This window comes from Homo sapiens, chromosome 12 (genome assembly GCF_000001405.40).
Source record: "Homo sapiens chromosome 12, GRCh38.p14 Primary Assembly".
NCBI lineage: Eukaryota > Metazoa > Chordata > Mammalia > Primates > Hominidae > Homo > Homo sapiens.
This window is the reverse complement of record NC_000012.12, coordinates 76,747,649-77,016,437: the sequence shown is the minus strand read 5'-3', so window position 1 is coordinate 77,016,437 and position 268,789 is coordinate 76,747,649. Positions and strand designations below refer to the sequence as shown.

The 268,789-nt window shown below is 38.4% G+C and overlaps 2 protein-coding genes, 1 long non-coding RNA gene and 2 pseudogenes across 14 annotated transcripts, besides 15 other annotated features; 2 read left to right on the top strand and 3 right to left on the bottom strand.

Annotated features, from left to right (window-relative positions):
* On the top strand, positions 31,658-32,500 carry LOC727803 (RAN binding protein 1 pseudogene; annotated as a pseudogene).
* Positions 51,198-51,811: an enhancer, noted in NCBI's record as "NANOG hESC enhancer chr12:77358407-77359020 (GRCh37/hg19 assembly coordinates)". NCBI's record gives its function as "activates a minimal SCP1, AML or CMV promoter by ChIP-STARR-seq in primed H9 embryonic stem cells {active_cell/tissue: H9 hESC(primed)}" and the evidence as "EXISTENCE:reporter gene assay evidence [ECO:0000049][PMID:30033119]".
* Positions 79,173-80,372: an enhancer, noted in NCBI's record as "MED14-independent group 3 enhancer chr12:77329846-77331045 (GRCh37/hg19 assembly coordinates)". NCBI's record gives its function as "activates an origin of replication core promoter dependent on BRD2, BRD4, P300/CBP and CDK7 cofactors, and independent of MED14, by STARR-seq in HCT116 cells {active_cell/tissue: HCT116}" and the evidence as "EXISTENCE:reporter gene assay evidence [ECO:0000049][PMID:35650434]".
* Positions 86,595-86,889: a silencer, noted in NCBI's record as "tiled region #9474; HepG2 Repressive non-DNase unmatched - State 23:Low, and K562 Repressive non-DNase unmatched - State 23:Low". NCBI's record gives its function as "represses a minimal TATA promoter and a strong SV40 promoter by Sharpr-MPRA in HepG2 and K562 cells {active_cell/tissue: HepG2 | K562}" and the evidence as "EXISTENCE:reporter gene assay evidence [ECO:0000049][PMID:27701403]".
* Positions 96,094-96,602: an enhancer, noted in NCBI's record as "H3K27ac-H3K4me1 hESC enhancer chr12:77313616-77314124 (GRCh37/hg19 assembly coordinates)". NCBI's record gives its function as "activates a minimal SCP1, AML or CMV promoter by ChIP-STARR-seq in primed H9 embryonic stem cells {active_cell/tissue: H9 hESC(primed)}" and the evidence as "EXISTENCE:reporter gene assay evidence [ECO:0000049][PMID:30033119]".
* On the bottom strand, positions 134,973-138,079 carry LOC124902971 (uncharacterized). The gene is made up of 2 exons (XR_007063380.1): positions 137,788-138,079; positions 134,973-136,550 (listed from the first exon to the last, which is right to left on the bottom strand). It is a non-coding gene; the product is annotated as an uncharacterized LOC124902971 (long non-coding RNA).
* Positions 137,150-137,199: a silencer, noted in NCBI's record as "silent region_4675". NCBI's record gives its function as "represses an Ori minimal core promoter by ATAC-STARR-seq in GM12878 lymphoblastoid cells {active_cell/tissue: GM12878}" and the evidence as "EXISTENCE:reporter gene assay evidence [ECO:0000049][PMID:35858748]".
* Positions 137,230-137,659: a silencer, noted in NCBI's record as "silent region_4674". NCBI's record gives its function as "represses an Ori minimal core promoter by ATAC-STARR-seq in GM12878 lymphoblastoid cells {active_cell/tissue: GM12878}" and the evidence as "EXISTENCE:reporter gene assay evidence [ECO:0000049][PMID:35858748]".
* Positions 137,419-157,729, top strand: CSRP2 (cysteine and glycine rich protein 2). Of its 11 annotated transcripts, none has more exons than NM_001413541.1 (7): positions 137,419-137,500; positions 150,177-150,289; positions 153,094-153,262; positions 153,547-153,628; positions 156,025-156,154; positions 156,798-156,891; positions 157,410-157,729. In NM_001413541.1, the coding sequence occupies exons 3-7, from the start codon at positions 153,139-153,141 to the stop codon at positions 157,484-157,486; spliced, it is 507 nt and encodes a 168-aa protein (NP_001400470.1). In that variant the 5' UTR covers positions 137,419-137,500; positions 150,177-150,289; positions 153,094-153,138; the 3' UTR covers positions 157,487-157,729. The 11 variants fall into 11 exon arrangements, 10 of the variants coding, with proteins under 10 accessions (NP_001400470.1, NP_001400468.1, NP_001400467.1 ...); NM_001413539.1 differs by having other exon boundaries at positions 153,479-153,628; NM_001413538.1 differs by lacking the exon at positions 153,547-153,628 and adding an exon at positions 146,587-146,739.
* Positions 141,494-141,995: an enhancer, noted in NCBI's record as "NANOG hESC enhancer chr12:77268223-77268724 (GRCh37/hg19 assembly coordinates)". NCBI's record gives its function as "activates a minimal SCP1, AML or CMV promoter by ChIP-STARR-seq in naive H9 embryonic stem cells {active_cell/tissue: H9 hESC(naive)}" and the evidence as "EXISTENCE:reporter gene assay evidence [ECO:0000049][PMID:30033119]".
* Positions 151,182-151,291: a silencer, noted in NCBI's record as "silent region_4673". NCBI's record gives its function as "represses an Ori minimal core promoter by ATAC-STARR-seq in GM12878 lymphoblastoid cells {active_cell/tissue: GM12878}" and the evidence as "EXISTENCE:reporter gene assay evidence [ECO:0000049][PMID:35858748]".
* Positions 160,103-160,303: a silencer, noted in NCBI's record as "peak1846 fragment used in MPRA reporter construct". NCBI's record gives its function as "represses an SCP1 promoter by STARR-seq MPRAs in K562 erythroleukemia cells {active_cell/tissue: K562}" and the evidence as "EXISTENCE:reporter gene assay evidence [ECO:0000049][PMID:32103011]".
* ZDHHC17 (zDHHC palmitoyltransferase 17) lies at positions 162,737-252,323 on the bottom strand. Of its 2 annotated transcripts, none has more exons than NM_001359626.1 (17): positions 252,109-252,180; positions 218,901-219,004; positions 210,999-211,121; positions 207,318-207,395; positions 206,581-206,725; positions 201,228-201,292; positions 200,419-200,581; positions 193,907-194,032; positions 189,388-189,530; positions 187,948-188,048; positions 174,332-174,456; positions 173,457-173,519; positions 170,636-170,729; positions 169,759-169,842; positions 168,048-168,205; positions 166,968-167,062; positions 162,737-165,591 (listed from the first exon to the last, which is right to left on the bottom strand). In NM_001359626.1, exons 1-17 carry the CDS (start codon positions 252,169-252,171, stop codon positions 165,453-165,455), a joined length of 1,869 nt encoding a protein of 622 aa, NP_001346555.1. In that variant the 5' UTR covers positions 252,172-252,180; the 3' UTR covers positions 162,737-165,452. The 2 variants fall into 2 exon arrangements, with proteins under 2 accessions (NP_001346555.1, NP_056151.2); NM_015336.4 differs by having other exon boundaries at positions 162,742-165,591; positions 252,109-252,323.
* Positions 251,317-252,159: an enhancer, noted in NCBI's record as "H3K27ac-H3K4me1 hESC enhancer chr12:77158059-77158901 (GRCh37/hg19 assembly coordinates)". NCBI's record gives its function as "activates a minimal SCP1, AML or CMV promoter by ChIP-STARR-seq in primed H9 embryonic stem cells {active_cell/tissue: H9 hESC(primed)}" and the evidence as "EXISTENCE:reporter gene assay evidence [ECO:0000049][PMID:30033119]".
* Positions 251,976-252,125: an enhancer, noted in NCBI's record as "active region_6680". NCBI's record gives its function as "activates an Ori minimal core promoter by ATAC-STARR-seq in GM12878 lymphoblastoid cells {active_cell/tissue: GM12878}" and the evidence as "EXISTENCE:reporter gene assay evidence [ECO:0000049][PMID:35858748]".
* Positions 252,135-252,429: an enhancer, noted in NCBI's record as "tiled region #20; HepG2 Activating non-DNase unmatched - State 1:Tss, and K562 Activating non-DNase unmatched - State 1:Tss". NCBI's record gives its function as "activates a minimal TATA promoter and a strong SV40 promoter by Sharpr-MPRA in HepG2 and K562 cells {active_cell/tissue: HepG2 | K562}" and the evidence as "EXISTENCE:reporter gene assay evidence [ECO:0000049][PMID:27701403]".
* Positions 252,135-252,585: a biological region, named in NCBI's record as "Sharpr-MPRA regulatory region 20".
* Positions 252,176-252,585: a silencer, noted in NCBI's record as "silent region_4672". NCBI's record gives its function as "represses an Ori minimal core promoter by ATAC-STARR-seq in GM12878 lymphoblastoid cells {active_cell/tissue: GM12878}" and the evidence as "EXISTENCE:reporter gene assay evidence [ECO:0000049][PMID:35858748]".
* Positions 252,726-252,825: an enhancer, noted in NCBI's record as "active region_6679". NCBI's record gives its function as "activates an Ori minimal core promoter by ATAC-STARR-seq in GM12878 lymphoblastoid cells {active_cell/tissue: GM12878}" and the evidence as "EXISTENCE:reporter gene assay evidence [ECO:0000049][PMID:35858748]".
* RWDD1P3 (RWD domain containing 1 pseudogene 3) lies at positions 258,345-259,324 on the bottom strand (annotated as a pseudogene).

The window sequence follows — 268,789 nt, the reverse complement described above, 5'->3', positions numbered from 1 at the left end:
TTTTATGCCTTGGTGAATTGTCATGTTCCTTTCTAAGTTTGGATCAGCTTCCAACATTTTATCTTTTACACTTTTGATTGCAGAAAATATCTCCAAGAGTTCATTTAATGGATAGTTTTTACAGACATCTCTTCCTCTGGGGCACCTTCATGGTTTTCATCACAGCCACATTCCTCACAGGTTGATACATTCACCCTAAGTTTCCGTAACTGCATATCTACAGTTTCTCATATGGTACTTCACTTTCATCTTTACTGGCCAATTCTCTCTTCTGATTATTCATTTTATTAAATGTCATGTGTCTAACGCTAGGAAACAAACAGGCAACATTACTCCATGCTTTGCTGTCTACATGAAGAGAGACTTTATGCATCAACAACAGACTTTGAAATAAATGACGGCCGGGCACAGTGGCTCATGGCTGTAATCCCAGCACTTTGGGAGGCCGAGGCGGGTGGATCACGAGGTCAGGAGATCGAGACCATCCTGGCTAACACGGTGAAACCCCATCTCTACTAAAAATACAAAAAATTAGCCGGGCGTGGTGGCAGGCGCCTGTAGTCCCAGCTACTCTGGAGGCTGAGGCAGGAGAATGGCGTGAACCCGGGAGGCGGAGCTTGCAGTGAGCCAAGATCGAGCCACTGCACTCCAGCCTGGGCGACAGAGCGAGACTCCGTCTCAAAAAAAAAAAAAAAAAAAAAAAAGAAGAAGAAAGAAATGACATGATTGCTTGTTGGTCATGATGGGCATCTGTTATTTATGTAGAGAGTGTATCATACTAACTAAAATCTGAATCATATTATTAGAAGATTGATATTATTTAACCCATGACAACTGACATACATGCATATTAGAACCAGGCAAAGCAAGGGCTGCCTATATATATATATATATTTCTGGGATTGAAATTAATTTCTATTTTAAGCCCTCATTCTACCTTCTGGCAGAAATTAGTCTCATTCAATTCAGCCTCCACTCTACACACAACTCCCTGAAACTCTCTAGAGGCAGTTGAAGTACTTTTAGTGGCAAGTATTTGAAAACATAATTCAAACAGGCTTAACAATAAGGGGCCTTGTTGGCTTACATCACTAAAAGCACAGAGGTAGGACAAGGACTCCAGCTCGTTTTCGCTCCAGTTCATTTGGTTCCGCTTTGCTCCATATGTAAGTTTAATCCACAGGCTGCAGCCTTCTCTTCAAAGGAAGAGAAGAAAACAACTTATCAAAGTTCTTCCAGAGGGGTAAGAACTTTCTCAGAGTTCCCCAGTAAGTATCTCCTCAATTGTTATTGGTCCAAACTGGGTTCCGTACCCGTTTCTACACCAAGTTAGGTCCAGATAGGATTATCTTTATTCCATGTCGACCTACCCTGGAACTGAAGCACACGGGCTCCTGGAAGCTGGGGGAGGAGGAGGGTAACACTTGACCAAAAATCAGGTTCTGTTAGAATGGAAAAGGCATAAAACAGATGCTAGCTAGCAACAGCAATTTCGCTACAGCCCTGAACCCGCTTCCTACAGTCACACATCAAGCCATGAGCAAGGGTAGACTGGTTCTCAGTCCTTACCTGTTCAAATTGTCATCAGCTAAGATGTACATTTTCCCTTCTGCTCTTTGGCCCCAGTTGTCCCTTTTGATGTCACGGCAACTTCCTTGGGCGCCAAATCCACTCCCTGGAATACCTGGCCGGGCCTTGCTCGGCCCCCCTCATTGGAAGGCAAGGCCACTCTAGGTCAGCTGGCTCTCAGTTCAATGTTACCACGGCACTCACAGCCCTTACGAAAGCTTTCTACTGCCTTCCTTACTCACCGCCCAGGGGCCCGGGAGAGGCTCATGAGGCTGTCTTGGCTTCTTTCTGCCAAGAAAATCGTCTAGGGTGGGACTAAGCCACAGTTTCATTTCCTGTGAAGTCTGCCCCCTTGGAGCCGCCATTTCTAAAGCTGCAACTTGAAAAGCAATTAGCTTTTTAAACCCTACAAGGCCACTCTGTGAAGCCTTTCAATTATGTTGTTGGCATAAATCTTAGAGAAACTCTTGTACACAGAGAGACAGGTATAACAGTGTTTATTGTGCCATTGTTTGTAACAATCAAAAGATATAAACAAACTGAAGTTCCAACAACAGGGATAAATAAACTGTGATCTCTTTCCATAATGTACTACTACTAAATAGTTTAACTGAAATAGCTAGATCTATATGTAACAACATGGATATGTCTAAAATATATACTGCTGAGTGGAAAAAGCTGTAAATATAGCAAAGGTTAACAGTTGGTAATTTTGGGATATAAATTCTCATGTCTTTTTTGTATTGATCTCTGTATTTTTCTGTATGATGGAATAAGTTGTAAAATTAAAATGAATACAGTTGACCCTTAAACAATGAAGGGGTGGGGACTGTGACCTGCATGTAGTCGAAAATCTAAATATAACTTTTGACTTCCCCAAAACTTAACTACTAATAGTCTACTGTTGACCAGAGGCCTTACCAATAACATAAACAGTTGATTAACACATATTCTGCATGTTGTATGCATTATATACTGTATTCCTATGATAAAGTAAGCTAGAGAAAAGAAAATGTCATTAAGAAAACTATGAAGAAGAAAAAATGTATTTACTATTCATTAAATGAAACTGGATCATCATAAAGATCTTCATCCTCATCATCTTCACATTGAGTAGGCTGAGGAAGAGGAAGGAGAAGGGTTGGTCTTGCTGTCTCAGGGGTGGAAAAGGCAGAAGAAGTGGAGAAGGTGGAAGGGGAGGCAGGAGAAGCAGTCTTGCTGGGTGTAACTGTTTTGAAAAAAAGTCCCGTGTAAGTGGACCCACACAGTTCAAACCCATGTTGTTCTAGGGTCAACTGTATTTTTAACAATTTTAGAAAATGATAACCATCTGTTTACTATGGTTATCAACAGTTCCTAGATTTTGGATTTTTGTGATAAGTTATTACATTGGCTTGAAGACCTGTGATCTCTTCCTGGAGGAGGTGTGTACATCCTTACCATGTTGAACTCAAGAGTGGCCATGAACTTACTTTTTCTAAAGAAACTAGATGGAAATGATGTGTGTTCTCCTGAAACAGAAGTTTTGAAAGACTGCTCATGGTTTACAAGATCTTGTTTCTCTCTCTGCCAAGAAACCAGATGCTCCAAATGGGCTGCTCTGTTACTGTCTTGGGCAAGAAGCAGAGCTGTAGCCAATCTGCAATGAACAAGGACTTGTCTTCAAGTTGTTGAGTTTTGGGGTTGTTTGCTACCTCGACCTAATTTAGGCTATCCTGACTGGCATAATTTAATAATAATAATAACTGAGGGGACCAACACAGCATGGCCAACATGGGATTTTAGAAAGTCAGAGCTTTCAAAATCATTGCTAACATTTCCCAACACCATCTTTTGTTGTTGGTTTGGTTTTTTTCGGGGTTTTTTTAGTGCAGAAGTTATTCTAGCAAAATAATAGTGACTTAAACTCAGTGAATCCAACACTGAAACCTTAACTATGCCCCCTCGACCCCTACCATGGCAGCTCATTTTGGCATCAGCCTTATGAAACGCTTCCTTACAGAGAAGCTTTTGGGATAAACCAGTGATTTCAGCATCAGTGTGGAAAGACTTTTCAAAGGATAGATCTATACAGATAATTTTAAGGGGATTAATTTATTTATATCTTCAAATTCCATCTGGGTGCATCTCTAAAATATATTTGCCTAGGTAATCTCTGGTCAACTGTTAAGCTAGTTCTCTGTTCCCATTGCCCCTTTCTCTAAATTTTCCCTCTCATTGCAAAAGAAGAGCTTACCTCCCATGCAATTGAAGGTTACAAACATTCCCTGTCTGGGGTATAGAAACCTCTAGAACATCCATCACAGGGATGATTTGAAATATTGTCTGTGCTGAAAGAGTAAATTATTCTGATGACTGGGCACCAAATCCTGCTGCAGGTCCTGTAGTTTCCGATTCCTTGGCTGTCAACAACCTTGAAGCAAAACCTAATCAATGTGTCTACTGGTCATTAAAAAAAGAAAATTATTTAAAGTATAAGTCGGCTGGGCACAGTGGCTCTCGCTTACAATCCCAGCACTTTGGGAGGCAGATCACCTGAGGTCAGGAGTTCGAGACCAGCCTGGCCAAAATGGTGAAATCTCATCTCTACTAAAAAAGATCACCTGAGGTCAGGAGTTCGAGACCAGCCTGGCCAAAATGGCGAAATCTCATCTCTACTAAAAATACAAAAATTAGCCACGCTTGGTGGTGGGCACCTGTAATCCCAGATATTCAAGAGGCTGAGGCAGGAGAATTGCTTGAACCCGGGAGGTGGAGGTGCAGTGAGCTGAGATCACGCCACTGCACTCCAGCCTGGGCGACAGAGCGAGACTCTGTCTCAAAAATAAAATAAATTTTTTAAAAAAGTATACATCATTTAGGGCAAATAACTTGGAAATTGTTCTAAAAATTCAGTTAATGCTGCCTAATAAAATTTCTTCCATACTTATTTCTGTGACTGAAGTTTCTTGAGGCTTACAACTAGAGAAAAATGATAAATATGAATAGTATCGATGCTGACCCTTGTCTCATTCTAGCAATAATATTCATCATGGATATGTAAACTAATTTTTAAAGCTTCATATATCTCAAGTATTAATTACTTTTTAATGTTTAATAATTATTTTAAATAAATTTAAATAAAGTAAATAAAATTATTTTCAATAAATATTTTAACATTTGTGTTTCAATCAGTTGTATACTTAAAAATGTAGATAACTAAAGCCTTGTGGTCAACAGAAAAAATTATAACTTAACTTTTAATTTATATTTATTTTTGTTATAGAGAAATATATATAGTGTTTTATATATACATAATATTAAATATAGCATTATATATTAAAACATAAATGTGTGTAAAACAGAATTTAAGTCTATTGGGGAAATGGAATTCAAATATAAGACCAAGGAGGAAAAGGAATTATGTGAAAATTACTCATTTATAAAAGCTTTTTTGTGTAATTTAAAAATAGCTGATGGTGAATATCAAATCCCACTGGTATTTAAATTCCCTTCTATACATTTAAAGGAGAAATATAGCAATTTTATTTTGAAATGTCAATATTCATGAACCATAAGAGATTATATTATTTACAACCATTTAAACTTATAATTAAAATGTTTACATATCAACTTAAAAATGTGCCATAAGTTTTCAAAATTATTTTCAGGGGCACGTGAGCAAAACCATCGGAAGGTCTCAGAGATAGAGCTTCTTATACCCATCCCTCAGCTCCCGCTAGGCTCCCCGCATTGTCCACACGGTGGCAGTAGTGTCTGTGCAGCCTGACGGATTTCCAAAGCTAGAAGACTTCTAAACCATTTCTATATTTCATTTGCAATCAACGTGTTAAATAAACAGTTTACATTTCCCTTGCATTAGAGCAATAAATGTCCACTGTGACTTACCACTGCTGAATTTCAAAATATTTCATTAAAATTTCCAGTCATGTAACAAATAAATAGCTATAAATACCAGAGCTACATAAATCACTTTTCACCCACCTGGGAATGAGCCGGACGTTAAATTCATTTTTACACTCCTCCCTGCTTCTCTCTTCCCCACTGTTCACACAGTGTCTGCCCACCCCTTAGCTTCAGTTGCTAAGCAACTGAAAGAGCTTTGTTGTTCTTGAACACTAACCATTAATTGCCCTCATTTTCTCCAATGAGAACATGCCTGCAGCCCAAATTACCTCCTTTTCCTGAAGAACAGACCAAGATGCTTATAACTTATGCTAATCATAAGGCAAATCCCATCCCAATAGAGAAATGCAAGAAAAGGAAATCCAGAATGCTTGAGCAACTCTGAACATAGTACACAAACACTGTGCTCATAAGGGCCAATTTTGCCTTATTTAAAAGATTATGATTGTATTGAGCACCTATTATATGCTAGGCACTATGCGAGTGCTTAACATGCATTATTTATTTTAATACTCAACCCCACTTTTTGAAGGTTTTTATGCCTCAGAATGGGACAACTTTTTAAGATTGAGTTGGACAAAAGGTAAATTGTTGTTTTAAGGAAGGGGAAATGGGAATGGAAACTGGCTTACCAGTTAGGAAAATCTGGTTTTCTCTCTTTTTTTTTTTTTTTTTTGAGACGGAGTCTACCTCTGTCGCCCAGGCTGGAGTGCAGTGGTACGATCTCGGCTCACTGCAAGCTCCGCCTCCCGGGTTCACGCCATTCTCCTGCCTCAGACTCCAGAGTAGCTGGGACTACAGGCGCCCGCCACCACACCCGGCTAATTTTTTGTATTTTTTAGTAGAGACGGGGTTTCACCGTGTTAGCCAGGATGGTCTCAATCTCCTGACCTCGTGATACGCCTGCCTCAGCCTCCCAAAGTGCTGGGATTACGGGCGTGAGCCACTGCGCCCAGCCAGTTTTCTATCTTAATTTTTACTTTAATTATCTGGATTGGAAAGCTCAGGCCCTTAGAAGTTAAATGACTTGCCTAGATTCTGTCAGAACCTAACGCCATTGTGGCACATTGCCTCTAGCTCATATTGGACACAGAATGATGTGGGAATTACTATCTTTCAACATCTTTGCCCAACATGTAGAAATATGATGAAAATTTCTACATTAAAATTCTGGTAGTCTCTTGATGCATGAAAGAAATGTTTGCGGTATGAGGGGAGTTGTGACCCCAGTTTGAATCTTGCTTTGCCACTTGTATAACCTGAGAAAGTTCCCATCTCATTTGGGGCCTCAGTTTTTCCTCTGTAAAAATAAAGGTAAGTACTATCTACCTCATAGGAATGATTTGAAGATTAATGTTGTATATTAATTGGAGTATGTTAAACTCCTGTAACAAATGGACTGCAAAGTGCATAATGGTTCAAACACTATGCAGGTTTTCTTCTCGCTCACCTTGTAGGGCAAGGTAGGCATACCTCATCAGCAGCATGCCTCTGCTTCAGGGGAACAGGTTGACGGCAGTTCTGCGGTCATCAACACAGGACTTTCAAGATCACCTAGGCATCATTTTCACCCAGGGAAGCTGGAAGCAGGGAAAAGGGGAAGGAGCATATTTGAGAGGCTTTTGGAAGTCAGACCAGGAGATGGGACACGACTTCCACTCACATTCCATCAGCTGGTACTCAGGCACAGAGACACAGCCATCTGCAAGAAGCTGAGAGATATAACCTGCCCGAGTGCCCAGAAGAAAGGAACCCAGAATTTGGAGAATACCTAGCAATCTCTGCCAAGGGTCATGTTTCTGTAATCATTTCTTACTATGCACAGAATAAGAGTTGAGTTAGTGTTAGCTTCTTCCCTTCTCTCATTCCTTTCTCACTTTTTCTCTTGCTATCATCCATTCTACTATATAAATAATATTTCTCATATCAGATATTACCATTGATCACAGAATGAAAACTCTTCAAATGATATCAGAACAGCAAAACAGAGATGAGATGATTTTTATAAAAAACAACCTCTTGCCAAGAAGGGATTTAGGTTTACTTATATTTGTTATTTTAATTATGATCATAATTACCTCTTTTCTAAGACATCATTGGCTACAGAATACTTGACTTGCTAAACTACAAAATAAAGAAATATTCAAAACAATACTGGATTCTCCATGTTTTATTTTGTAAATATTCTAGAATGTCATAAATTCAAGTGTTTGAGGGGCCTCTCGAGATCAATTTATCAAATTTTCCCTGTTTAGAGGTAAGAAAAAAATAAGTGTAAATGGAGGTGACACCCCTAAAATCACAATGCTAGTCAGTGGCAGGGCTGAGGCTCTTAACTTTTGGTCAAGATTATGAGGAAAATGTATCTAAAGCCCTTATCAGGGCTCCAGAGATGGTGATAACTATTGAAGAGGCACATGTAAAGTGCTTTGCAAATCTAGGGCAGCTTAACAGAAGCATGGACATAGCTGATTTCCTCAGTAGGCTGATGCAAAAATACCAGTTTTATCTAGAAACAATATCATTTTTGGTTGAAGTCATTTATCAAATTAGCTACACAATTTTAAAGCAAGAAAAACAATTAAGAGAGTTCACATTTGACAGGGAAATAAAGTGAGAATTGAGGAAAGTCCAGATCAGGGTGGGAGAAGAGACTGGGGAAGCAAACCTAAGGGGAACAGGAGATATTTGCATGGGATGAGACAAGATGGTGGTGGTGGTGGTGGATGGAGCTTCAGCAGCCAAGAGCCAGCATAAAGGCTCTGAATAGCTAAGAAGGAGAGTCTTTTTCACCTTACTTATTAAACATGAGAGTTTACATGTCAAAAAAAATTAGAAGACAGGTAGATAAATGTCATCACCCCATTTTAAAGACAAACAAATTCATGCTTAGAGAGCAAAATGATTTGCCAAATAAAAAAGCAGAGCTAAGACTTGACCCTGGGTCCTTGACCCCAAATCCACCAATCTTTCCACTAACATATACTATTTAAAAACTGAAAAGTGACTTACCAAAGACAAACTCTATTCACTTCATGATTTCACAGTTACAGACCATGATAGATTGATCATAAATATGGCTCCTATTCTCTACCCACCCCGTTTATCCATGCTCATTGCAACGTGACTTGCAGTTCTTCCTATCAGCTGGTAGAGTCTATTTCCTCACCTCTTAAACCTGGCTGGCTTTGTGACTTGCTCTGGCTAACAGAATATAGCAGAAATGATGACATCAATTTGAAGCCAGACCACAAGAGAACTCATGTGCTTCAGTTTTCTCGTCTTTGGATTTCTGCCTCAACCCTGAGAAACTGTCTGGGCTAAGCCAACTGGAAGATGAGAGAGAGACTACTTAGAGTGGAGTAAATTCATGCCAGGAGCAACCTTCCTCAACCAGATAACAGAAAACACATGAACAAGCCCAGCTAAATTAGTAAAGCACAGCCCTTAAAACAACAACTCTTGGCCGGGCACAGTGGCTCACGCCTGTAATCCCAGCACTTTGGGAGACCGAGGCAGGCGGATCATGAGGTCAGGAGTTCCAGAGCAGCCTGGCCAATAAGGCGAAACCCCATCTCTACTAAAAATACAAAAATTAGCCGGGCATGATGGCAGGCGCCTGTAATCCCAACCCTGGGCAACAAGAGCGAAACTCCATCTCAAAGAACAAACAAAAACTCTTTATTATTATTCCCTAGTCTACTGGGCGGGTCTGTTTATCTTAGAGTTCTATCAACTGTCTATTCCCAATAGACTAGTGAATAATAATAAAGAGTTGTTGTTTTAAGCCACTACATTTTGGGGTAGTTTGTTATTCAGCAACTGCTAACTGATACAAGGGAAACCTGGCATTCAGAGCCAGATTGAGCATCAGGCTAGCTCAACAAATCCACAAAGATTCACCCAAGTATTGCAGGAACATATATGTGTGTGAGAGAGAGAGACGAAATATATACCAACTACCTCTACTTTCCACAGCTATCTTTTGTAACTAGCAAAATGTACGTTGCTCCTGCTTCTGGGAAAGTAGAAATTATTACTACATAAAAAACAGAAATTACTCCTTTTAGTCACAACCACACCACCATTAAATAAACATTTAATAAATACCTAAAAACATTGTTGTTATTGTTGTTTGAGACAGAGTCTCGCTCTGTCACCCAGGCTGGAGTACAGTGGTGCGATCTTGGCTCACTAAAACTCTGTCCCCTGTCCCCTTCCGGCTCAAGTGATCCTCCTGTCTCAGCCTCTCAAGTAGCTGGGACCACAGGTGCTGCCACCACACCTGGCTAATTTTTTGTATTTTTTTGTAGAGACAGGGTTTCGCCATGTTGCCTAGGCTGGTTTCGAACTCCTGAGCTCAAGTGACCCACCTGCCTTGGCCTCCCAAAATGCTGGGATTATAGGCGTGAGCCACCACACCCTGCCAAATATCTAAAAATATTAAACCAAAGGGCACCAAGTAATCAGATGCCCAAGGTGCCCCTATGTTTCTGTTCAATCGCCTGCTTTGTATATATAGATCATGGTATAAAAATGCTCCTAGAAGAGTATACTAATTGTCCTCATTTCCTCGAAAAATATCAAAAGCAAATGACAAGAGAAGTACTTTTCTAGTCCAGAAATAGAAACATTAGGGCTTTGAGAGGTAAGATCAGGTCAAAATGCGATGGCTGAAAAGGATGTCTCATTCCTCCCTATCTTTAAGTCTCCCTTCCTTCCTGAACAACTTGCCCTGTGTAAGAGACTGGCCTGTAGAATATCAATTCCAGATACCAACTCATCTTTAGACTTTGCTGAGTTTGGAGTTTGGAGGGTCAAGTTTCAAGAAAACCAGGTGAAGTCATTTACGAGCTAGGCAAGAGTGGAAATTCCATATGGTTTCTGACTTATAAAAAGTAAAATAATATTTTTAAAAAACTATCTTCTCTACTTCAACTTGTTTTCTTAAAGTATAACCTTGTCTTGTGGTTACTCTCTAAAGGGAAGTATTTTTAAAAGTCTTCTCTTGAAATAAAGTTATTCAAGTTCAAACTTTTGGTCTGTGTCAGCAAGTATTTGCACATACTGTTTGCCAGCAGGCTGTTGGTGCCATACAACTAACTGAAGGCAGACTGCCTTTCTTCAGACCCAGGTTGGACGGAAAAATGGAGAATAATTCTGACAGTTACATTTTAGATCTAATTAACATGGAAAACATTTAAACAGAGTGTAAAGAGCTCAGTTCTCTCATGCCAGAAGCCAATTATTTCCCCCACTTAACATGAGAAGGGATTGTTTAGTGGTTAGGAGCATGGGTTTGGGATTCCAGGGCTCTGCCATTTACTTGCTGTGGGACCTCAGTTTTCTCCTCTGTACAATGAGGATAATGTTTGTGTCACAGAGGTATCTTTAGGAAAGTGTGCCAGGTATGTAATAATAAATAGCTAATATTTATTGGGGTGGGCACTGTACTACTGTACTAAACGTGTGACATCTTCTGTTGTGTTTGAGGCATTAAGCTTTTGGGTTTATTTGGTACAGCAGTTTGATCTGCCCCAACCAATACAGCTGACAAGTGCAGAGTAAAAAGCCAAATATGTGAGTTGAATGGTGTGAAATGCTAGTGGGATCAATCAGTGATGGCCCAATATCCCACCTCCAGGAGGGAAACGTATGTAACAGGCAATAGAACAAGGAGCCAAGGGCATGCTCTTTCATTTCAGACAAACTTGGCTGAAGCCCCGGCTCTGCCACTGACTAGCTGTAAGGTAGCAGTTATATCATTTAACCTTGCTGAGGCATGGCCAACCCAAGTGTAATGTGGGGATGATAATAATCACCTGAGGTTTTGCCAGGATTGAATGATGTTATGACATAAAGTACTTAGCACAATTAATAGATTTCATAACAGTAATGCTATGTCAGTATGCCAGCCTATGGGTGGGAATGCTCCTACCCTTGCTAATGGGCTGAGCTGGTGATACCCACACAGTTCCTTATTCTTCAGTCTTCCTTCTTGTCTCTGACTTACTTCTCCTATCCTTCTTGTTCCAAGAGTAGTCCTCCAGATGTAACAGTAACAATAATTAGGGAACCACTTTTTATCACATTCCATCTGGATTCGATTAGATTTCCAGTCCTTGTCATTCTTCCTATGATACTTTTGCACTTCTCTTTAACATATTCATTCATCATGAGTTATCTGTGTCATTTTACTAATCGAACACTAAGAGCAAGATTATTTGCCTTTTTCCATGTTCTGATGCATACTTCCAGTTCTAATACACAAGTAATGACTTTATTCTCAGCCCCAAGCACTAATCACATATATTCAGTTCAAGGCTCACATTACTTATCAGTGGGAGGAAGCCCAGATGGAAAATATTTTCACAAGCCAGCTAGCATATTCCATGGAGTGAGAAGAACTCTCAGCTCCACTGACAAGTAATGTCTACCACTAGAGAATAGCCTCATCTGGTCAGGCACAGTGGTTCACACCTGTAATCCCATCACTTTGGGAGGCTGAGGTGGGAAGATTGCTTGAGCCCAGGGGCTCGAGACTGGCCTGGACAACATGGCGAAACCCCATCTCTACCAAAAATACAAAAATTAACCAGGTGTGGAGGTATGCACCTGTAGTTCCAGCTACTGGGGAGGCTGAAGTGGGAGGATCACTTGAGCTTAGGAGGTTGAGGCTGCAGTGAGCCATGATCACACCACTGCCCTCCAGCCTGGGCGACCAAGTGAAACCTTGACTCAAAAAGAGAGAGAGACAGAGAGACAGAGAGAAAGAGAGAGAAAATAGCCCCATTTGAATTTTCTAAATCAGACCTGGCAATGATATCATCTATATACTCTACATCACTTTGAAATGAGGATGTATGTAAAGCTGCCATCTGTCTTCATTTGTCCTCACGAGAGTCTCAGGATCAGCCAGACAAAAAGATGATCTCAAAGGGGCATACATCCCCTCACTGAGGCTGCTGCTGCCATGAGGAGAATGTCCCTGGATCTTGAAGACTTCCTTTCTCCTAAATTCCACTTTTTGCTAGACTCTTGGGGTACCATAGTTTTATAGCAGTCTGCAGAGTAGGCAAGGAGGGTTAAATCATGGATTTCTCCCCTTTCTGCTGCCTTCCCCTTACACATATCCCACTAGTGCCATCTCACTTCAGGCCATTCAGTGGTGTGTCATTCTCCAAAGGTAAAGTACCATTCTCATTGTTGAATGCTGTTTAAGTATCTCTACTTTGTTTTGTGTCAGTATTTCTTACAATGTACTAGATAGCGCAATCAATAGGAGTGCTGATTATTCATGAAGGCAATCCTGCTCTTTTCCATCTTTTCAAGTATTGAGTCAAGTCCCTTAGGTTTCTCTGGGGTCTAATGTCATGGTCACAACCAGACTTCCAAGTTCATGAATATCTTCCATAACATATTAAATTGTACTCCAGTGCACTATTTTTACTTGACTAAATTGGCACTACTTGCTTACCCCGTATGACTGTTACAGTATTTCCTGGAATGACTTCAACGTTTATTTCATTGTAAAATGCTACAAACCACATTCTGTTCACAGTAATATTCAGCTAGCACTTTAACTCCAATATGCCTGGCACACCTAAACTTCTCCTTTCTCTTTTCTCCCATTTTAGTGCTCTTCAATAGCTGAGATAGAAAAGGAAAGGCAAGAGTTATTCAAATCAGTAAATTTAATTTCTTGGAAAAGTTATACATTTCATGTTCTTCTGATCTACAATTAAACCAAAGTTTTACTGGACTCTTTACTAAAGTTCAGAGGAATTTAGGTAGCTGTATGTATTTCTTTTTTTTTTTAAGCAATTTCTCAGTAGTATACATCAGGAGTTGGCAAACTGAAGCCCAAAGCCAAATCTAGCCTGCAGCCTGTTTTGCAAATAAAGTTTTATTAGAAAACAGCCTTGCTCATGTGTGTACGTATTGTCTGTGGCTGCTTTCACACTTCAACAGCAGAGTTAAAGGCCCCCAAGATCTAAGATATTTACTATCTGGCCCTGTATGGAAAAAGTTTGCTGACTCTTGCTATAGACGAAAGACTTTAAGTGAATCAATTTATGTGTTTGAGGCTGGGGATGGGATGAAAAAGATAATTTCCATTTAACTGAAAGGCAGTTTAAGATTTCCCTCCTGTATTGGGTTGAATAGAATTTCCCTCCTGTATTGGGTTGAATAGAATTGAATTTCCATTTAACTGAAAGGCAGTTTATACTTGAGATTTCCCTCCTGTATTAAATAGAGTTCCCCACCTTCATGTCCCCTGGAACCTATAAATGTGAGTGACCTTATTTAGTAATAGGGTCTTTGCAGATGTAACCAAGTTAACATGAGGTTATACTCAATTAGCGTGGGCCCTAAATGCAACAACACGTGTTTTTATAAGAAGAAGGAGATTTGGAGACACAGAAGAGACACACTTGAAGGAAGACCATGTGATGACACAGGCAGAGACTGGAGTGATGCTCCCAAAGCCAAAGAATGCCAAGGATGCCAGCAGGCATGGGAAGCTAGGAAGAGACAAGGAAAGACTCTTTCCTAGAAACTTCAGGGGGAGCGTGGTTCTGCTGACACCTTGATTTCAGATTTTTGGCTGCCAGAACTATTAGAGAATAAATTTCTGTTGTTTCATGTCACACAGTTGGTGGCAACTTGTTACAGCAGCTCTAGGAATCTAATACATGTTTAATTGACATTCTGGCTGTGACATCTCTAGACTACTTTTCTGTTTTACTGTGAAAGGAAGACCAAGTAACTAATGCAATTGTAGGTCACTGATGCCCAGGAAATTTTAAATATATATAAAGATGATATAAAATAATTTTTCAACTTTGTTAGGGTTGGATTATGGTAGAGATAAGAAAAGAGAAAATAATTCTAAAATTAAAGGGGAGAAATCAGACAACTAAGAAAGCGTATGCTTTCATAGTGTTCACATTTTCTATCTCTCGGAACCACACAGTGAACATTCTCTCCCCACTGGGCTTTCCCTTCTGCTTTGAACGCTGTTGCCCTGATGTGTACATTGCTCATTCCCTCACTGCCTTCAGTTCTCTGCTGAAGTGATACCTTGTTAAGGAAGCCCTTCCTTGCCACCTCATATCTCACACACACACACACACACACACACACACACACACACACACACACACACACCTTGCCTAGTCCTTTTGCAGCCTCTTCACCATGATTTTCCTTCCTAGTGCTACCGGCGGGTCTTTGTTCTTACAGCTCCCAAGATAATGGCGGGCCTTTTGTTCTCTAACCATTAGAAGCCGTGGGTCATGGAAGAGAACCGTGGAACCCAGTGACTAGTGTTCAGCTCGATTGGGACAAACCCGGGCACTTAGCCGTGCAGCAACAATGGCGAGCCTTTAGCCCAATCGGGAGCGGCAATGGGCGCCTCGCTGGATCAGAAGAACAAAGGACACCCTGCCAGATCCGGAGGGGTGGAAGTCAGCGGCGGGTCTGCAAGGGCAGCAAACAGCAGTGGTGGACGGTGAGCGAAAGCTCAGCTCAAGCGGTAACAAACACGGACCACAGGAGTGTGCACAGCTGCAAGATGTAATAAAGTGAACAGAGCTCTCGTACAATAGGAGGGGACCCAAAGGGGTTGCTGCTCCCTGCTGGAATGCCTGGGTTTATATCCCAATCATTGTCCCTCCCCCTGTGCTCTCAGGAGATACATGATTTGACTATTTCTTTACCTCCTGCTTTTAGCCTAATTGGTATTTTAGTGAACCCTCTTTACTACCTGATTGGTCAGGTGTGAGCTGAGTTACAAACCCGGTGTTTAAAGGTAGGTGTGGTCACCTTCCCCAGCTAGACTTAGAAATTCTTAGTCAGCCTAGGAAATCCAGCTAGTCCTGTCTCTCACTAGCACTTATATTCATTTATTTATTTCATCTTCCCCCATAGAATGTAAGCACTGAATGGTCAGGAACTCTGTTCTGCTTTGTTCACTTACATATCTCGTGTTTGTGTTTATGAAACAGGAACATGAAGAGTGTTAAGCCCTGGGTTTAAATTTTGTAACTAGCATCTAGCTGTGTGACCTTCAGTAAGTTTCTCATAGGTCTGAGCCTAACTGTCCTCACCTATAAAGCAGAAATCAAAAGACTAGTTAAAAATACATGCGTAACGCATTGTAACTTCTGATATAATATTATTCTGAATGTGGAGATAGGAGCCTTGAAAGTAGAGTAATTCTAGTGTTCATTCTCTAGCTTCCAGAGTGTTCAGGGGCAATAATTCCTTCATTGCTTCATAATTGAGATATATTAAAATAACCTTTAAAAATAACTAGTCCAAGAAATATGGTATATAACAAAAATGTCTTCATCAGATTCACTGAAATTCTTAAGATTCATAAGACTTGATTCAAATCTCTATCTGGTACATTAATTGGCAAAATTGAATTTATATCCAAAGCCCTAGCTGCAAGGGAATCTAGGAAATGTAGTTTTCACTTTTCAACCTCCCCTCTTGGAAGAAAGGATGGAACACAGGTTATCTGAACTAACATATAGTATCTAGCACAAATGGCATCCTTTGTTGTTTATATTTTTATGTAGTATGACTCACAAGAATCAATTCACCATTTTATGTTCAGATTTTCCTCTATTTACAAGAGGAAAAACAAAATGTGTTTTAAAGCATTCTGATATATTAGTGGTAAAGGTATACTATTAGGATTCTTTGATTTGACCAATTTACTGTAAAGTCATTGGATTAAAGATATACAAATCAAATGCAGCCAGAAGCCTTCCAACCCCAAATACCCAAGCAAAATTGGTTCAAACTCCAACCCTGGATGCCACAACCTGCAAGCCTAGAGCTCACCCCAAAGTATCTGTGAATTTCACATGAACTTATGTTCCTAAATTCAAATTGACCTTGCGACTCCTACTTCCACATGTGCTGCCTCTGTTATGTACTTTTTGATCCAGATGAAAAATTTAACCCTTCTCTAATTTCTACAAGATTCCACTCACAAAATATTAATAAGATTAATACACTTTACTAAAAACAATCCTGCATTGCAAAGTCTAAGAACATAACACAGTTCTTACCAGAGACTCCGGCCACTAAAGCATTAAATGCATTGAATTTAGCAGCCTCTGGCTACTAAAGCACTGAATGCTGGATGTTATCCTTCTTACAAGATCCTCTGGCCACTCCACTCCCATGAGTTTTAATGATCCTAGATTCTATTTAGTGACAAGCATACTCCCATTCTGTCAGCTGATTCATCTGTCTCAGGTGCTCTCCTTATCTCATTCAGGATTGTTTAGTCTTTATTAATTGACTGGAATGCATTTATCTGCAAGTATCAGAAATTAAGCTATAGTTACTTAAACAAATAGAGGTTTACTCTTCTAATATAACAAGATGTGCAGAGATAAGCAGTCCAGCACTAAAATAATGGCTTAATAATTCCATCAGAATCCCAGGCTCTCTCAGTCTTTTTGTTCCACTATTATTAGGTATCTTTTGTTCTCATGTGTATGGTCTCACGGTTACAAAATGCCTGCTGCACTTTCAAGCATCAGGTCATTTTCTAAGTGATTCTAAGGCTGAAAATCAGATAAGTGCTGACTATGGCATTTGTTATATATATTTAAATACCACAAATCACCTTACACACAAAATTTTGGAAACTAAAACAGAGTTAGCTTTTTAAATATACAATAATTTTCTGAGCACATGCAAATTGAGATTCTAAGGCAGGGAAAATATAATAAACATTTAAGGAATTGCAATAAGAGCTACTGCATCTTGAATGTCTCTGTGTTATGCACCAGACATTGTAATAGACATTTTACATGCATTATTTTATTCCATTCTCATGACTCATCATTATGAATCTGAGGTTCAGAGATGTTAAGTGATTTTCAGGAGGTCACACAAACCCCACACCCAGTGAGTCTAATTTCAAACTTCATGCTGTACCTTCCTTCAGGGGCATGGAGCCTTCCTTTTGCTTTACACCAAAATCCAAGCTACAGTCCCTGAACGCTTCCAACTTATGTTTATGCACCATGATTTCTAACATATATTAAGGGAATGGAGCACGCTTTATAAATTTTCTACTTTAAGGTATTTTGTTGGTAGTGTAAAAGTTGTTACATTGAAGCATATCCACAACATTTAGTTATGATAAGATAGGTTATGGGCCTATTTTAAGACTAGATTTCTGTGGCCCGGACATTACACTACAATATAACCCTGCCTCCATTAAAAACTGAGTTTAAGAAAATTGAATAAACATTGTGTTTAATTAAAGTTCATAAACTATGCAAAACAGATGCCTGTATTTGCAGTTGTATGACAAATTACCCTTCAGAGCTCTAACGGGCACCAGACCAACTAAAAGAACAAAGTCAATTAAAGCTAGACATAGATTAGTATTCCGTATTCAGTGCTTTTTTGCACCTTACTCCACTTCCCCATCCTCGTGGATTTCCCTCCCTTGTTTTAGGTACCATAAGTTTCCCTCACTACTTTGCTCTATTAAAACAAGGAAGGATTTATTAAGGAGGTATATGAACTTGTTGAATGGCTAATGACATTTTGCTGAAGCATATTCAAACTAAACATTACTTCATCTAGACATTTATATTTTGTTTTTTACATTGAATTGTATAGTGAAAGATTATTTCCAGTAAAGAAAATTGGCATAACCAGTAAGTAAGGAAACATGGGAAGAGAATTAGCCAAGGGACTCTTTTGTTTTTTGTGTTTTGTGTTTTTAGAGACAGTCTCATTCTGTCACCCAGGCTGGAGTGCAGTGTCGTGATCTTAGCTCACTGCAACCTCGGCCTCCCAGGCTCAAGCGATTCTCCTGCCTCAGCCTCCCTCATGAGTAGCTGGGATTACAGGCACCTGACACCATGCCTGACTAATTTTTGTATTTTTAGTAGAGATGGGGTTTCGCCATGTTGGCCAGGCTGGTCTTGAACTCCTGACCTCATGATCCACCCTCCTCAGCCTCCCAAAGTGCTGGGATTACAGGTGTGAGCCACCAAGCCTGGCCAAGACTCTTAAAATTAGAATAAACCTCTTCTGTTAAACCTGAAGGCAAACCTAATTAAGTCCTTTTAAGGAGATTTGGGGATGGGAATAAAAGGAACTGGTAACCTCCTTTTCTCCTGCTTATGATATCTGTTCCAAAATAGAGGATACTAGAATATTGATTATTTTCATTATCATCTTTGTTGATGCCATTGTCATCATCCTAGCATAATACGTTCCTTCATCTGCAATATCATCTGAGATCTGAGACCCCTCCTACGTCTGTCTGTGTTACACTGAAATAGACAAGAGCTGGCACTTCTGCCCACCAGTCAAGTGCCAGGATTGTGCCCATTATTTCACAGGCATGATCTCATCTCTCAGTATTTCCCAAAAGCTGTTCAAGAACAGAATATATCAGAATTACTTGAGGCACTTATTTAAAATGCAGATGCCTGGGCCCTGCCACAGTTTTATTGAATCACAACATTCTGGGGATCTAATGCATAGTAAATTTTGGGAAGAGCTACATGCAATTTCAGATAGTCTCCAACTTAACAATAGTTTGACTTACTTATGATTTTTTGACTTTAAGGTGATGCAAAAGCCATATGCATTCAGTAGAAACCATACTTCTTCAAGTACTGTCTGAATCCATTTTCTACTGCTATAACAGAATGCCACAGACTGGGTAATTTATAAAGAACAGAAGTTTATTTGGCTCAGAGCTCTGGAGACTGGGAAGTCTAAGAATATGGGGCCAGCATCTGTTCCGCATTTGATGAAGGGCCTCTTGCTGTGTCAAAATGTGGTGGAAGGGTAGAAGGGCAGGAGAATGTGTGAGACAGAGAGAAATGAGGCCTAACTCACCCTTTTATCAGGAGCCCAGTCCCGTGATAACCAATGCACTCCTGCAATGATGGGATTAATCCATTCACGTGGGCAGAATTTAAATTAAATTTCAATATGAACTTGGAAGGGACCATTCAAACCACAGCAAGTACCCATATAACCATTCTGATTTTCACTTTCAGTACAATATTCAATAAATTACATGAGATATTCAATTTTTTTATAAAACAGGCTTTGTGTTAGGTGATTTTTTTTTTTCCCAGCTGTAGGCTAATAAAAGTATTCTGAGCATGTTTAAAGTAGGCTAGGCTAAGATAGAATGTTTGGTAGGTGTACTAAATCCATTTTTGATTTATGATATTTTCAACTTATGATTAGTTTACCAAGACATAACTCAATCATATAAGCCAAGGAGCATCTGTATTAGACCAGTTTAACAGATGAGGAAACAGAGGTATTCAAGTAAACTATCTACGATTACCTGGCAACTTAAGCAACAGGAACTGGCTCTTAAACCTCTGCCCTTAACCTCTAAGCAGTCCTCTATTTAGTACTGCATTACTGAAGATCCTGAGTGTAGCAGGAGCTGAGATCCTCAGAAAGTTATCTCCCCACTTCCAGGGTCAAATTGTTTATTGGTTGTGTATATGAGCACCAGTGTGAAACTGCCTGGGGTTCAAATTTTGGCTTCAACACTTATCAGCTAGGTGACCCTGTGCCCATCACTTAACTTTGCTGTATCTCAGTTCTTCTATCTACACAATGAAGATAATAGTACCTACTTCATAGGGTTGTTGTTAGGCTTAAATGAACAATTCTCTTAGATGAGAATTGCTTAGAACATTGCCTGGTATATTTTAAGTAGTGTGTTAGATGTATTTCCAGCTTAAGTTTAATGCCAACCTTAACCTAACTAAACCCTAGCCAGACAGCACATCTAAGTCAAGGCATATTTTATTTATACCTTTTGGTACACTTGACTTTTTTTTAATTGTATATGTATTCTTTTAATTCTGTAGCTCTGATTTAGCTGATTACTGGACGGTATTTCTCTTATGTTAATTCTATCCTTATGCTTTTGACTAAGGGGATATTTGATATTTACAAACTGGGAAAACAGCCAGCTCAATATTATTTTGGAACATGCTATATATTAAACTTGATGGATAAATGTCACCATACAAAAATAATTAATGCCCCCTAAAACGTTGACCTTTATGCTAGCATATGCTAGACATCTTAGAAGAGCATTGAAAATATCAAAATACACAAGATAGCCCATTTATCATCTCCTACCAGTTCCCTCAAAGCATATCTAAAAGTGTAAAGAAATAAAATCCTCTAATGAAATATTTGAATGATAAATATTCTTCTTCTTGTCTTCACTTTAATTTTTCTTCAACTGAACTCTTAGGCTGAATAAATTGATGAAAACATGGTTAAAGAAATCACTGCACATTTGGTTAGGTAAAGTTTTTTTTTATTGCAGTAAAAACATTTGACATCAGATCTACTAACAAATGTTTAAGTGTATAGTACAGTATTGTTACTATAAGCATGATGTACAACTGACCTCTAGAACTTATTTTATCTTGCATAACTGAAACTTTAGACCTGTTTAACAGTAACTCCCATTTCCTTCTTTCCCAGCCCCTGGCAACCACCTTTTAATTTTCTGATCCTATGAGTTTGACTACTTTTGATGCCTCACATAAGTGGAATTATACAGTATTTCTCCTTCTGTGACTAGCTTATTTCACTTAGCATGATGTTCTCCAGGTTCATTCACATTGTCACATATTGCAAGGTTTCCTTCTTTTTTAGGGCTGAATAATATTCCATTGTCTTTACATACACATTTTCTATATGCATGCATACATTAGTGGATATTTAGGTTGTTTCTACCTCTTGGCTATTGTGAATAATGCTGCAACGAGCATGGGAGTGCCAATGTCCCTTTAAGATCCTGATTTCAGTTCTTTCCTATAAATACTCAGACACAGATTGCTGGATCATGTTATAACTCTATTTTTATTTTTTTGAGGAAACTCCATACTGTTTTTCACAATAGCTGTACCACTTTAGATTCCTACCAACAGTGTACAAGGGTTCCAGTTTCTCCATATCCTTACTAACAATTCTTATCTTATGATTTTTTATGACAAGTCTAACAAGTATGAGGTGATATTGTGATTTTGGTTTGCATTTCTCTGATAATTAGTGATGTTGAGCATCTTTTCATATACCTATTGGTCATTTGTATGTCTTCATTAGAGAAATGTCTATTCAAGTCCTTTTGCCCATTTCTAACAAGATTATTTCTTTTGGTTTTGTTTTGGTTTTGCTATGGGATTGTAGCTCCTCATGTATTTTTTAAAATTTTTTCCCCACCCCTCCTTATGTATTTTAGATATGAACCTATTATCAGATATGTGGTTTGCAAATATTTCTCCCACTCCCTAGGTTGTGGTTTCACTCTGCTCATTGTTTTCTATGCTGTACAGAAGTTTTTACTTTGATATAGTCCCACTTGTTCATTTTTGCTTTTGTTGCCTGTGCCTTTAGTGTCATATCCAAGAAATCATTGTCAAGACCAATGTTCTGAAAATTTTTTCCTATGTTTTTGCCTATGAGTTTTACAGTTCCAGGTCTTATATTTCAGTCTCTAATTCATTTTGAGTTGTTTTTAGTGTATGGTGTGAGATAAGGGTCTAATTTCATTTTTTTGCATAGTTTTGCCAGCACCATTTGTTGAAGAGACTATCCTTTCTCCATTGCATATTCTTAGCACCCTTGTCAAAGATTAGTTCACTGCATATGCATGGGTTTATTTCAGGGCTTTCTATTTTGTTCCATTGGTCTATATGTCTATCTTTATTTCAGTATCATACTGTTTTAATGACTACAGCTTTGTAATTTTTTTTTTTATTTTCAAAGAAGGGGCCTTTGTAACATATTTTGAAATCAGGAAGTGTGATGTTTCAGTCTTGTTTTTATTTCTCAAGATTATTTTGGCTATTTCGGGACCTTTGTCGTTCCACACAAATTTTAGGTTTGTTTTTTCTGCTTCTGTAAAAATTGTCATTAGGATTTTAGTAGAGATTGCATTGAATATACAGGTAACTTTGGATGGTATGGACACTTTAATGATATGAATTCTTCCAATCCATGAGCATGAGAAGTATTTCCACTTGCTTGTGCCTTCTTTAATTTCTGTCATCAAAGTTTTATAGTTTTCAGTGTACAAGTCTTTCACTTGCTTAATTAAGTTTATTCCTAGGTATTTTATGCTTTTGGGTGCTATTATAAGTAGGATTGTTTCTTAATCTCCTTGTCAAAGGGTCCATTGTTAGACTTGTCAAATAGTCCATTGTTAGTGTGTACAAACACAACTAATTTTTTATGTTGATTTTGTATCCTGCAACTTTACTAAATTTGTTTATTAGTTCTAACAGTTTTCTTTAAAGTTTCCTGTATATATGATTATGCCATCTGCACACAGAGATCATTTTACTGCTTCTTTTCCAACTGGATGTTTTATTTCTTTTTCTTGCCTAAGTTCTCTGGTCAGGACTTCAAATACTAGGTTAAACAGAGATGGTGAGAGTGGGCATCTTTGCCTTGTTCACACTCTTAAAGCTGAAGCTTTAATTTTTCACCACTGAGTACTATGTTAGCTGTGGGATTTTTATATATTGCCTTTATTATGTTGAGGTAATTTCTTTCTATTCCTAGTTTGTTGAGAGTATTCATGAAAAAGTTCAAAGCATTTGACAAAATTCAACAACTTTTCATGTTTAGTTAAAATTTGAGCTTCAGAAAATACTCTTTACATTAAAGGTAAGTGCATTAACGCTTTTAGTCAGGAGTAGTTGAACTTTAAAAAAAAGAGTTTTGGCTGGGCACAGTGGCTCGCATTTGTAATCCTAACACTTTGGGAGGGAGGCCAAGGTGGGCAGATGGCTTGAGTCCAGGAGTTTGAGACCAGCCTGGGCAATATGGCGAAACCCCGTCTCTAAAGAAAATACAAAAATTAGCCAGGCATGGTGGCACACACCTGTAGTCCCAGCTGCTCAGGAGGCTGAGGTGGGAGGATTGCCTGAGCCCAGGGAGGTCAAGGCTGCAGAGAGCTGTAATCTCGCAACTGCTCTCCAGCCTGTGAGTGCCTGAGACCGTGTCTTAAAAAGAAAAAAGAAAGTTTTAAAGTTCATTTTCTACTAAAAATTATCTTTGCCAGCTCCTAAAGCTACCTGATATTTCCACTTAGTAAAAGAGCTCTCGTTGGGTGTGGTATGGCCAGATTCTTATTTCAAAATTCAGTCGTTCCTACTACTTTTACAGTTTGCCCATAACTATCTAGAGTAAAATGCTTTCAAGATTATGCCAACTAAGAAATGGCTGATGGACTTCCCAACTTTGTGACCAAAATATCATTTTCTCTTTCTCATTAACTGACTAATTTTTTGTGTGAAATTTTGCTGTGACCAATTTAAAATAAACTTAGGATAAAAGTAAGCTTCCAAGTTGGTTGAGTCTAACCCAATAAATAAATATCAGTTTAACCAAGACCACAGTCTTCCCTGTTAGAGTTAGAAGCACCGCAAGATAGAATGGTCATTAACTCCACAGCAACCTAGAACTGTTCAAGCTAAGGTTCCACAGTGAGGAGGTGGTCTCCAGGGCCAAGCCCTGCAGTACTTTGTAGATCTGTTACTCCTTAACATGTCATTCTACACTCTTTCACCAATCACCAAAATGACACTAATACAGACATTCCTCAACTTACAATGGTTTGACTTTACAGATTTTCTACTTAACAATAGGTTTATTGGGCCATTAAATACATTTTTTACTTATGATATTTTTAATTTATGGTGGGCTTATCAAGACATAACCCCATCAGAAGTCAAGGAACATCTGTAATTGTTTCATATGAAGCAAAATGATATGTGCAACCCCTGCTTACTTTAAACCCTAAAAAATCTACTCTTTTTTGTGTGGTGATCATAGTAGTTGACCCTCCAACATCCATTTACCTCACATGATTAGCGTAAGCCAATCAGTTAACCCACTCCCTCCTTGGTTTAGGAACAGGCACTTAACCTTATTTAGCCAAGGAGAGGTGAGTACATATCTGTGCTGGGAGATGGCAGGTAGAGCTTCTAGTAAAAAGTTATCTACTCCTAAGAAAGAGAATTGGATGAGAAGATTCTTCTTCATTTTCCAGATGTTGTTAAGTCATGACAACCCAAAGATGAAGCTAACAAAGTCAGGCAGAGATCAAAGAATCACAGAGAAGCACAGGCAGAGCCAAGGCACTGATACAATGCACCGGGAATCTACCCTGCCCCTGGACAGGTATGTATTATAAAGGTATCATATGAGATAATACATTTACCATTGTTTTAAGCACTTTGAATAAGGGTTTGCCATTACTTGAAGGTGAAATCATCCTTATTACAAACTCATCAGTCCCATAAATTGCTATGGCTTTTGTTTGCTTATACTCATTCCCTACCTCTTTCTCATTTCATACATGACTATCTTGTTGATGTTCAGCCAGGCTTAGCTAGTTTTCCAGCTATTGCTCTAGGTACACTGTATTCTGTTGTTTACAGTCACATATAAACCTTCAAGTTCATGATCTTTTGGCCTATCTTCACTTTCTGTTGTTCAAGTTAGAAGGACCTTAGCCAATTATTGTGAGTGGATGAGTACAGAGGAAAACAAAACAAAACAAAACGGAAAAATAAATCACTCAATAAGATGGAACATCTCAATCTGAAAAGGCCTAATTGGTTCCATAAAGTTTTTTTGTGTGACTTTTGACTTTAAATTGTTGACAGCAGTGACCTTTTACTGAGAACTTACAATGGGCAGAGTACTCGACACATTATTTCATTTAATACTCACCACACTAAAAGTCATTAGAGTATAATCCTCATTTACTAATAAGAAAAGTGAAGTTTGGACAGACAAAGTAATTTGCCCAGGTCACAGAGCTAAAAAGTTGCCAAGGCTACAGAATTACCCTCTGCAATACACAACTAGAAAACTAGACAAATATATAAAACAATTATCTTTAAGCATTAAGTAATAGGCAGCACAGGACTGTGATCCTTGAGAGAGGGAAAACAAATTAGGTGAGTCCATGACTGCCCTGGCTCTCTGCCTAGAGGCACGTTCTGGATTTCAGTATAGAGAGGCAGACACCAAACAGCTTGGCAATCTTGCTGAGTTGAGAAGACAGAGATTGAAGTTTTGACTTTGGAGGCTAATATTAATGGGGCATAGTAGTAGAGAGGAGGAAATTATTTTTTTAAAAAAAGAGAGTTCTGGAAATCTGCTAGGGCATCCCCTTGAGATTTTGGCTGAATGCCAGTCTACCCTCATGTAGGGAGAAATTCCATGAAGCCAAGCAAAGAATAAGTGTTAGGGAAAGAACAACTACCAGAGAGGTTAAGTCGAGCAATTCTCAGGGCTCACAAATGGTTCACATATGGCAAAAGTAGAGACTTTGTGAAATACAAATGTCTTCAGTAGACATCTGAGAAGGGTTACACATTAGTAGTGGGGCTAAAAATAGCCTGGTCTTAAATGCTACTCTATACCTACCCTAAGAAAATTTATAAATAAAGACTTCAAAGGCTCAAGTCAATCGTAAAGTAACTTAACTGCCTACCAGAACAAAATCCAACATCTTTTAAATGAATACATTAATATTCACCATGGAACAATATAAAATTCACAAGGTGAAGTATCCAATAAAACATTGACACATATATGAAAATGCAGGAAAATGTGACCCATAGCAGGAGAAAAATTAGTCAATAGAAAGAGACCCAGAAATGACACAAATGATGGGATTAGCAGATAATAACTTTAAAACAACTATTAAAAATATATTCAATATTCTAAAGAATTTAAAATATGAACCCAATGAGGAGAAGAAAAGGAAGACATAAAAAGGAAGCAAGGGAACTTCTAGAGCTGAAAAATATATTTTAAATGAAAAACTCAAAAGATAGAATTAACAGTGGATTAGATAATACAGAAAGAAAGAGCTTGAAGACAGGTACTATTGCAAATTAATCACTGAGAGAAAGACTGAGGCATCATTGACAATATCAAGCAGTCTAACACATGTAATTGGAGTTCCCGAAGGAGAGGAAGGGTTCGAAAAACATTTGAAGAATTAATGGCCAAATAGTTTCCAAGTTTGATGAACACCATATACCAGATCAAAGAGCTTTTAGCCAATGAAAGCAAGATAGACACAAATAAACCAAAATTATTGAAAACAAATGATGAAGAGGAAATCTTGGAAGCAGTTGGAGAAAAGGACACATTACTACAGAAGAAAACCATGGGTTTTCATAAGAAACTATGCCAACCAAAAGACAATGGAATGACATTTTTAAAGTTCTGAAAGAAACTCATCCTAAAATTTTATAGCCAGTAAAAATATCTTTTAATAAGAAAAGTAAATAAAGACATTCATACCACAAAATCTGAGGATCCATTACTAACACAAATGCACTGCAAGAAATGTTAACATTTTTTAGGCAGAAGGAAAATGATATCATATGGAAACTCGTTTCTACACAAAGGAATAAAGTGATTTAGAATGGTTAATATATGGATAAATACGGACTGTCATTTTGAGAGTCTTCAGAAATTTTTTCTTGGTAAAATCTCAAAGTGATGACAATAAAATTCAAATGACTGTTTTAGTTTAAAGGTTTGATGTGTCTGTATGGATGTCTAAAATAAAGATGCCCTTCTTTGTCTCATATTCTTTCAGGGCTGTTAGGTAAATATATTCATTTGGTCCTGACTATTTGCTGCTGTTGAACTGCTTTTCCTTGAAATTCCAAAAAGAAGTTGATTGGCCCACACCCTAAAGGACAGGACCAGAATTGAAATTTAGGTTTGTTTGGAGCTAAAGACATTTTGATCAGAAAAATGACAGAATATATAATTTCCCAGAGAAAATTCTGATGAAATAATTATCTACTATGCTTCTGGTAAAGTCTTTTTCATGCAATTAAAATCTCTTTGAAATAATTTTTTTTAACAAGAGGATTCCAAGAATTTTGTTTGCTTCCTTATTTATTTAGGCCCTATCTAGTGCCAAAAAAGGAGGTATGTTTTAGAAGTAAGTTTTAAGGAAAAACTGATGATGATGATATAAGTTTATAATTCCTATCTATAATGACAAAACTCAAAGAGCTTTAAAAAACCAAAGTGTTTTTCTGTTTATTTATTTATTTATTTAGAGACAGAATCTCACTCTGTCTCCCAGGCTGGAGTGCCATGGCATGCTCTCAGCTCACTGCAACCTCCACCTCCTGGGTTCAAGCGATTCTCATGCCTCAGCTACCCAAGTAGCTGGGATTACAGACGTATGCCACCAAGCTTGGCTAGTTTTTGTATTTTTAGTGGAAACGGGGTTTCACCGTGTTGGCCAGACTGGTCTTGAACGCCTGACCTCAAGTGATCCACCTGCCTCGGCCTCCCAAAGTGCTGGGATTACAGGCATGAGCCACCACACCCGGCCAAAAGCCCTAAGTTTTCAAATAATGTATTCAGTGGTAAAATCTGACCTGAATTAACATGAGACTATTTGTTATATAGTATATACTATACTTTGTGTGAATATTCATGTGTTTCAATGCAGAAATTTCAATGTGTTTGATTTTGGGGTGCTAGAGATACTATGCATACTGTTCCAAAATCCAAAAAATTCTGAATCCCAAAAATACATCTGACTCCAAAGGTTTAAGAGAAGGGTTTGGGGACCTACAATATAATTAATATTTACTGAGAACTTACAATGTTCCAGGAGCTATTCTAAGTACTTTATATTTGTTAACTTGTTCAATTTAATAAGCACAACTGTGGTGTTTCTAAAAGATGCAATCCAAGAGAGCTTGAAAAATAATAAAAGGAAACAAATATTTAGTGTACATCCAGCTGTTGACTAATTTTGATCTCTCGTCCCATGTTACCTGGCAGAACCCAAATCTCAGGGGTCCACCTTCAGAAAAGATGTGCTTCAAGTGTCCCTGTTGCAGGTGGGGAAAAGTTTCAAAATCGTTAATCTTCCTTGTGAGGAGGGTTATGCATATATATTCATTAACTGATCCTTAGAGCAGAAAGAAAATAATTCTTTTTATGCTACGTCTTATTTTTCTTGATACTACCAAGTTGTGAAAAATAACTGTGAAAGGAAAAAAATGAAGTAAAAGAGAATGAACATCTAAATTACATTTCTATTTATAATGAAGTCATTAGACAAATTATAGTTCTGACCACTTATTTCTTGAACAGCAAATATATACTGGGATTACAAAAAACACTTATAGAAAATAAAACTTATCTGAGGAGAGGATTTTACTTTTCCACAGAGTGAGGGATAAATAATGTAATGGTTTCTAAGGATGAATGACTAAGGAAAGAAACTAAATTTAATACTTTAATCCCTTTCTTTAGTTATCTACTTCCTGATGCACAGAACTAAATCAAATCAATGGGAAATTGATTTTCATGCTAGGCATGAATAGTAAAATATCACTAGTTAACTTAATATCCCATAATACTTACTATGCCCCCATTATGTAGAAAATGAAAACTAAACAGACCTCAATTAGATGACTTTCATTATATTACACTGATTACAAGCTTACCAGCTTGACTTCTACAAACCACATATGTCCTCTAATTTCAAGAACTATGCAAGCAAGGACAAATTGAAAAGCAACAAAAAGAACTTTCAATCACTCCCCTGGCTCTCCAACACAATATAAAAGATAAGGTAATTTATCATAATTGAGTGAAGAGGAAGTACTGCCCTTATTCATCTGGTTCTTTAGAATTAAGAAATGTTTAAGGTAGAATGCATTTTTATCATCCAATCCTTAACAGTGGTTGATAGAAATGAAGCATCTTTTGTCTGGAGACATCAGACTAATTTAGTCACAAGGATTATAATGAGAGACATAGACTTCTCACTTCATTCATCTAGGGACAATCCTAAATAAAATTACTGACTACTGACCCTATGCCTTCCAATTATTCACTAATTTGGCTCACTGAGTGTAAACTTTTATTTTCAGTTTCAATGGCAAATAAGTATCAGAATCAAACATTTCTGTCTGCCTTCAAAGAGCAAAGAGCTTTTAGTCTAATGTGGAAGATATGGATATTGTGTTGTTAAATTCAATTCTGGAAACTCATTAGAAATATTTGGAAAGCAATGTTGGACCTATGTCATGTTGTATTCCTCTGAAGCAGACTTTGAGATGAGGATTTGTGTGCAAGGAAGTGTTTCCATAAGAAGCTGATAAGGAAGAGGGGGAAACATAACAAAGAAAAACAATGGGCCAGGTACAGTGGCTCACGCCTGTAATCCCAGCACTTTGGGAGGCCAAGGTGGGCGGATCACCTGAGGTCAGGAGTTCAAGACCAGCCTGGCCAACGTGGCAAAACCCCATCTCTACTAAAAATACAAAAATTAGCCGGGCATAGTGGCAGGCACCTGTAGTCCCAGCTACTTGGGAGGCTGAGGTAGGAGAATCACTTGAACCCGGGAGGCAGAGGTTGCATGAGCTGAGATGCACCATCGCACTTCGGCCTGGGCAACAAGAGTGAAACTCCATCTCAAAAAAAAAAAAAAAAAAAAAAAGAGAAAGAAAGAAAGAAAAAGAAAAACAATGAAACCAAGGATGCTATGGTTTTAGCAAATTCCTAGGTGGGTAGTTTCAGTCTGATTCCATAGGAGATTCTGAAGTATAAGTTACAGCCTCAAAGTCGTTGCGTCCTAAGGCAAGGAAGGTAGACTTTCATCTCCCAAAGTGATTACTCATTGGGTAAGCATCATTGCAGGGGATCAAAAACTCCCAGACTCTTCTAGTTTTCTGTGTCTATGAGTAAAGCTGTTCCAGTGGCCTAAGGACAGTCCTTTGAAGAAGAGTGACAGGTTAGAAGCTGTTAAAAGTAAAATCACATTAAAGACAGTGGAGGGGTATAAAGAAGAAGTAAAAGGGGAGGGAGGGAAACTAAATGAGCAATGGCAGTATCTACTGTCAAGAAATATGGGGGAGTGACATCAGCAAGATGGCAGAATAGGACTTTACAGCACTTATTCTGTTAGAGAAACATCACAAACAACTATCCATGCCCAAAAATACCTTTAACAAACTAAAGGATTCAAGTGAAAAATTGCAACGCCTTGGTGTAGCACAGAAATAAGAAAAGATGCACTGCCTTTTCCCGTGCCTGGGCAGCATAGCGTGCAGAAAGAAACTCTTCCAGTGGAGAAAAAAAGTGAAGTGAGCATCTGATTTTGCTGTGGATTCTGGCTCCAGACACACTACTGTGGCTGCAGGTACCAGACCAGCACACACAGACCTAAGCTGGCCACCCTCCTAAGACACAGGCTCTAGACATGACCAGAGTCAGGTCAGCCCCTGCAAACACAGGCTCCAGGCTGGCTGCTGGCCTCCAAGGTCCCAATTCCCAGCAGATTTAGCCTCCAGGCCGACTCCTGTGCCAGGTTGGAACCCAAGAACCCCAGCTCCAGGTCAGCCGCCATGACTCCAGTCACCAAACCAGCACACATGTACCTATGTTCCAGGCCAGCTCCTGCAAATACAGGCTCTATCCCCACCCAGTAACCAGCAGCCACTGCAGCCCCACACTCCAGCAGACATATGGTTCATATCTATCCCAGTAGACCCAGGTTCTAGGCTGGCCCTTGTGGCCCCAGAACACTGGTCTGCCCCTGCAAACCCAACCTCTAGGCCTGTTTTAGTGCCAGGCAGTCACCTGTGGTCAGTAAACTACAAGAGAACACAGGTATACAAAAAAAAAAAAAAAAAAAAATCAGAGACTGGGAGCAGTGGCTCACGCCTGTAATCCCAGCACTTTGGGAGAATGAGGCGGGTGGATCACCTGAGGTCAGGAGTTTGAGACCAGCCTGGCCAACATGGTGAAACCCCATCTCTACTAAAAGTACAAAAAACTAGCTGGGTGTGGTGGTGGGCGCTTGTAATCTCAGCTACCCAGGAGGCTGAGGCAGGAGAATTGCTTGAACCTGGTAGGTGGAGGTTGCAAAGAACCAAGGTCGTGCCATTGCACCCCAGCCTGGGTAAAAAGAGTGAAACTCCATTTAAAAAAAAAATCAGGGGCGGGAAGCCCGGGGCAGGCCGGACAATGAGAGTGTCCGCTGCCTGAGCCAATAAAGCTGTACTGGTTTTGAATCGCCATGCGTTTCCTGCTGCTGGGGTCAGGGGTCGAGGTTCAGGTCGCGGGGCGGAGGGAAGAGCGGGCGGGAAGGAGCTACGTAGCCGCCGAGAGGCCGCGGAGCCAGCGATAACAGACCCAGGTGAGCGGCCACCGCTGCGCCCCCATGGCGGCCGCCAAGGACACTCGTGAGGACCATGATACTTCCACTGAGAATACAGACGAGTACAACCATGACTCTCAGTTTGTCTTCCTGAGCAAGAAATTAAAACGCTGAAAGATGATGAAGAGGAACTTTTTAAAATGCAGGCAAAACTGTTCTGATTTGCCTCAGAGAACGATCTCCCAGAATGGAAGGAGCGAGGCACTGGTGACGTCAAGCTCCTGAAGCACAAGGAGAAAGGGGCCATCCGCCTCCTCATGCAGAGGGACAAGACCCTGAATATCTGTGCCAACCACTACATCATGCGGATGATGGAGCTGAAGCCCAAGCAGGTAGTGACCGTGCCTGGGTCTGGAACACCCATGCTGACTTCGCCGACCAGTACCCAAGCCGGAGCTGCTGGCCATCTGCTTCCTGAATGCTGAGAATGCACAGAAATTCAAAACAAAGTTTGAAGAATGCAGAAAAGAGATCGAAGAGAGAGAAAAGAAAGCAGGATCAGGCAAAAACGATCATGCCAAAAAAGTGGCAAAAAAGCTAGAAGCTCTCTCGGTGAAGGAGGAGACCAAGGAGGATGCTGAGGAGAAGCAATAAATCGTCTTATTTTATTTCCTTTTCCTCTCTTTCCTTTCTTTTTTTTAAAAAAAATTTTACCCTGCCCCTCTTTTTCGGTTTATTCTTTCATTTTTACAAGGGACGTTATATAAAGAACTGAATTCAACATTCAGGTTGTTTTTTTTTGTTTGTTTCTTAAGTTTTTGCCATATTGAAGATGACTTCAGAAAACCCATTCCCCAGTCATGAAAATGTACTGTGCCAACTTTCTTTTCCATAGTGGAAACACTTATTTATAGTCATCAAAAATAGTGAATAAAAAACACATTTGGAACCTGGAAAAAAATATAAAAAAATCAGAAAAACAATATACAAACAAAATGAAAAGCTCAACAAGGAGTTCAAGCATAGAAATTATTTTTAAAAGAACCGAACATAAATTCCAAAGCTAAAGAACCAGTGACCAAACTGAAAAATACCTTAGAAAGCTTTAACAGCAGGCTCTATCAGGCAGAAGTACCAGTGAGCTTGAACATAGGCCATTTGAAGTAACCCAGAAAAACAAAAAGAAATGAAAAGAATAAAGAAAGCCTACAGGACGTATGGGACACAATCAAGTGAACCAATATATGTATTGTGAAAGTCACAAAAGAGCAGAGGAAGAGTAAGGGGTAGAAGGCTCATTTAAAGAAATAATGGCAGAAAAATCTCCAGATCTGGAGAGGGAAGTGAATATCTACATCCATGAAGCACAAAGAACCCTAAGTAAATTAAATTTGTATTTAGTTATAGAGATCTTCACTGAGACACATTATAATCAAATTGTCAAAAGTCAAAGACAAAGAATTTTTAAAGCAAAAAGACAAAAGCAACTCATTACATACAAAGGAACCCATATATGGCTATCAGGGGATTTCTAAGCAGAAGCCTTCCAGGTCAAAAGAGGGTGGAATGATATGCTTAAAGTACTGAAAGAAGAAAAACCTATCAACCAAAAATACCATAATCAGCAAAGCTATTCTTCAGAAATGAAGGAGAGGTAAGGACTTTTCCAGACAAAGCCTGTGGGAGTTTATCACCATTCCACCTGCCTTACAAAAAATGCTAAAGGGTGTAGTTCAAATTAAAGTGAAACAATGTTAACTAACAACATGGAAATATAGGAAAGTATGAAACTCACTCTAAAAGTAAGAATATAGTCAAATCTAGAATAATAATGTGATGCATAAAATCACTTTTAACTCTAGTATAGTACAAAAATAAAAAGACAAAGGTATTAAAAATAACTACAGCTACAATAATTTGTTAATGGATACATGATGCACAAAATTGTAAACTGCAGGGTTGGGCATGGTGGCTCATGCCAGGAATGCCAGCACTTTGGGAGGCCAAGGTGGGCAGATCACTTGAGGTCAGGAGTTCAAGACCAGCCTGGCCAATACAGCAAAAACCCATCTCTACTAAAAATACAAAAATTAGCTGGGCATGGTGGTGCATGCCTGTAATCCCAGCTACTCAGGAGGCTGAGGCAGGAAAATCACTTGAACTGAGGAGGCAGAGGTTGCAGTGAGCCAAGATCACACCACTGCTCAGCCTGGGTGACAGAGAGAGACTCCATCTCTAAAACAAAATAAATTGCTACATCAATAACATAAAATGTTTGGAGAGGAGAAGTTAAAATGTGGAGATTTGTATGTGGTCAAGGTTAAATAATTATTAGCTTAAAATGGAGTGCTATAATTTTAAGATGTTTTATGTAAGCTTCATGGTAACCATAAAGGAAAAATCTGTAGTAGATAGGCAAAAGAGAAAGAAAAAGGAATCAAAGCATACCGCTACGAAAAGTATCAAGTCACAAGGAAAGACAGGAAGAAAGAATGAATGGAACAAAAGAACTATAAAAGAGTCACAATATAATTAACAAATAGCAGTAGTAACTGCTTAGCTATCAATAATTACTTTAAATGTAAATGGATCAAATTCCCCAATCAAAAGACAAAGTGGCCAAATCTATTTAAAAAAACAACATCCAATTACACACTGTGCACCTGAGACTAGCTTTCAGGGTGCACATAGGTTAAAAATAAAGGAATGGTAAAAGATATTTCAAGCAAATGGTAAGCAAAACAGAGCAGGCTATACTTACAGCAGATAAAACAGACTTTAAGTAAAAAACTGCCATAAGAGACAAAGTATTATGTTACATAATGATTAAGGAGTCAATTCATCAAGAATACATAGCAATTGTAAATATATATGTACCCAACATCAGAACATCTAAAGATACAAATTAAATATTAACAGAAATGAAGATAGATATAGATGGTCATATGATAATAGTAGGGGTCTTCAATACCCCACTTTCAACAATACAAAGATTATCCAGATAGAAAATCAATAAGGTAACAGCAGACTTGAATAACACTATAGACAAAATAGACCCAACAAACATATATAGGACAATTGACCTAACAGCAGCAGTATATACATTGTTTTCAAACACACATAGAATTCTCTGTAAGAAATCAGGTGTTAGGCCACAAAACAAGGATTAACAAATTTAAGAAGATTGAAATTATATCAAGTGTCTCTTCTAACCAAAATGGTATAAAACTAGAATTCAGTAGTATAAAGAAAATAGAAAAATTCAAAAATATATGGAAATTAAACAACACACTCCTGAAAACCAATAGATAAAAGAAGAAATCAAGAGGGAACTCAAAAAGTATTTTAAGACAAACAAAAATGAAAACACAGCATACTAAAACTTATAGGATGCAGCAAGAGCAGTTCTAAGAGGAAATTTTACAGTGATAAATGCCTACATTAAGAAAAAAAGATCTCATATAAAAAATATAACTTTACACCTCAAGAAACTAGAGAAAATACTAAGCCCCAAGTCAGCAGATAGAAGAAAATAAAAAAGATAAAGGCAGAAATAAACAAAATAAAGAGAAAAACAATACAAAAGATCACTGAAACTAAGTTATTTTTTGAAAAGATAAGTATTGACAAATGTCTAGCTAGACTAATTAAGAAAAGAAGACTCAAATAAATAAAGTTATAAATGAAAGAGGAGACATTTCAACTGATACCGTAGAAATATATGAGACTCCTATGAACAATTACACACCAAAACAATTGAATAACCTGGAAGAAATGGATAAATTCTGAAAACATTCAACCTACCAAGACTGAATCATGAAGACATAGAAAATCTGAACAGACCAATAGCAAAAACGAGATTAAGTCAGTAATTAAAACTCTCCTTAAAAAGATAAGTCAAGGGGCCGAGTGCAGTGGCTCACGCCTGTAATCCCAGCACTTTGGGAGGCTGAGGCAGGCGGATCACCTAAGGTCAAGAGTTCGAGACCAGCCAGACCAACAAGGCGAAACCCTGTCTCTACTAAAAATACAAAATTAGCCAGGTGTGGTGGTGTACACCTGTAATCCCAGCTACTCTGGAGGCTGAGGCAGGAGAATCGCTTAAACCTGGGAGGCAGAGGTTGCAGTGAGCCGAGATTGCGCCATTGCGCTCCAGCCTGGGCAACAAGAGTGAAACTCCATCTCAGAAAAACAACAAAAAAAGAGGTAAGTCAAGGACTGAATGGCTTCACAGATGAATTGTATCAAACATTTAATGAAAAATTAGTACCAATTCTTTTTAAATTCTTCCAAAAAATTGAAGGCAAGGATATACTGCCAAACTCATTTTACAAGGTCAGCATTATCCTGATACCAAAGCCAGACAAGGATACCATGAGAAAAGATAATTACAGGCCAATATCCCTGAAGAGCATAGATGCAAAAATTTCAAACAAATACAAGCAAACTGAATTCAACATCAAATTAAAAGGATCATTCACCATGATCATGTGGTATTTATTCCTCAGATGCAAGGATGGTTTAACATATGCAAATCAATAAATGTAAAACCACATATTAACAAAATGAAGAATATAATTACATGAGCATCTCAATAAATGCAGAAAAAGCATTTGACAAAATTCAACATCCTTATATGATAAAAACTCTCAACAAATTAGGTATAGAAGGAATGTCCTTCAACATACTAAAGGATATATAACAAACCCACAGCTCATGTCATTCTCACCAGTGAAAAACTAAAAGACAAAGGTGCTCATCTCATCAATTCTATTCAACATAGTACTGGAAGTCCAAGCCAGAGTAAGAAAAAGAAATAGAAGGCATCTAAATTGGAGAAGAAAAGTAAAATTACCTCTGTTTGCTAATGACATAATCTTATATACAGAAAGCCATAAATACTCCACCAAAAAACTGTTAGAACTAATCAATGAATTCAGTAAACTTGCAGGATACAAAATCAACATACAAAAATTAGTTATGTTTATGTTCACTAACAATAACAATGTAACTAATTCTGTTTGATGCTGTGGTAATTAAGAAAACAATCCTATTTACAACAGCATCAAACAGAATAAAAAGGAGCAATTTTAACAAAAGAGTTGAAATACCTATACACTGAAAACTGTAAAATATTGATGAAAAAAATTAAAGAAAACACAAATAAATGGAAAGATATCCATGTTCATGGATTGGAAGAATACTGTTAAAATGTTCATACAATAATGTTCTTTAAAATGCCCCCAAACTGATCTACAGATTCAATGCAATTCTTACTAAAATGTCAGTGGCATTTTTCACAGAATAGAAAAACAATCCTAAAATTCATATGGCACCCCTAAGGACTCCAAATAGCTGAAGCAATCTTCAGCAAAAAGAGCAAAGCTGGAAGCATCACACTTCTTGATTTCAAGTTGTATTACAAAGCTATAGTAATTGAAACAGTATGATACTGGCATAGAAACAGACACATAGACCAATGGAACAAAATAGAGATCCCAGTAATAAACCCACACACATATTGTCAACTAATTTTTGACAAAGGCTCCAAGAATAAACAATGGGGAAAGCCCAGTCTCTTCAACTAATGGTGTTGGGAAAACTGAATATCCACAAGCAAAAGAATGAAATTGGACCCTTATCTTACACCATGTGCAAAAATTAATTCAAGATGGATTAAAGACTTAAGTGTAAGACCTGACACTGTAAAACTCCTAGAAGAAACATAGGGGAAAAGCTTTATGACATTGGTCTTTGCAATGATTTTTTTGGATTTGACATCAAAGTACAGGAAACAAAACAAAAATTTAAAAGTCAGACTACATCAAACTTAAAAGTTTCTGCACAGCAAAGAAAACATTCAACAAAATGAAAAGACAGCACACAGAATGGGATAAAATATTTGCAAGCACATATCTATTAAGGAGTTAAGGTCCAAAATACATAAAAGTATATAAAATATAATATCATCATATATTTCAAAATATACAAGGAATTCCTACAGTTCAATAGAAAAAAAAAAGAAACCAAATAACTTGATTAAAAATAGGTAAAGAATCTTAAGAAACATTTTTCCAAAGAAGACATACAAATGTCCAACAAGTATACAAACATCAATAATTATCAAGGAAATGCAAATCAAAACCACAATGAGATATTGCCTCACGCTAGTTAGGATGGTTGTTATCAAAAAAAGTCAAAAGAAAACAAGTATTGGTTAGGATGTTAAGAAAAAAGCAAACCCTTATAAAACATTGGTGGGAATATAAATTGGAAGAGCCATTATGGGAAGTGTATGGTAGTTTCTTAATAAATTAAAAATAGAACTAATGTTTGACCCAGAAATCCCACTTCTTGGTATATATCCAAAAGAAATAAAATTGCTATCACAAAGAGATATTAGCATTCCCATGTTCATTGCAGCATTATTCGCAGTAGCCAAGATATGGAAACAACCTAATTGTCCATTGAGAGATGAATGGAAAGAAAAGGATATATATATGAATATTATATATATAATGAAATATTATTCAGCCTTAAAATGAAAGAAATCTTGTCATTTGTGACATAGTTGAACTTGAAGGACATTATGCTAAATGAAACAAGCCATACACAGAATGGAAGGTAAAGTCAATTTCATAGTAACAGAGCATTGAATGGAGGTTACTAGGGGCTTGAGGCAGGAGAGTAGGGTGAAGGAAGATGTTGATGGATAGAACTTTCAGTTATAGGATGAGTAGTTTCTGCCGACTTAATGTATAGCATGATAACTACAGCTAACAATAATTTATTGTATACTTGAAATTAGTCAAAACAGTAGATCTCAAGTGTTCTCACTAGAAAAAAGAAATGATAACTAGGTGAGGTGATGGATATGTTAGTTAGGTTGATTGTGGTAAACATTTTCTAATATATCCTATATCAAAACATCATGTCATACACCTCAAAGATATATAATTTTCATCTTTAATTATACCTCAATGAAGCTAGGAAAAATGACATTTTAGGTTATGGTGTTTATATTATCTTTTAAAATTCTTTTTAAAATTTTATTTTCATTAAGAAATTCTTTATATAATATTATTTCCAATATTTTTCTTACATTAAACAAACTGATTCCAAATTGACTTCAGTTAGATTTGCTTCCATAAATAGTTCCAAGCAGTATGTTTCCAATTACATTTTACTTCATTCTAAGAAATTTGCCTATAAACTCACATTGTTTTTATTAAAATTATATATATACCTAATAGAATTGTAAAAACCAAAAAAGCCTAAGGAACAAAAAAATCAAAATTCCATTCCCTGTAAATAATCATAAAAAAAAATTCAGTGAATGTCTTTCTAAAGAGAAGAATATAATTTTACATAAATGGAACCATACTTAGACATTTTTCACTTGTTTTTTTGACTCAACAGTATGTCACAAATATCACTTAATGTCAATAAATGTTGAGCTACATCAAGTTTAATGACTTGAGAATTTTATTATTTGTATGTGCAGTAATTTACTTAATCATTCCCCTACTGGTGAATATTTGGGATGTTTCCAAGTTTTCTATATTAAAAACAGATTTATAAGAAACATTCATGTGCTTATGTCTTTTCACTCTTGTATGATCATCCCCATAGGGAAAATGCATAGAAGTGGGGATATTGGTCCAAACGGTCTGATATTTCACAAGTTGCTAAACTGTTCCAGAATAGAATAGATTGACAACCACGTTTCTCTCATTTAATGTATCACCCTAAGTGTGACTCATTAAGAAAACAACTTCATTCCTTGAAGAATCTAGAAACATTTTTCTTTATTTTCTCTGATACATTTCTCATTAAAATAGAAGTCTTCCAGACCTTAAATAAATAATCCCCACAAAATTTGTTCTCAACAAATTTAAATTCTATGATATAATAGTTATAAGATGATGTATTCAAGTTTTAAGAAAAATAAAAATCCACTGCTTTCCCCACTAGCATTTAAAACTCTTGTGGGCCGGGCGCAGTGGCTCACACCTATAATCCCAGCACTTTGGGAGTCCTAGGCAGGTGGATAACCTGAGGTCAGGAGTTCGAGACCAGCCTGACCAACGTGGTCAAACCTCATCTCTACTAAAAATACAAAATTAGCTGGGCATGGTGGCACATGCCTGTAATCCCAGCTACTTGGGATGCTGAGGCAAGAAAATCACTTGAACCTGGGAGGCGGAAGTTACAGTGAGCCGAGATCATGACATTGCACTCCAGCCTGGGTGACAGAATGAGACTCTGTCTCAAAAAAAAAAAAAAGAAAAGAAAAGAAAAAGAAAATAATTGTTGCATAGGAAAGATTTAAAATGTATACACTCAGAGAATATTGATTTTCTTGTTATTAATAGAAACTGAAAAATAGATGTAAAATATAGTAACATTAATTTTAGAAAAATGTACAAATCATTATGTATTATTATTTAGAACAAAGCTATTTTATTAAAGCAAAAAAGAGAAGTAATTACATTTTTTTGTGGCAAAATTGAAAGTGACTGTCATCCCATCTAAGTTTAATTGAGATAGGAGGTTTGTTATGTTTAAACAAATACTTTGTTTGTTATGTTAAAACTTATAATTTGCACAGGTTAGAAAGCCTAGACCCAGAGGATTTGGAATTAGAAAGACTGTATCTGTGGAAGGGGCAAATAAGGATCTCCCTGTAGATAACAAAGACAGATCTTGTCTTCCACCTATAAAACTGATTTAGGGGTAAAACCAATGATTATTTCTCACCCCTGGCTATCTTTCAGTGTCAGCCAACTCTGGTATCTGGTATGTCTGGGGATCTGTATTCTCTACAGAAACTGGTTACAATCAGTGCTGATGACGTTTGCAATGTCTCCATTCCTTTTGAAATGAAAGCCAAGAGTGAACGTATGGACTAATGACCATTCAAGGTTCATAGGAAAATGGCTGGTTTGAACGGAAGATTCTGTGAGCATGCATCAAAGCCCTTAAGTTATTTTGCTTTGCTATGAAAAATTAATAAGAACCTTTCCTTTCTTTTCCTGTATATGCTAGCTTATGCTACATTTTTACTCTTTATTTTCCTGTTTACACTAAATCTCTATTATTATCCATTAACATCATTTCAACATATATTTATTGAATACCTAATATTGACCAGGAATTGTTCTAGCACTGAGGATATAGCAATGAATATAACAAATTTCCTTTCCCAAAGAAGCTTAAATTCTAACTGGGGAGACAGACAATAATCAGTTAAGCAAGTAAATAAATATTAGATGGTGATGTCAATTTACCATGGAAAAATAAAGTAGATATGAGAGATAAAGAATAATAAAGAGGGGTGCCAGGGAGTGCTACATCAGATATTGTGGTCCAGGAGAACATTTCAGAAGTGATGATATTTGAGCAGAGGCAGAGAAAATGAAGGGTTAGACATGCAAATATATGAAGGGAGAGAGTGACATTCCAGGCAAAGTGAACAGGAGGTAAGATGAGAAGGGATAGGAGAGTTTTTAAAGAATTATTTTGATGGCTATGTAGAGGACCCACTTACTGACATGAAAATTGAGGAAGATAGTTGAATAAGCAGAATTGAAAAAATAAATCAAGAGTGTAATGTCAGATATGTTGAGTTTGAAATGATATTCAGATATCTATGGAGATGGCAAGCAGGCAGTTGGGTGTACACATATGGATTCCTGAAGAGGCATCTAAAGAAGTCTATCATAAAGTCTCAGGGTTAAATGAATCATTTAAATGTCACCTATCTCAATCTTTATTTAGATACTTGACTCTCCTGAGCAGTATTCTTGGTCCATTGATTACTCAGCCTAACTCAAACTCTTTCTTTCAGTGAGGGGTAATTCATTACCACCACCACCCTGAAGCACTCCACTCTATATGCCAAGATAATTTTCACCAGGGAAATTTTTTTAAATAATAATGATCAGCCTCCAAGTAAATTTCACCCACCAGTCACAGCTCTATCCCTTGGATCATCCCTACAAAAGGTACCAATGCAACTAGCATCTATCCAAAGATACAGAAAGGAATTTCAACTCCTTATGAGAAAGACCTATTCAACTAATAGAGCTATCCTAAATTAGACTGGCCATGTCATGAGGAGATGAAGTTACAGAGCACAGTAATTTATAGAATGGTTGGATATCGATTCTGAAAATTCACACATCAACTAGATTTCTAAGGTCCTTTCTAAGGTTAATGTTCTAACACTGATGAAGTAAAAGCTCTGTTTACAGTATGTTAAGTAAATATATCATAACCTAATATTGGTTTGAGGGGATGGATCACTTTATATGAAAATGTTGTGTGCCTACTCTATGAACCTCAATTCTATGTGTTGACTCCTATTTTATCATAGACATATTTTCAAGTCAAAAATGATGTCAGCACTCTGGTCCTCTCCAGACACATAATATCTCAGAAATCTGTGTTCAAAACAATAAACACTCAGAGGGAGGATAGATTCTCCTCTTGGCTCCTATTTCAAAGTGGTTATTCCTTCAGAAAACTGGGGGAATGATTCTATCTCCCACTGGAGCAACTGAAGGCTTTAAAGGGTTAACCTAAAGCAAAAGTAAATGCTACTACAGTTCAAAATAGACAAACATTAAAAATTATGTAAGTTAGATACTCCATATTTGCATTGACCTATTTCACCTTTATATCTCAGTTTGAACTTCAAGAGCTTCATACAGATCCCGAGAGGACCCACAGACCCACTGAAGGAAGCAGACTTCTCCTTTAGGACCCAGGAGACTCCCCGAATACTGTGCTGGTATCCATGGCTGAGAGACCCATAGATGGTTCACATCACAGGAGTCTGTGCAGAAAACCCCCAGTACCAGCTAGGAGCTCGGTAGAGTTGCTATGTGACTAGACCCAGAAAAGAGATAGCAATCACTACAGCTCAGCTCACAGGAAGTCATATCCATAGGAAAAGGGGGAGAGTACTACATCAAGGGAACACCCTGTGGGACAAAAGAATGTGAACAACAGCCTTCAGCTCTAGACCTTCCCTCTGACAGAGGCTACCCAAATGAGAGGGAACCAGAAAACCAATTCTGATAATATGACAAAACAAGGTTCCTTACCAGCCCCCCAAAATCATACTAGTTCACCAGCAATGGATCCAAAACAAAAAGAAATCCCTGATTTACCTGAAAACGAATTCAGGAGGTTAGTTATTAAACTAATCAGGGAGGCACCAGAAAAAGGCAAAGCCCAATGCAAGGAAATCCAAAAAATGATACCAGACGTGAAGGGGGAAATAGATAGCATAAAGAAAAAACAATCAAAACTTCAAGAAACAATGGACACATACATAGAAATGCAAAATGCTCTGGAAAATCTCAGCAATACAATTGAACAAGTAGAAGAAAAATTTCAGAGCTCAAAGACAAGGTCTTTGAATTAACCCAGTCCAACAAAGACAAAGAAAAAAGAATAAGGAAATATGAACAAAGCCTCCAAGAAGTCTGGGATTATGTTAAACGACCAAACCTAAGATTAATCGGTGTACCTGAGGAAGAAGAGAAACCTAAAAGTTTGGAAAATATATCTGGGGGAGTAACTGAAGAAAACTTCCCAGCTTTGCTAGAGACCTAGACATCCAAATACAAGAAACACAAAGAAGACCTAGGAAATTAATCACAAAAAGATCATCGCCTAGGCACATTGTCGTAAGGTTGTCTAAAGTTAAAATGAAAGAAAGAATCTTAAGAGCTGTGAGACAAAAGCACCAGGTAATGTATAAAGGACAACCTATTAGATTAACAGCAGATTTCCCGGCAGAAACCCTACAAACTAGAAGGGATTGGGGCCCTATCTTTAGCCTCCTCAAATAGAACAATTATCAGTCAAGAATTTTGTATACAGCAAAACTAAGCATTATATATGAAGGAAATATACAGTTGTTTTCAGACAAACAAATGATGAGAGAATTCACCACTACCCAGCCACCACTACAAGAACTGCTAAAAGGAGCTCTAAATCTTGAAACAAACCCTGGAAACACATCAAAACAGAACCTCTTTAAAGCATAAATCACACAGGATATATAAAACAAAATACAACTTAAAAAGCAAAAACAAAAAAACCAAGGTACACAGGCAACAAATAGCATGATGAATGCAATGGTAGCTCACATCTCAATACTAACATTTAATGTAAATGGCCTAAGTGCTCCACTTAAAAGATACGGAACTACAGAATGAATAAGAACTAACCAACAGACTATCTGCTGCTTTCAGGACACTCACCTAACAAATAAGGATTCACATAAACTTAAAGTAAAGGGGTGGAAAAAGGCATTTCATGCAAATGGACACCAAAAGCAAGCAGGGGTAGCTGTTCCTGTATCAGACAAAACAAACTTTAAAGCAACATCAGTTAAAAGAGACAAAGATAGACGGACATTATGTATTGGTAAAAGGTCTTGTCCAACAGGAAAATATCACAATCCTAAACATATATGCACCTAATACTGGAGCTCCCAAATTTATAAAACAATTACTAATAGACCTAAGAAATGAGATAGACAGCAACACAATAATAGTAGGAGACTTCAATACTCCACTGACAGCACTAGACAGGTCATCAAGACAGAAAGTCAACAAAGAAACAATGGATTTAAACTATACCTTGGAACAAATGGACTTAACAGACAAGTATGGAACATTTCATCAAACAACTGCAGAATACACATTCTATTCAACAGCACATGGAACTTTCTCCGAGATAAACCATATGATAGGGCATAAAATGAGCCTCAATAAATTTAAGATAATTGAAATTATATCAAGCACTCTCAGATCACAGAGGAATAAAACTGTAAAAGGAACCTTCAAAACCATGCAAATACATGGAAATTAAATAACCTACTACTGAATGAGCATTGGGTCAAAAATGAAGTCAAGAAGGAAATTAAAAAATTCTTCCAACTGAACGACAATAATGACACAACCTATCAAAACCTCTGGGATACAGGAAAGGCGGTGCTTAGAGGAGAGTGCATAGCCCTAAATGCCTACATCAAAAAGACCAAAATAGCACAAACTGACATTCTAAGATCACACCACAAGGAACTAGAGAAACAAGAACAAACTAAACCCAAACCCAGCAGAAGAAAGGAAATAACCAAGATCAGAGCAGAACTAAATGAAATTGAAACAAAAGAAAATACAAAAGATAAATGAAACAAAAAGCTGGTTCTTTGAAAAGATAAGTAAAATTGATAGACCATTAGCCAGATTAACCGAGAAAAGAAAACAGAAATCCAAATAACCTCACTAAGAAACGAAACAGGAAATATTACAACTGACAACACGAAATACAGAAGATCATTCAAGGCTACTATGAACACCTTTACGCACATAAATTAGAAAACCTAGGCAGTGGATAAATTCTTGGAAAACAACAACTCTCCTAGCTTAAATCAGGAAGAATTAGATACCCTGAACAGACCAACAATAAGCAGCGAGATTGAAATGGTACTTAAAAAGTTACCAACAAAACAAAGTCCAGGACCAGATGGATTCACAGCCGAATTCCACCAGACATTCAAAGAATTGGTATCAATCCTTTTGACACTATTCCACAAGTTAGAGAAAGAAGGAACCACCCCCCACCCCCGGCCCCACAATTCATTCTATGAAGCCAGCATTGCCCTAATACCAAAACCAGGAAAGAACACAAGCAAAAAAGAAAACTACAGACTGATATCCTTGATGAACATAGATGCTAAAATCCTTAACAAAATACTAGCTAACCGAATCCAACAACATATCAAAAAGATAATCCACCATGATCAATTGGGTTCCATACCTGGGATGCAGAGATGGTTTGACATATGAAAGTCAATAAATGTGATAAACCACATAAACAAAATTGAAAACAAAAATCACATGATCATTTCAATAGATGCAGAAAAAGCATTCAACAAAATCCAGCATTCCTTTATGATTAAAACTCTCAGCAGAATCAGCATACAAGGGACATAGCTCAATGTAATAAAAGCCATCTATGACAAGCCCACAGCCAACATAATACTGAATGGGGAAAAATTGAAAGCATTCTTTCTGAGAACTAGAACAAGACAAGGATGCCCACTCTCACCACTCCTCTTCAACATAGTACTGGAAGTCCTAGCCAGAGCAATCAGACAAGAGGAAGAAATAAAGGGCATCAAATCAATGAAGAGGAAGTCAAACTGTCACTGTTTGTTGACAATATGATCATTTACCTTGAAAACCCTAAAGACCTCCAGAAAGCTCCTAGAACTGATAAAAGAATTCCATAAAGTTTCTGGTCACGAGATTAATGTACACAAATCAGTAGCTCTTCTATACACCAACAGTGACCAAGTGGAGAATCAAATCGAGAACTCAACCCCTTTTACAATAGCTGCAAAAAACTAAAATAAAATAAAATACTTAGGAACATACCTAACAAAGGAGTCAAAAGACCTCTACAAGGAAAACTACAAAACAATGCTGAAAGAAATCACAGATGACACAAACAAATGGAAATACATCCCATGCTCATGGATGGGTAGAATCAATATTATTAAAAAGACTATACTGCCAAAAGCATCTACAATTCCAATGCAATTCCTATCAAAATACCACCATCATTCTTCACAGAATTAGAAAAAACAATTCTAAAATTCATATGGAACCAAAAAAGAGCCTGCAGAGCAAAAGCAACACTAAGCAAAAAGAACAAATCTAGAGGCATCACACTACCTGATTTCAAACTATACTATAAGGCCATAGTCACCAAAACAGCATGGTACTTGTATAAAAATAGGCACACAAACCAAAGGAACAGAATAGAGAACCCAGAAATAAACCAAAATACTTATGGCCAACTGATCTTCAACAAAGCAAACAAAAACATAAAGTGGGGAAAGGACATCCTTTTCAACAAATGGTGGTGGGATAATTAGCTAGCCACATGTAGGAGAATGAAACTGGATCCTCATCTCTCCCTTATATAAAAATCAACTCAAGATGGATTAAGGACTTAAATCTAAGACCTGAAACTATAAAAATTCTAGAAGATAACACTGGAAAAATCCTTCTAGACATTGGCTCAGGCAAGGATTTCATTACCAAGAACCTAAAAGCAAATGCAATAAAAACAAAGATAAATAGTTGGGACTTAATTAAACTAGAGAGCTTTTGCATGGCAAAAGGAACAGTCAGCAGAGTAAACAAACAACCACAGAGTAGGAGAAAATCTTCACGATCTATACATCTAACAAAGGACTAATATCAAGAATCTATAATGAACTCAAACATATCAGTAAGAAAAAAAACCATCAAAAAGTAGGCCAAGGACATAAATAAACAATTCTCAAAAGAAGATATACAAAAGGCCAACAAACGTATGAAGAAATGCTCAACATCACTAATGATCAGGGACATGCAAATCAAAACCGCAATATGATACCATCTTACTCTTGCAAGAATGGCCATAATCAAAAAAATCAAGACACAATAGATGTTGGCATGGATACAGTGATCAGTGAACACTTTTACTCTGTTGGTGGGAACGTAAACTAGTACAACCACTATGGAAAACAGCGTGGAGATTCCTTAAAGAACTAAAAGTAGAACTACCATTTGATCCAGCAATCCCATTAATGGGAATCCACTCGGAGGAAAAGAAGTCATTATACGAAAAAGAAACTTGCACACGCAAGTTTATAGAAGCACAATTCGCAATTGCAGAATCATGGAACCAACCCAAATGCCCATCAATCAACAAGTGGATAAAGAAACCATGGTATATATATACAATGAAATACTACTCAGCCATAAAAAAGGAATGATTAACGGCATTTGCAGTGACCTGGATGATATTGGAGAACTATTATTCTAAGTGAAGTAACTCAGGAATGGAAAACCAAACATTGTATGTTCTCACATATAAGAGGGAGCTAAGCTATGAGGATGCAAAGGCATAAGAATGATACAATGAACTTAGGGGACTTGAGGGGAAGGGTAGGAGGGGGACGAGGGATAAAAGACTACAAATAGGGTACGGTGTATACTTCTCAGGTGATGGGTGCACCAAAATCACACAAATCATCACTAAAGAACTTACTCATGTAACAAAATACCACAATAACATACGGAAAAATTTAAACAAAAATAAATGAGCTTCATATTAAAATAACCTGTTGTTTCTTCCATAAATTGAACAGAATCATAAAGTATATAAAGTGTGAGAATTTACATATTTATCCAGAGTTTAAAAGATTTCCCAAGTCAGAAAATAGAACTCTATTTCAAAAGGGCTGAAGTAATGGACTTCAAATAAATGTTTCAATGTGCTCATTTTCGGTGAACTGTGAAATGCCTACATTCATTTATATATTCAGCAAACATTTCTGGAGTTTACCATGGGTCGTTACAGGGCCAGGCACTGAGAAATTCATTTTCTACCTCTTTGAAAGATAATGGGCTGCAGACTACAATGATTTTGCAAAAAAGCAAAGAAACTGTCAGGTCAATAATTATGAGATATCAACTCAGAACTATAAAAAGATCATTTCAATAACTACATCCTGTGCAAGACAACCTAACCATGGGAACAGAATATGAGAGTTTTTCTGTTACTACTTTAACAGATGAAATGTAAGAAAACTTTCTCCAGTATTTTATGGCCTGAACTATGCTGAGATTTCTTTCTTCTAATGTTACATTTTATGCCACATTCACACGTACCTGTTGAGCTGGTTATTTCTAAATGTAAATAAGTATTTACACTTGTATATGTAGGGATATTGTATTCTGGACTCATAAAATGTTCAATTTGGAAATCATCTAACCAAGCGATAAAATAATTTCAACTTTATACCTGCACATAATTTTTTTCTCTTTAAATGCAGTTTCTATAGCTAAAGTAGGAGTGGGAGAGAAGGCTTATGGGAATACTAAGGTGATGTTGCTCTCACAGTGTTGAAAGCACAGCAGCTGTTGTAGCAGAATTTCTCACCCCTGTACCACCCAGACATGCAAGTCCTGGCAAAGCTTCAGACTGAGCCACAATCCCCTTGGCGAATCAGAATTTCATGTGGCCCGAATACCCACACAATTGCTCTCTGTGGAGACACTCGAGCTTTTTAAACTACTCGTCTCAGAAATAGCTGATATTTTCTTTAAATTTTCTATTTTTATCCACAGAGAAAAGAGAAACCATCAAAGACAATAGAAAGAATTTAAAGGAGGACCTGTTTATCCTTGTACTTCAAAAGAGAAACCTGAAAAAACATTTCAAAGGCATCCTTGCCGGAAGTCAACCCCTGTGTCCAGACGGCCAAGGAAACAGGGCCTCCGTGTTGGTCCTTGTCAAAATATACTATCCTTGTTGACAAATCCCTGTGAGTCCATACCCTGAATTAATGCTTCTTACCAGACCCCACCATATCCAACCAAAAAAAGAGAAGAGGAAGGAACATCAGTAGTGACTCTGGATTTCGGATTTTCCTCTTTTTCCTTTTCTTTATTTTAAGCACCAGAATCTTTCTTTAAAAGAAATCACACCAGGAAGTCCAAAATGTAAAACAAATAAAATGAGAGAAGTAGAGGTGCTTTTAAATAAGAATGGCTGAGGCGAGGGCCTGGGTTGCTGACTCCTTACTTTTTCCCAACCTAATCCTGTGTCATCTCAAAAATAATCATCACCTTCATCATTGTTTTAATTTAGATCATACAGACAAGCTTTCCTGCATTCTGCTAAAAGTTGTAGGAGTGATGTGAGAACCAATAATAATGTTCCAGGTGGTCTCAAGTTTGTTCTAATTTTGATTTTTAGCACAAAGCCTGACTTTCAGATTTGTCCCCTGGTGCGGTGAGTAAAAACTGCACAAAAGTATAGTTATATTTTTTAAATGAAAACTACATGAATACATTGAGCTTAAAGTGGCAAAAAGGTGGGAGAATGGGTTACTTCCCACTTTAACCAAATATAGTGGTGAGGCTAAATGTTTTGATTCTGGAGTCATTAAATTCATAGTTTCTGGAATTATAATGCCTCAGTTGGAATCCAGCCTCTATCCTTGTTACCTGTGTGACATTGCACAATACTGTTAACTCTTTCAAAGGCTCTCTTTTGGTCATCTATAATATATGGATAATAATAGTGCACACCTCGCAAAGTTATTATGTATATTAAATGAATATCATTTTTGGTATATAGTAAGTATTAAGCAAATGTTAGATACTATTATCAACGGGCTGCGGTGTTGCACTCTGCCTTACGGGGATGGCACCAGTAGGAGTGGTGTCTAGCTTCTGTACGGCAAAAAGGTACAGAGTCGGCTTTGATGAGCGGTAGACAACCAGCACATCAAAGACTCCTGCAATCAAAACTCTGGCAGCCATCAGGCCTGCTAGCACTATGAGACCCTTTGATTCTCACAGCAACAGAATGCAGTGCTGGTGGCAGGAGTGTCTTGATGGTGGCCTCCAGTGGCAGTGAAGAGCTCCTTCACCTGGTTCTGAGGGTGCTGGAGGGCTCTTTATTCAAGCAGGTCAAGATCTCTGAGAAAGAACAGCAAGATGGCCAGTGTGGCTAGAATGAGGTGAACAGGGGAAGATGGGAGGAGTGAAGCAAGAGAAGTAACAGGACCAAATCATGGGAGGGTCCTATCAGCTTACTCTACAACTACTGATTTTTATTTTAATGGGATGGAGAGTCATTGCAGGAAGCTGAGAAGTGAAAATCATCTGCTTGGTTGAAGTAAGTGCTTCAGATAAGACTCTAAGCCAAGTAGGCAGCCATACAAGGCCAAGTGAACTGGATATGCTTTGACCTTCGTAGTCAAGCAAACTGCATACCAGTCATTCATGGTGATCTCAAAGTACATTTCACAGGTATTTTATAGTATCCAAATTAATTTTAGAAATCATTAGAAGTACCTGGGTAATTGTCAAACTTCCTTTAAATGCTGTGTTGCTATAGTATTATTTACTGAGTTATTGAGCTGTGAAATACAGACCAAGTGTAATAACCAAAGTCTAGTTCGAATGCGAAGCAGTTGGCAGTTGGTGTTAGTACCATCCATGGGTCACTGAAAGTACTAATCTACATTGTAATAGCCCAATTTTGATGATACCAGAACCAAGGAAAAGCCTAGAAATATTAGGAAACATTCAGTGACAACCACTTCCAAATTAGACACTGTGTATGAGATCCTGAAATTTACAACAAAGGCGAGGCCTCACAAAGGGAGGGTGCCTTACCTACAGTAAGTATTTGCTGACTAGATTTTATTTTAACATTAATGTAATGTGTCAGCATTTCTTACTGTCTGGAGCTAAAGCAAATCCCATCAATCATCTTTGAGGCTAGCTCTGTCATAAACACCCCAGTGAACTGAGGTAATACTTCCCAAGAACAGGTAATTACATGCCCCTTTACTTTCTCTGCTGTAGGCATCTGTTCCAATATCTGGTCACCCCACCCAAGAGACGACCAACAGAGTAAATGCTCAGTCAAGGATTAACAGATCGGGAATACTCCTGTGTGTTAAAAGATCGAGTAAAACTTCTATGAAAGTTCTTAAGTTAACCACAGTGTTGATAATGTAGCCACTGTAATATAATCACTATATCCTGATAGTGGTTCCTAACCAATAGCAACACAAGTCATAAAAGTATAGCTTTAAAAACTGAAGCTTCAAGGTTGCCTCGGCTATTAGCATTATAATGAGGAAATTAAAATCTGAAAGGATAGGGAACTGCTACTGGATCTCAAAGCAAGTTAACTGTAAAGCTACAACTATAGTTCATGTCCCAGGCCTCTTATCGCAGGGTTTCTTTCATTTCATGATGCTTTCTCCAAAGCTTTATGAATCAGTTAAGGTTCTAGGGTAGCAAGCAACAGAAACTATCTTGGCAAATGGAAACACAAATTGAGGGATTAATTGGGAGATTATAGGGGAGCCACAAATTGTAAAGAAAAGTCTTGAAACAGATAGAACCGGGTGACTTTAGAGAGTCTTTGTAACAGGAACTGCTGTCAACCTTGTCCAGATGCTGTGGTTGGCATGAAGGAGTTCCCAACAATTTATTTCTGACCTTGCATAATTTTACTCAAAACTTAAAGTCACACAAGACTCTAATAATGTTATGTGCCTCTTGGTTGTTCTTGAGTGATAAAAAAGAGAATCTTATGGAAGGAGCCTCCCCTTTATAGTTCAGAATAGAAAAACAAATAGGTGGATTTACCACCCCACCAAGACTTCACACAAGGGGGATAATTAATTCTCCTAAATGTAATCAGGGCAGAGGTAGAAAGGGGTATTTGTGTGAGCAGTCAACAACTGACAAATGTCTGAAACAAGATAAAATATATCCATGAGAACTTGTACAACTTGAAGAGAAATGGGAGCTACATTTTAGAAATTAGAATCCTATAAATGTTGATAGTTGAGCACAACATTCTTTTATTAAGTTGATAAATTGTGTGTCTATTGTAAAAGTGACATGAGCAGTTAAGGACTGATTTACTGGCTAATAATACATTGAATTAGAAATATGGTTAGAACACTTAAATCAATTTCCATAACTAGGGCATGAAAGGGAAGAAATACTCATAAATTAACAGCCTTCATTAACTATTTTAACTACTTAAGAGAATGAGGTCATTGTTAACACTGCAAGACAGTAACTGTTTTGAAGATCTACTGGCAAAATTAGGTAATGTGTGGCAATCTGTAACTGAGTATATGTGAGGTTATAATTATGGGATTAATCCATAAGAAAAAAAGGATTGATCACAGCGATCAGGTTATCTGGCTGATTGATTAAAATATCATTAATAAAATGATACTATATTATAGTGTTACTACAATTCAGTTCAGTAAATATTTGCTGAGTCTCTCCTTTTTGATGGACACAAATACAGCCGTGAATAAAGCTTCATCTTTGCCCTCAAAAAGTATTTATACACTTGTGGTAAAGACAAAAAAGATACGTGATAGAAATGAATTTCACCACTTTTATGGGTAAGTAGGAGAATTTAAAGTTTCACCTACAGCCACCACTGCCCCTTCGGGGCTTAATGCTCGCAGTCTCTACTGCATTATTCCAAGGGTCCTGGGATTTGGGGGTGGTGGTGGTTTCACTTGGGTCAGTTGATTGGGTATTGCTCAAAGTCTTGTGCAGGTGGGTATCATTCTACCAGATGAGCAACAAATGACGTGCTGGCTGCAGACTGTTAGAGGGGAGAGTGTCTTTCCCTTTCCTGGCGTTTTCTTTCATGTTGAGAAAAGCACTACCAGTGTAATACTGCTGGCTCTCCAGCCCAATCTCATCACAGGAGTGAACACAGTCACTTCTCTATCTGATAAAATTGGGAAGAACAAACGAGGTATTCTCATGTCATCTTCTCCCTTTTTCCTCTTGGTAGCAAACCTGATTGCCAGGATGAGTGGTAGGAGCTGCCAAAAACCTCACGGGACCTTCCACCAGCCCCAGAGAGAGAGCCTGCCCTTCATCCAGCACTGCCAGTGGGACAAAGAGGTGCATCTGGCCCTCCCATCTGGGGTTCTGTAAATCCATTTTATTTTACATCTCCAATCCTGAAGTTTATCAATAAGAATGGTGATACTGTAGCCCTTGTCAGTTCTTGGCTGTATTCCTCAATTTGTTCAGAGTTCAGGTCTCTCCTGCCATCCCAGATCCCACTTATCTCTGCCTCCTACCAGCGTATATTCCCTCCATCTCCACCCCTCCTCCACAATAAAAGACCCCAGCACTGAGAAGGACAGCTAAGCTGATGTTTAAGCCACACTGGAATGGGGACAGGACCGTCTGTGGCTGCTAACTGTTCACACTCGGGTCCCTGATGCTGATGCCAAGCAACACTCACTCGAGAGGATGGGCAGGTGGGGCCAAGCTCTCTCTGGAGGCTGGCTGTGGACCTATCTGTGTGAACCCTCCAGATCTGGGCTTTCTCTAGATCCCACCTATTTTTGTCTCCCACTAGGCTATGTTCCCTCCCTCTCCCCTTTCTCCCCCTTACTCCAGTCTAGAGAATTCTGGTTACAAATGTGCTCTTCTCTAACTCCTCACAACTTGTACCAAATCTATTACTCCACATGGTTTCTTCCTATTACCAGGATGCCCAGGCTTTGGAACTCAAAGGTTGAAAATCGACTTCTAGGTAAATAAATAGAATCAACTCCTTTTTTGGTCCCTGTCTATCTACTCCATCACCCATTCCCCGCTGGCAACGAACACAAAATGCTCAGCTGATTGAATCAGGCAAAGGCCAAGGAATAAGAAGAAATATGGGAAACAAAAGATTCATTCAAAAATATTATTCCACTCCACAGGTGACTAAGCAATTACAACACAATGTCAAAAACAAGAGAAGGAAGCCCAGAGCACTACCTGCATACAAATGAAGGCCAGATCATCCCTTGTGAGCGAACCATAAAAGGCTTCAGGGGAAGAGCACTTCAGGTCAAGGCTTGAAATTGTCAGAATAAAATCTGAGTTCTTACAAGGGGTTTCTGTGTGAGTGTGTCTGTGTGTGTGTGTGTGTGTGTGTGTGTGTGTGTGTTGTGGGGATTTTTTAATTGGCTTGTTTACTTTTGATTTCAGAAAATTCAAAACATAAATGTCAGAAAAGAGTACCATGGTACGGGCGCGGTGGCTCACGTCTGTAATCCCAGCACTTTGGGAGGCCCATCACAAGGTCAGGAGATCGAGACCATCCTGGCTAACACGGTGAAACTCCGGCTCTACTGAAAAAACAAAAAAACAAAAAATTAGCCAGGCCTGGAGGCAGGTGCCTGTAGTCCCAGGTACTCAGGAGGCTGAGGAAGGAGAATGCCGTGAAACCGGGAGGCGGAGCTTGCAGTGAGCCGAGACTGTGACACTGCACTCCAGCCTGGGCGACAGAGTGAGACTCAGTCTTTTTTTTTTTTTAAAAAAAAAAGAGCACCATGAACACCCATCATCAAGTGCATCACCAAGTTGCATCCATCTTCACATCATAGCCAAACTTACCTCATTTAAATGCTATCTTCTCAGGACCAAATTATTTTGAATCAAACTTATCATTTCATTCATAGGTATTAAAGTGTATATTTCTGAAAGGTAAGAACTTTTCTAGCAATACAGAGGGGCTATCTAAATTTATTTTTGACCAGGCATGATGGCTCACACCTGTAATCCCAGCACTTTGGGAGACCGAGGCAGGAGAATGGCTTGAGATCAGGAGTTCGAGACCAACCCGGCCAACATGGTAAAACAGAGTCTCTACTAAAAATGCAAAACTTAGTTGGGCGTGATGGCACGTGCCTGTAGTCCCAGCTACTCAGGAGGCTGAGGTGGGAGAATCTCTTCAACCCAGGAGGCGGAGGTTTTAGTGAGCCAAGAACGCCCCATTACCCTTCAGCCTGGGTGACAGCAGGACTCTGCCCCAAAAAAATAAATAAGGCCAGGCGCAGTGGCTCATGCCTGTAATCCCAGCACTTTGGGAGGCTGAGGCGGGCAGATCACCTGAGATCAGAAATTTGAGACCAGCCTGGTCAACATAGTGAAACCCCATCTCTACTAAAAATACAAAAATTAGCTAGGCTTGGTGGTGTGCACCTGTAATCCCAGCTACTAGGGAGGCTAAGGCAGGAGAATTGCTTGACCCCGGGAAGCGAAGGTTGCAGTGAGCCAAGATTGCACCACTGCACTACTCCAGCCTGGGTGACAGAGTGAGATTCCATCTCAAAAATTAAATAAGTAAATAAATAAATTTTTCATGTAACGATTAGGTTAGAAAAAATTCCCATTTTCAATGTTAATTCCATCTCTCATTTTAAAAAATCACTAAAAGGACAAAAAAATGACACAAAATACAATCCATATCTATTCTGTACTTACAGAAAACCAGTCACTATTAAGGTACAAATTGATTAAAAATTTAACATTTATTCAAATAGTCAAAATATGTTGTGCATAGTATAACACCAACAACTTCATATACTGTAGTATCATATTCCCTTCATTGCCTCAAGAGAACATGAGAAAAATAATTTCCAGTGTTTCAACTTATTTACTTTTAGCCATCTTACTTAACCGAATTTAACTGGGGCAGTTTTCTCTTTGGCATAATGTCAAATCACTGTTCACATACACCAACTTAACACTGCATATTCATTCCATCTTCCTCCTGGTGCAAATGTATGGTAGAGGGCAGAGGAAAAGCTCCAAATTATTATTTTTTATTTGGGAAGGTCTTATTAAACACATAGTAAAATTTAGAGCATTGAGTTGTTCAAGAAGAAACAAATCTGGAATTGTTAACCTGTGCTGAATGTTTAGCATGATGCATTAATGCAATCAAAGAAGGCAGGTGATCATCACATAATCCACAAGATCCTTTGTATACATATGCACTGGATGATTCCACTATATTTGAAAAAGGAGTGATCTAGTTCTACATCTGTAACCAGGTAAGGTTCAGTTTAGTTTTGGAAGGACAGCCCCTCAATGCCAGTTATAATTGATAATTTTATGACATGCCCATTATCTATGCCTTCAAGATTACCAATAATATTTTTTAAATGAAAATTTTTCTATACACAAAATATCTCTTCAATTCTTGTTCTTACTTTAATGGGAATACTTGGCCATGGAAAAATGTCAAGAAAGTATTTCTTATCCCACATTTGTACAAAGGAACCCAACTGTTGTGTATGTTTATCTAATGCCTCCTACTGAGAGCGCATGAGAGTGGTTTATATCCATGTAGAAAATTTTGAATACCGAACATAAGTTGTTACAGTACAGGTAACTGACAATATTTCCCATGGGAAAGTTTTCTAACAAATTAATATACTTGGAAATAATATTGCTTTGAAGAAAGAAAGGCACTTTAGTGGTGTTCTTCATGCATTCTATGTAGGCCAGGCGCAGTGGTTCACACCTGTAATCCCAGCACTTTGAGAGGCTGAGGCGGACGGATCACCTGAAGTCAGGAGTATGAGACCAGCCTGGTCAACATGGTGAAACCCCATCGCTACTTTAAAAAAAAAAGTACAAAAATTAGCTGGGCATGGTGGCATACACCTGTAGTCCCAGCTACTGGGGAGGCTGAGGCATGAGAATCACTTGAACCTGGGAGGCAGAGGTTGCAGTAAACGGTATTGAGCCACCGCACTCCAGACTTGGCAACAGAGTGAGACGTGGTCTCAAAAAAAAACAAAAACAAAAAAAAAAACAAAAAAAAACCTTTGTAAATCCATAATAATATATCTGAAAAAACCTAGGAAACAATGTTGCCTGATTTCTTAGACTTTCACAGTATAAGATTGTAACAGTGAATCTAGTCAATTTAAAAATTGTCTTTTTTATTTTCCTACAGAACTCAGTTATCTTTATAAAATGTCATCCTGGAGACTCAAACAAGCCATTCCATTCTCAGCAAACACAAGTCTACTTAAAGCAGACAGATATAGTTTTAGGAAAATCCTGTGACCATATGGAACATAGCTAATATGTATATAATAAGGATTGTAATCTATTTCTCCTCATAATGGCAATGGTACTGTCTTGTACATGATTATTTGTCTTTTTAAATAAAGTGACAGTCTAGGGCTCCAGTTATTATAATAAAAGTCATTTATTCTCTATAAAAGGCAAGAACTTTAAAAAGATAATCTCAATGCTATCATCACACAGAACAACTTGATAATTTTTTAATATCATTAAACAACCAACCAGTCAGCATTCAGAGTTCCACATTTGTATCAATTTTTTAAAACTATAGTTGGCTTCAAATCAGCTTCTAAGCAAGAAGCCTCACATACTGTTTTTGTTTGATATTTATTTTAAGTCTCTCATCCACAGTTGTCCCCCACTTTTCCTTGCAATTCATTTGTCAATGACACCAGACTGTTTGTCCTCAGAGTATCTCATATTCTGGATTTTGATTATTAAATTTCTCTGGTGCTTTTTGATATATTTTTCTTTCTAGTTTATTCACTATAAACTGGCAGTTATAACTAGAAGCATGATGTAACTTTAATTTTTTGACAAAAAAAAACTTTATAGGTGGTACTGTAAACTTCCAGTAGGTGTTACATGATTTTCTATTGCCCATCTGTGATGTCAGCAATCATTGAACATGACGACCTTGATTCATTATTTCATTAGGGGTTTGTGTTTGTATTTTAGAGGCTTATAACAAATCTCACAAAAAGAATTCATATTCTTCTGTGTTTTTTTGTGGGGAATCAATATTTCCTGTTACCATATATTTCCTAATACTCTGGGGCTAGGGTCCACAGAGTGAGGAAGGGGAGACACAACAGCTTACCTAGCTAGTCTACAATAAAGCTTTGTAATGTTTCTAAGTGCACCAGTAAATCTCATTTAACAACAGAATTGTGATACTTGAAAACCAATGCCTAACTTGAGAATAGAGAGATTTAAATGTAGGTTCCAGAGTAGCTCTACCATGAAACAGAAAATTCTTAAATCCTTATGTCATTTCCTTTGTGCTCACTATCAATCACATTCCCTTAGTTTAACTAAATAGAAATTTAAAAATTTATTCAATTTCTGTCAATTCTCATTCTCTTCCTTATATTGATAGACTTTTCCCCCTCTAGTTGAAATTCTCCTTGTCATAATAAAAAACCAGTTGGATTCATTTGTAGACAGGTCCATTAAGAATAAAAAAATTACTAAACATGAAAACAAAAGACTGCACTATGAAACAAAAGAAGCATGTATATTCCTACCCAGGACATCTGCAAACGGTTAAGGTGTTATAATAATTCTTTTCTTCTGCACGTCAATTGCTAAGCCACCTGTTAAGTATTCAGTACTACTCACTTGACAATGCAGACTGAGAATTTACACTAAATGAAGAATTGTTCCCAAGACTAGCTCTTTTTAAAATAAGGCTTTGGCAAGATTCATTTCTTGTCTAACAAGCAGTAATGAAAAGAAACATTTATATAACATTTGTTTCGTAGATCCAAACCAAGTCCTACAAAAACTTATTTTCCTATACACCTAATTGAAGATAAAAATTCAAATGACATAATAATCATAATTTGTAATCACTAAGGAATATTAGGGTGAGTGCTGGAGAAGGGTGAGGTGGCAACTGTGAACACAACAGATTTGCCAGTCAAAAATATGAACACCATATGAGGTACCCAAATTCACAGCTTGGCAGTACATTACAAACCACCCATGAATTTACAATGTGTCACACTTCAAAGAAGCCTAGATTCATTTTCAAGTGTAATCTTTAACACTCTGGGATTATCTCTGATGTCAGTTCTGTCTCAGAATCTGTGACTATTCCTGAATATGCTTAATTATTTTAAAATGCAAGTCATTACAGCTCTTGATTTCAGAAATAGGCACAGAAAATAGCACCATTCTTGATCACTAACTAGTTATTTGTAACCTGCCTTATTCATAAAGGACTTACGACAGCTTCTAAAGATACATAAAATAAGGTAAATAAATTAGAAATAAGTGAGAAAAAAAAGAGAAAGCAATGAAGATATAAAACTAAGGCAAGAATGAAGCTAGTCCACAAAAAGTGCACCTATACATACTTTCCGAGGAGGGTACTGACCATGCATGAAGAGGTTGTTCTAAGATTCAAGGACACCCCTGAATAAAGCCAAGTGGCATTGGCTTCATGTGAACATTGCTACTCAGACCCTCATCTTTTCTTTGCCTTCTTCCAGCCTTTCATAGATTCTATGACTTCAAAACTTTTATGTTAAAAACAAGTAAATGTTTAAATGGAACAAACAATAAAAAGTCATCATTTTATCTATTTTAGGTCATTGACTTCCCCAGATTTCTTTAGAAATATTTTCCCTGATTCCACAGCTAATACAATTATTACCAAACTTCATGGGCGGCAGTCCTTTGAACTTTCCTAAGCCTTTTGAAGAGTTTCCAAATATTCAGGTGTGGGTCATAGAAGTTATTTTTTCCTAATGCTGGCAGAGAAAATTATCTGCACTGCATTCTGACTTCCAGATGGTACTTTAAAGATTACTATCTGAGGCCTTATACGCCCTTTGCAGCTGTAAAGTCATTCATCCATCCATTACCTATTAATAAATTAATTAATGTAACAGATATTGATTGAGTACTCTCTATGTCCCAGAAGTACATTAGGCACAGTGAGGAAGGACTGAACGAGTTACATACTCTGTCTTTAAGGAGTGGGGCAGACATAAGACCTAATCTCAATTCCCTTCTCTCTTGTCCACTTCCCCCACAAAGCTTTCCCATCTCCCCAGGTTTCCCTGAAGCCAAAAATGGCCATTTAACATAGTTCAGGCTGATGAGATATAAGAAAAAAAATCAGCTCAAGTTTCTAGCAAAGCTTTCTGGCTGCAATGAAAGACCTAGCCAGAGCAGACTTTGGCTCTGCAGAGAATGAGCTGCCAAACCAATGGTAGCAGCTAATTTCTTTCATCTTGATGTTTTGTATATAAGAAAAACAACTTCTATTTGTTTAGGCCACACTGAGTCCATTTTTCTGTTACTTGCAGCCTAACACATCCCAAACTAAAATAATGAATTCACTCTATTTGAAAAATTAGACAAAATAGGCCAGGTAGGTGGTTCATGCCATAATCCCAGCACTTTGGGAGGCAGAGATAGGCGGATCACTTGAGGACAGGAGTTCAAGACCAGCCTGGCCAACATGGTGAAACCCTGTCTCTACTAAAAATACAAAAATTAGGCTGGCATGGTGGTATGCACCTGTAGTCCCAGCCACTTGGGAGGCTGAGGCAGGAGAATCACTTGAACCCAGGAGGTGGAGGTTGCATGAGCTGAGATCAAGTCACTGCACTCCAGCCTGGGTGACAGAGAGAGACTCCATCTCCAAAAAAAGAAAAGGAAAAAAAAAGAAAAATTAGACAAAATAGTCATAAAATACAAGACAAAAAGAAAAAAATGCTATTGGCTTCCAATAAATCATTTCTATCCAGGAAATAATGAAAGGAGAGATAAGTGAGTAAAGAAGGACAGTAAAAAAATGGCAATATTTTTGCTGTTGTATGTACTCGCCCCCAGCAAGACTGCTTTAGAAATAACTGAGACAATGTCTCCTTAGCAACCAGACAACAAAACTATCATCCTGCAGTACTAGACAACATGGTAGTGGAGTAGGGACCTTAGGGAGAGAAAGCAATGAAGAAGAGCCAATGCCCTGGGAAAGAGGTTGTGGTAGCCTTGTGAAGCAGAATTTGGGGGAGAAGAGAATTTTTAGGAAGCTTTGATAAATGTTGAATAATGGGATTGGTCCTTCCTTTCTATTTTAGACACTTCAATAATGATTTGTATCATTTTGAAGAACTCTTAGAAGTGGATGTATGTTTCTATTGAATGAAATGCTGTACAAAGCAGAAACTGTAGGCAACTTCAGGAAGGCCAAAATATTTAAGTTACACATGCATTATCATATTTTTTTTTTTTTTTTTTTTTTTTTTTGACACGGAGTCTCGCTCTGTCGCCCAGGTCGGACTGCGGACTGCAGTGGCGCAATCTCGGCTCACTGCAAGCTCCGCTTCCCGGGTTCACGCCATTCTCCCGCCTCAGCCTCCCGAGTAGCTGGGACTACAGGCGCCCGGCACCGCGCCCGGCTAATTTTTTGTATTTTTAGTAGAGACGGGGTTTCACCTTGTTAGCCAGGATGGTCTCGATCTCCTGACCTCATGATCCACCCGCCTCGGCCTCCCAAAGTGCTGGGATTACAGGCGTGAGCCACCGCGCCCGGCCGCATTATCATATTTTATCATCACAACAACCCTATGAAAGAGCTATTATCTTTTTTTTTTTAAGTGGGGAACTGAGGCTCAAAGGACTAAGATATTTGCCTCAGCTTTTACCTTTGGAAAGTTGCACAATGGAAATTGAACACACTTTGCCAAAGTATATCCAAAATACTTTGTAGATTTTACTAGAATACCATGCTATGTGGCCTAGAAAAAAAAAAATTCTGGGAAAGGGGCAGATTCAAACAGGGTTGAGAGGAAAAAAAAATTCCTTAGACGGGAATTTCCATGAAATTTGTAAGATAAATAATCAGAAATTAAAAGGGAGGTTTGTTGCTCTGTATAAGGAAGGCAAAAAAAAGAACCACACTATTTTTTTTTTTATTATCGTTGTTGTTAGAGGAAAGGTAGCTGCACTCTAACTAGCTGAGTGACTTTGGGGAATGTACTTCACATGTGAGTCTCAGTTTTCTCATCTGTAAGATAAGTGACTGTGAGAATTCAATGATATAATATAAAAAGTACTTAGCTATAGTGACTGACATGTTGTAAGTTTCAAAACTGTTAACTATTATCATCATCATGATTATTCTAATTATTTCTCTTTCCCTGCCCCAATCAGTGCTCACCAATGAGTGAGAATTTATTATATTCCTCTTGTGTTCTTTGAGAAGATTGGTTTCTAAGAGATTTCTCTCTCTCTCACACACACACAGACACACACACACACACACACACACACACAAGATGTGCCTACAGGCAACAGAAAAAAAGTAATATTAGAACAATCTGCAACATGAATGATATGAATGATCTTGGACCATCACCAAGATCAGTAGGACTTCACCCCCTGGCCAATAAATAACACTCACATCTCTCTTACATGGAGCGTGGCTTCCAGAGTGCCAAAGCTGCCAGTCCTCTGTGGCTGGAAGGAAAGTTGTCATATAGGGAAGACTAAAAGCAAAACAAGAAGGTCACAAAGGAAGGGACCTCCTATTCTCTAAGAAAGATGAAAACGGATCTTTTGCTGTTTTGCTTGATGTTTAAAACGCACTGAGTGAATTCAATCTTTTGAAAAGCATATGGACATGCCAGGATTTTGGTTTTTTTTTTTTTTTTTTTTGGGGGGGGGAAATTTGCTATACCTGAAACATTTTTTTCCTAAAAATGTCTAAGCTGGATTTCCTAAAAATATCTGACATTTTTTCCCTATCAATGTCTAAACTGGCAACAGTTATAAATAAACTCTTTGCTGGAATCCTAGGAATTGATTCTTAAAACTTAATATAGTTGTAGTTAGTGGTTTATAGACTGTTGAATAACTAGGCCAATAAAGCAAGCAATGGGACCAAGAGGGTAAGTGGTAGGAGGCAGGTGGATGGCTTCATTTATACAAGGCTGGGGGTCTCAGGGTGCCAAGTAGGGCTTGTGTGGAGCCAACCATCTAATGATGAGAGAAATTAACAACTGGCTGGTAAGGATATGTAACCTTTAATCTGTTCCACTTCTGGTCTTCCAGATTTCTTTCTCTCTCTTGATTTCAGTCTCTGAGTCTGGAGCCTGAAACCCATAATAGTGTGAACACAGCAATTTATTAATGTAGAAGTACTTTATATTTCAGAAGTATAATTTCAGAGCTGGGAAGGATTTGGGGAGGGGTGATCTCGTTCAGACTAGAACAGTCAGTCATCTCTTCACTAGGATGACACCAGCATGACAAAGACCAGGAGTGCCACCCTCAGGCTGTAGAACAGATGGAGAACTGGAAAAACTGGCTGGAAAGGAAAGTGAGAGAAAGGGAAGGCAGAAAAGAACAATGGAAATTAGCTGCAGTGGAGAGTGGCAGCTACAGTAATTGTTGTAAGACTTTCTTACAGTGTCTGTGACTCGAAGCCATATCTACCCCTGGGCTAGATTTTACCTATGCCATTCGACATGTGACCTGATATTAGAGATATAACAGAAAATTATGTGCCAGGCACAATTGCTAATGCCTGCAATCCCAATAATTTGGAAGGCCGAGGCAAGGGGATTGCTTGAGCCCAGGACTTTGAGACCTGCCTGGACAACATAGCAAGACCCTGACTCTACAAAAAGTAATAAATTAGTCAGGCACGGTAGCACATGCCTGTAGTTTTTGCTATTTGGGAGGCAGAGGTGGTTGGATCCCTTGAGCCCAGGAGTTTGAGGCTGAAGTGAGCTATAATTGTATCACTGCACTCCAGCCTTGGTGACAGAGTGAGACCCTGTATCAAAAAAGAAAAGAAAGAAAATGATGGTCTACCTTTTCATGAGTCCTACATCCCCAATTATTTCTTTGCTAGTAGGCAGGGAGTCATATCATCCCAGACTCTGAGCTTAGACAAGTGGGGTATGTGTGATCTTCCCATGCACCATCACTATCTCCCTAAATAATGCATAATGGTTATTTGCTTAATATTTTACAGTTTACAAAGCAATAAAGCTCCATGGTTAAGACTCTGGAATCAGAGAGCCTGAGATTGAACCTTACCTCTTACTGGTTGTGTGACATGGGGCAAGGTAATTCATCCATTCAGCAAATACTTATGACCATAATGCACCAGGCACTACAAACATAACAATGAACCAAACAAATGTCCTTCTTTGTATCATGTATCTCATATGCCAGTGGAAGAGGTAGACCGTGAACAAATAAGTAGACACATGCATACTAGACCGCAATAGGGGCTAAGGAGAAAAAATATAAAGCAGAGAAGGGGTAGCCGAAAAATTGGAGGTGTGAGCTGCACATTTACATATAGTGACCAAGGAAGGCTTACTAAGAAGATGAATTTTGAGGAAAAAAAAAGACTCAAAGGAAGGAATCATGTAGATAATTGGGGGAAACACATCCAGGGGCAAAAGCTGCCCGGGGTGATGACCCTAAGTAAGGGGAAAGGTGGTGTCCAAGGTCACAGTAACTGACTTGAGCAAGTGAGGGAGAGAGTGGGATAAGAAAAAGCCAGAGAGGCAGCCTTGTAGAACATAGGGTGGATTTTGGCTTTTACTCTGGATAAGGTGGAAAGATTTTAAGTAGAGTAGTGACAAGATCTGACTCAAGTTTCAGCAGGATTATTCTGCCTGTTGTGTTAAGGATACATTGAAGAGACAGATGATGAAAACAGGAAGACCAGTTGGGAATCTATTGCAATAACCCAGGCAAGAAACAAGATGGTTTATATTAACTAACATCTCTGTGTGGGTTTTTTTCCCTCTATAAAATGGGCATAGTAATGCTCATTGTTCTGGGTAGGCAGTGCGATGCTGCATTAATAGATGTAAAGCCTTTAGAACAGTGCCTAGCATATAGCAAACACTAAAATATCAGCTATTATTTGGTCTCATTTGAATCCCTCAACTAGCTCCATTTAATGGATGTAGAAACTGAAACTTAAAAAACTTAAATAAGGCTGGGCGTGGTGGCTCATACCTGTAATCCCAACACTTTGGGAGGCCAAGGTGGGTGGATCACTTGAGGCCAGGAGTTCGAGACCAGTCCGGCCAACATGGCTAAACCCCATCTCTAGCCAGGTGTGGTGGCGTGTGCCTGTGGTCCCAGCTACTCAGGAGGCTAAGGCATGAGAATCACTTGACTAGGGAGGCAGAGATTGCAATGAGCTGAGATCTCACCACTGCACTCTAGCCTGTGCAACAGAGTGAGACCCTGTCTCGAAAGAAAGAAAGAAAGAAAGAAAGAAAGAAAGAAAGAAAGAAAGAAAGAAAGAAAGAAGAAAGAAAGAGAGGAAAAGAAAAGAAAAGAAAAGAAAAGAAAAGAAAAGAAAAGAAAGAAAGAGGAAGGGAGGGGAGGGGAGGGAAGGAGAAAAAGGGAGGGAGGGAGAGAGGGAGGAAGGAAGGAAGGAAGGAAAGAAGGAAGGGGAAAACTTAAATGACTTGTCTAAAGTCACAATATCTTGAAAGTGTTACAGGCAGGAATTGAACATGAGTCTTAAGCCTGTGTGCTTTACAGTGTGACATGTTGCTTCTACTTTCAGGGAAGTAATTCATTCAAACTTCCTTCTGGCCATGAACATTTGCTCTGATTCTGTTCATCAGTTTAACCTGTCACCCAACAAGGTCCTGAGCAAACCCTGGGCCATAGAACAAGTAGGTTTGATGAATGGAAGAAGACAGGGAGAGGTTCAGAGTATAGAATGACTCCTAGTTGAAGTAAGCCCACACTGAGAACTTAGAGAGGATAAGCGTGAGACACCTTAGGAAGAAGGTAAAAGAAAAACATAGAAAGAAGACAAAATGTGTGGGCATGTTAAAAAAGCTAAAGAATAAAAGGAAAGGCCAGGCGCAGTGGCTCACACCTGTAATCCCAGCACTTTGGGAGGCCAAGGCGGGCGGATCACCCGAGGTCAGGAGTTCGAGACCAGCCTGGCCAACATGGTGAAACCTCGTCTCTACTAAAAATACAAAATTAGCTGGGCATGGTGTTGTGCGCCTGTAGTCCTGGCTACTCAGGAGGCTGAGGCAGGAGAATCTCTTGAATCCGGGAGTGGGAGGTTGCAGTGAGCTCAGATCCTGCCATTGCACTACAGCCTGTGCAACAAGAGCAAAACTCCCTCTCAAAAGAAAAAAAAAAAAAAGAATAAAAGGAAAGAATAGAAACAAGAGATTAAATCCTAGAAGCAAATTTTACCTTTTTCAAAATCCTGATCAGGGTTGACCCTGCCTTGTCTTTTACACTCCATAAGTTTCTTGAGTAACTTTGCTTTTGACCTGCTCCCAGTTTTCCACATCTCTTTTTAGCATTGATAAAATGCAGCCAGCCAATAAAATTGAGAAACAACTAACGTAGAAGAAACAGAGAAGAAAGTGTATCTAAAATTAAGATCAATTGAAGAACAAGATCACTATAATCTGGAGCTAATTAAGAATGCACATTGATTTATCCTTGGGACAAATTATTCATTCTAATTTTTTACCAAGAACAGAAGACATTCTTTCCCTTTCATATCCCTCTTCCCTCAAAGGAAATAGGTGTACAGTTTTTTTGGCTTTATTTGTTGTGAAAAAATTCCAAACTAACAAGAATATTCTTAATACAAGTGGGCCACCCTGGTGTTATAAAATATCACAACACAACTTTATTATTTCTGCTGGAGCCTACAGTACAGTGCCTTCCCCCACCAGTGTGCACCCCTCTTTTCATTAGAAAGCTTAATGAATGCTTATGTTCATTAACAAAGGTAATCTTGGCTTAATTAGTGTCCAAATTTATATGTCCCCTCTTGTAGAGATAAGCCCTCAGAAATTAATAAAAATGTCTTCTAATTTATGCAAATCACCATAATCAGATTTATCATTAATTTTATGTGCATTAAGTTTCTATTTAGCAAATGAAGAGAGCTTGGCCTGGCCAGTACACACACAAATCCAAGCCAGACAAAGAAATCCTCACTCCTAATAAAAATGTGGGGGCAGCCGGTGGGAGAGCTGCACACAGGGACAAGACCTTTTATTAATTTGATAGAATATGAAGCTAACAAGACTGTTTTCAAGTTATTTTATTTCTTCTCCACTTAAATTGAATCTGAAAGATTCAGACACGTGGGAGCTATAAAAATGTCAGAGGATGAGCCAAATAGCAAAGCCAGCCTTAGTGGGGGCAAGTTCATTTTCACCGAACTGAGAAAATTAAAATAGGAGCACCTCCAAAGAACCTTGACACCTTTAAGGAAGTGTAAAAATCATAGTAACTGACATTTGATCATTTTGCCTTCATCCTTAATGGACTGTTAGATGATATCTTCTAAATCTTTACCAGTAAAGCAGCAGTCATTTTTTAAAAATGATTTGCTTTGGTAAATGTAATTAGGGGGTTTGGACTGGGAGCCCCTAACATCCGGTGCAATTTTAATTTCAGTAACACAGCAATGGCTCCCCAAAGAACTTGCCTCTTAGCAGTCACATCTGCTCACCTAATTGACAGTGCAGGAGGGAATTGTTGTAATTTGTTTTCTTTGGACTACATAAAAAATCTGTAAAACATTCACAACCGTATGGTATCAGGGCAGCAACTATATAAAACCACACCAGTACTTCTGGTGAGAATTTATAATTTCAAGTAACACATTGCCTTTTTCCATGGTACTTACAGCACACTAATATCTATAAATCTGAAACATGTTCCCTTCTGGTACTTGTCTAAGCAGGTCTAGGAAATTACATCTATGCTATAGGGGAGCCTTAACTTGAGTATGTTAGAATGGGCAGTAAGAGGAGAAAAATACATTTTGTTTGTTGAACCAGACAATGTGTATCAATCGTCATTCTATGCATTGTTTTCAAAGAATATCAAGTATCTAAGAATTATCAAGAAATAAAATGCTCTTATTTTCATTTTCTCTTCACAGTGAGTTTGTATTAACATGCAGCCTAATCTACCAAGTTTGAGAAATAATTAAATTTAGTTAAATAATGTTTACAATTATTTGAACATTTAAATGGTGACTTTTTGATCCTCTGTTAGCATCATATGTCATATATTTTTTTTTAACCCAAAGAAAAATAATTTAAATGGAGCTTGAGTCATGTAAAGCATATAGCTGGGAAACCTTATTTGTCTGAACTGTGATGAAGGAAGCCAAGGAAGTTATTTCAACCAAGTCTAATCAGTTTCCCCAGGGTTGTCCATTGAATAGTTCCCAGAGGTGTCATTCACTTACTAGCTCTAAGAATGGCACCCCTTTGAGTTATGCAGTACACAGACTGCAGTCCTATGTGGTGGCCCTGATTCCTTCTAGCCTACTACTGTCCGGATGCTGGCTTAACGAACCAATCCCTCAGTATCTACTCCACATTCTGCAAAGCAAAATTCTCATTCAGAGGCTACCTGCCATTATAAAGTCAAATTAGAACATTGTTCCATTTTGCTAGACATTGTATTATCTATTCCAGAACTCCCATTTATGAATAAGAATAATATCTGAGAGTAGTGGGGTCACCCATCAATATTTATTGAGAAACTACTATCTGCCAGAGTGCTGTAATGATAATAACAAGCACTCTGTTATTGTACTTAATCTTTACAATAAACCTAAACGTAAGTATTACCGCCATCTCCATGGGATGACTCAGTTAATAAATGAGAATATGAATTTAAATCCAGATCTATTTAATCCCAAGGCACATGCTCTTTTCCTTTCATAATTTTACTATGTGGCTATAATGAGAGTAGGCTCTGATGGATGGCTGTGGGAAATTTCCAAAAGCGTGCTGATCAATTGTCATAAAGATGACACTTCAATGTGAAAGAGAGTTATATTGTCTAGACTTCCCAGGGAAAACAGGAGTGGCAGTTAATATGAAGAAGCATATAGAACCTCTCCCAATGGAGATATTGCAAAGAGACTAGAGCGAGCTGAATGCAGACAAACTGGTGCCAAGTATTAGAGGAGTGATAGTGCTGTGCAAAGCTAAGGCAGACATGGATATGATGAGTCAGGGAGATGAGAAAATACAGATCAAAGGCACAAGCTATTAGATGAATCTACGAATAAGAAGAAGTGGACCAAGACTAAGGGAATCAATATCAGAGGCTCAGAGGCTCTAAAATTAACATTTAGTAAGTGCAGCAAGAACAGTGACTGGCTAAAAGAAAATGAAAGAAAATAGGATTTCAGGGGGCTGGTGGAGCATTTCTGAGGAAAGCCAGTGAATTGAATCAGAGCTTACAACCAGAAGTGGCCCCCAAAGAAAGATTCTGATTTCTTAAGAAGAGTTTGGGCCATAGATCAAGTGAGGGAAAGAGGGCAGTCTTTCCTGGAGGATGATGCTCTGTTCATCAAATCCCATTTCCTTTTCTCCTGGGCTCACAGCTAGAGTGCTTTCCCCAGTCTCCATGGCAGTTACAAGAAGCCTGTGTGGCTGAAGTTGGCCGGCGGAATGAGAGTGAGATGATAGGTACCACTTCATGGGTGAAATCGTTAAACTATACCCATGTCTTCTCCATGGTCTCCTTCCCCATCTGCTAACTGAATGAAGAGAGCACCAAATTCCTAGACTCAGAGAAAGTCACAAGTTGAAAGGAATCTAGGTCCCTAAATGAGCACACGGGAGCCTACCCAACAGAAAATCACATCGCACCATGATATGAGCAAGAAACAGACTTGTCTTATATCAAGCCACTGAGAATAAGATACACCTGGCAGTGTTACCCTAGCTGATCCAGGATCTACAGGAAGGAGGCATAGGCGGAGGCATACGTGGTGATGAAAGTGTCTCTAAGATCATTTAATGCTTTACAAGTTGGCCATGTTCCCGGAATGAATTGTCTCTGCTCCCTCAATCCACATTCCCTGAATGAAGTGTCTCCACTCTCTCAATCCTACTTTCCCTGTGCATCAGGCACTGATTTAAGCGCTGGGGTAAACAGTGACAAGATGGAAAAGTACCTGCCATTAGGAGGCTTCTATTCAAGATGTTCAGGAAGGACAGTTGGAGATGGACATTAATAAGTTTTTTAGTAATACATGAATTAATTAATTCATTCATAATTTTAGATAATGAAAAATGCTATGAAGAAATAAAACTGGGTGATTTGATAAAAGGTGACAGGAAGGCCTTTTCAGTTCTAATGGCCAGTAACTTTTGAGCTGAGAATGGAATGATGAAAAAGAAGCCAGCCACATAAAGATCAGTGTAAAGAGGAAGAGCAAAAGCCCAGGGTGAGAACAAGCTTAGTTTCCATGGACAGAAAGAAAGCTGAGCAGGAGCTGAGGCTGGAAAGGTGGATGCCAGGCAGATTCCGGAGGACCCCATGAGCCAAGCTGACGTGGTTGTAAATATCAGGTTGGTGCAAAATTAGCAGTTTTTGCCATTACTTTTAATGGAAAAACCACAATGACTAATGCAATAGGAAGCAATTAGAACTCAGCATAATGGAATTTAGTAAAACTGTATGTGATTATATATTAAATCTCTCACATCCTATAGGAAACTTCACTTGTACTTTGAACTGGATGAATGAATAAAGTATACCTGACTTAAAAAAAAATAGGCCGGGTGCAGTGGCTCACGCCTGTAATCCCAGCACTTTGGGAGGCGGAGACTGGCAGATCACGAGGTCAGGAGATGGAGACCATCCTAGCTAACACGGTGAAACCCCGTCTCTACCGAAAATACAAAAAAAAAATTAGCCGGCGTGGTGGTGGGCGCCTGTAGTCCCAGCTACTCGGGAGGCTGAGGCAGGAGAATGGCGTGAATCCGGGAGGCGGAGATTGCAGTGAGCCGAGATCGCGCCACTGCACTCCAGCATGGGCGACAGAGCCAGACTCCGTCTCAAAAAAAAAAAAAAAAAAAAAAAAAAAAAAAAAAATTAAAAAATAAATAAATAAAGATGGAAACCTTACAGAACCCTCCACATGCTTTAATCTTAAGTGGTGGCAGAAATTTTGAACCTGACATTTGCAGAGGATGACATGTGTGATATTGCACATAATAAGAAATGTAGGCCAGGCGCGGTGGCTCACGCCTATAATCCCAGCACTTTGGGAGGCCAAGGCAGGCAGATTGCTTGAGCTCAAGAGTTTGAGACCAGCTTGGGCATCGTGATGAGACCCTGCCTCCACCAAAAATACAAAAAATTAGCCAGGCATGGTGGCATGCACCGGTGGTCCCAGATACTCCAGAGGCTAAAATAAAAGGATTGCTTGAGTCTGGGAGGCAGAGGTTGCAGTGAGCGGAGATTGCACCACTACATTCCAGCTTGGATGACAGAGCACGAAGAAAGAGAAAGAGAAAGAAAGAAAGAAAAAGAGAAAGAGAGAGAGAGGGAGGGAAGGAGGAAGGGAGAGAGGGAGGAAGAGAGAGAGAGAAAAGAAAAGAAAAAAAGAAAAAGAGGAAGGAAGGAAGGAAGGAAGGAAAGAAAAGAAAAAAAGAAATGTATATTAGATCTTTGTCCAGGGTTCCTGGCACATAGCTTCTAAAACCCTTGGCATTTCCTGAATGATGGGGGCAAGAAGAGCATAATTTGCTATTCATAATAAGTGCCCTTCAACCACACCTGAGTTTATGTTAACAAGGTGACTCTTGGTGAGCCCCTAGATAGCTTCGGGATGGAAGCTGGTTGCCAAAGGAATCAATCATGTGACTGATGGATTGAACTATCAACTCTGCTCCCTCACCTCCAGGGGAGGAAAGAGGGGCTGGAGACGGAGTCAAACATTAATTGCTAATGATTTAATCAATCATGCCTATGTAATGCAACCTCCATAAGAACCCCTAAATGATGGGGTGCAGGGAGCTTCTGGGTTGGTGGAAGGTGGTGCACCAGAGAGGGCATAGAAGCTCTGCACCCCACTCCCATATCTTGCCCTATGCATGTCTTCCACTTGGGTGTTCCTGAGTTGCATCCTTTAATAATTGTAAGTAAACTGTTTTTCTGACTTCTATGAGCCACTGTTGTAGCAAATTATTGAACCTGAGAAGGGGGGTGTCATGGAGACCTTTGATTTATAGCCTGTCACTCAGAAGCATGGGAGACCCAGGACTTAAGATTGGCATCTGAAGTGGGGGCAGTCCTCTGGGACTGAGTCCTTAACCTGTGGGATCTGCATAATCCCAGGTAGCTAGGGTCAGAATTGAATGGAGTTGTAGGACACCTAGTTGGTGTCCAGAGAGTTGGAGGCCTGGTTGGTGGGAGGAAAAAAACTCCACACATCTAGTATCAGAAATATGTGAGTAAACACAGCCCAGAGTATGTTGACCCCATCATGGCCTTTAGAGACCTTTGTCATTATTGTCAATGGCTATGCTGTTTTTTGCATTATTTAAAAAATTTTTTTAAAAAGCCACTAGTCAAGCATTGGGAAGTATGTATGCCCTGGAGGGAAATTTGTTCCAGTATTTATCAAGTCTATCTTAGAATTTGTTTTGTATCATTATTCTTTCTCCTGGAGCATTATTTTTTTTTAGAAAAATTCAGAAGACTTGACATTTGTATGGATGAATGTGAAATACAATGGCAATATTTTAAGTTGCAAATAAAGAAATAAGATATTTGAGTCAAAAGGACAAATATGTTAGTGCTGTTCGCTCTTCTGACCAGTTTGATGATCCTGAATGGCAAGGTTATAAGCTTCCCATTGAAGGCTCTTTGGGTCATTTGTCTGCAGGATTCTTGCCTGCATGAGAAAAATTGGGATACAGAAATTTGTATGCTGACTTAGAATCGTGGATTACTAGTGCATCTGCCAAAATTAGCTATCAATTTATTCAGTTGGAAATCAAGCTTGAGGGTATTTTGTTCAAGGTTCTGTATTTGTTGTTTTTGTTTTTTATACTTGTAGACATAATGCTTGCATTAAAACTTGACTCAACAGCTCTCTTCTCCTGCCTAATTAAAACTATGGTGAATAATCAACTCTGCCTTTATAACCTAGTATTTGTTTAGCATCTATAAAGTTTCTGTCATTATGATTGACAGGAAAGATTTATCTGTCTCTAATTTGTGTGTGTGTCTGTGTGTGTGTATGAGTGTGTTTGTGTGAATGTGAGGTATGTAGAAGTATGTGTGTACTCTGTTAAGATATCTTGCTATCTGAATATCTTGAAAAATTACTAGTAACATTGGCTGCCTAATAAACTTCTTTTCCAGAGGCACCAAGCCACAGTGACATAAGACCAGCTGGCAGGAAGGGACAGCCTCCTTATGTGCTAATGACTGTCCCTGCAGCCTTGGTAGCTTCTGCCTCAAGAAGCAAATTCACCAGCACAGACCATCCACCTAACATGCCATACTGCAAGGCTGGAAACTTAGCTTGCTGGCACCAGAAGCTGGAGCTCCCATGTGGAGCAAAAGTGAGGCAAAAACAACCAGAGCTGGGTCTCAGAGTGTCCAGAGCACTGAGGGTGGCAGCTGGCATCTGCAGTGGTTTTCCAGATGCTAGAATTACACATTTGTACATGTGAACATTTATACAATGCAGTTTGTACATTTATGACTATGATTCTGCTGGCAGATCTATAGTGTATGGCCCAACACACAAGAGATATCAGAATTATCACAAGAATGTCTTTGTTACAAATTTTCCTAGGACTAACCAAATTCTGAGAGAAGTTCAAATCAACCCTTATCAAGAAAGGAGCACCTGGCCTGCTCTACACCAATTTTCCATAGTGTAAGATGGATCATTAATGCATTTTGGAGGGCTGATTCCCCCAGGAAACTCTAAAATGTATGCTTTGAAAGGAAGGATTATAAGAATACAAGATTCTTCAATGCATTCCCTGAATAAAGATCCTGCAATACGTTTTCCCTTCTGTCTGTTCCCAATAACACTGACATTTAGAAACTTTTTTCACATTTTTCCAGTGTTTGTCATCTTTATTTTGCATTCTTCAGAATTAAATGGCCTTAAAGAAGTCCACAACTGTTTAACTCAATCTCTACATCAAATTACCCTGTGAGTCAGAAAGAAGTGCAAACTCATTTGAAAAGACATCATTATGCTTCCAAGCACAATGCTTAATACAATTTCTATATCCTGCAAAAGTACATATGGTGTCTATTGCTGCCTTTAGAAATGTTAGTCATTTGATTAATAGAGAGGCCTTTGAGGGAATGAGTCTGGAAATCTTGAGTATTAATTCCTCCTATCCCAAAGTGAATTCTCTCTAATGATTTATTAACCACTGCAGTTAGCTCAAAATGAGTTCCTGCAGAAACTGGGTAAAATCATATGGGAAATCACTATTCTGTGTAAACCAGATAAATTATCCCTGGTTTATGTACATGCCCAAGTAAATCGCACCAAGAAAGCAGCAAAAACTAATAATAATAATGTAACTCATCATTCTTCCAAAATGTGATTTTGATTTTCATATTTTAATCTAAGCAACATAGTCAACAAGAAATCATTAGAAAATTACACTGAGTTTTCATGTGAGGACATCTAATAATTCATTTTATTTAGAGTATGTAGTTTCTCATGTAACTTTCTAAACATTTTCTTAATTATTCATAAATAAAATTTTACAGGATGAAAAATGCTTTTACCCAAACATTTCTATTTTTTCCAATTTTCTAATTAAGAAGATGAGATTTGATTCCATTGTTTACTAATTGTAAAGAATTGGGGTTTTTTCAGGAGGTTTTGTTTTGTTTTCTTAATTCTCTGGGTGAAAAAAAGGTTCGATACATGTTTCTTTACCTTGGGACATATGTAATATAGAAACATTTGAGATATATGTGATATATAAAATATAAATGTATGTTTATATATACAGATTTTTAAATACTTTATATTACTATTTTTATTATTTTATGAATTATTAAATGGAAATATTTAGTTAAGTTTGTTTTCCTCATATTTTATACTAAGTAAAACTCTACTATGTAAATGTATACCTCCCTCTTTGCAATTGATTTTGGAAAGTTCTATTTCTTTTTTAAAAAACAATTTTATTTAGCTATAATGGAGATCCAAAAACCACTTACTTCATGTATACAATTTGTTTAGTTTGAACACATACACACACCTGTAAAGTTATCACCAAAATGAAGGGGATCCATCATCTAAAGAATTAAAGATGGTGTCTGCATTTTTGTAAGGGAAGTTATTTTGTATGATTGTGTTCTTTTACTGAAAAAAAAATAAATGTTAACCCCGAACATGCCATTCATGTACTACGGAATTTCATATTGAAAAAATTGTTCTGGTGACATAGCTATTGCAAAGGAATGCTATAAGCAGGTTTCCTGCAGTTCAAATACCATCAAGATGTAATATAAGAAACAGCTATAAATTTTGCTTCTCTACAAATTCTTTTAATGAGTAAAATGCATTTCCTAGAGAAGAAGGGAAGCTTAGATTATTTCATGATATGAATGATAAGGTTCTGAGGTGACAATTCGATTTTAAGCACAACAAGGCCAGGTTCTGTTTATATTTTCTTAATTCCCTTCCCAAATTGTTAGATCCTCCTAAACATGGAATATTACAGATAAAGTTTTGTGGCACTAATTGACTGTGTAGCAATCCACTTAAGCTCCCTGGTAGTCAGTTTCTGGCTTGTGCTAAGATGAAGAACCATCTGCTCACCCAGCCTTCCAAATGTATTATCATTCATCAAACAAGATCATGAAAGTGAGTCTAGTTTGAAAAATCAATAATAAAATAAAATGGATTATTAAAAAATGAAGGTCAAGTTGGCCCACTTGGGCCTAAATAAATCTGGCCTGCAGCCTGTTTTGTATGGCCCACAAGCTATAAATGATCTTCACATTTTTTGTGTCATTAAAAAAAAAGACAGAGAAATATGCTATAGAAACTGTACGTGACTTGCCAAAAATACGTACTACCTGGCTTTTTACAGAAAAAGTTTACAACCCCTGATCTAGATACCACAATTAAAAGCAAAACCAAGGTAAATTTCAAAATAGCTTTCCTGTTTCTTCAATTTAAATTAAGGTGTTAAATAAATGCTTGTATGAATGGATATTTGAAATTTTATTTTTAATACTTTATTGGAGTATACTTACATGCAATAAATTGCACATAAAGTAAAAGATTGGATGAGTTTTCCCAGGAAGTTATTATCTCAATCAAGGTAGAAACATTTCTATCACCTCTGAAAGTTTTTTCATGCTCTTTGAAATTCATCTTTCCCTCCACCTTTGTCCCCAGACAACTACTGACCTGCTTTCTGCCATCATAGGTTAGTTTGAATTTATAGAATTTTATATAAATGAAGTTGTAGTCTGTGCACTTTTTGTCTGGCTTCTTTTACTCCGCATGATTTTCATATTCATCTATTTGTGGCATTTATTTGTAGTTTCTTTTTTTTTATTGCTGAGTAGCATTCCATTGTATGGATATACCAAGTCCATTTATGCATTCACTTTTTGATGGACAGTTTTCTTAAATAAATATGCAGAAGCAAAATTTCTTAGTAGTATGGTAACTATTGCTTAATTATGCAGAAACTGCCAAACTGTTTTCCCAAGTATTTGTACCACTACATTCCCTACAGCAATCCTCAAATGTTAACACTTGTCACTGTCATATTTTTAGCACCTCTCCATGTGTAATGACATCTTAGTGCTAATTTGCATTTTCCCGATGATTAGTGACAAAGACTCTCCTCTTGACTAACCTCTAGTTGAGCTCTTCTGAGTCCTCTTCTTGACAAGGCCTGAAGCTTGACCTATAAAAACTGCAGACTCTCAGCATGAATGACTTTGTCCAGTCCCTCACACTAAGAGACTTGAACAAACACTAGCATCGTTTCTAGCAGCTAAAGTTTGCATCCCTAGAATGACCTCAGCCTCCCTTGAAGTGCCTGCCTGAGAAAGCTCAATGCTGCCAGGAGAATTTAGTATTTGTTTTAGCCAAAACCTGGCAATAGGTAGACAGGTCCCTTGGAGCAGTAACTTTATTTTTTTTTTTAATTTTTCAAATTGACACATTTAAATTGTACGTATTTATGGAGTACAATTTGAAGTTTCAATACATATCTATGTTGTATAGCAGTTACTTTAGAAAGTTTGCAATTTTAAATCTTTTCTCTGAATTTTGAGATATAAATCTACCACCTAAAACAGTTTTTCTCAGGGAGCTGAGAGCCATCTGTTTGAAACTCTTGGTTTTGCTTCCAATTCCTGTGGGAAGATAAGGGTCTAACTTAGGTGGGCACCCTGTTCTAATTTACACCACTACCTACTGTCACAAAGATAGGAGAACTTTGTTTCTCCTCTGAACAAGAACCAGTTAACAAACTAAGATGGCCTGGTCATGTTAATTACCCTACTCTCCTCTTGCTTTTTGTAAATTTCCACTTCCCTGACTCTGCTCAAGCCCCCACCATTCCCCACTCCCTACTCCTTCGCTTTCCTTTAAAATGCCCACTTTCTGTACAAATCAACTTTTTATGCACTTATTGGTCATTCATATATCTTCTTTTGCAAAGTGCCTGTTCAGTTGCCTTCTTCTTATGGAGCTGTAAGATTCTTTATATATTCTGAATACAAGCTTGGTTTTGTTTGGTTTTGTTTTTTTGAGACAGGATCACTGTCACTCTGGCTGGAGTGCAGTGGTCCAATCACGGCTGACTGTAGCTCGATCTCCCGGGCTCAACTGATCCTCACACCTCAGCCTCCTGAGTAGACGGGACTACAGGAGTGTGCCAAAACACCCGGTTAGGGTTTTTGTTTGTTTTGTATTTTTTGTAGAGACAGGGTTTCACCATGTTGCCCAGGCTGGTCTGGAACTCCTGGGCTCAAGTGATCTGCCCACCTTGGCCTTCCAAAGTGCTGGGATTACAGGCATGAACTACCATGCCTGGTCACAAGTCCTTTTTTCTACACACGCACACCAGATGATTTCTGCTAGTCTGTGGCAAACCTTTCGTTTTCTTCATGGAGTCTTGATGAGCAAATGTTTTTAATTTTGATGAAGTTTAATGTATACATTTTTCTTTCATGGATTTCTATTAGGGTTCTCCAAAGAAATAGAACCAACTGGATGTGTGTTTTGCGGGGTGGGAATGGAGAGATAGAGAAAAAGAGAGAGGAATTTTAAAGAATTGGTTCACATCACTGCGGAGGCTTGATGAGTCTCAAATATCATGGGTGGGCTGGCAGGCTGGAGACTCAAGGTAGAGTTGCAATTCAAGTGCACCCCTGGCAGCAGAATTCTCTCTTGCTCAGGAAAGGTCAGTCTTTTGTTCTACTCAGTCCTTTAACTAATTGAATTGGGCCCACTCACATTATGGAGGGTAATTCAAATTTCATTAATTTAAATGTTAATCTTCTCCAAAAAACACCTTCACAGAAACACCCAGAATAATCTTTGACCAAATATCAGCACTGTGGCCCAGCCAAGAGGTCACATAAAATTAACTATCACAGGTTGGTACTTCATGTGTCCTATTTAATAAGTCTTTCCTTACCTCAACATCTTAAGATTTTCTCCTATGTTTTCTTCTGAAAGTTTTTTATATTTATCTTGTAAATTTAAGTCTATGATCTATTTCAAGATAATTTCAAGCTAATGTGTGGTGTGATAGAAGGGCTGAAATGTATTTTATTCCATATGAATAACCAGCTGCTTCAGCACCATTAAAAGATTACCCTCTGCCCCATTGAATTGCCTTGACACCCTTGTCAAAAGTGAATGAGATACTATGCAGCCATAAAAAGAAATGAGATCATGTCCTTTGCAGGGACATGGGTGGAGCTGGAAGCCATTATCCTCAGCAAACTAACACAGGAACAGAAAACCAAACACCTCATGTTCTCTCTTACAAGTGGGAGCTTAACAATAAGAACACATGGACACAGGGAGGGGAACAACACACACTGGGGCTTGTTGGGGGAGGGAGAGCATCAGGATAAATAGCTAATGTATGCTGGGCTTAAAACCTAGGTGGTGGGTTGATAGGTGCAGCAAGCCACCATGGTACAAGTTTACCTATGTAAACTTGTATCCCAGAACTTAAAATAAAATTTTTTTAAAAAATGAACGAGCTATAATGTGTGGCTCTTTTTCTGTGCTACTATTCCATTGGTCTACATTTTTATTTTTATGACAATAATCACTATCCTGCTTCCTGTAGCTTTATATTCTTAAATTCAGATCATATAAGTCGTCTACTTTGCTTTTTATTATTCCAAATTGTATTGGCTTTTCTAGACCCTCTGCATTTCTATATAAATTTGAGAATCAGCTTGATGCTATCAGAATTTGGAAGGGTACTCTCCTTCTTCCTACTCTCTTTACTCCTCCAGCAAGTTGGAGAATGCATATTCCCTGGCTATGTCAAAATATTAAAAGTGAACTTGACTAAAGCAGAAAAATGCTGCCTGGAGATGTGAAGCATTACCATTAGGCTCCAGGCTCCTAAACCTGAAGTCCACCCTAGAATATACTTCAGTACCCTGGTCATCTATAACTGTGTTACCCTTGCTGACTCATCAATAATCAGAAAACTGATTATAAAGATTGCAAGGCTCTTGTATCGGTTCGAACCCTGAGAGTGCACCAACGAACAACTCAAGGCCGTGTGGAGCAACACGCTATTTTTAGTGAGCACCTGGGTGCAGGCGGGCTGAGGCCTAAAATGGCGTCAGTAGCAAATGAGGACGGGGCAGGGGTTTTAGAGTCTTCTGTAAACAGGAAGTGTCTCAGTCTGATGTAACTGCTACGTGGTACCTGGATGGCCTCTTAGTCTTCAGGGGGTACGTTTCTTCCGGCCAGCTCTCTTCCTGCTTCTGCTATCTTGCTGACGCACTCTGCTGGTGCAAGTGGTCTTTTGCCTTGGGACTGGGCCTGAGAAGGGAGGAGTTACTCATTCCCTTAAGCTTTCAGGCCCGAGGGAGAATCTTTCAGAAATGATTTAGAATATTGAATTGCACATATTGATTTGATCTCTCTGCCCCTTTTTATTCCTAATTTTTTTTTCTGAGACATGGTCTTGCTCTGTCACCCAGGCTGGAGTGCAGTGGTGCAATCATGGCTCACTGCAGCCTCAATCCCCTGGGTTCAAGCAGTTTTTCCCATCTCAGCCTCTGGAGTAGCTGGGACTATAGTCGTGCATCACCACACCTGGCTAATCAAAATATATCATTCTCCTGCTAAAAATCCTTCAAAAACTATTCTTCCTTCTTTCCTTCCTGTCTTCCTTCTCTTCCTTCTACTATGTAATACTACCCTTCAAAACTAAACTATCTTTTTTTTTTTTTTTTTTTTTTTTGAAAAGTTCCTAACTTCCATTTCTTCTATTCCAAACAGGGAGAATTATCTCTTCTGCAGCATCTACTTCAGTGGATTGTTCACATTCATGTTCCTGGTTGTCTCCCCATTGAGTCTGTGAACTGTTTGATGACAAAATCTAGCTTTGAATAAACTCTGTAGCCCCAGTGCCTAGCACAGAGCCTGGCTACACCAATATACAATAAATGGTTACTGGGCTGAAATCAATAAACTTATGGCATTAATTGGCCAGACAAGACCATCTAGGAAAAGAATGCATACCAGGAGAGAAGTTCTCCAGACCCATAAATTAATTTTCTCTGCTGAGATTAAAGGATAAAATATTGAGTCACAAGAAGCAGAGTTCACTAGGAAAAATTTCTAGTTCAAGAGAATTGAAGAACGAAGACCAACTATGTGTCAAGTGGTTACAAGAATTGCACATCCCAGCTGAAAATCCCATAGAATGATGGTGCCTAGGAAACTAAAGGTCTGCTTTCTTAGTGTCTAGGAAAGTTAAGAAAATGAGAGTTCTAGTGAGAACACGTGGACACAGGGAGGGGAACAACACACACTGGGGTGTGTCGGGGGGTGGCAGGGAGGGAGAGCATCAGGACAAACAGCTAATGCATGTGGGGATTAATACCCAGGTGATGAGTTGATAAGTGCAGCAAACCACCATGGCACACGTTTACCTATGTAACAAACATGCACGTCCTGCACATGCATCCCAGAACTTAAAATAACATAAAATAAAATTTTAAAAAAAGAAAATGAGAGTTCTTAAATCCTAGTTTGGATTTAAGGATAGAAGTAGAGGGTGGCAGAGAAGCAAAGTAAAAGACTTGGAAGTAAAAAATAGGGTATCTTTTAAAAAGCTTAACATGTATACAAAGTCAGGTCAAAGTGAATTAATTGAATAACAGACAGGTGCACCTATAATCAGTCTAACTATGAAGTTTGTCTTCCCAGGATCTGCACACAATGAAGTAAAGTAGCCTTTGCTCTCTTGTCGACTGACCACACTCACATTTGGCTGAAGGGTGACAGACAAGGAGAGGCACAAGGGAAAAATGAGAGAGAGAGAAAGAGAAAGAGACCGACCTTAGGGACATAATATTTAATAGAGGCGCTATGGAGGTCTTGGATGGAGGCAACAAGAAGTTAATAGGGAAGAGGCACTTTCTGTCTGGTGGTATCCAGAGCCCATCTCATCACATAAACACCTCAAGTGCATTAAATACTGGCACTACATGAAAGCACTAGCTTCATTGCTTCAAATAATTTGAAAATAGGGAAAGTAAGTGACTTCTGGGAAGAAATCCAAATAGTATATTTCTAAGGCAATTCTATTTGTTCAAATCATAACCTTAGGTATTTCAGAAAAGGAAAATTAATCAAAAATAAATCTTGTAAAAAAATACTAGAAAAGATCTGAGCCACTCAAATGTGGATAATGTTTAAGGTTTTCCTCATTGAATGATGGGTGAATGTTCAGCACATCAGAGTCGTTCTGAGGAAAATGCATTCACTGTTAATAAAATAATAGAATTCTCTTCAGTACATGCCTATCGACTGTCAGCATGTACAGGTGAAATATCCCTCAACTGAAATACTTCAGATTGAGGTTTGGTACCAGTTCCCCTACAGATATAGAACAAACTACTGAAGAAGGACAAAAAATATAAACCCCTCCCCAACTCCCATTCTTAGCTAATCCCCCTGCAAAAGTCACTTTCACATTTATTATCTTAATAAATTGAGAATAAAATTTAAAATCTTAGAATGAAGATTCTTAATAAATAATAACAGAAAACCTTAGAAGGTAGTTATTAATATCTCCATTTTTTTTTCTTTGAGATGGAGTCTCGCTCTGTAGCCCAGGCTGGAGTGCAGTGGCGCAATCTCAGCTCACTGCAACCTCCGCCCCCTGGGTCCCAGTTCAAGCAATTCTCCTGCCTCAGCCTCCTATAAGTAGCTGGGATTACAGGCATGCACCACCATGCCCAGCTAATTTTTGTATTTTTAGTAGAGATGGGTTTTCACCATGTTGGCCAGGCTGGTCTTGAACTCCTGACCTCGTGATCCACCCACCTCGGCCTCCCAAAGTGCTGGGGTTACAGGTGTGAGCCACCGCACCCAGCCAATATCTCCATTTTACTGATTAGAAAATTAATTTCAGGTAAGTTCACTGATTTCTCACAGTCACACAGCTAATGGCAAAGACAGGACTTAGAACACAGGTCTAATTTCCAAGCCGTGTTTTATACAACATACTATCTTTCCTTTTTATTATTATTAAGTTCTAGGGTACATGTGCACAACGTGCAGGTTTGTTACATAGGTATACACGTGCCATGTTGGTTTGCTGCACCCATTAACTCGTCATTTACATTAGGTATTTCTCCTAATACTATCCCTCCCCTAGACCCCCACCCAATGACAGGCCCCGGTGTGTGATGTTCCCCTTCCTGTGTCCAAGTGTTCTCATTGTTCAATTTCCACCTATGAGTGAGAACATGCGATGTTTGGTTTTCTGTCCTTGTGATAGTTTGCTCAGAATGATGGTTTCCAGCTTCATTCATGTCCCTGCGAAGGACATGAACTCATCCTTCTTTATGGCTGCATAGTATTCCATGGTATATCTGTGCCACAATTTCTTAATCCAGTCTATCATTGATGGACATTTGGGTTGGTTCCAAGTTTTTGCTATTGTGAATAGTGCTGCAATAAACATACGTGTGTGTGTGTGTCTTTATAGCAGCATGATTTATAATCCTTTGGGTATATACCCAGTAATGGGATTACTGGGTCAAATGGTATTTCTAGTTCTAGATCCTTGAGGAATCGCCACACTGTCTTCCACAATGGTTGAACTAATTTACACTCCCACCAACAGTGTAAAAGCTTTCCTATTTCTCCACATCCTCTCAAGCATCTGTTGTTTCCTGACTTTTTAATGATCGCCATTCTAACTGGTGTGAGATGTATCTCATTGTGGTTTTGATTTGCATTTCTCTGATGGCCAGTGATGATGAGCATTTTGTCATGTGTCTGTTGGCTGCATAAATGTCTTCTTTTGAGAAATGTCTGTTCATATCCTTTGCTCACTTTTTGATGAGGTTGTTTGTTTTTTTCTTGTAAATTTAAGTTCTTTGTGGATTCTGGATATATCTTTCTTAGTGACTAACTTACTCATCCAATCAGCCATTCGTTAAAACTTGTTGAGCACCTACTATATGCCAGGCATTATGTCAGGAGCTAGAGATATAAAAATAAGATAAAATCCTTGCCTCTAGAGAGCTCACAATCTAAAAAGGAAGAAGACATGTAAATAAATATAAACTGTGTGTCACTAGCTATTACCCACATCTACAATGACAGGAACAAAGTGCCTTGCAAAGATATTTCCCGAGATCATCAAGTATTCTTAAGGCTCCTACAAGTTTCATAAATAAGTCTTACTAGCTCCTGCAAATTTGAGAAATAGTGGCCAATGGTCTGTAATGATAAAAAATATTGTTTGACTTGCCTGGTTTTAATCTGCCCAGTTATATATTTTTTAATTAGACTTCATTGCTAGCTAATTTCACCTAAAAATTTAGATTTTGAGATTTCTTAAAAATGTAGAAGATACTGGCCCCACATTCCTACATGGCAGTAATAGATTGGAACTGAGTGGTCATTGTCCTTTGTAGACAAGGTACATTGTATCCAGTTTATCAACAACCTACCTCTGTCTCTTGTTTCACTGACTTAACCTACTTTATTTATTTACTTTACCTGTTCTGGCCATCAGCCAAATGTTCCTCTATTCCAGCTCTGATCTTCTCAACTGGTTACCACTGCACTATGCCCTGTGTTAACTCTTAATGATTCTGCTAAGTCCCGCAGGAAAATCTTTATGCAAGAGAATCTTGGGAAAATTCTGTGGTCAAATAGAAAGACTCTTAATTTTTTGCCATGCTTTCTAGGAGAAATGAAAACAGTACTCTTTTGGAAAAAGAAAACCAAAAACCTTTCACTCTTTAACTTATTTCCCATGGGATTCAGCTATAGGTCCATGGATCTGAGTGGAAGTGTAGCAGTCAGGGTCTAGTCGGAAAACAGAAGCCACATTAGTTATTTTAACAGAAAGAATTTAATATAGGGAATTGATTAAGCAGATATTGGAGGACAAAAAAGCAAAAGGGGGCACCAAGATAATTCAAAGAAAGTAACTGCAGAAAGAAGCCATTGTCCCTAGGGCGGGGGAACAAAGAAGAAAGGCTGGTATTTTTCCAACACAGGTGCCTGGAGTGGAGACCTGCAAAGCTGAGATTGGACCTTTGAAGTACCACCAAGCTGCCATTGGTACCTGAGGAGAACTGGTAACCAACTGCATACCTGGGTGAAGCACTATTATTTAGGCACAGAACAGAGAGCAACTAGAATGGAGCGAGTTTCTTCTCTCTCTTGTTGCCCTCTGTCTCCCTCTAGTACTTCCTATTAGCAGAGCAGAATCCTAGCCCCAGAATCACAAAGAAAGGTACAAAAGGCGTCAATCTGGAGTTGAGGGCTAAGAGCTTAATAATGGCACACTACATAAGGTGGTCCTCAAATTGCCCTGTTTGGTAACAACTAAGGCTTTCTTATAGAACATACTTGTTATTCTTGGCTTATCTTCCCTCAAGTTGAGTTTTCTCCCAGGATGATCCTCAGCCCCTTATTTCTGGAAGATTTGCCTGCCCCATAAGATTATCAGAGATAGCTGACTCCCAGAGTATAAAGAGCTGAATCTCAAGCTGGAGACCTTGCTACATACATCATTATAATAATGTGTGATCAATACGAATTAAGAGTAGACACAGCATGCAGCAGTGAAGAATTCAAAGAGGAGGTGACCTTTGATGAGCAACTTGAAGGATGGTTGGGAATTTACCAGGGGAAGAGGGATAAATAAAGCAGTACCTGCAATGTTGGAAGCCTGAGGAGAAAAGGGGTGCTTAGAGAATCATAAATTGTTGGGCCTGGTTAGAGCACAGGGTAAATATAGAGACTGGGCAGCAGATGGTACCTGAAACTCCAGCGACAACTTCTCCACCCTCCCATCCCAACAATCACCAAGTCCTGAAGATTCTGCCTATTCTGAAAAAATCTTAAATTTGTTTTCTCATGTCCATTCCCTCTGTTACTGCCTCATAAGCCCACATCAAACCTCACCTGGGCCAACAAGCCCCTATTATAGCACATACCAATTCCATCCCTCGTCCACACCACTGCCAAAGTGACCTGTCTAACACAATAGGAGCAAGTCTCCACTTTACCAAAAACCCTTTGCAAGCTTCCTATCCCCTATATATAAAGCCTAAACTCCCAAGCATGTCCTACAAGACCCCCAAAATCTAATCCCTACCCATCCTTTTCACCTGATCTCCTTCTACTCCTCCTTTCCACTTTAAACTCCAGGAAGGATGTATAATTCCATTGCTCCTGGCAGACATCAAGCGGTTGTACACTGCCCTGCCTTTGCATGTGCCTGAAATGCTCTCTCACCCTCTCCCCTGTCTGCCTCCTGGTCCTCTTGCAAAACCCCCCTTAAATGGCACCACCTCAAGGAATCTGTCCTGACACCACAGGTAGAATGAATCACCCCTCTGTGGAGCTATTTCTGTGGCTTCTAATGTTATATTTATCATGCATGTCATAATCATTAGCTTTAATTCTATCCTCACTGATAGACAATGAGCTCTTGGAGAAAATAATTCATATACATTTTCGTTCTTAGTATATTTTATGCTTGACAATGGTTGGCATTCAGTAAAGTCAGGATATTGTGAAATGACTTGTGTGTCAAGTTAAGAAGAGTTTGGCTTTTTTCCTATAGAGAAAAAGAAATTATTTTCTCTGTTTCTCTTTCTCTCTCTCTCTCTCTCCCCTCCTTTCCCACCCCCCTTGCTCTTTTATGCAAATAGAATGATAAACATAAAAAACTTTCCATAAGAAAAAAAAATTAGTCTAAAATGCAAATGTTTATTCATGTGGATTTTAGAGTGTTTCATAATTTATTCAGTACTTTCACATATTTTTAAAAATTCTAAATTAGCCGGGCACGGTGGCGGGCGCCTGTAGTCCCAGCTACTCGGGAGGCTGAGGCAGGAGAATGGCGTGAACCCGGGAAGCGGAGCTTGCAGTGAGCCGAGATTGCGCCACTGCAGTCCGCAGTCCCGCCTGGGCGACAGAGCGAGACTCAGTCTCAAAAAAAAAAAAAAAAAAAAAAAAAAAAAAAAAAAAAAATTCTTATTATGTGGCTCTTTTCTGAAATCCTTTAGCATCCCAGTCTTTAATTCTCTTCCGCATAGCTCTATCCAGCCTTCCCATTAGTTCCTACCACCTTTTCTCAAAAATCCCAGGTACTCCTTTTTTCTTCTTCCCAAGGAGTTTACAGGAACTTCTTGTTTTCATTGAAGCCCCAGCCCTCACTCACAGTTGTAGGGCCCTCCTTGATTGGCCCTAGTACAGAGTTCTTGCCTGTAGGGACAGGAATGCACACAGAACCCTTGCTAAACGATGCCCTCCTTCTGTGCTGCACCCTTTCAGGGCCTCAGCCCTCCAGAAGTCTGCAGCACCACCTTGAAAAGGAGCTGCTGGTAGGGAATGCAAAAGAACAGAAAATTTTTGAAAATGGAGGTAAACATTTTTAAAGATCTTTAAAGCATAACCTGCATTTAATGAGAAAGGGTCAGGGGCACATTCATGTTAATGGCCCAGATAAATCACCTTCTTCAAGAGGAGTTCATGTGTGCATTTGCGAGAGCCGCTAACATTTTCCAATCTTTTAGTGGAGTGCAAAAACACAAAACATAACAAAACAAAAAAAACATCCCGCAGGTAAAGAGTAGAGATCATGGGCTTTCACCTCTCTAGGGGCTTGTGTAAGCCAAGATAAGTCTAGGGTTTCCATTTTAGCCAGGCGTTCCTGTATTTCATATTTACATGCATTTGTGGGCTTCCTACTTCCAAAAAAGGCTCACAACAAAACATGCATTTAAATAGAGCTATTTTCTCTATAGCCAGCTGTCAGCTTAACTTGAGGCTTGTTCTCATATATGTCCATTGAATTTCATACTGGTATTTACTTTTTTAAAATATAATAATAATTACAAAGTAATTCATGGGTAAAGTAAAACAAATCAGAGTTGTATAAAAAAAAGTTAAAATCTGCTTCTTACCCATCCAACCCCTAAGGTAATTGGTATTAATGGTTTGATGTATATCCTTCAACACCTGTGGTTACAGGGAGTGAAACTGGTGTGGCCACTTTGGAAGGCAATTTGGTAATACCCATTAAATCTGAATTGTACAAATTATTTGATTCAGCAATTACATATCTTAGAATTTGTCTTACAGGTATACCCAAACACACAGGATAATCTTCATAGTATTGTTTATAGTAGCAACAGTTCAGAAACAGCCTAAAGCCTGATTAAAGGTGCATATCAAGTATAGGATACTATATAGCTCTAAAATATAATGAAGTAGATTGATAGGAAATGAAAAACCATGTCCAGAATGAATATGCATGTTTCTGTTAATACACACACATATATGTTCACTCTATACTACACACATACGTGGACTATGTGGATGTATACACACATGTGTGTGTATTTCTTCACTCTATACTTGATATATAGAGGCTATTTCTGGGACGACAACCAAGAAAATTCTCCATCGTAGCTGCCCTGGAGTCTGGGTGACTATTCATTTAGAATAAGAGGGAGACTTGCTTTATTATATACCTTTTAGTAGATTTGATTTTTTAACATGTGAATGTAGTCTTTTTTTCAATAAGAGAAAAATAGTGAGAAAAAATATGCCAATCTGATGGATGAAAATTATACTCATTGTTGGGCTTTAAATTTCCCTGGGTTGGCTGGGTGCGATGGCTCATGCCTGTAATCCTAGCACTTCGAGAAGCCAAGGGGGGGCGGATGACTTGAGGTCAGGAGTTCAAGACCAGCCTGGCCAACATGGCTAATACAAAAATTAGCCAGGCGTGGTGGTGGGCGCCTATAATCCCAAAAGAATTGCTTTAGTCCAGGAGGCAGAGGTAGCAGTGAGCTGAGATTGCGCCAGTGCACTCCAGCCTGGGCAACAGAGCAAGACTTCATCTCACAAAATAAATAAATAAATAAATAAATAAATGATAAATTTTCCTGGGTAAAAGTGAGACTGAACATGAGAAACTTTTTTCATGTGTATCACGGTCATTTACACTCCTTCGATGAGATGCCTATTAATATCATTTGCCCATGTTTTAAATTGAGTTAACTTCCTTATTAAGTTTTGTAGCTTTTCAAATATAGGAAATATTACCCCTTGTTTATAATATGTATTAAATATTTTTCCCAATTATTTTTTGTTTTATATTGCTGATAATTATTTTTGTCATTCAAAAATTTTTTGTTTGTTTTAGCAATACCACATCGGAGGCAGGGTAATGTAGGTACATTATTCTATCTCTTTCTTTATGGTTTCCCCTCTTGCTTAAGAAGTCCTTTTTCAACCAGAAGTTATTAAAATGCTACTTTTAACATTTAGATCTTTAATCCTCCAGAATTTATTTTTAAAGTATATGATTCAACCATTTTCTTTTAAATGTAGAACTAGTGCCATTTTGTGAAAGCCTTTCTCCCCAGGGAATTGAAATGCCAGCTGTCATATGTTAGTTTTCCATATGTGTCATTAATGCTCCTTTGCTCTCTCAGATTCATTATCTCCCCAGTCCTGTATCCCAGAGCCAGGCCCCCTTGTTTCCTGACTTAAAATTGGCTTTGGCCAACAGGAGGCGCCAGCAGATTGGAAAGACAAAGGGGTTTGACTATTTCTTCCTCCATGCCTTCCTTGCAGAGTCACCAAAGTGCTTCAACCCCCTTATTAGTTCCCATAACTCTGCCTAAATTCTGCAGATAGACACTCCTCTAAATTCTCTTCTAAGTCTCATATTTGCCTGTACCTTTTGTTTTTAGATTACTGTCCTTTCTTGTTCCTATTTTATAAAATGTGATAATGGCAGCTTGAATGTATTTTATCACATATTCAGTTTGCTATCTGGTTGTTCAAATACCTCAATATTCTGCCCTTTCAATATTTTCTTGGCGATTTTAACATGTTCATTTTTCCACTTGAAATAATTAATCCAGTCAGTTCTAAAAAGTTAAAATTATCATTAATATTGCATTAAATGTGTATATCAATTTGGTCATTTTTATGATACAGGTTTTCTCATTATTGAACATGGTACCACTCAGTATTTTCAAATGCTTATTACAAACCTCAACTCAATATCCACAAAACAGGTCAAACCAATTATTGCCCTTTCAAAGTTTGGCTTTATTTTTAAGTTCCCTCTCACTTAATGGCATTCACAATTACCCATGCTCAAAACCTAATGTCATTTTCATTTACTCTGTCATGCCTCACATCCAAATGGTTGCCAAGTCCTGTGATTATTAAGTGAAAAATATCTGTCAAATTATTTCCTCACCCTCTCAGAACTACAGACCCAAGTTCTCATCTCTTCAATGAATCGTCACTTACATTCCTTAATTAGCTCCAATCTCCAGCCCTCCTTAAATCTATTTTCACACTGCTTCCCAAATTATAATTTTAAAATACAGATATGAAAATGGCATTCCTCTGCTGAAACCTTCAATAATTTTAATGTAATAAAGTCAAAACATTTTTCATATTCCTGCTCCATCTACCTTTCTGGTCCCTTTTTCTTCCATTTACCCCGCAATCCACCAAAATACACACACACACACACACACACACACACACACACTCACTCCCCCATGCTCTAACCACATGGGCTCACTTGTAGTTTCCCAGACATGCTATTTCATTTCTGTCCTTGAAAATGCTCTAGTTCTATGCTGTCCAGTATGGTGGCCACCAGGCACATGTGGCTACTGAGTGCTTGAAACATGGCTGGTGCAAACTGAGATGTGATGTACGTGTGAAATGAACACCGGATTTTCAGTGGTTGTACCAAAAGTTTATTGTCAAATATCTCATTAATGTTTTTGAAAAATTATCACTTGTTGAAATTATAATAGAGTGGATATGTTGAGTTAAAATATATTATTAATTTAATTAATGTCATTAATTAATTAGTCTTTTTTTTACTATTTTAATGTGGCTACTAGAAAATATGAAATTCCTGTGTGTCTCACATTATATTTCTATTGGACAACACTGCTGTAGTCTGTTTTTGTCCATCTGGTGGAATCTAATTTGTGCTTAAACCCTGCTTCAGATGCCACCTCTTCTGTGAAGCCTTCACAGTTCCCTCATTCTAGGTAAAATTAATCATTTCTGCATGTGTCCCCAGAGCACTTTGCATGTACCTCTGTCATGGCACTTACCTTATTATAATATCATTATTTGTTTATATATCTGTCTTTAGCAATTTTGTATCTTTGTGTCCTTTGTTTCCTTAGTCTTCAAGCAGACCTAGTGCTCAATTTGTGGTGATTAACTGGAAGGCAGAAATAGTTCTACCAAAAACAGACTAAGAATAATCACTAAAAATAATCACAAATTTTACCCCTAAGCTTATTGTAAACAAGACAGGAAAGGAAAATGTCACTTTATACAACTCTAATAAGAGAAAGCTTTCAGTCTGTCAGGAGGCCAAACTTTCCCTAGCACTAACTCCAGGAGAGATTTATTGCATGAAACCTCATATGAGACACTGAACCACATAGTACGTCAGGTCTTTAATCAGGGGTCTACAGATAATACAGAAATATTCCTTATTTGGCCATTTTTTATATCAACCAACACTATAAGCAGACAATATAATATTACAGTACAGCTCAAAGCAAGCATTTTATAGACTAGATTAAGGCAGTTCAAACAGAGCTCTCTGGTGATCCAACTTGACAGAAAGAAAGAATCCAGAGAATATAGTTGTTGCTGTTGTTGTCTTTTATTCAGTCTGACAATCCTTGTCTTTTAGCTGGAATATTTATTCTATTTATATTATTAAAATGATTGATATTGCTGTCAGATCTCTCATCATACTATTTGTTTCCTATTTGTCCTGTTTGTTCTTTGTCCCTTTATTCCTCAATTCACTTCTTCTTTTGGATTAATCATCTATTTTATTATCCCACTTTTCTCCTCTATTAGCTTTTTAGTTAGGTATTCTATTATCTTTCTTTTTTAATCATCCTATTAATAAAATTTAAAAATTGTTTTAAGATACATGTTGTTCACAAAGGAAAATAAACGTAAGGACAGATGAATTCAGAGAAAAGGGATTGGAAAAGATATAATAAGTACATACTAACCAGAAAAAAACTGGTGCAGTTATATTAATGTCATATGAATATGATTTTAAGATAAAAATATTATATAATGACAAAGAAATAATTTACCTAAAGATATAGCAATCTTGAGCATATAGTTACCTAACTATATGGCTAAAATATATGTTCAAATATTGACAATATTATAAGAAAATTACAAATTCATAATTATAATGTATGATTTTAACATCCTTCTCACTAGTTTATAAAGCAAACACAAAGTAGTAAGAATATTAAGAATTAAACAAAATAATAATGAAGCTTGGGCTAATGGAAATATGTATACATAAATCCTGAGCATAACAAATTTTCAAACATATAAAACCTGACCTTATACTGAGTCATAAAGCAAATCTCAGAACTACCAAAAAATCAGCATAATACTTAACCCATATTGCCTACTCACAATTCAGTAAAAATAGAATATATTAGTAAAAAGATAACTTCCTCAAATACCTACATTCAGAAATTTTAAAATATAATTATAAGGAGTTTATGGATCAAGGAATAAATCAAAATGGAATTGGAAAATATTTTAAAATTGAACATAAAAATATTAAACTATGGTAAAACCTAAGGGATGCAACAAAAATAGTAGTTAGAAAGATGTCTACACTCTGAAATGCATAGATTAGAAAAGACAAGTGACTGGAAATTAATGCTTTCAACACAGGAAGTAAAAAAAAAATACAAACACAAAAGAGTAGAGCCAAGGAAAGTACAAGAAAGAAAATAATAAAGATAAGCATAGAAGTAATTGAAACAGAAAACAAATAAACATTAGAGGATCACAAGAACCAAAAGCAGGTAATTTTTGTGAGGCTAATAAGATAGAAACAAACAAAAAATCTTGGCAAGTTTGATCAGGAGACCAAAAAAAAAAAAAAAGAAAAAGAAAAAACAGCACAAATATGTTATATTAGGAATTTTTAAAAAGGATCCATAGACTTTTTCTTTTAATCATATGCATTAGTTTTAACTCTTTTGGTCATAAAGGATAAAAAACCCAGCATGGGCCGGGTGCGGTGGCTCACGCCTGTAATCCCAGCACTTTGGGAGGCCAAGGCGGGAGGATCACGAGGTCAGGAGATGGAGACCACCCTGGCTAACATGGTGAAACCCCGTCTCTACTAAAGATACAAAAAATTAGCTGGGCGTGGTGGCGGGCGCATGTAGTCCCAGCTACTTGGGAGGCCGAGGCAGGAGAATGGCTTGAACCCGGGAACCGGAGGTTGCAATGAGCCGAGATCGCACCACTGCCCTCCCGTGTGGGCAACAGAGACTCCATATCAAAAAATAAAATAAAATAAAATCAGCATAAACCGGCTTAAATAAATATTGAACTTATTACAGAAGAGTGCAGAGATAGGTTTGGCTTGAGGTGTACACTAATGGAGAGTTTAAGTTCGACCTTATTTCTCTCAGTCTCCCAAGTCTACTCTCCTTCGTGTTAGTTCCATTATTATCAAACACACTGTCCCTTTGAAAGGCAACACAGCTAAAGCCAATATCTTCATAACTACAATCTGGAGCAAAAGGGAAAGGATTGCCTTCACAGTGTCTCAATAGATGTACCATTGCATGTCGTTGGCTCTGATGGGCTCATGAGACTATCTCTAATCCAGTCATTGTGGGCCAGGGAATGTGATGTTCAGATTAGCTGAGTTTGAATCACTTCTCTGCTGAAGCAGGGAATGGAGTTAACACCTTTGGTAGCACATTAACCAAAATCACAGTGCAGTTAGAGAAGAACAGTGAATGACTGCTCTAGGGCACAAACAACAGATGTGCATCTCAACACGACTTCAGTCAAATGTTTTATTTTAAACAGAGTTCCAGCCCTATGAGCTCACCAAGATGAATCAATTGCCAAATGTCCCCCTGCATAACTAAATTTGATCTGTTGCATGAAATGATTCAATACTATCTACTTTGCCTAAATTCAACAGGCCATTTGCCAGAAGGTACTATTTGGGTTTGGGCAAATTTGATACTGATTTGTTGTTTTTAACAGCAATTTGCCAGCAGATTCAAGAATTTCCTAAAGTCAATTCCTACATCACTTTGCTATTTTCAGGTAGGACTTTAATAAACAGAATCTTTTGACTTAAAAACAGCACAGTACTCTGCATTAAGTGTGTTTGTTGTTCATTTATTCAAGAAATACTCATTGAGAGTATGTTCCAGGCATTTCATTTATGGTTGGGGAGCTAAAGCAAACAACAAAGATCCCGACTGCTGCCCTCATGGAGTTGACAGTAGTGAGCCTAAGAGTAGAATAGATTTTCAACTGTTCAAGTGCATGAGTTACTTCTATGCCCTTTTTAAAGCATTTCGGGCTGCAGATTTCACACAGGTCATTAATCTGGCCAAGCGAGGAGAACATTTTGTTCCTGTGGGAAAGTTCTCTGGTCACTGGGGAACATGTCACTAGTGTTTAGACAGGACTTTTGATGGAAGAACAAGTGGAACTGGAATAATTTGTCAAGCCTGCAGTCTGGACCTCATCCTCCTGTCAACTGCATTTTGGTGGACTTTTAGGGGTAGGTGGTTTGGAGGAAGGGAGCAGAGTTTAAACGAAAGAAGAAAAAGCCAGAAGCATAAAAAAAGAAACGGGAGGGTGGGTGGAGGAATAAATGAAAAAAAGAGTGGGTGATACAGGTTAAATTGTGCCTCCTGGGACACGAATAAATATTTGTCTGTTGCTTGTTGTCAGCATCTTTCCCAAGACTCTAAATGAGTCTTGGGAAAGATGCCTCCTTTGAATGAGTCAGTGAGTATTTCAAATGATCTTCAAAACTTTTGAACAAAAACACTATTGACTAAAGACCCAGAAAACTAATTTTATGCCATCCTGACTTAATTATGGCAAAGAATAATTGACTCCATATAAAATCTCATGTTATATTCATGTCATACCTCTCAACTAAAACAATTCAGTTTAGATTTCTCTTACATACTTGGCTAACAAGAAAATATTTGATTGAAAAACAAAGGAAAGAAAATCAAAATGCAAATTCAAGTGAGTGGAAACTGCATTTCAAACAAGGAGAATAATTATATGTACAGCATCATAAGCTGGTCTTCAAAGAATGTAGACAATGATTTATGTAAAGTATTTCTACAGAAAACAAAATGTCTCTTTAGAATAAAGACAATAGCATATGTAATTTACATTTGTGGCTGAATAAAAATAAATAAATGTTTCAAAATGTATTGTTTAATCAAGAAATCAAAGATGGTCATACCAATGCCAAGAGTAAAATTTGAGCATCTTACCAAATAAAACATTTTGAAGGATCTGTTTGTAATTTTTCTGAAAACCAAGAGAAGGAAATCAGAAAGTTAGCTGAGCTTGTGGTACCCTGTTTAGATGGCTTTCCAAATGCAAGACTGTTGCATTTAGATTGTAAAGCAGACCATGCCAAGCTTTTGAAAAAGAAAAAAAATTTGTTAATGTTGCACAAAAGCCTTCAAGGTCGTGCTCCTTTTGGCCAGCTTCTCAACCTCATCTCCTTCAATTCCACCCTCAACCACTGCCTCCAGCCGTGGCTGGCATCCTGCTGCTTCTAGAGCACAGTCAGGCATGCTATACCTCAAGGCTTTTGCAGCTGTCCTTGCCTTTGATTAGAACCTTCTTCTCTCAGGCTACATTACATGGCTTCCACCATCCAAAGTCTTTGCTCAGCAAGGCCATTCCCAACACCCTATTTAACATCAAAAACTCCCTCCTCTGCTTTATTTTTCTCCAAACACTTATCACGTGAGCACCATAAAAGCAAAGATTTTTGTCTTTTGTCTCCGATTTACTGTGCCCAGCAGAGTACATGCTCAATGAATATTCGTTAAATGAGTTAATGAATAAAAGCTGATATCTGAAAATGGGGCTACAGGCATGGTTAGTGGCCTAGTTAATCATCTCATGAGCAAAAGTAGTCCCATCCAAAATCACATCTCCAAGCATTGTACCAACTATTAGGATCCGGGTTCTCCTGAAAGCAGAGCCTGAGACAAAGGCAGGCATGCAGGTAGTTTATTTGCAAACTGACCCCAGGCATCAGGAATGAGGTAGGAGTGAAAGACAAAAAGCAGTGAAATAAACAAATGTTACTGAAAGGGACAAGGGAGGAAGGCAGTAACTGTTAAAGGGGGCACAGTGTTAGTAGGTGACATGGTTTGGGTATTTTGTCTCCTCCAAATCATGTGTTGAAATGTGACCGCCAGTGTTGGAGGTGGGCCTAGTAGGAGGTGTTTTGGTCATGGGGATGGATCACTTGCGAATGACTTGGTGCTTTCCTTGTGGTAATGAGTGAGTTCTCACTCTATGAGTTCATGTGAGATCTGACTGTTTAAAAGAGCCTGGCACTTCCTTCCTCTCTTTCTTGCTCTGTCTCTGGCCATGTCACACGCTGGCTCCCCTTCATCTTCTGCTGTTATGGTAAGTATCCTGGGGCCCCCACCAGAAGCAGATGCCATCACCATGCTTCCTGTGCAGCCTGGAGAACCGTGAGCTAAAATAAACTTCTTTTCCTTACAAATTATTCAGCCTCGGGTACTCCTTTAATAGCAATGCAAATGGACTAACAGTAGGTAAGCAAGGGTAGGTAGTATGCAAGAGTGAGGGCAATAAGCCCTGTTGGAGCAAGTCTGGAGAAAAGAATGGGTGAGGTTGATATTGGACAGTGTCATAAAGCTAGGCAGAACAATGGAGACTGACAAGTTCTAACTGTCTTGCAGTAATCTCTGATTTCAGGGTGGAGTAATTGCTCAGAAAGGCATAATGATCAGAACTGGCTTCAAGGGCTTGTAGTCTGCATTTGCGCAAGGCCTGCACTTGGCTTAATGCTCTGTCCTGGTGTCTTAAAACTCTTACTATTTTATCTTTGAACTTGTGTTCTGTGGTGAAGGCTGAGGGGACAGTGACACATGCGCATAACTAGAGGCTAGATGCTGGACCACTTTGCATGCAACCTGTTGTGGTCCAGCAGCCCATCCACAAAGGGCTCACCACCACCAGCCCGGCGGGCAGCAGGCATGCACGGCAGTCCCTCTGGGAAGTCCAGGGGGCTTGTGGGGACAACCGAGCTGGGACCTGGCCCAAGATTGACAATAGCAACAGTGACAGCAGCAGCAGAAGTAGTGGAGCAGGAGAAATGGCAGCAGATACAGGAGAGAGAATGGGCTCTGTATAAATGCAGCACCTGCAGAGGAAAGCCAGCTTGCCCTGTGTCTCCAGAGCCTGTCCTTGCCACATCTGCACAAATATTAACTCTCCCTCTACCTAGAGCGCTGGGACTATAATTGCGGGCACTCAGGCAGTAAATTTCGACAGTAAATTATTACAAAATAAAAGTCTGTACACATGGACATGGAACTGGAGCATGTCAGGGATTAGAATTATTGAAAGAGTTTAGAATCTCTGCTTTTGAAAACTGCTGCAATATTGCAAAGTAAATATCTACAGGCTTAAAAAGGGAAATTACACTCAAAAATTGTCACATTCAGTGAGAGAGACTTCTATTTTCATATGAAGCTTTGGCTGAAACAATTATTAACAAGGGAAACAGTTTTTAAATTAATTTTGTTCTTGTAATTAAAGATACAGCAATAGAATTCATAAAAGGGCATTTTCAATTATATACATAACATAAAGCCTCTATCTAGTTTCTTGTATTGGTCTCTGCAAGTTACAGAAAATACCAGAGGAAAAAAATAAATGCCATTGTATACATTTACATTAAAAATTAAATTCAAACACACAATTTATGAAGAGTTAAATTATTTTTAGAAAAATTGTTCCCCAAGAATTATCAGCCCTGGATATACTAAAATATATGTGTCACAACAATTTATCAGAAATTTATGCCAATGTTATCACAGTCAAAAAATAGTCTTAATAACTCCATAACAGTAGCATCAATAGAATCTTATCAAAATTACAAATTATAAAAAATTATTTGCCATCTTACATTTGCCAAGAGTGACCAGAATTGCTTTTAATTAGATTGATGGAAAAGTACAAATTTTGATGATCTAATAAATGAATTTGCAGAAAAGCAAGCCAGAAAAGTCTTATAATCAATTAAGATTTTACAATAATAAAGTAGTACTATTAATTTTATTATATAAAATTACAACACCAGGCCGGGCGTGGTGGCTCACGCCTGTAATCCCAGCACTTTAGGAGGCCGAGGCAGGTGGATCACAAGGTCAGGAGATCGAGACCATCCTAGCTAACATGGTGAAACCCCGTCTCCACTAAAAATACAAAAAATTAGCTGGGCACGGTGGCGGGCGCCTGTAGTCCCAGCTACTCAGGAGGCTGAGGCAGGAGAATGGCCTGAACCCGGGAGGTGGAGCTTGCAGTGAGCTGAGATAGCGCCACTGCACTCCAGCCTGGGCGAAAGAGCAAGACTCCATCTCAAAAAAAAAAAAAAAAAAAAATTACAACACCAAAAATATTCTGCTTTTTGTAATTGGTAAGTTTATGTTGTTACTCATGTGTCACTATTACTCCTTTAATGTTCTATAAATGGTAAAATATCTTTAAAGAAGAAAGCTTTATAGTTTAGTACCTTTAATGGTACTTTTATTCTCTTTTTTGAACAAAGGGCCCCACGTATTTTTTATACACTGCACCCCACAAATTATACATCTGGCCCTGAAAACAGTTATTTGAAATGTCATGCCATGGTTTGAATGTGTCATGTTTTGGACACTTAATCCCCAGTGCAAGTGTTGAGAGATGAGATCTTTAGGAATGATTAGGTGATGAGGACAGAGCAATGGAGGCAGACATTAATGACATTAATGAACTAATGTCATGGAAGTGGGTTTGTTATAGAGAGATTGGGTTTGTTATAAAAACAAGTTTGGTCCCTGTTGCTCATTCTCTGGTACATGCTCTTTTGCCCATCCCCTTTCCACTATGGGATGACCCAGTAAGAAGGTCCTCACCAGATGCTGACCCTCTATCTTGGATGTCCCAACCTCCAAAACCATGAGCCAAATAATTTGTTTTTCTTTATAAATGACTCAGCCTTAGCTGGGCTCACACTTGGAATCCCAGCACTTTGGGATGCTGAGGGAGGAGGATCTCTTCAGGTCAGGGGTTCAAGACCAGCCTAGTCAACAGAGCAAGACCTGGTCTTTGTAAAAAAAGAAATTTAAAATTAAAAATAAATAAATAACCCAGTCTCTGATATTCTGTTGTAGTAGCACAAAATGGACTAAGGCAGTTCATTTGAATCTGGACATCAGTTCGAAACAAAAGGACATCCTTTTAATAGGGAGAAAAATTAAAAGTGTGAGACGTAAAAAGAAACAAGCACTGGGAGGCTGAGGCGGGCGGATCACGAGGTCAGGAGATCGAGACCATGCTGGCTAACATGGTGAAACCCCGTCTGTACTAAAACTACAAAAAAATTAGCTGGGCGTGGTGGCAGGTGCCTGTAGTCCCAGCTACTCAGAAGGCTGAGGCAGGAGAATGGCGTGAACCCAGGAGGCAGAGCTTGCAGTGATCGCGCCAGTGCACTCCAGCCTGGGCAACAGGGCGAGACAATGTCTCAAAAAAAAAAAAAAGAAAAGAAAAAGAAAACAGCACCTGGCAATGGTCCTTTCTGATGGTCTTTACTTCAGGAAAGGAATGACTTAATTAATAAGAAAGAGGGTGGGGAAAACTGTCCCTTTAATATAGATCTTGCAAAGCCAAAATCAACAAACTTTGAGGAAAAAATAAAATAGGTAGCTGAGTTGTACATGGAAAAATATGTCTGTCCCTATCCATACATACCTAGTTATACTGGCAAAACTTGGGTTGAATACATGAAGAATTTTAAAAATCAGACTAAATAGCATACTAGAGAGTTAAATAAAATAAAAACCAAGTGGAGGAATATGTATTACAGATAATGAGGACTCTGGCTAGTGAGCAGCCAATGTTTTAAATCAAAAAGAGCTTGCAAGTATAGGATGAATAAGTCTAGAGATTGAATGTACAACATGAGTACTATAGATAATAATATTGTATCATGCTCAGGATAATTGCTAAGAGAGTAGTTTTAGGTTCTCTTACCCCACACACAAAAAAGCAACCACGTGAAGTGATGGGTATGTTAATTTGCTTGACTACAGTTACCATTTCACTATATTTCAAAACATCACGTTGTATACCTTAAATATATATATGAACAAAAGGAGCACATAAAATCTAAGATTGAGGGTTTTTTTTATGTGGACAAAGATAGAAAGGAGCTGGTAAGTGTGGCTTGGCACAGCAGGAGAGGATACAAACTGTTATTTTTCTCAAATACTGAAACATTAGCTGGTTGGCCACAATCATTGCATGTAGAAAGGCTGGTCAAAAGGCAAACTGGGAGTTAGTTAGGGTTCTTGTTCCACCACTAGTGTCCACATGACACTAGGCAGATTTAGCCTTGCTTTTTCCTAATCTGAAAACTGAAGGAATTTACATTATCTTCCCACTCATAGGGCTTGGTAGAGATAACATATGTGAAAATTCTCTGAAAAACTAAGTAGTAGTCAGAGCCTTAAATTACACATTCCAGCACTTAGAAGAGCTGTTTTATGTCAAAAAAAAAAAAATGGTTTTCCTGTGATTTAAGAAAGACTGTAATTTTAGTGGAGTGTTCATCAGTAGCAAGTTCTATCTCCTTAAATATTCTTTAAAAACCATCTATCAAATGATGAATAGCAAAGACATCAATAATTACTGAGTTGTCCTCAAATCTCTCCTAAACTGATCATAATCGTGATAAACAGCTAACAACACTGAAAGAGCTGACCAGTGAAAAACAGCGGTTGTGAGCAGAATCTGGATTACAGTCCAAAATAAATACCGAACCATTTAAAAATAGCTGCATGATTTCGTAAACACTGAAACACAAACACATAAAACTCTTGAAGTTATTTGAACAAATGATGATAAACATGATAAAAATATCCCAAATTTTAAAACCAGACGTGAGCTTTCTCCAAGTTCTCTCCAAGCCTTCAGCAAAGTGTCCTTCTAGAGAGTCTATAGAATTGATATGGGACTATAGAAATAATCTACCCAATTTCATGCTACAGTTGTGTAACCTTGTATACAGTTCCACATCTTCAGAGAACCAGTTTAATCATTTGTAAATGGCACAATAATTTCTACCCTGCCTATTTTATGAGGCTTTAGAGTAACAAAACCAGCAAATGCCTTGAAAACTATGAGAATTTCTGCACAGTGAGACATTTCTACCAGTTTTCACTATGTTCCTAGGCTTTGCAGCTTGATGTGGAAAGAGCCAGGGATGGTAAAGAGGAGAGAATTTGAAGAATTCTTTATCTAAGGCCACAGTCAGTAAAAAGAGGACAGAATCCCTTTAGTGGGCTTTGCTAGAAATAAAGCAAAAATGAAACGAAAGTAGTATGTTGGTGATCTCTAAAGCAGCTAACTTCTGTTTTATAGAAATCTGGGTTTGTCTAGCCAAATATTAAGAAGTATTACTTTGCATAAACAAAACAGATTTATAGCAAATACATCTAAATTTACTTATTCAAATAAAATGTTGCTTCCCTCAAGATAACCACATCTTCAAAAAAGACACATTTATTCCAACTACTATGCTTGCCTCTCTCACACCCCCAGTTCAAAATATTTTTAGATTTGCTTCACACTTGGTTTGTAAACCAAAAAGATGTTATCCAGAAATGACCCCCAAACATATTTGGTTTCTGACAAAATTTAAATTCATCTTTAAAAACATTTTGCTAGGATTGGAAATTCCTTCAAAAGAAACTATCATAGAGTACTTAATCACAGGCAATCACAAAAGAGAATTTTTAAGCTGTTTTAGTAATAGCATCTTCAATGTAATACTGGCATAACTTCCCAAAGGAACTTCCTCCAAGAGACTATCTGACCAAGTTCTGATTTTGTTCTATTGGTTTTTGTTTTTTGTTGTTGTTGAGACAGAGTCTCACTTCATCATTCAGGCTGGAGTGCAGTGGCTTGATCTCAGCTCATTGCAATCTCCACCTCCTGGGTTCAAGTGATTCTCATGCTTCAGCCTCATGAGTAGCTGGAATTGCAGGTGCACCACCACACCTGACTAATTTTTGTGTTTTTTTTTTTAGTAGAGACAGGGTTTCACTATTGTTGGCCAGGCTGGCCTTGAACTCCTGACCTCAAGTGATCTGCCTGCCTTGGCCTCACAAAGTGCTGGGATTACAGGTATGAACCACTGCCCCGGCCCTGATTTTGTTCTGTTGTTGATCAGTCATGTTATATTGCCTCATGCATTTGTGTTTATATGCTCAAGTGTGCATATTTATACCTGTGTGTACGTACATGTCAATCCTGGCATGCTGCTGCTTTACCTGGAATGGCTGATGAAAATTTTACTGTCTCTGCCCAATGCTTTATCAGAGTAAAAAGGATAAGTGAGGTATCCCAGGAAACTAGGAAATATTTGCCTATCCTACTGTAGCAATTACTTTTTATTTCACCATCTTACTTTTGGTTTCATTATATTATTGATTACTTATATTATGTCATTTCTTTGTTCTCTTTTTCCCTAGTGGACTCTAAGCCCCATATGAGTAGGGCCTTGTGGGTCCTGCTCAACTCCATAGCCCAAGGCCTAGAACATAATAAATGCTTGATAAATATATTTGGAAGGAAAGAAGGGATGGAGGGAGAGAGGAGAGAAAGCAGGGAGGGAGGAAGAAATGAAGGGGAAAAGGAAAATATCCCATGTCTGGGCTGAGATTTAATTCCTTTCCCTTTAAAAGAAGTCAGCTGGTGGTTCAGTCTACACTGAATTAAAAACAGGTGAGAGAGTCAAGGATCATTTAGATGCTCTTTCCCACCCAACCCCCCTGAACGGTTTTCACTCACAACACTTCGACACCAAATGTGTGCGGGATTTTTCCCATACCAGCAAATTCTCCAACTCTCCAGACATCAACTGGGTGTTCTAGGATACAATTCAATTCTGACACTAACTACCCAGCATTAGTTCAGACCCCAGAGTAACGCTCAGTCCCACAAGACTGCCCTCATTTCAGACACCAGTCAAAAGTCTCCAGTTGCCATTGACGCTTCTGATAGGCTATAAAATCGAGGTTCCCATAATCCCCTCCTCATGTTTAATAACTTGCTAGAACAGCTCACAGGACTCAGGAAAGTGTTTTGCTTACTAATACTGGTTTATTATAGAGTGTAACTCAGGAACAGCCCGGTGGACAAGATGCATAGGTTCAGGTATAGGGAAGGGATGAGGACCTTCCACGCCTTCTCCCGGATCCCAGCACCTTGATTTGTTCACCAACCCAGAAGCCATCTGAACCTTGTTGTTTAGGTTTTTTATGGAGTTTTTATTATGTAGGCATGATTGATTAAATCAGTGGCCATTGGTGATTAAACTCAACCTCCAGTCCCTCTCCCCTCCCCAAGATCATGCCTTGGTCTTTTTGTCAAGCAGTCCCTATCTTGAAGCTATTTAGGGGTCCTCAGCCACCAGCCATCTCACTAACATAACAAAAATCACTCTTAGCATTGCAGAGATTCCAAGGGTTTTAGGACTGTATGCCAGGAACTGGGAACAAATGCCAAATATCTATTTCTCATTGTACCCCACCCTTTCATCCATGCCTAATAATCTCTGCCAATTACTACCCCCACCCACATCTTCATTTTTTGATAAATTATCCTTAATCTTAAAGAACTATGCAAATGAAGCTTCAAGACAAAGATTGCAACTACTGTTACCTCTTCTGCATAGAAATTATGGAGCTATATAAGAAACCCAAAGTGTTGAGTGTTTTATTTTTGGCAGGTGCTATGGTATCAGATGATGGTGCTATGGTCTCACTGTCTTTCCATTTATCTGTCTTTTTCTTTCTCTCTCCTTCCTTCCCCCACCAAAGATCACATCCCCCTCCACAAAGTCAGGATTCATCCACAAGGACAATTTAACCTGGCCCTCATATTCACTAAAGTCTGAAAGGTAGACTTTAGACATTATGTCCAGGTGAACTTACAGTTGCCTTGAAGGCTGGGAGTCATGTTAAAAGAGTTGGCTTGTTAAATGTAAGCATTTCAAATAAATGTGATCCTGCTTGGCATTTCTTCATTTTTAAAGATATTGGGAGACTTAAGAAATGGAACTGGCTTAGGCATTCTCAACCTTTGAGAGCTTCTGGATATGATGAAGAACTCTGGCTTCTAATGATTTGACCTTGAATATATTTCCATCCCTTGGAAACCCAGTTTAATCATTTCTAAAATGAGTTAGTAATTCCCACCCTGCCTATGAAGGACCAAATGTGGAAATGCCTTGAAAACCTGGAGGAGCTTTACAATGAAGTGCAGGTCAAGACCTGAGGGTTAGGGCCCAGCACCTCCACTGCCCAGGTGTGTGACCTTGCCAAATCACTAGCCCACCCTGTAAACAGAAGAGCTCAACCAGCTATGTTTTTAATCCCTGCCAGCTATCAAATTTTATGATATTAGAAAATGAGGGATTATTATCATCACTTCTTTTTCACCTTGGTTACACAGGGAGTTAAAATAAACTGGCCTTTTTGCGTATTACTTTTATTTTGTGGAATAAAGAGTTTACTGTTAGCAAACTTCAGGAAACTAACCAGAGGGTAGAGCTAAAAGGAAAGTGGCAATAAATTTATTGAGAAATCACATTTTGCAAGTCAGTGGCTAAGCAAAAAGAAAAAAAGAAAAAAAGATTATGCTTCCAGCCATGGGGGCTTGCAGGTAATGCATCTTAACACTCTTTAGAATATCAGAAATCATCAACTACAGCCAATGTCTACTATTACTGTAATTCTAGTAATCTAGCACAAAGGAAACAAAAGCTGAAGGGCATAGGGGAAGAATCTCAGAGAAATGGTGAATTTGTTCTACACGTTTTGCCAATAATAAGACAACGAAGAAAGAAGGAATGTCTTCTTTAAGTTTAATAGATAATGACTAAAGCAAGAGATAAAAATATTCATAAAAATGGAATCTTGAATTCCCCCATTCATATTAAAGCCTCTTTTAAGTAAATAACTCCACCAGTTTCCCACCATCAGGTATGAACTCAGTTTTCCTGGACTCTTATCCTTCTGCTCACTCTTAAATCCTGTCCCTCAATAACTGTTCTACCTCAAAAGCCACTGTCATCACAATTCCAAGACAGCTTTTATAGCCATGGATTAGTCTTCGTTCCCTAATTCTTTACTGATCGATACTGTTAATAGAGAATAAATGTTAGCTACACAGAACAAACAAAATAGTACTCCAGGCAATTACACTAATTAATGCAGAATTGTTGTATTATGATAGTATCCCTAGTCATAAGATTAAACGATTATGCTTCAGAAAATATATATATTTTATCATGCTGTAATATAAACAAAGCATGATAAATAGTCACATTAAATAATCTTAATTCATTGCTGATGTCACAGAGCCAATGATCTTTTCTTTCAAATTAAAAAGAAAATCAGACAGCCAGGTCCAGTGGCGTGTTTCTGTAGTCCCAACTTCTTGAAAAGCTGAGACAAGAGGATCCCTTAAGCCCAAGAGTTCTAGTCCAGCCTGGGTGACATAGTGAGACCCCCATCTCAAAAAAAGAAAATTAGGATTGCATCATCTGCTATCATTCTACTTAAGGCTAGATTCCAAGGAGACTCATGTGAGGCTGCTCACCCCTTTAGATGCACTACTGTCTGTGCTTAAAATGTTGCATATGGGAGGCCAGTGGATTGACTTCCAAGCACAGACATATTTTGTTTGAATAACACAGTGGTTTAAGATTTTTTGAGCAGACATTAAAAATATATATAGACGCTTAACTGGCCTTTCATTAAAAATTGGAAAATCTGGCAACAATGGACATTATTTATTCTATCTTCCCTCTTTCTCTAGCTTCCTTCTCTATCTTTTTCCCTCTCATTCTTTCCTCAAACACTGATCCATTTCATTTATTTAGACTTCCTGACTGGCCCCATTGGGATATGAGTTTTCTACCCTTTCTGTAGGAACTCAGATCACAAGACTGGTAGTGTCTTTGTTTGGATTTCCTTTATTTACGTACAGTTTAAAAGGTTTTCCTGCTTCTGAGTTTTTGTCTTAATGTCAGTATAATATGACCAACTTAATAGTAATAGACTAGAATGATAGACATTCTTTAAACATGTACTAGCGATATAAATAGAAAAAGTACTTCCAGTCAGATGAAATCCACAGGGGGAAAAAAAAATAGAGAAAGTACAGAGAGTGAAGGCATTGGAAGGGTTCCAAACGGAAAAAAAAAATGTGTGTGTGTATATATATATATATATATATATATATATATATATATGTCACACAAATTAAGAAAAAATGTTAGGAAATATCACCAGCAGGCTCAGAAATCCAAAACCCATTAAAAATGAATCTATAGTTGAACACAACCTGAATTTCATTAAGCTTCTAATCTCGAGAAACAACTTTCTGGTGACTCCTCAAAACAGGGTGGTTAAAAAAAAATGTAATCTCATGTAACTGAATATTACATACAATAAACCAGTTAAATGCTGGGGAGAAAACTAACAAAAATGCAATCCCTGGTTATAGATCAAGAGTTCCCAAACTTGGAATTTCCTTGGATGCTTTAAAAAAAAACACTGAGGTCTAAATCCACTTCAAACATTTGCATTTAACTGGTGTGGAGTGTAGCCTGGACATTGGGACTCTTTAAAGTTCTTCGGGTGCTCCTAAAATGCCACATAATTTGAGAAGCATTGCTATAGACATTGCTTTGGTTATTACTAAATATTAGGGCTATTGCCTCTTAAAAAGCAATCATAGTTCCTGAGATTAAAGCAACCATCTACATATTCCCACTGTTTCAAAAAGTGTATCATGTCATTAAACTACAGATTTGAGAGAACAGGTCAGAAATCAAATCTTTTTACCCCAAAGGAAAATATTATCTAACTGTATCCAAAGAACTTCTATAATCCTACTTGAACAAGTTAATTCCTAGACTAGACCTTGATATCCTCATGTGTAAAATAGAGACAATAATTCCTACTTTATAAGGTTGTTCTATCAATTATATAAGATAATGCTTATGAACTGATAGTTGGTTCTTTTAATAACTATTTTTTATAAATCTGATATTCAGTGATTATAGTTTTTCCTTAAAGCCATAGCTAGTAACTCTAGCTAATATTAACCTCTCTCCTTTTTTACATTACAGCGCTCCAATTTCTTTTGTTTGTTTGTTTTTTCTTTTTGAGACAGAGTCTTGCTCTGTCACCCAGACTGGAAGTGCAGTGCCCCAGTCTCAGCCCACTGCAACCTCCACCCCCTGGGCTCAAGCAATCAGTGCTCAGCGATCCCAAAGTGCTCGGATTACAGGCGTGAGCCACCATGCCTGGCCTAGAGTGCTTGAATTTCAAATGCTTTATTTTATATTGTCTTTTAATTGCTTAATGACTTGTGGTCTGACTAGATAGACAAGAATTATTTGGAAAGAAGGGAGATTAAAAGGCCATTTATCAGCAATGATAAAAGCTGCTTGCTTCTCATACAATTTACTACAACATATTAGGTCGGTGCAAAAGTAATTGCAGTTTTTGCCACTAAAAGTAATATTTAGGTTGAGAGACTCGATCCTACAATTATGAGAAGAAACTAGCAATGAATTTGAAAGTAGCATCCAGAAAAGCCAATGGATCAGCAGTTGGGAGAGGACTGAGTCACATTTTCCTTTTTAAAGGTAGAATAAGCCATATTTTGTGAATTAGTTTTGTCTTGCAGCTGTTAATAAATTACCAGAAACTTGGTGGCTTAAACATACCAGTTTATTATCTTATAGTTCTGTGCATTAGAAGTCTGACATGGATCCCACTGGGCTGAGATCAAGGTGCCAACAGGGTGCATCCCTTTCTGAGGACTCAAGAGGAGAATCTGTTTCTTTGCCTTTTCCAGCTTCTAGAGTTCCGTCCCTAACTCTTGGCTCCCTCCATGAGTCTTCAGAGCTGGCAATGTCAAGCAGCGTCCTTATGCTACCAACTCTCTGGGTCTCTTTCCTGTTGTCACAAAAGGAGTCCCTCTGACTTCTTTTGTGTCTCCTCTTCCACTTTCATTGTTATTTATTTATATTTTTGAGACAGGGTCTTGCTCTGTCACCCAGGCTGAGTGCAGTAGTGTGATTATAGCTCACTGCAGCCTTGTCCTCCCGGGCTCAAGGAATCCTCCCACCTCAGCCTCTTAAGTAGCTAGGACCACAGGTGCACTACCATGCCTGGCTAATTTTTTTTAACATTTGTAGAGCCTGGGGGAGGGGGATGGTGAGGTGGGAGGAACAAGGGGCGGGAGATGGGGGAGAGCTCTTTGTTGCTCATGCTGGTCTTGAACTCCTGGTCTCAAGCGATCCCCCCAGCTTCAGCCTCCCAGAGCACTGGGATTACAGGGATGAGCCACTGCACCCGGCTCCTCTTCCACTTCTAAGGACCCTGTGATTACAATGTGCCCACCTATGTCAGAGACATCCTAACCAGAGTGATTTCACCTTGAATAAAAGCCAGATAAAGCAAGACCTGCTGGGTTACATTTCCAGGAAGTTAGGCGTTATTGATCACAAGATGTTTATGGTTGAGGAAACGAGCTAATGGGAAAAGGCATTCTTAGTTTAAAAATAGGTTTCCCTCTAAAGGTAATAGTATCCTCATAAATTCTTGCTAAAAGTAATAATTGCACAAGAGAATAGTAATACTAAGTCTGTCATAAGCTCAACACAACCTTTTGTAATAAAGTACACTATTCTTAGCCTTAATATCCCATGTAAGTAAGCCTTATGTCTGAGGTAGGGACATTCCTCCTCTTGCTTTCTCAGCAAGCCCTACTCTGTAATAGAGTATTTTCTAAGAAACTATTTTAACTTCACTATATTCTGAGACTCACTCTGAATTCTCTCCTATGTGAGATCCAAGAACTCACTCCTGTGGTCTGGGATGAGATCCCTTTTCTGGTAACACATAGGTAATCCAGGCTTCTCTCCCTACCTTAGCTGATTGGCAAACTTATTCCATCTTAATTCTCCTTTGCCATGTGACATATTTACATAACAACAACAATGGAAAGAGAAGTCAAACTTGACTGCCAATTACATATCAGTGATCATCTAATCTCTCAGGTCAGTGAAGACTCACTGTTATCCCAATTCCAGGGATTAGGATGTGGACATCTTTGGGGGCCCCTGAGAAGCTAAATAGGATCAATAGTTTATAAAGAAGTAACATCTAATACACAACAAATTAAGATAACAGTAACTCACTGAATCATGCACTCACAAGGCAACCATGCCTCTTCTCCTCTCTACTTAATTTATGGTAGACATTGCAAATCCACCAGGTAAAACTATAACCTCAGATCTTACACAGAGTATGCTAAGAATCACCAGTGAGTACAATTAATCAAATTGGCATGCAAACTAAAATCTATTTTCCATCCTAAATTTGAACAGTTGTGAGGGCAAGAGACTTTCTCTTAGGGGCATTTTTTGGAATAAGGTGATGATGTAACTTTTTAAAATTGGCAGACCAAAGGAATCCCAGCTGAGCTAAATACAGAGATTATAATAAGAAAATAAAATAAGTGAAATACTTCAACCATTGACAGAAATCTGTGTTTCAATGATCACCTGTAGAGAAGTCATTTGGTGGCCAAAAAAAATCTTCATGTATTTCTAGCCCTGCCCACACAACACAAAGCCTTCTCTTGAGATCTGTTATTATGCGCCTCTATTCTTCCTAAAAGGATATTTTGCTCAGAAATAGATTTGGATAGATGTGCATGTGTAGGTATTTTAAAGCTTATGTTACTCTAAAATAAAACTCTATGGCCTTTTACAAGTATTTTATATAAGTAATCTATGATCATGGTAGAGAAATTAGAAAAAAACAAAGAAGATAGAAAAAAAAAAAAAACTCACACATAATCCTATCTGCCAGAAATAAATTTTGGTGCTTATTCTGACAAATGTGTTTACATTTATTTATTCATTTGACATATTTATTGAGCCCTGTGCCAGGCATGATCCCAGGCCTTGAGAGTACAACATGAATAAAACAGAACAACAACAAAAAAAATCTATGCCCTCGATGAGCCCAATTATGTACAAAAAAGAACATTTTAAAAACCAAAAGTTATACCATATTTTGCATATCTGTAGTTTGTAATTGGCTTTTCCTATGTCCCAGGTTTTGGAAGTATCCCCCTAATTTTGTCAGGCTGTTGTGGTTTTCCCAGTAATCTTGACTGAACTGAGAGATGAGTTCTGACTGCTACATAATTAACAGTCCAGCCTGACTTCTCTTTCCATAGTTTGTTGCTATGTGATCAGAAGAAAATCTTCTCTCAAAAAAATCGAGAGTACTGTCTCTGAATTTCTTTAGACCACAAAGCCTACTCAGGGAATTAAATAGAACTTCATTTTATCTTATCCCAGTGTTAAAAGAAAAACTTTAGCTGAATTAAATTTAAAGGAGTTTGAGTAATGAACGACTCGCGAATCAGGCAGCCCCCAGAATCACAGCAGATTTACAGAGACTCCAGGGGTGCCTCGTGGTCAGAACAAATTTATAGACAAAAAATGTAATGTATAGAAATCAAAAGTGAAGTACAGAAACAGCTGGATTGGCTACAGGTTGGCGTTTGCCTTATTTAAACACAGTTTGAACACTCAGCAGCATATGAGTGGTTGAAGTACACTGCTGGAATTGGCCAAGACTCAGCTATTGTTACAGACGCATACTCCTATGCTAAGTTTTCAGTCTGTTAGGTTGCCGTTCATCCACAAGGACTCAAATATAAAATATGGAGTCCTGGCTGGGCACAGTGGCTCACGCCTATAACCCCAGCATTTTGGGAGGCCAAGGCAGGGGATCACCTGAGGTCAGGAGTTCGAGACCAGCCTGACCAACATGGTGAAACCCCATCTATACTAAAAATACAAAAATTAGCCAGGCGTGGTGGTGCACACCTGTAATCCCAGCTACTCGGGAGGCTGAGGCAGGAGTATCGCTTGAACCCGGGAGGTGAAAGTTGCAGTCAGCCGAGATCACGCTGCTGCACTCCAGCCTGGGCAACAAGAGCAAAACTCAGTCTCAAAAAAAAAAAAAAGAAAGAAAAGAAATATGGGGTCCTTTTCCAGCCGTATTTAGTTTGCTTTAACATCAGTTATTTATTGCTGCATAAAGCATCCCCCTAAACCTTAGGGGCTTACAACAACAATCATTTTTATTACTAATTCACAATTCTGGAGGTTTACTCAGTTCAGCAGGATAATTCGCTCTTGGATTTTTTTTCCCGTGCAGTTTGACAATTTCTGGTGCTAGAGTCATCTTGAAGGCTTCTTCACCCACAGGTCCTATTGATTCTGGCTATCATCTGGGATGTCAGTCAAAGTGGCAGTCTGGAACACCCACATCCAGCTATGTGGCTGAGCTTCCTCACAACATGGTGGTTGGGTTTTGAGATCAAGCGTCCAAAAGCACTAGACAGAGCTATATCACCTTTTCTGACTTAACCCCAGAAGTCATGTAGGGACACTTCTACCATGGTCACAAGCCTCTTAGATCAAGGAAAAGAAATAATAAATCCTATCCCCTTGATAGGAGGAGTATCAACATTACCCTGTAAGAGCGTATGGGATGGGATATAGTGTGTGACCATCCTTGGGAAATGGAATCTGTCACATATCTCAATCTCCTTACACCTTTAATATGTATGGTTAAAGTCAGTGGTAGCAAATTTCAGGGCCACTGTAAGTTTAAGAGAAAAGTTCTGTCACTATCGAGCCTTTCTAAAATAACACATCTCAAAGTTTCTGTTTAGTAAAAAAGAACTGACAATTGAATAGCCAGGTATTCTAATTCTAATATTTATCCCATGGATTAATGTGGAGAATTATTAGTTGATAAAAGCTTAATCAGGCTTTTTTTTCTCTTTAATTTGGAAAACTCACTCTGGAAAAGTGACCTATAGAGAATCAATCTTTCCTATATATGAAGCATGGGAAGCACTATTAATTAATTTTGGTATCCAAGGCTTCTAAGATTATAAGGTGCCAGGTGCGGTGGCTCATGCCTGTAATCCCAGCACTTTGGGAGGCCGAGGCCGGCCGGTCATGCGGTCAGGAGATCGAGACCATTCTGGCTAACGCAGTGAAACCCCGTCTCTACTAAGAATACAAAAATTAGCCTGGCGCGGTGGCGGACGCCTGTAGTCCCAGCTACTCGGGAGGCTGAGGCAGGAGAATGGCATGAACACAGGAGGCGGAGCTTGCAGTGAGCCGAGATCATGCCACTACACTCCAGCCTGGGAGACAGAGCGAGACTCTGTCTCAAAAACAAAACAAAAAAAAGGTGAATTAATCTTAATAGTGCTTCAATGTAATATTAAGAAAGCTGCCAAATGGGTTCTAGACATCTGTGGGATCTCTAGGTACATTGTTGGGAAGAGATAAACACATTAAATTATCATTTAAGTCTTACCAAAAAAAAAAAAACACATAAGAATTTAGAGGAACTATTTAATACAGGCTTGCTAAAACAAATCAACCTTCTTTTATTCAACAGTTAATGAACACCTATGATACATCTGGTACAAATACCAAGTACCCACAGTATACTAGCTGTATTAGTCTGTTTTCACGCTGCTGATAAAAGACATACCTGAGACTGGGCAATTCACAAAAGAAAGAGGTTTAATGGGCTCACAGTTCCACGTGGCTGGGGAGGCCTCACAATCATGGCAGAAGGCAAAAGGCACGTCAGGCATGGCGGCCAACAAGTAAAGAGAGCTTGTCCAAGGAAACTCCCCTTTATAAAACCATCAGAGCTCATGAGACTTATTCACTATCACAGGAACAGCATGGGAAAGACCTGCCCCCATGATTCAATTACCTCCCACTGGGTCCCTCCCACAACACGTGGGAATTCAAGATGAGATTTGGGTGAGGACATAGCCAAACCATATCACTAGCTATGTAGGATACACATAAAATAACGTAAAAATGATTGATCCTGTAGCATTTTTAATACTACAAATAAAATATTATTATAGTAAATACCATTATGAAGAAGGATTTTATATAATATATTTAATATCACAGCAGAATATCCACAACTGCAGTGTGCTATTGATCTTGTTACCAGAAAGAGGTCTTGATCCAGACCCCAAGAGAGGGTTTGTGGATCTCATGCAAGAAGGAATTTGGAGCGAGTCCACAGAGTAAGGTGCAAGTAAATTCGTTAAGAAAGTAAGGAAACAAAAGAATGGCTACTCCATAGGCAAAGCAACACTGAGGACTGCCGGTTGGCTATTTTTATGGTTATTTATTGATCATACGTTAAACAATTCATGAGTTTAGCGGAGCTGAGGGATTATTCATGAGTTTCCCAGAACTGAGGGTTCCTCACCTTTTTAGACTATATAGCGTAACTTCGGGAAATTGTCATGGCACTTGTAAACCGTCATGGCACTGATGGAAGTGCCATCTAGCATGCCAATGTATTATAATTAGCATATAATGAGCAATGAGGATGACCACAGGTCACTTGATTTTGGTGGGTTTTGGCTGGCTTCTTTACTGCATCCTGTTTTATCAGCAGGTTTTTTTTGTTTTGTTTTGTTTTGTTTTTTGAGACAGAGTTTTGTTCTTGTTGCCTGGGCTGGAGTGCAATGACATGATCTCGGCTTACTGGAACCTCTGCCTCCCAGGTTCAAGTGATTCTAGCACCTCAGTCTCCTGAGTAGCTGGGATTACAGGTGTGTGCCACCATGCCTGGCTAATTTTTGTATTTTTAGTGGAGACAGTGTTCCACCATGTTGGTCAGGCTGGTCTCAAACTCCTGACCTCAAGTGGTCCACCCACCTTGGCCTCCCAAAGTGCTGGGATTACAGGTGTGAGCCACTGTACCCTGCCTCAGCAGGGTCTTTATTATCTGTATCCTTTGATATCAGTCCTGCAGACCTCTTATCTCATCCTGTGACTAAGAATGCGTAACCTCCTAGGAATACAATTCAGCAGGTCTGAGCCTCATTTTACCCAGCACCTATTTAAGATGGGGTTGCCCTGGGCCGGGCGCGGCGGCTCACGCCTGTAATCCCAGCACTTTGGGAGGCCGAGATCATGAGGTCAGGAGATCGAGACCACGGTGAAACCCCGTCTCTACTAAAAAACACAAAAAATCAGCCGGGCGTTGTGGCGGGCGCCTGTAGTCCCAGTTACTCGGGAGGCTGAGGCAGGAGAATGGCGTGAACCCGGGAGGCGGAGCTTGCAGTAAGCCGAGATTGTGCCACTGCACTCCAGCCTGGGCGACAGAGTGAGACTCCATCTCAAAAAAAAAAAAAAAAAAAAAAAGGATAGGGTCGCTCTGGTTTGAACACCTCTGACAATCTGATTACAACGCACTCTTGTGTTGCAGAGTAAATACTTGTCCATGTCTCTTTTTTAAAAAAAGAATTACTCTACAGGTTTATAATTATTTCCTGTAGAGGGAAGAGTTAAGCTGGATGGTAGCTAAAAGCCACATATTTCTTTTGTCCTGCTGTCAAAGAAACACTTCCTTTCATGTTGTACAAATTCTCAAATCATCGCTCTAGAAGTTAACATAAAAAACAAAGAATTTCCTTCTGAGTTTAATCCTTTCTCCTTGTTACCACAAAGTCAATGAATGTGGTTTCCTTTCAACCTGTTTCTAACCATGTCTATTAAAACTGTTTCTTGTTTTAAAATTGTTTATATTCTCTAGAGTTCATTGTAATTGGAATTGAGTACCACAGTTTCCAACAACATCATGCATTAATTAATTGATAAAACCAGCCTAAGAAATCTGAGATTCCTGTGCATGACATACTCAACTTGGTAAACTTACTGGGTCATTTCACTTAGGAGGGAAAAAACAGGTGGAACAGACAAGAGAGAACTATGTCAGGAACTAGCAAAGGGAAGTCCTGTTTTGTTCCCTCTTTGTTTGGTTTTGTTTCTTGGGTTTTGATGCAGTTTTGGTTTAGTCTTGCTGGAGAAGAGGAAGGCTTTCCCTCCTATCAGGAGCCTGCTCACCATCACTGCCGTGACAGAAAAAAGGGAGCCTGGCAAACCACATTTTCCTGAAAACACAGCTTTCTCTCCCCACTACTAAAGACGGTTGAGGGAATTCACTAAAGTAGAAAGTAGAAAATTCTACTTTCTTTGTTAAATTATGTACAATGATTTTTTTTCCTGAGCAGGAAAAGGAAATGATGAAAAAGCTTTTTTCCTGGTCTCAGAATAAACTCATTGCTTGCACAGATCCATAAGTGGGGATTAGAATTACCTGTGGGCTTTTTAGGGCTTTTACTGGATATTTACTTTTATGTCTTTAATAAGTTAGAATTTTAAATAACCTAGAAACATAACATGTAGCTTAAATTTCTATCTTAACTTCTGACATTGTAAATACCATAATGTTTCAATTGTTTGTCTTCAGATAGTGCAAATGTATAGACTGTATAATGATATGTTAACCATTACTCTAAGTCTTATACACATATCCTTAGGCCTTCTTAGATCAAAGGAGTGCAAAAGTCTACTTGTGAAAAGTTATCTCTTTTGATAATATAAAATAATGAAGAAGAAAATAACAGTAGTTATAAATGTCTGATTCATTTCCAGTTTTCTAAATCTATCATAAGAAACAAGGTTTTACTGTATTGGCATTAAATATATGCATCTGGGAAATCAATTTATAAAAACCAAGTTAATTGGCCTTTTCATAATGGGCATTGTAATTCCTTGCTCTGGTTTTTTTTTTTTTTTTTCCTGTATTTTTTCATTCTTATTTTAAGTCTTGTGCATTAGTCTGGGAACTCAAGATTAGTAAGACAAAAATTTCTGGCCTGCAGAGAGTATAAAGTTCAACAAGGAAACAGACAGTAACCAGTCACAAGACAATGTGTTTATCCAAGGATACACTAGAAAACAACAACAACAACAACAACAAAAAGCATGGTCCCTGTCCTCATGAAGGCAAATCATGGAGCTAGGTCTTAATCATATGTAACACAGATATAAGTTTAATGCTATAGAGTTTAGAACTCTTTCCATTCTAAGCAGCTAAAACCCCAACTCACATTCACATAAGCCAAAAAAGAAGGGGGGTGGTGAGTATTCATTGGCTCAAGGGCTAGTTGCAGCACCCGTTGTTGTAGGGGCTCCAACAGTGTCACCAGGACCTGGTGCCTCTCCTTTCAGCCCTACTCATCTGAATTTTGGTTTCATCTTCATGTTCAAATCCAGTGATAAAAGAACAGTGTTTCGCTCCTTCCAACAAATATTCTTAGTGTGACTCTCGTTAGTCTGAAGTAGATCACATGCACGTTCCTAAACTAATCCTGGCCAGGGGAATGTGGTGCTCTGATAGGCCAGGCCTAAGTCACATGCTCTTCCTTAGAGCTGGAGGGGAGCCAATTCCAGGAGAAGTTTGTGAATTGAGAGGGTCAGAGGTTCAGTCCCCAGAAGAAATTGGGATGCCTTACAAAAGGAAGGGAAATGGACATTGGCAGTCATAGCAGCTAGCCACTGTCCCCCACAACGCCTCTGTGGTCCAATTTCTTTGTGCCTTCCTATTCCTGGAGACAAATATAGCAACCAATGCATCTATGGTTATGGGTTAAAGTAACACAGGACAAGGTCAAACAGGTTCTTGCTTTTTTCTACCATAATCAGCGATGTTCTAGAGAGTAAACTCAAGGACCCTAGGTGAGAAAGGCAATCTCATTAATCATTTTGTATAAATGAGGGATAATTTTTTTTTGTTTAAAGCCACTAAAACTTTGTATCCACTAGAGCAGTTTCCAACTTTAATTGTGCCTCTCAAAAGACTGCCAAAGGGGATTCGATTTGTAACCTACAGACACACATCTGGATATTCCCTTGTCCCTCTTCACTCAGTCTTAATGGCTTTGTCATCCCTTAATTGTCCCAGTGCCTCTCTGCACACCTTATTACTCATCCTTTACCAAAATGCCAACCTTAGCTCACATCCCTGCCATTTTCATTTATTGTATTTCAACAACTTTTGTCTGAGTCAGCTTTTCCTCATCCCTAGTGCTTTCCGGATCCATGTGGATCCTTTAGGCTTAACTGTTTCTTAAGATTTTCCTCCACTAGTTTCCCCAACCTGCATAATAAGTTCAGAAATTCCCTTAAAATGTGGGGGCAGAAGGGCCCAATGGCAATAAATAAATAAATAAATAATAAATAAGTTAGACTATTTTAATCTGAGGAGGTGATAAATACACTTACAATGTCTTTGCTTCCATCTGCCATGCAATTATATCCCATGGTCTATAATTTCAAAATGTGATAAGAATCTGGGGTGGGAGCGGGCTGGGAGGAGCAGGAACAGATTTTTTTTTTTCTTTTTTTGAGACAGAGTTTCATTCTTGTTGCCCAGGCTGGAGTGCAATGGCGTGATCTCGGCTCACTGCAACCTCCACCTCCCAGGTTCATGCGATTCTCCTGTCTCAGCCTCCCAAGTAGCTGGGATTACATGTGCCCGCCACCACGCCTGGCTAAATTTTTTGTATTTTTAGTAGAGGTGGGGTTTCACCATGTTGGCCAGCTGGTCTGGAACTCCCGACCTCAGGTGATCTGCCTGCCTTGGCCTCCCAAAATGCTGGGATTACAGGCGTGAGCCACCATGCCCGGCCTAGACTTTTGAATTAAGATCTAAAGGACGAAAAGGAATTAACTAAATGAACAAGACTGGCAGGTGAGAAACTATTCCAGGAAGAAGACATCATCAGACAGGACGCTGATCCTGAAGGAAGGCAGCTGTGTGTTCGGAGTAAGGTAGCGTGACACGAGATGAGGTAGCGAGTGGGCCCAGGTAATCCTCAAGCAGGACTATAAGGAGCAGATACCAATGACTAAAACAAGAGAGTTTGACCCAAAAGGTCTCCAGGTTTTTTTTGAGTCTCTTGAGGACAAAGGAAAGTCCCTTTAGTACTGTTCCTAAGCCTCTGCCTGGTGAGAAAGGGAATTGTTACTGCAGAAATCTCTTTCCAGCACTCTGTGCCTGGGTTGTTGTTACACTATGGCGAGCTGAGTTATGTAAGTGCTCTGTGAAGAAAGAAATGAAAAGTGCCTTCAGCACAGTGTCTCTTGGCTGAACTTGCTAGACATCATTCTGTGATCTGCTTAAGTCAGAAAAGGAATCCCTGCCAAGATCATTTTGCTGTTATAACCATGATTAGTTCAAGTTTCTAATCTTTCACTGTACAACTTTTTGACAGAAATGTAATGCAGATAGGAGATCAAAGTTAACTTGTTTATTTGCCTGAGAGTGTTGACTAAGAGTTTATTGATATGGTTGCATTTAAATCTACCTTCTTGCTGTTTGTTTTCTATTTGACCCATCTGTTCTTTGTTTCCCTTTTCATATTTTCTGCCCTCTTTTGGATTAATTTTCTGATTCAATTTTATTTCCTTTGATGGCTTATAGTTAGCTATTACTATTTGTTTTGTTTTAGGGGCTGCTTTAGGGTTTATATACATCCTTAACCTATTACAATTAATCTTCAAGTAATAATATACCACTTCACATATAGTATATAAACCTTACAACAATATACTCCCTGTTCCCACTTCCAGGCCTTTGTACTATTATTGTCATGCATTTTACTTTTATATACATTAGAAACTCTCCAATACATTGCATATATTGTTAATTTTTTTGTTGTTGTTAAACAGTCGATCATGCTGGGCGTGGTGGCTCATACCTGTAATCCCAACACTTTGGGAGGCCAGGGCAGGAAGATTGCTTGAGGTCAGGAGTTTGAGTCCAGCCTGACTAGTTAGTGAGACCCTGTCTCTACAAAAAGTACAAAAATTAGCTGGGCGTGGTGGTGCACGCCTGTAGTCGTAGCTACTTGGGAGGCTGAGATAAGAGGATTGCTTGAACCCAGGAGTTCAAGGCTGCGGTGAGCTGTGATCATGCCACTGTACTCCAGTCTGGGTTACAGAGCAAGACTGTATCTAAAAAATAAAAAATTCAAAAAGTCAATTATCTTTTAAACAGATTTTTTAAATTAAAAATTATATTTATCTATTTTTTATGTATATGGCTTTTCATTAACACATGGCTTTTGAATAAACTTTCTACCCAGATCTATCTCTGTACACCCTCTTTAGATGTAGAGAGGTTTTAGATTTGCCCTTAGATTTGCCCTTTTGAGGCTATTTTCTAGATCTTGTAGGCGTGCTTTATTCTGTTTTCTCCTCATGTATTTTCATATAGCCTGTTTTTCATCTCACTAATTCTTGCTTCTGCTTGATCAATTCTACTATTGAGAGACTGGTACATTTTCAGTTTGTCAATTGAATTTTTTAGCTTCAGAATTTCTGCTCGACTTTGCCTTATTATTTCAGTCTCTGTTAAATTTCTCTGATTGAATTCCGAATTCCTTCTCTGTGTTATCTTGAAGTTCACTGAGCTAGCGCAAGCTAGCTTTTTTTTTTTTTTTTTTTTGGACAGTTTCATTCACTCTTATCACCCACTCTGGAGTGCAGTGGCATGATCTCAGCTCATTGCAATCGCCACCTCCTGAGTTCAAGTGATTCTCCTGCCTCAGCCTCCCGAGTGACTGGAATTACAGGCATGCACCACCACGCCTGGCTAATTTTTGTATTTTTAGTAGAGAAAGGGTTTTGCCAGGTTGGCCAGGCTGGGCTTCAACTCCTGACCTTAGTGACCTCCCCACCTTGGCCTCCCAAAGTGCTGAGATTATAGGTGTGAGCCACCATGCCCAGCTGTGACAGCTATTTTGAATTCTCTGCCTGAAAGGTCACGTATCTCCCTCACTCCAGGATTGCTCATTTGTGCCTTGTTTGCTGTGTTTGGTGAGGTCATATTTTCATGGATATTCTTGGTGCTTGTAGATGTTGGTTGATGTTTCAGCATTAAAGAGTTAGATATTTATTTCAAACTTCATAGTCTGGGCTTCCTTGTACTCATTCTCCTTGAGAGGGCTTTCCAGAAATTCAAAGGGGATTGAGTGTTGTGACCTAAGCCTGCAGTCACTGCAGCTGTTTCAACACTAGGAGTACCTTAAGCCCAGGAAGGCTGTGTGCGATTCTTGCAGACTCCTAGATACACTGCCTTGGTGGATTTGGGTGAGATAAAGGAAAATTCTCCAAGTTACCAGGCAGTTTCTTGCTCTCCTCCCTCTCTTTTTCCAGTCAGGAGTCTCTCTCCATGCTGAGCTGCCTGGAGTTGGGAGAGGAGTAACATGGACACTCCCATGGCCACCATAGCTAGCACTGTGCAGGGTCACACTTGAAGCATTGTGGACTAGCACAGCAGTGGGGCTCACCCAAGGCCTGCAGCCACTACTGCCTGACTGCCACTGATGTTTATTCAATGCCCAGGACCACTTTAGTCAGCAGGTGGTGAATTCTGCCAGGACTGGGTCCATCCCATCAGGGCAGTGGATTCCCTTCTGGCCCAGGGTGGGTCTAGAAACACTGGCCAGAAGCAAAGACCCAGAATCCAGGGCTTTAGAAATCTGGTTGATTCTTTATTTTACTGTGGCTGAGTTGGTACCCAAGTTGCAAGACACAGTTCTCTGTGCTCTCATCTCTCCTTCCCCCAAGTGATAGGAGTCTCTCCCAGAGCTGCGCTGCCTGGAATTGGGAAAGGGGCGACACAGACACTCCCTTAGTTACCACAGCTAGTGTTGCACAGGATTGTACGCCAAGTCCCCTGCCTCCCAGACCAGTGCAGTACCAGGGCTTGCCCTAAGACGGCAGTCCTTGTGGCCTGACTGCCACTCACATGTACTCTGGGTCCCAGGCCTCTTTTGTTAGCCAGCGGTAAAGGCAGCTGAGACTTCAGTTCCTCCTACTGGGACAAGGAATTCTCCACTGGCCCAGGGCTGGTCTAAATGCTCCCTCTGTGGGCACTGAAAGGATTCTGCCCTGTGCTATGTTCTGTTATGATAGGGCAGCACTGAGTTCCAACGCCAAGTTCCACACTCTCTTTGCTCTCCCTCTCTTAGCACACAGATTCTCTCTCCATGCTGCACTGCCTAGAGTTGGGGGATGAGTAATGCAGGTAGTGCAAGGCTGGCCTTCCCACCCTCTTCAGTGCCTCTTTTTTTATTTATTTTATTTTATTTTTTTTTTTTGAGACAGAGTCTCACTCTGTTACCAGGCTGGAATGCAGTTGGCTCACTGCATGCAGCTTCTGTCTCCTGGGTTCAAGCAATTCTCCTGCCTCAGCCTCCCAAGTAGCTGGGATTACAGGCATGCACTGCCACGTCCAGCTAATTTTTGTGTTTTTAGTAGAGATGGGATTCCACCATGTTGGCCAGGCTGGCCTTGAACTCCTGACCTCAGGTGATCCACCCACCTCAGCCTCCTAAAGTGCTGGGATTACAGGTGTGAGCCACTGCACCCAGCCAATACCTCTTTCTTTGATATTATGTTCAAACCAGGTAGTGTGATCACTCACTCAAGGCACTAGATAGCATGCTTTGAATGTTTTGGGTCCTATGAAGGTGTTTTCTTGTGTGGATAGTTGTTCACAATGGTGTTCCTGCGGGGGGATGATCACTGGTGAGCTTATTCAGCTATCTTACTCTGCCTCCTCCTTGCTCCTTTTGCAGATACAGATTCCTTTTTAGTATCATTTTGCTTTTGCCTGAAGGATTTCTTTATAACATTTCTTTTGGTTCAAGTCGGCTGTGATGATTTTTTTCAGCTTTCATATGTCTGAGAGAAACTTTATTTTATCTTCATTACTGACAGATATTTTTACTGGTTTTTGAATTCTTTTCTTCTTTGAGACAGAGTCTTGCTCTCTTGCCCAAGGGTGGAGTGAAGTGGCACGATCTTCACTCACTGCAACCTCTGCCTCCCAGGTTCCAGTGATTCTCCTGCCTCAGCCTCCCGAGTAGCTGGGACTACAGGCACACGCCACCATGCCCGGCTAATTTTTGTATTTTTAGCAGAGACGGGGTTTTACCATGTTGGCCAGGCTGGTCTCGATCTCCTGACCTCATGATTCACCCGCCTCGGCCTCCCAAAGTGCTGGGATTACAGACATGAGCCACCATGCCTAGCCTGGTTTTTGAATTCTAAGTTGACAAATTTTTTTTCTTTCAGCACTTTAAAGACATTGCTCCACTGTCTGATGGCTTGCATTGTTCCCCACAAGAATTCTGCTGTCAATCTTACCATTTTGGGTTTTTTCCTCTGTGGCATTTTCCCTCTGGCTGCTTTTCAGATTTTCTCATTATCACTGGCTTTAACCTTTTCCTGTTTGTGCTGAGAATACTCACTGGCAGCGCTTGCAGCTGCAGCGTTTACCCAAGATAGTTTTGCCATGAAAATCTCGCTTTTATTATTATTTTTGCATCACTCTAGTATATCAACTTTGGAAACAAAAGACATCATTCTATTTATAGCATTCTGTTTTTAGTACTGATACTCCCATTTACAAAATATGGTAATTCTCAATCACTGAAAATGTCAAATCCTAGAAAATGCAGCATTCCTTCGTGTGATGTTAATGTTGTTCTTGAACGGTCATTGGTCAAAGATTCATTTGATGAATCCGATTTTTCTGAAATAGACAGTTCTGATGATTTGGATGATTCTGACATTAGTTCTGTTTAGAAATAGCTTCATGAACGGTTTTCATATTTTATTTTCACATTGAAAATCAGTGAGATTTTCTTCAGCCTTCAAGAGCGTGTTTACGTAAAATTAAATGAGCGCTGGCAGCGAGCTGCACTTTTTCTAAATGGGAAAATGGTTAAGCAGTATGATTATGCTGTTTCTTGGTGTAGTTTTTATGTTTCTTGTTCTTGGGGTCTGTTGAATTTCTTGGATTTGTAGATTTATAGTTTTCACGCAATTTGGAACTTTTTCGGTTATTATTTCTTCAAATATCATTTCTGCCCTCCGTTTTTAGGGACTTTAAGTGTATGTATTAGGTCACTTAAAATTATCCCACAGCTGCTGGGTGTAATGGCTCAAGCCTGTAATCCCAGCACTTTGGAAGGCCGAGGTGGGCAGATCACCTGAGGTCAGGAGTTTGAGACAAGCCTGTAATCCCAGTACTTTGGGAGGCCGAGGTGGGCAGATCACATGAGGTCAGGAGTTTGAGACCAGCCTGGCCAACATGGTGAAACCTCATCTCTACTAAAAATACAAAAATTAGCTGGGTATGGTGGCATGTGCCTGTAGTCCCAGCTACTCGGGAGGCTGAGGCAGGAGAATGGCTTGAACCCAGGAGGCGGAGGTTGCGGTGATCCGAGGTCGCGGTGATCCGAGGTCGCGCCATTGTACTCCAGCCTGGGAACAAGAGCAAAACTCCATCTCAAAAAAAAAAAAAAAAATTATGCCACAGCTCACTAATTCTCTATTCATTTTTTTCCATTTTTTTTCCTCTGTGTTTCATTTCAGATAGTTTGTGTTGCTATGTCTTTAAGTTAGTATTTTATTTTGTATATCTTAATAGATTGCATTTTTCATCTCAGACCTTGTATTTTTATCTCTAGAAGTTCAATTTGGGTCTTTTAAAAATATATATCCCATGTATCTGCTTAACATACACAAGGATTTCTCTACTTTATCATATGAACTTCTATGGAATATAGCTATAACTGTTTTAATGTCCTTGTTTACTTATTCTATTAACTGTATCATTTCTGGATCTATTTATCAATTTTGCCCCTCATTGTGGATTGTATTTTCCTGTTTCTTTGTATGCCAGGTACATTTTTATTAGATACCAGTCATTATGAATTTTTCTATCAATATTCTTGAGCTTTGTTCTGGGATGCAATTATGTTATTTAGAGATAGTTTGAGCCTTTCAAAATTTTAAGCTTTATTATTCAGGATCGGGGAAGCCCTTAACTTTGCTCCTCTACCGAGGCAATAATACCCTCTGAGTATTCTACCTGATGAGTTCTCTACCTTTGTTCTGTGAACTAGAAGGTTTATCCTCTCTGGCTGGTGGGAACTAAAACTATCCCCAGCCCTCTGTAGGCTGTAGAGATTATTTCCTCTGATCCATTTGGGTGGTTGGGTGGGTCTTTCTCTAGCCTCAGCTAGTTTCCTAAAAGTCATGCCCTGATTAGTACTCAATAAAAAACCTGAGGGGACCCTCTGCAGCTCTCTGGATTTTTCTTTCTCTGTAGCTCTCTCTTGTCTGGCACTCTGCCCTGCAGATTCTAGCCACCTTGGTCTCCCTGGACTCCTAATCCATCTCCTTAACTCAAAGAGACGGCCAGGATCTTCCTGGCTTTCCTCTCCCTGACATCACCCTGGAAACTCTCCCCAGGTAGTAAGTTGGCCGACTCACAGTAATCACTTATTTACTGTTTCTCAGGGATGACTGTCCTGTGCTGCCTCATGTTCAATATCTGAGAACCACTGTTTTGTATATTCTGTCTAGCTTTTCAGTCATTTCAGGTAGGAGGGTAAATCTGGTCCCTGTTATCCCTTCTAAGCAGAAAGCAGATGTCTTAGGCTGTGTTAAACTGGCGTTCTCAAACTTTAGCATGTATTAGAATTAACCAGCAGGCTTGCTAAAACGTAACTCCCTAGAGTTTCTAATTAATGCGTGTGGGGCCTGAATTTGCAATTTTTTGAGATGGGGTTGGTCTCTGTCACTCAGGCTCGAGTGTAGTGGCATAATCAGAGCTTACTGCAGCCTCAGACTCAGGAGCTCAAGCAATCTTCCCACCTCACCCTCCAGAGTAGCTGAGACAACAGCCACTTGCCAACATGTATGGCTGATTTTTTTTATTTCTATAGACAGGGTCTTACTATGTTGCCCGGGCTGATAATTTGAATTTCCAACAAGTTCTCAGGTGATTCAGAAGCTTCTGGTACAGGACCACACTTTCAGAACCACTATGTTAAACTAGTCAACTAACAATATCTCATATGATGTTCATCTATTAATCAATCATATAGCGTGAGCCACATTCATAGTCAAGAGGAAACCTGTTAGTCATAGAAACACAGTCCTAAGTACTTACATATTGTTGTTTGAATCCATTGGCAGACACATAGAACAAGAACTAAAAAGCTGTTCATATCCTCTTATCCGGTTAATACAGGAAATCAGCTCCACAGAAATCATGTAGATCAATCTTTCCCAAATGGCTGGGTGCAGTGGCTCATGCCTGTAATCCCGGCACTTTGGGAGGCCAAGGCCGGAAGATCCCTTGAGCCCAGGAGTTTGAGACCAGCCTAGGCAACATGGCGAAACCTCGTTGCTACAAAATTTAACCACCTGTGGTACCAAGCTACTCAGGAGGCTGAGGAGGAGAATCACCTGAGCCCGGGAAGTTGAGGCTGCAGTGAGCTGTAATCATGCAGCTGCACTTCAGCCTAGGCGAAAAAGCAAGACCCTGTTTCAAAAAAAAAAAAAATATTCTTTCCTAAATGATATTCTGTAGAACATTAGTACTCTATGTATTGTTAGTAATACTAGGTGGTTTGCGAAGGGTTTGTATAGTTCAGTAGGATTCGGAAGCTGTAATGTTGGTGTGTTTTATGAACTTTCCAAGAGAAAGATACAATTTGAAGTGTTTCTTGAACTTATTTTACAACAGAACCTTTTATTTTGCAAAATACGTATTATCAACTTGAGGAACTCTAATGCTCCTCTGAAGCCAGTTTGGGAAAGACTAATGCAGACCTTTAGCATTCGTAAGTTTACTATTTTCAATGTTAGCTATTTATGAGAAGTTGCTCCATTGCTATAGTAATTTGTGATTCTGCAGGAGCAAAGGGGCACACCTGGGGAGTGAGTCACTCCTCTGATGAAGAATGAGCCCCGCCCACCGCCCACAACACACACTCCAACGTGGCATCCTCGTTTGCTGTTCATCATGAGGGAGTTTTTATAGTAACATAAATTTATTTAATTCCTGAAAATAAACCTGAAAAAAATGTTAGCTGTTGGTTCTGGAGAGGGAAATACACTAGAATAAGAAGAAAAAAAAGAGGAGGAGGTGGGGGAGAGATCTTAAAAAGTAAGTCTTAGCAAGAAAATAGATGTTTGGGGGTAAATTTTAAAGATAGTCTCCTAGATTTGTCAGAGAATTGGATCTAAATGTGAATACAGTCATCCTGTAGCCTATATGAAAACCATAAGAAGTGATTCATGAACTGTTTTAGTAAGAGATAAAATTTAGCAAGATAAAACATTATATATGCAACTGCTGACTGATACATAATTCAAGAGAAAGCCAGAAGCCTGGGCAGGTGTTTCTCTGAAGACACAGGTGGTAAAAACGTGCATGTGGTATAGTTTGCTTCTAGAATTTAAAGAAGAGCTTTCTTTACATACTATGATGTTAACAAGCGAGGAAAATGTGTCCTTAGCCACAGGAAACATTTCCTCCCGAGCTAAAGACTTCACAAAAGAAAATGTCTGAGACATAAATTTTATGTCTTAGGACACACAGAAAATTACAGAGGAAAAAAGTGCTGTGATTCACAATGATTCTCTTACAAGACTCTAAACTTGAGTTCTCCTTATTAACCCTTTCACACCCTGCTTAGGGATTTTTCTTCCATAATTAGCAAATTTTACCCAGAATCTAATATATGCCAGGTGGTGTGATAGTTAAAGAGGTTTTCAGTGTAAAGAAGCCAGTTCCCTGCCTGCGAGGAGCTCACAGCCAGCTCCCTGATTCACCTGCCTGCTCTCCCAAGGGTGAACCACTGTGAACTACTGCAGCCTGACTGATCTGCCATGAATAGGTTTCAATAATGTTCCCACCTAAAATGCCAACTCCATAAGGGCAGGTATTTAATCTATCTTGCTCACCTTTATATTTGTGGAATACATATCTATTGATTAAATGAACATTTTTAATAATGAATTTGAAAACAACCCGCATGTTTAAATATAGTGGAATGGCTAAGAGTCATTAACACCATGAAATACTAGGCAGCAATGAAAATAGAATTAAGTAATATTAAGTGGGAGAAACAGACAAGATAGCGCTATACCAACTATATCAGTTATGGACAATATTCTGAACTTGGCTTCTCTGGGTCTTTGCTCCCTGTATTTGGAATGGCTTTTTCCTGCCAATATCTGTTGATGCCATATCTCCTTAAGGCTCAGTTGAAGTACCACATCCTCCCTGAAGTATCAAGACTTCCACATCCCTCTGCCCTTAGAATCAACCTCTTTCTGTAGCATATGCTGGTAAGTCCCACTCTTTTTTTTTTTTTTTTTTTTTTTTGAGACGGAGTCTCGCTCTGTCGCCCAGGCTGGAGTGCAGTGGCGCGATCTCGGCTCACTGCAAGCTCCGCCTCCCGGGTTCACGCCATTCTCCTGCCTCAGCCTCCCGAGTAGCTGGGACTACAGGCACCCGCTACCACGCCCGGCTAATTTTTTGTATTTTTAGTAGAGACGGGGTTTCACCGTGTTAGCCAGGATGGTCTCGATCTCCTGACCCCGTGAGCCGCCCGCCTCGGCCTCCCAAAGTGCTGGGATTACAGGCGGTAAGTCCCACTCTTATGCCTCCAACTTTACCTTTACTACTTTGTCTTTGACTGAGGGCTTCCTCCACACCTGGGAGAGACCCCTCTGCTCACTTGCTTGACAGACCAAAAGCACTGACAAGTAATTCCCTCCAGAAAAGCCCCTGATGGAAGTTGGTAAATAAAGACCTCAGCCGCTTTGCTCCTTGGGTAGAATAACTCTAAGTTTGTCTCCATATTATTTCCCATGTTCCTCAGGGGATTAAGCTCCAGGCAGCCACAGTGGCAACTGGCCTGACAACACACCCCCTATTGGCCTTCTCTTACTCTTCCCATCCCCCTGCCTCCCTAACCTCCCAAACCAAACTGCCTGCTCTTGCATCCTAGTATAAAGATCATCTCCCCATCTGAGCTCCTTTGTTCCCATATTATGTCCCACATTATCCTCTGTATTGCAGGGTTTTGTGAATGTCTTGGCTCTCCTAACTAAACTGCAAACTGTTTGAGAGCAGAAACCTTTGATTGCTGTATTCCTCAAAGCCTAACAATGTACGTTGCACATAGCAGGTGCTTGAAAAAACTAGGTTTAATCAAACTGAGAATTTTTAGAAGAAAGACAGTATAGAAATCCAACACCGAAATAGTTCACAGCATTCTATGTGGCATTAAATAAATCGAATGATTTAAGCCAAGTTTTATGAATCATTATTATATATTGATTTCAAAATCTCATACACTACTGATCCAAGTTCAAAAAGAGACTTCAAGGTGAAGAATAGGTTGAATATATTTTAGCATTTTCTATTTGAAAAACATCAGCACCCATTGAGGGAATTTGAGCGGAGGAGATTTTAAGTGATTCGGTATCCCTCAACATGGTATTCAAAGACCGCTAGGGTCTAGTTCTCACCTCCTTTTCCAGCTTTATCTTTCATTCTGTTTCACTATTCCTGTGTATGACATTGTGTGATCTTCATGCAAATAATCTGTAATTCAAATTTATCTTTGCTTATTAATAAAACTGGCTAATGCCGCTGTGGACTTCATAAGAAAATTATCATTGTTTTAATATGAGCAATGAGAGACATGAGATGAGAGGGTGAAAAGACTCCAAGGAGAAAAAAAGACTTCTCCAGATAATCTCCTGACATTATTGTATTGTCTGAGTCTCCATGAAGAAACTGATTCAAATGTCTAGAAGTTTGATAACGTGATCTGAATTGGAATATGGTTTACTTGCCCTTTAAAGTTATTTTCAAGGTCTAATTCTGTGGCCTGTACTTTGAAGACAGACATCTTCAAGACACAAAAGGGCAGGGATACCACCTTTATGTCAGGTAAAATCATAGGCCAATAAATAATAAGCATCACTCTTAAGAAATTATACAAGTAATACTCATTCATGGCAGAAACATTGGTCAATACAGAGAACCAAAAAGAAGATAAAAACACAACAATTTAGGAGGATCAAAGCACTCCTAAAATTTTAGTGTACACTTTTCAGACTTTTTTATAGAGTATATTTTTACAGATAGAAAAATAGGCTCATGGTATACATATGATCCTTTTTTGATACTGAGTCTCGCTCTGTCGCCTAGGCTGCAGTACAGTGGCACGATCTCAGCTCACTGCAACCTCCGCCTCCTGGGTTCAAGCGATTCTCCAGCCTCAGCCTCCCAGGCAGCTGGGATTGCAGGTGTGTGCCATCATGCCCGGGTTATTTTTGTGTTTTTAGTAGAGATGGGGTTTCACCATGTTGGCCAGGCTGGTCTCAAACTCCTGACCTCAGGTGATCTGCCCACCTCGGCCTCCCAAAGTGCTGGGATTACAGGTGTGAGCCACCGCGCCTGACCTGATCCCTCCCTGTTTGCACAGCAATGTAACATGATGTTGCAGACACTACACACAGGGTCACTTAACACCCACTGACTCTTTGAACAAGGCTTCCTGTACTCCAGAGGCTAGACAGGTAAACATTTCTAAGACTCTCTTGCAGCTTGAGTTCCACACATAACATAATTTCCACCAAGCCCTAATGGAAGATATCCTGAGCCAGATTTGGAAGGCAAATAAGCAGCACAAGGGGCTGGCATGGTCAAGGATGGCGGATCTAGTAGCTGAAGTAGAAGGTCTACTCTCAGGCCCTAGCATAGTAGATGTTAAGAGGCAAGTATAGGCATCAGCTGTGCCACTCTGGCGTCAGGCACTGATCCTGACTCTATAGCACCATTTTTCTCCTTGCTCTTCTTGTACTTTCTGTTATCTTCCACTAAGAACCCTGATGGATACATGTGACCACTTTCCTTGTCAAAAAATATGTGACATACAATTGCTACTAGTGGAATCATAGAATCCTAGAGCTGAATGGGACCTGAGTGATCAGCCAGACTTAGGAAAATTAAGCTTAAAGAAGTTAAATGACTCATCCGAGGCAAGACCACATGTACATCTCCCCATTCCCACTCTGTATAAGGAATTTATACCAACGTTATGTCCCAAAAAGGAGGTGGGACAAAATGGCAGCCTGGCTGTTCTCTAAGTTAGAGTTTGGTATTTTTGTGTTAGCATAATGTAACATGCTCATCCATCATCTGGCAGGCTTTAGCCCCAAGAGGATCATCAAAATGTGATGCCCTTTAAATGTGTTTGTGTCTTCTTGGCATCCACCTCATGCCACACCCCTACCTTCTCTCAGCAGAGGCCCCAACCCCAGCCCTCCTCCCCTGGTTCAAGACCAGCTCGGATTCTGCATGGTACTCTTACTTGTCTTAGACTTCATCTTAGTCAGCTATGCTGGGGAGGTCTCCTCAGATTGGAAAGATTTATGTTCGGTTTGCTGAAAGACTTGCTCCCAAGGAGCTATCAGTCTTTTAGTGTCTTTAAGCAAAGGTACTTTCTTCACTCTTCTAGTATAACAGGAAAGGATCATTGCTAAAAGGCCACGTTCTGCAGTGGAAAGAGTGTGAGGTTTGGATCCAGACTGGATTTGAATCCCAGTTCTGCCACTTACTAGCTATGTGGCCTTGGACAAGTTATTCAATTTCCATGAGTTTCACTTCCCTCACATGTCAAATGGAAAGAAAGATAATCACCTTACAAGGACAAGAAAACAATATTCCTACATGTTTAACATGCAAGGAACATTCAGTCAATAGTCATTGCTATTTGGTTGAAACACATGTTGGCTTGAAGAACAGCCAATGGCGTGTACTTTGACCCTTTCTCATTTATAGTTTTTCAGCTGAATTTGGATGGATGATCACTCCACGATAACCCAATACCCTTCACAGAGGATACAGATCATTTTGCAAGTCTGTGTGTGTGTATGTTTGTACATACACATATATGTACGTGTGTGTACTTATATATGTGTGCACACATACACACACACACCACACACACGGTATTTGAGCTCATACCCAGCCACTAACAGGTCAGTGGAGTTTGGTTCTGCAGTAGCACTCTGAACTCTTACAATTGAAGTGAACACAGGAACAAATAAATCAGCAGCTTGAGTCTTTGTTTGTTTGTTTGTTTGTTTTTTGAGACAGAGTCTCACTCCATTGCCCAGGCTGGAATGCAGCAGCTTAATCTTGGCTCACTGCAACCTCTGCCTTCCAGGTTCAAACAATTCTCATGCATCAGCCTCCTGAGTAGCTGGGACTATGTAGCTGGGACTACGGGCGTGCACCACCACACCTGGCTAATTTTTGTGTTTTTAGTGGAGACAAGGTTTTGCCATGCTGGCCAGGCTGGTCTAGAACTTTTGGCCTCATGTGACCCGCCCGCCTCAGCCTCCCAAAGTAATAGCTTGAGTCTTTAAACGTATAACATCATTTAAGAATTAGGTATGGGAATTAGGTTCCCACAATCTTTTTGAAACAGCAGAAGTAAAAACTGTTTAAAGTAAAATCTAAGCCAGCACTCCTTAAAAACATGTAAATACAGGATTTATACAAGCTTTTTTTTTTTAAAGGCATTAACCTTTTTCCCATAGCTTAACACTGTTCTCATGAGGTGAGAGCTACAGACGTGACAGTTTGTATTTTCTTTTACAAGAAAAGTTTTATTTTATGAATGATTTTTAATCCCGTATGTGAGGATTACACAAAAATCCTGGCAGGCATATGCCATAAATGATTAACTGCCAATCAATTATAGCATTATGTATTGTTTCCAGAATTTCGTTCTTGACATCATTTCCCAGAGAAATACACAGACACACACACGCACACTGTTTTAAGTGGAAATTTTTATGAGGTTTTCTCTGGAGATGCTCAATGATCAAGATATATATACGGAAACGTCATTAACTACATTTAAGATAAAATATACACTTAATTTTTAATTCCTGAATAAATGGATGGATGAGTATACATTCATTCATTCATTCATTCGTTTATTTATTTATTTTGAGACAGAGTCTTGCTCTGTTGCCTAGGCTGGAGTGCAGTGGCAGGATCTCGGCTCAGCACAACCTCTGCCTCTCAGATTCAAGCAATTCTCCTGCCTCAGCCTTTTGAATAGCTGGGACTACAGGTGCGCACCACCAGGCCCGGCTAATTTTTGTATTTTTAATAGAGATGGGGTTTCACCATGTTGGCCAGGCTGCTCTCAAACTCCTGACCTTATGTGATCCACCTGCCTCGGCCTCCCAAAGTGCCAGGATTACAGGCGTGAGCCACTGTGCCCAGCCTACATTTATTTTTATGTAATCTTTAGCAAGGATTTTGGAATCTATGTAAAAGTTAGAAAGTAAACACATATATATATATTTATAAAATGGTATATCTTATCACAAGTGAGATAATAAAAAACATTGTTTAACGCATCCTCTGTTGCTCACATTACAGTTTTTTAGGGGAGAAACTAAGCTTTCTAGTGGTGGTAGCTTTCAAAATTTCTTTCCATTTCTCATCAGAACAGTAGCTAGAGACAGAAGTTAACATTTGTGAGAAATTTCAGAAGTGTCATCCTTCTAAAATATTTCATTCTGTGCATGTATACACAATCATATGTTTACTCAATGTTGTCCAATTACTAAGAGGTCAAGTAGGGTAAGGACTGAAAAATAGCAGTTGGGGGTTTGGCAATTAGGAACTCTCCAATGACCACAGTGAGAGTCTCAGTATCTCTAACGAGGTTGCAGTCAAAGTGTCAGCCAGGGCTGGAGTCATTTCAAAGCTTGACAGTACTGTACTGTAATATCTCCTTCCAAGCTCACTCATATTTTTGTTGGCAGAAGGCTTTAGCTCCTCTGGGACTGTTGGCCACAGGCCACTGTTCTTAACTGCTTGAGTGTCCTCCTGACATGGCAGCTGGCTTTCCCCATAGCAGTGATGAAACACACACACACACACACACACATGTTGGCAGGATGTTGGAGATGGGGGAGGATGGATAAAAGAAAAGGGTGGGGGAAGAATGAGGAAAAAGTTGTCACAAAGCGTTTTTTGACTTAGTCTCAAAATCATGCACTTCATTCTATTTTCTAGAAGCAAGGCACTAAATCTAGCCCGCACCCAAGGGTAAGGGCATGAATTAAATTCTACCTGTTGAAGGGGGGAGTAACAAAGAATCCATGGACATGATTTTAAGCCATCACAATCTGTTGGGAGTCCTAACTGCAAGTAACAGAAAATCCATCTCAAAATGGATTAAACAGCAATGGGGACTCATTGGCTCCCATAATGAAAAAGCCCTGCAGGTAGGTAAACTTGGTGAATACTTGTTCAGAGCTCTGTTTTCTCTGTCCTCTTGTCTGTGTCAAGTCATCCGTGGCCAGGTTCCTAGCAAAAATGACTGCAACCACTCTAAGGCCTCCTCCATGCACATAGCACATTCCAGAATAGGCTAGCTTGGCTCTGACTCCGCACCCCAGCAGAGTTCTGAGATTCACTCTAATTGGATGGGCTTAGGTCACGTGCTTACCATCCCCAAGCCGGGGCCTCAAATGCCTTGACTGGATCCAGTGCTCCACCCTGAAACAGGACCATGAACTCACATGCCTGAAACCACACAGAGAGGAATGGATGCTACAGAGGCAATCACAAATACCTACTACACGACTCAGGGATATTTATGTCAGCTTTTAAAAATACGGGGTGAGCAGAATTTTTGTCATTTGAAAGGAAAGAAAGCAATAGAGCCTGAAATTGAACAGCAAGGGAGTACAATCACGTGCCACATGAAGATTTTCAATCAACAACAGATCACAAATATGAGGGTGGTCCTGTAACACTACAATACTGTGTTTTTGCTGTACCTTTTCTATATTTAGATATGTTTAGATACACAAATACTATTGTGTTGCCATTGCCTGTGGTGTTCTGTACAGTCACATGCTGTACAGGTTTGTAGCCCATGAGCAATAGGCTATACCTTAGGCCATATGGTGTAGGTTTGTGTAAGTATACTCTACAATGTTGGCATAATGGTAAAATTGTCTCATGATGCATTCCTTAGAACCTGTTCCCATCACTAAGTGGCACATGACTGTATAACTAAAAAATGCCAAAGAAATGGATCAAAAGCCTAGGCAGAGTGGACACTGTTGGTAGGGAGTGGGAGAACCATTTGCTCCTCCAAGATCAGGGACAGCAAGTACAAACATAGGAGAAAACATGGAAGCTTCGAGGCAAAGTGGAGGAAGGTTGAGGAAATGTTGGTGACTGGCTGTGAATGTGAATGAAGGAGAAGAAGGTGATGTCACCAGCTGAAAAAGAGGGAGAAAAGTGAGATAAAGGAATTAAGGGGTTAAGATAAGATGGATAGAATATGCTGTCTGGGAAGTTAATGGTGTCTTTCTTACTAGTAGAACTAGAAAAACTCTGCTATAATATGAAAGCAGAAGCAGAGCTCAAAAAGATAGAAAGCTCTGGTTGAAAAGAAGAAATAAATAACATCATAATAGAAGATAATAGCACTGAATGAAAATAATGCCTACTGGAGAAAGAGAGTTAGGAAATGAAGCAAGTATAAGAAAGTAGGAGTTTATAGCAGGTTAAAAAAAGCAACTATGACAAATATCAAGAATAAGATACTCTAATCTACCTTCCAACATTTAAGCATATATCACTTACATTATTCTTTTCTCTGTCAGATAATAAATCACAGAGTATTAGGGTTAAGTATGAGTAATTTTTAATTCCCACAACTGCTGCTAAATCTTAGCTAAGAAATAAGGTAGAAAAACTGCTTCTTTTTGTGTTATTAAATGTGTAGGTTAGCAAAGTGCAAATTGTTTCCCTTTTTTTCATACTAAAATCATTATAATAAGACATTCCTCTTCACTATAGCTTTCTTGCCTTCTGGGAAGAAAGCCTTGCCCTAAAATAAAGAGGCTTTGTGTTTAAATTCACATTCATCTGATTCAGAGTTTTGTTAAGAAAAAGGGGCATGAAATAAAAATAATAAAAATATTTTTAAAATCTACGTTTGAAGCACAAGGTCATGACAAAAGGCAACAACCTTGGTTCAACTTGCCTTAGGACAGTGACCTTGAGAGAGGGCTTTGATTTGAAATTGGTTGATGAATTCCAGAGAATAGAGTTGTTACAAGTATAATACACATTTTGAGTGGGAAAAAGAAATAGCCTGCTGGACACATTTAACCTTTGATTCTGCCTATTACAAGGTTGAAGGGGTCAAACAGACTAGGACCATGTGGACTTAAGGGTTTATCCTTCTCCTTGAGGACACATTTTTCCCACTATCCTTCTGCAGGCGCGCAGATGCTTCCTACTGAAGACTCTTAATTGTTTTGGAAAACACTCCATACCTTCTTAATAGCAAGCCCTCAAGAAGGCAACATGAGTACTTAGCAAAGCACAATTTTATTTCTTTCTTGAGAGGCAAAAAGGACATCAAGATATCTTTGCTTAACATAACAACCATCAATTATTCAGTATTTACCATGTGCCAGGTGCTATGTTTGGCATTTTACATACATCACCCAATTTAATCCTCATAACAACACTACAAGATGTGTAGAATTATCTTTTTACAGATAAAGAAACAGATGCATAGAGGTCAAGTACTTAGCCCAAGCTTACAAAACTGATAGGTGGCAGAGCTGTATGTTGAAATCATGTGTGTTTGATTCCAAAGCCCATACTCTTTCTTTTGCACCACTCTGTCTAAAAACTCTTAAATAATTTCTTCATGTTCATAACTAAAAGAGTCAACAGTTTAAATAGATGTTTAAAGAAAATAAATATTTTTTAAATGTTGATAAATACAAATACAGATTTGTTCAAAATCACACGTTGTATATCATCTGCAGACTCAGTGTGAAGTACACGGAGACAAACACATACAGGGACAGACAGCAGAAACACTTTTAGGTCAGAAACAAGCCCAATTTCTTTTTTGTTTTGTTTTGTTTTTTTGAGACGGAGTCTCCCTCTGTCACTCAGGCTGGAGTGCATTGACGTGATCTCCACTCACTGCAACCTCCACCTCTCAGGTTCAAGTGATTCTCCTGCCTCAGCCTCCAAGTAGCTGGGATTACAGACATGTGCCACCACGCCCGGCCAACAAGCCCAATTTCAAATGATAAGACATGGCTATGGAATTTAGGGACAACATGAGCTTGACGGAAAGCAAACAGCTCAGGTTTGGGAGGCCCCTTCCACAAAGAGGCATTGAGAAGAACTCAGGGTAGGAGAGAAAGGGCAGTGGTTTGCTGCAGTGAGACTCACTGATACAGTTTCATTCAGTAGAAGCACTAGGCAAACTTATACAAGAAAAAATAAACATTGTAAGCAGCTGAGCTAAAGCGAATGTAGAATCTGAGGGACTGAATTTTCCTGTTGGCCCGTGAGTCAAGTCACTTACACTAGCTGATATCACTGAAATAAGGATTGCCCATATTTAGAAAAGCTCACAGCAGGCAAGAATGCTTTCCAGACTCCTGCCACAGTATCAGGAGATGTCAATCACCACTATGTGTTTTTGGACAGTACTTGGTGGACAGAGAACAAGGCAGCTATAATGAGTTTATCCTGGATTGGCCCCAGCATATAAAATAAAACAATAATAATATTATAAGTCGGTTCTGTACGTTGTCATGCGGATATGTGCTCCCTGCCCTCTCCCCAAGAGGGCATTTGGCAATGTCCAGAGACTTTTTGATTGTCACAACGTCGGGGGCAGGTTGCAACTGGCATCTAGTGGGTGGAGGCCTCCTACAATGCACAGGACAGCCCCCTACAATAAAGAATTATCCAGCCCAAGATGTCAATGGTGTGGAGGATGAGAAACTCTGGACCAGAGGAGGCAATAGCATTTATGGCATGAGGGGGTTTTGGTCACTGACTTTTTTGAACTCCCCACTCCGCAAGTATCAGTTCTCCGGGATCATTGCTTCTGGCAGGAGAGGTCATGAGGAGGCCTAGAATATGAACCAGATAGAGATTGCATTGTTTATTTTCCTTTTCATCTAAAACAATAAATCATCCTGTAGCTTAGGCATTAGGTCCCTTCGGATGTCACGGTATCCTTGTGCTTTTCTGACATCAACACATATAAATACAGGGCCTGTGGCGCCCGGGGTTTCTGCCTGGGTTTAGGTTTCTTCCCCCTCAGCATCGCGTGCTGTGCCCTGGTGGAGGGGAAGAGCGAAACACTTTGGGAATGGGGCGTTTTCGTAACGTCATTTATTTAGTCTAGATGAATTTTGCTCTTTAAGAATAAGAAGTTGTGGATTCCCAGAAGCTGGAAATCGGACGAGAGAATATGCGTTAACTAGGGAAGTTAATCACGTTGAGTTTACTGACAAGGACAAGGCAAGGGGGAGGTGGCGGAAAGCCCCGTTTGGCTGACTTTCTACTGCTGGAGCCTCCCGGCCCATGACTGTCTCCGCGAAGAGGGGGATCGGCGCTCGCGGTGGACAGGTCCGACGCAGGGCGGCGGGGGCCACTTTCCAGCGGGACCGTCCCGCCGCCGGGCCTCCCTGGAGGGGAAGGAAGTCCCTCTCCAAGTCCCAGTGGCTTTTGGAACTGCCGGGTCCCTTTGGGAGGGAGCGGTCCCGGGACGTGGGAAGATGCCGGGCGGGCGGGAAGCTGCAGGAAGAGGCGGGCCTCCTGCCTTTTGTCTCCTGGTGGCTAGCCCGGAGCGGGCAGAGGGCAGCCCGCCCGCTACACGCCCCAGCCCGGCAAGCGGCTCCGGGAATCCGGCGGGCGGGGCTGGGAGGAGGGCGGGGCGGACACAGGCCGCGCCCACCGAGCGCTCTTTAAAAGGCACCGGCGCGCGCTTCGCCTGGGATCTCGGACTCCCTGGACCCTCCCTCCAGCCCAGCCTCGCTAGCTCCGCCTGCGGTACGTGCTCCCGCCTCCGACTCAAGTGAGTAGGGGCGGTGGGGCGGTTCCGCGGCGCCGCCAACCCCGGGGCGGGAGTTGCAGGGGGTTTCCACCGCCTCCCGGGGTCGTGCTGTCGCCCGGCCGGCGCGCCCCGGTCTCCTCCGACATCCCCATCCCGGTCCGCATTTGTGCCCCTGCCAGCCTTCTCATCCCTGCGCCCCAGATTTTCTCTCTCTTATCCCCCAAACACACCTGCCCTTGTCCCCGAGGCCGTCCAGGCCATGCCCTGGGATCCCAGGCCCGCGGGGCAGGTAAATAATCTTATATGACCTTTAATTTCTCCATACTGGTTTCTCTGGGAGAGAGGCGGGTTGTGAGTTTCGCGTTTCTGCTAATCCGCCTCTTAGCAGCCGTCGGTCCCCTCGTCCAGCGGCAGGCTCTCTCTGGGGTGGGGGTCGGAGTCTCAGGGCCCCCTCTGCCCGGAGTGTGGTGAGCACCGAGGGCGACCTTACTGGGTTCTGTCCCCTAGGGGTGGAATGGGGCTTCTACATCCCCCCGAGCCCAGGGTACTGCTCCTGCCGCCGTACCGGGCTCCTGGCATCCCCATTGTTTGGTGGTGTCTGCCCACCCAGCACCGAACCCCTCTATGTTGAAGGAACAGCAGGGAATGTCAATCACTTACTCCTAGCTTTTTCCAGAACTTTCTACGATTCAGGTACAAAGAAGAATGCAAGAATGCTTGGTTGTGAAATTATGCGACAGGTCCTGCGAATCACATTCTGGGTTCTCCAGAGCCAGATTCAGGAGCTCCACGTAGGCACCCCCTGGGGGCGGGGGCGGGCTTTCTAAACCGGCGGATCCCTTTCCCCCTTCTAAGCCAGGACATTTGTTAAACGATTTTTACTTAAATGGCTACCCAAAATGTTTAACCTGTTTTATTTGCAGTCTGCAAACCAAGCACATTTTCCCTTTATAAATGCTTTTCGGTACAGAATTTTTTTTGGGGGGTGGGGGGGTGGGGCGGGGGCAGTTAGTAATTTTTTAACCCGGGCAGCGAAAATCGTCGTATTTAGTTCTTGACTTTTCCAATTAACCTGTTTTAAAACTCTCCTCATAAAATGCCAAGAATTCAAATAGGACAGCCACAAAGTTGGCTGTACTTTGACTCACGTTTTTCAAGAAAGAATTGGGTGATAGATTTTGAAAGGGAGAATCTAACATAGTTTCAGAACTGCATGCCAAGCTACAAAGAATGTTGTGAAGTACTAAGTGGTCTCCCCCAGTACTCCTGGGGTCATCGCTCTCGTCCATTGTCACTGATACTTTGTCAGTATTTCTCTGGGTCCTTTCTCCTCTGCATTGTAGTTTTCTTTGCTCTTTTGGTTCTGTGTTACCTTTGAGACCAGACCTGCATCACATGAGTCTTTGAAACTCACAGTGCTTGCTTGGGTACCTTGGACAATTGACTGAAAGAAGGAGCGAATAAGGTTGTGATTATAGGGAACAAAAATATAATTTGACTCACACAATAGGTATTTGTTTGCAGATTTGATCTAAAGTTCGTATCATAAATTTTTAATGCATTTCTCCGAATGTATTTAACAAATATTGATTGATACTGGTATAGGCTAAGTACTGTGCTGAAAGCAGTACTTGCTGGAGGCCTGTCCTGATGAAATTGCAAAATCACTTGGATTTGGGGGAGATTGAATTTTATCCTAAAACAGCAAGAATGTTGGTGTAGAGTAGAGGACAGCAATAAATGAGGAGTTTTAGAAGCCTGAGTCCAGAGGCAACTCTGACACTAAATTGCTATAGTGATCTGGGTCTCTAGGTTTTCTTCTTTGTCAAAAGTGAGGTGAATCAAATGAACCCCAAAAGGGAGCCCCCTATGGGAGAGGAGGCATGGCTGAAAGGGGGAGGAACGAAGCCAGGCAGGACCAAATTCACACCTCAACTCCAGTACCCATTGGTTTGATGCCCTTGGGCAAATTAACTTTACTCTTTGGCCTCAATACTTCATCATGTAAAATGGGTGTAGTGGCACATGCCTTGCAGGGTTGTCATAAGGCCTGTTGATACTTGTACAAAGCCCAGCCCAGCCTGGGAGTAGTTCCTTGTAATTAGACAAAGTTGTGCACTTGGTTGAATATATGTGGGAAAAGGCTATCAGTGAAAGTCTGTTTCAGGAGAGAGCTGGCTCACACCTGAAGAGCGTTTCCTAGACCTTGCCTGGAGGCCAGCTTTCTTCTCTGTGCAGATGTTCACAGGTTTCCTCAAGGCACCTTACCCTGACTGCCAGCATGCCATCCCTTGGGTTCTGTTGGGTGGGGATCCCCAGACACCTCTGGATCTTTGATTACCTAGGTGGGGTTTCTGACTTTTTATATCATGGCACTCCTGTGAGGCCTCCAGACCCCTTCTCAAAATGACGTAACATAAAGTATGTGGTACCAAGTTCCCCAACCCCCAGAATTAAAAGGAATTGTGGCCTTTGGGTTAAGAATCCTGAATTAAGGGAATATTTCTCAGTCTGGATAGTGGAGAAGCTGGGCACAATTTCTTTTTTTTATATTTTTTCCTTTTCAAATTCCTTTTTACCACAGGCACAATTTCTGATTGTTAAAAATTTTATTGTTGTAAGTCACAGAGGAAGAACTAATAGAAGTACATGGTGAATGATCTGGAAAGGATATCAGGTTCCTTGTTTTTTTGTTTACAATCTTATTGTGCCAACAATACTATTGTCTTCGACTAATAAGAACAGACACCATGTAATACATTAGGGCCAAATTACTTCCCAGTTCACTATAGGAAAGAGGGCTTCATGGTGGTTTCACAGTACTTCCAAAAGAAAATAAGCAGAGAGAATTGAATCCTCATCCAGCACACGGCAGTGCAGGAACTACTCAGCTTAAGAAGAACCTATGCCATAGCCATGGAGGTCGGTACTACATCTGTATTGCTACCAGGGGTTTAGTTTAGCAAAACATCAGTGAAATAATTTTGAATTGGAATTTTATTGGTATTCATTTTTAAGTTGAATTGATAATTTTATTTTGGTTTCACAGTTATGAGTCATTTAATAGCTCTATGCCTCAGTTTCCCCACTCATAAAATGAGAATAGTGGTAGTGCTTACTTTAGTTGTTATGAGGATTAAATGAGGTAATATAAACATAAGTAAAGCATATATTAAGCTTTATAGAAGTATTTGTAATTATTACCTGTCATGTGGCAGACACTATTCTAGGTGTTTTGCATATATTGTTTAATCTAAAAACTGCCTTATTGTATAAATAAGCATTGTCCCCATTTTTAAAATGAGAAAACTAGCAGATCAAATGAACAACCTGTGATCATTTGGCAAATAAACAAGAGTCTCAGCATATATATCTAGGTCTGATTCCATGAAAAAATCGTGCAAATATTAAATTGTTTGAATAATTAAATAACTTGTAGTTTTGCACAGATTGTGGATTGCTATGGCAGATGTTGGGGATCAGGGTTACTGAGCTTATAGCATAGTTGCATTTTAATTACAATATGGGATTTGGCAGATAGTGATTCAAATCTGTGTCGAATTTTGCTGCACTCTAAGTTGAAGACACGAGTGGTAGCAGAATACAGAAGTAGTAAGAATGGTGAGGCTGAGGTACACACAGGAGTGTTCACTAGATTAGAAGAGAGTTTTCCTTCAGTGGGGTTAGATTTAGGTTAGCAGAGAGGGGTAATAAAAAGCTTTTTGGTTGAAAGTAGCAGTTTGGGTGTGAGAGTGGTGCACAGAGACCACTTACTGACCGCTAGTTGGATGGAGAGGAAGGTGTGTAATTTGTGTGTGTAATTTGGTAACTCAAGGATTGAGAATTCTCAGGTCATTTGAATAGTCTCAACCCTTAATGTTCTGTGCCTGTCAGATATGGGAGTTTTGAGGAAAGCTTGTGGTTCTGGAATCAAAACATGAGCCTGATTTGTTTCTTTGGAGATCTGTGACCTCAGCAAGTCACCCAACTCATCAGTCCCCATCCTTTTTGGCACCAGGGACCAGTTTTGTGGAAGACAGTTTTTTCATGGATGGTGGGTGGATGGTTTTGGCATGAAATTTTGGGATGAAACTGTTCCATCTCAGATCACCAGGCATTAGATTCTCGTAACGAGTGGGCACCTAGATCCCTCACCTACACAATTCACAATAGCGTTCCCGCTCCTATGAGAATCTAATGCCTCTGCCGATCTGACAGGAAGCAGAGCTCAGGTGGTAATGCTCGCTTACCCTCCACTCACCTCCTGCTGTGCAGCCTGGTTCCTAGCAGGCCACAGACCAGTAGCAAGTAGCCTGAACACAAAACACAGCCATCGGTCTGTGGCCTGGGGGTTGGAACCCTTGACCTAACGGACTGAACTTGGTATATTCAGGCCCCGAGTGCTCCTAAAGGAAAAGGAAGCCCGCCCATTTGTGGAGTACAGGCTCTTTGCCAGGTACTTTACAAACTTTATCTCATTAAATCTTTACAACCGCCTATAAGATAGTTCTCATCCATTTCCAAGTTACCTCTGAGGAAGTTAAGGCTCAGAGGTTAAGGAAATTTGGCCAGGATCACATAGCTGATAACTAGCTTTGACAACCAGCTTGTGTCTATCTGATTCTAAGCTCCGCACTGTTTCTTTTATATCTGGCATGTCTAAAAGGTGGCATGTGTACTGCGGTATTTCCATGGCAAAAATAATTAATCACAGTTCTCTTGATTGTAGAACCTGGACTGAATTTCAGAATCTTTCTCAACGTAGTTCCAGGAATCCACTCTCAGTGGATCTGCAAGATGAAACTGTTTTGTCATGCCTGTGAAAGTAAATGGTGCAGACCTTCAAAAGCCCTTTTTGCATGCCTCTGTGTCATTTATTATATTGCTATTGTTTGTCCACATGTTTTTACCACCTCAGTAGAACTCTGTGCAAAACGGGCCTTTCCTTATGACCCATTTATCCTCAGCCCCCTAACCCAGTACCTGGCTTATGAAATACTGTTGAATTAATACATTTATATGAGAGCTTCATAAACAGTAAAGCATTATGCAGTGCTTATAAGCTGCCTCTACCCTAGAAAAATTACTTGAGATACAGAAATGAAGTTAGCTGGATGGAACGGAGGTAAGGCAGTTGCCTTGATGGGGAGGGTTTGGGGGATAAGGAAGGAATAGATATGTGAGATGGTAGGGCAAGATGAGTATTGATAACAAAGGTTAGAACATTGCTAAATATTGATACTATCATTTGAGTCCCCACTATGCAAGCGTTACCTCATCTATAACTCTATAAAGATGGTACTGTTCTTAACTCTCTAAAAAAGGTACTGTTGCCCTAAGTTTACGGATGAGAGAAATGACACTTCGTGGACTCCAAACGCGTGTTCTTACTTTGCCCTTATGCTGAACTGACTTAAAGGCCAGGTTGAGGATTTGGCTTCAGTAGGAGGAGCCAAATGGAGTACGGAGCTGATCACTAAGACATGAAGAGTTCATCCTTGGTTCAGTGGTATTCACTTCCGTAAGAGAAGTAGACTAAGTGGGTAGTTGGGGTAACAGAAGAAAAAATTTGTAGAACAGGCATCAACTGAAAGCTTAATTTCCAATTAACTACAGCTGTCAAATCCTGGTCTTGCTAAAAAGTCATCGTAACGGGACAGTGCTACTAACTTACATTCTTTAACAAGTGACTCCCCCTGGATGTGGCTCAAGATGAGACTGTATTTTATAATAAATTCTCCTTTAGGGGAAATTGGATTATAGTCAGGTTCTAGTGTAATAACAAGGCCCTACATGTAGTAATAAAATGTCAAAGCTTCTGGAGGCATTTAGAATCTGGGCAAATATAGAATATAGACTAATTCAATCCAAACTTTTAGTTTCAGGGCAGATAACTTAAACTTTAAATGGTAACATATAGATTTGAATTTCATAGATTCAAGTCATTCTGATTCTAAAGTAAGACAGTAAATGCGGCACTAATGGTATGAGAATGGCCCAGGTAGTCAGCTCTTGATTATCATACGGCTCTGATGAGTGCAGGAACACAAGGGTTCTTGATCCTGCCGCCGGTTTAGATAAAACAACACGGACACACGTGGAGTGGTTTTAAGGAGCGGAGAGTTTAATGAGCAAGAAGGAAGGGAGAAGACAGAAGGAAGAAGCTCCCCGGTACAGAGACACAGGGAGGGGGGCTCCAAAGCCCAAAGAGGAGGTCCCCACCTGCAATGGATACCAGCCTGGTATATATGCAAAGACTGGAGGAGGCGATGTCTGATTTACATAGGGCTTAGGGGATTGGTTTGACCAGGCATGTCATTCACGTAGCCCAAGAAAAAGCTGGCCCTCACACCCTAGCTTTTTAGTATGCAAATGCAGGGCGCCATGATGTTCCACACACGTGGGGATATGTGGAGGCTGCCCTGTCACCAGGCACAGGTGGGGCATTTGCATGGCCCACATGGCCTGCATTTGCATATCAAAGGTTGCTGGCCTGGCTCTAAGAGCCAGGGCTTTACAAGAAACTTTTCCAGAGATGCTTTAAAAAATGAAAACTTCCCAAGGACCCCTTTTCCTCTCTATCTGCCTAAAATAATTTCGTAATAACTCCTACCACAGTTATCTAGAGAGTGAGCTAACTGTACCATAAGACGACTCAGACTTAGACTATATCAGTTTTTCCGCATGGGTGAGTCTTATGAATTTTGGTGGCATCTTAGGCTAAGAAGAGGTAGCAAGGAGAAATTGCACATAGGTGTTCAGATATAAATCACGTTGTAACATGTAATACAGTGGATAAATCCTAGTGCTGGAACTCTTTCAGACACTGAAAAACAAGGAACAAGACTGAGAAACAGAATTTGCCCTATTTTATCACATGTAAAGTGGGATTTTATTTTTGCTTTTACCATTCTGTAAATTAATGCCTAGGATTTGGGAAAGGCATGCAGCCCAGATTGCTTAGTGCAAATCCAGTTTGCTGTGATTAATGGCAGCTGTAGTGGAGTAGTACGGCCAAAGGCTTGTAAGAAAAATGAAGACTTGCTTTTTTTTTTTTTTATGCACAGCAATGCCAAGAGTGACAGAAATGGAAGATCATCATACTTCTTCCAGCCAAATTCAGGAAATGTCCATTAGAGGTTCAGCCTAAAAGTGCAAATTTGAACTTCGTTTCTTTTCTTTTTTTTTTTTTTTTGAGTCGGAGTCTTGCAGTTTCACCCAGGCGGGACTGCAGTGGCACTATCTCGGCTCACTGCAAGCTCCACCTCCTGGGTTCACGCCATTCTCCTGCCTCAGCCTCCCGAGTAGCTGGGACTACAGGCACCTGCCACCGCGCCCGGCTAAGTATTTTTAGTAGAGACGGGGTTTCACCGTGTTAGCCAGGATGGTCTTGATCTCCTGACCTCGTGATCTGCCCGCCTTGGCCTCCCAAAGTGCTGGGATTACAGGCGTGAGCCACCGCATCCGGCTTGAACTTTGTTTCTTAGACAGTCACCACCATATGTGGAACTGTTGCTTTACTTTGGAGTGCATTTTAATGTCCCCAAAAAAGAAGGTTTATAGTGACCAATCAGCTCAGTTTTGTCCTTACCTTGTTTGTTGCTCTGCAGCTATGTTCTAGGTGCTGGTTGGTGGGTTTTCCTACTAGAGTACTGATAGCAGGCTGGATAGAGTGAGATGTCCCCTCTGTCTTCAAGCTGACAGCTACTGGATTCCTGCCAAGGCATTTGCTTACCTTATCTTGCCTTCACAATATTTCTGTGGGTAGAGAGAGCTACCTATCCCCATTTTTAGCTTGAGAAAATGAAGCCCAAGGTTGCGCAGCTATTATAACGGTGGAGTTAATCCAGGTGTGTTTAAACCAGTCAATCAACTTCCTCTCCCTCCTTCCATTATGAAATAGTTCAGACATACAAAGTAGAGAACAATATAAGGAATATTCAACTATCACCATCCACTTTTTTTTTTTTTTTTTTTTTTTTTGAGACAGGGTCATCTTGCTCTGTTGCCCAGGCTGGAGTGCAGTGGTGCAATCATAGCTCACTGTAGCCTTGACATTCCCAGCACAAGCAATCCTCCCACTTCAGCCTCCCAAGTAGCTGGGACCAGAGGTGTGTGCCACCATGCCTGGCTAATTTCTTTTTAAATTTGTTTTAAATATAGGTAATATAGCGTCTCCCTAAATTCCAAATTCCAAAGTGTTGGGATTACAGGCATGAGCTACCACACCTGGCTCCCTAACCATCTTAAAAAAAAAAAAATGTAAATCCAACTGAAGCTTTCTGACAATGTTCTTTTGTTACATCATTTCCCTCTATCACAGAAAAGGTTATTCAGAAATCCTTAGGAAAGCCCTTAAGCTGGATAGAACTGCAATATTTTGATATATGCAAATACTCTGATAGATGGTGTGGAGAATACAGAGATGTGGTCCCCACCATCAAGGGACCAGAAACTTATTGCACAGTAAGTTGAATGTTGTGGAACTTTGATAGGTATTTCCTGAAAAGCTGACACATTTACGTTTGGCTGGTGCAGTTAACTTAGAATAAGTAAGTTTAAAGAAACCCTGAATTACATAAAGAAAGGGAAGATATTCCTTCTTTCTTAAAAATCCAGGCTGTTCTTCAATGGTATGGAAGAGAATAACAAGGTTATTAGTTGGGTTTTCCTTTTAATGTATTTTTAAGTGTTATTCAAAGACAGCCTAGTCTAGCCTCAGTCGTGATAGCAATCTGGCTCCTTACTGGTGATTGCTCCAAAGTAAATATGTGTGAAAATGAAAAATACCAAGTTGGTATTAACAGTTCACTTTCTAATATGAGAAATGTTTCAATGATAGAAATGCCTCGACAACAACAAAGTATTTTAAGAACCAGTTGATAACTTGGGATCCAATATAAGTAATTGTAGTGTCATTACCTGGAGGCCTGGATTTGGCCTTTGGTTCTGCAGGAATCATGAGGGAACTTCCAGCAGATGTCTGTTGCATCCATGAGCATTCAGAATACAGGTAGCTTTGGAGGCAAGGGGCAAGGTCAGTTTCTCTAACTGTACTACAAACACGGGTCAGTGCAGGCTGTTGGAGCCAAGGCTTTATGTCTTAGGTTTTACCGCCAGGCTTATGTTTCACTCTGGATTTCAACAATGGAGTGCCTGTCTCCAGGGAGGAGAATAAAAGATTTATGCAGCTACAAAAGGAAAGCTTGTAAACATGTCCTATTGTCGCAAGATACTGATCCTATATGGATGCCTTCACGGTAAGCCTGGTAACATTTGTGGACCCTTGGAATGACTTTGTTCCTGTCTGGTTAAGAGAAGTTGGCTTTTTGCAAATTCAGACTTACATTTTAGTGATAACAAGCCATACCAGTCAGGGGTGTGTGTGTGTGTGTGTGTGTGTGTGTGTGTGTGTGTGTGTGTGTGTGTTGTTTGTTTTAAGGAACAGGAGCTCCAATTCCAAATGACTTAAGAAGGGAATTTATTGGCTCATAACTGAGGCATGCAGGATAAGATAAGGCACAGTTGATTGGCCGTGACTGAGTCACATGCCCAGCCTTGGAGTTGGGGGTTGCTATGGTTTGAGTGTTTTTGTCCCCTCTGAGAATCATGTTAAAACTTAATTCCCAATGCAACAACGTTGGGAGTTGGGCCTAATGGGAGATGTTTAGGTCATGAGGGATCCACTCTCTTGAATGGATTAGTACCACCATAAAAAGGCCTGGTGGGAGCGGGTTCACCCTCCTCTGCTCTTCTGCCATGTAAGGTACAGTGTTCCTGGCCTCCAGAGGATGCTGCATTGGAGGCACCATTTTGCAGCAGAGATGGGGCCCTTAGCAGACACTAAACCTGCCATACCTTGATCTTGGACTTCCCAGCCTTCAAATATTTATATTCTCAGTCTGTTCTTTATAAATTACCTAGTCTCTGGTATACTGTTATAGCAACACGAAACAGACTAAGATAGGGGTAGAGTCAGTACCATCTAAAACCAGTGCTTTTCTTTTTTTTTTTTTTTTTTCTTTTGAGGCGGAGTCTCGCTCTGTCGCCCAGGCTGGCGTGCAGTGGCACAATCTCGGCTCACTGCAAGCTCCGCCTCCCGGGTTCACGCTATTCTCCTGCCTCAGCCTCCTGAGTAGCTGGGACTACAGGCCCCCACCACCGTGCCCGGCTAATTTTTTGTATTTTTAGTAGAGACGGGGTTTCACCGTGGTCTCAATCTCCTGACCTCATGATCCGCCTGCCTCGGCCTCCCAAAGTGCTGGGATCACAGGCTTGAGCCACCGCACCTGGCCAAACCAGTGCTTTTCAAATCATCTATGGTAAATGTATTAGTCTGTTGTCACGCTGCTAATAAAGACATACCTGAGACTGGGTAATTTATAAAGGAAAGAGGTTTAATTGACTCACAGTTCCACATGATTGGGGAGACCTCACAATTATGGCAGAAGGTGAATGAGAAGCAAAGTCACATCTCACATGGCAGCAGGCAAGAGAGCTTGTGCAGGGGAACTCCCCTTTATAAAACCATCAGATCTTGTGAGACTTATTCACTATCATGAGACCAGCACGCGAAAGACTCGCCCCAGGATTCAGTTACCTCCCACCCTGTCCGTCCCACAACACATGGGAATTATGGGAGCTACAATTCAAGATGAGATTTCGGTGGGGACACAGCCAAACCATATCAGTAAAGGACTGTTATTTTTAATTTCCAAGTACAGACTGATGACTCTGTTCAACAGGATGAGTTCACTGATCTTCTCTTAGTTTTTGTGGCATAAAAGTTTCTAAATGCTTACCTGAAGTTTGTCTCAAATTGGTAACAAGAATAGTGGCCCATCCATCACCAGGAGACCACATTTTAATAAGCACTTCTCTAAACCACATGGTCTAAGAAAGAGATGGCTGCTTTCCCGGAAGACAGTCTAGGGAAGGTACCACCAGAAGAGAGGCAAGAGAATACTGAGTGCTGGAAAGTTCCCCACCGCAATGATCAACTCCATTAATCTTTCTTTTGGAGAGGCCTCATCTTTGTGTTCAGGAAATTGTCAGGTTCTGGATCACCTTAATGGGGTAAGATGAGAATTTCCCACATCCCTTTTGATTTTAAGGATTGGAGACTCTTTAATCTTTTCTACTTAGTAGCACTCTGTTTCCCTTCTCTTTCTAGCCAGGTTTGGGTTAGTAAGAGGCCTCGGCCTTATTAGCCACCTATTTCCTAGAGAGGCAAGCAGTCTATCTAAGGAGACCTAACAGGCAAGGGCTGCAAATGCCACTCTACAGAAGGAAGCTCAAAAAAGATGATGGGGAAAGGGGAATCAATCGCTTGTGTTTTTAGATACCACTCAGGGCAGGGCAGACATAACATGTCTTCTTAGCAGAACAACTTTCTGTACTGGTTAAGGCATCTGAGGAAGCTGGCCATTCAGAACCAGGCTTTTTTCTTTTCGTCAGAGTCTCGCTCTGTCGCCCAGGCTGGAGTGCAGTGGTACAATCTTCGCTCAGTGCAACCTCCGCTTCCTGGTTCAAGCAATTCTCCTGCCTCAGCCTCCCAAGTAGCTGGGATTGCAGGCATCTGCCACCACACCCGGCTAATCTTTTTTTTTTTTTTTTTTTTTTTTTTAAATTTAGCAGAGACGGGGTTTCGCTATGTTGGTCAGGCTGGTCTCAAACTCCTGACCTCAGGTGATCCACCCACCTCGGCCTCCGAAAGTGCTGGGATTACAGGCGTGAGCCACCATGCCCAGCCAGAACCAGGCATTTTAAAGTGGTCGAGGCAGACTAATTTGTTGAGAAGGGAGACGAGAAAATGTTGGCCCTACATGACAGTGAGACACCCTAGGATCTGTACTTCCAGCTTGCCCTTTACAGCAGGCCATACTATTCAGAGGCTATTCCTGCATGCTCAGCAAACAGTTCAACTGGTAGGAAGGGAACTTGTAGCAGATTCTGTATGGCCTGACTGACTTGCCAAAGAGGAAAACCCAACTGCTGGCTGCACTAGTGGGCCTTGGGGTTAGTGAAGCATAGAAACTTAAGCCGGAGCCATCTGGATGGGCGTTTGTTGTGGTTACGGCAAAAGTTCCGTGCATGCAGTTGTACGAGTCACAGACACAGCTATTTATGCTACAATCGTGTAATTTCAGCAAACAAATATAAAACTTGTTCTTGCAGGGCAACACACTTTGTTCCCTAGAAAGCGTGTTATAGCTTATATATGTTAAACGTTAAGAATTTAGTGTTGTTACAATTAATTAAACATGTAATGAAAACCTCCACCCAAGGGTAAGATCTTCAGCTGAGTTCAAAAAAATATGTTTATTAAAAATGGGCATATTAGGGAGGGGGACAAGGCTTGCCTTTCCCCTCCCCACGCTTCTTTCTTAACTCCTGTGGATTCTAATGGCATAGCTTGTTTTGTGCCTGGTGACCTGTACTATTGTACTGAATGCAGGTCCTTTGTCTGGCAGGAAAAAAAAAAAATCTTGTGCACGACAAGCCAGTTTCCTAATGAAAGAGTTGTTATTTGGGAGAGGAGATGAGGTTATTTTGGAGGAACGCAGGCCTTTGAAAGATGTGGTTAGAGAGGTTCATAAAGAAACGAAAATCTGCAGCTGTCCCTGGGCTTAAATAGCCCTCTAGGGAGCCGTACGACCAGCACAGGGACATTCTAATGAATCCTTTATTCCTTCAGAATGCCTGTCTGGGGAGGTGGAAACAAGTGTGGGGCCTGTGGGAGGACCGTGTACCACGCAGAAGAGGTGCAGTGTGATGGCAGGAGCTTCCACCGCTGCTGCTTTCTCTGCAGTAAGTAGCTCTCCATGCTCCACCTTTGACGGAATTTGTATGTACAGAGCTTCAATATGTCTATTTAAGGAAAAATTGTGGTTTTGCCAACAAAGATCATTTTGAAAGCACGAATGGTTTTTACCTGTCTTCTTAGATGTTGTAAATGCCAAGCCTAGCAGCGAAGACAGGAGGGGTGGCCCAAGACACCCAGCCTCCCTTTGTGTCCCCATAGCTTTTGGCCTCCATTTTGGCCTTTATTTTGTTAACACATCTGCCTCCCCCACCTCACTGAGTGCTGGGTGTCACTTATGTGGTCTGGCACCTAGCACAGTTTCTGGCACATTACAAGGGCTTAGCTCCCATTTTTGAGTAAATGATTGCTCCTCATCCACCCCAGCTTTCTCTTTCTCAGGTTCCCTTTAATGACAACAAAGTCTTCGGTTTTAAAACTGTAGAGTAGCAACTTAAAGCACTTCATTAATCATCTTCTGATTTAATGACAGAATTTTCTTTAATGAATGATTATGTCAGGTAAACCCACCCATACGGGCAGATGTTTGCCTTATCAATAGTATTGTACAGGGAAAATTCCTACAGAAAACCATAGGTTAAAAATAGGTTACATTGAGAAATAATCTTCAGGAAAAGACTTCTTTCTCAAATTTGAATTGTCCTTTTCCCTCATTGGAGCCAGCATTCAAGGTATCTGGACCTCTTTAATAGCATAACTAAACTGCTTTGCAGACAACCAGAAGCAGACAACAGAAAGTTGCAGTTACAAAAAAATAAAAATACTACATAGGAATGTTCACTATGTATGCCTTCCTCAGAAGACTTGGTTTAACCATTGCTTTTAGAAGTTACTTTTTTAAAAAAGGAATCTATTTTTCAGCAGGCTTGTAACCAAGAAAGTATGGAAACAGAATGCAAATACTTTAGAAATTGCTCTCAGTTTCATCTGTCTAGGTTAAGCCACAATGTCTACACCATAGTAACATATGCGTGTATGCTGTTGACATTTGTTTTACTAAATGTCAAGTTCTCTACTGGTCATTTCTACGAATCCTTTCTAATATCTGTCTCTGCTGACTAATGCCTTTTAAGGAAATAATTCAGAGTAGTTTGCAGACCTATGAGAATTTTACTGCAGAGAACAGCATGAGGACTGGGGAAGAAAGGGGTGGTTATATAGTAACACTTTCATATACCTACACTTGTTTTGGTTCATACAGGTTTTTCAAAACAGTATTTACATTTATTCTCTCTGTTAAGGGTAGTTGTCCTTCAGCAGTGCATGGTGTTAGGTTAACTATGGTTTAAGATATAGTTATCTTTAGGCACATGTATTTCAGCACTTGAGCCTCAACAGTTAGATTCCAGAGTAGATGCCATTTCATTCTACCATAGAAGACTTTAGTTTAAGATAATAGACTAAATTTTAAACCAGCCAGCTAGTCCTGCTTCCCTCCCCTCCTCTTTGCTGTCCTTCCTTTTGTCCTCCTTCCTTTTTATTCAACCCCCCCCCTTTTATTTTTCTTACTTTTAATTTTTATGGGTACATAGTAGGTATATATATTTATGGGGTACATGAGATGTTTTGCTACAGGCATACAATGTATGTTAATCACATCATCTTAAATGGGGTATCCATTACCTCAAGCATTTATTATTTTTTTGTTACCAACATTCCAGTTAATACTGTCTTATTTTTAAATGTACAATGATTGTTGACAGTAATCATCCTGTTGTGCTATCAAATACTAGATCTTATTCATTCTAACTATATTTTTACACCCATTAACTCTCCTCACTTCCTTCCCGACACCCTACCCTTCCGAGCTTCTGGTAACCATCATTCTACTCTGAATCATCATACAATTGTCTTTTAAATAAGGGGAAGAAATTCTGATCTTTGATTTCCAGCTGCCAGATTGTGCTACCAGTGAGTTTCCTCACAATTTACTTTTTTCTCAAGCTTAATTGAAGTTTTAGAAAATGAAATAATGTCTGGATGAAACTCGATGACATTTGGCAGTTTTATGAAGTGGGACACGTGGAAATGTCCTGTGGCAAGAGATCCATCAAGAAAGAATGCATTCTCCTTTGGGACAGAAGGGAAAACAAATGCAGACTTTAAAGCACTTGACGATTTTCAGGCAGACTCATCACTGCTGGAGAAGCTGCTGGGGAGAGGAAAGTGTGATACTTCCCAGTCTAGACTAGTGATGAAAACTAGAATTCAGGATTTAAAACTATTATTATCCCAGGAGGTGCTTTTGGGGGAGGAAAGGCTACAGAGGCAAGTCCCCGAAGGCACTGAGCTTCCCTTCTGTTCTGTATTAGGTTGTGATTTAACAGTACTTGGTTAAGAGAAGGCTGAAAAGATTAAGAGTGTTGAGGGTTGGGAGCAAGGTGGTGTTTTATTCCTTTTGTTTAAGCATTTTTATAGCCACCTTTGAAACTTTTCTCCCTTAATATGATCTCCCAGAAAGGGAAATCATAGTAAGAGTTTGATCAGCACCACAGGAAAGGGAATAAAAAATAAACGAAACAAACTAAAAATAAAGCTTGAGGCTTCTGGATGTTATATTCTGATACATTTCTGAAGCAACTGTCATATCCATGGAGGAATGTAAATAATCCTCGAATGTAGCTGGCCAGTCCAGATGCTGTCTCATGGCTTTTGGGAAGCCACAGGATAAACCAGGAATGTGAGGGAGCCTCAGCCTTCACCATTTGTAGGCCATGTGTCTGTGCCACCATTGTTCTAAGGAAAAAGGCATCTTTGGAACATGTGTAAAGTCTAACTTTTTCCCCTGCAGTGGTTTGCAGGAAAAATTTAGATAGCACAACAGTGGCAATTCACGATGAAGAGATCTACTGCAAATCCTGCTACGGAAAGAAGTATGGGCCAAAAGGCTACGGTTATGGCCAGGGCGCTGGCACGCTTAACATGGACCGTGGCGAGAGGCTGGGCATCAAACCAGAGAGGTGAGTTGGGAGACCGTTGGTTACCTTCAGAAATGAGTTGCGACAGTTAGTGCCGCTTGCTGAACAGGAACCTGGCAGTCTCCAGATTTTTAGTTGAAACTAAGCAAATAAAATGGGACTCTGATTTTCTAATGTCAACTAGTTCAAAATATTGAGTTTTGGACCTAACAAAGTTCTTATTAATAATTCCAGTGATTTCTACTTCTGGCTTTATAGCATTCCAAGCTGTATCAAGGAGTCGTGTTCTCAAAAGCAAGTGATTTGTATTTACTTCAATTTCACAGCACCTTGGAGACCGGATGTCATGAAATTAAATGGTAGAGAAATGTGCTGTGTGAATCATGAGAGGTGTTTCTCATGTGCAATGTAAGCAGCCAATGAAAATTCCTAAGTCACTCCTTCTATGTAAACATTTTTCATCAAGAAATCACTTTTCTCTAACTTAAAATTTTTTACTTAAAAATGGAAATTACTTCTTATTTTTGATTCTTTGAGAGAGTAGTGTTAAACTTTAAAGGCTTTGTTGCCAACGTATCAAGGTGCTAAATTTGTGAAAGTTCACTTAGTATTTCATATTCAGGTTAAATAACTTATTTGTTTAGAATTCCCCCCACACACTTTTTTTTTTCTTTTTTGTCACAGAATCTCACTCTGTCACCCAAGCTGGAGTGCACTGGCACAATCTCGGCTCACTGCAACCTCTGCCTCCCAGGTTCAAGTGATTCTCTTGTCTCAGCCTCCTGAGTAGCTGGGATTACAGGCGTGCACCACCACACCGGGCTAATTTTTGTATTTTTGGTAGAGGCGGGGTCTCACCATATTGGCCAGGCTGGTCCTGAACTCCTGGCCTCAAGTGATCTACTTATCTCGGCCTCCCAAAGTGCATGGAATAACAGGCATGAGCCACCGTGCCCAACCTGGAATTTCCTCCTAACTCCTACTTTTAACCCAGTGATTCCACTATTTGAACTTCACATTTTCACATCCATTTTATATTGAGAAGTCCAAAATTGGTGTAATAGTCCAACAAAATGGCCTTTGGACAAGACCATAAACCATGCCAGCCACCGTGCAGCATTAGCATATGTTAACTCGTGTAATCCTCACAACAGTCCTACAACATAGGGCTTCCTCTCTTTCTTCAGAACAGATGAAGACAAGAAAAATTAAGTAAAAACTTTGCCCAAAGTCACACTGTTAGTTAATTGTAGAGCCTGGAACTTAACCTAGTCTAACTCCAAACCTTATGACCTGAATGAAACGTGGTGCTTGGCTTGGCTAAAATAATAATTACCATGTATTGAGTCCCTGTTGTCTGTTGAACATTTATCTTCATTCTGTATAATCCTTAGAGTAACTCTGAGGTATACTTTGTCCATTTATAGATGACGACACTAAGAGTCGGGTCACACAAATAAGTGAGGGAGCCAGGATTTGAATCAATGTCCATTTGGTTCCAAAATCTGTTCTCTTCCTACTGCAGTATGTACTACATTGAGGCTCACCTCTGTGTTCTTTGAGCTTCTTCCACCCTCAGAGTTTCTGGGCCATGATGCCCAGCTTACCTTTTTATCTTTGTTAAAATTTATTTTACTTGTTCTGCTCTCCTTTTCCATCTTGTTACATCTATTTTTGTGTTTTAAAGGTTTTGTTGAAAACCTTTCAAAATCCATATCCCCTCACTCAACCTGCATCTCCCTCAATCCAAACCAGATTTATCCATGACCCCAAAAGTAAGTCAGTGACTATGGCCATAGTTTTAAAGCACAAAGACCAGTGAACCCTCCTTTTTTTAAAAAAAAAAAAAAATATATATATATATATATAGACAGGGTCTTGCTATGTTGCCTAGGCTGGCCTCGAACTCCTGAGTTCAAGTTATCCTTCCACATTGGCCTCCCAAAGTGCTAGGAAGACATTGTTTTTCCAGTAGGAAAAATTAACAGTTGTGGAGTGCTATCATTTTATCTGCTCAGCTAATTTATAAGGTTCTAAGAGGGCTTAAAAAAAAAAAAGTCTTCTCAAAGCCCGAGAATGTTCTGCACATACTAGGTACACCTTACTGAATGGAAACAGTTCCTACTGATAGCAAGAAATATGGTTTACTCAGTGATCTGTAAATAGTGACAAAAATACCACCCTTACCAGAGAAAAATGAAAGATAAACAGATTGCATAGTAATAATCAAAATTTATAAAATATTTTTCCATGAAGAAAGTTGGCTATTCACACTTTCCTTTATTCAAGATATACTGGGAGACTAAGTAATCTATAAAACATGCTTAAATTTCTTAGTTACAGACCAAAGTTAACTTACCTATTTGTGGAATTTTTAAACTACTTAATAGTGGTTTTTCCGACTCCTGTGAAGTAAAAAGCTAGGTATGATTCCAGTGATATTATTCTGGAGTAAAAATATATGCTCTGGTAAGTTTTTATAAACCGTAACATAATTGCTTAGTGGAGAGGCCAACACTGAGGAGTAAATGAATTCTGTTTAGACTCAGAGGGACAGATCTTTACGTTTGGGTCCCTATCTGGTTTTTTGAAATAATAATGAGCCCATAGATAGGTTCAAGTAGTAACTCTGGCTGGCACCTGAGTCACTTCTTCTTTATTCCCTCCCCTGTGCTGGCCTGCAAAGGCTTCCAGCTTTGAGGCAGTGTAGCGGTTAAGTCCCAGAGTTCTATTGTTCCTGCCTTGTGTACTTAAAAGGGCCCTGTGGAAACTCTTGCCTACTTTTTTTTTCCTCTTTTCACAAGTGTTCAGCCTCACAGGCCTACAACAAATCCAAACACTTCTAAATTTGCTCAGAAATATGGAGGTGCTGAGAAGTGTTCCAGATGTGGGGATTCTGTATATGCTGCCGAGAAGATAATTGGAGCTGGAAAGGTAAAGTGCTATTTGGAATTAATAACAGCAAATGACTTCTCTCTGCTCCCTTTCTCCCCTAACCCTTCCACATTCCTTGCTTGGGTGATGTCTTACAAATCACTGTCTTATATGAAACTTTTCTTTAAATGCATTTCCATCAGAATCATTAACTTTTTTGAAGTGATTCCCTTATTTGACAAGTCATTTTTCTGTTTAAAAGAACTTGTTTTCATAGGGGGCACTCCTGAAGGTTAAACTTTAAAAGGCCAGACTGTAAGGGAATCTCCAGGTTATTCAGTATAGTGAAAAAAGCAGGAATCCGAGTCAGGACACCTGATGCGAATTCAGTGTGTGGATTTGGAAAAGTTACCAGCTAACCTCTTTGAGCTGCGCTGTTCTTGGCCAGAAAAAAGATGGTCTCTTTAAAGGAGCAGACTGGGCTTGTGGTTAGGACTGAGGCTGCTCTTAGGGAAACAGCCTTTCTGTGGGTGATCAAGAGTGCAGATACTGAGGACTGGTTTCAGCCTTCTCATTGGAGCTGAACCACAGAAGTCAGGAGCTTGCTTTGAGATGATCATCCTGAGCCACTTCTTGCCATACATCTAAATTGAACTGTAGGAAACAGGCCTCTCAAACATGCTGACACATTCATCTCTTCCAGCCCTGGCACAAAAACTGTTTCCGATGTGCAAAGTGTGGGAAGAGTCTTGAATCAACAACTCTGACTGAAAAAGAAGGTGAAATCTATTGTAAAGGTAAAATTCATTTCAGTTACTGCTGTCCATATGAATATTCCACACTGGTTCTTGTTTAATGAAATGTCACTGGCATTAAAAAAAAAAAAAGAAAAGTATGCCACTATTTTCTGAAAATAAAATATCCCAAGATGCTTATAGATGACAGAGAACCACAGTTAAGTTCCTGATCATTTAAAACTCCCCACCAGATAAAAACACCACAAATAGCCATCTTTTGCCTTCATGTCTTGAGCAAAGCGTAAGTATATGGAAGAAAACAGACAAATACATACCTTACCTGGCCTGACTCATGCTTGCAACTCAGCAGGACCACGCTGAACACTATAGGGCCAGAATGTGTGGACTTGTCTTTGCAGCTTTAAGATATTTAGTACATGACACATTTAACATCTTAAATAAGTTGAGCTCTTTTACACAGCAGTTTAATTTATGGGGGTTTGTTGAGTGGGTCTTAAGCAGTGCTAGCAAAGCTTAATGGACTTGCACTAACTATCCTTCCTCCCTTTCCTTTGTAGGATGCTATGCAAAGAACTTTGGGCCCAAGGGATTTGGCTATGGCCAAGGAGCAGGGGCTCTTGTTCATGCCCAGTAAGATGTAAACCCTGAACTAAACATCACACACTGAGAATCTCTTCATAATCTAGGCACAGATAATCTTTAACACTAAACTACTGTGAAATTCTACCAGCATTAAGTACTGTATATCGCCCTGTACTTGGATAGGCTGGCTAACTCGTAGGAAGAGAGCACTGTATGGTATCCTTTTGCTTTATTCACCAGCATTTTGGGGGAACATTTCTTTTACATTTTAAATAAAACTTCAGCTTGATTTGGGTGTTCATTGTCTTTTAATTAATCTTTTGGAGGAGATGCTCTGATTTCAGTTAGTGGAAAGTCATTTGGTTCCCTACCTTTGTTACCCCATTACCCAGCTGACTCACTAGGTTCATGTTTGCATTACAGCTGTTGAAAAGGATCTCTCTTTCAAGCAGGCAAGTGTGCCTTAAGAGTAAAGGTTGCAGGCCGGGCGCGGTAGCTTACGCCTGTAATCCCAGCACTTTGGGAGGCCGAGATGGGCAGATCACGAGGTCAGGAGATCGAGACCATCCTGGCTAACACGGTGAAACACCGTCTCTACTAAAACTACAAAAAAATTAGCCAGGCGTAGTGGCGGGCGTCTGTAGTCCCAGCTACTCGGGAGGCTGAGGCAGGAGAATGGCGTGAACCCGGGAGGTGGAGCTTGCAGTGAGCCGAGATCGTGCCATTGCACTCCAGCCTGGGCAACAGAGCGAGACTCCGTCTCAAAAAAAAAAAAAAAAAAAAAAAAAAAAGGTTGCTAGGCAACAGGCATCATTATTTCAGCTCCTCAAAGCTGGTGTTCAGCAGTGCAGCATCTCCTCCTTTCCCTCCCCACCGTACTCTTAAGTAAGTTCTTTTGATTATACCTAAAATTCAGTACAAACAAACACCTATGGGCAATTATAGAATCAGAGACTTAGTATGATTCTTTTTAAAGACTCTACACTGTGATCTAATAGATGGTGACCTACTAAGTCCTGGAAACTGGGGTGTTTCACACATTTTGATTCTGTATAAGTAGCAAAGAATGTTGCATTGTCTGGGCACATTCAGCTGGCTTAGGTAGAAGAGGAGCATTAGACTTTATAAGGTATGGTTTCATTATTCCCCCAGAAAGTTTAGTTCTTTACTAGAGATTCAATCCAACTCCCTCACCCCCAGGAGCAGGGTGTAATAGGTCTGTAATGTGTATTATTAGTAAAATTGAACCAGCCCGTGAACATATCTTAATCTTTTCCAAGGTTCATTTTAACATACTATACTGTGTGAGTCTCGCTCTCTTGCCCAGGTTGGAGTGCAATGGTGCGATCTCAGCTCACTGCAACCTCCACTTCCTGGGTTCCTGCGATTCTTGTGCTTCAGTCTCCTGAGCAGCAGGAACTACAGGCATGCTACTGCACCCAGCTAATTTTTTATTTTATTTTTTTTAGTAGAGATGGGGTTTCACCATGTTGTCCAGGCTGGTCTTGAACTCTTGGCCTCAAGTGACTCAACCACCTCGGCCTCCCAAAGTGCTGGGATTACAGGCATGCACTACCACGCCTGGCCAATATATTGCTTATTTTGAAAAAGCTAAAGGGGATATGGTATGTACGACATCAAAAAAAATAAATAAGCAGAAACAAAGTGGGAGGAAGTTGGTGGAGGGTGTACTGGGTGCTTATTTCACATCATAGCCTTGAGCAACTTCAGGTGTTTTATGAGGCATACCAGTTCCATCATGGTGGGGCAGGAGAGGTAGTTAAGCAGTCTAGGAAATAATTGGCAATCAAAGAGGCTGAAGGAGAGAAGTTATGGAATAACTTCTGATTCTGTATGTGGTAGAACATGTCCACAAATTCTTTGACCTTCCCATCAAATGATAGTCTAATTCCCCTCTCTTTGAATAAAGGCCCACCTTAGTGACTCATTCTTAGTATTTATTATTTTGGATAAGGCTAGGTTAGAAAAGACAATACAGCTTTTGCCCACCTCTTCCTCTTAGGATGCTTACTCTTGGAATTCAGCCACCATGTTCTGAGGAAGCCCTGACTACATGAGGAAACCACATGTAGGCATTATAGCTAAGGCCTCAGCTGAGAGCTCATTCAACAGCCAGTATCAACCATCAGGCATGTGAGTGAGGCAGCCTTCAGATTATTCTAGTCTCTGGTCTTTGAGCCATCCCAGCTGATCCCAGGTGGAGCAAAGTGAGCTATTCCTGTTACGCCCTGACCAAATTGCAGATCTACGAACAAAAATGTTTTAGACCACCAAAGTTTGGGGTAGTTTGTTAGCATTCCTACCATGTTTCCCAAACTCTACTGGAGTTGCTAGTAGATATTCAAGAGGAAAAACAATGTAAATGAAGTTTCCAGGTGACTGGTAATTTGAGATTTCTGTCTGGTAAAATAAAACAAGATATCCATTCATACTTTAAATCATTCTTGATTGAGAGCCATGGCAAAATAGCTACTCCAACACTGTGAGATTAGTTTCCAGAGGTTCCAGGAGTAGAAAAAGGAAATTGGCTTTGGGCCAGACTTGGGAGGAATCACTTGGTCATTTGGATGTAAGTCAGTAACCCCAAAGTAATCCGAATGCAGTATTAAAGTGCTGCATGTCACAAAACATGTATTTTAAAAACTACCCCCCTTATATTGGTTTGGTATATTTAAGGAGGACTGCTGGCAACTCTAGTGCCAAAAAAGTCTTGTCAATCAAGTAAGTTTAGGGAGTGTTACAGAAATGAGACAGACCTGTATGCTGACACTGCACACTAGCTACTGAAGGCCTTGAGAGCCTATGGTTGAAGTCTTTTAATTTGAAGAGAGCCTTACACTGAATTAGTTGTCCATGGAACCATTAACATCTTGGGAAATGTTCTGAACCTGTGGTTTCCAAACAGTTTGATCTCAGGACCCCTTAATATCCTTAAATTATTGAGGACTCCAAAGAGCTTTTGCTTATGACAGTTGTCTCTATCAATATTATTTTGTATTAGAAATTAAACAAAATTTTTAAAATTTTAATTCAGACTTCCACTTATAGCCAAAATGTAGTAACAGGGACCAGATTTATTGTCTTACTGTAAACAAGACAAATTACATGAAAAAATGTTCAAGACACTGCACATTATAGGCAACAAAGGCAATTTATGGGGGGAAAAATGAGATCAGTCTTAGCAACTACCAAAGCTTACTGCTTTGAGCTTCTAGGCTGTAGTACAAAGAAGAAGAACACAGGTAGAGCTAGAAGCCACCATAAGTTAAGACAGAGCTAAGAGTCCAGGGAGATCCAGGTGGCTAGAGTTTGCAGGACTGGAGAGGATTAGAGAGAGCAAACTTTAGGATTATACAGAACACTACCCCACCATGCACGTCTTCAGCTGAATTCTGATAGAACATGCATGTTAGGTGACTAAGGCCAGGGAAAGAGCCATCCAAAAGACGTGGAGCAAACAGTGTCTGGTGCGCACATGGAATAGGAATAGTGCCTGTTCCACCACCAAGACTGGGAAACATGACTCCTTGCGGTTTTGGATAGAGTACAGAGAAGGCTCTTACTGAGGTAAGAGCAATGCTTTGGTCTTGCCTAACAAATCTTAAAAGCAAGACCTCAAAGGATCAAAGTTTCCAAGTAACTTAACTGCATCCTGAATAAAGCTCAAGAGTTTATAGAAACACAAAAATATCAGGCACCCAATTCATAGTGTTTGGCATCCAATAAAAAATTACCAGGCACGCAAGAATGAGGAAAAAAATATCAAAACTAACTCAGAACTGGCAAATGTAAACGTTAGCAGGTAAGGACATTAAAACAGTTATTAGAACTACATGTTTTCAAAAAGTTAAGATATTGAAGATACTTTAAAAGGTCCAAATCAAACATTGTAGGTGAAAACAAAATGAGATGAAAATAAACTGAATGATATTGACTACACATTGCAAAAAAAAAAAAAAAAAAACAACAATAGTCAACTTAAAGACAAACTATCTAAAACAAACACTGGGAAAAAGAATCTTAAAAGCCAATGGAGGATCGATCAATGAGTTGGAAGACAATCTCAAGTGGCCTAACACATGTGAAATGGGAGTTTCCTGAAAGGAGGGGAGGAAAAATAATTGAAGAAAGAGTAACTGAAAATCTTCCAAATTTTGATGAAAACTGTAAACCTACAGATCCAAGCAGCAGCAGCAACAATGGGACTTTCTGATGCTTTGAATGGAAACAATCTAAAAACATTGCCATCTATTAAAAATATTTGTCAGTCCTAGTAAATGAGTGACAGTTTTAGCAAAAATTTACCTGGGTAAAACATTCATATCCAATTCAAAGGCAAGAGTTTTCTAAGAGGCATACCTGGTTTCCTTGAGTTTCTGACTTAGCTGACACAGACCAAAGAATATTCTGAATGCTCAATCTACTTTTTCTATTTTAAGTCACATAAATATATTTAATAGAAAACTCTGATAACAAGCACTTTACTTTCTGACAAGATGTTAAGATTTTCTGTCCTGGTATATACCACTTGTTTCCAATTATGTCTAAAAACTCCTAGACTCAGACATCCATATCAGGTATGATACATCAATCTAGCAAGGACTAGGAGAGATAAAAAGTAGACAATGAGGAGGAAAATACTTGGGTGGAATGAAAACTAGCGGCTTTACTTTATACAGTTGTTCAAGATATTGTTACTTGAACTCCAGACTAAAATTATGGATAGAGTATTAGTCCAATTTGAAAATATTCCTGTTTAATACCACTGGGTTCTCAAACCATTAACAACCACTGGAACAACAGGAAACAGTTCCTTAATAATTTTTGCCTTTTAAAGTCCCAAATAAAGAAGTTCTCTCTGCCACGCATATCTTCTCAAGTAACTGAGATCAACGTTTGGTAGGTTTCATTCTGCAGTATTTTTCTTTATATAGTACATTTTGCAATATTTTTCTTTAGTATCTTTAGACATATTTAAAACTTGGAGATTCATACAGTCCCTGAGGATCCTAATTAACTACATGGAATTCAAAAATTCTTAAAAAATTTATTATCTTTATTTAAAAAAAAATTACACACACACACACATGCATACACACAGGATTGGAAATTTTTTTTTTTTTTTAGAATACTAACACCATCTTTTATTTTTCCAAATTCCTACAGTCTTATGCCACTTGACTCCTAGTTAACCAGGATATAAATGTATAATCTTTTCATATCATAGGTACCACTATCATTTCATCAATTTCCTGAAGTAAATTGAGTGAAATCATAAGCACACACTTAAGAGTCAGTATTTATTCTGATTAATATTTTACAAAATTTTGACATTTAATTTATGTAAGGAGGGCTAATTTATTAAACACTTTACAGGTTTTTCTTTCCACAGAATAACACGGTAAGTAGCAAAATAATACTTGGCACAGTTATAAATAAAGAAAATATAAAATAAAAACATCCATAGCTTAAGTACAATGATGCTGTTTTACGCCCATTAATATCAAATAAATTCCTGGAAACAACAAAAATATGAATGAAAAAAAACTCCAAGGAAGTAATTCATGTTCAGTGCTGAGAATTAAGTTCCTATTTGCTAAAAGTATCCAATTAAGTTGATAAGAACTATTCCCAAAGGTTCACCATCATACACAACTTTAGAACTGGGTTTATAGTTGGTTCCACACACAGGACCTACAAAATAATTAAACAGATGGTATACTGCTGCATAGCTGGCTCCTGACCATCTGACCATTTCTGAGTTATAGATTTCACAGGTACTACAAGATGGTTACTACAAAAGCATTCACATTGCTAGTATTTTCCATGTAATTACACATCTAGAGGTTTGTCTTTTTAACTGAATGACATCTCTTTTGCACTGAAAATATTGTACCACAAACAAAGAAGATGGTAACAACATTCTTAGCCAAACTCTGAAAAAACCACCATAGTCTTTAACTGTTGATAAAAATGTATTCGATAAAAATGCAACTGAGTCTTCATGTGAAGTGGCTCAAAATACAAAAAATTAAAACAAATTCTAGCATTTTATAAATAACTTTGAATTTAAAAATTATCTAAAATTTCCCCCAATTAGTAGTCAAAACTAGCTGACATTTGTAAAGTTAACCAATTTTTACATTCTATGACAAAATGGCACAATGCTATTGCCACCCCACACCCATCTCTTCCCTTTTCAAAAATAAAGTACATATGCCAATTTTCTAATATTAAAACACATACACTAAGGGTAATCTTTTTTTGATGTGTGACTTATGGTCAAATAAGCTACTATATAAAAATGGTACTTGGAAATACTGAACATCAACTATATACATTTCACTGCTCCTCTTACTAAGGCAAGGGGCGGGTATACCACTAGATTGCTTTAATACCTGTAATCTGCATTTTACAGGGAAGACTAGTTTTACCAAGCATCAGACATGCAGTGAACTTGCAGGGTATAATGCCTATTAACAGCAATTTTGAACATCACTAGAAGCTCATTAGTTATCTCCCTTTTCTTTTTGGTTGGACAAAATGAAATGAGCAGCTTTAAAAACACTAACACAGACACAAAGAGAAAACTATTTGATAAATTATTTATATACAGATACACATTCTTTACATTGGTCTAGGATCTGTCATCAGTCTGACCACCATTCCCCCACATCTCCCACCCCATTCCCTCTCACAGATTTCCCACAGGTTGCTCGAACCACAGTTTGCTACAGCACTTAAGATGAATAAACCAAATCTCACCCTGTAAACAATATTTATGGAAGCAGTGACTAGTAGTCCACCATGAAGGTATGAAAATGCTGTGACAAAAATTGATCAGTGCATCACATTTAACAAAAAGAAAATTTTTTCTAAAACTGTTTCAGAACTTACTCAATATTGGATAAACTGAAATACTCTTGGGGATGAAATTCTACTTTCTGATAGGTCATTTTATTGAAACCAGAATATACTGTCAGCTTTTCTTTTATTCACATGTGCTATGTACTTAGATCATGCTCCATCTTTAGTTAAATGCCATTATTTTGTCTACAATTATTTTGCAGCTGAGAATTTAAAAGGAAGTATATCCATGTATCACTATTACTGAGAATTTTGCATTATTTGTTCTGCCTTTTCTTGAAAATACCACCTTAACCCTTAAAAATGGAACTGTTTTTGAACATCAAATTAAATTCTAATTTATGCTTCACTGGATAGTATCTGCTAGTATACATTCTATGTGGTGTGTCATGCAATTAGCAGGGCTTTTAAATTTGAACAAAAAAACATGACTTACTATACTCATGCAAGTGCTTCATTATCAGACCGTAAAACCTCAGAGTAAGGTTACTACAAATTATTTCACTGAACTAGAAATATATCAGCATTGCAACAGCTGATAGAAACAAAACATTGTTAGCACATTTTATTGTGAACATTATTTTCTCCTGCCTTTGAAGACAACATCACAGTAGATCCCAATCACATGATTTTCATCACAGTATTTATGTGTACATTCTGAAATGTACATAATAACTAGTCAATCAACTTAAAACAATGCTCCTGGAATTAGATGCAATACTCGTACTAGACTGCATCATAACATTTAGCCAAATAACATAAATTTAGTTTTAGTTAAAACTGAACATTTCTGATCAGTACACCATGTCTGTCAATAGAATAAGTTTACCCTTTTTTTGTGAAAAATACTGTGAGAACAAAACCCAAAAGTTGAGTATGTTGTGAATTTCCACATTAAGAACCATTAAAATTATTTTTTATCATCTTTACTCTTCCCAGAAATGGCAGTGTGTTCTGTCCATGTTTACTTTTGTTAATAAAAGTGTTGAAAAAAAGACTGTAAAATTCACCATTAGCCCTACACATAGCATGCTCTTGTTCAAAGGATGTGGATTCGAGTGTGAGAAAGACACGGACAGACACAATTTTCAGGCACCACTCAGCAATATGCTTCATAGGATAAGATGTCGCTACACCAGCTGGTACCCAGATCCTGATATTTGGTCATATTCTATTGTATACTGCCTGGTCCAGTCCACGATAACAGGACGAAAGAGGCCACAGCATCGAAATTCAAAGAAGTCTATAATATTTCTTACACATCCATGGCTAAAAACAGCACCCCAAAAAGAAAACACGTCAGTCAGTACAAATGATTTAATACATGAATTCAATATAATTTTCGTGTTAAATATATTTTTTTCTAAACTTAAAAACTCAGGTTACTTGCAAGAAGGAACCAATTCATAACTCTATAAAATATATATGCCTTCATGTTTCTCCACTGCTCTGCCAACAATGATTTTTTCTTTTGCCAATTTAAAGACTTACACAATTATATTTTAAATTTATTCAAATGTGCATATACTTTCTGTGTTATATGCATTTTTATTTTTATTTTTAGAGATGAGGTCTTAACTATGTTGCCCGGCCTGGCCTCGAACTCTGGGCTCAAGCAATCCTCTCACCTCAGCCTCCCAAGTAGCTAGGACTACAGACATGCACCAACATGCCTGGCTCCATATGTAATTTTTGATAAAAACCTTTAATTAGTGGCTCTTTGGCAGGAGACAAACTATCTCTAAAACAGAAAAAAAGTAAAAGACAAAATAATTATAAATAGCATGAATCTGGCAGTGAACCTAAGGATAACAACTTAAAAAAGAAATGTCAAGGATAAGTTCATGAAATTTTAGTACTCCAGTAACACCTTTAGAAAAGCAGTCAGTTTTGGCCAGGTGCGCACCAGTGGTTCACGTCGGTAAGTAATCCTAGCACTTTGGGAGGCCGAGGCGGGTGGATCATGAGGTCAGGAGTTCAGGACCAGCCTGGCCAAGATGGTGAAACCCCATCTCTACTAAAAATACAAAAACTAGCTGGGCGTGGTGCATGCCTGTAATCCCAGCTACTCAGGAGGCTGAGGCAGAGAAGTGCTTAAACCCAGGAGGTGGAGGTAGCAGTGAGCCGAGATCATGCCACTGCACTCCAGCCTGGGTGACAGAGCAAGACTCTGTCTAAAAAAAAGAAAAGAAAAGCAGTCAGTTTTGTGCCTTATATAATTTTTGTACCTATGGGAGAATTCTCAAAACTACCCAACTAACTCTGTTTTTATTTAAAGGTCTGCTTGCTTTCCAGAAGTATGCCATAATTGACAGCACCACAAAAGCTGAAGAGTTGGTAATAACTTCAGTAAAACTCAAAGTTTTAAATATTTCATATACTTAGGACCCTACTATTTCTAAGCACCAGACTGAATACAAATTTAAAATTAAAAAGAAAAAAATATAAGGAGATATCACAACTTTATTATATACAGTTAATGTGATGAATTCTGTTTTGTTGTTATTATGGTGAACTGATGCTATTTCTACAGAAATCTTAAAAAGGTTTAAAAGCTATTTTACATATCACTAAGTAAAAGAGTCTGGTTAGTAAGAAAATTTTTATGACCAGGTAAAATATTAAATTTATAAATATGTACATACTTGAATGGGCTTTCAATAGACGTTGTTGTGACTTTAAAGTGCTTGTATCTCCTGGCATTCATTCTTTCATTTGTAGTAATACCTAAACATGATATCTAAGAGGAAAGAAAAAGCAAACCATTATTCTTGTTTTTTTTTTTTTTTTTTGAGACAGGACCTTGCCCTGTCACCCAGGCTAAAATGCAATGGCGAATTCTCAGCTCCCTCTTGGGTGGGCTCAAGTGATTCCACCCCCGCCACCTCCCCCCACCCCAAAACCCCCACCCCACCAGCAGCTGGGATTACAGGCGCATGCACCATGCCCGGCTAATTTTCTTTTTTTTGTTGGGTTTTTTTTTTTTTTTTTTTTTTTAGAGATAGGGTTTAACCATGTTGCCCAGGCTGATCTCAAACTCCTGGGCTCAAGTGATCCGCCCACCTCGGCTTCCAAGTGCTGGGATTACAGGTGTGAGCCACCATGCCAGGCTGCACAAACCATTATTCTTTCTAAATACTTAATATAAAAAAATTAATTTGAAGAAAACTAGGATAAAGATAAAAACAATGAAGTCTGTTTTTGGTTTTCCATCAGGAGATCATCAGAACTAGTTTACGTGGTATCATTTGACTGTGAAAAGTAGCCAGTTAAATGTGGAAAATATTTAAAGACAGGTTACTTGACACTGTGCATGGACAGGCGCTATTCCTGCACAGACAACCTCCCTATCAGCCTCTCTGAGAATGAGCTTTTAAAAATTAAAAAAAGGCTTTTGAATAAATATTAGTATTTGTGAATAAAAATACCATTAAAAACACAAAATTAATGTCATCATCAATCTGAGCTCACACATACTCAACTGGATGTATTTAAGTCAGGAATAACAGATTAAAATTTCTGTTGAGATAAGTACTAAAATTCAAAAGTTCACAATATGAGAAGAGGAAGGGGCAAAAGAGTGAGGTAGAAAGGAAAACTAAATTGAAAAATAAAATGAATATTTGAAGAGCAGGAGTGGTTAGGAAGAGAATATATTATTATCTTTTATGCAAGGATGGAAGAGTTTTCACTTAGTGCACTAAAAAGAATGCCTTTGCACATACCTGGTACATCTGACACATGAGTAATACAGCCACCCACATGAAGTGGAAAACACTGTTCAGGAACATCCAAAACATCCAAGGTGAACACGTGGCAATCTGAGTAATGTATGTCCAAAATCCATCCTTGGTGTAAGTGGTCTCACAGTGGAGTCCCCAGTCTAAAGCCAGAACAGAAGTACTCGTATTTACTCAATAATCATCCAAGCACCTCATATAGGCATTTGTGCTGGCACCATTTAGAAAACATAGTCAAACAGTCTAGATTTAACTGATGACATTCAATAGCAAATGTCTTTATACTCTTAAATAACCCTATTATATCTCAGTGAAAAAACACAGAAATGGAAAAGGAGCAGCCAATCTTAAAAAAAAATCACTGTATCTTCAGAATTAACAATTTTATTTGATTGGTATTGCATCACATAATACTTAGAAAAACATTTTCTTTACACAAAGATGAGAGGATATATGAAAGAGATTTTTTTGAAAGAGGGCATATAACATAATAGGATGGTGACATGAGCTTTTTTTTCCAGACAAGGTCTCGCTCTGTCACCCAGGCTGGAGTGCAGTGGCTCAATCAAGGCTCACTGCAACCTCGACCTCCTGGACCCAAGCAATCCTCCCACCTCAGCCACCTGAGTAGCTGGGACTACAGGCATGCGCTACCACACCGGGCTAATTTTTGTATTTTTTGTAGAGATGGGGTCTCTCTTCCTACGTTGCCCAGGCTGGTCTCAAACTCCTGGCCTCAACTGGCCCACCTGCCTCTGCCTCCCAAAGTTTTGGGATTATAGGCAATGAGCCACCATGCCCAGCCAAGGTAGGCCTTTCCTAATACAAAATCTCCTGCTGTAGGAGAGTTGCTATAAAATACTGCTGTTGTTGGCAAGAAAGTATTCTCCTCAGGTGTGCTGGGCCAGAAATTAGGTCAAGTTCTTTGACCAAATCTTCCTATTAATCTTTAACTGAGGTGGTAACCTCCTTTGGTTCATTAGGGCAATAACACTGATTATTTTTACTATCTGTGGGGCAGGAAGACTAGAAAATCATCCTTCCAAGACTTGTATTTAAACGAGGATCTAATACATCTTTATGCCAAGCACCACCAAGCCCTGAGGCATCGTAAGTGACGTATCCACTTAAACTCTTTCCAGACTGCATTCTCAATGCAACAAAAATCTATCATTTCCTTTAAGGTATAAAACCCACATGATGGAATAACAACTTATTCTTAAAAAGGTAACTTCTGATATTTACTAATATTCTCTAATAGGCAATAATTATACCTTACTTTTCAAAATATTTCAAATTCTCTGCAAATTTAATTTTAAGTATATTTTCCCAACTGCTTGGTAAGAAACAGAACTAAGACAATCACTTAATCTATAAGCTACTATAGTAAAGCAAGCACATGATGTGGAAAATGTTGATGTATTTCACCCAGAAGCTTCTCAAAGCCTATTAAACCAATATGTTTTTCAGAGGACACAAGTATTAAAAGGTGGTTAACTGCTAACTGTTTGCTTACACTGTATATTGGACATAATTGATAGAGCTGTATCTTTTTTCCCTTTTGTGCTTCATAAGGTGTCCAAACCATAATTTTAGTTAAACGACCTTTGTCATTATAGTAATTTGTTAGTGTGGTAAGTATAATCTAAGTATGCAGAAATTTGTTTTAAAAAGACCGAAAACTAATTGTACTCACAAGATATACAACCATAAATCATCCAGCAGATCATAAAAAGCAAGAAGAATAGGTAGCCCATAAAATATCTATGGTTGCCTGCACCTGAAGAACGACACAGAAGCAAGGTTTTTCAGCTAAGAAAAAAACAACGGGTAATGCACCTTTGAGGGGTATGCCATGAAAGGTGTGCTACAGTTTTGATGATAATCACACATACATTCATTATTTTATAAAGTGGTTTTCAGGAAAAATGTTTTAATAAAAATCTTAAATAAGAATGCTTGCAATTACACACAAAGATATAATGATGACAATGGTGTTCAAGTCCCAAAGAACTAAATAAATCACAATTCTGACCTCTAATCCTATTCTTTGTGAGGTTTAAAATAGCCCTATTTTATCTTTACTTTTATAAACTTTACAATCCAAAGGTTTCTCTTCAACAGAGGTAAACAATCTTTGTAATGTTTCCTGTCACCTCATAAAATCTCCGGGGCATGTCTCAAACCATGTAGTTTCTCTCCTTAGACTATACCATTCTTGAACACTAATGTGTGTACTGTTCTTATCTGTCATTCCTCTCTACCTCTGCACATAATATCATTTCAAATATTACCGCCTTCATCTCTCTAGTTTAACTAGAAAAAAAAAATTTTGCCTCCTTATCAAGAGTAGGCACCAGATAGAACTGACAGAGAAAAGGTATCAGCCACTAATTTTGTAATTTTTTTCCCTCCCTCTCTCAACTGAGTTGCTGTGTTGTCAACCAGAAGATAACTGAGAAAATGAAGCGTGGAGTAATAAACTTTCTATTGCCTACTTTAATATTATACTTTATTCATTACCTAAAGTAACTTAAATGAATGATACAGAAGAAATTACTAATACAACTTACCTACACAGTTACCCACCCATGGGCAATGATGATCAAATTTTGCTATACAGCGGTTGCACACACCACAATGTTTGGACCTCACCGGTTTTCGTATCTGTTAATAGGCATGTTAAAGGATTATGAAAGGCATTATACTAAGAGAGAAAAGCTGACTATTTATTTTCTCAAAATATAATTATAAAAAAATAAAACTATATTTTTTAAACAAGATTATATCAAGGTTTCCAAATGAATGAAACCAAAAGTCACTATTGTTTAATAAAATTTCAACTGCAAAAACAAAGAATAAAAGAATGAGGCTACTCTAGAAAATATGCTCTTAAGAATGGAACTGAACCATCAATTTACAAAAGCTAAGAATTACCAATTTGATTTGATGAATGATGCTATGTTTAATTCACATCCCTCAAATTTCTGAGTAATAAAAACATATCAATCTCCAGTCTTCTAAATGATGTTCCATTATGATTAATGGTCATGATATTGGTGTTTTTCAATAAAATAAAATTATTCCTTACTAGGAAGGTCAGGCTAAAAGTGAATTTAAAAAGCTCTTAAAATTCAAAATCATCAATAAAATATTTGTCTTCCCCAAATTAACAAATCCAGCAAAAACCCATATGTACACATCTATTTCTCTTCAGTAAAGTGCCTTCTGAGATCTCAGATTAAGGTACAGCATTTCTCCTGCTGAAATGACCATATTTAAGAATGCAGAACATGCTTAAGAAGTCACTATTTCTTGCAAAAAAAAAAACCCCATATAATTCATTATTCAGCTATTGACAGGCAATAAAGAATCCATGCTTATGATGTCTGTTTTTCAAGCATTTTGAAATGGTTTTTAAAACCTACATTACTCTAAATCAGCCAAGTGAATACAAGAACTCATTGGTGATCTTCAAAGGGCTGGCAGTCCTAATGCTAGACATATGATAAAAGAGCTGCAGTTATTAACTCTTGCCAGAAAAAAATTTATAAATATACTTCAGCGTTTCAACAAAAGCACTGCCATTTCTCCATTAGTTTGCATAAAGTTACACACTATTTTGAGGTACCAAGGAAAAGGCACAGTGAATACACAGTTCTTACATCTACCAAAATTATCTGTGGAATAAAGAAAAGGGTAAGTTATTCTTCACCACAGTTGTTAGACTAAATCTACTTAGGAGAAGGCAGCAGGATATTCAAACAACTTCTATCCCCACTTCCAACCCTCAGCTGCAACACTGTCAAAAATCTGAAAAACAGACTAACTGGTTAAGGTGTGACTTGGTCTCAAGGTTCCTTGGATCACTTACAAAGTAATCCTTTCTTTTTTCTTTTTTTGAGACAGGGTTTCACTCTGTGGCCCAGGCTGGAGTGCAGGGGTGCAATCAACAAAGTAATTCGTTTTTAAGAAAGCTCTGATCTACAAGCCTTAGGGACTTGTCTACTTACCAAAGTGAAGCATACCCATATAATGACAACTACCTCTGCTGATCTGCAAGATTTTATAATAGGAAATCTTCTTTACAACAAGAAGTATGTGGCTTATAAATAATATATAATAAAACATTTATGCTATGATGACAAAATTAGTCTTATTCTTGCCATCAAATATGTATTTGACAATGAAACTGCTATCTGTATTGAATGACTATATAATTTGTTTGCCATATGGCAAGTACATCAGCACTGCATACTTTGTGGAACAGTATATTTCCACAGAACAGCAGTGTATTAAAACATTCTAAATATTAAGAAAAAGAATATCAATTTTGTAAATTACCCATTGTAAAGCACAGAAACAAAAACTGTTTTCAGAATGCCGGAATATATAAAAGAATCTGGTCGGTATCCTAAAGTTGCTACCAAACATGAAGCTGTATATATTTTGAATATTCAAAATCATAACTGGTCAAAGAATATTAAGTGTAATAAAGAATTTTCAGAATTAGAACTGTTTCAAAACTTCATTCCATAATCCTAAATGAAGTCAATGACTTTATTATTAATCAGATGCTAAGACATGAGCTCACTTGCAGTGTATAAGTATAAAAGAGCATTTAGTTTTATGTATGACTTTGGAATATTTCAATTTCCATGTAGAAAAACATAATTTAAGCACTGTGGCAGTATATATATTTTTCACAAATACTAATTATAAAAACTAAGTGAAAAATAATTTAAACATAAGAGTATTATCCTACAGAAAATTAATGTCTATAATAATAAACAATCTCAATAGTGCTATACCTGACTCTATTAATAAATACTAGTAATTTCATATATATCTTTACCTATGACCTGGATGAGGATGACCACTTTAAAAATCTATGATAAAACAGTGTTCAAAGTTACATAAACATTCTGATACAAAACAAAACAAAAAAAACCACCTACTCAAATTGAACTTGTTTAGAGGCCATGTTGTCTTAACAGTTATCTAATGGATTTTCCCATGTGGCTTTTAAATACAAGTATAAATTTTCTTAAAATGTAGTAAAGAAAACAATCTATTAGGGAATCATTATAAATCTTTGATCTGAAATACTTTATTACTTAGTTTTTAATTTATTAACATTTTAAGCGAGAAAAGAGAAAGAGAATGAATACAAATAAACGGCACCTCCGAATCAAAAGTACAGTCAAGGCCTACCATCGAGGAATAAGCGCCTTGGGAAGCAGACATCCTTTAACCATCTTTCCTCTTATACCAAGAAGCAGGGAATGTGTTCATTGAAAATAATTATTCCTTTTCCCCACACCCCATACCCGCTATGCTATGCCACTGTCAGGAGGAAGAGAAGGGAGGGAAGAACAAAGAAGAAAATACTACCAAACAGGTACTGCAGAATATACTGAGGTCCAGACTTCCTGTCTCTGCAAGTTCAACTATTGTCTGTGAATTAAAAAAATAATATTTAATTCAAAACTGAACAATGCTCACCAACTCTTTTGCCACCACTATGAATCAATAAACATGATTTTCATCTTTAATTTACTGATGTTTTGAGTTCAAAAAGAGAAATAAAATCTTTTATTTACTGCTATTTCATTGCAAGAAGAATACAGGGTAGCAATCTCTATGCTGCCCAGAAAAAAGGGGATTAGACCATAAGAATCTGCCATTGTCTTAGTCAATTGTGGACTGGAATAACTTATCAAAATTTGTCCTGTTTTTAGAGACTAAATAAAACAGCTCTTAAAATAATCTAAAATGCTTCTAGTCCAGTTCTCTAAATACACAACATTGTTAGATTATAATATTGGTTTCCTAATTACCTGCATTATAAGAAAGGGATGCCCTGGATGGTATATACAAATATTTTAGCTACTGGGATGGTGTACCTGCACTATCAACCAATTTATTAACCTTCTAGTTTACATAGTCATTCAGCAAACATCTACTGAATGCAAATTATTTCCTGGAGATTTACAGAGATGTTTAAGACACCGTATTCACCCCTCAAAGCAATCACAGCAGTCTTGTAAGGGAGAGAAACACGAAATTATAAAATGTCATGGAAGTGTTATGGACAGGCATCACAAGAGCACCAAGGATGAGCACCAAATAAAAGATACATAATCTCAATTTAGCTTAAAACTTCTTTACATTCTAAACGATAGTTAATTCCTCTGTCCTCTAATGTCTGCTGTAAATACTGATAATCTGGCAGTTAAATACAAGTGACTTAGTTGGTATTTTGCTACCTTTTTCTTTTGCTCTTCTGTTGCTTTAATAATCCCTGGATCTGATTTCCAAGATTTTCCAAAATTGTAGAAAAGTGCAACACTATTGGCAAGGAATGGAAGATGGATAAATAAAAAGTTGAGATGTGCCTAAGGTTAAGGAATCTAAAGAAGCAATGATAAATGAATTACTATTATATATAAACTTATAATCTATAAAATTTTACAAAACACCTACCAGTCAAAAAAATACAAACTGTTCTGCATTATGTTTATAACTACATGTAAAAATAATGTGACTTCTTTATAAATTTTAAATCATGCAGACTTATCTGACACTTTAAAAGTTAGTGAATATATTAAAAAGTCAATGAAAATTTTTAAATGACTAATTTTTTGACAAAAATGAAGAGATTTCTCATGTTCAAAGTTATTAACATATACTTTATGTATATGCACTGCAATCTTTAGGCATCTACCAAATATTACAGATATCATACTCGTATATTTAAAAGATTGCTTTTAACTATAGGAAAGTCAAAAAAGAAAAATTCTCACTTTTGCCTTTTTTTGAACACACTGAAATTGATTTCAGAAAAAATATAAGCTTGCTTAAAACAAATAGTTTATATGTTCACATTTTTTCTATCTCATAAAAACGTAAGAAATATACTAGGCATTTATAAACACAAGTAAATTATCAAAAAACAATTTAAATAACACTATAAAAAATACAGCAATGTCGCTAGAGCAATACATTTCTGAGACACAAAACACCAGGTATACTCAAATACCATTTGTAAGATTGTATGTAGATACAAGTATTATACAAGAATTTCATAAGACTTTTTGACATTATCATGTGTACCCACTGTTTACATTTCTCATGAAGCACAGATAGAAAAAGAACAGCTTCTTGAATGAAATCATTCTATATTTGTTTGGAAAATACCAGAACACTCAATAGCCACTTGACATACAGGAGAAACAAAAGACGGAAGAAAAGATTAGTTATTATCACCTGGCATATTCAAAAGTGACTTATCTTTTCCTTTTTTCTCCAATCCTCTCTTTTCCCCCAACTTTTTCCAATCTTATTCCACAAAATATACCGGTATAGCCAGCAGAGAGTAAATAAGAAGTCAAACTTTCAGCTGTTTATTCTGGAGAATAAAGTGTGCAGAATGCTGAGGCTTGACATTACTCAGGGGCAGCACTTTTATTTATCACAAGTTTTGAAAAGGTGCCAACGTAACATGTAAATAAATAAGTCAAACTCTCAGGACCTGGATTAAATTTGCAGGGGGTCAGCTCAATATATGACTACATATTTGAAAGGTATATTAAGGAATTAAATACTGAATGAACTTTAAAAATGTCTTTCCTTGCTCTTTAATGATAAAGAAATTAGGTATCTTCAAATGGTAGACTGAATTTAGCTTTAGCAATAGATTAGACGAGCTAATTTTAAAATTTTAACTGAAATAGGCTGGACGCAGTGGCTTACACCTGTAATCCCAGCACTTTGGGAGGCCGAGGGGGGTGGATCACCTGAGGTCAGGAATTCGAGACCAGCCTGGCCAACATGGCAAAACCCTGTCTCTACTAAAAATACAAAAATTAGCCAGGCATGGTGGTACACACCTGTAATCCCAGCTACTGAGGGGGCTGAGGCAGGAGAATTGCTTGAACCTGGGAGGCGGAGTTTCCAGTGAGCCAAGATCACGTCATGCACTCCAGCCTGGACAACAGAGTGAGACTCAGTCTCGGAAAAAAAAAAAAAAAAAATTAATGGAAATAGGCACACTCTATGAATATATGGCTGTTTTCAGTATTAATTTTATTATTAGAGAAAATGAGAAAGCACTAAAAAAAGCATAAAGACAGAAACAAGAACTCTACAACCCAGAATTAAACTTCTTTTAATTTTGGTATTCTGCATTTTTAATTATGACTGGTATCATAATGTATCTAATTATTAACAAAATAATATATTAATCACCAACTATGTGCCATTTAAGCAGCACAAGAACCCTATGATAAATCCTGCTATTATCCCCACTTTACAGATGATACGACTGAAGCAGAAGCTACACTGTCCAAGATTACAGAGTGAGTTAGAGGTAGAGCAAGTATTAAAACTCAGACTCATATGACCTATGCTATTCGGCCTCGCCAAAGTGCTCAACACAATTTCCTATGCCAATAAATATTATGGAAACAATATATTTAGGTATAAACATTTTTAAGGCTTGAGATATAAATATACACAGACACTTTTATACTATTTTCCAGCAAGATATACCAGTTTATAACCCCACTAACAACACGACTGATCAGTACATTTGCATTAGCAGTAATGAAAAAACGCTGCCAATTTAAGAGGCAAATACCTGCTATTTTATCGTTTTAATTTACATTTTTGCTTTTATGTTTAAACAGCCCCCGAATTAAAGACAAAACAAGTATTTACCATCAATGTTTTCACTTAAATGTTTATAGAATCATTTTTTACATTTAATTCTTTAATCTAGTTGGATGTTTTCTGGATGTCTGCTATGAAATGCAGCTCTCATTTTATTTTTAAACAAATTTATCTAGGCTTTCTTTCAAAAATAGAAATTCATACACTAAATTTATTTACCATAATACTCAGCAAAATGAATTAAAAACAGTAAATCAAACAAACCAAGTGCCTCTCAAAATACTGGCAACAACTTCAGAAAGGAGACAGACCACATGTATCATAAAGTTCAAAACTGAAGGCCAAAAAAGATGATGATTCTGGCGAGGCAGGCTGCCTGAGGTAGCTCCTAATCCTGCTCTACCTGTACTAGCAGTATGAAAAACTGTAGATGTGAATTCTCACCCATTTCACCCTGGCCCTTTGCTATGGACTAAATTGTGTTTCCTCACAATGCATATGTTGAATCCCTAACACCTACAATCTGACTGCATCTGGAGATGTGGTCTTTAGGAAGCAATTAAGCTTAAATTAAGTCATAAGGGTGGGAGCCTAATCCAATAGGACCGTGGCCTTCCTTATATAAAGTAGAATGAGAGATTTCTTCCTCTTTCTCCTCACCATGTGAGAACACAGCAAGAAAGTCATCATCTGCAAGCTACAAAGACTGCCCTCAGCAGAACTCAAACTTGCTGGCACCCTGATCTCAAACTACCAGCCTCCAGAACTGTGAGAAAACAAATTTCTGTTGTTAAACCACCTAGTCTCTGGTATATCATTATGGCAGCTTGAACTGACTAATACATACTCCACTCCTCAGTCCCACTCAATTGGAGAAAAATAATTGAAATGGTGAGTAGATAATTTGAACAAGTCAAGAAAATCCCTTCAGGAACATAAGTCCCTGAATACCACTGCATGGCTTCCACTAAGTATCAAGAAATACCAAGGCTTGTCATTAATAAGGTGACTTAACAAAATTGAGGGGATGGCTGGTGGGGGATAATTCTGACATCATTCTATCTCTAAGGCTGCGTAGAATAAAACCTCAGGAAAAACTTTCAGCAAGATCTTAAGACAGCTAAACCCAAGTTTCTCAGCAAGAATTTACAATTGAGCTCTCTTTTTCTTAGGCTACAGAAAAATGAATAGAAATTTAGCCAAACTGTAACACTGAAGGCAGACATACAACTTCAATATCCTTGTACCAAACAGGACAGGAAAAACTTCAAAGATTACTCTAAAATATATCAGAGAAAACATAAAAGTCTGAATATATTTGCCCAGGTCAATCACGAGCAAGATGAAAGATGAAAAGAAATGGCATAACAACTATGCTAGTGTACTTAAAAACAAAACAAAAATAATAAACCAGAAAAAATGTGCACAGCATTCACAAAGCAAATAACCCAGTATGGAAAGCAGCCGCAAATTTGGACAAAGACAAATTAAGAACAAAGGCAAATTAACCAAAGATGCTTCATAATTAAATTAAAATATAAATCCTATAAAAGCTTAAACATAAGATCATAAAACAATTAGAACCAGATGAAAAGCGTGATTCTAGAAAAAAAACAGACTGAGATCAAACAAAAACCATTATACAATATATGAACTAAAAATTTATAAAGATGAACACAAGGAGGATAAAAACACTGACAATCAGTAAATGAGGGAAAAAAGAAAACTCAAAACAATAATTAGAGACAAAAACTGGACATGGTGGCATGCACCTATAATTCCAGCTACTCAGGAGGCTAAAGCCAGAAGATCACTTAAGCCCAGCAGTTCAAGACCAGCCTGGCCAACATAGTGAGACCTCCATCTCAAAAAATAATAATAATGATAATAATAAAGAGTAGAGACAAAAGTATGAACACAGATGACAAAGATAATTCAACACATGGATAGTTTTATCCCAGAATTAATAAATACATCAAACAGAATTCAGAGATCCTAACAGAAAATTTCAGATAAAAGAAAACCTTCATTTTTATAAATTACATATAGTATACAAATATAACCTCCATTTTAAATACTGCATCCTGAAAAGACACACTGTATATTAAGAAAATCTGAGGGACAATGATTAACATCCTCTGAAACATACTGGTTGTTTTTTAATCTCAATGGTAACAAATGTGTTCTTAAGTAAAGAGTTTTTTAACAGAGACAAGGTCTCACTCTGTTGCCCAGGCCAGAGTGCAGTGGCATAATCATATCTTACTGCAGTCTTGAACTCCTAGGCTCAAAGGGTCCTACTGCCTCAACCTCCTGAGTAGCTGGGACTATAGGCACGCACCACCACACCCGGCTAATTTTTTTAGTTTTTGTAGACCCTGTCTCTACTAAAAATAGAAAATAGCCAGGTGTGGTGGCACATGCCTGTAATCCTAGCTACTTGAGAGTCTGAGGCACAAGAGCCACCTGAACCTGGGAGGCAGAGGTTGCCCTGAATCAAGATCACGCCACTGCACTCCAGCCTGGGAAACAGAGTAAAACTCTGTATCAAAAAAACACAAAAACCTGAATCATTTTAAATGTGTTGCTGAGCTGTTAGTAAGAAAACCCCATGGAGACCAGAGATGATAAATAAACAAAATCTAAAGGTAAACTGGTTCAGAAATGTAGTGTCCACTCTTCAGGATTTGCTTATTCCTATATGCTATTTGCAAGAGACATGTCGAAAATTCAAGGCCATAAATTATTTAAAGCAATACTAATTAAAATAAATAGTCATTGCTAATGCTTTTTACCATGAGTCACTACATATTGATACAAGGTTCAATTCATTAGAAAGAATTCTAAACTTACACATACTTAATAATGAAACTCCAAAATATGGACCACAAAGAGAACCTCCTAAATATAGCAACACGGTAGAAGATTTTACCATAGGTCGCTCAATAAATGATGCTGCAAACAGATAAAAATTTGGTAATGATACAGTGACTTGAGCAACCCAATTAAGAAGCTTAATCTTCTGTATGGAATGCAGCTGAGGTAGCATACAAAATGTTACTTTTTAAACTTAAATGTTTCTAATAGAAAATATCAATGAAAACTAAACAATTTAATAAGCTAAAGAAAAAACTAAACAAGCAGACAAAAGGAAACAGAACATACTGAAAGTGAAAATAGAAAGGATTAATAAAACCTAAAGTTGTTTCTTTGAAAAATCCAATAAAATAGATTAGAAAATAGCTCTAATTAATACCAGGAATGAGAGGGGGGCACAGCAGCTGAGTTTAAAAAAACAAGAGAGAATGTAGCACATTTTAAAAGAAAAGAAATGGACAAATCACTAAAATATATATATATATACAATTGAGTCAAATAAACTATATATTACAAAATTCTTTAACATAAAGCAAATTCCAGGTAAAATGATTTTACAAAATCTAATAAACATGCAGTTAATAATTTCAATTTAACCCAAACCCTTTCAAAGAACATAAAAAAAGAACAAGTCTCCACCCATTTTGAGGCTATCATGTTGATATCAAAACATAACAAAGACAATACAAAAAAATTATAAGACAATTTCATTCACAAATGTACACGCAAAACTAGTAACATATTTAATCCAGCAATGTAGAGAAAAATAAGACATTATGCCCATGTCTGTTTACTCCAGGCATGCATAAGTGGTTCAACATTAGAAAAATCTATTAATATATTATTTAATATTAAAAGCATAAAGAAAAAAACATACACAATTCACAAAAAGTTAAAAAAAAGGGGGTGTAGAGGGAGAGGTTATTTATAAAATCCAAGTAAACACTTTATAAAATCACACTCACTGGTAAAATACTAGCCCTTTAAAGTCAATCTTTTAAAGATGATACCCTTTAAAGTCAGGAACAAAATGAGGATGCTCATTCTGTGTCTATTCCACAGTGTACTGAGATCCTAGCTAATAAAATAGGATGACTAAAGGAGCTAAATGCTATAAAGAGTAGAAAGAAAAACAAAATTCAGTCTTTATACATATGATTACCCCATGTCATATATCCAAAATACCCCAAGTTATTAGAAATAATAAAAGGCTTTAGCAAGGTTGTTGTCAATAACTAATCAGCTACATTTCTATAACCCAGACACAAACAGAAATTTTAATTAAAAATAAAAAATTCATAATTTAAAAAAATTAAAATTCTTTTAAAAATAAATCTAACAAGAGATATAAACTTCTACATAAGAAATTATATGACTTCATTAAAAAACATAAAAGGTCTAAGTATCAAAAGTAGTTACTTTCTGTAAATTAATCTACAGCTCAAATAGAATTTCAATCAAAATGGCGTAAGACTGGCTGGACATGGTAGCTCATGCCTGTAATCCCAGCACTTTGGGAGGCCACAGCAGGTAGATCACTTGAGTTCAGGAGTTAAAGACCAGCTTGGACAACATGGTAAAACCCCTTTTCTACTAAAAATACAAAAATTAGCCAGGCATGGTGGTATATGCCTGTAATTCCAACTACTTAGGAGGCTGAAGTGGGAGAATTGCTTGAACCCAGGAGGTGGAGGTGGCAGTGAGTTGAGATTGCGCCAATGCACTCCAGCCTGGGCAACACAGCAAGACTGCCAAAAAAAAAAAAAAGGCCTAAGGCTTTTCGCGGAACTCAAAGAGCTTATTCTAAAAAAAAAATCTAAATGGAAGAGCAAAAGGCCAAAAAGAGCTAAGATATTCCTGAGAAATAACAAACTTGGAAAAATTACCCTGCTCCAATATAATTTAAGAACAAAACTACAGTAATTAGATTATACAGTGTTAATACAGGCAGACAGATCAATAAACCAGTGTACCTAGGAAACATGATGAACATCAAGGTTGAGACTGCAACTGAGTGAAGAAAAGGTGTGCTGGAACAAGGACCTCTCTAATGGAGGGAAAAAGATACTGATCCCTCCCCTCACATCCATCTTCATTTACAGTAGTCAAATGCACATGATTGAGAATGTAAATTATAGAATATCTTTAATAACCTCAGAGAAACTCTTGTGGGAAAAAAAGATATACAGCAATATTATTAAAATTCATGAAAAGTGGTGATTGGATAACTGAAGATAGACATTAAAAAGCTTAGAGGGTATTAAAAGGAAACTGGGAGAGATACACAGAAAACAGAGAAGTCTAACAAGTAACCTACAGAAAAAAATGCTTAAGAGGGAATGCATGGGAGATAACTAATTCTGCACATTCTTGATTTTTTAATATATGTAATCATCCCAGATTCTGCACAGTTTATATCCTTCTTGAGTTTAAAGAAGCTCAATTAACTTAAAGCCACATTGAAAAATTACTTATTTTCAGACATAAAATTTCTAATAAACTTTTGTCAATATTTCAAAAGTGTTGTCAACACAATAAGCAGTTGACTATACTATGTCAGTCAATTTTAGATTTGTTTAATTATAATAAAAGAAGCATAGTCAGAGAAAAAATTTTTAAAAATAAATAAAAATGCAAGAAACCAAATAAAATCAGTCATGAGTCCAATTCCTAGAGATAACCACTGCTAAAATGATACATATTCACTTCCAGCTCTTTTCCTTTGTGCATTTTAAACTTCATTCTGTAAATATAATTTAGTATTTTTTCACTTATTGTATCTTAAATATGAGCCCATATCATTAAGGCAGGAAAGTATTTTAGTGGTTATGTAATACCATTCCATAGGTAGCGTAACTGATAAAACTCTCACCCTATTTAGGTTGGCTATTCAGGTTGTTTTCATTTTTTCCCCTACTATAAATAATACGAAGAGAAACATCCTTGTAAATAAATCTTTGGTCTTACATCTGATTACCTACTGACACATGATTAAGAGATTAAAGGGTATTTATTTTTATTTATTATTTTTTTGAGACAGAGTCTCGCTCTGTTGCCCAGGCTGGAGTGCAGTGGCGCAATCTCGGCTCACTGCAAGCTCCGCATCCCCAGGTTCATGCCATTCTCCTGCCTCAGCCTCCCGAATAGCTGGGACTACAGGCACCCGCCACCATGCCCGGCTAATTTTTTGTATTTTTAGTAGAGACGGGGTTTCACCATGTTAGCCAGGATGGTCTCGGTCTCCTGACCTCGTGATCCGCCTGCCTCGGCCTCCCAAAGTGCTGGGATTACAGGCGTGAGCCACCATGCCCGGCCAATTAAAGGGTATTTTTAAAGATCATTCTAGAGGCTTCCAAACTGTTTTCCAGGAGGGTTTATGAACTTAAAATTATATTCAGAGTATAATATAAGGACATTTGAAGATACACTGAATCAGGCCAGAAAGCTGAATCCAACACCAAACTCTTAATAATTTCCCACCTATGTGACTTTGAGCAAGACATAACAACTTCTCAGAGCCTCAGTCTTTCCATCAGTTAGAAAATGGTATTAAGATTTGTATAGTTTTTTAAAAAAATCAAATAATTATTTGGAAAACCAAGTAAAATGATATATCTGAAAAACTATAAACCAAAAAGCACCAAATAAACATAAGGTGTTTTATGGGGAAATAATTATTCAAAGAATGGAACAGTAAGAACTTACTAGAACAAACAGTTTACATCAATGTAAAATTCATTATCACCATAAAAACTTATTAAGTAACTTAATAAGCTGGGTATCAGATTATGTAGGAAACCAAAATAAAGTTTATACAGTTGATCCTCACACCTCCATGATAAAATTTATTTGTAACACCAAAATCAATATTCATGGCACTGAAAAAGTGCCATGAATTCAACGGGCATGAACAAAACAGTGAAAAATTTGAGTCACCAAATGTGCACATTCTCAGCTGAGGCTGAGCAAAGCAACATTCTGTCTTGTTTTAGTTCTCAAACTATAAACAAGTGTCCTTTACATGGTCTATTTAGGGCCACGCTGTTGTGCTTTTGTGTAGATTTTGCCGTTTAAAAGGGCCCTTAAGCACAGTGCTGAAGTGCTATCACGCTCTTAAGCACAAGGAGGCTGTGATGTGCTTTACAGAAAAAATACATGTGTTAGATAAGCTTCATTCAGGAATGAGCTATAGTGCTGTTGGCCATAAGTTCAATATTAATGAATCAACAATACATATTAAATAAAGTTTTTTAAAACAGAAACACATGTAAACAAGGTTATGTAGTGATCAACTGATGATCAATACTGTTGTGACCAGAGCCACATAGGAACCTAACTCTGTATTACTCTTAGGAACAATGGTTCAGTATTTTCTAATTCAGTGCTTGCAGCAACTTCACAGAACTACTGTGAATAATGAAAAACAACTATAATTCTAGTTTTCAAAACTAGTCTAATCAGTTTTAATTACATATGTAGCCATGAGTTGCACAAGAAAAGTGGTAAAAGCAACAGAAAGGAGCCTGAGGTCATCAGAAGTGATCCTGGACAACTGCTATTTTATCTTAAGGTACCTGAATCAGCACCATATATTATAAGCCTTGTGGCTATTTCCTGTCTAACATCCTTTGTGCCTCCATTATAACCTACTCTGTGTTCTTTTCTGTTCCCTTCCTAAAGGTTTCTTAAGCTTCTCTTACTGGCTTTATAAAACTGGGAGAAAAACATAGTTCCAAAATCGTAGAGGGCCTAGAGATACAGCTCTTCTATAACATGAAGTATACAGTTTTCCTCGCATAATTGGGATTTAAATTAATTAGTGATTTCATCACATATTCCATGAGTATCATTTACACCTACACAAATGTTCAAACAAACTGTGAGCTAGGCATGGGCTCACACTTGTAATCCCAGCACTTTGGGAGGCTGAGGCAAGAGAACCACTTGAGCCCAGGAGTTTGAGACTAGCCTGGGCAACATGGCAAAACTCAGTCTCTACAAAAATACGCAAATTAGCCAGGCATGGTGGCTTGTGCCTGTAGTCCTAGCTTCTCAGGAGGCTGAGGTGGGAGGATCACCTGAGCCTGGGAGGTTGAGGCAGCAGTGAGCCATGATTGTGCCACTGCACTCCAGTCTGGGTGTGACACAGTGAGACGATGTCTCAAAAAAAACCACAGGCCAGGCACAGTGGCTCACGCCTGTAATCCCAGCACTTTGGAAGACCGAGGCGGGCGGATCACCAGGTCAGGAGTTCAAGACCAGTCTGGCCAACATAGTGAAACCCCGTCTCTACTAAAAATTTAAGAAATTAACCAGGTATGGTGGTGTGCACCTATAATCCCAGCTACTCGGGAGGCTGAGGCAGGAGAATCATGTGAACCTGGAAGGCAGAGGTTGCAGTGAGCCAAGATCATGCCATTGCACTCTAGCCTGGTGGACAGTGCAAGACTCCATCTCAAAATAAAACAAAACAAAACAAAACAAAACCCAACACAAAAACAGACAATAAAAACAAAAAAAAATTGTGAATCCATATTTAAAATCAATTTGGCTATAAACTTAGATTTTAGAAGTCATCAGAAATGATAAGGTGCACTTATTTAGCACTTTTTACATGTCAGGTATGTCCTCAGGTGTTTATTTTCTCAAGAACTTGGAGACAGTGCTACTATTATCTCCCCTTTACAGACACGTAAGAATAAAACTTGGTATTCTCATACTGCAATTTTTATTTGAAAAATTTACATGCAACTTATTCAATGTATTTACAAAATGAAAACTATATCAATCTATTTTAAAGGCAGAAGTATTCAAATAGGGTAAGCTAAATAGACTTGATTGTTCTGGTCTTTCCTTCAAAATTTGCCTCTCTTATTTTCAATTCCCAGTTTTAGCTATTTTATACTATTTCCCTAGCTTTAGCTATTTTATACTAACTCTGAATAAAGGAAAAAAATGAAATTTTACTATATAATGCTCTCTAGCATTAATTTTTCATTATTTGGTAAGTTACTGATTTTCCTGCTTCTTGCCACTTACACATTATAGGAGTACAGAAACAGTTTAACATTTTGAGATCTGATTCTGAGTTTTTTCCTCAAACATAAACTTTAATGTCCAATTTAGGAAACACAAAGTTAGAAAATATGTCTGGAATACTAAAGTCATTTCAGAGGTCAATGCTTATTGTAAGCTTAAAATAGATGAGGTAATGAAAACCAACAGATCTGTTTTACTCATACTAAGTGTTCCAATATGGCAATTCTAATGCTTAATAAATCCTTGAGGAACAATTTTTAAGTCAAAGTATAATAAAAGGCTAGAATTTGTTAGTGAAAACTGCCATATGGAAGAATTTCAATAGATACTTAAACTAAGAAAATATTTAAAGGTACTATACTTTCTGAAATTACATAATGCAGTAAAAATATTAAGAATTAAAAGTGTAGTTACAATTCTGTGCCTTAGGTCTCAAAAATAAAATAAGCACATTTTGTGTTTCAACTAAAACACAAGGGGACTTAATAAAAAGAATACAATATTATGATATGCAAGGCTGTGAAACAAAACCAGGTATTAATAACTAAAATTGTTTAGAACAGTTACAAGTCACCAAAAGCTGCATATCATTTAAAACATATCATATACTTTTTGTAATGTTTTGAAAAATATTTAACACTTATGAAACATGTTCCTTTATTACAATAAATCAGTCTAACTTGCTGACTGAACTTTTTCTATGTAAAATATCAAAAATTGGCATTGGCTTGCTGTCTTTATTGGCACACAGGCACAGTTACAATTTCAATTATATTAGTTTTAAAAAGTATATTAGCCAGTCGTGGTGGTGCACGCCTGTAGTCCCAGCTGCTTGGGAGGCTCAGGCAGACGGATTGCTGGAGCCCAGGAGTTCAAGCTGCAGTGAGCCATGATTGTGCCACTGCACTCCAACCTGGGGAACAGGTTAAAAAAATTAAAATTTTGTTTAAATAGGGTAAGTATACTACACTGTTAATTTGCTCAAGTTAGCAAATATGTGAAAATACAGCATTACATGCTTTTCATGAAGGCAAAAGAGATGAAACACCTTTTCATGAAGGCAAAAGAGGTGAGAAGATTAACTCTTATTTACCACAACAAAATAAGTAGTGGTATTAAAAAAATATTTAGCGAAAATAGTTTGATACCAAAACATAAAAATCACCATTTGGTAGAAAGGCTTAAAATATGCTTAGTTAGAAAAATACAAGTTTCAATCCCAACTTGATTAGAGACTAAGACTCATTAAGCCTAAATTTTTCTCAAGTATAAAATGGAGATGGCTGAGTCAAATGGTAGTTCTTTTTTTTTTTTTTTTTTTTTTTTTTTTTGAGACATAGTCTCACTCTGTCACCCAGGCTGGAGTGCAATGGTGCATCTCAGCTCACTGCAACCTCCGCCTCTCGGGTTAAAACAATTCTACTGCCTCAGCCTCCCGAGTAGCTGGGAATACAGGCACGTGCCACCACACCTGGCTAATTTTTGTATTTTTAGTAGAGATGGGGTTTCACCATATTGGCCAGTCTTGGTTCAAACTCCTGACCTCGTGATCCACTCACCTCGACCTCCCAAAGTGCTGAAATTACAGGTGTGAGACGCAGCGCCCAGCCATTAGTTCTATCTTTAGTTTTTTGAGAAATCGCCATACTGTTTTCCATAGAGGTTGTACTCATTTACATTCCCACCAACAGCGTTCCTTTTTCTCTGCATCCTCGACATCTTATTGCTTTTTGACCTTTTAAAAATAGCTATTCTGACTGGTGTGAAATTGTAGTTTTAATTTGCATTTCTCTGATGATTAGTGATGTCCAACATTTTTTCACGTTTGGCCACTTGTATGTCCTTGGAGAAATGTCTGTCTGTGTCTGTGTCCTTTACCCATTTTTTGAAATGAGGATGCTTGTTCTTTTCTCCATTACACAATATATCCCTACAACAAACCTTCACATGTAACCCCTGAATCTATAAAAATAAAAAATATGGAACAAAAAGGGGGAAAAGGGGGATAACAATACTAATTTATGAAATGTGGATTAAATGAGTAGTCAAAAAATGCCTTTTAAACACTCAATAAATGATAGCTACTATTATTTATATGCTGTTATTAAAGACAGCTTTCAAAAGCAACCTATTAAATATTTAAAAACATTACTTATATTAGTTTACTAAATTTTCTAGGAACACTATTTTAATGTATTATGAATGAGTAGATCAGTCCTAATGTCAAATTATTAAACATCTATTCAAATAACAAACAAAATTTGTTTTTGGTATGATCTTTATAACCAAAGGATATCATTCCAAAACCAGAAGAACCACGTCACATACATCCAGAATTTGGTTGCCAAATATATCCCAAGGGGCAATGCACTATGCATTGAATGATCGAAAAAGGATCTGTAAAACACAAGTTTTATAAAATATGAGCTCTATATTTCATTGTAAAAATGAGTATTTATTTAAATGAAAATGACACACATTTTGTATAGTAAGCATTGGTTTCACCAGAATCCAGAGTTCAGGATGCTCAATTTTTCATAGTAATCAATAAAAATTAGTTCACAGCTGAAAGACTCAGCAAGATTCTGAAGTTCCTTTTAATTCCCCCCAAATTTAAATTACATTCCATATACTTTTCAGTTTCAGAATTTTAGCGCACTCCTATTCTCTTAAAGTCAATAACTGACTTTAGTATATATAGTAGCTATCATCCAGCATACTATTCACCAAAGATGTGTCAAAATTTTGACAAATGAATCCAAACCAAGCCTCACATTTTTCTCTGTTTCATCATTATTTCTCCTTACCTATAACACTCCAGCAAAAGTTGGAGCACATCTTTTCAAGTAGAATGAACTGGCCAACTTAGTGAAACTGAAGAGTTGTGTTTTTAATACTTAAAATTGGGGAAAAACAAACATTAATCCATTTATTAAACATGAACAGAATCAACTATCCATATAGGCAGGAGGTCTTAGTGACTTCCTATTTATACCCCTTGGAGACTCTAGAAATACTAAAATGAGATTCACTAACTAGATTTAAGCCACTCAGCATATTATAATACTAGTCATTCTCATCTCTGTGTGAATTATTTTCAGAATTCTTTTCTGAAATGCAAGTGAAAATAAGATACTAAAGGACTGGAAATTAGATGGGAAATTCTGGATCACACACCTGTCTAGGTTTGTTGGATAGGTAACTTTAGAGCAATGAGACTTAAGAATAAGAAGAAAACGGAATGATCATGATGTTTAAAGAAAAAAGAGGGAGAAAATAATCTTAAAAACTCAGCCGACTTCACAACTATGCTTAGACTTTACCTTGCTACTAGAAATAAAACCTCTTCCTTGCTTATTGTTTATGCCTTATTTTCTACAGGAAAATATAATTCCTATAGAAAGGCGAGCTCAAGTATTGTAATTACCTGGAAATTAACAATATGTATGTTAGAGTTCAACAGACTCAAATTCACTTTTACTGAAATATTTCAAATATTTCTCAAACTATGTTTTAGTGTTAAAAATTATATGCTAGCTTTTATCATTAAAGTGCCTCTGAATCATTTTAATAACATAACAATGTTTAAAAAATCTCATATTTCACATACAGATGTCTAAATTATTTAAATAAATTAAGATCAAATGTACAACATACAAACATTAATTTTATACAAGAGTACAAATTATATTATTTCATGTACAGTTTAAAATATAGTTAAAAACAACACACTTACTTTGAAAGAAACTGTACTGTAGCCCAAACACCACCATACATTAGCCCTTTAATGAGCCAAGAATCAATATTTAGGTCTGCTATAAACCCAACCAGCCAAATAACTAGGAAAGGAGTTCCTAACATTACTTTCTGCCGAAATTCCTGTATAGAAACAAAAAATTAGAAAAGTTTTTGCATGTTTCAAGTAATCTCAATCTGAATCATTGTTACCTTTGTGAAGGCATGCAACAGCGGGTGAAATTCATTCACTCAAATTTGCATGCTATGTATCAGTACTATTCAAGGTGCTGGTGTCTGTCTTCTGGAGACAGGCAATGAACAATTTTAAATAACTTTGCTAAAATTGTGGAAAATAAGAACAGAAGTTATAGCAGTTGGTTCTATATGGTTAAATATAGAAGACAGTACTACCTGCTTAACACATACACTGGCTAGCAAACAGTTCATGAAAAATACCACCCCTTTTTAACAGGGGCACTGATAACCAGGGAGACAAGGACAACTAGAATGACTAATAGTATAAGAATTATAACACATAAGGAAACCTGAAGATGCTTGCCTGGAGTAGACATTTCAAATGATAAATAGTATATTAAAATCTTAAAATGAGATAAAGAATAAAAGCAAACAATCCATAGGCTCCTAGAGTTCACTGAATGAAGAGATGTGTCTCTGAACAAAGATCAAGGCAGAGTGCTCAATACTCCAAAGGTATTTCCATTTCATTTCTGTACTGGTCTGGTTGTTAAAGTCCATACTTGTAAGTATAAAACCTACATAACTCCTGGTAACTTCTATCACAATTTTATCTTTATAGCAACCAAAGAAAGTCTACTGCCTCTTCCATGTAAGAGCCCTTCACAAACTTATAGCCAGTTATCAAGTCTCTGTTCAGTTACCTTAGGTCACAAAACTATGTAAGATATTCAAGGCAGGGCATGGTGGCTCATGCCTTTAATCCCAACACTTTGGGAGGCCTAGACGAGAGAATCGCTTGAGCCCAAGAGTTGTAGGGCAGCCTGGGCAACATGGCAAAAACATGTCTCTACAAAAAATACAAAAATTATCTGGGCATGGTAGCACGCACCTGTACTGTATCCCAGCTACTCGGGAGCCTGAGGTGGGAGGATTACCTGAGCCCAGGGAAGTCAAGGGTCAAGGCTGTCGTGAGCCTGGGCAACAAAATGAAACCCTGTCACACACACCAAAAGAAAAAAGAAAACCCCAGCTGTGGTCTAACAAAGCAGAGTATGAACACTGCTTTCCTTACTGAATATTTATCTTCCTAAAAGCTAAGGTTATATTACACATTTTTAGCACCCCTTTCATACTATCAGCTTCCACTGAAATAAGTGGGATTTTTTTTTTTCATATAAATGACCATGTCTTCCCCAATTTGACCACTGTAATTCATTTTCTGAACTAAATGTGTAATTTTAACTTAGAGTAATAATTAAACATCAATTTCAGGCTTTAATTTTATGCTGCAGCAAAATAACTAATCCAATTCTTTTTTCTAATAAGTATGAACTTTATATCAAGACATTAGAGAAGATTTACTACTCAGGAGACAGAGAGTGTATGGGTACATAAAATGGTACTATAAAAATATAATGGTAATGTGCTGCTATGTGAGAAATCTATTTTCTCTTATATTAGGAAAATTTTCAACTATATAGTAAATGTGAAAGAATTATATAGTGAAGTCTATCCACCACCTAGATTCAGAAGCCTCTTTTTAAATTAAACTTCTTATTTTGGAATAATTATAGATTCACACACAGTTGTAATAAATAATACAGACAGATCCTAAATATCCTTTGTCCCCCAATGGTAACATCTAGCGTATCACAGTAGCATATCACAACAATGGTAACAGTAGCATGTCACAACCAGGAAACTAACCTTGATATAGTCCAGCTACAGAATATTTCCACTACTTAAAAGGATTCCTCATATTGCCCTTTTATAGCCAACTTCCCTCCTACTCCCAAATCCCCTCTAAATACTAATTTAAAGATGTCCCTCCAACTTATTAAGAAGATTTATTTAACCGTAAATATGCCTGTCTAAAATCCTTTTACTTAATATTCTAAGTAAAAAATCTAAGATATTTAAAATCCTTTTACTTAATATTCTAAGTAAAAATCTAAGATTTTTTAAATTGTTTTCTAAAAATATTGTCCCCCTTTCTTTTTTTTTTTTGGAGATAAGGTCTCACTCGGTCACCCAGGCTGGAGTGCAGTGGCATGATCTTGGCTCACTGCAGCCTCAACCTTCCGGGCTCAACCAATCCTCCTGCCTCTGCCTCCCTACTAGCTGGGACTATAGGCGCACCACCACGCCTGGCTAAAGATTCCATCTTTATCTGTCTACCAGCAGTATTCAAAAATATTTTCCCCCTTTTGGAATGATATTTTTATTTTTCTTAAGGGAATGACTTTTTAAAATAAAACACTATTGAGTCTTAGGTGTCACTACTTTCTTTTTTAGTTTTAAATATAAAACACACTTCACAGGCTAGCAAATCAAAACATGTTAATGACTGAAACTTTTCCAATGTGACATGGAAAAAGAAAGAACAGTCTACATAATTACAGATGCTTAATCTCACAGGTCCCCTAATCATCATAATTTTTAAATATATGATGGTTACTTTCAACCTTTAAATATCACTCTCCCAATCATCATAGGCTTTAAAAGGAACCTTTATAAAAATTTTAATATATTTAAAGCTACTAATGAAAAAAAACAGGAAAGAAACTCCATTTCTGAACTGACCACAATCGTATACAAATGTTAAAATTGCACTAAACTTTTAATGAAGTTCTTTTTAAAAAATCATATCCAAACACATAAACCTGATGTATAGTTTAATAATGCCATAAGTAACTTTACATATTAATGCAACATCTAAAATTTGTAAGTCATTTATGACTATATGTGTGTGTGTGAATATACATATATAAAATAAAACTTCAAAATATTCACATTCAACAAAACGAAAGTGCCAATATTGTGGGATTTTCCAAAGTAACACAAGATTTTTTTTTACTAGCCTAATTATCATAAGACAGCCATTTTTCACTCTGTTGAGCAAAACTGCTCTAAATCCTAGAAAACTGAGCAACACAAAATAAATCATTTTCTATATCATATCTAATAATTAAACAGAAGAGTTAACATGGCATGCAAAAATTGTTCATTAGTCTCAGCTTATAGGGCTGAAAACAGCCAAGTTTATAAACTATGAATCTAATTCTTCTAAGTAACGGACCAGGGGACTTTTCAACTGATTAAAGAAGTCCAAACTCCTATAAATAAAGGAGGCACTGCTTTCAAGACTGCTTCTCTTTATCCTAAATTTGTCTTTTTGCCTTGGTAACAGATAGATCAATATTAACTTTAAATAATCAACATTGCCACTAGAACAGCCTAAACACGATATACAAAAGATGGTACTCAAAACTTAATGCTACTCAAGTTGTGATTACTGACAAGTTAGCAGACATCTTGACAATTATTTAGGTACATAAAGAAACTCTACGGCAATTAACTTCTTTTTTGTGGGAAATAAGATTGTGCAGAACCTAGACCCCCTCTCTGGGGGAAAATATTCTAAGTTTTAGTATCATATAATCAGGCAACTGAGCCAACAGTCATACAATTTAAAACTGAAGGTATATGGATGATCTAAAATGAGTTTTCCATAGAAAGGTCAAGAATATAAGCTCTCTGAAAAAAGGTATACAACATATCACAAAAGAATGCAAAGCTCAAGTTAGAGCTGGAGTTGTGAGTAGTTTAAAAAGATATGTATTAGAACTAAGCTATTTCACAATTTATTATCATACTAACAAACAAGCATTCACTAGAAAAACCTTTATTTTTATCTATTACTTAACAAAGGCCAGTTGAATCAATGAACCAAAATGTACACGAGTAGCCGATGGAGATTTAAATAATTTCATATATACCCATCCTTCTTAATTATTAGCCCCAAAAGGTCACCAACCACGTAGGTAAGAGCCCTTGGAAACTTTGTTATTTACCTTCATTTATTCTGAGTATAATAATATTTTAAAAATTACATTGAGAAATGCCAAAATTAAAGGCTGTAAATACTCGTGCTAAGTAAGTGTTCCTAAGAATCCTACTTAAAAAATTATATATCGAAAATCTTCAGCTGGGCGCGGTGGCTCATGCCTGTATTCCCAGCACTTTGGGAGGCCGAGGTGGGAGTATCACCTGAAGTCAGGTGAAGTCATCTGAAGTCACCATGGCCAACACGGTGAAACCCCATCTGTACTAAAAAAAAATACAAATATTAGCTGGGCATGGTGATGGGCACCTGTAATCCCAGCTACTCAGGAGGCTGAGGCACAAGAATCACTTTAAACCGAGAGGCAGGGATTGCAGTGAGCCAAAATCTCGCCACTGCACTCCAGCCTGGGCAACAAGAGCGAAACTCCGTCTCAAAAAAAAAAAAAAAAAAAAATCTTCAGTTATGAGTTTACCTTATCAGCTTTCAGCTTTCTAAGGAAGGACGGATTGTCATATCCTTTTGCTTGCCTTGCCTCTTGTAAGTGGTTGATCATCCACACATTTTTTCTCTGTTTTGCCAAATCAAGCGCTGATTCGCCCTGATAATATAAACAGAAGAAATTCCTATTAAAAGTTTAAAAGCAGGCTATCTTAGTTACCTTTAAAGAACTTCTATAAAAATTAATTTACTGCCCTATTAACGTTGTTTTGACATTGTGTAAATTACTAAAAACACCTGCATCATTACATGTTTCTTATTACGCTTTCCCAAAGAATAATCACAAAATGTATTTTCTCATCATATTCCGTAGATTTTATTTTTGCCTGTATTTTGACATATTAGAGAGCAAATCAAAAAGTAGGTATTTTAGTACCTGCTGGATCAGAGGCTATCACTAAGTTTATCAGTTATTTCATATTCTTTAAAAATTTCATTAGTAATAGTTATTGCTACAAAACACCTTGCTATAATATCAAGTTGCCAGAAATCTCTCAGTTTTATTTCAACAATGATAGGAGTCTTCAGAAGAGAATAGGAAAGAAAAGGAAAAGTCAGTCTCTACTTCTACCACTATTGTACTGGCATTCTTGATTTATATTCATTCACCCACCCAGAAGTTTCCAAAGTAAACGAGAAATGATTTTAAAAAATAGCAAATTCAAGTTATGAATTTGTATCTCCCTTTAATCCTAAGAAAAAGAATGCCAGGGAATTTACATGATAGGAATAAAATGTATCAAAGTAAGAAACAAATAAGCATTCCCAATTTTAGGTCTATGCTTCTTTTTGCCTTAACTAATTTAAAATTTAAAATCTTATTTCTCCTTTTGCAAATTAGTCAGACACCTACATTTCCATTTATTTAATGTGTTCCACTATTTATCTACTTCTTCAAATAGAAAAGCAAAACTTTAAATGCTTACCAAAGTTTCAAGAATGTAAAGATGAATATTCAAAATTACTTTTAAAAAGTAAAACCACTGAAATTTTATTTCCAAAAACAAGGTCAAAAAGAATAAAGCAATAAAGAGCCTTGGGGTGCCTTATTTATGAGGGATGATTACTTATTAAGTATAGTTTATTTAATATTATAAAATAAAAATAAACAACAAAATAAAACACACCACTGCCACCAACAGCAACAACTATTACAAAACAACAAAAAGCCCAACCAATCCTTTAATATAAAGATCAATGGTATTTAATAAGAAATGGGCTAATCTAGGAGTCTTCCACAAATAGGGATATTTACTTTAAAATATTGCCTTACCTATTCCAAAATTCCATCACCTAAGTTGTCAGAACCAGCTAATTAATCCAAACTATAAAGATTACCTGAATAAAAGCAATCCCTTGGGTAACAACTCCCCGGGAATATCCTGCAGTTGCCTCGGTCCAGCTGAGCATCCCTTCCACTAGAGGGCCATGTGACACCTAAGGATTGCCTAGACAAAAAGATTGAGGGAGCTTTAAAATATCTTTCAACTACTCCTCCAGTCATCTAACTATTTTTGTATAGTTCTTTTATTCAGCTGGTAAAATAAACACTCAATTCATTTAAAGAAGTATATTAAAACCAGGGTTCTGAGTTAAGTCTATATCTATTTGATCACTCCATGTCTCAGCCAAAATAATAATATTAACAATAGCAACAACAGCAAGAATCTACATGGAGTAATTATAGACTATGTAACTGTTAATAAAAGAAATCATTCAAAGGTTTTGGTCAGATAAACATTATGGTTGGGGGTAAGATCACTCAACATTTCACCTACGTAAGGTTGAATTTCATCGTCAAATTTTAAAAAAATTTTTCCTTGGTGACCATTTAGGTCAGGTATTTAAGAGGTAATACAAAACTATTTTCTAAAAACAGTTTCTTACCTCATTTCAAGAGGTCTTTCAATACATTAATGAACAGAGCTCAGTAATTTTATATTCTGTACAAGCTAAAAACTATGCCCTTTGATAATTTTAGAAAGAAAAGATTATAACTGCTTGTGTAGCACTCAGAGATTAACTGTTCCTTCCAAACTCAATTCATCTAAATTTATCAGTATAACCAAAAACATATGCTAAGGATTATTATTTTTTTAATCACAAATGAGATACTACCACAAAAGGGATTACTGGGTAGGCCATAATTGTGTTTTGTTTTTTATTCTTAGTATTCCAAATCATTTGTTTCCCCTGTTGTTGCTTTACAAGAAGAGATTTAAAGCTATTTCATGTAGCTATTATCTAGGGGCTTGGTTCTTAAATTCTTTTGAGTCTTTTCTGATGACAGCCACTTTTCTTCCTCCCAGAAGAATGCTGATACAAGTAACTTTTTTTCAACAATTTCAGGGGTCCATGGACCCACACCTCCTCCAACCAAAGTCTACTGGGGGGACTCCAGATAAAAAAACCTAGGGTATACAGCTATTCCTGATCCTTCCAGAGATGAAAACAGCAATTTTAAAGTTACCTATCATTTAGTATAAATTGTCTTTTTTTTTTTTTTTTTTTTAAGACATAGTTTCACTCTTGTTGCCCAGGCTTGAGTGCAATGGCACGATCTTGGCTCACTGCAACCTCCACCTCTCAGGTTCAAGCAATTCTCCTGCCTCAGCCTCCCGAGTAGCTGGGATTACAGACATGTACCACCACGCCCGGCTAATTTTGTATTTTTAGTAGAGACAGGGTTTCTCCATGTTGAGGCTGGTCTCGAACTCCTGACCTCAGGTGATCCGCCTGCCTCAGCCTCCCAAAGTGCTGGGATTACAGGCATGAGCCACAGTGCCCGGCCTCATTTAGTATAAATTGTCTTTAAAATAAGTTCTATCTTGTTTTGATAAAGGAACGTTTGTTTATACATGAAAAGAACTGAGTAACTAATATGTGAAGGTAAATCTCTAGTTAATATAAAGAAAGATTTCTAAGACACTTAATCATATATAGAAAATAGGTATTTTAGGGAAAGGGGATCTTATAGAATTATTATAACACAAAGCGTAATTTTTCATATTCTTTGAAAAATATAACTTTTTATAGCTATTAAAGCCATAGCCAGATTTGCAGGCTGCATCTTATCGTTACAATCCACTATTATCAACAAGATTCTTTCTTAAGACTTAAAAATGGAAAAAGCATAGGTATAAATAAATTTGGTTAGATTCCTGGACAAATATTCTAGGTATTTTTTTAAAATAAATGTTTCCTTTTCAAAATTGGCAGCAATTTAAGTTTACTTAATTAGCTTAATAGTTCACACGGCTAAGACACCACTTCAAATTAAATATTACCAAACAGAACCAATTCCTATCACCTTCATCCCAAAAAGTCCTTCTTCAGTCTTCACAATCTCAACATATGATATCACAAGACGCTCAGTTACCCAAAACAAAACCTAAGTCATCAACGATGGTTTCTTTTATCCTCACACCTAATCTACCTTCTTATTTCTACTTTAAAATATCCTCTCCAAATCCAGTCATTTCTCTCTACCTCTACTCCTCTGATCCTAGGCTAAGCTAACATTATCACTTGTCTGATTTATTGCAACAGCCTAACTGATCTCCATCTTTTCCATTTTCTTAACTCTTCAATGCATTCTCCATACATCAACCAAAGTAATGTTTAAAAAATATTTAAAACAAAAAGCAGATCATATAATCAGCCTACATAAATCCTTTCAAATGTTTCCCATGACTGAGAATACAATTAAAGCTCTTTATTATCGCATTGCATGATACAGCACCTGTGTTTCTCAAGTGACTTCACCATCTTGCTCACTGTACTCTGGCCACACTGTCCTTATTTCTGCACCTCAAATACTGCAATCTTACTCCTGTTTAGGACCGTGCACTTGCATGTTCCTCTACAAGGAAAATTTTTTCCCACATGTCTCTGTATAACTGATCCCTTCTCATTACGTAATTCTGAAAGCAAATGTCATCTCCTCAGAGGCATTCCCAAATCACTCTCACTGGATGTGGTCCTTCCATCCCAGTCATTCTATCACATTTGCCTTTTATTATTATTCACTTACTGGCTGTTTCCTCAACAGAATGTACATTCTGAAAGAATAGAGACCTTATCTGTCTTGAACAATGTGACTCCCCACCACCCACCATTGAATAAGAATTTGCTGAACGAATAAATACATGGTTTCTATTAGAAGGTGATAAGACTTAAGTATGTTGGGAATGCCTCTGAGGCAGATCCCCATTTTTAAAAAAGGCATTTGATACTCATTTCATCTTTTTAATTACATATAAAGTGCATTTTAAAACAAAAATCTACTTTGTCACCAGTGTAGATACAGGTAATTTTTCCCCTGAAAGTATAAATGTTCCCTGAGCAAATACAATAATTCCTTAGACTTTATTTTCTTTAGAAGTACCATCACTCCAGAAGCTACCAGGGAATTACATGAGAAAAATTTTTTGTCAATAGCCAACCTCTATTACATGTGACAGATAAAGTTAAAACATTAATAAAAAGAAAATAACTGGAAAAAAATGAATTTAAAAGCTCTAAGGTACAATAATTAGCTCAATTATAGACACTGTAGACTCTGGAAAGTATTCGCATGAACTACAATAATAGTTAAGGAAGTTACATTCTATTTCATTGTTTCTTGGCACCAAATAATTCTTGTGCCTGAACCTATAAAACATTAAAAATACAAAGTTCAAAATCATTTAAATAATTTTAAATATCTCTACTCTTATCATTAACTTTCTGTTGAAATTTGCTGTAGATTATTCCTTTTACTAAGAGTAATTTAAAAGTTTACGCAATGGCTAATGAGAAGTACAAGTCTTCATTATTTACTTGAAAAGACATTGAATTTAAAAACATACCTCAAATCCCAATGACTGTGACTGAATTTAACCTAATTTTATATGAACAGAAAATAAACTTTTAAAAGCTCTAAAAATACACACTACTAGTTTCAAACTCCAGAACTGTGTAGTCATCTTACTGTCATAATTCTTTGGTATTACTATAATTTCAGTATACTGATATGGCTATTGGCAGAAGGTCTACAGAGTCTTACTATTTGCCAAACTAAAATTAATCCTGTTTTTTCAATAATACTAAGTATCTTTAAATGTATTCCTCGTGCATGATCACCTTAGGAATGGCTGTCTGGTAGCAAAGATAAAAAAAAGTAGTAACACTCTGAATTCAGATAAAAAAACATGAGGTAATCTCACATAATTTTCTTTTAAGTATATTGATCAGGTTTAGTCAAACTTCTCTTTTCTTAACCTTCAGACCTGGGATCAGCCAATTTACTCATTCCAGTGTTATAAACTTTTAAGAGCATCCTATTTAAAAACATTCAAAAAGCAAACATTTCTCTCTATAATTTCTGAAGTGGCAGAGGTATCCCAGCAGTCATGAAAACTACCTTAGGTAAAACTCAAGACTACATAAATCTTCATTTACTCAGTCAGTAAATACCTAGAGTGCCCATCGCTTATCAGGCACTATGATATGCTGACTTTCTTCTTTCCCTATGTTTAGTGGCAGATATGGAACTATTCTGATCACTTTTGTTAGGGACAAGAAGACTTGAAATTTTTTTAGAAGAAAGAAAAATATACATGATTTTATCAATCTCTTATGGTTTCCAATATTAATTTACTTTTAACTAAATGTTTGTAATTAGACTATTTCTAAAAATTGATAAGCTTAACAAATTATGCTCCATAAAACTAGCCTAAACTATTTTATTTTAGAAGTTTATCCTTCTCCTCTTAAAGTAACTGAATCAAGGAAGAACAAACTATTCCTTGGAACATAAAGAGATACCCTGATCCAGCAGGAGATAACCTACTTTTTGATTGGCCATTTCAGATTAGTATGTGTCCTGAACCCCCTTCATATTTAATTAGCACATATCCCTTAGAAATTTAAGAAACATAACACAGAAAATACTATAAATTATAGCCAAAATTAAAGAACATTTGTCAATGGGTATAGTTACTTATGAATGCATATGATTAAAAGATGATGTTTAAAGTAATTTCGCAGAACGAGTTCGTTGCTGAAAGACATGGTGGATCCTGAGGCTTTAAAAATGAAAAGAAATAACCAAAATTTTGAGACTAGCAATAGAATCTTATTGCATGTATTAATAAAATGTTTACTGATTTCTAAATGTTTAGAGTGCAAATGTTAATTGTGCTTGGCTCTTAAATAATGTTGTAACTTTTCCTGGATTAGTCCACCATGGTGGGGTGGGGGTCCTCCTATCAACACCATAAAGGCATTTATCAAATTTAAATCTCTTGATCTTTAAAAAAATAAGACAATAAAATAACCAAGTCAAAGAATTATTAAAATGTATTATGCATAATGTGGTTTAACTGTAAACCTGTATTGAAGAAGTTTCTTTCAACTCTGACAGTCTATGAAAAACTTGTTTTATTACAGAATTCACATATTAGCCACATTTCATACAGTATTATCAATATAGAATATTTTTACCTTGATATTCTGGGCATCAACATTAGCTCCAGCTTCCAGAAGAAGGCTAATGACTGTGGTATTCCCTGCTAGCACTGCCCAATGCAGAGCAGTGTTTTTGTGATACTTGTCACCAAGGTTAACTGAAACATTGAATGTTAAAAGCAATCTAGTTGGATCCACACTGAAAAGGAAAAAAAAAAAAAACAAACAACAACAACAACCCTAATTTCAATTATAGAAATCATTACAAATACTAAACTGATTATGCTTACAGTAGCATTCCATTTTGGAACACTTCTAACCTACTCAACAACTTTAAAATCAATAATGAGACAATATTCTAATATGAAGTATTAAGTATGTATGACACCATATAAAATAATATATTAATAGTTTCAGGGGATAAGCAACTTGGTCCTGATATTTTCTATTTTTGACCTAGAAATGGCATTAATACTTATACAATTCAAGAATAACACTTTTTAAAATTTAAATTTGGAGTCTTCCAAAAGTGATCTAAGACAACTTACTAATTAATAAATTTGTCAATATGTAAATCACATGAAAAAATTAATTAATTTTTAAAAAAAGATAACTTCTTTTCTTAGATATTGTTAAAAGAGAAACAGATTAAGGAAGCTCTAATCAGTGAGGGAGAGACAGCACAGAGATACCAGAACATCCAAAATGGTAATTTATATATACTATAGTCATAATAAAAACTGTAAATATTAGTGAGTATAGTATTAACTGCTTTTTCCTCTCTCTTACTTCATATTGTATTATGCTGAAATGGCCTAAATAAGTTTTTTATAGTCATTACATACCTATGTGTTCTATATGCTGCCCACATTAAAGGCGTCATTCCATTCTGATCCATCATATCTACATCCTGATAAAGTAAAAAGAAAAAAAGTCAGACAGTTAAATTATAAGTTCCTAACCAAATTTGCTTGGAAAAATCTAATCTATATATAAAAGGAGAAGCGAATATAATACTACTCAATCAAGGATAATGTATGAAACTTTCTTTCTTAACTTTAAAATGAAACTCTTGTCACTATATACTCTAGTGAACATATATCATGCTTTTACATTATTCCCTTTTAAGATGTTTTAATCAGCCTTTCAATGTTTCACATTTAAAATTCTTAACCTATTCTGACCTTTCAACCACAAAGGATAGGTTAAGTGATTAAGTTTCTGAAAAACTTGTTTATACTAATGCATAAGAGAGAACGACAAAACTGTTTATTCCTAGGCATTTCAAAACAAAAAATAAAAAGAACTGACATTTTAATATACTCAGTTTTTACTGTTACACATGTACATTTTTAGAGTTAAATGATTCTGCAGTTTGTGTGGAAAAAGCAACACACTAAAGCAATCCCCCTGCCTTACTTCCCACCATTTTCACCATTTTTTGGCTCATTATTTTTATATTTACCTCCATATCTTTAAATAAGATGTTTGAATTGCTACTTCTTGATTTTTCAGTTTCAGGCATTATTCTGAAATTCCTTGGTACAAAAAATCTGAATTTTTCTCTTTCCTCTCTGCTACATCACAAATGCACGCCTTTCCTATTCTTTCCTCTCAAGAGATCTATTGTAATTCTGGTTCATATAAACATTTAATACTTGATATGTATTATTATAAATATGCATAAATACTATTCCCAGCCAAACCATGTAATAAACCACTATTTTTCCTCTTCTACTCAATTTTTTGCTTTCCCTGGCACCATCTTTCCCCCACTACTACTTAGTTTTTAGCAAATTATAACTAAAACTTCCACCTATTAAACCGAAACTCTTTCCTAGTTATCTAATTCTCCTTGCGCAAGACTTTCTGATGTATCAGGGACTCTTATCAGTTTCAATGCTCTGAAACTACCTTTCCTAACCCACTCCATTCTGAACTGATTATCCTCTATGCCTGAAATGTGTGTCTCATTAACCTGGAGTACTTTGAAAATAAAAATCATCTCAAATCCATCTTCGTATTCTCAGTGCCCAGCAGAGTAGATGATCGAAAACCATTTATTAAAGGAAAAGACATGCTTATCTATCTACTTTTCTAGGCTTGGCTTTAGAATAAGACATGGTTTTGACTTCCTAGCTCCATCATATAATTGCTATGAGATTGTAGGCTAAATTACTTTAATTCTTAGTCTTAGCTTCCTCATTAAAAAATGTGAAATACAAATAACTTCATAAGACTTCTGTGAAGATTAAATAATGTGTGCAAAGCATCTAGTCAACAGCTGAGAACATAATGGATATTCAATAAATATTAAGTTTCTTCTTCTTCTCTACCCCATCTCCCATTCCTGAATTACATTAAGCAAGCAGTTCTAATCCAAGTTGTGTTACCTAATTCACCAATCAGTGGAGAGAGCAGAGAGTTACAGTAAGCACACTGTAAAACACTATCTCTATGCATCAGTTCTCTGTGAGCCACTGTTAGCAATAGGAATATGTCTCAAATGTGAACATTATCTAAGCATATTGAAGAAAAAAAATCTGAGAACCACTACATTAGATAAGTAAAGCATTTCCTTGGATGTCATTAACTTAGTCACTCACCATGCATACTGTCATAGAATGTTATGCCTTATCCATTACAAATCCATTTCTGGATTTACTTTAATAGTGTTGTCAGGAATATCTTCTGCAACCTCACTCAACATTTCCAATATGCAAGTACATTTTTTAAAATAATCCTGTGGCTTAAAAAAAATATGTTTTCTGAAGAAACAACAAACTTCCTTATTTCTTATATGAGAAGTAACTATTGTGACTTCTTTTACTCCTAATTTCCGTAGGACCTCAACCAAATTTCAGGTCTAATTAAAGCAAGCATGTAAATTCTTATGTTTAAGTTTCTCCTTCTTCTTAGTTGTGTTTTCATATCCTTTTTAAAAAATGATAGTATTAAAAATATCAATAAATAAAAAAATGTAAAATCATGGCACATCTCTAGAGTACTAAAAGAAAAATGAAATTCAACCTTTTCTCTCTTTGGGTCGGGATTTAAAACTTGGTACTTCTTTTCCAAGTTCAGCCTGGACGTATGGGTATTCTCTATTAGGAAGAATTAACAAGCCCAGATCAAAAGCTTATGGGAATTCCATGATCAACAGGGCTCCATAACTTAGCATTTTCCCCTTTTTCTCCTGAAAATCATCCAAAAGAATTGGTAGTGAGCACTAAATATATTTAACAATATAACTAAAACAAAACGATTGTGAAGAATAGAATGACAAAACTGAATGGAAATGTTATATACCCTGACAATGTAAAATTGATATAATTAACAACAAAATGGGAAAATGGAAAAAGGTTGAAATGAAAATATGCTGAGAGCCTCATCTATAGTAGCCATGAATCAAAGAAAACTATCTAAAGCTGAAAAATCAAGTAATAAAAATGTAGTAAAAATTTATCAGAACATAGTTAACATTAAGAAAAACAATATTATTGACTACAGTCGATAAAAGAGAAAGGGAAGAAGAAATAAAAATATGCTAATTTTATTACTGCTTATAATTAGGAACTATGTAATCAGAACTAATAAAATTTGAGCAACCATCTGACTGAAGAGAGAGAGAGAAACTGTGTGACTATCTGAGGAAAGAATATACCAGCAGAAGAAACAGCAACCAAAAGGCCCTTAGACAACAGCATGTCAGAGTTGCTGAAAAAGTAGCAAAAAAAAACTAGTGCAGTTAAAGCAGAGTGATGATGGGGAGATGGCAGAAGTGGAGCTCAAAGGTATCCAGGGGTTAAACGGCACAGTGCTCTAGCACAGAGAAAAACTCTGGGCCCTCACAGTATGATGCAATGCACATTGGAAGAGTGTCTTTTACAATATATTAGTGTATACATGTTGAGTATCCTTTATGTAAAATGCTTGGGACCAGAAGTGTTTGAATATGTGTATGTTTTTCCTATGTTGAAATATTTGCATATATGTAATAAAATCTTGAGAATGGGACCAAAATCTAAATGTGGAATTCATTCATCTTTCATATACACCTTATACATACAGCCTGAAGGCAATTTTATTCAATATTTTAAATAATTTTGTACATGAAACAAAGTGTGTGTACAACGAACTATATTGGAAAGCAAAGGTGTCAGGGGTAAAATTTTCCACTTGTGGCATCATGTTGACACTCAAAACGTTTTGGATTTCGCAGCATTCCGGATTTTCAGATTACAGATGCTTAATCTGTACATGGAATAAAATCTCTTAAAATACATACTACATTATTAAAGGAAGTAACCTCAGTCAGCAGATGGCCAAGGGGAGAGGTGAGATTTCATTTTCTAAGTCATATTCTATTATGCCTGAATATTTCATAATAAACATTTATTATCTTTGTGTGCAGAAAAAAAATTTACTCATGGAAAAAAAAAACTATTTCTCAGACATTTATCATCATCATTATCATCATCATGCCCTTTTTGTACCAAAAGCACTGACAGGTAGAAATCCTGCCCTTTGAGAATTTTATAGCCTATATACTATACCAGAGGTTAAAAAGATTAATGAAATAATCCAAACTCCAAAATCAATAAGTTAAAAAAAAGACCATGAAGACTCAAAAATGTACACCACCTTTCTTTCCCAGTTAAAAACTGAAAGTAAAAAAGTGAATGTGTATTGTAGATTTATTCTGCAATATGGAAGGCCACTAAAGACCTTGTGATGTGCTATAGCACCATTTACTGCTTCAACGTTTGTTCTAGAAAAAAACTGCAGAATAACAAGAATAATCTCCTATAGCAGTTGCTCTCCAGATGACCCCCCATAAACCTGGCCTCTTGGTATTCACACCCTTGTGTGGTCCCTTCCCTCCGGGTGGTTATGGCCCTTGTTAACTCACTTTAACTGATAGAATGGAGAAAAAACGTTGCTGTGTCAGTTCAAGACCTAAGACTTAAAAATGCAAAACAGCTTCTACTTTTGTTCTTTTGGGAGCTCTAAGCCAATATGTAAGAAGTCTAGTTCTCCTGCTGGAAAGACCACATGGACTGGTATTGAAAAGTAGAAGTTCTGACACTACATAGAGAAAGAAAGAGGCCTCGCTGCCCCAGCCTCCCAGTTAAGCAGTTTGTAGCCATTCCTATCAAGTCACAAGATATGTGAGCCAATCTTCCAGCTCAGTCAAGCCGCCAGACAACTGCAGCCACCAGCCAAGGAGAAAAACCATCCAGCCAAGCCCACAAAATTGTGAGACGTATTAATTGGTTGGTATTGTTCTTAAGCCATTAGATTTTGGCAGTAGTTTTTTAACACAGTAACAGACAATAACCCCCCCTCCCCTTCCAGCAATTAACTTTATCAGTCTATGCCTCTTTTCCTAAACTATAATGCACAACACAACTGCCACTGCTTGAGACTGCCAACAACAAATACTGTAAAACCTTCATTAAAAGAAATAGTATTCAAATTCTAAATCCGCATAGAATTTTAAATTAACAATAAATACATGTTGATAGCAACAAATTAAATACATATATCTTAAAGTTATTCTTGTGATGAGATCCTTACTTATAAAATTAATGTTCAAATATAACCAGAAAAAACACACTAAAGAAAAACTGGGTGACATTACTTTTAACAAAATACGTTTATTACAAAAACATGATTATATAAACTGGTAATATTTAATGTGATTATGGTCACTGCACACTCAAGAAAAATCAGGAACAACCACTTAAAATATGATGTTTTTCTGACAAGTAAGAAGCAGCATTATCTTATACAGCAGAAACTGATCTTAAAAAATGTATCCCTCTCAAGAGATATTTAATATATAAAATAACCAATAAATAAGTTCAAAAAAGTTTGGATGAATTCAGATGATATATTCAAAATACATAAAGAAAAAATAGATACTTATATTTTCTCTCTTAATTTCTGAGCTTTATCTCCATTACTCTTAGAAATAAAAAACCCAACTTCATCATTATCTGGTTCATGATTTTCATGCTGGCTTTTATGTTAGGTACATTAAATATCTCCATATCAAACTCACTATATTTATGTTCTTCACCCATCAGAAAGTGCTATTTAAATATCAACGGCTTGTTACAACACCAATAATATTAGGCATTTAAACTATGAAGAACATCTGATTAAAATCCATACCACTGAGATTTTTTTTACCTGTCCTTTTGCTATGAGATAAGCAACAATTGAGGTATGTCCGAACTGAGCAGCCAGATGAATACAGCTACATCCTTCTCCATCAATTAATGAAGGATCTGCACCATATTTCATTAGTTGCACAACCATGGATAGATGGCCTTGTCTAAAACATAAAAGAATAAACACTTAGATATATAAAGTTATTTCAAACAGGATCCTCTGGGAAGAGCTTTTTCAAGTAAGGTATGGTGGGAAGATTACGTATGTATTTTGAAAAGTTATTTTAAAATAGATACATGTCAAAATACATTTAGGATTTTATGGTTCTTAGAAGTCTTAACTAGATTAACAGTCTGAAAATGTATGGAAGTACTCATAACTTATTTAAATATATAGTAAATAATTACTATATTCTATTATGTCCATTCTAATATTATCTCAATCATCCCAAGAAATGAGCTAATTCTTTCATTGTAAATATATACAGGCTGCAAAAATATTACGTTTAGAAATCCAAAGTTTAATCCAATCTTATAACTAACTGAATTAATATCAGCATGGCCAGGGAAACTTTGGACAATAAACTTTTGCTTCTTTACAGGTAATATTTCACAATAAAACATCAGCATATTTATGATATTAACTAACGGCATAATAAGCTCTCCTATTCATTTTAGTATATCATTTTTTTAAAGTTGTTTATTTATATACTAATAAAGGAACCAAAGGAAAAAAATCCAGAAGCAAATTTAAACCTTGTGGCCCAGTGCAATGGAGTTGAATTCAGGTCCCCTCCAAGTTGATCCACAATAGCACCTTTCGAAATATAGTATCTATAAGACAAAATTTATAATAATTTAAATAACTTTCATTTTCAATTTTAAGAAATTTTGTGAAAAATATGTAAATACATGTTTTCTATTTCAGATCTCATGCTAGTTTGAACCTTTGAAAATAAATAATCTTTTGTGGTTGTTTAAAAAACATATTTAGCAGAATTTTATATCAAATACCTCTTTTGTTCTAGAATAAGGAAAAGAAAAATAATTTTTAAGTTACAAAAAAAAAAGAATAAAAATGCCAAAAAAATCACGTAAAAAAGAAGGTACTCAAGGAACTACAAAGATTTGAATAGTAGCATATAGAAACTTGAAATTAGAATAGTTGCAGAATAGGCAAGACATGGTCTACCTTGGGTAGCTCAGCTTTTTAAGCCTTACTTTCCTTAAGATTACTGTAGATTAAATCAAATAATATACACATAACATAAAGGTTCTTTACTATGCCTTGTTATTTCTTGTGCCTTTAAAGCCATGTTGCTTGAAAAGGAAATAGCAACTTTAGTATTAGATTAGTAAGCTTAATATTAACATCATAATATCTTTTTTTGAGAGAGGGGGAGAGAGAGAGAAAGATAGCATCTCACTATGTTGCCCAGGCAGGTCTCCAACTCCTGGACTTGAACAATCCTCCTACTTTGGACTCCCAAAGTGCTGGGATTACAGGAGTGAGCGGCCGCACCCTGCTGTCATAGCATCTTGATAGCTTCTGAAGTGAACAAGATCTAGCTGTTCATTATAATGCTTTCTTTGGGAATAATTAACGCAGTGAATCCTGAATATAAATGATTCCAAGGTATATGATATCAAATACTTGACATATGTATACTCTTAAACTGTTCTGATTACTGCTCTAGATCAGTAATGCATTTACTCTTAATGTACATAGCTCTTAACCTGTGATTATTCATGCTTATGTGTTTAATTCAGAAATTTGTGGCTGCAAATAAGTATTTGTTTAAATTGGTGCTTTTAAAGCATTATGCAATGAAGGGCCCAATTCCACTCTATCATGCAAAATGGTTCAAAGTAACCTAACAAAGTATTTCCAGAATATTAAACTATTAATAACGCAAACATTTAATTATTCCTGAATCCATTTTAAAGATACTTGGTAAACATTATATATAATGCTGAAAATGTTCTTTGAGAATGGGTAGGCTAGAACCCAAAGCTCAGCCAAAATAACCACTCTCGTAGGAAATGATATTTTATTAAAAATCGTAACTAGAATTTTTCTAAAGCAATTTCATCCCCTTCTCTATAGTCAACTGTTCCTGAGATTCATTTTTACTGACATATGGCAGAATTTAAATCATCACTAGGTCCATGTCAGTGAGCAATTTCCAAACTGATTCTAAAGCACAACTTTTTTTTCTTCACAAGGAGAGGGAACTTTTCTGCATCCTAAAAAAAGAATAACTTCTATTACTTTTCATTGTAAACTTCTCAGTATTATATTTTTATAACATGTTATTTCGTGTAGCTATAAGACCTTAGCTCAAAACTACAAACTTCTGAGATTGCACAATTCTTAATCTTGAGCCTCTTTGCTCAATATACTGTTAAGAAGGTTTTATCAAACAATGTTATGGCAGGTACTAATGATCCTAGGTTTTCAGAAGGGACCATCAACGAACAACTGATACCAACAAATATTTAGTAAGTACCTGGGCTGTAAACAGAAACAATGGTTGAAAGTCAATATAAATACATTGCAGAAAAATTGTGTTTTCTAGCATATATTCCCGCTGAAAGTCAGTAGTTACTTAGCATCACAAATAAGTGTTTTACTGACATGGAAGCAATCACGCAGCTGACAGTGCTCGAACGCTTTCTTTGTACACCATAATGTTAAATCTTAAGATGCTGCTACTCAAGTTTTTAATAGAATTATAGTTAAAATTCAAACTCTTAAAGTCCAGATTCATTCTTGTGTCCCTAAACTTCATTATATGATGGCAATTTCTGACTTCAGTGTCAGTCCCATGTTGATTTTAACACACAACCATTCTGCATTTGCCAAGAGGTACGTTTAGTGCACCTTTACCCTCAAAGTTTGAGACTCAGGAATTAAATTAGAGAACAGTGAGACACTGCACTGAAAATGTAGCAATTCAGGGTGAATTCTCTTACCTGGCATTAATATCCAACTTGTCTCTACACTCCGTGTGTTGCACTTAACATAGCAAGTAGTTCATTTAGTTCATTTTACATTTGTGTTGGCTAGGCGCAGAGGCAAATGCCTGTAATTCCAGCATTTTGGGAGGCCAGGGTAGTTGAACTGCCTGTGCTCAGGAGTTTGAGACCAGCCTGGGAAACACGGCGAAACCCTGTCTCTACCAAAAATACAAAAAATTCGGGCCAGGCACAGTGGCTCACGCCTGTAATCCCAGCACTTTGGGAAGCCGAGGCGGGTGGATCACCTGAGGGCGGGAGTTCGAGACCAGCCTGATGAACATGGAGAAACCCCATCTCTACTAAAAACATAAAAAAAATTAGCTGGGCATGGTGGCATATGCCTATATTTATATAGGCGCAGGCCTATATTTCATTTTCATTTAAACCCTCTGGTCCTTGAATCACTCTATACGTCATTTACTATTGGCACCCGCCTATAATCCCAACTACTCGGGAGGCTGAGGCAGGAGAATTGCTTGAACCCAGGAGGCAGAGGTTGCGGTGAGCCAAGATTGAGCCATTACACTCCAGCCTGGGCAACGAGAACAAAACCCCATCTCAAAAAAAACAAAAACAAAAACAAAAAAACACAAATTAGTTGGGTGTGGTGGTATTCGCCTGTGCTCCAAGCTACTCGGGAGTATGAGGTGGGAGGATCGCTTGAGCCTGGGAGGCGAGGCTGCAGTGTGCCAAGATTGTACCACTACACTCCAACCTGAGTGAGAGAGTAAGAACCCATCTCAACAACAAAATTTCATGTCTTTCTGTAAATATTTTGTGTCCAAAGTGTCAAAAGACTACTAAACAAGATTTGCTGAGATTTCCTATCATCCTGACTCTTGATTATCTAACTATTTCTTATTAATACTAAACAAACATTAACAGTGATGGATAAAAATCATTTTACACTTAGTATGCAAAGTATTCATCACTTATGCTGGTGTGAACAGTTAAATCAGATTATTATTACCTATTATCATTTCAACTTTCCTTTTGCTGTTTTCTCCACAGAATCCACATTTGGAATGTGAACACCAAGTCAGACTGCCTGAGTTCAGGTCCTGACTCCAACCTTTATTAGCTGTGGGTCACTGGGTAGTATATTTAAACTGTCTGTGCTTCAGTTTTGCCAGCAGTAGGACAGTAACAATTGTTATATTTCATATACGGTTATATTAAGAATTAAGAAGTAAAGAAAACATATATGGAAAAGTACTCAGTACAGTACTTGGCTAATATAAGCATTCAATATAAGTTAAAAGCAATTTTTCTTTTTCAGAAAAACAAGGTACACAGAATCTATCTTCTAAAAGCCATGAATTTTAGAAAGTATTAGTTTTTATAACAATTACTTCTATTAATTTTATAACCATAAAAAGTCAAGTTCTAATAATTAAAAATAGAGAAAATACATACTTGACTAAATCTATTCTGTTATTGATGGCAGCCCAATGGAGGAGGGTAACATTTTCTTTGTCCGGTTGCCGTACATCATAACCTGCTTCCACCAATTCTCGACAGCGTTCATATATTCCATATCTAGAAAAGAAAGAAAATATGGCATTGTTATTATTTAACAAGAAATGTAAAGTTAAAAATAACATTTTGAGATGAAAATAATTCCTCATTTTGATACTAGGAAATTAAAATGTATTTCTCAACATAGAATATTACTTTTAAAATGTCAACATTCCAAAAACTTTTACTAATCCATTTTACAGTTCTAAAATGTCTCACTTATAAGAATGTAAAATCTCACTATATGAAAGAAAAAAGTATACCAGAAATAAAATTTCAATCAGTTGCTTTATTACCACTTATCCCACCAAACTCTTAAGGCAGACTGTAAAAAATACACACATATTAAAAAATATTAAATATATAAAAATCAGTAACAAGATGCATATAAATGATTTAGAAGAGTATCAAGAAGAAAGGATGTTATATAAGCCCCAGTGTGAGAAACACACTCATCAGTCCAAACCCAAAGAATGGACCAAGAGGCACGAGGAAAGGCGAAAGTGAGACTTTCAATAGCAGTCTTGTAATATCAGGTGTCTGGTAGGCAGACACACCCAGGGCAGCTACAGCAGGCAATTTATCTCCTAGCACACAAGTCCCTCCCCCAGCTCCTCACTGGTCGAGTACTATGGGGTTGCAATCTTCCCAGACGCCGCCTAAGTTTTATTATCCCCCTTACCCCGTCCTTTTCCACGCTTAAGTTTTGATTTCACAATAATGAAACTTTCTTCCCTTTTATGGGCTGACCCCTCCTCTACATTCTGTTCACTTATTGTGACCCACTAGGTGCATAAGCCATGTAATTTGTTACATTCGCAGGCTGGCTGCCAGTGCTTAGGTTTATCATGCCTTGAAAATGGACCATTTAAAATGTTTTCTCACAAATTCCCTTCTCTTTTCTATTTACTTCTTTTAGTTTCATTTTCATTTGAACCCTTTTGGTCCTTGAATCACTCTAGAAGTCATTTACTATCTTCCTCATAGGAGAGTGAGTCTAATTTGGTTTTTAATAGTAGCAGGTTATTTTGCTGGTAAGTTATGGGCATTTGTTTATTAATAGCTGTCTTAATTAATCTCTGTGCTAGTCCCCTCACACAAAGGATAATACAACATCCCACTGCTGGTAAGACTTCTGCCACAATTATGAGAGATGTAAGGACTGAAGCTACCATGCCTTTCCATTTTCCAAACCAACCTTTTAGCCAACCTGTAAATGGGTCATCAATTCCAGCATTCTCTGCCAGCTCACTAGCTAGAGTTGTCAAACCTTGTAAAGCTTTTGTGATGATCCTATCTGGGAGAGTATTGTTGGGAATAAAAGTACATTTCCCACCCAGCATCACACATATGCCCCTTTTTTTCTGCTAGTATCATGTCTAGTGCAAGCTGGGTTTTCCAGGCCATTCGGCTGATGGCATTTAACTAGCTAGTCACCCCTTTGAGGGCATCCCAAGTATAACTGATGAATCTGTGGATTATAATAGATGGAGGTAATCCAATTCACATTCTCACTAATAGTTGACCACCAGAAGAGTGCTGATTCAAACCCAGCAGCTATTTGGTTTCGGGCCTTAAATTCATCATGCACCCCCTAGGGACTCCTATCAAGTCAACATATATATAACGGGATTAAAAGAATTTGTCAAATCTCTCTGGTTTTGGTGGCCATCTGTATTTATGGTTATCTTATGGAATACCAGGGTGAAGGGAATGGCCAAATGGACTAAAGCACAAGTCCCGGTCCAACTGGATGGTAACAAGTTACAGAGGTTCCTTCTCCCACAATACCACCAGACATCATCAGCCCAGGGTATATGGAGAGCTGAGTAATTACCATTGCCTCAGCAGATGACGTTTATGATGTGGGTATAAGTCGAGAATTCTCCCACAGGCTTACTGAACTCTGCCCCTTGCCTAGAGAGGCAAGAGGAATGATTCATATTCCCTACAGAGAACGAGGGGATTGCTCTGGGATGTGACCTCCACAATGCGGGAAAGGACAATGACAGACTCTGAACAAAATCATCTAAGACAAAGCCTATTTTATAATAAATATCTCATGTAATTTTTTTTTTCTTTTTTGAGACAGGGTCTCAGTCTGTCACTGAGGCTGGAGTGCAGTGGCACAATCATAGCTTCCTGCAATCTCCACCCCCAGGGCTCAAGCAATCCTCCCACCTCAGCCTCCCTAGTAGCTGGGACCACAGGTGTGCACCACCATGCTTGGCTCTTTTTTTGTACTTTTAGTAGAGATGGAGTTTCACCATATTGCTCAGGCTGGTCTTGAACTCCTGGGCTCAAGCGATCTGCCCACCTCAGCCTTCCCAAGAGCTGGGATTACAGGTGTCAGCCACTGTGCCTGGCCTCATGTAATTTATTGAATACTGTACTGAAAGTAAAAACAAAACAAAAAAAAGAACGGCTGTATGGGTCATACTTGAAGCATGATTTCTACTGAATATGTACCACTTTTGCAGTGGTGGAAAACTCAAATCAATGTAAGCTCGTAGCACCTGCACTCATAAAAAGATAAAATACCTAAAAAGAAACCAGAAAGAAATTCTAGAACTAAAACGTACAATAACTGAAGTCATTATATGGATTCAAAGACAGAAATGAGACAGAAATGTCTTCAAAGACAGAAGAAGGAATCAGCAAACATGAAGACAAAGCAATAGCAATTACTATCAAGTGTGAGGAGCAGAAAGAAAAAAGACCGAAGGAAAGTGAAGACAGTCTAAGGGACCTGTGGGACACCATTAAGTAGAACAACACACACATTGTGGAAGTTCCAGGAAAAGAGAGAGAGAGAAAGGGACAGAGAGAATATTTGAAAAAATAATAGCTGAAAACTTCCTAAATTTGAATATAAACATCAATGAAGTCAACGTAAAAGGAACTCCAAGACACCCACACTGAGACATATTATAATCAAACTTTTGAAAGACAAAGACAGAGAGAACCTTGAAAGGAACGAGAGAGAGGCAACTGGTCACATACAAGGATCCTCAATAAGATTATCAGAAGATTTCTCATCAGAAACTTTGGAGGCCAGAAGGTAACAGGCTGACATATCCAAAGCGCTAAAAGAAAACCAATGCCAACCAAAAATCCTATATTCAGCAAAATTGTCCTTCAAAAGAGGGGAAGAAATTAAGACATTCCCAAATAATGACTGAGAGAATCTGTTACCACTGGACCTGCCCTGCAAGAATTGAACAAAGGAGACCTGCCAGGTGAAATTAAGGGACACTAGACAGTAACTCAAAGGCATATGAAAAAATAAAGATCTCAATAAAAAGTCAATACATGGGCAATTACAAAACCTAGTATGACGTAACAATAATTTGTAACTCCGCTTTTTGTTTTCTACTTGATTTAAGAGACTAATACATTAATTTAAAAATTATTAAGCACTAGTATTATTGTAATTTTGGTCTGTGTGTCTACATATTGTTTCTATATAATTTTAGAGACCAATGCATTTAAAATAATTATTACTTTATGTCTGTTGGAAATACAATGTATACATATGCAGTTCTGTGACATCAACAACTAAAAAGCGTATAGATGAGGCTGTAAAGGAGCACAGTTTATTAAGTTATTGGCATTAATCTGTATAAATTCAGTAACATAAATTCAAATTAGTGTTATAACTTTAGGATTTTTTTTTTCTTTTTTGAGACAGAGTCTTGCTGTGTAGCCCAGGCTGGAGCACAGTGGCGCGATCTCGGCTCACTGCAAGCTCCGCCTCCCAGGTTCACGCCATTCTCCTGCTTCAGCCTCCCGAGTAGCTGGGACTACAGGCACCCACCACCATGCCCGGCTAATTTTTTTGTATTTTCAGTAGAGACGGGGTTTCACCATGTTAGCCAGGATGGTCTCGATCTCCTGACCTTGTGATCCACCCGCCCTGGCCTCCCAAAGTGCTGGGATTACAGGCATGAGCCACCGTGCCCGGCCCAACTTTAGGATGTTAAATGTAATATCCATAGTATCCGCAAAGAAAAGTAGCTATAGGACATACACGAAAGGAATGAGAAACTTAAACATTTCACTACAAAAATTGAACTAAACACACAAAAAAAAAACAGTAATGCAGGAAATGAGAGGGAAAAAAAGCTATATGGCATATAGAAAACAAATGCTGGCCAGGTGCGGTGGCTCTCGCCTGTAATCCCAGCACTTTGGGAGGCCGAGGAGGGTGGATCACGAGGTCAGGAGTTTGAGACCAGCCTGACCAACATGGTGAAACCCCGTCTCTACTAAAAATACAAAAATTAGCTGGGCGTGGTGGTGCATGCCTGAAATCCCAGCTACTTAGGAGGCTGAGGCAGGAGAATTGCTTGAACTCAGTAGGCGGAGATGGCAATGAGCTGAGATTGCGCCATGGCACTCCAGCCTAGGCGATAGAGCAAGACTCTGTCTAAAAAAAAAAAAAAAAAAAAAGAAATGGCAAAATGACAGAAGTCCCTCTTTATTAGTAATTACTTTAAATGTAAATGGATTAAACTCTCCAACCCAAAGACAGTTTGGCAGAACAGACTGGGGTAAAAAAGACCCAACTATACGCTATCTACAACAGACACACTTTAGATCCAAAGGCAAATGAGTGGGAAATTAAAGGATGAAAAAAGAAATTCCATGCAAATAGTAACCAGAGGAGAGCAAGAGTGGCTACACTAATATCAGACAATAAACTTTAAATCAAGAATGGTTACAAAAGACAAAGACATTACATATTAATAAAAGGTTCAATGCAGCAAGAAGATACAACAATTATAAATTAAAAGCATTGAACATTTAACCTAATAACATCATCAAAATATTTGAAGCAAAAATTGACAGAACTGAAGAGAGAAACAGATAGTTCTACAGTAAGAGCTAGAGACTTCAATACCACAACTCTCAATAATGGATGCAAGAACTAGACGTAAGTAAGGAAACACAGAACTTAAGGAAACTGTGGCCAGCCTGGATTCATGTATTTTTAAAAGTGAATTGAACTTATGTATCAAAATGTAGTACTGTGCCTCTTCTTCCCACTGTAAATAATTAACAATTCCTAAGCAAATATCAAGTGGAAAAGGGAAGACTACGAACAAAATAAACGACATTCTGAAGACACAAACTTTGGGGTTTTGTCTGTCTAGTTTCTGTTGTTGCTTTATGTGTAGAAAAAACAAGATTACATGTATCATTCTAATAAAAACCATGTACAGGTTGGGCATCTCTAATTCAAAAATCCAAAACATGAAGTATTCCAAAATCCTAAACTTTTTGAGCACATGATACCACACATGGAAGATACTACACACGACCTCATGTGACAGGTGCATAAAACATAAAAAACATTGTATAAAAGTACCTTCGGGCTATGTGTATATGAAACATAAACAAACATGTTTAGACTTGAGTCCCACCCCAAAGATCTCTCATTGTGTATGTGCAAATATTCCAAAATCCAAAAAAATCCAAAATCCAAAACACTTCTGGTCCCAGGCATTTTGAATAAGGGACTCAACCTGTATTTAGATAAGATAGCCTATTTAAACCTAAAAACAAACAAACCTACAAAAGAAAACAGAAACACAATCTTTATAGCTGTCACTGGATTTCTCTATGTTGTTGCACTCAAAGCTCACGCAAAAGATGAGATCACCTTAAAATCAAATTGTTCAGATCATTTTTAATCTTTTTGGTGATCACAGACCTCTTCAAAAATGCAATGAAAGTCACAGACTCTACCCAGAAACATGCTCCAACACGCAGAATTCTGTATATAATTCCAAGGCATTCAGGGAAGTCTGAAGCTCTTCCTGGAGCCCAGGTAAGAATGTTAAGTAATTCACATGTCCTCAGCAAGTTGTAATAAAGATCACATTATTCTGAAATTTGGTTTGCACTGAGTAGTGTTAAGGTTTCCAGAACTCTACAGAATGGATATTAAGAGACCAAAAGCACACCAAGTCTTTATATTAAGAAAGAGTTATTTCATAATTTCACAAAACAAATAAAAAATATTGTTTTACTTAGTTGACCTACTGGCATAACAGATACCACTTTATGCTTTCTTCTTGAAGTAAATATGCAGATGATCAAAAAGACCAAGAAAAATACACATCCTAAGGAAATATGACTATTAATTCTGTGGGATGCAATGAACTTCAGAGAATTCTTTTTTTGCTTGTTTTTTTTGAGATGGGGTCTCACTCCTTTGCCCAGGCTGGAGTGTATTGGCATGACTATATCTCACTGCAGCCTCGAATTCTCAGGCACAAGCGGTCCTCCCACCTCAGCCTTCCGAGTAGCTGGGACCACAGGAGTGTGCCATCACGCCTGACATGGTTTGGATCTGTGTCCACACCCAAATCTTATGTTCAATTGTAATCCCCAATGTTGGAGATGGGGCCTGGTGAGAGGTGACTGGATCAAGGGGGTGGATCCTTAATGAATGCTTTGGCACCATCCCTTTGGTACTGTTCTTGTCATAGAGTTCTCATGAGATTTGGTTGTTTGGAAATGTGCAATACCTCCTCCCCACTCTCTCTTCCTCATGCTCCAGCCAGGTTCAGATGTACCTGCTTCCCCTTCACCTCCCACCATGATTGTAAAGTTTCCTGAAGACTCCTCAGAAGCAGAAGCCGCTATGCTTCCTGTACAGCCTGCAGAATCATAAGCCAATTAAACCTCTTTTCTTCATAAATTATCCAGTGTCAGGTATTTCTTTATAGCAGTGAGAGAACGGAGTAATACAATGCCCTACTTTTTTTTTTTTTCTTTTTTTGCAGAGACAGGGTCTCATTCTATTGCCCAAGCTGGTCTCAAACTCCTGATCTCAAGTGATGTTCCCACATTGGCCTCCCAAAGTTTTAGGATTACAGGCATGAACTTCCACATCTGTCCAATTTCAGACAATTCTTAAAGCTCAAGAATCTATGAACTAGTTTCTCCTCTTTGCAGATGAAAATAACTGTTGTTATTTCAACTTCCATATACTTTGCATTATAAAAAGTCAGATTTGTCCTTTTCCTTTGCCTATCTCGAAGACTGATAATCTGGTATTTTGACGATATTTTAGAAAACTGTGATATTTCCCTTAGCACGGGTTAAATAAGTAAATATGACATTAACTACGTTTTATTTCTAATCTGTGTACCTGGTTGCGGGCGGGAGAATATTGGATGCACACTGATGGTTTCCATTTAAAGTGCTTTAATTCCAACAATGTTTTCCAACTCACCATAAGTAACCTTAATATTCTCAGGGCCTAATAGTATACTTCTGGAAAGATCAGCAAGTACCAAAAGCAAACAGACCTATTCAATTATCCAATGGGAAATAAACTAAATTTTCGTGTGTGTGTGTGTGTGTGTGTGTGTGTGTGTGTGTGGCAGAGTTTCACTCTTGTTGCCTAGGCTGGAGCACAGTGGCGCAATCTCGGCTCACTGCAACCTCCGCCTCCTGGGTTCAAGCGATTCTCCCGCCTCAGCCTCCCAAATAGCTGGGATTATAGGCATCCACCACCATGCCTGGCTAATTTTTTGTATTTTTAGTAGAGACGGGGTTTCACCATGTCGGCCAGGCTGGTCTCAAACTCCTGACCTCAGGTGATCCACCCTCCTCGGCCTTGCAAAGTACTGAGATTACAGGTGTGAGCCACCGCAACCGGCCCATAAACTAATTTTTTAATTGAGATATACTGATGTTTTTCCCAAAGTAATATGACTGTTATTCAGATTCATATTTCACTTGAAATACACATGCCAAAGAAAACAACTACAACAAAAACCTTACTGTGTAGCCTTGACTATGTCCCATGTGCTGTAATCATCAATATGAGTTTTCCGTCCAAGAGGTTCACCATATCCATGGTTATAATGGCTTTGGGGTTTGATTTCCTGTTAAAAAGAAAATCACACACAGGCAAGAATTGAAAAAAGAGGTACAGAAAATATTTCTATATTTTATAGTAGTGCTTTTGTGTTGTTTGAGAAATGCTAATTACTGAAATAATTAAATTTACCTTATTCTAAAGTCTATACTCTTTTATTTTATTTATTTATTTTTTTGAGATGGAGTCTCACTCTGTCACCCAGGCTGGAGTGCAGTGACGCGATCTCGGCTCCCTACAACCTCTGCCTCCCAGGTTTAAGTGATTCTCCTGTCTAGCCTCCTGAGTAGCTGAGACTATAGGCACGTGCCACCATGCCCAGCTAATTTTTTGCATTTTTAGCTGAGACGGGGTTTCACCATGTTAGCCAGGATGGTCTCCATCTCCTGACCTCGTGATCCGCCCGCCTTGGCCTCCCAAAGTGCTGAGATTACAGGCATAAGCCACCATGCCCGGCCAAGTCTACACTCTTTAGGGAAAAAGCTTGTTCAAAGAGATCTACCCATTTTACACATTCTCAAGCTAAAACAATCTGTAAGATTAGAAACAAGTAACAACTTAGCAACTGAAACTAATCTTCAGCTCCACAGAACTCTCTTACCTCATCATCAGATCAACTCATTCTCTCTGACCAATTTTTCTATTATTCTAGTATGACCCACAGCTCTAACACTCTACTTTAAAACCTTCATCACATGCACTACTCTATTCCTCAGATAAACTCTAAGGCCCTAAAGGAAGGAACCTATGGATATTATTTTTCTATTATTCTCAGATATCACCTTTCCTAAACTTCTTCATGCTCTGAACTACCATTAGATGAATAAGGAATACAGCAGTGCTGATAAAAGGTAAATCTGCTTGAATAGGCCTAAAAATGTTAATATCCTTTTAAAAAGATTTTATATAAAAATCCATATATATAAAATTTAATTTACATAAAAATTTAAATGAGTTTCAAAGAATATTACATCTATTCAAAGTTTACATGCTGTAATTTTCTATTAAAAATACAAAATTTGGTATATATAGTCAATTTCCTCAATATAACATAGCACTAAAATACAATTGTTTCTTTTATATAAAAACTGAAAAACTGAGTTTGTTCAGTTCCAATAACATCTGTTGAAAATGCTGTGTTTCTGATATTTTTGACAAACATATGTGTAAATATAAATAAAAGGATAAATCATAAAAGATTTGGAAAGAAATCCTTAGAACAATATATGCTCTCTTGCCTCTGATAAACCACCTACCACTGATACTTAATCATACCAAGTTGAGAGTATTTTACTAGAGGAAAAAGCTATTTAGCTTACTCTAGCCATTCAAATTTTGTGGAAAGTTCTAAAACTAATTTGTTTGAACCATAAATTTAGAAGACTATCAATCTGAATATTTTCAATGAAAAGGAATTTAAAAGTTTTACACAAGCAAATTCTGCTTAGCATATAATCTTTCAACAAGTAAATGCTTAATTCCTTATGAAAATGCTATAGCCAATGTTAAAATACACTTTAACATTTATAATTATATACCCACATTAGAAGAAAGAAATATACATCATTCTTAAGCCAAGATTCACAATATACTGCAGATAGTTCACTAAATGATTTTTTAAGAGGTTGTTCTCAAACTCCATTAAAATAGAGTAGCTTGAGTAGGTTTAGTATTTTGAGTATACACAATGTTCTGAATAACTGACAAAGCAAGCCAATACATAAGACTTATCCATTTAATTTCTTTAAATCTTTTCTATTTAATTTCTCCACAGAATTCCAGTTTTCAATCTCTCTATGCTCTATATTCAGTGGGGTTAAGGTAAAGTAAAATACTTCTAAGCCAGTAACACTTTCTTATTTCTAAATTTTCTTTTCTGATTCTATTCTCTCCAACCACAAGGAAAATAATTTTTTTAAACTCCAACTTTGACATCTATATGGCTGTAAGATACCTGAAAAAGAATAAAAACTTGATCACATCTTTCAGGGAGAACAGAATAATATACCCAACAAAACATGTATTGAGAGCCTGCTATACATAAAGCTCTCTACAATGTACACTTGGACCCCACCCAGGATAGGGTAAGACATGTGCAACGTTAAAGAGGTTGTCAAAAAACGCAGTAATCAAGATCAACAACAACAAAAACAACAACGTTTTAATGGAATATTTTTAAAACAAAACCAATGCAACAAAACACACACACACACACACACACACCCATGAACCAAACATCAACATTTTAAAACAGAGACAGCATCAGAATCACTAACTCTTCCTTTTGCTTCAGGCTCCACTATAGCTCAGAGCATCACTGTGCATGTATACAAAATATAGCCTGTCATCCTGAAGGACTTCCAATCCAGAATGGAAAGACAAAGTAGAGAAGAAAAATAAGTCAAATATTATAAGCAAGAGCCTTCCAATAATAAGTAAAAACACAGATGAGGGCAACATAATATCCAAAAGGTAATAACATAACTTGAAAAAACTTTGAAAATGTGCTACGGCAAAATGCTATTCTTTTTTACTATGGACAAATACATTGCTTTTACATACCAATAATATTCATAGAATAAAAATAAGTCTCTTTCTGAGGATTACTATCATAAAGTTTTCAAGAAACTTTAATTTTATTTTCATGCCCAGAGACCTCATTTACTGTACATAATGATTAAATTGTATTCTCAGTTTGTTTCACTGACATTGCCAAATGCGAGCTTAAAAATGTTACTGGAAATTAGACTTTTTTTTTCCAGTAACATATTAAAATTAACCTATGTAAGTATCTGTTTTGTGCCTCCGATAAGGTTGTTTTTATTTCCTTAGTAAAAGGTATCTATTTTTTAAAATATGCCTTTAACTAAACATATCTCAAATAATTCTACAGTGGCAGAGTTATACTCACTAAAGAAAAGGTATATATGAAAATCTCCAACCTGCTTTATTACCTAACAAATTTTGTAATAAAGAACTTTATTTCTCACTTTTAAACAGACTGGATACTGGTTTATCTCTAGGACTAGTACCTTGTCAATGTGACAAATGACAACACTCTATCAAGATAATCACAACTATCAATAGGCCTAGGAGTAACAGTTCTAATTATAAAACATATTTTTAACATGTTCATATAAATAAGCATATCTAACATAGATAATAATTTTTAAGCTAAAAATTTGCTATTATATATTAAATATATTTTCAACATACAAATATTTAGTTCATTAAACTCTTTAAAATCCTGTAATTTGGCCGGGTGCAGTGGCTCACGCCTGTAATCTCAGCACTTTGGGAGGCAGAGGCAGGTGGATCACAAGGTCAGGAGGTTGAGACCATCCTGGCTAACACAGTGAAACCCCGTCTCTACTAAAAAATACAAAATTTAGCCCAGCATGGTGGCAGGCGCCTGTAGTCCCAGCTACTCGGGAGGCTGAGGCAGGAGAAAGGCATGAACCCAGGAGGTGGAGCTTGCAGTGAGCCACGATCGCGCCACTGTGCTCCAGCCTGGGCAACAGAGTGAGACTCTGTCTCAAAAAAATAAAATAAAATCCTGTAATTTTTCCTCGATGTTAATGGAAACCAAGAAGCAATTTAATTGCTATTTCTACCAAGAAAAGCAATACTAATTTAAAAATATGTATGTGTGTCATTGTAACTTTTAAGAACGCAGTAATTCCATTAGAAGCAGCTTGGTATAATAGAAAAAAATCCACGACTGAGAGGCTAATGAATAAAAGTCCGCCACTCCCCTACCTAGGGTACACCTAACAAGTCAATTAACTACTATAGGGTACAGATCTCTCCTTCGTAAAACGGGATTTGGATAAAATAAGCAAAAAGTTCCTCTGAGGTGCCTCAAGGTAAAAGTGGAAGAGCTCAGAGATTTCAAACTCCACACACTCATTCCCTTCTTTTGAGGCAGAGCCTCACTCTGTCACCCAGGCTGGAGTGCAGTGGCATGATCTCAGCTCACTGCAACCTCCGCCTCCCAGGTACAAACCATTCTCCTGCCTCAGCTTCCTGAGTAGCTGGGACTACAGGCACACACCACCACACCTGCCTAATTTTTCTATTTTTAGTAGAGACAGGGTTTCACCATGTTGGCCAGGTTGGTCTCAAACTCCTGGCCTGAAGTGATCTACCACTTCGGCCTCCCAAAGTGCTGGGATTACAGGCAGGAGCCACTGCACTCAGCCTCATTCCCGTCTTAAACAAAGCACTTCATTATTTGTTTTTAGATACTGGGTATTAAAAACTTTAAGCAAATTAAATTTAGCAGAGTTTATCTGAGCAAAGGACAACTCACGAATCTGACAACACTAATAACCAAAAGAGGTTCAGCAAGCTCAGCTTCAGAGCATGAGCAGAGGGTTTCAACAGGCTGAACTTGGAAGCAAAGCAATTACTTGATCAGCCATAGCTAGCTAGGCATTTGCCTTATTTGATCATGATCCAGTAAAAGGTCCCAAGTTAGAGGTCAGTTGGTGATTTCTAACTGATAATGTCTCTAGTTAGACTTAAGTTTGATGTCACTGTTTTCATTGAATTGGGTTTGGGTTTGCTTATGTAGGAACCCCAGGACATGCAGCTTTATACAAGATTTCTTCAATTAAAGGTTTAGCTGCTTTCTAAAAAAAAAGTTCTGAAACTTCTAGATTAGACATTCTCCAAGTTCTAAGGGGAACATAAAATGATTTCATATATTTTTTTAAAATTATAGTCACTTGGAAGATTCTTAACATTATCTAGTTGACAGTCAGAAGGTTTTTTTGTTTGTTTTAATAGTCCTGGCTTTGAAGAGAACTGGAAGGAGAGAAATTACCTCCAAAATCTGCTACTATAGGTAGCAGATAGTAGACAGGAATAGTAGACAGGAATGGGAAGAGCTGGGATAAGCTGAGCTGCGATAAACACTGCAGCAAAGAGAAATCAACATGACAAGACTCAATCTTATACAGCAGGTATAGGGCAAATACTAGTTTATATGCCAATGAGAGATGCCATAATACATGTTTATTTGCATACCTTGATGGGATTATATAACCAATCAACTATTCGCCAAGTGTCTATGTGCAAACTAGTTAACTTTTTAAAATGCTAGACCTATTGTGGTATAAGTGTAATCCGTCTTTGTCCCAGGTTCACGGCACAAGGCTCCTAAAATGCTTAAAATTTCTGAGTGATAGGACTGTTTTTTGTCATTCATTAAAGGTCCCTTTTGACTACACCAGAGTTTATGCCAATGAAGTGACCTGGAGTGGAGCCTATATAGCATAAACTCAGGAGGGGGCTGGTGACTAGAATGACCAAGTGATTAGAGAGCTGGAATTTTCAACTCTTCTTACTGACCTCCAGAAAGGAGAATGAGGTGCTGAATATTAAGTTCTATAAAACCTCCTGAAACAACATTTGACGAGTTTCTGGATTGGTGGAGACATTAAGGTTCTGAGAGGGTAGTATGCCTGGAGAGAGCATGGAAACCACACTCCCCTACTCAGACCTCCTCCCATACATCTCTTTCATCTGGCTGTTCCTGAGTTGTATCCTTTATAATAAACTGAAAAATGTAAGTAAAGTGTTTCCCTGTGTTCTGTGAGCAACTTATGCAAATTATCAAATCTGAGGAGGGAGTCATGGGAACCCAATTTATAGCCAGTCAGTCCAGAAATACTGGAGGCCTGATTTGTGACTGGCATCTGAAGTGGGGACTTCAGTCTTGTGGGACTGAGCCCTTGACTTGTTGCGTCTATGCTAATCCCAGATGTATAGTATAGTATACTAAGTATAGTGAGTTCAGGAATATTGTGAAAGAAGGGTAATGGAAGGGACTTGCCCTTCAAATTTAATTCTATTAAATTTATGGTATTTTGGGTCTCTACGGGTACTTGATTCATTTCTAAATTCTACCTAATACTAACGAACCTTCTTAAAACAAAATAAAACAAAAAGCATACGTATAAAGCTCCTTTTAAAAAAAATTATTTCACCCCAAATTACATTTGCAAAATAAAGGCATTTTGTTACAGCCATAGAAATAGGCAAAAAAAATTTGGCAACAAAGGAAAACCTGAGGTAGTGATTTCTTCTAAATTCTAGGCATATCATAAGGATCTTTAAAGGAATGCTTATTGTTCATAATAAAAAGAGGGCATAAGCATAAAAATATATAACCAAGTGAATAACAAAATGGCAAGAAAAACCAGTTTCCCCTATAAAATCATAAAATAACTTTTTAAAAATGTAATTAGTTAACATTGCCAGCAGATGGCACTATACTCAAGACAGACTCTTACAACCTACCTGAAACACCATGTTTTCTCGGCTTTTATTTTTAATTGACACAATAATTGTACATATTTATGGGATACAGAGTGATATTTCAATACAGGTATACAATGTACAATGACCAAAACAGGATAATTAGCATATCTATCACCTCAAACATTGATCATTTCTTTGTGTTGAGAACATTAAAAATCTGTGTTTGTATATTTGAAAATATACAATAAATTGTTAGTCAGTCTGTAATACTATAGAACACTAGGACTTATTCCTCCTAACTAGCTGTACTTTTATATCCCTTAACCAACCTTTAACTATCTCCTTCCTCCTCTTTCCTGCCTCTAGTAACCACTATTCTACTCCCTACTTCTGAGATTAACTTCTTTAGCTTCCATGTATGGGTGAGAACATGAGGTATTTAACTTTGTGATGAACTGTCTTTCAGGAAAGACTGAACAAAACTGATTTAGGAAAACATTTGGGAAAATATTCATCAACCTTAGCTCCCTTAAATAACAGTTTTCACTTCATTTCCTTCTAGCATTAATCCCTATCTATACATGTATTTGTAACAATATATGTATCGTATTGTATGCAGTGTATTATAATGTCTTTCCACAGACATTTGATGAATGAATATTTATTTATTTAGAGACAGAGTCTCGCTCTGTCACCCAGGCTGAAGTGCAGTGGTATGATCTTGGCTTGCTGCAACCTCCACCTCCTGGGTTCAACTGATTCTCCTGCCTCAGTCTCCAGGGTAGCTGGGACTACAGATGCGTGCCACTAAGCCCAGCTAATTTTTGTATTTTTAGTAGAGACGGGGTTTCACCATGTTGGCCAGGCTGGTCTCAAACTCCTGACCTCAAGTGATCCACCCACCTCGGCCTCCCAAAGTGATGGGATTACAGGTGTGCTCCACCGTGCCCAGCCTGATGAACATTTAAGTAAATGCCTATATGCATATGTTTCTCTCCTCTTCCTATCTCTTTAAAAAAAAGCTTCATTTTTTATAAGAGGTCTAGATTTACAAAAACAATGTCAAGAGAGTAGTTCTCATATTCCCCATGCTGTTTCCCCTATTAACAACAGCTAACAGTATGATACATTACCTTTAAAGAACCAATATTGATACACTATTATTAACTAAGCCCATACTTTGTGCAGAGTTCATTAGTTTTTGTCCAATGTTCTTTTTGTTCCAGGATCCCATCCAGGATACTACCTTACATGTCGTTATCATGGCTCCCTAGGCTACTCTTGGCTGTGACACTTCTCAGACTTCCCTTGTTTTTGATGACCTTGACAGTTTTGAGAATAACTAGTCAGGTATTTTGTAGTATGACCCTCAACTGGGATTTCTTTGACGTTTTTCTCATTACTAGACTCAAGTTATGTATTTTAAAGGGCAACTATTGTTTTTAATCTAACCTTATTTTTTTTTTCGGATTTCTTTCAACACTCCTTTACAATCTTTATTTCCCCAAATGTTTATGTATTTTTATATAGTCTATAATCATAGTACTCACACCCTTAATATTCTTTCCTTTTACATTTCTTTATGCCATTACACATAGTTTTTGTAAGTATTCCTTTCAACCACAGTTAGTCACTCTGCATATACCAATATATACCACTGCATATACCAATATATCAAAATGTTCTGAAACATTTCCCAGTTGCTGAACATTTTTAGGTTATTCTTACATGTCCTAACTGAACTGAGATTGTGTATTTTAGGCTTTCCTCTTCTCTGTCTTCCCCTAACATTCTCTTCACCATTAGACTTTAAGCTATGACAGGGTGGGAATCCTATCTTAATCATTTGTGTATGTCCAGTGCTTAGGACAGAGCCTAGCACAAATAATACTGGTCTCCTTAAATGAAATGAAAGAATAAATGGATGGATTCTTCCTCACTACTGAAAAATATTTTCTTTAACTCATTTAATATTTCTTCATTTTAACTGGGGTAAACTCCTAGAGACGGATTCTTAAAGAGTATGAATATTTTTATGGTTCTTGACATGGTATCTAAATTGTTTTGCAAAAGAATTATAATCCAAACAGCAATACATGATTAACTATTTCTCCATAAACTCACTGGCACTGGGTGTTATTTTTAAATTCTCCACTATTTAAAGAGTAAGAAAGACTTGCTGGGCACGGTGGCTCATGCCTATAATCCCAGCACTTTGGGAGGCCAAGGCAGGCGGATCACCTGAGGTCGGGAGCTTGAGACCAGCCTGACCAACATGGAGAAAACCCCGTCTCTACTAAAAATACAAAATTAGCTGGGCGTGGTGGTGCATGTCTGTAATCCCAGCCACTCGACAGGCTGAGGCAGGAGAATCGCTTGAACCCGGGAGGCAGAGGTTGCAGTGAACAGAGATCATGCCACTGCACTCCAGCCTGGACAACAAGAGCGAAACTCTGCTCAAAAAAAAAAAAAAAAAAAAAAAAAATTGCGATTCCAACTTAAATATATTTTCCTATCCTAGTTCATCTTTTGGGAATTACCTGTTCATATCTTTTGGTCATTTTATTGTACTTGACTCCTGAAATCTGCTTAATATATTTGTATTACACTTTTATATATAGATTAATCTTTTTCATACTGATCTAAAGACTTCCATGTTTAGAACTGTTCATTTATGCTTTCAATATAATTCAGAGATTATACCCTTTATAGTCACATGTATTAATCTTTTCCTTGTGCTTTTTTGGTTTTCATTTTTATATTTCAATACTGCTACAATTATTAGTGCTATTCATGAAATATTTTCAGTTCTCTTCTCAGGTACAAAGTTGAACTGTACACCCTTGGCCCTTTGAAAGATAAGTGTGTCCAAGTGATTGACCATGTGATCTTAACCAATGGAATATGAATAAAAAGGATCTGTTGCTTTCAGAGAACAAGTTTAAGAGCCAACATGCAATTCCCCAGTCTCTCTTTCCATCTGCCAAGGAGACTGGCAATCTTCTAGAGAGTAGAGATAATCACTGGATAGAAAACCTACTATCCCACCCACAATGTATGTGTAGCATAACTACTAACATTTTTTTAAGGGACAGGGTCTCACTATGTTGCCCAGGCTAGAGTACAGTGGCTATGCACAGACGTGATCATCACCACTACAGCCTGGAACTCCTGGGCTCAAGCAATCCTCCTGTCTCAGCCTCCTGAGTAGTTGGTAGTACAGGTGCACACAACCACACTCAGCTAAGCCACTGAAATTTAGGGTTGTTACTGCAGCAAAACATAGCTTATCCGGACTAATATGATTCTGAGAGTTGTTTAGTTTGGTAAGTAGTGTGTAAATGGATCTATATAAATCATTTTCATTGTATTTTGGAGCTGGTTATAACTAGTATATGGTTTTACTACTAATGTTCACAGATTTATCTTATATCCAGCCACAATGTTAAAATATCATCTCTGATTTTAGATACCTTTGAATACTGTAAGAATACCATCAACTCTCCTGCGCGCGCACACACACACAAGAGACAGAGAGAGAGAGAGAGAGAGAGAGGGAGAGACAGAGTGTGTGTTTTCACTCTATGGCCGATGGCATTGGCAAAAACATCAAATGCAATATTGGAAAAGTAAAATGAGAATACTTCCTTATTTCCTATTATTTTTCCTCCATTTTTTAATAGTCAATGTATTTAGTGTTTCTTCATCATAAAGCTGTTCAATCATCCTTATTCAAATATATTCCAGGGAATGCATAACACTGTATATGGATAAAAATGCCCACTTGATTGGGCATAAAAATGCCAACAGGCTGTTACATTATAGAATATGGCCAATTTAATATTTCATTGGAGATTCTCGATTTCATCCTGTAAAGATTATGACCAGTATTATTTTTATGTATCTCCTAGTTGATGATAATATTATGAAAGTGACCTTCACTCTTCCCCTTGACCTCCCTTCTCTACCACAGGCCAACTGTTCTTATCAGCAGCCCACACTCAAGTCGTGGTGACATTTCCATTAGGGCCCAAAAAACTAGGGCAGACATAAAACGACTCTGGAAAATTTCAAGGAAGAAGTACCTTCAAGTATTTTAAGTTGTTTTATTTTGGTTTTTTAAATGTTTGCATCAAGTGCACATGTAAATTATCTAAATGTAATTACCAAAATGTAATTTGAATGGCAAAGATACGTAACTGAAAATCCTAAGAAGTATTGTAAACTATCTCTTAGGAGAAGTGCAAAAACCCCATCTTCGACTGAGAATAAGTAAAGACATTTAGGCATCTAGTTCAGCAGGCAACGGAGATCAATCAGGGAGTTTTGAGGAAGGAAGTAACAGAATTAGATATGCAATTTTAGAAGATCATCTAAAGATTTTTTTTTCCTTTCCACCATCCCCAAAATTTATACTTCCACCTTTCCTGTGCTATTTACTAGAAGGCATTTCTAACTATCAAAATGTCCAAGCTAGAAAAATTCAGCTGGGTGCAGTGGTGCATACCTATAATCCCCACAACTCATGAGGCTGATGGGGAAGGACCACATGCGGCCAGGAGTTTGAGACCAGCCTGAGGAACATAGTGAGACTGTCTCTAAAAATAAAAATTAAAAAGGCCAGGCACAGTGACTCATGCCTGTAATCCCAGCACTTTGGGAGGCCGAGGCGGGTGGACTGCTTGAGTTCAGGAGTTCAAGACCAGTGTGACCAACATGGTAAAACCCCATCTCTACTAAAATACAAAAATTAGCCAGGCATGGTGGCAGGTGCCTGCCATCCCAGCTACTCAGGGGGCTGAGGCAGGAGATTCACTTCAACCCAGATCGTGCCACTGCACTACAGCCTGGACGACAGAGCAAGACTCTGTCTCAAAAATAAATAAAAATAAAAATAAAAAAAATTAGCCAGGCTTAATGGCACACACCTGTAATCCCAGCAACTCAGGAGGTTGTGGTGGGAGGATCACTTGAGCCTACAGTAAACTGTGATCACACCACTGCACTCCTGGGCAACAGAGCAAGATCCCATCTCTTTAAAAAAAAAAAAAGAAAGAAAGAAAAGAAAGAAAAAGAAAACTAATTCCCCCTTGATTCTTTATCCCACAGCTTCAAATATTCACCAAGTCGCAATGCTTCTTTTCTCAAAATAAATCCGTCCCTTCCTCTGTATTAATATTATCACAAATGGTCTACCCATATTACTGTCCCTATCACTCCCTTACTTAAAATCCTTAAAATCATACATATAAGGGTAAAGAGAGGACATTTCGGCAATCATACAAAATCCTTCATGAAGTGGTCCCAGTTTGCTTTTTCCAGCTTTAGTATCCACCATTCCCTTCTACACATCCTACACATTTACGTACACCAGCCATTCCAAGAAGTCATGTACTTTTAAAAACCTCAGTATCTTTGTGCTCATGTTAGCTATTCTACTTAGAAGACACATCCCATCTCAGGCTCAGGCAAACCTTTAGAAATCACAATTCAATTCACAATTCAAGAGTCACCATAGCCTTCCCTGTCCCAGGCAATTAAATGACCTATTATGTGTGCCCATGCTATGCAAATAAATTATTACAGATGACTAAGGATGGTGAACAATAATTTTTTCAAGTTTACGATGGGTTTATCAGGACATAACCACCATCATAAGTAGAAAAGTATCTGGACTCACAATGGTTCAACTTATAATTTTTAACTTTATGATGGATTTAACAGACTATTAAATGCATTTCTGACTAATGAGTTTACTGGGATGTGGTCCCATCGTAAGGTGACGAGTATGAGGGGACTTCAAAAAGTTTGCAAAAAAAATGGAATCAAAAGATTAAAAATATAAACTTCACTTCTCAACATAAGCCCCATCAAGTTCAAGACACTTTTGTAAATGATGATATCATCTAGTCCAACCCTAAAAAACTGAAGGTCCTGGCAATTTAACCAAGTTAATGCAATATTTTTCATATTATTACCTGAAAAAAATGGGTGCCCTTTAAAGATGTTTTAAGATTAGGGAACAAAAAGAAGTTAGAAGGAGCCAATTCAGAACTGTAAGGTGGAAGTCTAATGATTTCCCATTGAAACTCACAAAACTGTCCTTGTTTGATGAGAGAAATTAGCAGGAGCATTGTCATAGTAGAGAAGGACTCTCTGTTAAAGCTTTCCCAGGCATTTTTCTCTGCTAAAGCTTTGGCTAGCCTTCTCATAATAAGCAGATGTTGTCATTCTTTGGCATTCCAGAAAGTCAACGAGCAAAATGCCTTAAGCATCCAAAATTCTGTTACCACAACCTTTACTCCTGAATTTTTGCTTTTGCTTTGAGTAGACCACTGGTAGCCATTGCTTTGACTGTGCTTTGTCTTCAGGATCGTACTAGTAAAGACATGTTCATCTCCTGTTACAATTCTTCAAATAAATGCTTCAGGATCTTGATTAAAAACTCTGCTCCTGTCTGCAGCCAATATGTATGCAAGGGTTTTGGCACCCATCTCGTGGAAAGTTGGCTCAACTTTAATTTTTCAGTCAGAATTGTATAAGCTGAACCAATTGAGATGTCTATGGTGTTCGTTACTGTTTCTGCTGTTAATCTTCCACCCTGTTCAATTAGGGCATGAATAAGATGAATTTTTTCCTCACAAATTGATGTCGATGGTCTTCTGCCACCAGCTTCACCTTCAACATCATCTTATCCTTTCTTAAAACAAGTTATCCATTTATATACTGCTGATTTCTTTGGGGCATTGTCTCCATAAACTTTTCACAAAGCATCAATGATTTCACCATCTTCTACCCGAGCTTCACCATAAATTTGATGTTTGTTCTTGTTTCAATTTTAGTAGAATTCATGTTGCTCTGATAGGGGCTCTTTTCAAACTGATGTCTTATCCTCCTTAATGCCTCAAACTAGATATGGTTTAGACATGTTACAACTAGTTAAAAGTTTATTTTGGTGCAAAAAAATTTTTGAAATCCCTGTATAGTTTTTTCATAATACCCATTTTCCATGAACTTTTTGAAATCTGTATATGTTGTGTGGTGGTATATGTGCTAGTTTAGTTTAGTACTGTTGCTCTAATAAATCGCCACAAATTTAGTGGTTTAAAACAACACAAATTCATTATCTTATAGTTCTAGAGGTCAGAAGTCGAAAATCATCACTGGACTAAAGTCAAAATGTCAGTAGGGCCACACACTCTGCTCCCTCCAGAGGCTCTAGGGGAGAATCTGTTCCTTGCCTCTTCTAGCCCTCTGGCATAATCAAGGCAAACATTTTCAAATCTCTCTCCACTGTTTTTACATTGCCTTCTCCTCTGTGTATATGTTCAAATCTCCCTCCACCTCCCTCTTATATGGATATATGTGATTACATTTAGGGCTCAGCTAACCAAAATAATCCCTCCATCTCAAGATACTTAATTATTTCTGTAAAAACTCTTTTTCCTGATAAGGTAACATTTATAGGTTCCAGAGATTAGGACCTGATATCTTTGGGAAACCATTATTGTGCCTATTAAAGGATGAAAATAAAAGTGGAGAAGTGAGAAGAGATAAAATCTGTATTCCATGGTGATACGGTTTGGCTCTGTGTCCCCATCCAAATCTCATCTTGAACTGTATTCCCCAGGTGTTGTGCGAAGCACCTGATGGGAGGTGATTGATCATGGGGGCGGTTTCCACCATGTTGTTCTCATGATAGTGAGTTCATAAATAGACAGTTATGAGATCTGATGGTTTCATAAGCGTTTGATAGTTCCTCCTTCACGTACCCCTCTCCTCTTTCCTGCCACCATGTAAGACGTGTCTGCTTCCCCTTCCACTGTGATTGCAAGTTTCCTGAGGCCTCCCCAGCCATGTGGCACTGTGAGTCAATTAAATCTCTTTCCTTTATAAATTACCCAGTCTCGGGTATTTCTTTATAGCAGTGTGAAAACAGACTAATACACATGACTGGAGTTTTGTAGTTTTCTCTTAGCTATCAAATACCCTCAATCATGGGAGAAACCTAACCTTGGGCTCTCTCTTGCAGGACATTTTGAGAGATCTGAAATTCACCCTGTGGGGACTAACTTTCTACTTGACCAAACTTTAGTCAGCCTCCTCTGAGCCCTCTTCTCAACTAGGCCTCAACGTCAACCCTTGCCATTTGGGGGCCTGCATATCCCAATTTTTGCAAGAATTCTGCTAAGTCAATCAGACCTAAGTCAGGCAGGCCAAGGTCATCAGATACTAAAGGTGGGGAATTCTGTTAAGTTGTTTTAGCAAGAATCCCCCGCCCCTGATGTCTTCTCTTGGTAATTTTCCATCTGCTGACTACCCCTCATTCTGCTTGCTGACTATAAATCCCCACCTGTCCTTGCTGTATTTGGAATTGAGCCCAGTTCTACACTGAGGTATTTTTTCCACTATTGCAAAGTTCCTGAATAAAATCTGTTGTTTATCACTTCAGTCACTGTCCACTTCTGGCTTTCTCTGACAAGACTTCCCTCTGTAATATTCTCTGGTACAAACGAGACATTCTCCAGCACAATTCTTAAAACTCTTGCTCAGCTCCTACTCCAGTGGAACATATCTGAGGTTGTGTCTGCTGAGCAGGCAACTTTCTTTAAGTTTCTTTCAAGATGTCACTAGACTGAACAGCATCTAAAGTGTTTGCCTGGCCCAAAGGAAATGCTCTTGACTCAATATCACTGGACACATAGTGAAAGCCCTCTCTTCCAGCTTTTCCACTGCAAAGCTATTTTATATATCTGTTACATTTATTCTTCTCCAGGAATGCAGCAGCAGGCCTCAGTCTCTGGGCCTTCCATAACTCCAGGAGACCCAAATCATACTTTTCCCAAGAATTCTCTAACACTTTACTCAGGTAACATTCCAGGGAGGGAGGCCTAACTATTTTCTGCAACCCAGCAGGCATCCAGCTAAAGGACCATCTTCCTTCCTGAAAAGTCCCCCAATCTCTCAGAGAAATTGTTTTTCACCCACAGAGAAGATAATGTAAAGACTATAGCACTCCATTTTGAGCTGATAACTCTTCAAAGAATCCTTCCTCAAATTAAATTCTTTTTTTATCTTGTATAGGCTGGAGGTGCTAAAGTTCCAGAACAAATCATGGCCACTTGCCAAAAAATTCAACACCATCTCTTTATAATGCAGCTTTATCAGCTTTATCAGCTACTATCCTTAGCTTTAGGCTCCAGGAAAAACGCTAAGGTGACAAGAAAAAACCCACTTAACACTCAGTTATATACAAATACATCATACAGTACTTACCCTATCACACCTAGAATTTTTCAGTTAACATTATGTTTTTGAGATTTATCTGTGCTGATACATGTAGCTCTACTTTATTCAATGTAATTGCTAAATGGTATTACATTACATGAATAAGCCAGATATATTCTCCTACTGTCTTAGTCCATTTTGTGTTGCTATAACAGAACACTAGTGACTGGGTAATTTATAAAGAAAATAAAGTATTTCTTACAGTTCTGAAGGCTGAGTAGTCCAAGGTGAAGGGGCCCACATCTGGCAAGGCCATTCTTGCTGCATCATCCCATGGTAGAAGGTGCAAGGGCAAGACAGCATGAGACAGCAAACGAGAGGACTAAACTTACTTTTAGAACCACCCACTCTCGAGTAACAAACTCACTCTCTTGATAAGGACATTAATCCATTCATGAAGGCAGAGCCCTCTTAGCCTAATCACCTCTCAGCAGTCCCACCTCTTAATACCATCACAATGACAATTAACTTTCAACATAAGTTTTAGAGGAGACATTCAAAACAAAGCACCTATTAAAATACAAGTCGCTTAACACTTTTTGCTACTACAAACCATACTGCAATGAACAATCTTATATGGGTCTCATCTGTAAAAGTTTCTCTAGGGTAAGTACGTATTAGTTTTAATAGAACTTATAAGTATCTTCAACTATCTTTCAAGGTAGTAGTAACAATTTATGCTCTCACTAGCAATGTGTGAGTTCTCTTTCACTATACTTGGATTTATCAGATTTTTTTTTTTTTTTTTTTTTGAGACGGAGTCTCGCTTTGTCGCCCAGGCTGGAGTGCAGTGGCGCAATCTCGGCTCACTGCAAGCTCCGCCTCCCGGGTTCACACCATTCTCCAGCCTCAGCCTCCCGAGTAGCTGGGACTACGGGCGCCTGCTACCACGCCCGGGTAATTTTTTTTTTTTTGTATTTTTAGTAGAGACGGTGTTTCACTGTGTTAGCCAGGATGAGGATGGTCTCGATCTCCTGACCTCGTGATCCACCCACCTCGGCCTCCCAAAGTGCTGGGATTACAGGCAGAAGCCACAGCGCCCGGCCTATCGGACTTCTTAATTTGGGGAGATCCAATGGCTACCTAATTTTATCTTGTTTGATTTGTATTTCCCTGAAGAAAAGTGAAGAAGTTTATCAAAGAGAGATCAACTACATCAATGCTATTGAAAAGTCAGGAAGAATGAAGACTGCAAGTAATCATTGGATTTAACAATATAGAGGTCACATTACTTGGAAAGTGGGGCACATGTTAGGCTGCAGTTGACTTAAGAAAAGATGGGAGAAAAGGAACTGGGAACAGCAAGTACAGACAACTTTTTAAGAATTTTATTACAAAGAAGTTGGGCGGTAGCCAGAAGTGACATGGAATCAAAGAAAAATAAAGTTTTTTATTTTGCTTTTGTTTTGTAAGATGAGAGAAATGATCACTAACAGAAATGATCTGGTAGAGCCAAAAACTAATGATGTTAAGTGTAGAGAACTGCTGGAGAGGTGTCCTTAAGTGGGCATGAGGAGACAGAAATTATTGTAACCAAACATGTACAGTATCTTTTATGCTGGAAACTACAAAACACCAATAAAAGAAGTCAAAGAATATCTAAATAAATAAGCAGGCATGCCATAATGACAGACTGGAAATTTTAATATGGTAAAAACTGTCAATTCTCCAATTGATATATAAATTTAATATCAGAATCCCAGCAAGTAGACAATAGACAAGTTTAACCTAAAATTTACATAGGAAGTAAAAGAAAACAAACCGCTAAAACAATTTTGAAAGAGATGAATAAAGTGAGAAGAAGCAAACTACTAAACTCCAAGACCTACTATATAGCTATAGTAATCAAGACTGTGTAGTATTGGCTGAGGAATACATAAATCAATGAAACAGAAGACCCAGATATAAAAACAACAAATATGCTCAACTGATTTTTTACAACAATGTAAAAGCAATTCAATGGAAGAGATGTACCACAGCAGTTGGATATCTATAGGCAAAAAAAAAAGAAAAAAGAAGCTCAACCTTAACTTTCACACTTTATACAAAAATTAACTCAAAATTAATCATGAACTTGAATGTTAAAGGTAAAATTATAAACTTAAAAACACAGAAGACAATCTTTGGGATCTCAGGCTAGGCAAAGAAAACTCAGACTTGACATGAAAAGCACAATTCATAAAAGGAAAAATTGGTCGAATAGACTTCATCAAAATTAAAACTTTTGCTCTGGGAAAGACTGTTATGAGGCTGATGTGGTTTGGCTGTGTCCCCACCCAAATCTCATCTCGAATTGTAGTTCCCATAATTCCCACGTGTCATGGGAGGGAATTGGTAGGAGGTAATTGAATCATGGGGATGGGTCTTTCCCATGCTATTCTAGTGAGATAGTAATCTCACAAGATCTGATGGTTTTATAAATGGGAGTTCCCCTGCACACACTTTCTTGCCTATCACCATGTAAGACGTGACTTTGCTCCTCCTTGCCTTCTGCCATGATTGTGAGGCCTCCCCAGCCATGTGTAACTGAGTCAATTCAACCTCCTTCCTTTATAAAGTACCCCGTCTTGGGTATGTTTTTATTAGCAGCGTGAGAACAGACTAATACAAAGGTGGAAAAGACAAGCTACAGACTGGGAGAAAATAACTGCAAATCACAACAAAGTGACTAGTGCCTAAGATATATAAACAGCTCTCAAAACTTGACAGTAAAATAAATAATCAACTAGGAAATAGGCAAAAGACACAATTAGCAGCTGAAATGTATACCCCCGAAACTCATATGTTGAAGCTCTAACCCCTGTACCTCAGAACAGACTGTATTTGGAGCTAGGGTCTTTAAAGAGGTGATCAAATTAACATGAGGCCATTGGGTGGGCCCTAATCTAATGTGATTACTGTCCTTTTAAAAAGGAGAAAATTTGGATACATAAAGAGATCATGTGAGAATATGAGAATGCAGCCATCTGCAAGCTAAGCAGAGAGACCTCAGAAGAAACTTGATCTTGGACTTCTAGCCTCCAAAACTGGAGAAAAAAAATTTCCATTGTTTAAGTCACCCAGTTTGTAGCATTCTGTTATGGGAGCCCTGACAAAGTCATACAGACGTGAAGAGACACTTCACCAAACAAGACATACAAATGGCAAATATGCACATGAAAAGATATTTAACATCATCTGCCATTAGGGAAGTGCAAATTAACATGACAATGACTTATCACTTACCTATAAGACTGGGCTAAAATTAAAAAGTGTCAAAAATTTCTTTATTATGGTTGCTGACTCAGCATCCATTTTTAGATCTAACGTAAGTTATCTGAAACCCAGCTATAGCCCTCCATCTTGGCCTAGTTAAAACTTCCCGGCAGGGCACAGTGGCTCATGCCTGTAATCCCAGCACTCTGGGAGGCCGAGGCAGGCAGATCACCTGAGGTCATGAGTTTGAGACCAGCCTGGCCAACATATAGTGAAACCCCGTCTCTACTAAAAACTAAAAAAATTCGCTGGGTGTGGTGGTGCATGCCTGTAGTCCCAGCTACTTGGGAAGCTAAGGCAGGAGAGTAGAAGAATCGCTTGAACCCATCCAGGAGGCAGAGGTTGCAGTGAGCTGAAATCGTGCCCTTCTACTCGACCCTGGGTGGGAGCGAGACTCCATCTCAAAAAAACAAACAAAAAAAAACTTCCCTTGCCTGTGTGACTGTCTGCAATATAGACTTCTTCATCTCACTGACCAAAAACTCAATATTCCCCACAGCTGCTGACCACGATAAAAACCTAATGGTCAACACCAGAGTCATGTAAATAAGATCTCCCTTCAGGAGTGTTTGCTTTAAACTAGCCAATCCACAACCACCACAGGAAAGCCTACAGGGTAATGCCCATGTACCTTAAAAAAGGCATAGTCCCACTGATATCCCCTTTTCCCTCTCACTCTTTTTCTCTCTCCCCTCCCTCAGCTCCCCGCATCCTTCCTTAACCTTAACCTCTCTGGGCTCTACCAGTAAATCTCGTTTCATTCTGGTTTCACTTCCTCATGTGTCTCACCTGACACACACGCACAAACCTAACTCAGTTCCCCAATCCCTGCTAGGGCTCTCCTAGAGTGACGCTACTTGCCTTATGGCCCTCTCAAGATAGAGATCCCAAGACCAATTAGAAAGTAAATATAACAATAAAAATCACAACAAAGTGACAATACCAAATGCTGGTGAGGATGCAGCTCTCCCTCATCCTCACTCATATACTGCTGATTGGAATGTAAAATGTACAGTTACTCAGGAAAACAGCTTGTCAGTTTCTTACAAACATTAACATGCAACTACCATATGACCCAGTGATTGCACTCCCAGAAGAATCAAAATTTATGTTTACATGAATACTTGTACACAAATGTTTAAAGCAGTTTAATTTCTAATAACCAAAACCTGGAAACAACCCAGATAATCTTCAATGGGTGAATGGTTAACACATCACGGTACATCCATACTGTGGGATACTATTCAGTAACAAAAAGGAACAAGGTACTGATACACACAACAACCTGATGACTCTCCAGAGAATTATGCTGAATGAGAAAAGCCAATCCCATAAGGTTACATACTACATGATCCCACTTATGTAACATTCTTAAAATTACAAAATAATAGAAATGGAGAACAGGTTAGTGATTGCCAGGGGTTAAGGACAGGTTGGGAGCTGGAAGGAAGACCACATGGGTATAAAAGGGCAATATGAAGAATCCTTATGGGGAAGGAAGTGTGCTGTATCTTGACTGTACCAATGTTAATTTCCTGGTTGTGCTATTATATACTATCCTATCCTATCCTACAGTGTCCTATAATTTTGCAAGGTGTTACCACTGGGAGAATCAAGGTAAAGGATACATGAGATCTCTCCGTGTTATTTCTTACAACTGCATGTGAATCTACAACTATTTTAAAAAGTTCAAGAAAAGTTATCAACTTGAGCATTTAAAATGTGCACAATTTATCATAAAATATGCCTCAATAAAAAGTTACACAGTAAAAAAAATTTTCATACAAGTTTTTTTAAAAAACTGTCCAGAACAAAGCTGTCCAATTGAACTTTCTGTATATAGATTATTGACCTGTTCTATAATTCTGTGCTACCTAAAACAACAGCCACTAGCCACACATAGCTAATAAACACTTGAAATGTAACTTGTATAACTGAAAAACTGAATTTTAAATTTTATTCATTTTAATTAAATTTAAACTGCCACACATCAGTGGTGGTCACCATTGAACAATGCAGGTCCAGACACTACAAAGAATAGGGAAGATCGTTATGTGCTAAAATACAGCTATGTCCAAATTGTATTCAGAAAAATACAGATTTTATAACATAACATTTATGTAATAAAAACAAGGAAATAAATATACATGAACATGTATGTAAAATATATATTTAAATGTACAAGCATAGAAAATTCTGAGTGTACTTTAAAGTAGTATTTACCTGTGAGGAGTGAGAGAAGTTTGTGCTTGCTGGGGACAGGGAACTGTGGGACTTCACCATGAACTATATATCCTTCTGTACTACTTAAATTTTTTACAATAATCATGTGTCACCATTAAGGCTAAAAAAAACCCATGCTGAAACTTAAATTTCTGATACCTTTAAAATTTATACATTATTCAACAGTATAGAATAAATCGGATGTTAGGATAATAATGTTCAGAAAGTTTAAGTTTATATATGGTCTGCTATGCTAGAAGACTAGATTCTAGTTTGTCAAGAATTTTTTTTTTCCACCTGTACCCTTTTTTGGGACTTGATTACATCAATTATTCAATGGAAAAAGGACACAAATAAGGAAAAAAAGTTTAATGGGAATTTCTGAAATCAAGCTAATTAACCTCTCACAAACAGGTGGAAGATTCTGGCTATTTACATTATGAGTGGTCAAAGAGAAAGCAAAATTTCCAAAGAAAACACTGTCTAGAATTTATTCATGATTATATTTACAGAAATATAAATAAAGATTAATGAATATTTATAATTTCAGTGAAAGAACATAGGGAGGTAAAATTCTAGGGTTAAAAACAAGATTAACAATAGTGTACATGCTCTCTTAAAATCTTGGAACTGCAGAAAGAAAGTAAGTAAAGATTATAAAACAACAGCTAACTATTTGCCAGGTATTGTTCTAAATTTTACTTAGAGACAGAATTTCATAAAATCAAAAGATGCTATTGATTATAATATGCACCATTATTGTATGTACCACTAAGAAAGAAAATACTGCCAACTGAACTGAATGCTTTTTTATCACTTCAAATTTTTACTTCTACTAATTGAAGGATTATTTACACTAATTGAAAAATCTTTTACAGACTTACTTAGATTTTTAAAATATCACTCTTTAGGCTATATCAAATGGAGATAAACAAATCAGTTACTGTATTGCTAAAACTTGTTCATGCTCAAGGTTAGCCTCTTTGGAATCACTGTTCAACTTAGAGTTTCAATACCATGTTCTTCATCACAATATTGTTTATGAGCCACCAAGAACACTGAAATATAGCATTTCTTAAAAGAATGTCACTATTATCTCTAGGATTTCCTTCTCCAAGCCACTGACACACATTCCACAAGTTTTGATGATTTTCTTGATCTTACTGGAAGTTATCAACAGTTTTCAGAAAACAATCAGTAATCAAACTCCTTTCTAAAATGCTCTTTAAATGGATTGCTAATGAAATGGGGGCAGCAGGTGTACAATTGTGCTATCAGGAATAACCACAAAGAGGCCGGGCATGGTGGTCCCAGCACTTTGAGAGGCCAAGGCAGGTGAATCGCTTAAACCCAGGAGTTCAAGACCAGCCTGGCCAACATGGCGAAACCCACCTCTACTAAAAATATAAAAAAAATTAATCAGGCATGGTGGTGTGCACTTGCAGTCCCAGCTACAGTAAGATCCTGTCTCAAAAAAGAAACAGAAAAGGAATAATCACAAAGATGCCACATGCACAGGCACTGACAGTCACTATTGCAATTTCGCTAATGCAACAGACACCATTAACTATAAGTCACAAATCCCAATTTCAGAGATATTAAAATACATACAGGTTAAAATCTACAAAAGGTATATTAACTCATTTAATCTCATAAGGACCCTAAGAAGTAGGTGTTATTAACCCCACTTTCCAGATAATAAAACTGAGGTACCCAGAAGATTAAGTAATTTGCCCAAGATCATATGGTTACTAACTGCTGGATGAAGCATTTGAGGTACACTACCCTGAAATGTATTCCAAAAAAGCTCTACTAAGTAGAAGAATGTGGTCCAGTAACAAATCTTTAGAAGAGATTTACAGATAATACAAATGATAGTAGGACTCTTCAAAAATGTTTAAACTTGAGACACCTATAATTCAATCAGCACTGTCTGTCCTCTCATCAGCTCTGCCACAGATTTAATACTGAGACTACTCATCTCCATCCTTATCTACACCTAGGGTTATTTCAACAAGAGACACCCGCTTTCAAAGGATGTTGGGGGTGGGGGGGCGTGTGTGTGTGTGTGTGTATGTATATATATGTGTGTGTGTGTATATATATATATTTACACACATACACATACACATACACATACACACACATTCTTTATTTTGAGACAGGGTCTCACTCTGTCATCCAGGCCGAAGTGCAGTGGCATGATCTCGGCTCACTGCAGCCTCAACCTCCTGGGTTCAAGCAATCCTCCTGCCTCAGCCTCCTAAGTAGCTGGGACTACAGGCATGCATCACCACACCCAGCTAATTCTTTTATTTTTTTGTAGAGACAGGGATCCCACTGCTTCCCAGGCTGGTCTGGAATTGCTAGGCTCAAGCGATCCTCCCACCTCAGCCTCCCAAAGTGCTGGGATTTACAGGCACAAGCCACCGCACTCAGCCAGAAGTATATTTTACCTTATTAATGTATACTAAGCAAAAGAATAGACTGAATAAAAGAAAATTTCAAAGAGAAGGACTTTTATGGAAATGTAGTTTTATTATTTCAAGTAAAAAGGTTACTAAAAGAAGTGGCCTTAGAGCAACTGCTAAAAATGAATCCTCCCCTAGTTCCTTTAGTAACAAGGAAGAACTGATAGTTAACTCTAATAAAGTTTTTCTACTATATTGTAAAAAATAAGTAAAAAATAAATTGTATTTTGACCTATTCATGTATACAGCAAAGTACATATAAGGATTATGGGCTTGGGAGTCAGAGTTTAGGTTCTAATATAAACTATGCCAACTTTCTAATGATGTGAACCTGAGTAAACTACTTCACCTCTCTTGAATCTGTTTCCTAATCTGTAAACAGCTCAACATATACACTTTGCAGAACTACTGTGAAAAGTAAATGAACAAAACTTGGAAGCAATAAGACGTCCTTCAGTGGGTGAATGGATTTGATACACCCAGAAAATAAAATATTATTCAGCACTAAAAAGAAACGAGCTATGAAGCCATGAAAAGACATGGAGGAACTTTAAATGAATATTACTAAGTCAAAGAAGCCAATCCAAAAGGCAACATACTGCATGATTCCAACTATAAGATACTCTGGAAAAAACAAAACTAAAGAGACAGTAAAAAAAATCAGGGATTGGTGGGAAGGACATATGAACAGGCAGAACAAAGATTTTTAAGGCCATGGAACTATTCTACATGACAACATAATGGCGGACACACATTACTCTTACAAGTGTTAAGAACCTCGCCGGGTGCAGTGGCTGACACCTGTAAGCCCAGTACTTTGAGACGTCGAGGCAGACAGATCACCTGAGGTCAGGAGTTCAAGACCAGCCTGGCCAACATGGTGAAATCCCGTCTCTACTAAAAATACAAAAAATGAGCAGGGCGTGGTGGCACGTGCTTGTAGAGGTACTCGGGAGGGAGGCTGAGGCAGGAGAATTGCTTGAACCCAGGAGGCGAAGTTGCAGTGAGCCAAGAATCACGCCATTGCACTCCAGCCTGGGCAACAAGAGCAAAACTCCATCCCTCTCCCAAAGAAACAAAAACAAGCGTTAAGGCCGGGCGCGGTGGCTCACGCCTGTAATCCCAGCACTTTGGGAGGCCGAGGCGGGTGGATCACGAGGTCAGGAGATTGAGACCATCCTGGGTAACATAGTGAAACCCTGTCTCTACTAAAAAAAAAAAAAAAAATACAAAAGTTAGCTGGGCATGGTGGCACGTGCTTGTAATCCCAGCTACTCAGGAGGCTGAGGCAGAAGAACTGCTTGAACCTGGGAGGCAGAGGTTGTAGTGAGCTGAGATTGTATCACTGCACTCCAGCCTGGCGACAAAGCTAGACTCCGTCTCAAAAAAAAAAAAAAAAAACAAGTGTTAAGAACCATAGAATACACAACACGAAGAGTGAGCCCTAATGTAAACTATGGCCTTTGGGTGATAATGATGCATCAATGTAGGTTCATCTACCATAACAAGTGTACCACGCTAGTGTAGAATGTCCATACTGAGGGAGGTTATGCATGTGTACAGGCAGGGAGCATATGGGAACTCTTCGTACTTTCTGCTCAATTTTGCTACCAATATAAAACTGCTCTTAAAAAATTAAGTCTGTTCAAAAAATTCAAAAACAAAACACAAATGAGACCATTTGTAACCACAGCTAGCTAGTGCCTAGCAAATCCAACTCTATCATCTCTATCATACTGTATTGTGCTATAAAAACAGGCAACCTGGATTACTACTTAACCTCTCTATACCTCTGTTTCCTCATTTGTAAAATAGGTATAAAAAGCTGTGAGGATTAAATGAATGAATATACATGCAAAATTGTTTAGGATAGTGCCTAGCTCATACTTATAATTTGCTGGCATCTATGTCCCGGCTACATGGAAGAAAGAAGCTGGTCTGCATTTGGAGAAAATGAAGCTGAAAGGGAGAGAGGAGGAGAGATAAGAGAGTTTTGGTGGCATTCTCAGCTCAGGTTCCAGTTGTGTTTGATTTCAACTGCATCCTTGCATCCTGAGTTTAGGTTATCTGAGACAGTAAATTCCCCTTTTTGCCCAACTATGTTTCAGACAAGATTGTTGACATCTGCAACAAGAGGATCCTTACACAACAAGAAACTTCTGTCTTCAACTCAAAGAACTTTTTTTTTTTTCATGAGAATAGGGATAGTTTTGGTAACCACCAGTTTTGTTCATACCTCATTAAATCCTTCAAAAATTAATGAGTATTCATAATTGAAAAATTATTCTTAAAAACTAAACAAGGGTAGGGTATACTAACATCTCAATCAGAAGTAATTTTTCACTTCATTTTTTTCTAGAATACAACAACTGATAAAAATGCAAGCCATCTGACATATATACACAAAAAATGTCTCAGGTACTGTTAATGTTATAATCTTCATATCCCTAACAGTATCACCGATAATCAGAAAGATGATCCTAGGACACTATAATGTTCTAATTTATCAAAGAAAGATTCTATTATGTTTAGTATGTATTAACCCTAGAAAATAATTTGGCAAATTTGCAACAGGAATTGAAACAAAAACAAAAAAGTATTGTTTAATTCTCTGTAACTCAGGATACTAAGTTCACAGTATCTCATTCACAGAAGGCTGAAGTTTCACTGTACTTTCAAATTAGCTGCCTGTGGCTCCACTTTAAGAAAATTTTAAAAGAAGATATTTTATCCTAGGTCTAAATAATTATTCCACTGGGTCAAATTTTATGTATTTTATAAATATAATATTGTCTTGAATCATTATTTTTCAAATTCCAAAATTAAAATATTTGATTTTACTCTTAAATTATCCATCTGTAATAAAATCTATTCATAAAATAATACTATAATCAGATAATGCGCTGAAAGAGAATTTTACATAACCTTAATAGTGAAACATCTTTTCGGATTATGTAATTGTTGTGGGTTCTGTTAAAAGCAAACTGCATTTTTTTTTTTTTTTTTTTTTGAGATGGAGTTTTGCTCATTGCCCAGGCAGGATGGCACGATCTTAGCTCACAACCTCTGCCTCCCAGGTTCAAGCGATTCTCCTGCCTCAGCCTCCCGAGTAGCTGGGATTACAGGCATGCACCCCCATGCCCGGCTAATTTTTTATTTTTAGTAGAGACGGGGTTTCTCCATGTTGGTCAGGCTGGTCTCGAACTCCCGACCTCAGGAGATCTGCCAGCCTCAGCCTCCCAAAGTGCCGCAATTACAGGCGTAAGCCACCAAGCCCGGCCAGCACACTGCATTTTAAGACACCTTAACTGTTCAATGCTGACTACCTTAACATACCCTTACAACCCTCTCTAGGAGGAAAGGAGGACCACGAATCATTTCTAATTTTAAAAAATACACACAGACACACTCTCCCTCATCTATCCTGAGGTATCTGAAGGTCTACAGTTAATCTTACATCATTTTACAATGTGTTATTTTGTAAATGTTATTACTTCGGAGCCTAGCAAAGGGTCAAGACCATACTTGGATTCTCAATAAACACTCCCTTGTAGCAAAGCACACGTCTTTAAAAACATCAAATAGGGCAAAAGGGCTTATAATAAGAAGTCCTCTGCCCATCTTCTCTTCAATCCCCAGAGACAACCAATACTAATTATTTTAGCCACTCTAATATATGCATACTACAATTGTTTATCAATTTGAGGTACTACTTTTTACCACAATATTAATAGCCAACACTTATTGTTGTTTACTAAGTGCCAGACACAGAACTTCACATGTATTATCTCACTTAATCCTCACAACAGCCTCATAAAGTAGGTGTTATTATACCCCCATTTTAGTTTGGAAAATTGGGATGCAGAGTTCAATAACGTGCCCAGGATTGCAAGCTAGTGAGCAGAATTGAGATTTGAATCCTAACACCATTGCTCACTTTTAACCTATATACTCTTATATCCACCAACTCCACAGTCCACTCTTAATAAATACTTTTGAGATCCTCCCAAATTAAATAAAAATAATGAACAAAATAAAACAAGCCGAATCAGGAAAATGACATTTCTCAAAACCAGAACAATTTTTTGGTCAGTAATTTTCAACTCTGGCTTTGAGCACAATCCATGAAGTCTCACCAATTAATCACATTTTAATTTTATATCTATTGACTCAGTGATTACTAAGCTTAATAGTAATGCTCAGTGGTTACTGGGCTTAACAGTGGTCACTATACTAAGCATAGTAGTTACTAAGCTTAATATATAGTATTTTAAAATATACATTATTTTAAAATCTAGATTATTATTATATGACCTATAACATTTTTGCTGAATTTTTTAAAAGGCATCAAATCCTAGTGACTGCATAAAGAAGTGCTTTGAAGGAAAAGAGTTGCAGGTAACCTATGGGAAGAAAAACAACTTTCAAAGTCATTTTGTATCTGCTTTCTGAAAGCAAATGAATTACCTTATATGTGTACAAATACATATATATACACACACACATATAATATATACATAATAGGGCAAAAAGTAATAGAAAATGGCAAAATTCTTTTCACTAAAGAACAGCTTCATGGCCGAGCATGGTGGCTCATGCCTGTAACCCCAGCAGTTTGGGAGGCCGAGGCGGGTGGATCACCTGAGGTCAGGCGTTCCAGACCAGCCTGGCCAACATGGTGAAACCCCATCTCTACTAGAAATACAAAAAATTAGCCACGTGTGGTGGCAGGCACCTGTAATCCCAGCTACTCGGGAGGCTGATGCAGGAGAATCGCTTGAACGCAGGAGGCTGAGGTTGCAGTAAGCCGAGATCACGTCATTGCACTTCAGCCTGGGCAACAAGAGCGCAACTCCATCTCAAACTAAAGCAAAAAACCAAAAGCTTCAAAAAGTAGATTTTATGAAATCTGTGAGGACAGTAGATAATAGCAATAGTTTGATTTAATATTCAAACAGAAATCATCAGAAATAATAAAATGAATGTGAAATAAAAAACGTTACCATAAAAAGAGAGACGAAAATGAGAAAAAAAGGCAATAGCAGAAGTTTTGAAATAGAGAAAAAAGGAAGAAAGAAAGAGATGAAAGCCCTAGATAATCTAGGCAATCCAGTTCAAAGCTCTGAGTCAGATGGTTCTGAAATAGCCCCTGTGATACTGTGGCAGAAGGGGATATTGTGATCTCATTCTATCAAAGAGCTGAGATGACTTACTGAGGATGTACTAGTAGGTAAAATGGAAGCTGGTCATGGCTAGTCTGCTGGACCAGTAGACCAACATATGGTCTCTGTCCCTCTACGGAAGCCTTTCTTCTAACCACTCTAAATGACAGGAATCTGACACCACTTACAAGCTACATTACTTAATTCAGTACTTATTTGAATCGTCCAGTGTTTCACGTGCCTACAACTTCCCAACTAGTTATTTACCTTCTGGAAAACATATGCTATCTTTTTTATGTTATTTTAACCCATATAACCTAACACAATGCTACGTACCTAGTAGACAGATGCTCAAGTTGATTATATTGAAAAATCACAATTTAAAACCAGAACACTTGAGTCTGAAGAAATCTTAGAGGTCATCTAGTCTAGCTACTTTATCTTAAAAGCAACAAAACTGAGACCAGTTAAATACCTACTAGCTCAAGGTCACTGAGCTAGAACTAGTACCCTAATCCCTTGATCATCAGTTCTTCTTTATCCAAAGAGCCTTTAATTTCTTTCATTTCAATAAAACAAATAATCACCTATTTCAAAAGAAAACAAAGTAACAGCAGCTTCCCTTTCAGTATTCACTATATGCCAGGGCCTTCAGAAGGTACAATTTGCTTGGCAGCCTATGTGCCTAGGTCTATGAAAACTGCTTTATAAACATTAGCCTAGTTAATATTCACAATAACTGTAAAAGGTGTCACTATTAACCCAACTTTACAAATGAGAAAAATGTACTTTGACCATGATAACAGTAAGCTGCAGAAGCTACATTTTCAGTTTGTCACCACAGCTTTGGATTTTTTTTTTTTTTAAGAGAGTTTTGCTCTTGTTGCCCAGGCTGGAGTGCAATCTCGGCTCACTGCAACCTCCACCTCCCGGGTTCAAGCAATTCTCCTGCCTCAGCCTCCTGAGGAGCTGGGATTATAGGCATGTGCCACCACGCATGGCTAATTTTGTATTTTTAATAGAGACAAGGTTTCTCCATGTTGGTCAGGTTGGTCTTGAACTCCGAACCTCAGGTGATCCGCCCGCCTCGGCCTCCCTAAACCCTGGGATTACAGGCGTGAGCCACCACGCCCAGCCAACTTTGGCTCTTAACCAGTATTCTACACTGCCTCTCACTGAACACCAAAAATATCCTGAAGTCTCACACAGACTCCAGCACAATTCCTTACCCAAACATGACAAACAAATGTTTAAATGACCAACTAAATGAGTGGATGATTTAATTCATTAAAAAGTAAGATTATCTTACCTAAAATACCTCTAAAAAGGCGTTTATCTAATTGTATAATCCTCTAAGAAAGGTTTTAACAGTGGGCAGTTTGCATACTAATAAGAGATTTAAGCAATGCTCATTTCTTTACCCACAAATAATTCATCTGCTTAACAAATACTAAAGTGAAAAACTGTTTTTGTGTGAGAGTATTAAATTGGAAGATAAAAAGTGAAATGAAATTTGTTCCTGCAAGATCCTATTCCACTAAATTAAAACCCACATAAGTTTTAAATCAGTCACCAAAACCAAAATAAATGTGTAACACTTCCCTTTCTTCTGGTAGAGAAAAAAGAAGTAACATTAACTGAGCACCTACAATGTGCCAGTTCTTGACCCTCAACATATAGCCTCACTTAATCCCTTACAGCCAAGTAAACTAGGCAGCATCTCCATTTTCTTTTCTTTTCTTTTTTTTTTTTTTTTGAGACATAATCTTGCTCTGTCACCCAGGATGGAGTACAGCTGCTCGATCATGGCTCACTGCAGCCTCAACCTTCCAGGCTCAAGCAATCCTCCCACCTCAGCATCCGATTAGCTGGGACTACAGGCGTGTACCACCATGCTCAGCTAATTTTTGTATTTTCTGTAGACACAGAGTTTTGCCATGTTGCCCAGGATGGTCTCGAACTCCTGGGCTCAAGTGATTCTCTCACCTCGGCTTCCCAAAGTGCTGGGACTACAGGTGTGAGCCTCCGAGCCCAGCCAGGATCTCCATTTTCTGATTACAACTGAAGCTTAAAGAAATTAAGCACTTGTCTCAGGTCACTTAGCTAGTTACCGAATTTCCAGAATTAGAATCCAAGTCTGTCTGACCCAAAGTCTATGTTCTCTCCAAAAAGAGGTTAAAAGTACTATTATTTCATTACTTACCAAGACAGAGAATGGGTTTCTTCCCAAAGGAGACTGAAAACACTGCTTATTTTAACAACAAAAACATATTATCTCAGTTAATCCTCGCTATAGCTTATTAACTATTATTTTTATCCATTATAAATGATGAAACTAGAACTCAGAGACGTATTCATAGCTTGCCCAAGAACACACTGCTAGGAGGCAGCAGAACTACCCCAGGTCTGCACCAGCTGCACACACTAACCACAGAAAATGCAGAAAGACCTCAGCCATGTAGTACAAGCTTAAGGTCCATCCAAAGTATTAAAATAATCAGACCTTGTGCTTCTTGGGTAAAAAGGAACGGTATATATTATGTATGCCAATTCCCACTATCAATGATGAGGAGGTTGACTTTCTAGTAATATCCTATCTATCGAATGGCAACCTGAAGATCGGTAGCTAAATTTCAAGCCTATACTGGCCATTCTACTACACCAAATAATCTGGATTTGTTGCCAGTTAAAATTATTCTTAAAGTAGCAAACAACAGTACTATATTACAAAGCAAAGGTTTATGAAGAACAGTATGCTAAAATACGTAAGATAGGCCTGGCATGGTGGCTCATGCCTGTAATCCCAGCACTTTAAGTAGCTAAGGTGAGAGGACCACTTGAGTTCAAGAGTTCAAGACCAGCCTAGACAACATAGGGAGACCTCTTCTTCTACAAATAATAAAAAAATCAGCCGGGTATGGTGGCGCGAGCCTGTGGTCACAGCTACTCAGGAGGCTGAGGGGAGAGGATCACTTGAGCCCTGGAGGTAGAGGCTGCAGTGAGCTGTCATCGTGTCAGTGCACTCCTGCCTGGGGGACAGGGAGAAACCCCGTCTCAAAAAAATAAACTGGATAAACACTTAAGTGTTTGAAATACTTTCACGAATACTTTCACAGGAACAGATGAATAGAAATCACTTAGCAACATTTTCAAGGCAACATCTGAAAACTACTTTGTCTATTTCCTGACGTATGTTAGGGCCTAAGTGAACCAAAAGAGATGTCTACAATGCCAGTTCTGAAAATGTTACCACTTTGGTCAGACAAGTGTTTAGTCTTACTGTATAGTTCTGTTTATCAGAAACCCAGAGTAGCCTTTTCTACTGAGACTGGCACAGGTATATATTCCGAAGGAACTGTCCCATGTGTTTTTGATAAACCAAAGTGACGAATGAGAGGGTGGTTGAGTGTTAACATGCAACATAAAAGGATGGTTGTCATTATTCACTTTTTAACAAAAACTAGTGGCATGGTACAAACCCAAATCCAGAAAAAAACAGAATCACTCCATTGCAAAGTAACCAGGTAGAGACTTCCATGTTTGTTCATCCTACAACACGACTGTCATCTTTTAACCTCATGAAAACTACCCGAGTTCTTCAGCAAACTGTGCCGCTGCCGCATACAGACATCACTGTGGATCACTAAAAATCAGAATGCATCAAGAATTGCTTCCAAGCCTTAACTAGCACTAGCTCAGCTACAAACTCGGAGGTAAACAAGCACAGACTGACTGACTGTGGAGCGGGGCACTGTTTACTTACATGGGAAGACACTCATGTTGTGATGGGAAACGTGTTGCACTGTCCACCCCTAGCTCCTAGAAAAACGGTACTTTGACAAGCTAATGTGAGTGTAAGTCTATTCCCAAAAGTTTTTACCTCTCTTCTTAATCGCTTAAGGACAAATGCTCAAAAAAGGACGCCCGACACAAGGTGCCCGAGGTGCTACCCATGGCATTACCTGGAAGGACATCACTATGCCCATGAAACTGTCCCCTCACAGTGGACTAAAAGGAAGCAATAGATACCGTCATTCACCCTGGCGAAGGAAAAAGAAATCAAAACCAGACGCGCTTCCACCTGGCCCCAAGAGGCTTGGAGCAAGACTAGGGTCTAAGCTGCGGTTCAAAAACCACACCAGGCCCCTCCGCCTCTGCTCTCAAACGCAGCGCGGCGACACAGCAGAACCATCAACACCTCCACCTCTGTCCTCCAGGCACAGCCAGGGACTGCGTCCCAGAGCCCGCCCCGGTCGGGCCCGCCCCGCTATCTCCTCCCCCGTTATCCGCTCGCAGCCGCGCTCAGGCCTGGATTCGCCTCCCCACCCTCCCCAACTTCGGCACGTCCCACTACCCCACACACGTCGGCCGCCGCCCTCGGCGAGTCCGGGGAAGAAAGGCTGGAGGGCCGCAGGGCAAGGAATCCACTCAGCACGGTTCCTCACCTCTGGGTGGAGAAGGGGCACACAGCCCGCTTCGGTATCGTACTCATCCGGGCCGTCCGCCATCTTGGTGTTAAATCCCTCCTCCCGCTGCATGCTGGGAGAAAGCGTTTCACCCTCCCGGGGCTCGGGCGAGGCGGAGGGCGAGCGCGGGGCGAGCGCGAGCCCCGCCGGAGGCGACGCGGGCCTCCTCCTCCTTCTTCTCCTGCCCCCGTGACGCCCCCTCTGTCCCCTCCCCCCTCGGAGGGCGCGGGTTTCTCCGCGCGTGCGCGGAAGCGCGGCCCGGCCCCAGACTGGATCGCGCTCTGCTGCACTGCGCTGGGGACGGCGGAGGGCTCTGGGCGTGGGCCCCGCGGCTCGGGGGCGGGTCCCGGCTGGAGGTAGATGTGAAGCTCTGGCTGCCCGGGGGAGGCGGCCGGGCGGTTGAGACAGTCGCTTGGGAAACCTAGCAGCTGCTCAGGAGCGAGAACAGAGCTCCGGAGCCGCACGCAGCACAAGTCTGGAGCCCCAGGCAGCCGAGGAGCCCACGCCCACGCGCTCCCACTTCCGCTCCGGGACCCCCGGGACCCCTCTTCAGGAACTCGGGCAGAGTCGTCAGCCAGCTCCAGGGAGGTTTGGGCCCGTCAGGCTTGAGTCGAGACCTGCATCATTCCTGAAGACAAAAGCAGCTTCCCTTTCCTCCACACTTGAAAAGGTCACCCGCAACCTGTCCCTCCGGGGGACGCCCGGAAAAACATGGATACAACTCGGGACTTCCTACTAGAGAACCCTTTTTTTTTTTTTTTTTTTTTTTTTTTTTTTTTTAATGAGACAGAGTTTTGCTCTTGCCGCCCAGGCGGGAGTGCAATGGCGCGATCTCAGCTCACTGCAACCTCTGCCTCCCGGTTCAAGCGATTCTCCTGCCTCAGCCTCCCGAGTAGCTGGAATTACAGGTGCACGCCACCACGCCCGGCTAATTTTTGTATTTTTAGTAGAGACGGGTTTTCACCATGTTGGCCAGGCTAGTCTCGAACTCCTGACCTTAAGCGATCCGCCCGCCTCGGCCTCCCAAAGTGCTGGGATTACAGGCTTGAGTCACCACACCCTGCCGAGAACTCTTTTTAAAATGATCCCAACCTGCTCTCAATCGTCTTGAATTAGTACCACACAAAAAATTTACGAGCTCAAAGCCCACACACCGCCATCTGCAACATTTCGATATAATCCAGGAATTCAGAACTGAAGCCACTTAAACTGAATTCGCTTAAATGCAAGGCAGATAAAATGACTAAAGCCATTTTTTAAAGGATTTTAGGGCGGTATGGGGGAGGTGCTCCCTGTAAATGGGCTGATGGGACAGTTTTAGATAGCATTTGTCTTTCCTTTTAGCTGTTAAAAATTGTAAGTCTAAACAGCTGAGAATTTAGCAGAGATCATGAAAGTTGACCTATTAGAGATCCTGGTACTTACTAATCTGTCTCCTGTTAGGCCAGAAACCACCAGGAAAAAGCCTGTACTCCGATAACGTCAGGCCAATTTGTAAATCAGGAGGGAGGGCACTCCAAAGGAAGCTTGGAATGCCACTGGAAAAGGAAAGAGGAAGCCTCCTTTGTAAGATTAGTTTCCCGCCAAAGGAGTCTGAGGAGGGTCTAAGGAGAGCCAGAATCAGTTCTGCATGGGACGCCGTTTCCGTGGCGGCATGAAGAAAAGCTGGGATTTACGAGGGATTGGATGCTGTCTTGAGGATACAGCAATTTAGTAATTAGGTACCTCCAGTAATAAAGTAGCAACACTAGTAAGAGCAGCAGTTACTCAAAGAGGGGTGAATATGGCGTGTCATAGCTACTGCACGGCTGTGGGAGAAAGAAGTTTCTCAGTTAACTTTGCTGCTGGCTTTTTCTGTATCTGTCCTCCCAGCACAACTACTTTTTCTCATTTCAGTCCGAGCTGATTTTCATTCTGTTCGTCCTGGCCCAAACTAGGAGTCATCTTTTACAGCTAGATAGTCTCAGGGTCGGCCCTTGGAGCATCGAATTGTTTTCAGTCATATGTTAACATGGACATAAGTCATTTTCACTCAAAAATCTCAATTTTTTTTTTTTTTTTGAGACTGAGTTTCACTCATGCCCAGGCTGGAGTGCAATGGCTCGATCTCGGCTCACTGCAACCACCACCTCCCAGGTTCAAGCGATTCTCCTGCCTCAGCCTCCCAAGTAGCTGGGATTACAGACATGCGCCACCATGCCCGGCTAATTTTGTATTTTTAGTAGAGACAGGGTTTCTCCATGTTGGTCAGGATGGTCTGGAACTGCCGGCCTCAGGTGATCCACCCGCGTCTGCCTCCTAAATTGCTAGGATTACAGGCGTGAGCCACCGCACCCAGCCAAAAATCTCAATTTTTTTTTTTTTTTTTTTTTTGAGACGGAGTCTTTCTTGCTCTGCGGCCCAGGCTGGAGTGCAGTGGCGAGATCTCAGGTCACTGCAACCTCTGCCTCCCAGATTCAAGCGATTCTCCTGCCTCAGCCTCCTGAGTAGCTGGGATTAAGGGCGCGCCACCATGCCCTGCTAATTTTTGTATTTTTAGTAGGGATGGGGTTTCACCATGTTGGTCAGGCTGGTCTCGAACTCCTGACCTCGTGATCCACCCACCTCGGCCTCCCAAAATCTTGGGATTACAGGCGTGAGCCACTGCGCCCGGCCAAAAATCTCAATTTTGAATCTTGCCCTTCCTTACCTTTATGTCTTGCATTGACTAGAAATAGAAGATTAGAGTAAATAAAGGACACCGACTGAAAAAGTTAAGTGGCATAAATATTAATAAAGCATTGAATGAAGTGAGAGTGTAAAGAAACTAGGCATGGAAAACTGGAGAAAATGTTTCAGGTACCCATGTATTAGGAATATTGGTACAGGTATATGATGTGGAGTATTCATAAAAGAAATGTTTAGCCTTCCCTGCGAAAATCAGTAAATCAGAGTTCACTTTAAAATCTAGAGTTCTAGTTCATCTGGCAAACAAGCCATCTTGACCTTCTTGCTCAGTCTCTACCAGGTCTATGGCCTGCTTTACTCGTTCTCATTACCTGCCTGGCTCTGTGGATATTTTTACTCCTGAGAATTCCACAATTCAAATATAAGGAAAATACTAAAAGCAGCCGAAAAGTTGGAACAACATAACCAGGGTCCATGTCTGTCTTGCTTACTGCTGGAGCACTAAAATAAATAGTTATTAAATGAAGAACTGAAGAAAGAGATCAAGAGCAGAAGCAGGCATGCTTAGGAAAACATGTTGAAGTTGAATCTTGAAGCAAACCCTTTAGATATGATCAGAGTCCATCTTGATAACTGTAGAGTTCTTATCTATAGCTCAAATTGAGAAAATATATTCAGGGGACTAAGGAGACAGCTAAGAAAGTACACTGATTGGATAGACTGGCAAAAGAATGGCATAGAATTATGGAGGAATGCAGAATAGTGGCTAAAAAAGAATAAAATTCAAAGAGAAAAATAGACCTTGTTAGAGAATAATTGTGAAATGGATTTAGAAGCAAACAGATTGGAAGGCATGGGGCATTGTTGTATAAATATAGTTTCATATGTAACTTCAGACACTACTGGAGCTAAAGACAGCATAGAGATTATCCAGATTTAGTCATTTCACAAAAAAGGAAATGATGGGGAATTTAAGAAACTCTCTTAAAGTTACAAAACTAGGTGGTAGCAGAATCATCTGGAAGCCTCCTGAATTTTCCCCATCTACTACTCTTTGCCTCTACCACGTTTCTTCTGTTGTTATTATCCTCAATGAATTATTACTTGGTCCATTTAATTTTTTTTATTGTGGGCCGGGCACGGTGGCTCACGCCTGTAATCCCAGCACTTTGGGAGGCCGAGGCGGGTGGATCACGAGGTCAGGAGATCGAGACCATCCTAGCTAACACGGTGAAACCCCATGTCTACTAAAAATACAAAAAATTAGCCGGGCATGGTGGCTGGCGCCTGTAGTCCCAGCTACTCGGGAGGCTGAGGCAGGAGAACGGCGTGAACCCGGGAGCGGCATGTGCAGTGAGCTGAGATCACGCCACTGCATTCCAGCCTGGGCGACAGAGCAAGACTCTGTCTTAAAAAAAAAAAAAAAAAAAAAAAAAAGGTTTTTTTGTGGTGAGAACACCTGACGCAAGATCTCTCTTAAATTTCTTTTTTTTTTTTTTTTTGAGACGGAGTCTTGCTCTGTCGCCCAGGCTAAAGTGCAGTGGTGCGACCTCGGCTCACTGCCAGCTCCGTCTCCCAGGTTCACGCCATTCTCCTGCCTCAGCCTCCCGAGTAGCTGGGACTACAGGCGCCCGCCACCACACCCGGCTAATTTTTTGTATTTTTAGTAGAGACAGGGTTTCACCGTTACCCAGGATGGTCTCGATCTCCTGACCTCGTGATCCACCCGCCTCGGCCTCCCAAAGTGCTGGGATTACAGGCGTGAGCCACGGTGCCCGGCCGATCTCTCTTAAATTTTTAAGTGCACAATAGGGTATTGTTAACCATAGGCACAATGGTGTACAGCAGATTTCTAGACCTTATTCGTCTTATATAACTGAAACTTTATACCCATTGAACAGCACCTCCCCATATCCTTCTACCTTTGGCCCTGGCAACCACCATTCTACTGTTTCTATCAGTTTGACTATTTTAGATACTTCACCTTTGGCCTTCAGTGAGTGGCTTATTTCACTTAGCATAATGTCCTCTGGGTTCATCCATGTTGTCACATATGGCAGAATTTCCTTCTTTTTAAAGGCTGAATAATATCCCATTGTATGTATATACCACACTTTATCCATTCATCCATCAATAGACATTTGGGTTGTTTCCATATCTTGGCTATTGTGATAATGCTGCAATGAACATGAGAGTGTGTTTTATGTCTTTGAGATCCCAATTTCAATTCTTTTGAATATATAAGCGGAAGTGAATTGCTGGATCATACGGTAGGTCTATTTTTAATTTTTTGAAGACCCATCATACCATTTTCCATAGCTGCTGAACCATTTTACATTACAGTGTACAAGGGTTCCAGTTTTTCCACATGCTTGCTAACACTTATGTTTTGTGTTTTTTTTTTCATAGTAGCCATCCTAGTAGGTGTGAAGTGATATCTCACTGTAGTTTTGATTTGCATTTCCGTGATGATTAGTGATGTTGAGCATCTTTTCATATACCTGGTCATCTGTATTTCTTCTTTGGAGAAATTTTTACTTAAGTCTTTTGTCCATTTTTTAATTGGATTTTCTGGGGGTTTTTGCTCTCCAGTTGTAGGAGTTCATTGAATCATTTGGATATTAATCCCTTATCGTATATATGATTTATAAATATTTTCTCCCATTCTGTAGGTTGCCTCCTCACTTTGCTGACTGTTTCCTTTGCTGTGCAGAAGCTTTTTAGTTCAATTTAATTCTGCTTGTCTAATTTTGCTTCTGTTGCTTGTGCTTTTTCTGTAATATCCAAGAAATTGTTGCCAAGCCCAATGTCATGCAATTTTCACCTATGTTTTCTTCTAAGTGTTTTACAGTTTTACAGTTCTATATTTTACATTTCAGTCATTAATCTATTTAAAGCTGACTTTTTTGTATGGTGCAAGATAAGGGTCCAATTTCATCCTTTTTGCATATGGATATCCACTTTTCCCAGCACCATCTGTTGAATAAAATGTCCTTTCCCCTTTGTGTATTCTTAGCATCCTTATCAAAGACCAGTTGACAGTATATGTGTGGGTTTATTTGGAGGCTCTTTATTCTGTTCCATTGGCCTGTATGTCTGTTTTTATGCCAGTTCCATACTGTTTTAATTACTTTAGGTTTGAGATATATTTTAAAATCAGGAAGTGTGATGCTTCTGTGTTCTTTCTCAGGAGTGTTTCGTTTATTCAGGGTCTTTTGTGGTCCCATATGAATTTCAGGATTTTTTTTTCTATTTCTATATAAAACACCACTGAATAGGGGTTGCATTGAATCTATAGATCACTTACAGTAGGATAGACACTTTTTAAATATTAATTCTTCCAATCCATGAACACAGGATGTCTTTCCATTTGTGTTTTCTTTCATTTCTTTCATCAGTGGTTTGTAGTTTTCAGCATACAAGCCTTTTGCCTCCTTGGTTAAATTTATTCCTGAGTATTTTATTCTTTTTGATGCTACTATAAATGGGATTGTTTTCTTAATTTTTCTTTTCAAATAGTTCATTGTTAGTGTGTACAAACAAAACTGATTTTTTTTTTTTAATTTTAAGGTCAGTTTTTTAAGTTCAATGATGAAAACTATCAGAAGAATATTATCCTGAAAATAATTTTTTCTTAGAAAAAAAGAAAGGAAAATCAAAACCCTCTGAGCATAGCCACAGATGCTGTGGCAGTCAAGCCTCTCTGCAGATGGGGATGTCCATTAGTCAGCTGAGTCACTGTCTGGGTCAGGAGGATTGTAGTCTGGATCATCCTCATCATCCTCCAGCTCCAAGTCATCCATTTATTGGAACAAAGACTCATCTACCTCCACGTTGTTTCCAGCATGCTCCAAGAACTGGATATCAGATGTGTCAAGATTATGATCTGTTTCAAATAGTTGTTTCCAACTTAATTTATTTTTTCCTGCTGTTCTTCTTCTTTCATCCTTTTCTTTTTAATTTCCAAGAATTCTTCATCAAACTTGGCCTTCCGATTTAAGAAATTCTCTATTGTAATTGGAGTGCCATGGAATAATTGCTTTTCAGCCTCTTCTGCTTCTTTTTCTTGTTGTTTCTTTTCTTCTCTTCTAGTTTTTATCTGATCTACTATTTCATTTAATTTTTCTTGCACAGCTGTCACTAGAGTAAAGATCATCACCATACCAAGATTTTCTTCAGCCTGTAATGCTAGTAATTTTAAAATGTCTGAGACATCATTATCTTCTAGATTTTCTGGAGGGAATATTTCATAAAGGAGAACTTCACCTGGGTATTTTTCACTGTATGTAAACGTGAGGGTAGTCTGGACAGTTTCATCATTTTCTCCAGCCTCAGATGTCACAGTAATGGTGAAGCCGGGTGGATTTTATGATAATACTATGAAGGAGTTAGGGTAGATGGACTCCTGGGCCTCTAGCTCTTGCATTGCTCCTCGTCATGGTCTGTCATCGTGGCCCTTGCTGCTGCCCATGGATCACCCAGACACCTAGGCGGCACACAGCAGCCGAGACAGCGGCCGCGTCAGTAGAGTGTGGGGCAGCCAGACAACTGATTTTTGTATGTTGATTTTTCATCCTACAACTTTATTGTATTCATTCCCCCAAATGCCCCCTCCCCTCCGAGACGGAGTTTCGCTCTTGTTGCCCAGGCTGGAGTGCAATGGCGCGATCTCGGCTCACTGCAACCTCCGCCTCCCGGGTTCAAGTGATTCTCCTGCCTCAGCCTCAGCCTCCCTGAGTAGCTGGGATTACAGGCGCATGTCACCATGCCTAGCTAATTTTTGTATTTTTTTGGTGGAGACAGGGTTTCGCCATGTTGGCCAGGCTGGTCTCGAACTCCTGACCTCAGGTGATCCGCCCACCTCGGCCTTCCAAAGTGCTGGGATTACAGGCGTGAGCCGCCATGCCCGGCCCTGTATTCACTTATTAGTTCTAAAATTTAACAATTATTTATTAAACATTTGTTCTGTGTAAATGTTGGAATCACCACAACATAGTCAGAGATACTTTTTAAGCTGTCACTTATATTATTTGACTCAACTAAATAAATAATCATAACACTTTGAATTCTAACCAAGTTATTTAATTATAAGTTTTTCCTATAAGCCATTTCACAAATTTCTGTGTTTCATTGGATTGTGGACAAAATAAATACTGACTACTTAGAGCTGGAATGAGGCACAAGCTTTGCTATTTTGACAAGTCACACCTAACAGTACTCTACAATCCTATTTTAAGTGAAGTGAGGACAATCTTTTTGCACTCATATTTTTTAGAGTGATATAGATAAAACAAGACCAGAGAATTAAAGGGAATATGTAGAATTTAGCACATGTGACAGTCAACATCTAAAAGGGCCTCCAGTGACTCTTGTCTCCTGGTATGCACGTCTTTGCACCCTCCCACCGCGAGTAGAGCTGACCTGTGGAACCAATGAGACATTGCGGGAAAATAGTGTGTGACTTTTGAGTACAGAGCATAAAAGGCATCATGGTTTCTACCTTGTTCTCTCTTGGATCCGTAGCTGTTGGGGAAGCCAGCTGCCATATCATGAAGACATTCAAGCAGCCCTGTGGAGAGGTCTGCCTGGCAAGGAACTGAGACCTCCTGCCAAGAACCAACACTGCTTGTCAGGTATGAAAGTGAGCTGCCTTAAAAGCGGATCCACCAGCTCCAGTGAAGCCTTCAGATGGCTGCAACCGCACCTGACCTCTCAACCATGAGCTTATTAGAGACTGAGCCAGGACCACCCACTTAAACGGCACCTGGTCTCCCGACACACTAAAACTATGTGAAAATAAGTATTTTTCTAAGACGCTAAATTTTGAAATAATTTGTTATACAACAATATAGTATATTGTGTAAAACCTGAAACCTCCAAAATCATTTACAAAGTTATATGTGTATAAGAATCCAGCAAGATCAAAATGTTTAACCTGACTTAGTAGAACTGGTTTATTTCTAAACTTTGCTTCCTTAAAAGGAATGTGCGACCTATTTTGTTGATATTTTTGTTGCGGGAGGAGGAGGAGGTGTGTGCAAATTTCTTTTCTCCAGGAAATTTGAAGACAGCGGTTCCCATTTGTGAAGAGAATCAGTGCTAATAACTTGGGGTCAGCCTTCAAGAGCCGTGAATATCCTTATGAAACAGAAGATAATGGGATTTTGTGTTAAGAAATAATGAGTATTTAAAGCAACAATGTATATATTTTAAAGTAGGAAGAGAGCAAGAGTATGGATTCTGGATGTGAACTTGTCTGAAAATGCATCCTGCTTCCAGGAAATGGCAAATGCACTCAGAGAAGAAAACAAGATTCCCCCCGCAAGAGCAAGATTCCTCAGAAGCCTCATGAATCAGAGACTTCTCAACACCCAGAGCCTTGCCTCATTCTGTATTTGAGAGCAAATTTCTCTTTTGCACTAGCACTCCATCATTTTACTAGTCCTTAGGAACTCAAGGTGTGGTCATGGCAGCAGTGCCACTAGGTTTTACTCTTTGCCATTTGACTCGCACCGTCTGCAATGTTCCAGGGCACCTGTAAGCCCAAAGGGACCCCCTGAGCACCCATACATGGGGAGGGAAGAGAAGAAAATCAGAAAGGCTTGACTGAACAAGCTTAAGACCCTCTCCTCCTGCCAACTGAGACAGCAATCAGTGAAAGCCCTTCTTATATGTGTATGCACATTTTTTCAAGGGAGAAAGTCTGCAGCTTTCATTGGAGTTTCAAAGGCATATGTGATCCAAAAAAGGTTGCTCAAATCTAGGAACATTTAAAATATTAAATCCACTTTTTTTTTTTTTTTTTGAGACACTCTTGCTCTGTTGCCCAGGCTGGAGTGCAGTGGTGTGATATTGGCTCACTGCAACCTCCACCTCCTGGGTTCAAACAGTTCTCATGCCTCAGCCTCCCAAGTAGCTGGGATTACATATGTGTGCAGCCATGTCTGGCTAAGTTTTTTTGTATTTTTGTAGAGAGGGGTTTTTGCCATGTTGTCCAGGATGGTCTCAAACTCCTGGCTAGTCATGTGCTTCATGTATATTATTTTATTTAATCCTCATAGGAAGCCTAAGAGGTAGGTGAGTTAACCCTTTACAGTGAGTTAACATAATGACTACGTAGGATCTCTAATGTGTGGAGAGTCTGTAGACATCTACACATTAGGTGGTTTGCAAACAACTAATGATGCATCAACAATTCCTGAAATCAAATATGTAGACAACAGCTAATAGGCCATGAATTTGATACATGCTAGTATGTGTCATGACTGGACAGAAAGACATACTTTTGTTGCTTTGAGATTAACCCTCTGATCCAATGTCAAATACACTATTTACTAGCTTTTTTATGACAATTCAACAATGTCAGGAAACTATTTTTATAATTGGCTATAATTAATGCATAGCTGTAAGAGAAAGTAAATGAATTTTTATTAAAAATAAACCTTTTAGATTGCTTCCATCAGGCAATTAAAGCAGTTGAGAGAAGCTTTATGCTATGGCCTTCTGTATAAACTAGGGGAAAATGTGAAAAAGTCAAAACATGCTCTCAATGACCTCCCACATCTTTTCCACACCTCTCCCTATTCTCTGCTTGCCTCTTCTATGCTGACATATACTTAAGGTCATTTATGTTTTTCTGAATGACCCCTGGACTACAGAACTAATGTCCACACATCACTCACCCAAATTCACATTGGGAACAAACTGGGTATTCATTGCATTTTGTCTTTACAAGAAAAAAAGGCCATTGATTTGGCTGTTATGAATAAGAAGGAACTGGCCCCACCTACCTGACGTTTACTTTCCTCCCACCCCTGATCCTACACCAGGACACTTTTATGTCAAATACACTTACCTTAGGAATGAAAAGGGCGACAGTTATGGTGTTGAGTGCTTTGACTCAGCTATGCTGGACCCCTGCCAAGGCTCCTGTTGAGGAGGACCTTAAGAGTAAACTTTTGGCCAGGCACGGTGGCTCACACCGGTAATCCCAGCACTTTGGGAGGCCGAGGTGGGTGGATCACAAGGTCAGGAGTTCGAGACCAGCCTGGCCGATATGGTGAAACCCCATCTCTACTAAAAATACAAAAATTAGCCGGGCGTGGTGGCGTGCACCTGTAGTCCCAGCTACTCAGGAAGCTGAGGCAGGAGAATTGTTTGAACCCAGGAGGTGAGGGTTGCAGTGAGCTGAGATGGCACCACAGAGGGAGACTCCATCTCAAAAAAAAAAAAATAAGAGTAAACTTTTTTTTAATCAGGACTTCATTAGTACAGTATGGATGTATGGTAACTGTTGTAGGCCTAGACTGTTATCAGACCACTTCCAGAATCTTCCCCAGCCTGGCTGTCCCTGACCCTTTCCCCAGGCTCCTGGTCCGTCATTGTAGAGATGTATCCTGACTGGTTTATGTCCTAAGGTTATTTCATCAGGAACCAGGGGCTCCACTCATTGGCTTATTTACACCTTGGAATCAAACTTAGAGTTGGAGTTCTAACTGTAGTTGGCCCAACTGATTTATCCTATGTAGGAGACAGTTTAGTAAGTCAAAATATTTTTCTATCCAGACTTCTCAGTCTAGACACACTACCTGCGTGCACTGTCATCTTAATTCTATGACCTGAGGAAAGTTACATAAGTTCTCTGTGCTTGCATAGTTGCCATGCTATTTATTTTCATCTTGATCAGGCTTAGATAGCTCTGATAGCCATTTCATTGGTTGTAATACTGTGTGGAGGACTTTTTAACTTTCTTCCCCCCATATCTGAGCCCATTTTGGTTTTCATTGTTAGTTTCTGTTTGAGGACAAAGTATTTCATCTTCTGTTTACTTTTATGTACCTCAAGAAAAAGGGTGCGGAAGAAATAAACTTGGCTGAGACAAGCAAGACACAGGCTGCCTTAGAAAACCTGAATCCTGCTCTCTTTGCTGAGTTGTTGTTCACTCCATCTAGGTGAGAATTATATCTCATTTACATAAGGGAATATCCCCAGACATCAGTTTCCACATCTTAATGAGTATCCCTACAGCCTTCACTTTCATGAGAGTCAGTCCCATAGTTCACTTTCCCCATCTCACCTGCCTTTCTCTCAACCACTTCTAGCAATGTAAAGTGGGAAAATGGAACATGTACGAAGACCCATTGAGTTTGCTTATCTACAAATTTGGGGATATTCATGTGAATCTCAGAATTTGGTATATTTATCAGTATAGCTTGAAGTGGGTAAATGGATGAGAGGGCAGAGTGAGGATGCAACCCATTAGTTCTCTTCTGCTCCGTTTCATAGTATGTCTTTGTGTGCCTGTTTTTTATGTTACATTTTTTAACTTAAAGGTATGTCCCCTTCATTTGTTGGTTTTTGAATTGGTAAATTTTCTGGGTCTTTTTTTTTTTTTTTGGAACAGATATTAAAGTAGAAAATGTCTGTGGTATAGTTAGCCCCTTGGATATCTCAGAAATCCCCAAACATGTGAGTTTTCCTCCACAACTGCTTAGCTTTTGATATGCTGATAGAATCAGGTGCTATAGAGAATATTTCCAAGTCACTGAACCTGAGAGTCCCCTTAACTCATCTGCCGCTCATTGTTGAGGTATATTCTTTCTATAACTGGTTACTTCATTCATTACATGATTTTTCCTCATTTTAGTCTCTGAAATTAATCTCAAATTCAACTTTTAGGATACTTGCTGTTAGATTGGTTCATCATGGAAGGCATGGGGACCTACAGATTTCCAGACATACATACACACAAATTTGCATCAGTATCGGAGGGTTCAGGGATTCCCTAAGCATGGTCCATGGACCCCACAGGAAAAATCCATGAAAAATCCTTGCTTATGATAAATTATAGCTTTAGTTTTTGACTGCTGTACTTAACCTATAAAGAAATTTGGGAAGTCATCTAGTTTATCCTACTGTCTTCAGACAAAATAATTCTCAGCAAATATGGTGTAGAAGAAAGTCTATTATACGAAACCAAATACTGGTTCTGGTTTTACAGTTAATTAACTTTATGATCTTTGTCACTTTAGTTTTTCAACTTCAGTTGTCATCTGTAAAATGAAGGGTTTGTTCTAAGTGCTCTCCAAAGTTTCTTTTCTTTTTTTTTTTTTGAGACAGGGTCTTCCTCTGTCCCCCAGTCTGGAGTGCAATGGCACGATCTCGGCTCACTGCAACCTCCACCTCCCAGGTTCAAGCCACTCTCATGCCTCAGCCTCCCTAGTAGCTGGGATTACAGACGCCTGCCACCATGCCTGGCTATTTTTTGTATTTTTAGTAGAGATGGGGTTTCACCACATTAGCCGGGCTGGTTTCAAACTCCTGACCTCGGGTGATCCACTGCCTTGGCCTCCCAAAGTGCTGGAATTACAGGCGTGAGCGACTGCACCAGGCCCAAAGTCTCTTTCATCTATATAATTCTAATAAAAATAATAATATCATCCTAGATAGACAATAATTTCCTTTTTAATTGTCATAATGAAAGGCCACAGTTTCTGCAATTAACCTCTGCTTTGTTCTGTGACAGTTTTTACTATCAGAAATTTCTTCCTGATTTTTATCCTAAATCCCTCCTACTATAGGTCTTCTTTTATTTTTCTCAGGTCTCTTAACAGTCTATTTATCTTCCTTACCTAAATCATTCCCAGACAGGTGAAGTCTTACTGGTGAAACCTTAGAAAGCGCTTCCATCAGTAAAACCCCTTTTTCCGACCTCTAAATCATTAATGCACATGGTAAATGAGACGAGGAGAGGCACTAACACCCAAAGGCACTCCATTAGAAATTCTGTGTCCCAGAGAGATAAGAGGACCTAAACTGTTGTAGTTGCAGTATCTGGTATTCCTTGCTTTTCTACTCTAAATTTTACCTTTCTAAGCTTCACTCAGCGAGAAGATGGCATGGCTAAAGATATTTCGCTACGAAAAGAAAATAAAAGTGAAATCATTTATCTGAATTTAGGGCCTTATTCCATTTTAGGCCATCAGCAATGAGTTGTCCCATTGTCTTATTCCCACAGGATCCTATTCAAAATACCTACCTATCTAGAAAGTCAACTTTTTTTTCATTTCTTTGATTTTTTTACATCAGTTTTTTAATTCCAGAAGTAATAACTGCACATACATTAACATTTTTTAAGAATATAAGGTAACACAGATAATTAAAATAAAACTACTTTTTCCCTCCCCACTCATTCCAACAACACTTCCAAAAATTCATCATGATTAATCATAGTTTTTCCAAAATCTTAAGATATATACATATATATCCATAAAACATGATATGTTAACTGTGCAAACTGTTCCACACCTTGCTTTCTTCACTTAATAATTTGTCTTAGATAGATTTCTTTTTTTTTTTTGGTGACAGAGTCTTGCTCTGTCACTCAGACTGGAGTGCAGTGACATAATCATGGCTCATTGCAGCCTTGACCTCCCAAGTAGCTGGGACTACAGGCATGCGCCACCACACCCAGCTAATTTTTGTATTTTTAGTAGAGACAGAGTTTCACCATGTTGGCCAGGTTGGTCTCAAACTCCTGGACTCAAGTGATCCTTTCACCTCAGCCTCCCAAAGTGCTGGGATTACAGACGTGAGCCAACACGCCTGGTCATCTTAGATATCTTTGCACGGCAGCACTTATAATTCTATTTTATTCTATTTAATGGCTTGCATAGTATTCTCCTGGGTCCTTTTATCTCACTCAGAATATTTTGAGCTTTAAGTAACAGTTAAATAAAGTGGCCTGCATGATAAAAGTCTTTATTATTTCTCACATCAAGAAGTTTAGAGTCAGGTTAATTCAACAGTTTCATAATATCATAAAGATCCAAGTATGCTGCAGGCTAATTCAACAGTTCAGTAATGTCATGGAGATTCAGTCAGATTCCTTTCTCTTTTCTGCTATTCTCTGCTAAAGGTGAGAAACCGCATGTCCTCAGGATGGCTGCAGCAGCTCCGGGCATTATGCATTACACAGCCATATCCAAGGCAATAAAAGGACTGTTCCTTCTCATAGGCCTCTTTTTTGAACTAAGGAACATCTGCAGATCACATCTGTCAGGACTTAACTATACGTCCATGCTAAAACCAATCTTTGGCAAAGGAAATGAAACCACCCTGATTACCTTATATGAGGGGTTGGCAAACGGTGGCTGATGGGTTAAATCTGTCCCATTGCCTGTTTTTGTATGGCCTGTGAGCTATGAGTTTTACATTCTTAAAGGGTTGGTAAAAAATAAAAAGACTACTTTGTGATGTAAGAAAATTACATGAAATTCAAAGTTCAATATCTATAAAGAAAGTTTAGGTATTCTTAAAGAATGCTTTTACACTACAACAGCAGAATTCAGTAGTTGGAACAGAGGCCATATGGCTCACAAAGCCTAATATATTTACTCTCTGGTCCTTTACAGGAAAAGTTTGCCAACCTCTGGCTTAGATGATCACCTGAGGCCAAGGAGCCTCGCCCTTGAGCACAAGACTATGTAGTCAGTAAAGCACAAACAAAATTGGGGCTTTCCCTAGCAAGGTTGGAAAGGCGGAGAAGAAATGGATTTGGATAGGTAGTCAACAATGTCTGTTTTATGTTACCACACATTTTCTCAAGAAATTTCAATCAGCTCTCTGAGAACAGATTCATCTTTAAATGAATGTTCATAGGTAACAGCAACTCATGCATCAATGTTGCAAAGTGAGCTCATTTTCACATTGCTTCAGGTTAGGCAGAAGGTTTGGTAAAGGGATTAACGTAATTGTTTCCTTGTTGTTTACAAAAAGAAGTCCCAGTTGGCATGCCACATAAAATCTTCTGTATCTCACTCTTGTTTACATTTCCAACATCCCCTGCCACCGCAAGTAAATGACTCTATTGCTCCTTCCATCGTGAAACACTTGAAATTCCCTGAATTTACGAAGACTTTTCCTGCTACATTGCCTTTGTCCATGCTATTATTTCTACTTGGAACACCCTTTCTTCTTGTCCACCTGGGCAGTTTCTTAGGTGAAACTTTAAGACCTAACTCAAGTGTTACTTTCTTTGAAAAACCTTATACGACCACATTTGGGGCTCTATCTTACTTTGTTGTCTTGGCTTGGGTTGCCTAAAAAGAACCTGAACAAGGGTTCCCTCTCATTTATTTATTTTGAGAGGTAACACCAGGGAACAAGAGTTGGGGGTAGGAGACCAGAAGTAAACTGCGACAAGAAAACCAATACAGAGGTGCATTATTGAGCTGGTTACCTTTTTAGGCAGTGGGGGGCTTGGACCTGCTGGAGAGCTTCTGAGGAGCCAGAATTCAGAATTGTTTGCTGAGACACAGAAGAAGGGATAATCTTTTTTTTTTTTTTTTTTTTTTTTTTTTGAGACAGAGTTTCGCTCTTTTTGCCCAGGCTGGAGTGCAATGGCACGATCTCGGCTCACCGCAACCTCTGCCTCCCGGGTTCAAGCAATTCTCCAGCCTCAGCCTCCCAAGTAGCTGGGATTACAGGCATATGCCACCACGTCCAGCTAATTTTGTATTTTTAGTAGAGACAGGGTTTCTCCATGTTGGTCAGGCTGGTCTCAAACTCCTAACCTCAGGAGATCCGCCCACCTCAGCCTCCCAAAGTGCTGGGATTACAGGCGTGAGCCACCGTGCCTGGCCAGAAGGGATAATCTTATCCCCTGCTGATATGCAGTTGCACCAGGGAGTGTTTGCTCCCTCATACTCCTGTGTTTGCACAGCAGAGAAGCCTCAGGGTAGAAAGCAAAAGATACCTAGTGCAGCTATCAGATGTCATCCTAGCTCAACTGGTAGCTATGGGTATGAAATAAGCAAAAGATGTCTGATATACCCCATATTGTGTATTACTCAGATCTGCTAGGAATCTTCATCACATGTAGTCTATCACAGAGCCTTCAAGGTGATAACTGACAGCAATGCCTATGGAAGATATTATACAAGAGTGTTGGAGGAACAAGCAACACTTCCTGATGTTGTAATCGTTTTCATAA

What these genes read in the sequence shown, in the direction of transcription:
- ZDHHC17 (NM_015336.4), bottom strand. Translation starts at nt 252,201, where the DNA reads ATGCAGCGGGAGGAGGGATTTAACACCAAGATGGCGGACGGCCCGGAT. An exon ending in CAGAAGAGCAAAAGAAAAAG is followed by an intron (nt 173,520 to 174,331) that starts GTAGCAAAATAC and finishes TTTAATTCACAG; the next exon opens with ACAATAGTTGAACTTGCAGA. An exon ending in GATTTATGGTTGTATATCTT is followed by an intron (nt 168,206 to 169,758) that starts GTGAGTACAATT and finishes TTCTGGCTTTAG; the next exon opens with ACTGGGGACTCCACTGTGAG.
- CSRP2 (NM_001413539.1), top strand. Translation starts at nt 150,178, where the DNA reads ATGCCTGTCTGGGGAGGTGGAAACAAGTGTGGGGCCTGTGGGAGGACC. An exon ending in CCGCTGCTGCTTTCTCTGCA is followed by an intron (nt 150,290 to 153,093) that starts GTAAGTAGCTCT and finishes TTTCCCCTGCAG; the next exon opens with TGGTTTGCAGGAAAAATTTA. An exon ending in CTGGGCATCAAACCAGAGAG is followed by an intron (nt 153,263 to 153,478) that starts GTGAGTTGGGAG and finishes CTGGCTTTATAG; the next exon opens with CATTCCAAGCTGTATCAAGG.